This window comes from Budorcas taxicolor, chromosome 8, assembly GCF_023091745.1.
Source record: "Budorcas taxicolor isolate Tak-1 chromosome 8, Takin1.1, whole genome shotgun sequence".
Taxonomy (NCBI): domain Eukaryota; kingdom Metazoa; phylum Chordata; class Mammalia; order Artiodactyla; family Bovidae; genus Budorcas; species Budorcas taxicolor.
In genome coordinates this window covers 105,986,140-106,274,497 of record NC_068917.1, presented here as the reverse complement: position 1 = coordinate 106,274,497, position 288,358 = coordinate 105,986,140, and the positions used below count along the sequence as shown (strand labels likewise).

Below are 288,358 nucleotides of genomic sequence, written 5' to 3'. Positions count from 1 at the left end.
AGAAAAAGGGAGCTAGAAATTGGGGTCTCCAACCAAGAACGGGGGTGAGCTGGAGGTGACTAAATAAGTGCAGAGTTCAGGTAAACAAGAGCGGGAGAGAGGGGTTCAGATGAGCAGAACTCAGAACTGGGACTGGTAACAGGGAAATGCTGTTTATTCGGTCTGTTGTGTTGAAGCGGTAGTTGCCACAAAAGCCACTACATTTAGAACCATACTTGCTTATCTGTCAGAGTCCTGGGTGGAGAGCAATCCCTGGCCACCAACTTCACTGAAATTCCTGGGAGCGTGAACTAGCTCCGTACAGCAGTTTTCTGCCCCCAGGAGAAAGGTGTTTAGGCTAGTGGCTGGGCCAGCAGCCTCTTCCAGCATTTTGGACCTCTCCTAGCATTGTTGTGGTCAGGGGACTTGGGGGATGCTGGCCCAGAGAAAGATAAGATGAGAGGAGAAAGCAGAGCTACCTTAAGTGGAGACTCTAGGAAGGCAGCTCTCAGTTCTTTATAAGGAAGAATTCTCTAGTCAGAGCAATGTGGACTGTGAAAGAGAGAGGCTCTTCCTGTCCCCAGGGGCATACAGCCTCCAGCAAGCCTTCCTGTACAGAGCGTGGTTGGACTAGATCTCTCCTGGGATCCTCTCATCACTCAGATGTTGTGAGTCAGTGTCTGCCCACCTCTCACCCCTGAGGAACACTCTTCATGCTTCCCACTGCACTCAGGGTCACATCCTGACTCCTCCCTTCCCAAAGTAAAAGAGACATGAATTTACATAATGAAAAGGCTACCTTTTTGCCTGGGGAAATTGATCAAGGACAGTAAACACTAAGTTATATCTTTGAAAATATTAGATGCTCAAGTAAAAGGAAATACCTTCTGAGCCTTCAGATATAGAGACAAAGGAAACAAAAATAATCTTGGCATCATATTTCTCAATAGCGATGTAAGATTAGTCATTAATAGAGTAACCCATTCAAGGAACTCAGGTATATGAAAGCATGGAAAGAAGGAATTTCATCCGTCCTTCAATATGAAGTCTAAGAACAATAGTTACACACATAATATTGCAAAAATTTTATAGAATATGGCATTCACGGGTCCTTCTTGAAGAATATACTAGAGGAATAACTTTATATAGCCTGGGAGTGACTGAGAAATATTGGTCAAAGGATTCATTTTTATCATCTAATTATTTAACCATGGGTCTATGACTAAAACTTAGATTTCCATTAAAGTGGAAGAATAACATGTAAATATCAAATATTCTGAGAAAGTGGAAATTATATAAACAGAAAGGGGACAGTAGAGAAAAAGAAAGAAAGTAAAATAAGTTCATTATTGCTGCATAGCTAATAAGAATCAAAGAATACCACTTAAAGACAACAAATCAAATAGCAGTAAACACAAGTAAATAAAGGGGGACTGAGGACACAGTATTAGTATGAACGTAACCACTAAAACAAAAACACAAACATTTCCAAACATCAAAAGGAAAAACAAAATGAAGCACAATTCAAGTAAAGAAAATGGAATACACAGCAAAAGCACACAATAAATAAAAAGTAATGTCACAAAGCCTCTGACTGTGTGGATCACAATAAACTGGAAAATTCTGAAAGAGATGGGAATACCAGATCACCTGATCTGCCTCTTGAGAAACTTGTATGCAGGTCAGGAAGCAACAGTTAGAACTGGACATGGAACAACAGACTGGTTCCAAATAGGAAGAGGAGTATGTCAAGGCTGTATATTGTCACCCTGCTTATTTAACTTCTATGCAGAGTACATCATGAGAAACACTGGGCTGGAAGAAGCGCAAGCTGGAATCAAGATTGCCGGGAGAAATATCAGTAACCTCAGATATGCAGATGACACCACCCTTATGGCAGAAAGTAAAGAACTAAAGAGCCTCTTGATGAAGGTGAAAGAGGAGAGTGAAAAAGTTGGCTTAAAGCTCAACATTCAGAAAACGAAGATCATCGCATCTGGTCCCACCACTTCATGGCAAATAGATGGGGAAACAGTGGAAACAGTGTCAGACTTTATTTTGGCAGGCTCCAAAATCACTGCAGATGGTGACTGCAGCCATGAAATTAAAAGATGCTTACTCCTTGGAAGAAAAGCTATGAGAAACCTGCCGCTGCTGCTGCTGCTAAGTCGCTTCAGTCGTGTCCGACTCTGTGCAACCCCATAGGCTCCGCTGTCCCTGGGATTCTCCAGACAAGAACACTAGAGTGGGTTGCCATTTCCTTCTCCAATGCATGAAAGTGAAAAGTGAAAGTGAAGTCACTGAGTTGCGTCCAACTCTCAGTGACCCCATGGACTGCAGCCTACCAGGCTCCTCCATCCATGGGATTTTCTAGGCAAGAGTAATGGAGTGGGGTGCCACTGCCTTCTCCGATGAGAAACTTAGACAGCATATTAAAAAGCAGAGACATTACTTTGTCAACAAAGGTCCGTCTAATCAAGGCTATGGTTTTTCCAGTGGTCATGTATGGATGTGAGAGTTGGACTATAAAGAAAGCTGAACCAGGAAGAATTGATGCTTTTGATCTGTGGTGTTGGAGAAGACTCTTGAGAGTCCCTTGGACTGCAAGGAGATCCAACCAGTCCATCGTAAAGGAGATCAATCCTGGATGTTCATTGGAAGGCCTGATGTTGAAGCTGAAACTCCAATACTTTGGCCACCTGATGCGAAAAGCTGACTCATTTGAAAAGACTCTGATGCTGGGAAAGATTGAGGGCAGGAGAAGAAGGGAATGACAGAGGATGAGATGGTTGGATGGCATCACCGACTCGATGGACATGGGTTTGGGTAGACTCTGGCAGTTGGTGATGGACAGGGAGGCCTGGCATGCTGCAATTCATGGGGTTGCAAAGAGTCAGACACGACTGAGCAACTGAACTGAACTGAATGTCACAAAACTAACACTATATTTAAATCATATTAATAAATGTAAATAGGCATAACTCATACCTGTCAGGATTTTCCAGAAAGCCAATAGGAGATAGACAATTGATAGATAAAATGGCTCAGCAATAGAAAGTCTGCCTGCAGTGCAGGAGACAAGCGTTTAATCCCTGGGTCGGCAAGATCCCCTGGAGAAAGAAATGGTTGCCCACTCCAATATTCTTGTCTGGGAAATTTCATGGACAGAGAAGCCAGTTAGTTCAGTTGCTCAGTCATATCTGACTCTTTGTGACCCCGTGGACTGCAGCACGCCAGGCTTCCCTGTCCATCACCAACTCCCGGAGCTTGCTCAAACTCATGTCCATCGAGTCAGTGATGCCATCCAACCATTTCATGCCAAGCAATTGTCTCATGGCTACAGTCCATGGGGTTATAAAAGAGTCAGACAGGACTTAGCAACTAAACAACAAGATAGATGATAGATAGATAGATAGATGAAATGGCTGGATAGATAGATATTTATTATGAGGAATTGGCTCATGTGTTATGGAGGCTGAGAAGTCCCACAATCTGCCATCTGTAAGCTGGAAGCCAAGGAAAGTTGATGATGTAGTTATAGTTAAAACCTGAAGTCCTGAGAACCAAGGGAGCCAATGGTGCTAGTCCCAGTCTGAGTTCAAAGGCCCAAGAACAAAGATCATCAATATTCAAGGACAGAAGACATTCCAGATCAAGCAGTGAGAGAATCTGCCCTTCCTTTACCTTTTTTGTTATATTCAGGCCCTCAACTGGTTAGATGTCTACCCACATCAATGAGGGCAATCTCCTTTACTCAGTCTACTGAATCAAATGCTAATCTCTTCTGAAAACACCCTCATAGTCACACCTGGAAATAATATTTTACCAGATATCTGGGCATCCTTTTGCTCAGTCAAGTTGACATGTAAAATTAATCATTCCAGGTTATTCTGTCTTAGTCTGTTGGGGCTGCTATAACCGAGTACCTAGATTGGATGACTTATAGGCAACAGAAGTTTATTTCCCACAATTCTGAAGGCTGGGAGATCCCAGATTAAGTTGCTGGCAGATTCAGTGTCTGGTAAAGATCCATTTCCTGATTCATAGATGACTGTCTTCTCACTGTGTTCTCTCACATGGCAGAAGGGGCAAGGGAGCTTTATGAGGTCTCCTCTATAAGGGCACTAATCCCACTTATGGGGGCTCCAACCTCATGACCTAATCATCTCCTCAAAACCCCACCTCCAAATGCCATCACACTGGGGGCTAAGTTTCAACACAGGAATTTGGGATAAGGACACAAACATTGTCTATAGCACTTACCTACTAGAATAAAAAGATGTTCAGATAGGTTTACAAAAACACATATTTGAAATTAAGTGACTTAGGAAAGGTAAGCATAAAGGATTGGGGTCAACCATGACAGGTAGAAAGAAAACTGATAACTTGATCTTTTTCACTAGAACAAAGTAAAAATTTTACTTGAACAAAGTAAAATTCAGACCAAATAAATAAATGAGATGAAGCAGAATTGTTGATCATGTTACAGGATGCGATTCAAAATGAAGATGTAATGCTTATGACTGTCACTGCACCTAATAATACATAGCAATCTTCATAAAACAGAAACTATAGGAGATGCAAATTGAAATGTACAGAAATCAATAGTGAAGGGAGATTGTAATACACTTCTCTCTCTACAAGAAAGATGAAGTAGACAAAATATGAACATGGATAATAGAACTTCTGAGCCACATAATCAGTAAGGCAGATCTTATGTATATCTATCAAAATTTATACCCTGACTGATAATAGATAATACACCTTCTTCTCAAGTGTCCATGAAATATCCATAAAAAATAACAGTACCTAAAGTCATAATGAAACTGTTACTAAGTTCCATGAAAAATAAAAACAGAGAGAATAAACAGATACACAAATAACTAACTAAAACATAAAAATAATCAGAAAGAACAAAATAAACAATGCTGAGGAAGAAACAGCTATTGAATCAGAAGAAATTTTTAAGAACTCTTGGCACAATTGTATTCAAAGCAATTTTAAAGCCTAGATAAAAAAGGTAATTTCCTGGGGAAAATGCCGTTCCACAAAATTGACACAAATGGAGATAGCTTATAAAAATCAATTTTCATAATAACTAGAGAAAGTTATGAAAGAACTAACTCCCATAAAATTTCCAGGTTCTGGTGTTTTTAAATGTTTTCTGCTATTCCTTCAAAAATCAGATAATTTCAATGCCATTTAAGCTGTCCCGAATAACAGAAAAAAAGTATGCAAACTTCCGAATTTTAGCATAAAGTGAAATAGTACTGATCTCTAAACCTGATAAATATTGTGCAAAGAAGAAATCTACAGGTCAATGTCACTTGTTAATGACTACACAAAAATCCAAACTAGAACTTTATTAACAGCTGATTCAAAATAACACACAAGACCAAATTTTGTTACAATTCAAGGATGGTTCAATATCAAGAAATTAATATCATTCTAAATATTAATAATATAATAATAAAATATTACTGTCTCCATAGATTAAAAAATATATATATCCCTGGATAGGGAAGATCCCCTAGAAAAGGAAATGGCAACTCACTCCACTATTCTTGGCTGGAGACTTTCATGGACAGAGCCTGGCAGGGCTGTAATCCACGGAGTTGCAAGGAGTTGGAAACAACTGAGAGACTAACACACTTCCAAAACTAATATAATCATCCCCCTAGATGCTCTTCTTAGATAATATTGCTTAATATATACAAAGGCCATTTTATATATATAAAGGCCATCATATACATATATTATGGGCTTCCCACATGGCTCAGTGTTAAAGAATCTGTCTAACAATACAGGGGACATGGGTTCAACCCCTGGGTCAGGAAGATCCTCTGGAGAAGGAAATGCAGTATTCTTGCTTGGTAAATCCCATGGACACAGGAGCTTGGCAGGCTACAGTCCATGGGGTCACAATAGTTCAACATGACTCAGCAACTAAACAATAACAGCTGCTGCTGCTGCTGCTGCTAAGTGGCTTCAGTCGTGTCCGACTCTGTGCGACTCCATAGACAGCAGCCCACCAGGCTCCCCCATCCCTGGGATTCTCCAGGTAAGAACACTGGAGTGGGTTGCCATTTCCCTCTCCAATACACGAAAGAGAAAAGTGAAAGTGAAGTCGCTCAGTCGTATCCAACTCTTCGCGACCCCATGGACTGCAGCCTACCAGGCTCCTCTGTCCATAGGATTTTCCAGGCAAGAGTACTGGAGTAGGGTGCCATTACATATATATATATAAGCACAATCACAGTGAAAATACTAGCACTTTTTTTTTCCTGCAACTAGACAGCTTGATTTTAAAATTCATGTGGAAACAAGGAAGACCATCCAGGAAAACACCAAAAACTTAGAACAACAGCAAAGGAAACTAGCTCTCCTAGATGTTAAAACATATAAGAAAGCCTCTAAAATCAAAATAGTGTGAAACTGGCACACAATTTTACAGGTACATCAATGAGACAGGAGTAAGAGACCAGCAGTAGCCTCATCACAAGTGGAAAGTTGATGTTATTAAAGAAGGAATCTCAAACTTTGGAGAAATATGGACATTTAACGTAAATGATATAGAACAATTAGATAATCACTTGGGAAAACACAAACTTGCATTCATGGATGGATAGAAAAATAGATGGAAGGCTAAATGTGTAATAAAACACCCAGCATAAAATGTGAGGGGTAGATGCTGTGTAATGGATGTTTACTAGAAAAATCTTTCAAGTTTTCTAGATGTTTGAAATTTTCCTAATACTTGCTAGGGGAAATGGACGAAGTATTTTTTAAAGGCACAGAAGTTGGCTTGAAGGAGCCCTCATTTACCAAATCAGGACAAATCAAGCAACAAAACCTACAATAAAAATAATGGATTGCAACAGCATGCATTAGTTTAAAAAAATCCATGAGTCCTTAGTGAATACTAAGAGAGAAAGGGAGACAGAGAAAGAGAGAGAGAGAGCCTCAGATGCTGATACTGAAAGTGACTATTATTCCAACTCCTTACTGTAAAACTTGGTAATGAAAGAGAAAGAACTAAGCCCCTATTTGATCATTTGAGGATAGTCTATAATCCTTGCTAACACAAGGGATAGAGGGAAAAGTCAAAGTATGCCAGAAGAAAGCAATCAGAAAACTCCAAAATGTAAAACGTTTGACAAGACAGATGCCTAGTACTTCTTAAAGTCAAGAAAAGCGGTGTGTGAGAGATGTTTGAGATTGAAAGAGATAGAAGAGATATAAAATTCAAATGCAATATATGAATCTTGGTTGGCTCTTGGTTGGGGGAAAATTATAAAAGACATTTTGGGGGCAACTGGGAAATGTTAATGTGGACTGGAAATTAAATGGTCCCATCACTTCATGGGAAGTAGTTGGGGAAACAGTGGAAACAGTGTCAGACTTCATTTTTGGGGGCTCCAAAATCACTGCAGATGGTGATTGCAGCCCTGAAATTAAAAGATTCTTACTCCTTGGAAGAAAAGTTATGACCAACCTAGATAGTATGTTCAAAAGCAGAAACATTACTTTGCCGACTAAGGTCCGTCTAGTCAAGGTTATGGTTTTTCCAGTGGTCATGTATGGATGTGAGAATTGGACTGTGAAGAAGGCTGAGTGCCGAAGAATTGATGCTTTTGAACTGTGGTGTTGGAAAAGACTCTTGAGAGTCCCTTGGACTGCAAGGAGATCCAACCAGTGCATTCTGAAGGAGATCAACCCTGGGATTTCCTTGGAAGGAATGATGCTAAAGCTGAAACTCCAGTACTTTGGCCACCTGATGCGAAGAGTTGACTCATTGGAAAAGACTCTGATGCTGGGAGGGATTGGGGGCAGGAGGAGAAGGGGACGACCGAGGATGAGATGGCTGGATGGCATCACGGACTCGATGGACATGAGTCTGAGTGAACTCCGGGAGTTGGTGATGGACAGGGAGGCCTGGCGTGCTGCGATTCATGGGGTCGCAAAGAGTCGGATATGACTGAGCGACTGAACTGAACTGATAGAACTATGGTTAATGTTCTTCAGGGCAAAGTGGCATTTGGTGATATTAGTTTCTTATATGAGGGATGAAGGCTCATTAGGTCTGCAACTTCTTTCAAGTGCTTCAACCAAAAAAAATAAAGATGGTTCAGTTCAATTCAGTTCAGTTCAGACCCCATGAATCGCAGCACACCAGGCCTCCCTATCCATCACCAACTCCCGGAGTTCACTCAGACTCACATTGGAGATGGTTATATAGGCCTAGAGAATCTCTCTAGGTGATGGGTAGATAGAAATAGTTAGATAGATAGAATATATATGACCAGATATCAACAATTATCAAATTTGGGTGTTGAAAGTACAGATGTTTCAAAAACACTTAGGCATTTTGATAGATAAATATTGCTTAAGACTCAGATTTCAAGATTATTGAAGTCCTACTATATATGTCAGGCCCATGCTCAGCACTTTAGCATATGTAACGTATTCAATTTTCATAATCTCCCTGTCAGGTAGGCATTACCCTCTCCATTTTATGAATAAATAAATGGTGCCATCAACTCTGGACTCGTGTCACAAACTGTAACTCAAATTCAGATCTGCTGACTTCAAAGCCAGAGATCATTAAGTGGCAGCCGTAACCACCGGTTTACAAAATAAGCAGGCAAAGTTAAAGATCACAACTCAGCACCATGCAGAAAATGTTAAATCAAAATCAGTCCAAGTCTTTCCAAGTGTTCCCTAGTAGAGGGCATAGGGTGAGCAGAAGCAGGAAGACTGAACAGTGGAGTTTGTTCTGGAGTAAGACTGGCTTCTGGGCTTGGAAGAAAGAAGAGAGGAAATGAGCTAGAAAGGAACAGCTGGGGCAAGTCATGGCAAGCCTTGGGTGCCATGGCAGGAGGGATGGGCTTTCTCTGGTTGGCTGTAGAGAACCATGGAAGGTCTGTACACAGGCAAAGGACATGGTCAGATAGTGCCGTGTTCACTGCTTTCTTCCTTCCCAGTGGGAAACCATACTAAAATAAACACAAACAAACAAAACCTACAGAAGGAATTGGAGCAAGTTTTTTGATGTTTTATTTATGAACTGAGCATTGGTCAAATGAAAAAAAAAAAACAACCTTAACAAGATAAAAAATTTATGTACAAAGAACCACTTAGTGGCTTATAATAACCCTTAGTAGAGAGGGGGGAAATGAAGAGCTATTTCATAAAAGATTGAAACTCCAGGGTACTCAAGGTTTGAGTACAGGCAGAAAGCTCTCTTGACACCGTGGTTCTTTAATAAATGGAGTGTTTCTATGATGAGAAGTCTTCCTGGGGAGTAGAACAGAGCCTGGAAGTATCCAGTCATGAATTTTTCCATAAAGTCATATTTTGGAAAAGACGATGGGTATCAATAAGATGGGCATCAGTGATGCAGTGGACATGAACTTGGGCAAACTTTGGGAGATGGTGAGGGACAGGGAGGCCTGGCGTGCTGCAGTTCAACGGGTCGCAAAGAGTTGGACACGATGGGGAGACTGAACAGCAACATCAATAAGATAAGTTCCCACCAGAGAGGAAGGGGAAGAAGAGGAAGGAAGAGGAGAGAGAAGGAAGTACAAGAAGGAGAGACTCAAATGTCATGGCTCCTCCTTTAGCATGTAATCCCAGGATGGGGGCTGAGAAGAAATAGGTGGTAGAGAGGTCCCATATCATATAGGCTGAAAGATGAACCAGGGTGCACATAGGCCTGTTTTACCTTTTGTTGATCTAGAAGACAACACCCTTCTAGGAAAACCCTCCACCACCGCGGGTAGCTGGAAGGAATTCTGTATGGTATGATTAGACAGAGAGAGCCCCAGTTCCCTTCCTGTACTGTAGGGGATACAGAAGTTCCCATGGCCTAAAAGGGAACACACTGAAAGTACTAGGGTGTAAGCTCACTACCGGTGCCCACAGTGAGGGACTACAGCCTGGGGGTTACAGGATGAAACACTGAAGCTGGAAATTAAATAGTATTTGGGCTAAAATACAGGGAGTGTAGTACCAGCTAGAACCTTTGAAGTAGAAACCTAGTCAGCAGGAGAAAATGGCAGAACTTCCTGGGAGCAACAGTCAAACATTTCCAGGGCACTGTCCTCTGTATCAAGGTGCCTTGTTCCTCTTATCCTTGATGTACCAGCCACTGTCCTTGCCTTTAAAAAAAAAATGGATTTATTCGCTTATTAGTTTGGTTCCCTCAGGGCTTAGTTGCTGCATGGGGGAATCTTTGCTGCGTCACGTGGGGTCTTTCATTGCGGTCCACGGACTCTCCAGCTGTGGCACACTGGCCCCAGAGCGCCTGGGCTTCGGTAGTTGCAGGGTACAGACCTCTCTAGCTGCGGCGTGTGGGCTTGGCAGTTGCGGTGTGCGAGCTTAGATGCCCTGCTGCATGTGGGATCTTAGTTCCCCGACCAGGGATGGAAACCTCACCTCCTGCATTGCAAGGTGGATTCTTAACCACTGGACCACCAGGGAAATTCCCTTACCTTTTTTTAAATTGAGACTTCATTGACATATAACGTTGTGTAAGGTGTACAACATTGATTTGATCCATTTATATCACAATATAATAGCCACTGTCATGATAGCTAACACCTCTGTCACATCGCATAACCATAATTTTTTCTAGCCCTTGGCTGTAAAGGCGCTCTGTCCGATGGAACTCAGGGTCTGAACTTTTGACACTGGAAACGCATCCACCACCTACCCATGGATGCTTTCCTTGCCACTGGAGACCATCGTAGGAAAGAGGAGAGAAGCTGTCTCTGCTTGAGTGGAGATGAGAAACTCACTGCCCCAGAGATATTTATCCCCCTTTGCTGATATCAAAATACTTTTTCTTAACATCAATGGGCTTTCCACTGGCCTATCCATATGTTCCAGTTGTACAAGTATGACTTTTTTTAAAGGAAATTCTCTCTTTTTAAAAAACGTATTTATTTATTTGGAACTGTGCTGGGTCTTCCTTGCTTTACTCTTTACTTGGGCTTTCTCTAGCTGCGGCAAGCAAGCGCTACTCATGGCGGTGCTCGGGCTTCTCACAGCAGTGACTTCTCCCATTGTGGAGCACGGGCTTCAGTATTTGCAGCACACAGGCTCCGAAGTTGTGGCGCATGGACTTACTTGCTCCAAGGCATGTGGAATCTTCCCAGACTAACGATTGAACCCGTGTCCCCCACATTGGCAGGCAGATTCTTATCTACTGCACCACCAGGGAAGTCCCTGCGATTATGTTTTATCTCATGTGTCAGCTCCATTCAGTGGGTGGGGACAGTTGGAGGCACTGTGTTGAGAAGGATTCTGAGACTTGGTCTGGCTCTACAGGTGGGTGTCTGTGGTCAGTGATGTTGCTGTGAACTTGAGAGGGGGTATGATAGCCCTTGGGCCAGTTATCTCCTATCCCTACTCTAAAGTCACAGAAAATTTAAAAAGTAACTCAGCTTTTACATGCTGGTCCTGCAGTTATGGAGACTGGGCTTATTTTCATCCAGCTTTCTGTTTAGATTAAACATGGATTTTTTTTTTTTAACTTATCCCTCAAGTTATATGGTTTCCAGCCTCCTTGTTGGTACTGAACAGTTTATGATTGCTGCCACTCCCCAAACAGGGCACACAGAAACAAACATATTCAAACCTCAATTCAGAGTTCTTGATACACTCACTAAGCATTCATGAGCACTCAGCAGGATCCAGAGTCTTTCTTTGGCACGAGTGTGAACAAAGAGGGAGATCAGAGCCCTGACCTGTTTCCGCATGGTTCGACCAGCGAGGTTATTGTGAGACTGCCACCTGCCCTACTTCAGTCGTGAGGAGCCTGTTAAAACATCCAGAATGCCCATCTGCTAAAACCCCTGAGGTCTTTGCATGCCTGCCCCTGTGGAGCCCCAACACCCTGACCCTGGACCTCAGGACAGAGGGCTGGAACTCGGGACAGAGCCTCCCTTTCAACTCACGTCAATTCCACATCTTCTCATCTTGGCCCATCTCCCCTGGCTACTGAGGTTCCTCTGACTCCAGACACTGCCACCCAGCATGTGCGTGCCCAGGAAAGTCCTCGTGGCCAGAAAGGGGCTCGATGTGGTTTGGATCTCTAGTAAAATGGAAAAGCAAAGCCAGCCTCCCCACCAGAGGGGCCCCACTGCAGTGAGTATACACTTCGTCATCCTTATTCATCCATCTCACGCACCCTCTGAGAGTCCCGCAAGCATGTGAGAAATACCCTGCTCATCAGTTATTGCACGTCTGCTGTGGCTAGGCATACCTATGAGTGTACAGAGATCCTAGCCCTTGTGGGATTTACATTTCAGTGGGGGTAGAGGAGTAGCAAGTCAGACAAGAACCTAAAACCCTGCAGAGTGCACTGGAAGGCAATAAGGATGTGGAAGCCATAGATTGGTGAGCCAATGCAGAGATTGAGGTGATCTGGGCAGGCATAACTGGGAGGATGACATTGGAGCAGAGACTGGGAGGAGACGAGTGGGTGAGTCATTTGGGTACACGGAGTGGGGCTGGGGTTGATCCAGACAGAGGGCACAGCAAGAAGATCAGTGTGATGGAAACAAAACAAGTGACAGGGAGGATGGTGGGAGATAGGGTCAGAAAGGCAGCGGGGACTGATCATGCAGGGTGTGTGGTCCATGGAAGGATCTGGAACCTTCTCGAGGTGAGATGGGCGACCATCCTGGGCATGATGTGATCTGCCCTATGTGTCTAAGGGACTAGGGTAAAAGCGGAAGACTAAGTCAGGGAAACTGGAAATGGAGCCCAGAGCCAGATGTGATCCGTCCAAGGTCACACAGGAAGCAGAGAACAGAAGCAGGAAGAGGACCAGTTCTCACGACTGTTGCTGCCCAAGGCTCTTCCCCTTGCCCCCTGGCCACCTCGGGTGCCCAAGCCTCCAGATCAATAGTCCAGCTGGTCAGAGGTACTTCAAGACAGTCCCCAAGCCCCGAGTAAGAATTTCATGAAGAGATGGCGAGAGCAGCTCTGTGATTACAGCCTTAATTTCACTCTGATTCAACACAGCTCTCCCCTCCAGCATGATTAGTCAGGTACCATTACCATTTTGTAATGAGATTAATGAGAGAATTCATTCAGAAGTCATTATCTTACCTAATAATGACCTTACTGATTACTGTATCTCCTTCAACTAGGTTACTGATTTTGATGAAAATATAATAAATATAGCTTGCAGCACCTGGAAATTTGTTCTCTGCCTGGAATAGTTCTGAGGTGAAGACTTATTTTTAAGAATTTCTTGAAAGTGATTAAATATTTTGGTTCTCCTGAGGCAGTATTTCTGTGTTTTCACAGATGACATTTTTGAAATGTATGAAATATTTGATGATAAAATATTTAATAAGCCTGGCGTTCATATTTTTCAGACATCTGTTTCTACTTTGAGACTGTCTGAATGTGATTTTACACGAAATTTCTATTTGCATGTTGTGTTGGTTTAAGAAAAGGGCTTGTGCTATGCATGACATATGCGTCTCATAAAATAATGAATGCCTGCGCCTCACAGTCCAGAAGATATTGTACAAGAAGCATTGTGGTCTGCATATTAAAATGCATCTAAGCAGATCATTAAATAAAAACAGAGCCATTTCCAGGGGGACATAATGCAACTCAACTCTTATTAACTGAGAACCTATTAGGTACAGAGATACTATAGAGAATAAAAGGTTGATAAGACATGAGCTTTGTCCTCAAGGTTCAGAGTCAACAAAGGCTTATTAAGCTCCTACTCAGTGCCTGCTGCTTTTAGAGCTGTCTTCTCATTTATGAGATAGAGTGGTGCAAGGACTTAGGCTTCTGGACTCAAATATAAGGATTCTAAGCTGTGCTCGATCTCTCGGTAATCATGTCACCTTGGGCACGTCACTTAACTTCTGTGTGCCTCAGTTTCCACATCGGTAGAATGGTGACAATAACTAACTCCTTAGTTTGTTGCAAGGATGAATAATAAAATGATAAAACAGAGTCTAAAGGGTTAAAAGACTTGCTCAAGATCATGAGTCTAGTAAGTAGCAAAGCTGGGGGTCCCAGCCCCTTGGACTTCTCTATTGTGACATCCTGTCTTTTATCCCTGAAGTTCAACCTTGCTGTGAAAACACAGCAAGCTTCAGCTTTGGAACTTGGTGTAAGCTCTGATGTGATTTTCATAAATCTAAATAGTTATTGTATGATACAGGCTTCACCCCCTGTTCATCTTAATCCATGCGTCACCTGTAAGGATGGATGAGTAATTTGGAGGCTTGATTGATGTGGGTTTTGCCTTATGACTTTCCTCGAAGTTAATGGGAGCCATGCGGTCCCAGATCCATGAATCACCCCAGCTGGAAATGCTCCATTTAGAAGGAAAGAAAGAACAAAAGATCAGCAGGATTCTGGGAAAACAGTCACACTCAGGGCTGTGAATTGGCGGCAATAAAACTCCACATTTGGAAGTGTGGAGGGGGTGCTCTGAGCACTGGAGTTGGAGTAAGACTGGGTCCGGTGTGCCATCAGTCTCTCCCTGTGGGACTTGAATGCAAGTCATTTCTCCTTAGTAGGCCTCTGGTTCCTTAACTTCACCACAGGACTGAGGAATTATAACATTGTTGATTACAGAGTGCCTACTCTATGTTGGGCCTATTCTAAGCGCCTCACTACACAAACATGATCTCATTTAATCTTCACAAAGACATTATGAAGCAAAATTAGCCACATTTTGCAAACGAGGAAATTGAAGCACAGAGAAGTTAAGTAACTCACCCAAGGCCACCCAGCTAGAAAGTAGCAGAGGCAGGATTTGAATGTAGGCAGGCAGACTCTGATGCCCTGGCCCATGGCCTCTACCTGTATTGTCTTAAGGGTCTTAAAGAGCTTTATGCATATGTTAGGCCTCTTATTACCATTATTATATCACTCGTCGTACTTTGATTCAGGTTCTCAATGAAAAAGGAGATCAAAGAAAATGAAATTACTTTTTATGAGAGTGAAAGACAGCTCGGAAGACAGATGTGAGTGACACAGGCATCAGCACACTGCCTCAGAGTTATCCGACCAGGGAAAAAGAGAGATGAGATGCAATACAGACAGGAAAAGGGGCCCTGCAGAAACGACTTACAAAAACTACGTAAGAGGCGAAGGTCTAAAGAGATGTTGACCAACTTCCATCTTGTGTTTCTCTGACTATACCCCCGTATGCAAAACTGGGTGGGGAAACTCCTGGGTGGGACAAGCAGATAAAGTCATGCCATTTGAAATGTGAAATGTCAACAAAGACATTGCTTAGAGCTTGTCAGAAATATAGAACCTTAGGCTCCACTCCCCAAAGCTGCAGAATTAGATTCTGTGTTTTCACGAGATGCCCAGGTGATTCGTTTGCACATTAGGAGAAACCATAGCTGGTTTCTAGAGCTGGAGAAACCATACTCTAAAGCCACACGCCGATAACTTGGGGAATCATGCTGCCAAGCCGGAAGTTAGAAATTATGACCCAGAAAGCAGGTGAGAGATGTCTAGTTTATGGTTTTGCAAAGTCAAAGAATGTAAAATCATGAAAACTAAATCCTAGATAGCGTGGGGGCATGTTGTAGATAAATATAGGATGAGTCTTGGTGGTTTTATCAGGCCATGAGAAATCTGAGGGCACAGCTCCCCCAGTAGGATAGACTGGGGTCTCATCTAAACCCTGACACTGCTGCCCTGTGGGATTTCGGAAAAAGCCAGATTAAGAACTGGGCAACTGCCCAGGGCAGAAATTCATGAGGGAAGTTAAAGGATCGCTGGAATCAATTGGTGAAATGAAACATGGTTCCACCAAAGTAGACAGCACCCTCCAGTGGAAAATAAAAATAAAATGTCCCACCTAAGCACAGCCCTGTCTTCAGTGGACTGGTCACAGTGGCTTACAATTCTGTGAAAGTCTTTTCCACATAGTTGGGCTTTTTCAGGAAGCAAATAGTTCATTTCATTATCTAAATATAAAAGCCTCTAATATACCTACCAAAAAGTCTTACAGTTCAGCAAATTACAAGAGAAAAGCTGAGGAGAGTAAAAGAGCCACACAGAAGCGGAGAATATTTGGAATGTTTGGCAGGCATTTTTCAGAATGTTGAGACCACTTACAAATAGTGAGTAAATTTCTTTTTCTTTAAAATTTCTATTAATATGAAGCAAGTCTCCCTCCCCCTCTTGAAATAGACGTTGGCCAAATATTTAAGGACATTCGTTTGAAGGGTTACCAACTACACCACGAGCCTGGACTCCGTGTGGTCCTTAATCCCTCTCTGCCCTTAGGTGAATCTCTTCCCCACTCTAGCTTTCCTTTCTCAGGGGTAGTAGGAGGCTTAAGGGAGAAAGTGGATTTTGAAAAAGTACCACAAAGTGCTTCAAACTATAAACTCAACAAAGGAACACCCAGAGTCCCAAAGGTCCCCAGGCAGCATTACTGGTTCCTGCTGCTGGGGAACTGTTCTGGTCAAGAAACTTGGCTGACCTTGAGACAAAGAAGCAACAAACTAGGCCAAAACCGCCATGCCTGTACACTAAACCCTGCCAGGAGTCTTTTAATAAATACTTCGCTAGGCGCTGCTGGAAACGTGGAGATATTTACTGTAATGTTTCCCTCAAAGACCCTACAAGCTGCTGAAGCTAGTGACTAAAAGTCTGAGTCTGGAACTAGACTTGGTTCCGAAATACTCTGCCATCTAACAGATGGTGGGCCCTAGCAAGTTGCGGGATTTCTCACAGCACTGGCTTCCTGGTCTGTAATGTGGACAAAACAACTTTTCTGGTTAGGATTTGTTAAGACAGAACCTTCGCTCCTCCCACCATGTTCCCACATGGGCAGAATGCCTAGGGAGTAACATTTTTGCCACGCCTTTTCCTCTCCAGGGGAGGAAGGACTTAGTGATTATGCAGGAACAGCCTCTGGACGAGGTTCTCCGTGGGTGGAGCTAATTTATTAAAAAGGCTGCATGACTGGGGCTGTTTCTTTTATTATCTCCCTGCTCCACACCAGTGCAAGGCAGAAGTGCTGAGTAAATAGGTGACTCTGAAGCCCAAATGTAACACGAGGTGAGCTGTTCCAACTCTAAACTAAAAAGGGGTGTGGGGGTGCAGGGAAGATTTTTAGCAAGTTCTTTGATCAGAGGTATGGAGATAAAGACACATTCTCCAGTTTATCAGTAAAAACCTAACATTGGTCTCTATTGGCCTCTCTCCTGGATCTTGTTTCTCAATTGGTCCTCATTTTGGAAGGGAAAGAGGGAAATGTTTCTTGTTGAACCCCTAAAAGTCCACTAAGGGAATTGGGGGGGGGGGGGGAATGAGATATGTGTGTAAAGCATCTGTCTATCATAGGCATCCATAAAAGATTACTAAAGTCATTTTAGCTCAGTTAGTAGACCAGAGAGGAGGGTCTCCATATACATCTGAGATTCAGGCTTCAAGTAGAGGCTTCTATGGGGAGAACAAGCATAAATTGGGCCTCCATAGGTGAGGAAAGAAATATTAGGACATTATGGTTGGGAAGATTTACGTGAGTACAAGTATGGATATACGAACACTTTCCGGTTCAGTGGAACCTGGCTCCTACTTTTTCAACATTTCTTGCCTGTTGTCCATCTTTGAGGAACCTTCTCTCTTTCTGGAGTGAGTAGTCGAGCTCCCCTCTTCATCCACCAGGGTCTTTCTGTTCCCACAGCCTTCATCCACAGCCTGTCATTCCCCAATATCAGTCCTCTCTTTCTCTCTCATGATAATAGAGGCTTCCCTGAATGAGGATGACACTTCCCTGCCTCCCTTGCAGCTTGGCATGATTATGTCACTCAGTTCTAGCTAAGGGGATGTGAATGAAAGTCAGGTGTGCAACTTCTAGCTCAGACCCTTAAGACAGGGAGCTCTGCCCTTCCTGTTCATCTGTCCTAGCCATGTGTGCCTCGTCACTCAGTTGTGTCCGACTCTTTGTGATCCCATGAACGTTAGCCCGCCAGGCTCCTCCATCCATGGTATTCTGCAGGCAAGAATACTGGAGGGGGTCGCCATTTCCTTCTCTAGTCCTTTCCATGTAGGGGGCCTCATCCCTGCCCTTCTTCCTGGGAGCCTTTCCTCACGTAAGAGCGACCAACAGTGAGTCATCTTGTGTCATGGGGACAAAAGATGTGTCCTCAGGATGCAGAACAATCTAGAAGGAATCAATACCACAGGCAACTTTGTAAAGCAGAGCCCCTTATTAACCATTCTGGAGAAGGGAAAGGCTACCCACTCCAGTATTCTGACCTGGAGAATTCCATGGACAGTCCATGAGGTTGCAAAGAGTCGGACATGACTGAGGGACTTTCACTTTCACTTATTAACCATTATGTAAACTACTGTGATTTGGTCTCTTCACATGCTGCCAGAATGACTTCAGTCAACACTGGTGCTTTTCGATGTTCTGTCGGGGAAGGCTCTTCCTGGAAGAGGAAAGGGCAAGGATACATTTCCAGGTAGAGAGAACACTGTAGATACATGAATGAAAGCTAGAGGGACCCCTGAAAGTACCTGGGTATGTCTGGGGTTAAGTTTGAGGTGGAGAAAGAGTGGGGAGAGAAAAAAGAGGCTGGCAGGGCCCAAACCTTACAGGTTTTCCTGGAACTCTGCCTTCAGCCTCTCTAGATAGCACCATTAAAATAACTGAATTTCTGTACCCTTGAGAATGTACCTAATCAATTGCTTATTAATATTTCCATGTCTGGAACATTGAGTTGATCCATAAAACCAATGGGAAATTTTCAAATAAAGCCATTAATGGTTTCTGCACCACTGGGCCTTAGACAATATGGTGAAGTTTTTCTCAAATATTAAGGTGTCATCAGCAGCACCTGATCCTTGGACTTGAACTCAGAAATAACTTCAGTGAGAGTTATAAGCATAGATCACAGTGCATGCCCTCAAGTTATTAAGTTCTCCTCTCCCTCTCCTGGAGTACAAAAATGGTATTCATTCACTTCTGTAATCCACACAATGCCTAGGATTACAAATTGCACCATGTAGACATTGGGTAAAATTTAGTCAAATTGGGTCAGGCTAATACGTTCCTTAAACTTCTAGTTAGTGGAGTTTTATCCAATCGGATATTATAGTTTTTTCACCCAGGTTTGTACATATGCTTACAAATATAATTGGATGGAATCGTAGTTTTTCTGGGAATTATTGCTATCCTCCACAGAGCCACTTCTTCACTCTCATAAAACATGCCTGACAAAAGAAAAGGAAAAATCCCTTGTTATGATGATTGGTGCCTTATTTCTGTGTTTTCCTAGAAAGCAAAATCAAGATATATGCTTGGCATATTGGTTTTTGAAAGCAACAGCAGCAGTTTTGTCAGAGAAACAGACTCATGAGTACTGCCGGCAGTTTTCGGGCACACCATTGGTATGTTTTGTTTTTTTTTTTAATCATTTTAGGCTAATCTCCTTGTATATCAAGGCAGAGGGCCAATAGGTACTCTCTCAGATGGAAAATAGTTTAAAATTGTAAATGATGGCAGTTCTTACACACTGCTGAGTCAAGATGACACTGTCCACTTATGCCTTATCTATCCAACAACCTCCAATTCTCTCGCTCCAAACACAGAGCAGCAATAAGTAAAATATAAGAGAGAATCCTAAAGGAAATCCTAAGAGAAATCAATCCTGAATATTCGTTGAAAGGACTGATGCTGAAGCTGAAGCTCCAATCCTTTGGCCACATGATACGAAGAGCCAACTCAGTAGAAAAGACCCTGATGCTGGGAAAGATTGAAGGCAGGAGGAGAAGGGGGTCAGAAGATGAGATGGTTAGATAGCATCACCGACTCAATGGACGTGAGTCTGAGCAAACTCCAGGAGATAGTGAAAGACAGGGAAGCCTGGTGTGCTGCAGTCCATGGGGTCGCAGAGACAGACACGAATGAGTGACTGAGCAACAAGAGAGAAAATGCGGAGACATAACCCTGTTCAAAATCAAGAGTGACATCTCCATGGACTAGAAATGAAAAGCAGGAAGAGAGATATGTCACAGTGAGCATCCAGGGCTCAAGACTGGGAAACAAACTGGGGGATGGGGCATAATTTGGATCCTAGAATATAAGAGAAAGTAACTGCCTCCAATATGGGGGGGGGGGGGAGGAGGGGGCACCAGAGCCAGGCTCTTTGCCCCGCATCAGGAATCTGAAGGGGTACTTTCTACTCTTGAAAGGAAGCTGAAAAAGTCTGTGTCAACTTCCAAGGGTTACATTTCACATGAAATGGCAAGATCAAGAAAGCAGGGAGAACAGAGGCTTACAACCAGGACCTCCCTCAGTCAAGCTGCTGACTCAGTGGAAACATCTGAAATATTTATTGCTGGGCTAGAGCCCCAGGCTGCTGATGTAAAGAGCTGGTTCTGAACGAAGGGTCTCAAGAGGTAAGATGGAGACAGCCACACATCTATTAGGCAGGGAGGAGTGCTAGGAGAGAGACAGTGATTTATTCGAGATCAACCTGGAAATCAAAAATTTAAAAAATGCATGAAAAAGTGATATCAGTGAAAAATGGCAGAGTAATGGCTTCCAAAAGTTTTCTTTTCCATAAAAGCAATGAGAAAACGAATACACATTTTCAAAATCAACTTTTTCAGAAGTCTGAAAGTTAATCAAAGGCTTGTAGCACTCTGAGGATCATTTCTCCGAGAGAAACATCTTACTCTTGCCAAGAAGAGCAAGTGCTGTGGCTTGCCCTAGTCCCATCTCACACTCTGCGGCTCCACAGTAACCATGAAAATCAGCAGCCTATGGTCACAGGAAACACCAGCAGCCTGACAGCCACCAGGGCAGAAGAACAGGGTTGAAGCTTCTTCAGATCCCAGAGGACTATCATCATTTAACCTGTCTAGTGGTTGCTCAAAAGATTCCACTTAAACGACTGCCTTTATTCCACTTAGCTCAAAGCTCACACAGCACTGAGGAAAATATCTACCAACCCCTAGATTTCTATACTCAGCTAAACTGTCATTCCAGAAGAAGGGTAAAATACAAATGTTTTCCCCATATGTACTGTTTACTACGCATTGACTTTTGCATCAGGAAGAAGTCTGGAATCAAAGAGAATTCAAAGAAAATGATAAACATAGAAACTGGTAAAATAGGTTAGCAAATTTAACTATTGACTGTATAATAATCATCACATCATGTCTTGTATTTAAACATAGAAGTGAAAATAAGGACCTAGACTGTAATAATAAGGAGACTGACAAATCTATGTGAAAAAGTGTGCAAACATCCTTGACTTTCTCAAAAGATGAGTAGAGATACTGAATAATTTCAGATTGTCTTAGAGAAATCAGATATGAAATATACACATTAAGTTTTTAAATGTTGCCACTAAAGGAATATAAATAAAATCTATGCTTGTAATCAGCAGAAGCAAAAGGGGGAACAATATGCAGAAAACTTTACAGAACAAAGGCAAGAAAGAAAAAAAAATGTAATTCCAAAAACCAGGGATCAAATAAACAAATTAATAGCAGAAGACTATCTGATTTAATTAAAAGAAAATAACAAAGGTTCTGACCACTTAAAGTTTTTCATACCTTTAATCTCTTTAGAGGAATCTTTAGCAATAAATCTCGCCATTTTTGAAGCAATGTTTATCTGATAAACTCCATCCCATTTGTTTCTCTGTGGTTAAATTCAAGTATAATTAAATGGAATACTTTCAATTTTAAACTAGCATGGACTGTATAAAGCTTTCCTTATAAAAATCTTTCTTTTCTCTCTTTCTTCCCCATTTCTTCTCTCCTTTCTCCTTTTTTGGTATATTCACACACAGATGGTCAAATAGATGTAACAGAACTGAGCAACTGAGCACACACACAATGTACACATAGGCTGCTGTTTATGGCAAGCCCTGATTTTTGCACTGGGCCAATATTGAGATGAACCCCAAAGTTCAAGGTTTATCATTAGAAATTCCACTTACCCCAGAGGATTTGTGAGACAAACGGACGTTGCTGATGTCGTAGGAGAAGGAGCGGCAGTGCTTGCTGGGCACTCTGCTGCTAACAGCTTAACAAATCCCACAGGCCCTGCTCAACTCCTCCTCCAGTGTCGTGATCAACTAGGAAGGCCTGCTTCCTTCCTGGACCCTTTCCTTCCCTCTCAGTCTTCTCAGCATTGTACTCTAGCTCCCCAACTGCTGTACCCTTAACCCCTTTCCCTTTCTTATGCAAGGCAATTCAGCTTTGTTGCAGCCCTTCCAAAAGTCACATTACCTGTATCCATCATCTGGCTCAGCAATACAAGAATGTCCAAGTAACAAAGACAATGAATAACAATGGACCTCTTTCCTTTCACACAAGAAATGACAAGGGAACACAAAACTTGCCATAAGTTCTAATCATCAGTATTTTTTCAATGAAATCATATTGCTGAGAGAAAAATTAGAATAAGATACTGAGATGCTTTCTCTCAGAGAGGGAAGAAGAGAAGAAAAATCATTGTTTGGTTTTAATCCACATGATTCCAGCCTTGGTGATAACTGGCTTGGGGTGAGGGTAGGGATCTATACACGGAAATTACTATTTTTTTATTGCCAGCTTGTTATTCTGTCATATGTTGTTCTATAATTCTATCAGTTACTTCCAATTTATGGGTGGTTTTTTTTTTTTAGCTTTCACTTTTTTGCCTTTGTAGATGGTACTTTGTTGAACAGGTTTAGGAGTTTTCAATAAAAACACCAAAATTCCATCACTTTACCACAGTATTATTGTTTCAATTTCCCTTGTGTTCTATATATTTATTTACAGCCATTCCCTAAGATGAATTCACCCACCTTTTGATGCTGTGCTAAATCCATTTGGATATCTTATTCTTCCTTTCCATCTTTTTGACAGTCTACACTGATTAAATCGTCAGCATTTCATAAGTGATATTTCTATCTTTTAAGACATTCATATCTTTCTTGATCCACAACCTTGGTGATGGGATTCTAGCGAAAGATCAAGTCAAAAGGAGGCTTTATAATTGATTGTACTTGGTGCCTTGGGTACCATTGAAAAGTGCATTTGAAATATTAAATTTTGAAGAAAGGATTTTTAATGAACATCCTAACAAGTCCTTAAATTATTCAAAAGTAGATTAAGGAACAAATTACACACACAAGGATAAAAACAATCCCATAATCAAGGGATGGTTCAAATGTTTAAAATAACTCTTAGAAATGAAATTATCAGAAGTACCCTTAGACAATTAGATAACAAATACTTAACATGTCAAAAGATGATAAAATGAAAAAGAATATGATAATTGAATAGATATAAGAACACCTACAGGCATATGGGTGAGTTTTCAGAGAACTGGTTATTAGAGGAATTGATGATTAAGCAACGTGGTTTTCAGGGGTTTGACCTGGTACCATTTCAACTCAGTTGCAATCTGAATGTTCATTCATGTTCTATTTCCTTCTCATTTCACATTATAACTAAAGCATTTCTTTCTTTGTCACGTATTCTTTATGAAATTAATTGCTATCTCAATGACATTTGTTTTTTTCTGATTATAAAAGTAATATGTGTTTGTGACAGATAATTTGAAAAAATACACAAAAAGTATGAAGGAAAAAGAAATCAACCATAATCCCATCATCTGCCAATAACCATTGTTTCTTTTTAATGAGCATCATCCCAGTCTTGGTGGTGCTGGGTTGGGGTTTAGGGAGGGGACCTATATATGGCAATTACTATTTTTTATTGTCAGTTTATTATTCTCTCATAAATTGAGAGATTCTCTCTCTCCATAATTCAATTAGCTACTTCCATTTCTGGTTTTTTCTTTTTTTTTTTTTTTTAACTTCTGCTTTCTTGTCTGTATAGACGGTACTGTGTTGAACAATTTTAGTCATATAACTCTCTGCCCTGGTTGAATTTTTCCCCCCTCAGGAAAATTTCCTTAGAATGGGATTATGGGATCAAAGGGCTTCTCAGGTTGGGCATTAGTAAAGAATCTGCCAGCTCAATCCCTGGGTCTGGAAGATCCCCTGGAGGGGGAAATAGCAACCCACTTTAGTATTCTTGCCTGCAAACTTTCATGGACAGAGGAGCCTGGTGGGCTACAGTCCATGGGATTGCACAGAGTCGGACACGACTGAGCATGCAGGCGCAAGTGTTATGGGATCAAAAGTTCTCATTACATAAAATTTCAATCCCCAGACAGTTCAGAAGAGAAAAATGAGGCCCAGGGAGGAGAAGAGACTTATGTACAATTACTTAGCCTTTGAATAACCTAGCACCCAGGTCTCCCAGCTCCTAGCTACCCAGGACTCCCACCACTGAGCCTATTGAGGGTAGGAAGACCTTCCAGTTATCAGGAATCCATTATTGTTGGAAGCCTTTCAGTTTGTTATTCTTCTCCCATTAAATTAAAGACACTATAAAAGTTTTCTAATAACCAAATCCTTCAAAATGAACTGTTTGAAGGCTCTGAAGTCTCACCCTGGGGCAAGACATTTACAAGGCTCAAATAAATCTTCCACAAAGCCTTTATAGGATCCTTAAAACCCAATTCCACCACAAAATGCTTGTTTTTATTATAAATTGAGTTTTTATTATCAGCACAAATGCTAACAGTGCTGCTGACATGGTAAACAGGAAGCACATGAGCAATCATAAATATTCACACACCTCTGGCAGAAGTAATTGGTACCTAGGGCAAGAGTTCCGGCCAAATTCTGATGAGCAGACCCAGAGAAATGAAGGATTCAAAATGTGAGACAATCCCCTCACCCCGGCCCTGTTGCACACACACAGGAAAGGGCTGCAAGGGACAAAGACGGCAAGAGGATGGTGGCTCTGCGGGCAACGAGAAAGACCTGGGCTGGAAGGGTCCTGTCTGCGAGAGGGACAGGATGGGAAGACCGAGACCGCCAGACACCGCAGGCTGACCCACCCTACTTCCTGCCTGTTTTGACCAAGGTAAAATTCACAGAACACAAAATTCACCACCTTTTAAAAAAGTTTTTTTAATGTGGACCATTTCCTTTAAAGTCCTTATTGAATTTGTTACATACAATATTGCTTCTGTTTTATAGTCCGTTGTTTTTTTTTTTTTTTTTTTTGGCCTCGAGGCATTTGGGATCTTATCTTCCCCACCAGGGATTGAACCTGCACCCCCGGCATTGGAAGGCGAAGTCTTAACCACTGGACTGCCAGGGAAGTTCTTTCACCATTTTAAAGTGTGCAGGTCATTAAGCACGTTCACAATATAGTCCAATCTTCACCTCCATCTAGTTTCAAAACGTTTCATCACCCCAAAGGGAAACCCTGTACCCATTAAGCAGTCACTTCTCATCCTCCCCTTTTCCCTGCCCTTGGCAACCACTAATATGCTTTTGTCTCAATATTTCGTATTTACGGAATATGTAATATGTGACCTTTGCCCTCTGACTTTGTTCACTTAGCATAGTGTTTTCGAGGCCCATCCGTGTTGAAGCATGTCAGTGCTTTTCTCCCTTTTCATGGAAGAGTAATATTCTATTGTGTGGATCTGACACACTGCGTTCATTCATTCATCTGCTGATGGGCATTGGCACTGTTTCTGTCTTTCTGCATTTGTGAGTGGTATTTGCAGTGGACATATGTGCAAAGGGAAATCAAGAGCAGTGGACACATGTGGAGCTGTTCAGAGGGGCAACTCCACAGGAAGGACCAAAGGGCTGGATGCCAGGAGCGAGGGTGAGAGAAGTCAGGAATAGCGCCTACATTTTTGGCTTCAGCAGTTGGGTTTCTGTGGTGACATTCATGGGGACAGGGAACCCAAAAGAGGAGGTAAGCACGATGAGGTCCATGTTGGACACACAGAAGTGGACGTGTGCCTGGAGAACAACCAAGGGGAGAGCGGTCCCTCAAGGAAGCCCCAGTTTTATTTTGCCACCCCTTAGAGTCTGGTAATGTACTATCCTTCCTGTGGACAGCCTGGCCTCAGTATTTACTCAAGAGAGTTTGTGGATTAAATAAAGGAGTGGCTGACTGCTGGTCCCTACACGCACCTCGCTCACTTTGCTGTGCACTCTTCCTTAATTTCCTCCCTTCACCTTTTTAAATCTTCCCCATCCCACCATGAGCCACCTTGTCCAGCAGTCACCACCTCGGTGCCCAGTCTGCAGACCCCAGGGCAGGAGCCGTGAGAGTTCCAGAGGTGGGGATGGGCAGATACACCTGTGAAGGCAGCCTGCAAGGGTCCAGAACCATCAAATCCTCTGCCTTGGGCTAGGCTTCCCTGATAGCTCAGTTGGTAAAGAATCTGCCTGCAATGCAGGAGATCCCAGTTCAATTCCTGGGTTGGAAGATCCTTTGGAGAAAAGGATAGGCTACCCACTCCAGTATCCTGGCCTGGAGAATCCCATGGGCTGTATAGTCCATGGGGTCACAAAGAGTCAAACACAACTGAGCGACTTCCACTTTCATTTTCACTTCACTTGGGCTGGACACAGAGACAGGGGAGGGCCTCCAGATCAGGGTCTGGGCTCTGAGGAAACTTCAGTGGAGAAGGCCAGCCAGGCTCAGTAGGTCAGGGAGCACGGAGCTCTGGCTGGGGCGGTTTCCTGTCTGTTTGCCCAAGCAAAAGACTTGGTGACGGCAGCCATGAAGCCAACAGGCCCTGCCAAGGCGGCCGGGATGGAACAGGCAACTGCCTGTGACGTGGGTCAGTGTGTCAGATGCCAGAGCCAGAGGATCCAAGAAGCGGGACTCACACATCCCAGCCCCTGGAGCAAAGGAGCGAGCAGGGGCGGAGGGACAGGGGATGGCAGCTCGCCACCCAGCAGGCTCCCGGTCCCCACGAGTCCTTCGTGTAGGGGCTCACTGTCCCCATTGTACCTGGTCCATTGCATGCTTAACCCTCCCACCCCCACCTTTGCTCCTGCCAAAACGCCATCCATGGTGCCGTCCCCGGTTCTCTCTGCCCGTCCCCGTCCTTCTCCACATGTAGAGTCTCAATCAGGTGGATGCTCAGTCCTCTTAGCTGTCGCTTCCTTTGGTTCACACCACCTCCCCCAGGGAGCCCTCCCTGAGCACCCATAATCCTTCATCTGAGGCAGCCAGTAGAGTTCAAAGGTTATCAGCCTGCCCTGCAGATTTTGGACATGGCAGCCTCCATCATCTTGTGAGCCAATCCCTTAAAATCAATCTCTCTATATCTGTATCACACACACGCATGCATACATACACACTATTGGTTCCATTTTACTGGAGAATCCTGACTCATACACCTTGGAACCCAGCAAAGGGCCTGAGTGAAGCCCCATCCCCACCCCAGATGGTCATTTATGTTAATTCAGTGAGGAGTTCAGGGGGTCTGTCTCTCAGCTGTAGGCATAGACCCCCATCTTCACAGCCTCTTATCGGTTTCGCACCCTGTGGATCCACGCGGTGCTCCTGGCTGGGCTGAAATGAGAGGACGGAATAAGACCCAAGATTCTTAACTCAGGCCGCCTGGAATGAGGTGAGCTTTCGGGGAGGATTTAAATCTGGAGGCCCCAACTCATATTCTCCCTTTGATTTCCATTCTGGTTCTATATTTTGGAACTAGTCTTTGTTCAGTAAAAATGGTTAATGACAAATTAACATTTCTCTCCCAGCAAATACAGTGTGGTGGGCAGTCGTCTACATGCTTAGGTAACATCTGAACACCATCATTGGGTTTTGGTGTCTACAACAGCTTCCTATAAATAGATGTTAAAAAAGACATACTTTAAGACTTATTCTACAGTTATGATTATGAACATCTGTTCATATTTACAGAAGACCCAGATTAAGTTAGAAAATGTCAGAGCAAAGAATGTACACGGAAACTCCCACACCCTTCGGGTTTTACTTTAATCCACAAAGGTGTTGGGAGACTCAGGGCACAGTGCTTCTTGGGGGGCAAGTTCATGATCATTAAAGCATGAAGGAGCCCATAATATCAGTGGTCCTCAACTCAGGGGCTTTCCGGAAGAAGAAGGCTCACTGTTAAAGACTGGAACTTCACCAGACTTAAATGTGCTTGGATATACAAGCCTTGCCTAGAAGCATGCTCTCAGGTCTTAAACCTCACTGAGCAAAAGAGGCCACACATGACCCAAGAGGCCCTGGGGGAGCCAGCGCCCCAGAAATGGCTGAGCTGGTTTGTGCCTTGGAAGAAAATTGCAGCCTCTGTCAAATGATGTCCTCTCATCCAGCAGCCCTGACGCGTCTTCATAATATTTTGAGACTAATCTTGACATGCTTGATCAAGCTTCTGGCAGAAGTTTCTCTTTCTGTTTATTTATTTGATTAATTTTTATTTCGTCAAGAGCTCACTCTCAGGACAATTGGACAGGAAAGCTGGCTCATTCTGCCTGAGATTCCTTGGTGCCTGACTTTTTCCTACAAGTGAACTACATCTTTGGATGTCCACAATCATCGATGTATTCGTAGAAAATGAGGCATTTTCATTAATATGTCTTTATCACTTCATGGGAAATAGATGGGGAAACAGTGTCAGACTTTATTTTGGGGGGGTTCCAAAATCACTGCAGATGGTGATTGCAGCCGTGAAATTAAAAGACGCTTACACCTTGGAAGAAAAGTTATGACCAACCTAGATAGCATATTCAAAAGCAGAGACATTACTTTGCCAACTAAGGTCCCTCTAGTCAAGGCTATGGTTTTTCCCTGTGGTCATGTATGGATGTGAGAGTTGGACTGTGAAGAAGGCTGAGTGCCGAAGAATTGATGCTTTTGAACTGTGGTGTTGGAAAAGACTCTTGAGAGTCCCTTGGACTGCAAGGAGATCCAACCAGTCCATTCTGAAGGAGATCAACCCTGGGATTTCTTTGGAAGGAATGATGCTGAAGCTGAAACTCCAGTACTATGGCCACCTCATGAGAAGAGTTGACTCATTGGAAAAGACTGTGATGCTGGGAGGGATTGGGGGCAGGAGGAGAAGGGGCTGACAGAGGATGAGATGGCTGGATGGCATCACGGACTTGATGGACATGAGTCTGAGTGAACTCCAGGAGTTGGTGATGGACAGGGAGGCCTGGCATGCTGTGATTCATGGGGTCGCAAAGAGTCAGACACGACTGAGCGACTGAACTGAGCTGAACTGAAAGTATGAGTATGAAATTGTGCATGATTTAAGGGCTTCCCTGATGGCTCAGATGTTAAAGAATCTGCCGGCAATGCAGGAGGCCCAGGTTTGATCCTTGGGTCAGGAAGATCCCCTGCAGAAGGGAATGGCTCCACACTCCAATATTCTTGCCTGGAGAATTCCGTGGACAGAAGAGCCTGGGGGGCTACAGTCCACGGGCTCGCAGAGTCGGACACAATTCAGTGACTATGGTGACTCTTCCTTACCTGGGCTGATCTCTTTTGTTTGGATGGTTATGCTCATTTCCATTTTAATTGTGTCTCCTTTTTCCATTGATTAGATTTACCAGAAGTTTGTACTTCATCTTTTAAAAGACATAATTCATTGTTTTATTTATTAATTCCACTGGGTTTATTTTTTTGGATTCTCTGATTTATTTACTTTAATTTTAATCTTTATTTTTTATTATTATTACCATTTTTCTTTGGGTTCCCCCCTTTTCTAGTACTTAAAGTTGTTTTCTTTTTAATGATAGCATTGTTTAAAGTTGTGAATTTCCCTATAAGTTCTGCTATGTCTGTGTCCTGCAAGATCATCTATTTATTACTTTCATCAGTCTAGATATGTTCTTAGAGGCAAATGAGATACTTTAGAGAAAAAACAAATCATAAGTAACAAATAAAACCCCTGACATCACCAGAAATCCCATTTCCCAGAAAGATATATGAATGTTTTAGTACACATTTTCTACATTTTTCCTTTGCAAATTTCTAGATTTTTGAGTTTTTACAAAATGGAGTCACACTGAGCACAATATTCTTATATGTTTTATAAAAATATCTTACCTTGTTCTTAAGACTACATTTACACTCTCAATTTTAATGGCTGTTAAGGATTTATTCCATTGTGCAAATATCCTATAATTTACACTATCAATTACCTACTATTAGAGATTTAGGTTGTTTTCACTTATTCTGTCATCATAAAAAAAAAACACACTGCAATGTATATTCTTGTCTTTGAATATCTGCTTCCCTCCATGGTTATCTTCTTGGGATAAAGATGTGTAGTAGAATTGCCGGCTGAAAGGAGAAGGTATGACTCTAAGACTTTTGATGTGTTGTCTTTCATTTATCCCCAGGACAGAGGGACCAGTCATTTGCTCTCAGCCTGGAGCTCCCCTTTGCATCTACCCTCACTGATACTGAGTGTGTTTAATTTGGGACTATTGGTGGGAGAAGAAAAGGTTATCTAAAAAAAGGTTAGACACAGTTAAAATGGAAATGGGCATAACCATCCAAACAAAAGAGATCAGCCCAGGTAAGGAAAAGCCTGAATGTCTTTTATTACCAGAAAAGGTGAGTATGTTTGGACATTTATTTGCCACATATTTTTTGGACTGCCTTTTCACATCCCTTACCCTTTCGTCTTCATTTTTACTAATTTACAACGGCCTTTTGCTCTTTGCCAAATATACTACAAATATTTTGGTCATTCTATTGTCACACTTTCAAATTTGCAGTAAGTATTCTTGTCTTATGGAATTTGTAAAGTTTTATTCAGTTACATATATCAGTCTTCTCTCTTTGCCCATGGAAATGACACGTGTCATATAAAAAATGTATACAGGCATACCTTGCTTTATTGCAGTTTGCTTTATTGTGCTTTGCAGATTTTGCATTTTTCACAAATTGAAGGTTTGTGGCAACTCTGTGTCAAGCAAATCTGTTGGTTCCATTTTTCCACAGCAGTACTTTTAAATTGTTATGTACAGTGTTTCTTTACATATAATGCTATTGCACACTTATTAGACCAGAGTACAGAGTAAACATAACTTCTGTTTGCACTGAGAAGCCAAAATTAATCCATATGACTCGCTTTATTGCCATATTCTCTTTATCGCAATGTTCTGGAAACAAACCTGCAGCATTTCAAAGGTATGCCTGTATAGACATGTACAAAGTCACACCCTTGTGTCTGTTTCTGCCTTTCTATTTTTGGCTGTCCATTCACAGAGCCAGCTCCAGGCACTGTAGTGACTGAAAGTCCAGCTCTGGAATTCTTCTGCCAACGCTTGAGCCTGCTCCCTTCATTGACAAGCTCTCTGACTTGGACAAGTCACTTAAACTCTGAACTTTGGTTTCCAGGAGGGGGGTTGTGAGGATTCAGAACATATGTGTGTGTGAGAGGTCTTAGCTCTGGACTTGGCCTATTCAGTGATTCAATAATATATGTATTACTGCCATTGACACAGATACACCAATAGAATCCTTCTCAGCTGCATCCCCCTTACTCTCAGGGTAAACTTGGCTTCATCCTGTAAGGGGGTAGAAAGAAGGAGCCATGCAAGCCCAGAGCTAGCTGGAGATTCTACTGAGTTCTGGGGCGTCCACGCTGCCTCTGCTGGTCTTCACCACTTACCGGGATTGTAAAAGCCTGTCCCCTGGCCCACATAGAGTTCCAGCCCCCACCTCTATCTGATTCTCTCCCCATGGCACAGTAGAGTTTCCTAAGTCCAGGAAATTTGGGGACAGAGGAGGCACCTGCGTGGAGGGCAGGTGAGCCTATAAAAGTGTTGTGTGGGGCCTCTCCATCGGGACTATGGGTCCAGGCTTCCCCACGGAGGGCTGCACTCACCTTCCCTGAACTGTCTCAGCAGCTCTCCCCATCTGTGTCCCCTCCCTCATCACTCCTTGCCCCCTCACCTTGGAATCAGAAACACAGATGCCTTCTCATGCCTCCAACAAAGCAGCTGCCCCGTCTTCTGCTGAGTCCACACCCCCAGGGTCTCCTCCTCCATGACAGGACCTCTCAGGGCATTTTCCCAAGCAAAGACAGTCCCCTCCCTAAGAGGGTTTTGGTACCAGTTGTTAAGATGCCCAAGTGGTCTTCACCTTGCTGTATTACTAACAAGAATAATAATAATAGTATCCACAGTTATTAAGTGCTTACTGTCTTCCCTGGTGGCTCAGAGGATAAAGCATTTGCCTGTAAGGTATGAGACCTGGGTTCGATCCCTGAGTTGAGAAGATCCCCTGGAGAAGGAAATGGCAACCCAATCCAGTATTCTTTCCTGGAGAATCCCATGGACAGAGGAGCCTGGCGGGCTACAGTCCACAGGGTCACAAAGAGTCGGACATGACTGAGCGACTTCACTTCACTTTGACTGTAAGCCAGACATGTACTCTGTATTATGTCTTTTAAACTTCACAACAATTCTGCAAGGCAATCATTGGCAGAAGAACATTATGACAGGAATATGACTGATAGTCAGAGAGCTGATGTGACTGGCTCAGGCCACAGGTAAGTAAGTATCAGAGGAGGGCTTTGAGTGTGGAGGTATCGGACTCCAAACTCTGGAGTCTTATCTACACCCTGTACACACCTGCTTTTCCAAGTCATATGTATATGTGTATGTATATATATATATATATACACATATATAAAATTTTATAATTTTATTTATTTTTATGAATAAGTAGTCAAAACTATGGTTTTTCCAGTAGTCAAGTATGGATGTAAGAATTGGACCATAACGAAGGCTGAACATCAAAGAATTAATGCTTTTAAACTGTAATATTGGAGAAGACTCTTGAGAGTCCATCCCTTGGACTGCAAGGAGATCAAACCAGTCAATCCTAAAGGAAATCAATCATGAATATTCATTAGAAGGACTGATGCTGAAGCTGAAGCTCCGATACTTTGGCCACCTGATGTGAAGAGCTGACTCATTAAAAAAGACCCTGATGCTGGGAAGGATTGAGGGCAGGAGGAGAAGGGGACGACAGAGGATGAGATGGTTGGATGGCATCACCGACTCAATGGACATGAGTTTGAGCAAGCTCCAGAAGATGGTGAAGGACAGGGAAACCTGGTGTGCTGCAGTCCATGGGGTCACAAAGAGCGGGACACGGCTGAGCCACTGAACAACAGCAATAGTCTTGTTTTGGTTGTGCTGGTCGTCGTTGCCGCACAGGCTTTTCTCTGGCTGTGGCGAGCAGAGGCCACTATCGAGTTGCGGTCCACGGTCCTCACTGCGGTGGCTTCTTTTGTTGTGGAGCACGGGCTCCAGGGGGCGCGGGCCTCAGTAATTGCAGCTCCCAGGTTTCAGAGCACAGGCTCAGCAGCTGCAATGCATGGGCTTAGCTGCTCCACGACATGTGGGATATTCCCGGATCAGAGATTGAACCCGTGTCTTCTGCATCGGCAGGCAGATTCTTACCGCTGAGCTACCAATGAAGCCCCTCGAAGTCTCTTGGTAAATATGTCTAACTTGTTCTTCTGAAAGATCCTACCAGCCTTCTGGTTTCAGGCAGGGAAATGTGACCTGAAAGTTCAGGGTACATGTTGAGTAATAGCCGTGGTGGGGGGTGGGGGTGGTGGGGGGAGGAGAGATACGGGAGGAGGAGTTAAGCAGGTCACGTTACATCTGCTTTACAACCTGGGCGACTATGAGGTACAGAGAACTTAAGTGACCGAGCCAAGTGCACACAGCTAGTCTCTGGCACAGCTGGGATTAAAATCCAGGCCTCTCGTCACTGGGTCTGGTGGCACTCTGCCGCCTGAAATGAATACTGCTTCCAGCCGCCTGTCCTCCCATCCACCTTTGCAGCCCCCCTCCTCCCCCAGGTTCTGCTTCCAGCAGGTCCCATGTGTCCTTTCTGCCAGGAGTGCTGATCTTGTGTCTCTTGGTTACACCAGGTCTGTTCAGGGCTCATTCTGTCCTTGGGCTGAGTTGCTTAAACCCTCCCAACCCTTACATGGTCAGCCTCTGGGCTGATCAATTTATAGCTAATAGTTGCTGGATCCTCAAGACCATTTGTGGAGGGGGCGATTACCTCCTCCAGCATAGAGGCTGCCCCAAGTCCAAAGCCAAGCTTCCCCTCCGCACCTCCCTAATGGGGACAGACACAAGTGTTCTTTTGTGCGGGGCCACCACTGACTGGTGGTGCCTGGTGCAGACAGGCACGTGGCCATGGAGGGCCCATCCATAGGCGGGATATCTGTGACATGGCGGGCTGAAGAGGCTCATTCCTGGAGCTTCTTCGAATTCCAATGCCCTCTGGGTCCATGCATATCCTTACATTAAACCTCTTTTTCTCAAGATGGAATGGAGGTATCTAGTCCTGCGGCCAAGATATTAACACAGCCCATTGACAGATGAGAGAACACAGGTTCTGAGAGGTTTCAGAATAATGTCACACAGGTGCGAAGTGGCAGAGCTGAGACCCAAATGCAGAAATCTCTGATCCTAGAAGCCATGATCTTTCTGGGGCTCAGCATAGGGTTTATCAGCTACTCTAGGAGGCTACTGTCAAATGAGAGACCAGCTCCTTCTCCCCTGGGTCAGGCAAGCCTCCTGGACCAGGCCACTACCATCAGCTACCCTTGCTGGGTTGGACCACATGACAAAGTACTAAGGACTTTCCCCTGCACATGGTTTCATCCTTTAAGGTAGGTATTCAGTTCAGTTTAGTCGCTCAGTCGTGTCCGACTCTCTGTGACCCCATGGACTGCAGCACGCCAGACCTCCTTGTTCATCACCAGCTCCCAGAGTTTACTCAAACTCATGCCCATTGAGTCAGTGATGTCATCCAATCACCTCATCCTCTGCTGTCCCCTTCTCCTCCTGCCCTCAATCTTTCCCAGCATCAGGGTCTTTTCTAGTGAGTCAGCTCTTTGCATCAGGTGACCAAAGTATTGGAGTTTCAACTTCAGCATCAGTCCTTCCAATGAATATTCAGGATTGATTGCCTTTAGGATTGACTAGTTTGATCTCCTTGCACTCCAAGGGACTCTCAAGAGTCTTCTCCAACATCACAGCTCAAAAGCATCAATTCCTCAGCACTCAGCTTTCTTTACAGTCCAACTCTCATATCCATGAATAACTACTAGAAAAACAAAGGTAGGTATTATTGCCGACCCCCCAAAATTGGGAAAAGAGTACATCAAGGCTGTATATTGTCACCCTGCTTACTTAACTTAAATGCAGAGTAGACCATAAGAAATGCCAGGGTGGATGAAACACAAGCTGGAATGATTGCCAGGAGAAATATCAATAACCTCGATATGCAGATGACACCACCCTTATGGCAGAAAGGTAAGAAAAACTAAAGAAGCTCTTGATGAAAGTGAAAGAGGAGAGTGAAAAAGCTGGCTTAATACATAACATTCAAAAAGATCACAGCATCAGGTCCCATCACTTTGTGGCAGATAAATGGGGAAACAATGGAAACAGTGACAGACTTTATTTTCTTGGGCTCCAAAATCACTGCAGATGGTGACTGCAGCCATGAAATTAAAAGATGCTTGCTCCTGGGAAGAAAAGCTATGACAAACCTAGACAGCATATTAAAAAGCAGAGATGTTACTTTGCCGACAAAAGTCCATATCGTCAAAGCTATGGGTTTTCCAGTAGTCATGTATGGATGTGAGAGTTAGACCATAACAAAGGCTGAGAATTGAAGAACTGATACTTTTGGACTGTAATATTGGAGAAGACTCCTGAGAGTCCCTTGGACTGCAAAGAGATCCAACCAGTCTTTCCTAAAGGAAATCAGTTCTGACTATTCATTAGAAGGACTGATGCTGAAGCTGAAGCTCCAATACTTTGGCCACCTGATGCAAAGAACAGACTCATTAGAAAAGACCCTGATGCTGGGAAAGATTGAAGGCAGGAAGAGAGGGGGACAATAGAGGATGAGATAGATGGCATCACCAACTCAATGGACATGAGCTTGAGCAAGCTCTGGGAGATGGTGGACAGGGAAGCCTGGCGTGCTGCAGTCCATGGGGTCCCAAAGAGTCGGACATGGCTGAGCGACTGAACAACAATGCCAGATTTGAGAGAAGTGAAGTGACTTGTCAAAGTTACAGAGCAAGAGGTCATGATGGTGCCAAGACTTAAGCCCCCGTTGGTCTGCCCAGGGCCCCTGCTCTTAACTCCTGCAGTTACCCCAGCAGCAGAAGCCGGGACAACCACCTCCCTGGCTTTTCCTGTGCACCCTGGTACACACACATGGTATCTCACACTATTCCCAGTCTTCCTCTCCATATTTGATCTGCCCTTCAGAATCCATTACAACTTCCCTTCCTCCAGGAAGTCCTCCCTGATGCCCCTGAAGACAGTTCTCCATCCTTCTGCATCCCAAAGTTCATTCTCTTGCCTTAGGTGGCGGGTCATCTCTTTCTTTAATGAGCTTCCTGGCAGTGAGAAAGCAGGATCTATGCTGTGTCCATTTCTGAGAATCCAGCCCCTGGTATGCTACAATTCACAGAGCACCCTCAAGTTTACCCTTTCTGTCGGTCTGTAGCGTTGCCCAAGAGTCAGCAGGGCAGAGACAACTGTCCCACCCCAACCGAGGGAACTGAGGCTGCAGGCAAGGTGGTGCCAGCCAGACCCTGGCCACAAAAATGCCCTGTTCTTCGGACTTGGCTTTGCAATGCAGATTTCATGCAAAGGCCGGGCAGTGAATGACTCCCAATACATATTTACAGGTTTGTCAAGTGTCACAGTGAGCCCACAGTCCCCCAGCTCCTTGCATAAAGAGACCTCATGAAAATCAATAAAATCACACCCTCGACACCTAGAGTCCCTGCTTGCAGCACCAGCTCCGTCTCTGCCACGGCGAGTGCCCATGGAATACATTCACACCACCTGAGGGTTGGCTGCAGGCCAGGGGGCCACCATATCATGGTCCTAGGCAGGTCAGTGGACCCCCATGTGGCCGTTGAGTAAACTGAAGAAGAGGGGTGGGGCTGTTCTGGGTCTTGGAGCAGGCTGGCCTCAGGGACTTGCTCACTCACCAGGGAGAACTGGGATTGGGGTTCTCAGCAGGCTGCAGCTGTAGCCCCCTAGTCTTTGCTCTCTCTCTGTGTTAGTCAGGATGGTGGGTTAAGCAGTAACTGGCAAGCCCCAAATCTCTGTGCCTTAACACTACACAGTTTATTTCTTGCTCATGAAAATCCTTTGTGGTCCCAGGAAGTGACTCAGCGATACAGGCTGCTTTGATCTGGTGGTTCCCATGTCAGTCTGAACCCACCACGATTTCTTCAGCAGAGGGAAGAGAACCATGAATTGCATTGAAACTGCTCTTCCATAGCCTGATAGGGCCACTTGCCACTTCCACTCATATTTCATAAGCCAGAAATATTTATATGGTCCTGACAACTTGGGAAAGCTGGGAAGTTTCCTCTATGCCAAGGCAAAAAGGCCATTTCACTAGAGACTAGTAACATCCCTGACACTTTTTCCAGGGACCCAAATATTCGGTTATCTCCATTTCCCCTGCGCTTGAACCATTTTTAAAGATACTCATATAGGGAAGTGTATCCGTCAGCAATTACTGTACCAGTGCTGTGTAACAGCCCACTCGAAAACTCAGCTGTTTATGACACTAAGCATTCACTTTTCTTGTTCACATGTCATAGACTGACTGGTGTGGCTGTACTCCAGGTTTCTGGTTGGCCTGGCTTACTGCAGGCACTGGGTTGGAATCAGTCTGCTCTTTGATCAGCTTCCCTGATCCAAAGGGCTTCCCTGGTAGCGCAGATGGTAAAGCGTCTGCCTGCAATGTGGGAGACCCGGTTTTGATCCCTGGGGGGGAAGATCCCCTGGAGAAGGAAATGGCAACCCACTCCAGTACTCTTGCCTGGAAAATCCCATGGAGGGAGGAGCCTGAGCGACTCACTCTCTTCTTTCACTCTTGGATCAGCAGCTGTTCGGAGTGTTTTCTTCTCATGATGGGTCAGAGGAGCGGAAGAGGCCAGACCACATCAGCACATCCATCCACATCCATCTCTGCACAGACACCACCTGCTGACATTCCATTTGCCAAACCAAGTCACATGGCCAAACCCAAAGTCAGGAATGGGGCGGTGCCCTCAGCCTGCCGCAAAGCCACGCAGGCGTGAAGATGTATAATTCTATTAGGGAAAGAAGTAAAGATGTGGGAGCAATGACCCAATTGCCATGAGAGCTCTGGGAATAGCCTGGAACTCAGAGTCCCATAGATGGTGGCTGGAGTCCCAGATCCACCCCAGCCAAGCCTTTGACCCTGGACAGCCACTTCTATAAAATGAAGCTAATCCTCATTCTCAGGATTCCCATGCCACTCAGTAATCACAGACAGCAGTCAAGTTCCCACCACATCAAGCACCAGGGGAAATGCTTAATGTTCACCATGAACTCTTCATCCTTTGAAGGCACGCTTATAATTCACATATCATTGTGGATTACCATGTGGAATGGATCACAATCGGGGAGTAGATTTAAGACCTGGGAGCCCAGGGATCCAGAGGGTAGACAGAAGGATGCTGAAAGAAAAGCAAAAGCAAAAAAAAAAAAAAGATCCAAAGGTCAAGGTTACCAACTTCCAGGTCCTGTGAACGCTGACCTCGGAGCTTTGGAAGGGCTGAGGGTTCGGGGGTGTGGCTTTGCCACAAGGGCCCCTTCTCACTCAGGCATTCCTTCCTTCCACAGATGCTGATTGAATGCCAGCCCTGCACTAGGCTCTAAGGATGGGGGAACTGAGGCACGGAGAGTTTTGTTGTTTTTTTTTAAAGCTGTTTTCACTAAATTTACAGCCTGAATTAGTCAGGGTTCTCCAGAGAAACAGAACCAATTGGAAGTATGTATACATACAAACAGTCCCAAACGTATGAGAGTTAAATATTTTGATGGTGCGAAAGCAAAATGCATTCAATAGAAAATGTACTTTGCATTCTGAATGTTGATTTCTTCCTGGGCTGGTGATCGGCAGTAAGATCCTCTCTCGTGATGCTGGGCAGCGCAGTCACAGCTCCCCGGCAGTCACACGATCATGAGGGGAAACAACCCGCACACTCACAGCCAGTCTGGACGCAGGCAAGCATTCTGGTTTTCACTTCCAGCACAGGATTCAATACATTACATGAGATGCTTCATTATAAAATAGGCTTTGTGTTAGATGAGTTTGACCAGCTGTATCGGTCAAATGTATTGACCAGTGTATTGAATAGGTGTTCTGAGCATGTTTAAGATAGGCTGGGCTATGCTATGGTGTTTGGTAAGTTGCCTGCTTGTGTGCCGGGTCACTTTAGTCTCTACGTCTCCGGCAGCGGCAGGCTGGTTCTTTACCACTAGCACCACCTAAGTTAGGTGTATTAAATGCATTTTTGACTGAAAATATTTTCAACTTACGATGGGTTTATGGAGACAGATCGAGGAAGATCTGTATATGTAGATCTGTGAGGAGATTTATTACAGAAACAGGCTCATGTGACCGTGGAGACTGAGAAGTCCAAGATCTGTAGATAGGCAAGCCAGAGACCGTGGTGTAAGTTCCTTCCTGAAAGCCAAAGGCAAGGGAAAGAAGTCCCAGCTCAAACAATTGGACAGGAGGAGCACCCCTCACCCCTGGAGAGGGAGCACCCCTCACCCCTGGAGAGGGAGCACCCCTCACTCCTGGAGAAGGGTCAGAGAGGGAGCACCGCTCACTCCTGGAGAAGGGTCAGAGTTTCTGTTCTATTCAGTCCTTTCACGGGCTGCCTGAGGCCCATCCCCACTAGGGAGGACAGACAGCTCTTCCCTGACTACCAGTTCAGATATTCCATTCACCCAGAAACACCCTCACAGACACACCCAGAGTAACTTTTGACCAAACGTCTGGGCATCCTGTAGTCCAGTCAGGTTGACACACAAATTTGCCCCACACAGCCTGAGAGGGAAAGCAAAAAAATGAAGAAGTGAATACAAGTGGGATGAGGGTAAGAGAGCAGAAAAATAAGGCTGTGTGAGAACTCATAGCAAGTGGTCCTTGCCTGGTGTGGGAATACTCTGTGTTTCGAGGCCGGAAGGAGAGGCAGGGGCGCTGAGTGGGGTTTCCAGCATCTATGAGCAGGTGGACAGGGCATCTTAGGAACTGGAGCATTTTCTCTCTGCCCATGAATTACACAGTGATGATTAGGGCTATCAAGCTCTCCGTGTTGCTTAGAGGGGAAGGCAGGCGTCTTAAGATGTTCCACCAAAATCGAAACCTCTTGTAGGGAAGGGGATTTGGTTGAATGTGGCCCCAGCCTGCTGAAGAGCTTCCCCGATGGCTCAGCGGGTGCAGAATCTGCCCACAGTGCAGGAGACACAGGTTCGGTCCCTGGGTCGGGAAGGTTCCCTGGAGGAGGAAATGGCAACTCACTCTAGCATTCTTGCCTGAAAAATCTCATGCACATAGGAGCCTGGCGGGCTATAGTCCATGGGGTCACAAAGAGCCAGACGCAGCTAAGCACGAGTGCAAGTCTGTTGATGAGATTCAGTAGCCATAAGCCACTTTAAGGGAGGGTCCCTAGCATGAGATTTTGCTAGTCTTAGGCTTAATTTTTAAGAGACAGTTGCATTTCTTTTAATTCTTGTTAAATAAATCAATTTATTTGATCCTCACAACAGTTCTCTAAAGGAGGTGTATTATTATTTGTATTTTCATTTTTATAGATAACACACAGAGGTTAAGTAATTTTCCCAAGTTTGCACAGCCAGGCAACCTGGCCTCAAGGTCTATGCTTTAATATCAAGCTGGAGTCCAGCTAGAATTTCAGGGTTTGTTTCCAAACAGTCAGATGAGGGACTTCGCTGGCCTTCCAGTGATTGAGCCTCAGCTTCCAGTGCAGGGGGCGCTGGCTCTGTCCCTGGTGGGGGACTGAAATCCCACATGACACATGGCCAAAAAAATTAAAAAATAAACAGCTGGATCACCTGTGTCCTCAAGAGCATCCTCTCTGGGAGAACTTTCTGAACCAGATTGGGTCCATCATGAATTTGGGGTAAACCAAAAGCATTCAGAAAATGTATGATCAGCACCATACTGGACACACAAACACAAAAGGATGTCCCTGCCTGCAAGAGCTCTCCAGATTCCTGGAATTCCGCACCTCTAGCTTTCTTCCTTTGGCTGAAGGACTCTTCCAGAAAAAAGGCCATCTTACCTACAGAGTGCTCCTTTACCCAACAAGCTCCTGTACAATGACCCCGACTCACAGGTCCCACCATGGCTCCATCTGGCACCTACTGCAGTTTCCCTGCAACAAGAATTGGCCTGAGCTCATATTGGTTAAGGGTAAACCAATATTTACTCTTGATTTTGAAAAGGGGAGCGGAGTCAATCGCTTGCCCCAACCGTGCCTGGCAGAGGTTGTGAGAAGGTGACTTGTCCATTAAAAGCCCAGCTCATGTTTTATGTATTTCTAAAGAGCCACAATTTGAACTTAATTCCTCCTCCCTTTAAGACAAGAACCCCCAAGTTAGCATTTAAAATGTCACACACAGCCAGAGGCCTCTGTGGGTCATGGAGGGCTGGACAGTTTATACTAGGAAGTCGTAAAATTGATGCTGAATGATTTCAAGACCCAGAGAGTTGCCTAAGAGGTCGAGAATAGAAAATTTGAAACTAAACCATGAATAAATGTTGGGAAAGCTGATAGCAGAGCTTTAAATAAGGAAGCTGGTAAATAGGCTGAGTTGAAACTTTGAATTCACATTATGAGGGTTAGTGAAAGGAAGTGACCCTTAGGTTGGCAGTGAGTTGTGGAGGGTCCCTGTGTGCAGGCAGCATGCCCCTCACCAAGGTCACCTCAGCTGAAGTAGCGTCCTTATTAATCAGTAGGACAATGGAGACGCTGGGGCATCGAGCTAGTGAGTGGCAAATCAGGGATTTGAACTAGAGCCTGCCTGGATCGAGACATGTGAAGGACTCACAACAGTGCTGGGCACACAGGAAGTACAATATGCACATTACCGCCATTGTCACTATCATCATCATCGTTATTTTAAAGTCTAAAGATATAAGCCTTAGGGGCTCTTAGTTGTGATGTGATGCTTTCTAAAAGACTCTTCCTGGGACTTTCCTGGTGGTCCAGTGGTTAAGAATCCACCTTGCAATGCAGGGGACGCAGTTCAATCCCTGGTCAGGGAACTAAGATCCCACATGTCACAGGGCAACTAAGCCGTATGCTGCAAGTACTGGGCCCAGATGTCAAACTGGAGAGTCCATGGACTGCATCGAAAGACCCTGCATGACCCAACAAAGATTCCACACACCACAGCTGAGACCCAGCACAGCCAAACAGAGAAAAGACTCTTCCTAGTTGTCACCCAAAATTCATCTCAGTTATTTTGGAAATTCAACTTGATGTGTGGATCAACTCAAAAAGCTGATCATGGAACTCAACTTGAAAAGTGGATCATGGAAGAAACTGTTAACCATCATTGGCTAATCCCAGCCCCTTCTGTTGCCTCCAAACATTATGTGTAGTAACAGCTTTTTATTACCCATCTTGTCTTGCAATTGCTTGCTTTGCCAACATGCTGTAGATCTTTCCGTATCAGCTCACAGAGCTGCATCCTAAGGCCATGGCTGGGCTGGCTGCTGGTGGAGGATCCCACCTAAGCCAGGACCAGGAGAGGCTCCCTGTGATGGATTTTTCTTTGCTTACCATTTCTCTCCATAACCAAAGCTAATTATTACCATCTTTCACATTAATTTCTTCTGAGATTGATCAATTTGGCCATGGAGGCTGAGCGTTGCTCTGAACCGACTCAGGGATCACACACACCAGGGCCCAGAAAGAGAGCCCTCCCTTTGTTCTGTTTTGTTGTGTTTGTTTGGTTTTGTTTTGTTTAAGCGCCTACACCCCAAAGCAATTCTTTTTCATTTTTTTCTACACAAATCACCTACTTCGGGCACGCACAGCCCACCCATTCCCTCCCCAGCCTCTCACTGCCTAGAAGAATCCTGGTCTCCATCTAAGCCTTCGACATTCATCAGGGCTGCACATTTGAACCACCTAGGGAGCCTTTCAAAAATCCTGAGGCCTAAGTCACGCCCCAGGCCAATTAAACCCGCAACCTCGGGGGTGGGGCCAGGCACCAGGCATTTCTAAAGCTCAGAGGTGACTGCAACATAGTTGGGGATGGAAACCACCCCACTCAATGCCAAACCCAAAGGCTTCTGTTCTGTGAAGTAGCAGCCTCTAATTTCATCTGCTCCCAGCCTAGTGTACACACATACCGCAGTTATTTTTCTTTTCAGTAAAAACATTACCTTTATTTGTTCATTTTGGAGTAGTGTATTCAAAACTATAAAGGTACACAAGGAAAATCCCCCTCCCACCTCCCAGCTTCCCTCCGCAGAAGGAAAAGTGTTCATTTTCTGCTCTCTGAGGCGCCATGACCAAGGGGACAAGTACAGTCTTTGGGTCACTGAGGCCTGCCTTTAATCCTGCTTCTGGGGACTCCTCTGGGGGTCCAGCGCTTAACACGTCACCTCCCAGTGCAAGAGATGTGTGTTCAATCCCTGGTTGGGGAACTAAGATCCCACATACCTCGTGGCCAAAAAAACCAAAACACAAGACAGAAGCAATATCGTAACAAATTCAATAAGGACTTTGAAAAAAATATTGTTTATAAAAGATATAGAAATAAATAATAGAAATAAATGGAGAAGGAAATGACAATCCCCTCCAGTATTCTTGCCTGGAAGATCCCATGGAGGGAGGAGCCTGGCAGGTTACAGTCCATGGGGTCACAAAGAGTTGGACATGACTGACCGACTAACACACACATATAAATAAATCCTGCTTTCACCACTGACTCCCCGTATGACTTTGGACTAGTCATTCAGGTCTCCAATCCTTGGTTTCCCATCTATAAAGTGGAAATAATGCCTCCTGCCTCTTGGAGCTGTGAAGGAGGGTGAAAGGGATGTTGGGGTTTTCTCCTGCAGTCTAGCAAATGATCCCAACACTTAGAGGCTTATAAAACAACCGTTTTATTCATTCAAGAATCGATGGGTCAGGAATTCAGGCCTGGGTGATCAGGGTTCACAAGGTGTCCTCGGAGGTCATTCTCCTCACTAATGGCTGGGCTGGACTAGAAGCTCCAAGACAGCTGCACTCCCATGACTGTCTCACTGGGGCCCTTCTGCTTGGCCTCTGACCAGTTCAGGCTTCCTCACAGCATGGCCTCTGGTGGTCAGCCATAGACTGCCCTCCCTCAAGAAGATTGTAAAGCAGGAAAGTGGATACACAGCCAATTTTCAGAAGTTACATGGTCCACCCAGATTCAAGGGGAGAAGAAAAACGAACTAATTTGTGATGGGAAAGTGCTGTGGTCACATGGTCAAAGAGCACATGGGGTGGGGTATCCTTTCTGTCTCTTGAGAAACACAGTCCACCTCTAAGGGGATTCAGTGCACAGCGCCAGCATAAGGCAGGAAGCCAGGAACTGTGAGCGCTTCCCAGGTGCTTCAGTCATAAAGAATCCACCAGCCAGTGCAGGAGGCGCAGAAGACTTGGGTTCAAGCCTTGGGTCAGAAAGATCCCCTGGAGAAGGAAATGGCAACCCTCTCCATTCTTGTCTGGAAAATCCTATGGACAGAGGAGCCTGGTGCACGACCGTCCATAGGGTGGCAAAGAATCAGATATGACTGAGCCACTGAGTAACAGATGTTAGATCCCATCCTTCTTCTCAGCACACTGTTCTTGTGCTTTTTTACTACAGTTCATTATTTAAATATTTTTTTTTAAGTTCCATCCTTGGTGCCTGGCCAAGAGCCTGGCACAAGATAGATGACCAGTGAGTATTTCTGTGAAATCTCAGCATTCATTGTACATCCAGTCCTGTGAGTGCTAACAGGAGAGATACCAAGTCATGCGATGCCTTTCCTGGCTTCCCCCGCCTCCGCCCTCTTACCTGCTGGTCACTCCGGGGTGCTGTGTCCACAGCCTGAAAGGCCCTCCTTCTCTCTCTTCATCAGTGTCTCCCTGTCCAAATTCTCCACGTTCACCACCATGAAATCGCTTGAGCCTGAAGCTCTTCTCAATCTCCCAAGCAGGAAGATGGAGGACATATGTCTCAGCATCTACCATGTCACAAGCACGTTGTCAGAAGCTTGGGTTGAACAAGACGAGGACAGGTGGCAGGTGGAGCTGTGTAAGGGTCAGGGGGAGCAGGAGCAGAGGTGGAAGACGTGAGCAAGGCATGACACGACTCCCACCCAGAAGGACCACAGGGTGAGTGAGAAGAGATTTGATGACCAGACCAAGCAATGTCTCCAATTCCCTGCGATGAACTGGAGCTTCATTTTCCAGGCAAAAGGGCCCCACAGCAGGCATTTCTAGGAGACGAGAGACATAATTAGACATGCAGACCATTGTGCAGATGAACAGAGGGCGAAGAATGGATGTCTCATTGTGTACCATCTTGGCACTCAGACTTCTGAGCCCTGGAAGTCAAAACAAGGCTCTCCACTTCAAATCCTCCTCCGTGGGGAGACTGAGGCCTGGGTGGAGTAGGGGATTACCTGCAGTGAGGGCCACGGGCCTTTGGCCATGCAGCTGGATTCCAGAAAACATGCTGCCAGGCTTGTGTCTGACATTGAGAAATGTCTTAGTGGCACAGGGGGTAATGATTGATAGGTCTGATGAATGCATCCCCATTATTATTGAAATTTATACACATTCTACCGATCGAAGACTCTCCCGGTGTATGAGACTCATTTAATATTCACAGCTGTTGGTTTTCAACTGGAAACCCAAGCGTCTGGCCCCTGGATTGACGAAGCTGAAATCTGGGGGCACCTTCCAGAAAGCAAATTCCAGATCTAAAGCCCCCATTTGAAAAGCGCCCCCTGCCACTAATTTACATGTGACCTGAGCAGCCGGCTGCTGAATCTGAGCCATATTCTAGGAAAATGAACCAGGTCATAGACAGGATGAGCCAGCCCAGACCCTCCCTTACCTGAGTAGGCTCCAGCACCCTGTGACTATTCATTTAGCCATTCATTCGTTAACAGATCTTTTGAACACCTACTGTTTGCCAAGTCCTGGGGTAGGTGCTAAGGATACAGCAAAGTACCATAGACCAGGGCCCTGACCTCGGCTGTCATGTGGAGCAGATTGGTTTTCAGCAAGACTGTTGTTCATCCTGGCAGCAGAGTGAGCCCTGGCGGCCTCCGAAAGCTTCAGGGAAGCAATGCAGATTCTCGCTGCTGGAACGTGTGCACTACTGCGTCCCCAGCGAGGAGCTGTGGATGGGCTCCAACAGATCCCAGAACAGAGGCACAGCATGAGTGGAGACACAGTCAGGAGAGCTTGGGGACAGCAGGTCTAAGCTCCAGGGGCTAAAGAAGAGCCGCACAAGACAAAATGTCCTGCTGAACCCCCAGTCACGAGGGCCTTCGGTGCCAGACTGAGGAACTGGGGCTTCATTCTATGGTCAAGCAGCCCCGGCAGTGTTGGAGGAGGGGAGTGGTGTACAAAAGAGGAGAAACAACAGGATGATTCCGATGTGGGTCTACGCCACCCCCATGTGCCCCTGGAATACGCTGCCCCTATCCCCGCTATGCTCAGTCAGCAGCCCAACCAGGAGGTTTCCTAAAGACATAAACTTCAAGGGTGTCTCAGAAGGAATACTCTCAGAAACCACTTGGATGTGGGATGGTGCTCCCCGGGATGTTCTCGTGTTAGAGGAGGGTCAGTCACCACGCCCCAACAGTGTTAATGGACTGGAAGAGTTAGATATGCAAGTCTGGGCCTGAGCTGAATTCGTTGGTGCAAGAGTCCAAGGCTTCCAACAGAGGCCCTGTTCTGTTCCTCACCCAGGCCCACCCCATCCCTCTTCTGAACAAATGCTCAAACAAATGTTAAAAACCATTGTTTGAAAGGATGGCCACATTGCTAGCATTGCCAAGACATTCAGGTCTCTGGCACTGCCAGAGGGGGACAGACACTGTGCTGGGTTCCACTCAGCTCTCTCCAGCCCCAAACAGGATGGAGGGTATCACCTCCAGAGGCAAAGATGTGTCCCAATAGCGGAGCTGGGGTTATAACCGGAGGGCTTCAAATATGCTGGGTTAAGATGTCCAGATCACAAAAACCTGTGACCAAGAATCAAGAAGGTGATTCCATCAGAGCAGAAGCCCCTACAGAGAAGGCCCGGGCATCAGCTTAGACTCAGGTGACAGAGGGGAAGGAAATGCACTCAGAAGTTAGTGAGCTCAGGGATTCATAGGAAAGACAACACATTGGGAGAAAGGAAAGGAGACCAATCGCATGAGAAAAGAATGCTTGTTTGTGTATGAATCACTTGGCCGACTGCAGTAACCCCTAGAAGAAAATGCAGAATGCCAGCACTGTTAGCAAAAGACACGTTTTGTTGACCCAAGTGGATCAGACCCAGGGAAGGGTGATAGAAGGGGAAGTCACATGGATGAGGAAGGGGCTTGCCACTCAGAAAACTAGAGCTCACAGGCACCCCATGGAACTCCCAGAGGCAGCAAAGGAGATCCTGTGCCCCATCCTGGATGTGTGTGTGAGACTGTGTGCAGGCACGTGTGGACTCACGTGTGCCTGCCTGTGTGTATGCATGTGGGCCATGTGTGAGAATGTGTGCGCTTATGCATATATATGCATGCTTGTGAGTTTGTGTGTGTGTGTGCAGCATGTGCGTGTGCACATGTGAGTATGCGTTTGTGCTACTAGATTCTGTGACGCGTGTCTGTGTGTAAGCGTGGTTATGTGTGCACATGTTCGTGAGTGTGTGCACCTGTGTATGTTCATGAGCACGTGTGCGTTCCCACATGCACGTGCATTTTAGGGGAGGCTGTCATCACGCTGGTCCTCCCCACCCCTGCCAATGCAACTGGCAAGAGCAGAGCCCTCATCTCACAATCCTGGAATCTGGGTGAGTACGGCACCCAGAATTTGCTTACATTTAACTAAGTCGAATCTAAAAACTTGGCTTCTTGCCCAGGGCACTCGTTGTCTGATTCCCTCAAGACATGAAGAGTCTAGGATGAGAGGTGGAAAGTGGGGTGCCTTTTCTGCAGGTAGAGGGGTGCTTGAGCGCCTTCTCTTGTCCTACCTGCCCAGGACGCGCTCTGGCTTCCTCCCGGCCCTCTTGCTTCCTCCCTGCTCTGCTGCCCTTCCTTCCGGCACAGGATTCCTTCTACCCCTGGGGACTTCGCCAGGGGCTCCTCCTTCACAAAACACTCGCTCTCCTGCTTCTCGCATCCCACCCAAACTCAGCCTCCCTCCCTGCTCACACCGCAGGGCTCAGCCCAGACACCATCATTTCCTGGTTTTCCATAGTTGTTGTTGTTGTTTTAAAGACGTTCTAGTGATATATTCATATACCCTACAATTCACCCATTTAAAATGAACAATTCAAAAGTCTTAGTAAATTCACAGGGTTGTGCTACAATCACCACAGTTTATCTCCCTTCGAAGAAGCCTAATAACCATTCACAACCCCTCTCTATTCCCTCCTCCCGCAACCACTGGTCTACTTTCCCCCTCTGTAAATTTGCCTTTTCTGGGAATTTCACATAAATGAAACTATGGAATGTATGGTCTTTGGTGACGAACTTCTCTCACTGAACATCACATTTTCAAAGTTCAATGTGGTAACGTATTAATACTGCATTCCCTTTTATTGCCAAATTTAGCATGTAGTATGGATATACCAGGGTCTTCCTTGGTAGCTCAGATGGTAAAGAGTCCACCTGCAATGTGGGAAACCTGGGTTCAGTCCCCGGGTTGGGCAGATCCCCTGGAGGAGGGCATGGCAACCCACTCCAGTACTCTTGCCTGGAGAATCCCATGGACAGAGGGCCCTGGCGGGCCATAGTCCATAGGGTCACAAAGAGTCGGACACGACTAAAGTGACTTAGCACACGTGCACATGGCTACACCATAGCTTATTCATCTATTCATCAGCTGATGGACGTTTGGGAAGTTTCCATCCACTTTTTCTGTTGGGTATGGACCTAGGAGTGGGATTATTGGCTTATATGGTAACTCAGTGTTTAATTTTCTAAGCAAACTGTTTTCCAAAGTGGAAAAGTGGCTGTTACATTCTAAACTACCCCTAGCAATTAAGAGGAATTCAACCTCTTCACATCCTCATTAGCACTAGTTATTATCTGACTTTTGATTCTAATCATCCTAGTGGGTGTGAAGTAGTACTCACTGTGGTCTTGATTTGCATTCTTTGGTAACTAATGGTAACTTACCATTGTACCTTTTCAGAGCTTATGGGCATTTGTGTATGTTCTTTGGAATAATGTCTTTTCAAATCCTTTGTCCGTTTTTTTAGTCTTTCGTCTTTTTGTTGTTGAGTTGTAAGAGTCCTTTATATAGTTATAAATACTAGACCCTTATCAGATATATGATTTGCAGACATTTTCTTCCATTCTGCCGGTTGTTTTTTCACTTTCTTAATAGTGGGCTTTGAAGCACAGGTTTTTTTATTCTGATGTAGTTCAAAGGCATCCACTTTTCTTCAGTTACTTGTGATTGCAGTGTCATATCCAAGAAACTACCTAACCCAAGGTCACAAAAATTTACTCTACATTTCCTTCTAAAAGTTTTTCAGTTTAAGCTGTTACTTGTGGGTCTATGATCCATTTTGAGCCTTCAACAATTGTTTATTCGGCAGCTACCATGAGCCAGTTGGGGCTTCCTGGGTGGTGCTAGTAGTAAAGAACCTGCCTGCCAGTGCAGGAAATCGGGTTTGATCCCTGGGTCGGGAAGATCCCCTGGAGGAGGGCAGAGTAACCCGCTCCAGTACTCTTGTCTGGAGAATCCCATGGACAGAGAAGCCTGGCGGGCTGCAGTCCTTTGGGTCACACAGAGTCAGGCACGACTGAAGCGACTTGGCAGGCATGCAGACATGTCCCAGCCACCAAACTAGGGCTGGGTGAACGCTCAACACACCAGTGAGCAGAGCAGTCTCTCACCCTCAAAAAGCTGACATCCCAGTGGAGGAAACAGACAGTAATCAAGAAAACCAGTAAACAGGATAAACTGAGCTGGTGTTGAGCCCTGAGTAGTGAAACCACATGGCTTCTTCAGGAATGTAGGCAGTTCCATGAACCCGGAGCCCTGAGCAGATGTGAAAGGCTTCAGAGGCAGGTGGGTCACTCCTAACTCTGTTCTTGTTTACGAACAGCAGACTGAGGTCCCAGACGGTGAGGGCAGGTGTCCAGCCCTGCAGGGCCAGGCAGTGGCCGCTCTGAACAAGGCCTTCAGCTCCTAGGGTTCCACGGCCTGACCCCCATCACACCCCGGGGTCGGCAGCCATGCTGCCCCTAGAGGAACACATTGCATTTTCTGCACAAGGCTTGTGTTTCTTGTTGGCACATTGGCTGGAAAGTTGTAGAAAGTGCTCTGACAGCACCTGAGCAGTGTCTTGCTTTGAGTACAAAAACCATCTCAGATTAGATAATCCACATGATGATTTTTACGGGCAATCCCCTCACTGGGAAACTTCTGCTTTTAGACAGGCTATTTCTGCCTTCAGTTTTGATAAGATAATATCTCAGTTAATCCATTTCTCTGTTGGGCTCTGCGGAAACTTCTCCCTTAATCTCCATTATCTCCTACCATGTGCTTTTGTTGGGGCTTCACTGGACCAGATTCACCCCCAAGGGCTGCCTTGCAGTTCTAAGAAGAGCAGATAACATTCAGGACAAATCAGAGCTTTGCCTGTCTAGGGCCCAGGCTGGCTGTCAGTCATCTGAAGGTTTAGCCACTGCACTCCCAGGTTCCCAGGTCATAGGAACATCCCTTATTCTGACACATCCTCTCTCTGGGGAGATCTGTGCCTACTTTTGGAACTCTCCTGGCAACAGGAAAGAATAAAAATCTAATTATTAGTCTGCCAAATGGGGCACTTATACCAGGAAGAGTTTTAACAGTAATTAGAGTGGTCTCAGACTGAGACTTCAAACAGGGTTCAACCTGCAGGTCATCTTCAACTTTGTACCCCGGTAGAAGAAGTAGTGAAGTAAAGTCGCTCAGTCATGTCCGATTCTTTGCAACCCCATGGACTGTATGTAGCCTACCACGCCCCTCCGTCCACGGGATTTTTCCAGGCAAGAATACTGGAGTGGGTTGCCATTTCCTTCTCCAGATCTTCCCAACCCAGGGAATGAACCCAGGTCTCCCGTGCTGTAGGCAGATGCTTTACCATCTGAGCCACCAGGGAAGTCCCCAGGTAGAAGGAAAATCAATTCGCCTACCATGGCTGGGGGACCCTTCTTGCTGGCGGAGACAGTTCTCCAACAGGAATTGGGGGACCTAGTCTTGTGTCACTGGGCAAATTGTGCCACCCTTTCTGGGTCTTGATTTTTTCCATAAAAAATGGCACATTTGGCTTGGTCTCAGGGATTCCCTGGTGGCTCAGATGCTAAAGCCTCTACCAGCAATGTGGGAGATCAAGGTTTGATCCCTGGGTCAGGAAGATCCCCAGAGAAGGAAATGGCAACCCACTCCAGTACTCTTGCCTAGAAAATTCCATGGACAGAGGAGCCTGGTGGGCTACAGTCCATGGGGCCGCAAAGAGTCAGACATAACTGAGTGACTTCACTTTGGCTTATCTCTAAGGTTCCTGAAGCAGTTTGCCATTCCCTTCTCCAGTGGACCACGTTTTGTCAGAACTCTCCACCATGACCCATCCATCTTGGGTGACCCTACATGGCATGGCTCATAGTTTCACTGAGTTATACAAGGCTGTGATCCATGTGATCAGTTTGGTTAGTTTTCTATGATTGTGGTTTTCATCCCATTTGCCCTTTGATAGATGAGGATAAGAGGCTTGTGGAAGTTTCCTGATGGGAGGGACTGGCAGTGGGGAAAACTGGGTTTTCTTCTGATGAGTGGGGCCAAGCTCAGTAAATCTTTAATCCAATTTCTGCTGATGGGTGGGGCTGTGTTTCCTCTCTGCTCAGTTCATTTCAGTTCAGTCACTCAGTCATGTCCGACTCTTTGCAACCCCATGGACTGCAGCATTCCAGGCCTCCTTGTCCATCACCAACTCCCAGAGTTTACTCAAACTCATGTCCATTAAGTAAGTGATACCATCCCACCACCTCATCCTCTGTCATCCCCTTCTCCTGCCCTCAATCTTTCCCAGCATCATCAGGGTCTTTTCCAATGAGTCAGTTCTTCGCATCAGGTGGCCAAAGGATTGGAGTTTCAGCTTCAGCATCAGTACTTCCAATGAACATCCAGGACTGATGTCCTTTAGGAAGGACTGGTTGGATCTCCTTGCAGTCCAAGGGACTCTCAAGAGTCTTCTCCAACACCACAGTTCAAAAGCATCAATTCTTCGGCGCTCAGCTTTCTTTATAGTCCAACTCTCACATTCATACATGACCACTGGAAAAACCATAGCTTTGAGTAGACGGATATTTGTTGGCAAAGTAATGTCTCTGCTTCTTAGTATGCTGTCTAGGTTGGTCATAGGTTTTCTTCCAAGGACCAAGCGTCTTTTAATTTCATGGCTGCAGTCACCATCTACAGTGATTCTGAAGCTCCCCAAAATAAAGTCTGTCACTGTTTCCCCATCTATTTGCCATGAAGTGATGGGACCAGATGCCATGATCTTAGTTTTCTGAATGTTGAGTTTTAATGGCGATCTCTTTCAAAAGGACTTATGCCAGCATGCTGTGGCTCCCAGGACTGTTGTAGTCAGTGCCCCTGACCCCGAGACAGGCCACTGTCAACCCATGCCTCCACTGGAGACTCTTGGACACTCACAGGCAGGTCTGGCTATCTCTTGTGGGGTCACTGCTCCGTTCTCCTGGGTCCTGGTGTGCACAAGGTTTTGTTTGTGCCCTTCAAGAGTCTGTTTCCCCAGTCCTGTGGAAATTTTGTAATCAAATCCCACTAGCCTCCAAAGTCAAATTCCCTGGGGGTTCTCAGTCCCTTTGCCAGATCCCCAGGTTGAGAAATCTGTGGTGGGTCCTAGAAATTTTGCAACAGTGTGAGACCCTCTTTGCTATCATTGTTCTCCAGTTTGCGTCATCCGCTTGGCGGCTCTATAGTGAAGCTAATGGCGACCTCCTCTGAGAGGACTTTTGCTACATGCCATGCCTTCCAGGTCCGCTGCAGCTGAAGCTCCTGTCCCCTTGGCAGGTCACTGCTGACCCGTTCTTCTGCAAGAGACACTCAGATACTCAAAGGCAGGTCTGGTTCGGTCTCTTGTGGGAGTCACTGCTTCTTTCCCTTTGTCCAGGTGTGCACAAATTTTTGTTTGTGCCCTCCAAGCATCTCTGAAGGGTCTGAGATTTGATTGTAAACAAGATTGAGCACCCCCCCTACCATCTTCTTGCGGCTTTTTCTTTGCCATTGGATGTGGGGTATCTTTTTTGGTAGAATCCAGCATTCTCCTGTCGATGGTTGTTCAGCGGCTAGCTGTGATTTTGGTGTTCTCGAAGCAGAAGATGAGTGCACATCCTTCTACTCTTCCATCTTACTTATGAGGTGTTATCATGTCAAAGCTGTGATTGTTTCAGTAGTCATGTATGGATGTGAGAGTTGGACCATAAAGAAGGCTGAGAGCTGAAGAACTGATGCTTTTGAACTGTGGTATTGCAGAAGACTCTTGAGAGTCCCTTGGACTGTAAGGAAATCAAACCAGTCAATCCTAAAGGAAATTAATCATGAACATTCATTGGAAGGACTAATACTGAAGCTGAAACTCCGATAGTTTGGCCACCTGATGTGAAGAGCCAACTTATTAGAAAAGACCCTGATGCTGGGAAAGATTGAAGGCAGGAGAAGAAGGGGACAACAGAGGATGAGACGGTTGGATGGCATCACTGACTCAATGTACATAAGTTCGAGCAAGCTCTAGGAGTTGGTGAAAGACAGGGAAGCCTGTGTCATGCTGCTGTCCATGGGACTGCAGAGTTGGACACGACTGAGCAACTGAACAAAAACAACTAAGGTTCCTGGTCTTTAATTTGTCTTCTTTAACTTGTATATAGTTAGGCAACAATGACTTTTTTGTGCCAAAGTATTGACTCTGAAGAAGATGTTGGGGGAGGGGGTGAAGAGATCATTGCTGTATGTTTAAATGTGCCAAGTCCACCCTAGTGGCTACTAGCCACCTGTGGCTTTTAAATATCAATGGATTTAAATGTAAAAGACAGTACTTGAGCACATGAGCAACATTTCAGGAGTCTTGGACACCAAACATAGAAAACATTTCTATCATTGCTGAAAGTTCTAACTGACAGCACAGGTGTAATAGCATTTTCTCATGAATCATTTCCTTGAATTTTACAATAATTCAGTGAGATGAGTGGGAGAGGACTAACAAGATTTAGAGACTCAGTGCTACTCTGTGCCTCCCGGGTACAGCTTCTGCATACACATTGCATGTAATCCACTCCACATCTTGTCAAAAAAGATGTCATTATTTCCTTTTTTTAAATAGGAAAACTAATGCCAGAGAAGCAAAGTAATTTACCCAAAGTTACTCAGTTGGTAACCAACCCCACCACCCTACACAGTGGTGGTCAGACAGGAGCAAGCATTTGATTCTCCAGGTGAAGAGACCGAGGTTCAGGGAGGTCACATGGCTCAGACAAGGGTCCCCACGCTGGGGGCTCAGTAAGTCCTCTCCCCACTCTGGCCAGCAGGGGCCTATGCAATAGGGGCCTTCAGCTGCTGGCCCTAGATGCTAAAAGGAACACTTTCTGTCTGGGAAGTAACAAAGCAAAAGAAAATTCATGCTTCTGCAGTGATGAAAATGAAAATTTCCAATTTGCTAGTCAAAAAGCATTTCCCTGTTTAGAGATAAGAGTAACTTTGAGTCTTTGTTGTCACTGATTAATTCATTACCGCACAGGGCCTCCCTGTGGTGTCTGGCCTCACTGCGTGGTTTAGGAAGCCCGTTTACCTGGCTGAAGCAACTGGCCCAACTCCCTTTTGCCTGATCTCCTTGCCAACACTGCTTGGTGACTTTTTAAAATTTTCTTTATTGAGTTATAATTTACACACCATACAATTTGTTTGCTTTGTGTACACAATCCAATGGTTTTTGGTATATTTACAGAGTGTAACTATCACCACAGGTATAGGGTTGGTTTTTTTTTTTTTGGCTGCAAGACATATGGAATTTTATTTCTCCAACCAGAGATCGAACCCATACCGCCTGCATTGGAAGGAAGGAGTCTTAACTGCTGGACTGCCAGGAAAGTCCTGATTTTTTTTCTTTTTTTCTTTTTCAAGTTTTAAGGGAAGTCTGCCTTGGAGAAAGGGTGTGTGTATCTGTTTGTGTATACATGTCATCCCAGTATCTGGGGCTGTCTCATTAAGTTAGAGAAATGAGGGAAACTTTCTTAACGAAGCAGTCTTCTAACTGATGTCTGCACTCAAGAGTGCTGCACTGGGTGAGACATCAGGAGACACAGGCCCTAAGCCTAGCTTGCTTCTTCTTCCTTGAGCCTTTCAATTTAATTTAATAAGAATTTATTGTTGTCAGGAAAGCTGCTAGCCAGGGAAGTAAAATGGGTTTCGGCTTTCATGCCACCGTCAGTTGATTGGTAGCCCCTGCCTACAGTGCTAGATGGAGAAGGAGCTGAGGCTCAGTGGGTGAGGACACCTTGACTGATTATTCATGTCTGTCAGGACTCAGGAGGCACTGGCTACATCCTACAGTAAGATGAAGAGCAGGTAATGATGATACAACTAATAATCATAGTAATTAAAAGAAAACCTTCCTGGTCAGGTCGTTGGGGATAGTAAGTGGGATCTTAGATGTGAAGGTAATTTGTGACCTAGACAGGTGAACTCATGATGTCTGGGCTCTTATTACTGCTTTGATTGTGAATCATGGCTCCCTTGTTCAAACAACTTACTCCTTCCCCACAGCCCTAAGTGTTGCCAGGCCTTCCTTGTCATAAGCCCGGAGGCAGCAGCGATGTGGACAGAGATCCGTGGTTCAATGCTCATTCATTCATTCCTGCACTCAGCATTCCCAGCCCTGGTTGTTTCACTCAGGATACATTTCAAACAGTCTTTTAAGATCCAGGTACCAGCACCAAGGTGGTACAAGACAGACAGACGTCTATCTCTGGCTCCTGGAATAGTTATCCTTTGGACTTGATCTTCGGGGAAGGGAGATTTGTTTTCCAGATTTGCCACCCAGGCTTGTGCCCCTCAAAGCCTCCAGGGCTGATGATGACCACCATGCTAGGACCACTCAGGGAGACACTAAGCTCCAGTGCCGAGCACACAGTTTCTATGGCAGCTGATCCAGGAAGCACCACCAAGGGGCAGGGACATGGCTCGGGAGGGAAGGAAGCCACATCGGGGGGTATGAGGAGCAGGCCACTCCTGTGGGCAACTGGGGCTCCCTCCAGCTGGGCAACAACAGGAGGCATATGACTGAAAGGTCTCAAAGCTGCCCACCGGGAAGTGAGGAAGTCGGGATATACATTCACCAGCTCTCATCCATCAGTGCTTGACGTTCACTCCTGCAGCATTAACTCCCTGACTTTGCTGGTCATCCCCATGTGCAGGCCAAGTTTGCTCCTGCAGCCAGAGCAAGCTCTCAGGCAGAGTTCCAGGTGCGTGAGTTAGGAAGCCTTAGGTGTGAACAGATCCGGCAAGTGCCAAGCGGACGTGGGCAGCATCTTCCATCTCCGTAAGTATCACAGAAGTTTAGATCCACCGCACCATTAAAGATCTGATCAGCCTTCTCATCACCAGGCTGGGGAAAATGAAGCTCAGAGAAGGTAGGAGACACACACAAGTTCATACAGCAAGTCCTCAGAAATGACAATAACCCTAATGCCAGTTAGGGTGGCAGACACGATGGGAGGGGCTTTGCATAATTACCTCTGTTAAGCTGCTGCTGCCAAGTCGCTTCAGTCGTGTCTGACTCTGTGCGACCCCGTGGACTGCAGCCTACCAGGCTCCTACGTCCATGGGATTTTCCAGGCAAGAGTACTGGAGTGGGTTGCCGTTGCCTTCTCCTAAGCTTTCGCATTACCTCTAAGCTTTGCCATTACCCCCAGGAGGTAGCTCTTACAGTTTCATTTACAGTTAAGAGAACAGAGCTCTTAGAAGGGAAGTATTTCCCTAAGGATCCCGAGCATAAGTGGTTGGGGTGGAATTCCAGCCCAGGTCTGTCTGCCTCCATAGCCTGGGATCTTTTCACCACTCGACAAAGCCAGCAGGAGCTTCCAGGCATAGTTCAGAGCCCAGGGTTCTCCCCATTGCCCCCAACAGTCCAGACAAGGGGTACCCTCTAGGTCAAGGGCCTGAATCTGACTTAAACTGCCTTAAACTCCCTCAAAAGCTCAGAGCTAGTCCACCACTGGGCATCTCTGCCTCCACCCAGGGCGGTGCCTCATTCTCAGCAGAACAACCTGGCGAAGACACGGGAGTGGGCTGGGAGCAGAGATCAACAGGGGAGCAAAGCGGGTGGAAGCCCAGTCAGTGAGCCTGACTCCCTGAAGGAGCTGCAGGGGGATCTGTTATCAGCGGTGCGCCCACCAGTCACAGCACAGGAAGGAGGGCCTCATTACCCCACCTGCAGAACTGGACGACAGAGGCAAGAGTTAATACTTCATGGGCACTTCTTGTACCCGTCACTCTTCCAGGCTCTTCACATGAATGAACACACAGAATTCTCAAACTAAGGCAGTAGGCGCTGCTAACAGCAGCCCCAATTCACAAATGAGGAAACTGAGGCCGGGAAAAAACAGTGTGACCTGTCAAGGCCACTGAGATCGGAACTCGGGCGGCTGGATTCCAAATCTGACGTCTACACCGCTCTGGTCACCGTCAGTATTCTGGCTCAGAGAGTAAAGAATCTGCCCGCAATGCAGGAGACCTGGGTTCTGTCCCTGGGTTGGGAAGATCCGCTGGAGATGGGAAGGGCAACTCACTCCAGTGTTCTTGCCTGGGAAATCCCACCGACAGAGGAGCCTGGTGGGCTACAGTCCATAGGGTCGCAAAGAGTCAGACAGGAGTGAGACTAACACTTCACGCCCCTCTGGCGCTTCCATAAAAGGAGACCCTCCCCCCGTATATGGTACAGAACCCTTGCTTACCGTAGCGGTTTTGGCCAGCACGCATTCATCCTGGAGGTTAGTACTGTTACGATCTCCGTACTTTACTAACGAGGGAACAGATCCGAGAGGGCCCAAGGTCAACAGCAAGTCAGATGTAAAGCCAGTGTCGGTTTCCCGGCGTGGTTTCCCCGGTTGGAGGGCGGGGTGGTACCAGAGCCCCGCTCACCACCAGCACCGCCGCCACCCGCCCCGGGCACCCCCGCCCAGCCCGCGGGACCCAGCGCCGCGGCAGCGCTGACTCGGCACCTCCAGCCTTGTACCCCGGGGCAGAGCACTCAGCTCGGCTGCCTGGGGACGTCCCCAGTGGCTCCGCCTCCTCAGAGGAAGAGAGGGACCCTCCGGGAGAGTTTACAGGGAGCCTGGGGCGGGAGAGCTAATTCTAGAGGGTGCCTCCGGGCCCAGAGAAGGCAGCAGGATGGGGGTGGGGAGTGAGGAGGAAGGGTGAAGGGGGGAGGGGAGGACGCGCACAGAATCACTAGAAGCGGAGGGCGGCGGTGGAAGCGGAGGGCGGCGGTGGTCCACCCAACAGAGCCGAGTGGAGACCACTTCTGTCTAGAAGAGGCATTTCTCACCGCGCCTACCCACCCACCCCCACCGCACGCAAAGAGCAAGAAACCACCCCCACCCCCAAACCAGGAAGCAGGGGACCAAGGATTTAGAGAACCCAACAGAAAGGGCTGGAAGAGGGCTTTTGGTCCAATCCCACCTGCCCAGATGGAGGAACTGAGACCCCAGGAAGGAGAGGCCCAGAGGTCCTCGTGGCCTGCCTTGGGGGGTTAGTCCTGTTTGAAAGGGTGTGCAGACCAAGTCCTGGGGTACCTTCTCCCTCCTCTGTCCCTTCCCAGCCCCCTCCCCTCCCCTCCCCAGCCTCTGCCTTCCCAGTGGCCCAGTCCCCACCTCTGGGAAGGTCCCAGTGTCCCCACTACCCTCAGGGACTCCCCTTTCCAAATGCTGGCTCCATCCCTTGGTGGACAGGGGCAGCCTTGGGAAGCCTTTCTGGGTGTCTGGACTGGGCGGGGGAGAGGAGTGAAGGAGGCCCGAGGGGGCACTGGCTGGGGGCTTCCATCCCACCCAGGGACTGCGTGCTTCCAGCTTCCAACCTAAGAGGCAAGTCACCTCTATGTGGGGAATGATAACACCACCAAGGAGAGCAACTCCCCTCTGCCCCCCAGGAGAGCGCCTGCCCCCGGAGCCCCCCCCACCCCGATCCAGCTTGTCCCTCAGCTCCCCAGCCCTTTCCCTTACACCCCACCTTCAGCCCCACCAACTCTCTTCCAGTCCCCTAATTTCCACACCCTCTCCTGACTCTGGCATTTGCACCTTCTGTGAGCTCTACCTGGAATGCTCCCCAGCAAAGTGACTGCAAATGCAAGAAAAGATAGTGGATGGTGCCCCCCGGGGCTAGGGGCAGAGCAGGCCTTTGTCAGGGTCTGACCATTTGCAGGGTGGCTTTCAAACAAGGCCCTGGGAGGCAAGGACTTTCTGGGATAGAGAGAGACTTTCTTTGCCAGGATAGAGAGAGAAGAGGAGAGAAGGCCTGGGTCAGCCACTCTCCCACCGGGGGCCTTGGCACTTGCCCATCCCCCAGCCTGGCCTGCTTCTCCCCGGATCTCCACAGGCCACAGCTCATGTGCCACCTCCAGGAAGAGACTGCTTTGGCCACGTGTCCCTGAGCCTTATTGTCCTCACAGCACTTACCATAAACTGACATCTTTGATGTGTTTACACACCCACTGTCTATCTGCCACCCACCCCCCACCCTCCCACCAGAGACCTTGCTCAGTGGCTCTCTGAGGACCTCTGGCACCTCAGCAAACTGCTGCTTAGTGGGTGCTCAAGACCTATTTGTCAAATAACTGAAAGGGCCTGCACGTGCCTCGGCATCTCGTGCATCTGTTTGGAGTTGCAGCACAGACCCAGATGTGTTATTTTCCCTTGTTAATTACCGCACAGTAATTATAGTAAGAAGTGTAAGTACAGAATGCATTAATGGGAAAAAAACATAAAAGACTTCACATACCGGCTCACAGAACACTTGAACCAGTGATGGCCTCCCCACAGCCTGCTGAGGTCTAAAGTGGATAATTTGGCCTCCTGAGTCAGGAGCTTGAGTTCCAACCCACTCCTGCTTTTTCATCCCTTCCCTGGACAGTCACTCCTAGGCCTGGATCTGCCTCAATAGAGGCAACAGCAGGAGCAGTGAAGCCTGGGCTCTTTTGGGCTTAAAGTCTTGCTTCCATGTATCCTTGAAGTGCTAGGGGCAAGGGGTGGGAGGGGGATGTTGGGAAGATGACTTAACTTCTCTAGGCCTCAGTTTTCCCATCTGTAAAGTGGGGAGAGTAGTGCCTCCTTCCCAGGACTCTTGCGGTCCTACATGAGACAACATAAGCAAAATGCCCACAGTGGGTTTTGTGCCAGGTGACTCAGCGTGGTGGAGGAAAGATAGGCTCCCAGCTTCCCACCCTGGGCTCTCCTGCCACTCCCCTCTTCAGGAGACGATACACATCTGTTATGTGTTCATCAGCTTTCCCTCGTCTACTCTCAAAAGCCAAGTTGACTTTGACAAGGTTGGTGAAATATGTCTTTAATATGCTTGTTGCAGACCCAGAGTTTTAAAAGGGAGTGCTATTGTTGGGAACGCCATATCTTCATGAAGGAATTCTCAGGTGTGCGGCCAGCCGTTTTACAGATTGTGGAGCCTGTTTACACCTCTGCTTGCCCAACACACACACACACACACCCCTAAAATGCCAACAGTATCCCCCAACTAGGTAAAAGAGAACCACAGATGCCCCAGGGGTGGAAACCCTTGTGGGCTCAACTGACAAGAGGAGGAGAAGGAGACTAACTTAGACTGTGAAGTGCAGGAGAGGCGGAATCATGGCTGATGTTCCAGAACCTGCTGTTTTGCATAGAAGGGGTCTCAGCTGCCGCAGAAGTAGATATTAGGCTTGATTTTTGCCTTCCTGGTGATCCTGGCGCCCTCTTGTGGGTACCAGCGGTAGCAGCAGGTTTTCCACTTGAGCTGCCTTCTGCTCCATAGAGTCATTTCCTTTTCTTTCTAAGTACTCTTTAATTCAGTGCCTTTTGAATATACAACCCCCAATCACCACTTTGCTGCTTTCCAAAGCATTGAAGGATGAAGATCCAATGTCATTATTGATCTTGCGTTAAAACAAGTAAGCACTTAATTTGCTTTTAAAAAATCATTATACAAAAATTTTGAAACTATTGAAACGCACAAAGGAAAAAAAACTCAAGAGTAAGCTTTCTAACTACATCACAGCCAGCATGAAAAGAGAATGCGGTCACAGGCCTCCTGGTTTACTAGGAGTTTATTTAGAGAAAACAGAAGACTTTCAACAAAACATTTGCTCAATTTGAGCTCAGTTCTGAACTTGTGAGAGAGGGTGAGCATCTAGGTTTGGGAACTGAGTCAGTTCATGGTGTTGACCGTGTAAATAAAGACTGTTTCTGAGCCCCACACCCCACACTTGCTTTTTTTTCCTTCCAAGTATGCAGTTACCTCAGTGGTTAGAGTGAGCACTGGGGTGTCACACTCACACATCCATTGGACAATGTTTCTTGATCATCTATTTCAGGCCAGACCCTTTGCAGTTCCCTCGACAGACAAGGCTTCCCTGATGGCCTTGTCAGATAAAGAATCTGCCTGCGGTGCAGGAGACACAAGAGACTCCAGTTCAGTCCCTAGGTTGGGAAGATCCCCTGGGGAAGAGAAGGGCAGCCACTCCTGTATTCTTGCCTGAACAATCCCGTGGACGGAGGGACCTGGCAGGCAATGGGTCACAGAGTCGGACACGACTTAGCGACTGGGCACCGCACAGCATATTGCGGCCCCATCAACAGACAGAGAGGCTAAAACACAGTCCTTGCCGCTCAGAACTCACGGTCTAGACTGGACACAGACAATCAGGTGATTACAGGGTGTGCTTTGATAGGGGAAGAACAGGCTTCTGTGGGAATCTGGAGGCTAATCCTGGCTCCACCACTCCTCAACTGTGTGACCTGGAACAAGCCACAGTCCTTCTCTGAACCTCGGTTTCTATACCTGTAAAATGGGGATGATAAAAATAACTACCTTAAACTGTGGAAAATTCTGAAAGAGATGGAAATACCAGACCACCTAACCTGCCTCTTGAGAAATCTGTATGCAGGTCAGGAAGCAACAGTTCGAACTGGACATGGAACAACAGACTGATTCCAAATAGGAAAAGGAGTACGTCAAGGCTGTATATTGTCACCCTGCTTATTTAACTTCTATGCAGAGTACATCATGAGAAACGCTGGACTGGAAGAAGCACAAGCTAGAATCAAGATTGCCAGGAGAAATATCAATAACCTCAAATATGCAGATGACACCACCCTTATGGCAGAAAGTGAAGAGGAACTCAAAAGCCTCTTGATGAAAGTGAAAGAGGAGAGTGAAAAAGTTGGCTTAAAGCTCAACATTCAGAAAACTAAGATCACACTTCATGGGAAATAGATGGGGAAACAGTAGAAACAGTGTCAGACTTTATTTTGGGGGGCTCCAAAATCACTGCAGATGGTGATTGCAGCCATGAAGTTAAAAGACGATTACTCCTTGGAAGAAAAGTTATGACCAACCTAGATGGTATATTCAAAAGCAGAGACATTACTTTGCCAACTAAGGTCCATCTAGTCAAGGCTATGGTTTTTTCTGTGGTCGTGTATGGATGTGAGAGTTGGACTGTGAAGAAGGCTGAGCTTTGAAGAACTGATGCTTTTGAACTGTGGTGTTGGAGAAGACTCTTGAGAGTCCCTTGGACTGCAAGGAGATCCAACCAGTCCATTCTGAAGGAGATCAACCCTGGGATTTCTTTGGAAAGAATGATGCTAAAGCTGAAACTCCAGTACTTTGGCCACGTCACGCGAAGAGTTGACTCATTGGAAAAGACTCTGATGCTGGGAGGGATTGGGGGCAGGAGGAGAAGGGGACGACAGAGGATGAGAAGGCTGGATGGCATCACGGACTCGATGGACGTGAGTCTGAGTGAACTCCAGGAGTTGGTGATGGATAGGGAGGCCTGGCGTGCTGCGATTCATGGGGTCGCAAAGAGTCGGACACGACTGAGCGACTGAACTATTAAGTTATGGTAAAGAGAGAATGGCAGTCAAGTACATGTGTAAAATATGTATCAATAGCACACATATTCCCTAACTAAATGGTATTTCTTTCCATCCATACTAAATTCTCTTTCTTCAGACTCTGGAGGGGAAACTTGACTGCAACCTCCTAGTTAAGTCTGGATGCCTGCTAGACTTTGAAGAAGATCATGAAATTTTATCTGTAGTCAATGCTAGAAAGGATCCTAGAAACCAGTCAGGCAAGCCCTGTTGTTTTAGAGAAGAGGAAACTAGGGCCCCGAGACGGGAGGGGATTTACCTGAGGTCACACAGCAAGGTGCGCTGGGTCTTTGAGATCCCAGCCTCTAAGGGAGGAGCCTGTGCTTGAATCCAAGGCTCCAGGGCTCCACTGTTTGCCGATTTGGGCAAATTAGCTCAACTCTCCACATCTCAGTACTTTCATCTGTAAAATGGGCATGATAACAACTTTCTTCTTAAGGCTTTTTGGAGGATTGCATTAACTGACTCCCAGCGCAATACTCAGTCCACCATACCAAGAATTTACATAGCTCAGGATTTTAAGAAAGCAGTTCTTCATTTTGAATCTACACTTTTTGTATCCAGAATTCATAGGTCAGGACGTGGCTCAAGTTCTTCCCAAGGCCTCTTGGTGGAAGCTTTGGGTGAGCAGAAATAAGCTCCTATTCTAGCTGATCGAAGGGTAAATTATGATCAAAGTGAGTGAAGTGCAAAGTACTGCCACATCCCCACCCCTTCCCCATGAACCTCACTCAACATCATCTCGACGAACATAGTTTTCAAGTCATAAATTTAGGAAAATAGATTGCATCTTGATCACTGACAGTCCATTCCCTCTCTTGGCAAGCCCAAGATGAATTATACTGGTTTAAGGTCAAAAACAGAATGCCAACAATTATATCAAAACATCAGATTAAATAAAAATAAAACCCAGCAAACATCAGAATAAGTTAGCATCTGGGTGAACTATTGTTAATGGTGGCCACCCCTCAGCGTTTCCTCTTTTCTTTCAAAAATAACTCTATGCTCAGAAGCCTTTCAGGGGTCACCTAAATAGAAAAGAAATCCCCTGAGATTGGTTGCAAAGTCCCGTTTATCCATTTCTCTTTCCATATCACAATGGAAAATCACCAAGGCCACATGGAGATCTGTAAAGATTTTCTGTACACTCATGTAAACAAAAGAACATACAATTTTCCTTTTCTTCTCAGCAGAGTGTTTCATTTTTTATTTTTCTAGTTCAGGGAAAATGTTGAGATCCTTTAGGGGGGTTGTTGAAATGTCTTGAAATCAAAGATACAACATTAAAGAAATATTTAGAGAAGAAAAAAGCTAGTTGAAGGGGCTGTTGTTTGTGGAGAAGCCAGTTGTTTCATTTTATATAAGGTTTCAATGTTTTTAGGCAGCAAGTGCATGAGGGAAGGGAGAGGTGGAAAAATCCAGAAAGAGGATGCCAGGCAAGCTCTTGTGGAGGTCAGGAGCCCCTACTTTAGGTTAACAGTGCAGCCTCCTTCCTTTCGCCTTTTCCACGTTTGTTTCCGCCTCCCACCCCTGTGGGTGTGGGCTAAGGACTCCCAACTTCCTCACCACCACAGCAACCGGCTGGGGCTGAGAGAGCAAGCTGAGGATGGGGCACAGGTTTAAGCCCTCTCAACTGCCCTGGGCTGCCCACTTCTGAACATTATGGAAGACAAATAAAACCTTTATTCCAACCTGCGTGCGTGCTCAGTCACAGCCAACTCTTTGCAACCCTATGGATTGTACCTCCCTCCCTGCCTCCCGCCAGGTTCCTCTGTCCATGGGATTCTCCAGGCAAGAATACTGGGGTGGATTGCCATGCCCTCCTCCAGGGGATCTTCCCAATACAGGAATCGAACCAATGTCTCCTGCGTTGCAGGCAGATTCTTTACCAGCTGAGCCACCAGGGAAGCCTGAAACAGAGCATTTTATTTGTTAGCCATCCCTGTTCCTGAGAGGGTGAATCAATAAATCACTTTGCTCTCTTAAACAAGATTAAGTTGGATTTCTGATCTTAACCAAAATCACCCTCTTTTGAGTTCCTGTTCATCAATTCCTTTTTGTTTGTTTTGTAGCTTCATAAATACAGTTTTTTATAACAGCAGGTTTATAAAATGTAATTTTTCATGGTTGCCCTGGTTTCCCTTTAGGCCATAGACAAAGGAACCCCATTAGTTTGGAGCCAGAAAGAAAAATTAGGAGGAAAAGACGTGATGTTTGCTGCAGGATGGCCGCACGCTTTGAAGCCGGCATTCCAGAAAACCAGAAAAGTAAGCAGCATTATCTTGGAGGTCTTCAAGTGTCAGGAGAGCTCTGGGTGCGTTTCTCACCTCTAGGGTGGTACCTCTGTTCTGTGAGGCCATGTCCCACCCTGCCCTGCAGGATAGAGCCCAGGACTCCTACCAGAAAGGTGGGGCTCTGCAAATCCCCCCTAGTTTCTTCCAAAAGGCCAAACGACTGATGGTTTTATTTTAATCTTCTGTCCTTTTGTTCATCTCTGGGAAAGTGCCCGTGTGTGGCTCGGAGTAGGAGCTCAGGAAATGTGTCAGGTGAAGGAAGGGATGAAAGAGCTGAGCCCTGTGCCCTTACCTCCACCCACGGTTTTGTGACGCTCTCTCTACCATTCTCTCCTTGCCCTCCTCCCCAGGCTCGTAGAGAGACTCATCATGGAGTTCATGGATGAGCTCCAGCCCCCCATGGCTGGTGCTTCTCCCATGCTTCTCGGAGCTCAATATGGCTCATTCACCAAACCAGACCTCGCCTGGGGTCCGGGGCGACGGGGGCAGCAGCTGGGGCCCACACCTGGCTCTGTCCCAGCGTGGCGAATGCTGCCCCCTGGTGGCCTCAGCCTCCCTGCCATGAATAAGGTTCTCCTCGCAAAGGCGGCCCAGGACCTGCGCTGGGTCTTGCTGGACCCCGCCCCCTCCAGGTTGGAGACTCTGGAAGAAAGAGACCGGCTTGGCTCACTCTCACCTCGCCACCCCAGGGAGTGGCCCCCTAAAATCTTAGGAGAATGAAAACAAGACTGTTTGGAAGAACAAGACAGTAAAATAACCCAGCCAATGTTTTTTGGGGGGGAAAATTCAAAATTCTGTGTCATTAGAAGGTAATATTTACACCAGTCATTAACAGAACAGCAATAATAGGTCAAGTCAATCGGGTTTCCTTTAGTAGGGATGAAAAAGGATGAAATCGGTAAACTGCCAGGCTAAAAGGGATGCTGGACATTGGGTCAGGCACTGCAGGTTCCCAGAAAGACCCAGTCGTGACGAGACCAGCACTGGCACTTGGGGGAGCCCTGGGGTCGCCTGGCCCGGGGGTTTTATAATCCTGCTGAGCCAGAAGACAGATCCTCTGCTGAAGGGGAACAGCTGAAGGGTTGGGGGCCCTTCGAAGATGGTGGAGCTGACACTGCCTGTTATTTAAATTAACCATCAAGCTTCTCATTTTAAGCCACCTGAAGGGGCATCGCAGGCGTGTTGAGATTAGCCCAAGGGAAAGTGGGTATGGGGAGTCTGTGTTGTTGGTGAGTTTGACTTGTTTCTGCCTAACAGGACCTAACAAGGTCATCTTTGTGTAGAAATCAAGAAACACAAATGGCTGCTTGGAGAGAACTTGCGGGGAAAAGAACTGCCATGGCGATGAGTCTGTGTACATGAAAAGGCATGCGAAGCAGCCAATGAGCTCCTCTTCCAGCCCGTCTGTCATAAACACTCCTCCCACCCTGTCATAAACACTAACCATACCTTCCAGCTCAGCACCTTACACTTAATTTTTGTGTCTTAATAAGTCTTGGCATCCAGTGGAGAGTCAGAATCCAGTGGCTGTGCTGGTGCCAGTCCCAAGGCTTAGTAGATCCATTCTGGAAAGCCACAGCCCTAATGTCATCACCCACAGGGACCTAATGCATCAAAGGATGGCCTTTTCGTTCCCTTGAGAGGCATTATTCCAAGAAATACGTGCGTCTCTGCAAAATGACACAGGATACGACCTGCTCTCCAAAGACAGAGATTCAGCCATTTGCTCAATACCTGTTCATGTTTTGATATATCTGTGTGACCTCTGATTATGAGCACAGTCAACAAGTCAGAGCCAGTGGGATGCAAGGATCCAGGAAGAAGCCAGACAGGCTTGGTCCTTCCATCAGGACGCCGACAGTTTGGTGGGGGAACCTTCGAATGAACAAGTAATTATCACGGAGATGGACACTGTGAAAGGCGAGCCAATCAACAGGCCGAGTGCGTGGACTGGAGGCTGTGGTCAGCGCGTCCGCCGTTTCCCTCTGCCCTGAGTTGACATCAATGTGTGGGGTGCCCTGCTGCTCTGAAGTGCGAGGGAGTCAGTCCAACAAGCTTCTGTGAGGGCCTGCTGTTTGCAGTGGTAGCAAGATAGATGACAAATGATTTTCCCTCTTGAAGAGGCTCCTGATGTCCCAAGCAGAGTGAAGCACATACCTGGGGCTCTCAAAGGAGAAATGGTGCCCAGCCCACGAAGGAGAGGCTTCCCAGTAGCTCAAGTGGTAAAGAATCAGCCTGCAATACAGGAGACGCAGAAACAAGGGTTCAATCCCTGGGTCGGGAAGGTTCCCTGGAAGAGTAAATGGCAACCCACTCCAGTATTCTTACCTGGAAAATCCTGTGGACAGAAGAGCCTGCCGGGCTATAGTCCATAGACTTGCAAAGAGTTGCACATGGCTGAGCACGCATGCACTGGAAGGAGACAGGTGTGGACTCAACCTCAACGGGTAGATTCTGCTTTTGTATCAGTTTGGTTGTCTTTCCCACCTTTATCAGTCTCAGGTGCCGGAAGCAAAGGCCCTCATCTCCTTGCCCCCAGCATATCTTCCCTGTTGAACTGGTCAGGACCCTTCCTTCAGGTTCATGGTTCTGTTTTTCAACTTCTCTTTCATCCCTGATCCCGACTATCATTCTCTTCCCCCTGGAAGCATCTTACTGATGTGGTTGATATATATTCTTAAATATGTATGAATCCTTACAGAGCATGTCAGGCTTTCTGTGTTTGTATATGCTTTTAATTAACATGACTAATTCTATGCTATACCTCTCAGGCTGGTTCTTTTCATTTTTTTCATCCACTCGGCACCAAGGTGTGTTCAGTGGCGTGTAATAGTTGCTTCTAACCATGCACAGTATTCCATGGTGAGAACCCAAAGTCATTTTTCTCATCCCTTCCCCCAGTGATGGACTTGTGGGTCGCCTCCAGACTCCCCGACCCTCCACACTCACCCCTATGGCAGCTTCATGAAGGATCCCTTTGGTCCAACGTGATGTCTCTGAGATGGACATCCAGGAGTCATCTTGCTGGATAAGTGTCTAATTTTCTTAAGTATAGGTGAATGGCTTTCCACAGGCCCAGGATTTTGGAGCCCAAATGGTGGCCCTGAGTGAACCAGCAAAGGGCTCCCCCTTCAGGCGGATGCTGCCCTACGTAGCTAGGCTGGTGGCAGTAATGTGTGTAATTTGGGAGGAAATCCTTATGCTAGTGCAAGAGATGTGGGTTCGATCCCAGAGTCGGGAAGAACCCCTGAAGAGGGAAATGTCAACCCACTCCAGTATTCTTGCCTGAGAAATCCCATGGACACAGGAGTCTGGCAGGCTACAGTCCAGGGGACTGTATTCCTGATTCCAAAGAATCAGGCACAACTGAGCAACTAAGTAACAACAGCCCCCTTTTCCAGGCACAGCCAGCCCTAGGCCACAGGCATGGCTGGTTGTGGGGCAGCAAGCGGCCTTCAGGGGGCCCTTGGCCTCCCGGCCAGCCGCCCTCCTGCTGCCATCCTCGGCCTCCCTGAGAGTGGCTCCCAGCTGCACCCCTGGTCCTGGCATCCTTGCTGGCATCTACCTTTCTAAGCGTCATCGTTTTGAGGTTTAGAAGGTGGCTTCCATGTGTTGTTTTCATTTGTGTATCTTGGTTGTTAGCACTTTTATGTATCTCTTCACAAGCTTGATGGCCATTTGTATCGAATTTACTGGAGTTTTCCCTTCATTGGCTGTTCCCTTCTCCAGGGGATCTTCTAACCCGGGGATCGAACCCAGGTCTCCCACGTTGCAGGCGGATTCTTTACCAGCTGAGCCACAAGTGAAGCCTGTCAACGGCCAGAAGGAGTCTTTTGTACGTTATAGGTAAACACTTTTAGACGTAATACAGATGTACGACATATCTGCAGCTTGGGTTTCCCTACTTGGTCTATGCTCTCCTCTGCTGAACACAAGTCTTTAATTTTTGAAACAGCACAGTTTAATAATGTTTTGGCTCATTGCACCTTTTGGTCTTGGTTAGGAAATCTTCTCCCACCCTGCCCCCACTCCCAAATCAGAAACCTATTATCCCCAACTTTCCTCCGCCTCCTTTAGAGTTTTAACTTAATGTCTTTAATCAGTCTTGGAGTCCAGCATTTGTGTGCGGTAAGGCAGAATTCGTTTTCTTTTTCTTCCTAGAGCAGGCCAGTTTTCTAAGCTCGGTCCTTTCCCCATTGTCTCGTGGCATTTCGTTAGCGTAAACTATGGTCAAGTCTATGCCACCGTCAATCGAGTTTTCTGCATCCTTGATGGCAGTGTTTTCATCTGCGTGGGCTCAGCAGTCTGCCATGGCGGACCACACTTTAAAAAATGGAAACAGAGAAAGACCAGTCCCAGAGAGCTTCCGGCCCCGCCCTTCCTACCCCGGCTCCTACTTACCCTTCAGATCGTGACCTAAATGTCACGTGTCCCCCTTCTGTGGGAAGCCCCATCGCTTCCTATCATAGCACCTTCCTCACTCCATATGTAGCTCACACTATTTGTAATTTTAAATGAGCTTGCTTATTTATAGTCTCTTCTCCCTCACCAGCGAGCAAACTCCAAGGACAGCAAGTCTGTCTTAAGTAGCACCAGGCATTAACGCCAGGCTCACACCCTGGAAGAAGGTGCTTGGAAGCACAGCAAAACGGACACAAACGCAGAATCCACCCTGTCCGTTGACGCGGAGCCCACGCCTGTCTCCTTCGCCGGCTGGGCGCCGTTCCTTTTCTCCTCCGAGAGCCCAAGACACAGGCATCCCTCTGCTTGGGACATCACGAGCCTCTTAAAGATGGAAAACTATTTGCCATCTATCTTTCTACCGACAGGGTGCTTAGGCTCTGTACTAAGCACTATACACGTATTGGCTTATTTCCTACCCTTGCCTGTGCATGCGCACACACACATACCAGCCCTATACGATGGGAGCTATTATTATCTCCATTTTACAGATAAGTGGGGGCACAGAGAGGTTAAGCGACTTGCCTCAGGCCACACAGCTGCGGAGTAAATGAAGTTGGTTTCGAACTCAAACAATCCAGCTCTCGAGTTCATGTTCTTATCCGCTGACGACCACATCACAGAGTACAGCGCATGAATGGAAGAAGGAATGAATGCAGGGGGAAGGGAAGGGCGGTCAGGCGACTGCGGCAGCATTAACAGCCATGCTTGGGTGCAGTTTCTCTTTCCAAGTTATTATCCTCCTAATGAGAGTTATTTTTTCTCTAAGATGATGATTTTCATAAATTATGGAAAATTCTTTGACCATTGCTTTTTATGTTATGGCCTGGGGTGGAGCATAGTGGGGTGAAGAATGACTTTTTAAATTCCTTCACATTGAATTCTCGGAGACAAGACTGCATGTAGAATCCATAATTAATTGTTATTCACACTTAATATAGTTAGATAATGTGAATACATACTTTCCACTAATTTATGTGGCTGATTCCTCATCATTTTCCCATAGGTATAGTGCACTGATTCCTCAAGTTATTAAAAATTAAAATTCATATTAGGGAGTTAGAGGAGCCTGGTGTCCCTACACCTATTCTTAATCGAAAGTCACAAGCTAGGTAGAGGGAGTTCATGGCAACTGCTTCCTTTGGAAAATTCGAAACTAAAATGAGGGGATATATTTATTATTTGATTTGTAAATCCCTTAAATATGGATGCATGACTACTCTGACAGTCTTGGGCCCTATGCCTGGGGCCTCTGTCCCCAGTGGGCTTACCATTCCTGGGCTTACTATCTCCTGTAGCCAGCTAGTAAATGCTCTCAAGAGGCCAGGACAGAGGACCTCCTTGGTAGCCCAGTGGCTAAGGCTCTGCACTCCCAATGCAGGGGCCCAGGTTCTGTCCCTGGTTGGGCTACTAGATCCTGCATGCTGCAACCAAGATACAACACAGCCAAAATAAATAACTTTTTTTTAAAGAGAATGGGCTGAAGCTGCCTGCTCTGCAAGGGGTGCTGGGCAGGAGTAGGTGGCACTCAGCTGGTTCGTGAAGCGGAATTCCTTGGTCCAGCGGTTAAGACTCGGGGCTTTCACTGCAGAGGTTCTATCCCTCATCAGGGAACTAAGATCCCACATGCTGCATGGTACAGCCAAAAAAAAAAAAAGAAAGAAAGAAATTAAATGATCAACTGGCCCATGAGGGAAGAGAAGGAGTTAGACATTGGAGAGGGAAAGGCATTCCAGGGAGCAGAAACAGCATGTGCAAAGCAGGAGAGGCCAAAAAAAAAAAAAAGGCACAGCAGGTTCCACAGGGCCAAATAGCTTGCAGGGGAGCATGAACGCATGAACGGCGTGGTGGTGGTGGTGAGGAGTGCTGGAGAGAGGTGGGCCAGGGGCTAAAGAGAATACTAAGCAGAGTACTGAAGAGAGAGAGAGAGGATGGTAATTTCCAGAAGTCTCAGTGCAGGACTCCGAAGATTCCTAGTTATCACAGGACCTTAAAGATCATTGAGACCAACACACTCACTTTGAAGGTAAGGAAACTGAGACTCACCTGTTTAAAAACAAAAATAAGAACTTTTCAGATCAACTGAATTCATTCCTGCCCAGAAGTGGGCATGTGTGCTCAGTTGCTCAGCCATGTCCGACTCTTTGCCACTCTATGGACTGTAGCCCATCAGGCTCCTCTGTCCATGGTATTTCCAGGCAAGAATACTGGAGTGGGTTGCCATTCCCTCCTCCAGGGGCTCTTCCCCACCCAGGGAACGAACTCGTATCTCCTGTGTCTCCTGCATTGGCAGGCATATTCTTTACTGCTGAGCCACCTGGGAAACCCTCCTGCCCAGATATTTGGGGTTAATACTGTCGGTATGGTAAGGGCACTTACATTCCAACTCCTGGACAGAGCTCTTAGAAGGGACTTGTGTGAGTGTGACTTTGTGGAAAGAAGCCTAGGACCCTGCCCACAGCCCATGCCACCAGGACACTCTGTAGGCAGAACTTTCCAGATCAGAGGTTCACAGGTGCTGTTGTGGTAACAACATAACCACAGTCATCCCTGATTTGCATATTCTGCATAACTTTGCATAAAGCATTGACAAGTCTCCGAGCCTGTAAAATAAAACTAATTAGAGCAGCATCTCGCCCCGGTATCCAGGTTTTACATCTAGGAGACAGGGAGGGGCTATCTTTGCCCTCCTAACCACTCATTCAAGCACAGCTATGGGGGCTGGTTTAGGATACTGATGCAAGAAGCTGCGTTTGAATCTCTACTACTTACTGTGTGTGTAACCTTGGACAAATCACCCCATCCCCTGAAATTCAATAAGAAGGAGCCACCAATCCTAGATTGAATGAAGTGGGCAGAGTCATACCCATTTGTGTGCGAACACGCCTGCCTCAACATTCAACACATATTCATCACTCTGCAAATATTTAGGCACGTGGGTCTAATCCAAGGAAATCCAACAAAATTTCCTGCTAATATTCAATGCCAAATTTTTTTTTATCTCATTTCTGAACTGATTCCTTGTCTGACTCTACCAGAACAGAAAAACATATCCCTTAGTGTGGTTTTTTGGCCATGCCATGTGTCCCGTGGGATCTTAGTTCCTCAACCAGGGGTCAAACCTGCATCCCCTACATTGGGAACACCGGAGCAGCAGGGAAGCCCCGCGCATCCCTTAAACAGAAGGGAAATCTCAGGTCCCCTGAAAGTGACTTTCCACTGAGGAGGTCATGGCATCAGAATCTTTGCACTGAGAATAAAATTTAACCCAACGAGAAAACTGAAGCTTGGAAGAGGGATGTGAAAATCAAGGGCTAATTTACAGGGATGCTTTTGAAGTGTGGTGTTGGAGAAGACTCTTGAGAGTCCTTTGGACTGCAAGGAGATCCAACCAGTCCATCCTAAAGGAAATCAGTCCTGAATGTTCATTGGAAGGACTGATGCTGAAGCTGAAACTCCAATACTTTGGCCACCTGGTGCGAAGAGCTGACTCATTGGAAAAGACCCTGATGCTGGGAAAGATTAAGGACAGGAGGAGAAGGGGATGACAGAATATGAGATGGCGGGATGGCATCACCAACTCACTGGGCATGAGTTTGAATTGGTGATGGACAGGGAGGCCTGGCGTGCTGCAGTCCATGGGGTCGCAAAGAGTTGGACATGACTGAGTGATTGAATTGACTGACTGAATGGTGAAACAGTCTTAGAAAACAGACTTATGGACACAGGGAGAAGGGAGGAGAAGGTGAGATGTATGGAGAGAGTAATGTGGAAACTCATATTACCATATGTGAAATAGATAGTCAATCGGAATTGGCTGTATGTCTCAGGGAACTCACACAGGGGCTCGGTATCAACCTAGAGGGTTGAGATGGGGAGGGAGATGGGAGGGAGGTTCAAGAGGGAGGGGACATGTGTGTACCTATGGCTGATTAATATTGAGGTTTGACAAAACAAAATTCTGTAAAGCAATTATCCTTCATTAAAATATATATACATTTTTAAAAAATCAAGGGCTAGAACCCAGGTTTCTGGTCTTCCTGTTGGGATTCCAGCAACTGCCCCTGCGGACCTGGATTGAGGATGTTTCCTCCTCTTTTGACAGTCCTCGGGATGCCAGCCCTGTGCGGATAAATCTGGCAGGAGTTTCCGAAGATCAATGCTGCTTTCAATACTCTCTCCCCGCGGCAAGCTCACGACATATTTTTTCACAAGTAATAATTAGCGACAGAAATATCTGACCTACTTAGAACTCCACAAATACACACATTTGGCGGCTTCCACATCAGCTCCGAGGCCATCAGAAGCAGCCTGATTGGGAATAGCTTTTTTTTAACCTGGCAAAATGACAGTTTGGAAGAGGGCAGTTTGGGGTGTTAATTTCTGCCCACCTTACCTTGCAGGGCTGGCACTGCCCCCCTGCTGCCCACCTCCTCACCATTCAGACCCCAGAGCCGGAGATTGTTTTTATATTCTGTTTCCATGAGCGGAAGCAGATTGAGTTTCTGTCTTTGCAAAGACGGATTATGCACAGGTCTTTTCAGATTTCTCAAGCAATTTAGGTAATGTGGTTTTTTGTTTTAAATGCTAAGCCAAAAATGAGTAGTTTAGTAAATGTCCAATTTTGTAGGATGTTCGTCCCGCCCTCGCATTTCCTAAGCAACCCTTGAAGGCTTAGTCCGAGCTTCTCCTGGTCACCTTTTCCTCCACCAGGACAAAGCCCCTCCCTTTCCTTGGCCCTCATAATCCCTTTCCTGGATTCTAAAATGTTCTTAAGAAAACTGAACTAGGCGGGATGTGGGTTCCCGGGGCAGGCCAAAGGCAGAACTAAAGGACCTTGGTCAGAAGGTTTGGAGCATTCTGGAGCTGCCCTGCTCGGGCTGGGGGCCCTCCGGACTGCCCTGCAGGGAAGCCCCGCACCGCCTGCTGTTGGAACTGGGTCTCAGGGCGACGTCTGTGTAGTGCTGCCCTCTAGTGGAAGCACTGAAAGCTCAGGTTTGCGACGGTAGTTACGCGCTCCTAACATGTTAAGTTTTGAGTGTTGATGGGAGTACCAACTGCTGGGCCCTGCGGACACAGTGAACGAAACCCGTCCCTCAGAGAATGGGGTTTCTCCACCTCACAGGAGGGTGTAAGAAGGGATGATAGAGTGTCAGAAACTAAATCGGATCCAGCAGATGTGTAAGGAACGATGAAAGACCGCAGCCCAGGTGAGGGTGGAGGGACCTCGTCCATCAGAATATGAGAGCCAAGTTCCCGCAGGAGATGCACCTGAGCCCTGGCTTATGAGTCTTCTCCAAGCAGAGCCGGAGTGGGCAGGGGAAGGCTGTTGCCCCAGGGAGCAGCTTGTGTAAACGCACAGAGGCCTGTGGAGAGTGTGGAGGGTGCGGGAAGCCACATAGAGTTCAAAGACAGCGAGGGGAATCAGAAAGAGGAGGGCATGAGGGGACTGGAAAGTGGAAAAGTGAAAGTCGCTCAGTCATGTCCGACTCTTTGCGACCCCACGCACTGTACAGCCCGTGGAATTTTCCAGGCCAGAATACTGGAGTGGATAGCCTTTCCCTTCTCCAGGGGATCTTCCCAACCCAGGGATCGAACCCAAGTCTCCTGCATTGCAGGCGGATTCTTTACCAGCTGAGCCACAAGGAAAGCCCAAGAATGCTGGAGTGGGTGGCCTATCCTTTCTCCAGCAGATCTTCCCATCCCAGGGATCAAACTGGGGTCTCCTGGAGAGAACCATATAACAGGTTGAGGGACTCAGACTCTAACAAGAAGGAAATGGGGCGTGGATCAATAGCTTTAAGAAGGGAGTCACTTGATTCAGTTTGGGTTTCTTAAAGACCCCCTCTTTATAGGTTCCCAGCACAAAGAACCATCTGGATGAGAAAAAATAGGAAGATGCTTCCAAGCTTTCCCACTCCCTGTTCCCCAAAGCAGGGTCTGTGCAAACCAGGACTCTGGTAGCTGTCCTCTCTAACCTTCACATGTTGCACAGAAGGTGAAGATAGAGGACAAGGCTGGCTGTACTTAATGCTGTACTTGTGAGAGGCCAAGTCCTGTGCAGGGCAGCAGTGGGTGTGTAAAAAGAAAAAAAAAAACATGGAAATTATTGGTGGGGGGGCGGGGAAATAGAACAGTGTCCAGGAGGTGATTAAACCTCCCAAAATGACCCACCGCCAACCATTTCATTCATCCTCCTGGAGCCCAAGAAGGAACAGGGCCTAGAGATAGCAATAAGATGAGATGCAGAAGGGAGTGGGCGAGACAACAGAGGGCAACAAGGAAACCAGACACACTGGCAGGACCCCAGCGACACTGGCAGCAATGAGCACTGGAACTGACCCCACGGATAACTGAACTGGTTCAGAGAAGAACACAGAAGGGAAAAGACAAGTAAACAAAAGTTACAATTGATAATATGGTCCTTTAGAAAAAGGCGGGAGATAGCTGATGCATAAAAAAAATGGTGTTCATGACTGAGAGCCCAGAACAGATGAAATAAACTCTAGAATTAAAGAAACAACACTAAGAAACAACGGTGTGTACCAGGACATTCCCAGCAACACGATGGCAAAGTTTCAAACTAGTTTAAAAAAAGAAGTCCTAGACATTATCCAGGTAGCAAAGGCAGTTTCATAATGGGGACCAGAGGGAATGAGATGGAGAGCAAGCAGAATTGTCTCGGCGAGTCTGAATGTCCAAACGGTCAGAGCTAATGTTACCTGGCTGGCGCTGCTCTATCGACCTTGCTCTGTTTCTTGCTTTTTCACTTAACCCTGCCTTAAGATCTCTTCCCCAGTGCTGTCCGTCCGCCTCCTGGCTTGCTGCTGTTTACCAATGGCATCCCAGCTCGGGCGTCCTCCAGGTTGACTCACTTCTTTTCCCAGGGCCGGACACCCACAGCTCCTTGTTTCCCATTCATCCCCAAAGGTGCTTTCCTGGATGGGAATGTCTCCAGGTTATAAATCAAGGGGTAGGGTGCGGGTTCCAGAGTGCTCTCCAGAATGGCCATTCTGTTTGCATCAGCGGCCCTCCAGCACTGCTGTTCCAGGGCTGTTTCCCACACGCACTCCTACACCTGGTACCATCCAGCTTGCTATCTTGCTCAACCAATGGGTAGTAATGTTTTTTGTTTGTTTGTTTTTTAATTTATTAAAGTATAGTTGGATTTATAATGTGCTTGTCTCTACTCTACAGCAGACTGATTTGTTTTAACATGTACTTCTTGGACTTCAATGAATCCAAACACTCCTTATTTGGAGTGACCCAGTTTCTCTAGTGTGGAATCACCTAGCCATCTCTCTGGCTGGTCAGTCCTTTCATCCCAGCCGCTGCTTACACTTGCCTGGGGACGGTCTTTCCACAGTCCGTGCCTGCTGCTTCCTGTGATGCCCACCTCTTGTGGGCACAAACTCAGAGACCCATGGGGGCCCGATGACATAAATGACTCCAGGAAACTTGTGTAGGACAGGACTACCCAAGGCACGGCGCGTCCTCGGCGCAAAAAAGGCAATCACACAGCTGTTCCCAAGTACATTTCTCAGAGTCAGGGTAAATCAGTCTCAAGTTGTATCCAGGACACCAGAAGGAGTCCCCTGGATGAACCTGGACTCTGTCATACAGAGTGAAGTAAGTCAGAAAGAGAAAAAGAAATATCATATACTAACGCATATATACGGAATCGAGAAAGATGGTACAGATGAGCCTATTTGCACAGCAGCAGTGGAGACACCGGAGAAGGCGATGGCGCCCCACTCCAGTGCTCTCGCCTGGAAAATCCCGTGGACAGAGGAGCCTGGTGCGCTGCAGTCCATGGGGTCTCGAAGAGTCGGGTTCGACTGAACGACTTCCCTTTCACTTTTCGCTTTCATGCATTGGAGAAGGAAATGGCAACCCACTCTAGTATTCTTGCCTGGAGAATCCCAGGGATGGGGGAGCCTCGTGGGCTGCCGTCTATGGAGTCGCCCAGAGTCGGACACGACCGAAGCGACTTAGCAGCAGCAGCAGCAGTGGAGACACAGACATAGAGAACAGACTTACGGACACGGGCGGGGCGGGGAGGAGGAAGAGGGTGGGATGTATGGAGAGAGTCACATGGAAACATACACTACCATACGTACAATAGACAGCCAATGGGAATCTGCTGAACTCAGGGAGCCCTACTCAAAGTAGGGCTCAGTAACAAACTAGAGAGGTGGGATGGGGAGGGAGGTGGGAGGGATGTTTGAGTGGGAGGGGACATGGGTAAACCTATGGCTGATTCATGTTGATGTTCGGTAGAAACCAACACTATACTACAAAGCAATTATCCTTCAATTAAAAATAAAAAAATTTTTTTTAATGAGTCTGCACTCTGGGCGTGTGTACCTGCAGGGAAAGCAACTGCGGGTGCATTTTGTTGTTGTTTACTTGTACTTTCAAAATGTCTATAATAAACCTAAATTACTTGTGTAATTTTCAAGAATTAAAAAAATCAATACTTTATTCAAGGTACACATCAGTGTCCCTCCTGCTTGCTGACTTGTTTCCGGTGTCACCTGTGTCATTTCCTCAGAGAGGCCTCTTTTAGGCCACCTGGTGGCTCCAATGATAAAGAATCTGCTTCACTGTAGGAGACACTGGTTCAGTCCCTGGGTTGGGAAGATCGCCTGGAGAAGGAAATGGCACCCCACTCCAGTATTCTTGCCTGGAGAATCCCATGGACAGAGGAGCCTAGCGGGCTACAGTCCATGGGGTTGCAAGAGTCGGACACGACTGAGCGACTAAGCACAGTACCCCAAACTGCGCCCTGGTCACTCTCTGTCTCCTCAGCCTGCTTTATTTTTGTCTATCTCCTCATCCCTACCTGGCAGGATTTCACACATCTCTGTTGATTCGTTTACTCTCTGTCTCCCCTTCTGTAACATGAGCCCCAAGAAGGTAGGAATTCTGCCTGCTTCACTCATGAGTCTATCCCAGCACCTTGCAGCAGTAACTGGCACACAAGGAGCATTCAAATAACATTTTAAAATTAATTTTCGGCCAAATACCAGAAAAGATGCCCTTCTTCTTGCCAGACTTTAGAAAGACCTAAATACTTTTCTTTATAAGGCAGTGAGACACAGAACTCCAAGAAACAGATATCAGTTGACAGGGGTTTGCATAAAGTTCCTTCTATTACCTACTCCAAATCATATCCAGTAGTTGTTGGATGTTGCCAGCACTGAGTTTTCAGCCCGGCGCCAGGGAGGTTTCTCTCCTTGTTTAAACATCCCCTTGCAAAGCGCACGCCTCCCCCATTACAACTTAAGAGGAGGTGACAGAGATCAAATGCAATAACTCTTCCTGTTGAGGGGGCATTTAGAGACGAAGACTCCCTCTGTTTTCTAATAAAAATATCTGTAAACAAGTAATAACTTAGGGCAAGATTAAAAGATTGTGAAAAAAATCTCATGCCTTTGTTCTCTCTCCTTGCTAAATCTTGGGTCGATTGTCTGCTGGGGTGGGCAGAGCCTACAGCTCCCCTGGTAACAGCTGATCAAGCCCGTCTCTTTCTCCCCACCCCCACCCCCCCACTCACTGAGTACCTGTCTGTTCCAGATTCTGTGGGAGTCCCCAGGTCCTGAGAGGGGCAACAGCCCCTAAAGGGCTCAAAGAGCAGCGGGGGAGATGGAGGGTGTGGGTGGGGCCCACGTAGACAGAATAGTATGGCGGGGGCCTGGAGGTGAGGGGGCATGAAAAGGATTAGGGGGTATTGGAGAGGGTTGGGTCATCACCCTGCCCCAGACCCCACTGATCACCCACAGCAGTTGGCGAAACCGAGTGGGGCTGCTCCGAATTTTCCAGGGCTGGATCTGGGTCTTCATAGGAACTGGAAGTCAGTCCTAAAGGAGGTCAGTGCTGAATATTCATTGAAAGGACTGATGTTGAAGCTGAAACTCCAGTACTTTGGCCTCCTGATGCGAAGAACCGACTCATTGGAAAAGACCCTGATGCTGGGAAATATTGAAGGCAGGAGAAGGGAACGACAAAGGATGAAATGGTTGGATGGCCTCACCAACGCAATGGACATAAGTTTGAGCAAGCTTTGGGAGTTGGTAATGGACAGGAAAGCCTGACATGCTGCAGCCCATGGGGTCCCAAAGAGTTGGACACGACTGAGTGACTGAACTGAACTGAACTGAGCAAATGGAACCTCGGAAAAACCAGGGCCTCCTAAGTGCTGCTATCTGCAAAGTGGCCACAAGGTGGCAGCAGAGGATCATTGGGGGCGCCTGCTCAGGCTCTGGAGTCACATACACAAGGAGCCCCAGCAAGTGGCTGCGGCCACAGGAGGAGGGGGTCAGAGTTAGAGTGTCGTGTGCAACACCCGTGTATACACTGTGTGTGTGCTCATGTAGACATTGCTTGGGCATGGGTGTATGTATTGTGTGCACATGTGCGTCTGTGTAGCTGTGTGTGTATGTATGTGTGGGTGTGTGAATGTATGTGAAAGGACAATCTTTCCCAGCATCAGGGTCTTTTCCAATGAGTCTGTTCTTCGCATCAGGAGGCCAAAGTATTGGAGTTTCAGCTTCAGCCTCAGTCCTTTCTTATGTGTGTATATGTCTACGTACACATGTGCATGTGTGCCTGGTCACGAATATGTACAGATTTTTGGCAAAAAATCCTGAGACAGTCTAGCAAGAACCCCTCTTCCCTTGACAGCCAAGTCCTTGGCCTACCTTTAGCAGAACCCTGTTAGGCCAGTTTAGCCAGCACTTCCCTATCCTTGAAGCCTCCTCTTGGTAACTTTCTGCCCACTGACCCCTCACTCTGCTCCTTGCTTACAAGTTCCCAGCTATTTTTGCTGCCGTTAGAGCTGAGTCCAGTCTCTCTTCCCTACTGCAATAGTCTTGAGTAAAGTCTTCAGCATTTGAATAAGTGTCAGCATAATTTTTCTTTAATAAGGCAAGAGCAAAGGATAGAGTGAGCGACGTGGAAACTGGAGGAATGGAAGTCAGAGAGATGCGGGAAGCGGGGGAAAGCCAGGTGATTCCAAACTCACCTTGGCTTCAGCTTCTGTGAGCCCTTCATCTCTGTCCCCTGGCTGTCTCCACCCTTCTCACCTGGATGCCTGCAACAGGCCTTATCTGAATAAGATATCCTCATTCAGATCTCACTGCTCCAGCCCACCATCCACTCTGCACTGAGGCTCTTCCAAAGCCCAGATATGGCCCTATCCTTTCCATCAGGGCCCCCAGCCCATAGGCAGTCATGCTTCTCAGCTTGTCAGACAAGCCCTGAAGTTCAGAGCCATGGGCAGCTTCACACTTCCTCCCTACAAGCCTCAGCTCACCCTATTCCCTCTTGGAAATGTACATCTGAGTCCTAGTCAATTTTCTGGGCCCAGCCCCACTCTCACTTCCTTCAGGAAGCCTTCCCTGCCCCCTGTACCTGAGCTCCTCACCTCATAGCCCAGCAGGGTTGTTCTCCACCCATGGCCAGCTCATCAGGCTCCCTGAGAGCAGGGACCATCTACAGCACCCACTCCTACCCACTCTCCCCAAGCAGTGGGACAAGAGGTGACTCAATTATCTTGGATAGTTTGGAGACAGAAGACGGGCCAGGATGGGCTCTTCTGATCCTTCTTGGCTGGGTGGGAGGAGAGGGTGGCACTGGCTTTGTGGCCACCATCACTGAAGCCCTAAAGAGCAAAACTCACTGTTTGTGTAGCACAGTGTTAAGAAGACAGGCTCTGCAGCCAAAGCGCCTGGGTTCAAGTCCAGTTCCACCATTCAGCGGCTAAGTGACCTTGGGTCACTAAGTTATCTAGCCTCTCTGTGCTTTTTTTCCCCATTTGCAAAATAGGATAAAGTAAGGTTGTTGTGAGGATAAGCACATACCACGGAGTTAGGGCTTATGGATGATCGTGACAACTGGGCTCAAATCCAGCAGCATCTCTGTGAGCTGGGACAAGTCAGTTAACATCTAAGCCGCTACATACAAGCACAAACACATGTGTGTGTGCACATAGACACATATGTACGTGCACACATGTGCATACACGGGTGCACACACTCATGCACACATACCCAGTACTGTGTATTTGCTTACTATCTTGTTCACTATTTACTATCTTCCTTCCCCATCACAGACCAAAATGTAAGCTTGGTGAGGGCAGAAAATTCATCAGTGAAGCACCAGCTCCTAGCAAGGTGAAAGTGAAAGTCGCTTAGTCACTTCCGACTCTTTGTGACCCCATGGTCAATACCATCCATGGAATTCTCCAGGCCAGAACACTGGAGTGGGTAGCCTTTCCCTTCTCCAGGGGATTTTCCCGACCCAGGAATCAAACCCAGGTCTCCTGCACTGCAGGCGGATTCTTTACCAGCTGAGCCACAAGGGAAGCCCTAGCAAAGCGTCTGACAAATAATAGGTACTCAACAAATATTTTCCAAAGAAACGGACAGATGTGGGCTTTCTTCATTCATAAAATGGGCAATAATAACCATCATCTGTCAAGTGATCAAGACAAGGCAGGAAAAGCACAGGCAGTTTGCTCTCGGGAGTGGGAGGGCCTGGGACTAACCTTAGAGGTGGACACCAGGGGGCAGCAGAGGACCAAGTCACAGGCTGGGCTTAACCCTTGCCAAGAGGGCTGGGAGAGAGGGGCCCTTCCGCAGCTCCCGGGAGGGCTGGGCTGGGCACCCTGAGACACCACCCTCCATCCCCCTGTGCCCAGGCTTCCAGAGAGGCTCTAAAAGGGCAGATTCACTCCTTTGCCAAACCTCAATGGGGTCACAGACAGATTGTCACTTTCACAGAGCTCAGAGCCTAGTGGGGAGACAGTCTCTGAACGAGTAATTAAAGTAATCACTTTAATTAAAGTAATTAAAGCAAAAAAGTGTGTGCTCTAAGGCAGCGAGCGGGGTGCATGGAACACAATGAGCCCGTGCTTCAGGCTGAGCTGTGATGGCTGAGCAAGTCAAGCAGGTGAGGAGGAAAGGAGCTGGGGAGAGCACTCCAGCAAAAAGAATAACCTGTGCAAAGGCCCTGAGGCAGGAAGAGAAAGGAAGGGACTCCTTGAGCTCACACAGTGAAAAGCAGAACCAGGGCTGGAGCCCAGGCTTTCTGGCTCCCCGTCCAGGGCTCCTCCCCTGTCCCTGGTTTTCCTTCCAATAAACTTCATCTCTGATGGAGCTGCCGCAGCAGCTGTGCTGGAGGCAGAGGAATTTTGGCCCTGATACTGCCTGACCCAACTTCCTCAGTATATAAGCTGATAAGAGATTTTTAATTCTGGTGTCTAGACAAAGACAATGACCAAATGTCCTGCAGCAGATGAGGCTGATAAGAGCCTATATTTGGGGAAAACGGGGCGGCCCTCTCTGTGATCACGCTGTAGTGACCCTCGACCAAGGCAAAGGGACTGCTGGGGCGGCAGAGCTGAGCTTGGAGGCGTCTAACAGGGTGAGGGCATTGGCTGGGAGTCAGAGATGCTTGAGAAGGTCCAGTTAAGACTGACCTTCCTCTAGATGGACATTCCAGGGAGCCTGAGCTGGGGACAGGGCAACCCAGCGTTATCAATTGGAACAGATAAGGTTGTCCTGGAAACAAAACGAAGTCTACATCCAAGAGGCTTAAAACCACAAAGATCTATTTCTCGCTCATACAGAGTCCATCCTGGGTGCAGCAAGACCTCAAGTTGGCTCAGCGTGGCCCCTGCATTTCCACCTGGGCAGAGAACCCCTGGGAAAGGGGAGTGGCTGCCATTAAATGCTGCCACCTGGTGGTCATAGCTGGCAAAGCCCAAGCTCAAGCAGGCAGTTCTGTGCAATGGTCCCATGTGATGTGGTCTGAGCGCAGATGTCCAGCTGCCCATCGTGGGATGCGCAAAGATGCCTGGGAAGCCACCGTGGAGACAGCCCTCACTTAGCTGAGCATCCCCCAAAGACCACATACCACCTGTCTCAGGCGATCATGTCACTTACTGAGCTCTTGCTATCAGCCAGGTGCTCCCTGGGAACTAGGATGACTTTTAATCCCCACAACAATGCTGCAGGTAGGCACCAATAATCTCTCCTATTTTACAAACGAGGAAACAGGTGCAGGAAGGTTTCAGCAGTTTGGTCAAGGCCACGTGGCATGTCCATGCCAGAGTAAGTCTACTCACCCGAACGTCTAGCCTTTGAAAAGAGGAATTCAGAAAGAGAGACAAGAGGTTTATGAGAAGACGACCTCATAAAAAGTGAGATTTTGAGTGGTGGATGGATGAAGAGGATATTTAAGACATTTTCTGTTATGCTAGTCCTGCCTTTATATCTTAGAGAGATTTCACCAAAGGTGTATGGCTTTTCAGTGCCTTTTTTTTTTTTAATGATTCTTTGCAATTTTTTTAGAAAAGTTTCTAGCACACTGAATAGGGGATCTACTCTTTATGTAGATCCACCAACTATTAACATCTTGCCACACCCAGGCCACCTCTCTCTCCCTGCTCCTCCTCCATCTCTCTGTCTTCGTCTTTCTCTCGCTCTGCACACACACACACACACACACACACACACACACACAGCTCAGCGTTTTGCCAAACCATTCAGCTACCATATTTCTCATGATACTTCAACCCCAAACCCTTCAGCGTGCCTCTCCTAGGAGCAAGGACATTCTCCTATACAAACGCAAGCCCAAGATAATCCACATTCTTTGGGCAAATCACCCAACACAATGTCCACACTCATATTTCCTCCCCTGCCTCCCAAACGTGCTCCGTGGCTGCTTATTGTTCCCCTTCCAGGATCCAGTGAAGCGTCACTTACAACATTAGGCAGTGTGTCTCCCCCACTCCATTCCTCGTGACCTTAGACCCTTTGAGGAATCCCAGCCAGATGTCCCGCGGAATGTCCCACGGGGTTCCCATGTCAGCTTCAGGCCAAACGTTTCCATCAAGGTCTGAACCCACCATCAGCCCATCTCACCATGGCTGGGGCCCAGCCTGAGGGCCCCTCCGTCATTAACAAGTCACCTTTGGGGTGATGCTTTAAGACTGTGAATATCCTGTTCCCCAACAACTTTCACCTCTTGCTCTTAGCATACTTCCATAGTTGCTGCCTGCATCACTTACTGCATTGGAGGTTGGCGTGCGTGCCTAGTCACTCAGCAGTGTCCAACTCTTTGCGATCCCATGGACTGCAATCCCCCAGGCTCCTCTGTCCATGGAATTTTCTAGGCAAGAATACTGGAGCAGGTTGCCCTATCCTACTCCAAGGGATCTTCCCGACTCAGGAATCAAACCCACGTGCCCTGAGTCTCCTGCACTGGCAGACAGATTCTTTACCACTAAGCCAACAATTTCCTAATTCTTAAGACAGAGTGGGCCTGGTTCTTTTGGATGTAGTATCACCTGAGCCTGTCCCAGGCCACCCAGTGCTTTCCAGGCCACACTGAACAGCAGGAGGAAGGAGGGTGGTCAGGCTGCTGCTGAGGAGAAGGCTGGCACCTGCCCCAACTCCATCCTCGACTGGCTGTGGAGCCCTGGGGTAGGCCTAGGACCAGCAGCGTCTCTCACCTGAGAGATTACTGGGTCTCTGAGTAGAAATCTATGTTCCAACAAGGTCCCTGGGGGATCTGTGTGCCTGTGGATGTCTGCCAAATTCAATATTACAGAGCTTCAGCCTTTCTAGGTGAGACTCAGATCAGTTCAGTTCAGTCACTCGGTTGTGTCCGACTCTTTGCAACCCCATGGACCGCAGCACACCAGGCCTCCCTGTCCATCACCAACTGCCAGAGTCTACTCAAACTCATGTCCATCATGTCAGTGACGCCATCCAACCATCTCACCCTCTGTCGTCCCCTTCTCCTCCTGCCCTCAATCTTTCCCAGCATCAGGGTCTTTTCCAATGAGTCAATTCTTCGCATCAGGTAGCCAAAGTATTGGAGTTTCAGCTTCAGCATCAGTCCTTCCAAAGAATACTAGCGTTGCTCAAGTCTGGCTTTCTCAGAAAACCAAATTCTAATATCTGCCTGTGCAAGAAGCTGATGATGGCGATAATGGTGATAACGACGACCATAGTTCCTTTTTTTAACAACAAATATCTGAGCTCATCTCTAAGGAAGGGAAATGAGCTCCGATATTTAACCAAGACTTCTGCATGGCATATTTGTAATAATTAAGAAGATTGGAATTTTATGGAAGAAGGAGCCTGAGGGGTATTAACCAGAAATTCCAGCTGTTGGGTTAACTTGGGCGGTCCCAGGGCTACAGGGAGTTTCTCCCACAAGTCCCTCTTCTACAGAAGGAGAATGGGAAATGGAGCGGTTTCGGGGTGGCGGGGGCAGGGAGGCACAAGCGGACAGGGCAAAGGCTGCCATTGCCCTGAAATCTCCTCAGCCTTGTGCTTTATCTTCACAGTGTGAGCCAAATTCTCCTTCTGTTCCATAATAGATCCATGCTTTTTTCAACATGCTAAAATGTGTTGCATTCCCTTCAGTCGAGAATATGCTTCCTACCCGAGTGACCCCATGGCCTTGCGCCCTCTCCCGGGTACAGCCCCAGGACCCAGTGGTTTGTGAAAGTGTGAAGCAAGCATCCTAAGGTGACCTGCACACTTACCTGAGGGAGGACCCACCCGCAGCTGCAAGAGGGAGCAGGGAGGCTCAGAGGTGTCCAGAATCACCCTGGGTGAGATATTGCTGCTCCATACAAGCCTCACCTGCTGCCCAGTGCTTTTGTCTGCAAAGATTTCACTTCCAACCACCATCCCCGCCTCCACTTTGGGTTTTATACAAACCCCATGGGCCCTGCTGGTCAGGGCTTCTGGCCATCCCCATTCTACAGGTGGGAAAACTAAGGTCGGGAGGAGGAAAACAACAGCTTGCCCAAGTTGACATAGCACATCAGGGACAAACTCAAGACCGGAACCCAGGGTTCCCATTTCCAGTTCAGAGCTGTCTCTCTCAAAAGACCCTAGAAGAAATGCTGAGACTCCTCGTCCCCCGGCATGTGTCTGTTTGCCAGGAAGTGGTTAAGGAGCCCACTGTGGTCTTGAGGCTGGAGTTCACCCACTGGACGGGTGGACACTGGCAATCTTCCCCTTCCTAGGAGGGCGAGGATGTCTCTCATGTCATTCAGGCCACACAAGAAAGATACCCAACGGTTCCTTGCCAGTAGAAAAGGCTGGGCACCCCAATCCCGACCCCAGCTCGTATAGTGTGTCAGAGTTCACGGAGTGACCCGGCTGACCTGGGGCAAGTCCCTGCCCCGGGCCTCAGTTTCCCCCTGCGGGAGACACACCAGAGTTCGGGTTCCATGGCTAATTACCTTTGGCTTAGAACACAAAAATAAAGGCTTGATTTCATTCTCAAACCAAACATTAAAATATTTGTCTCCGAGGCAGTTTTGTCCCGAGCCCAGCCTTCACTCCGGCACCCAGCATCCTCCCAGCCCTGCGGGCTCCTCCGGCAGAGGTCCAGAAGTGGCCTGGGCACATCTGCTTCCACTCAGCATCCTCACCCAGCCGCTCTGCCAAGGACTTGGCCCATGGCCTCGCGAACTCTCCAGGGCTGCAGAGGCGGCAGATCCCAGTTAAGGAAGAGACAGAGGCCCCTGACAGGGCAGCCATTCAAGCTCCCAGAAGGCCCTCTCGCCCTGCAGCAGCAGCCAGACCCAGGGACCAGCTGGGCGGTTGCTGAGTGACCAGGGGGTCAGCCCCTGGGGAAGAGGAGGCATGAAGAGGCTCAGACACAAACCCTGCAGGGTCCAAGGTGCAGGGAGGGAGGAGAAGAGCCAGAGATGTGGTCCAGACCCTGGGTGCCAGAGGGGAGACAGAGGGGCATCTGGGGCTGGTGATGGATGAGGCCACTGGCTTCCCCAGTAGAAAGACCTGAATTCAAATCTCTGCTTTGCAACCTCAGACACACCCCAGTGCCCTCTGTTTCCCCATCTGTCAAATGGGGCAGTAGTGTTACCAAGTCACACATTGTGAGACTTGAATCAGCCAAGATATGCAAAATATCTTACACATCATACAGGCCAAGGAAATTGTTCTTGTTAATGTTCAGTCACTAAGTCGTGTCCAACTCTCTATGGCCCCATGGACTGCAGCATGCCAGAGTTCCCTGTCCTTCACCGTCTCCTGGAGCTTGCTCAAACTCATGTCCAATGAGTCAGTGATGCCATCCAACATCTCATTCTCTGCAACCCCCTTCTCCTCCTGTCCTTATTCTTTCCAAGCATCAGGGTCGTTTCCAGAGAAGAGGCTCTTTGCTTCAGGTGGCCAAAGTATTGGAGCTTCAGCATCAGTCCTTCCGATGAATATTCAGGGTTGATTTCCTTTAGGATTGACTAGTTTGGTCTCCCTGCCATCCAAGGGGCTCTCAAAAGTCTTCTCCAGCGCCACAGCTCAAAAGCATCAATGCTGTAGTTACTATTATTACTGCTGTTGCAGTGGTCTCCACTCATCCATGCTGCGTATGTTCCAAGACCAAAGTGCATGGTTGAAACCACAGATACTACCGAACTCTATATATACTATGTTTTCTCCTATGATGATGAAATTTAATTTATAAATTAGACCCAATAAGAGATTAACAACTGTAACTGATAATAGAGAGAACAATAATTAAAACACACATAATAAAAGTTACGTGAATGTAGTCTCTCTCATTCAAAACGTTTTACAGATTGGACACCTTTTCCATCTTCACTAAGCACTCATCCTGTGCTATGGCCCTGATTTAACAGTCTGCGGTCCAAAAGCAAAATGGCAAGAATTTCATTTTGCTTCTTCACAATTTCACGGATAGATTTGCTTTTGCCATCGATGTCAGCAACTTCAGCAAGTACTTATTTTTTTCTTAATTAAGTTCAGAATTTTCACCTCTTCACTTACAGGAAGCACTTTATGGCTTCTCTTTGGCAGATCCAAATCCCTGGCATCATTGCTCTGGATCTTTCGTGCCATTTTTAAGTAAAATGGGGCTTTCCCAGGTGGTGCAGTGGTAAAGAATCTGCCTGCCAATGCAGGAGACACAAGAGACCCGGGTTCGATCCCTGGATAGAGAAGATCCCCTGGGGAAGGAAATGGCAACCCACTCCCGTAGTCTGGCCTGGAAAATTCCACGAACAGAGGAGTCTGGTGGACTACAGCCCCTGGGGTCGCTAAGAGTCAGACACGACTGAGCAACTTCACTTTCACTTTTCACTTTTATGCAGTGGAGAAGGAAACGGCAACCCACTCCAGTGTTCTTGCCTGGAGAATCCCAGGGACGGGGGAGCCTGGTGGGCTGCCGTCTATGGGGTCACACAGAGCCGGACACGACTGAAGCGACTTAGCAGCAGCAGCAGCAGTCTCTCATTTGTGTCTGACTCTTTGCAACATTACGTACTGTAGCCCGCCGGCTCCTTTGTTCATGGGATTCTCCAGGCAAGAGTGCTAGAGTGGATTGCCATGCCCTTCTCCAGGGGATCGTCCCAACCCAGGGATCAAACCCAGATCTCCCTCATTGCAAATGTATTCTTTACCATCTGAGCCACCCCATTTAATATTGCAGTGGCCAAAAAGTTTGTTTGGGTTTTCCTGTAACATCTTGCAGAATGATGTTATGGGAAAATCCTAACAACCTTTCGGCCAGCCCAATGTTTTTGGACCGCAGTTGACCGCAGGTAACTGAAATTGTGGAAAGTGTAACGGTGGTAAGGAGGCTGGGGTGGGGGATGGAATCAACTATACTATTATTAACATTAATGCTGGAGAAAATGAAGAAGGTCCAGTTCACTATCTCACTTCCAATATATTGTCCCAAATGATATCAGCTTCTGGGTGTCCCTAGGCCACAACAAGGAGGACCAGAGCTGGAAGCCCCAGGGGGATGTGATAGGTCAAGCCAGACCCGGGAGCCAGGGTCCTGTGGCCTCGACTCCCTCAGAGAAGAGGGACCCACTGGCTCTGACCTCCCAGTTCTGAAACTCCAGATGTCCTCACTCCACAGGGCAGGCTTTAAAATCTATTTTAAGGATGAAGGACAGTAGAGCAAGGCTTATGAGTCCCCCGAGACAGAGTGACCTGCCCTTGGAAGCGAAGAGAGTGACTTTCTAGCTGGAGAGAGGCCACCAGGTCAACCTGACTTATGAGCTTCATTCCAGACACAGCAAGGACTTGGGCATCCAGGCCGAGTGTGGGGGCTGCATTATGTGAGACCCCACTCCTGGCACCTGGCCCCTCAGGGAAGGGGACTCACTGCCCCAAGTCACAGCTTTCCCTGAGAACGTGGCCCTGCTGGTTCATTGGTGGGTGCGTGAATATTTGCAGGGGGCTTACTTTGTGCTGGGCCCTGGGCTGAGTCTGGGAACACAAAGGGCGCACAGACATGGTCCCCCTGCTCCCCCATCAGGACACAGGAAATACACACACACACGTGGAAGAATTACAGCTGAGGACTGTGAAGAAAGCACACGAGGAATGCGACTGAGAAAACTTAGGGGATGACTGTTGCCCCCAGGATGGTCAGAGAAGAATTCTTCAAGGAGGAGACAGAGGATGAGAAGGTACTAGGTGGAAAGAAGGGGCAGGGGCGAAGATGCTCCCACTTTTCTCCTTCGCAAGGTCCTGTGACCTTGCAGTTCTTCTCACTAAAGTTGCACAGTCTGTTTCCCCATCTTGAATCTGGACTTGGCCATGGACTGCTGTGGCAATAGCTTTCAGGAGACCTGACCTACACTGAGGCTTGAAAACATGCTTGCAGGAGTTTACCTTCCCCTGGATTCCTGCCTTCACCCCCAGCAAGCCTGCTGGAGAGATGGAAGAGACATATGGATGAAAGTCAAGTTGTCTCAGCCTTTGTAGCCAAGGCCAGGCTAGACCAGTCAACAGCCCTCGAATCACCTTCTTGTAAGGGAACCCAGCCAAGGTCAGCAGGGTCACTACCCAACCCACCATTGACCAAAGATGCATGAAAAGCCCCAACCAAGATCAACCAATCCCTAACCAGACCAGCATAGAAATTTGGCTGTCTCACTGCCTCCTAAGAGAACATGGATTTTTTTTTTTTTTTTAACAAGAACTCAGTTTTTTATTTCATCATTTCTTGCATTTGAAGTACTCCTCGATGACATCCTTGGCCTGAGATTCTTTGCCATAGTCCTTAACCACCACACAACTGCAACCAGCCACTTTACGGGGTTTTCCCTCTCTGTCAGTTTTACAGAGGCCTACCCATTCCCCTAGTTTCTTCTTATCAACCTTGATAAGGTTGATTTGATGCTCAGCACAAAGGGCCTCCACCAACTTGACATACATAGGCTCATCACAGTTGGATGCGAGCACACATAGGTGGGCTTGGCTCTTGTCTAAAGCTTTGGCAGCTTCATGAATTCCACATGCTAAGCCATTGTGGATGAGGGCGGTCTTCAGCACCTGTTGCAAAGCAGTATTACTGTCCATTCATCACACCTCCAGCGGCAATGCCTTCCTCCGCCATGGAGGTGGGTTACCGGTAGAGCCAAATCTTGAATGCACCCAAGCCTCAGCCTCCATGCGGCTCTGCGGCAGCAGGGAAAGAGGGATGATTATTTTTTTAAGTCATTAGGTTTGGGGATGGTTTGTTACCTGGCAACAGTTAATTGATACAGGAGGAGAGCATTCCAGGCCACAGGAATCATATTTACAGAGGCTCAGAGGCAAGGAAAGAGCTTCATGAGTCGAGAGAAACAAAAAAAAGCCAGAACACCTGAAATGTGATAAAAGGACCAGGTAGGAGAGAGAAAATGAGATCCAGGAGGTGGGTGGGAGCCAGATCATGCACAGCCTTGATAGGGGCTTGGATATTTTTCTAAGTAGAAAGGGGAGCTAATGGGAAGTTGTAAGAACGTGGTGGAGCAGGGTCAGAGCAATGCAGGCACGTAATGGATTTACTCTCAAAACTTCCCTCCGGCTGTTCTGGAGGAAATGAATTAGAAGGAGCAACAGAGGAAGTTAAGAGGCCACTTGTAGGGTTCTTCCCTTTGCAAAGTAGGAGCTGGTTACAAAACCTTAGGAAGTAGGCATACGGGGAAACAAGCTTAGGCGAGGGGACTGAAATGAGTGGGATGCAGCTTAAGAACTGCTTAAGGGGAAATATATAGCTTCAAATGTTTGTATTAGACACGATAGGTTTCAAATCAATTATCTAAGCTTCTACTTGATGAAGCTCAAAAAAGAAGAGCAAATTTGAAGGACTTAAACAACCTGATTTCACACCTATGATGACACTGTAGTGATTAGGGCAGAGTGCCACTGGCAAAACCGCTGATACAAAGATCAATGGGAGAGGATGAGTTCCCAAAACAGACCCAAACACACAGGGCCAGTTGATTGTGACAAAAGTGCCAAGATAATTCAAGAAGGGATCAACATAAAAAAATAGAAGAACTTGACGTTTACCTTGTGCCATATACAAAAAACTGATGTGAAATAGATCATCAGTTCAGTTCAGTCCAGTTCAGTCGCACAGTCGTGTCCAACTCTTTGCGACCCCATGAATCGCAGCACACCAGGCCTCCCTGTCCATCACCAACTCCCAGAGCTTACCCAAACTCCTGTCCATTGAGTCGGTGATGCCATCCAGCCATCTCATCCTCTGTCGTCCCCTTCTCCTCCTGCCCCCAATCCCTCCCAGCATCAGAGTCTTTTCCAATGAGTCAACTCTTCGCGTGACGTGGCCAAAGTACTGGAGTTTCAGCTTTAGCATCATTCCTTCCAAAGAAATCCCAGGGTTGATCTCCTTCAGAATGGACTGGTTGGATCTCCTTGCAGTCCAAGGGACTCTCAAGAGTCTTCTCCAACACCACAGTTCAAAAGCATCAATTCTTCGGTGCTCAGCCTTCTTCACAGTCCAACTCTCACGTCCATACATGACCACTGGAAAAACCATAGCCTTGACTAGACAGACCTTTGTTGGCAAAGTAATGTCTCTGCTTTTGAATATGCTATCTAGGTTGGTCATAACTTTTCTTCCAAGGAGTAAGTGTCTTTTAATTTCATGGCTACAGTCACCATCTGCAGTGATTTTGGAGCCCCCCCAAAATAAAGTCAGCTACTGTTTCCACTGTTTCCCTATCTATTTGCCATGAAGTGATGGGACCGGATGCCATGATTTTCGTTTTCTGAATGTTGAGCTTTAAGCCAACTTTTTCGCTTTCCTCTTTCACTTTCATCAAGAGGCTTTTTAGTTCCTCTTCACTTTCTGCCATAAGGGTGGTGTCAGATCATAGACTGAGGCATAAAAGCTAAAATTATAAAATTTCTAGAAGAAATTCTTTCAATCTTGGATTAGGCAAGAATTTCCTATAAAGGACACAAAATGCAGTAAATGGAAACAAAAAAGTCTTAATTGAACTTCAGCAAATTTTAAACTTCTGCTCTTTAAAGACATTATTAAGTAATAAAAGTTAACCAACAACTGGGGGAAAATATTCATGATACAATGTTCTGACAAAGAACTTGTATCCAGAATATATAAAGAACTCTTTCAAATTAATACTAAAAAGATAAACCATTTAAAAAAATATATTTGAACAGACACTTCACAAAAGAAGATATACAAATAACCAATAAGCACATAAGATGCTTGATGTCATTTGTCATTAAAGAAATGTAAGTGCAAATGACAGTGAGATGCTAGTACACCCCCACCAGAGTGGCTAAAACTAAAATTACTGACAATATACCAAGTGCTGACAAAGATAGAGAGCCGCTGGAATTCTCATATATTGCTGGTAAGGATATAAAATGATTCTTTGAAAACAGGTTGACAGGGGCTTATCCAGTTAAGCATGCGTTTACCACATTACCCAGAAATTCCACTCTGCAGTATTTATCTTAGAGAAATAAAAACAAATGTCCTCATAAAATCTTGTTCATGGATATTCATAGTAACTTCATCTGTAATACCCCCAAATTGGAAATAATCCAAATGTCAATCAACTGATGACTGTGTAAACAAACCGGCACATCCATACAATAGAACACTGATCCAGAGCCCAAAGAAGTGAACTGCTCATACGCACATGTGGATGAATGTCAGAAATGTTACACTGACCGGCAGAGGCCAAATACAAAATACTACACACTGTAGCTATACTAAGTCGCTTCAGTTGTGTCCGACTCTTTGCAACCCTATGGACTGTAGCCCTCCAGGCTCCTCTGTCCATTGGATTCTCCAGGCAAGAATACGGCAGTGGGCTGCCATGCCCTCCTCCAGGGGATCTTCCCAACCCAGGGATCAAACATCTCTTAGGTCTCCTGCATTGGCAGGTGGGTTCTTTACTATTAGCACCACCTGGGAAGCCCATATAACAACTATATAAACCTGTGAAAACAATCTCTAAACAAAAATTGCTTTTTTCCCCTGTATTTCTTAACTCACGTTTAGAATCACTATTTATATTAGTTGAACAGCATGGTCCCTGTATATACACCAATGTCTGGAAAAGGCAAATCTAATCTATAGTGACAGTAAGCAGACCAGTGTGGACTGAGGCCAGAGGTGGCAGACATTGTCAGGAAAGGGTCATGAAGGAACTTTTGGAGGTGACAGTCATGTTCTGTATCTTGATGGTGGTGGTGGTTACAAAGATGTATAAGGAAGGAAGGAAAGCTTTCGTCTCTCAGTCGTGTCTGACTCTGCAGTCCCATGGACTGTAGCCCGCCAAGTTTCTCTGTCCATGGAATTCTCCATGTAAGAATATGGGACTGGATACTCATTCTCTTCTCCAGGGGATCTTTCCAACCCAGGGATCAAACTGGGGTTTCCCGCCTGCCTTGCAGACAGATTCTTTACTGTCTGAGCCACCAGAGAAACCTGTCCAAACACATCAAAATATACATTTAAATGGGTGTATTTTATTGCATGTAAAGTGATATCTCAAAGTTACGTTTTAAGAGTTCTTTAAACCTTTGTGGACGTATTTGTTAGAAAAAGTGTTTGTTGGCATTATTTCATAAAATTGCATATCCTACGACCCAGCAGTCCCACTCCTGGGTATAGACCCTAAAATCTGAGTACATGTGCGCTCCAGGAGACAAAACAGAAAGCTTACAGTGGCATAGTTAAAATGTCTATCAGCAGTAGAATGAATAAATAAATGATGTCATATGATTAAAAAAAACAACTATACTCAAAGAAAGTTAATGAGCTGCAAGCATACACCCCAACGTGGCTGAGCCTCACAAACATAACATTGAGCCAAAGAGGCCAAGCTCGCACAAGAATATATGCAGGTGATTCTACACACATCACGTTCAAAAAAGTGGGCAAATGAAACTCTATGGTTTGGGAAGTCCTCTGTAGAAACAAAACGATAAAATAAAGCAAGAAATGATCAAAAGATCAGCACTGACTCTAGTGGGATGAGAAAGACCCACAGGGAGATCTAGTTTCTGATTTTGTTCTAAATCTTAACCTGTGTGGTACTTAAGTTGGCATTTGCTTTATAATAATTTGTTAAACTGTACACATATTTTATGTACTTTCTTCTGTGTATAAATATTCTAGAATTTAAAAATTCATAAACAAAGTGAGACAAGAAAGAAAGTGATGAGAAATAAGCAGATGGGAGAGAAACTGAGGAAATCAGGGAGGACTTCCTGGAGGAGGGGTCTGTTTAGCAGATGTATACTGAGAGTCTTCCACATGCCAGACTACATACCATTACCCTCTTCTTGTCCCCGTGGAATGTACATTCCAGAGAGGGAGATGGCCAGGAATCAAATAGCACACTGTAAAAACATAACTGACAGAGCGCCTTGGGGATCTTGAGCATCTTAATGGCCTTGAGGGTAAAGTCCAGGGGTCCTGAGTTCTGAAGAGCGAGTATGGTTTGCTTGGGAATGAGGGGTAGGAGGAATTGGAGGTGGCAGCATCAGCCCCAGTGAAGCTTCTCAAGCAAAAGAGAGCTTGGCCCCAGAGAACTGCCAAAAAGCTCACATGATCATGCAGAGAATCCTTGAGAAAGTGGCATGAGATGAATAGCTTGGAGAAGTGGAAGAAGATATTCGAACTGGACTTTGAAGAGTAGATAGGAATTCACCAGGCAGAAATGATCCTTCAAGAAATCCTTGAAGACTGGGATTTTGTGTCTTGCTCACCTATGCCTGGGACATAGATGTGCTCAGTAAATAGCATGCTAATTTCTCTTGGAAAGTAAAAAGTCAGAGAATAGAACAATTGAGAGATTATAAAATTAGGGCCACTGGCCTTGGCCCCAGATAGTGGGGATGCAGCCGTTTCAGGGCTGGGGGAGGGAGGGAGTTTGCTCAGCATCCTGGGCTCTCTCTCATCTGTCAGCAGCTTTAGCGGTCCATGAAATGACCAAGAGAGGAAGGAAGAGCCAGAATGGAAAACTCTGAGAGACAAGCCATCTGCTCCTGGAAGCAGCTGACACACTGGCTGCCGCCGCCACCACGAAACTGGCTTGCAACGCCTCTTCCACACCCCCACCTCGAACCTCAGGGTCTCATGAGGGTGACGGCAGCAGGGCCTGGGGACACTGGAGCCAGACACAATCAGAGTGAGCAGCCGCGGCTGCGGTGGCTTCAGGAATCTGGTTGTTAGTGGGCAGCGGAGGGAGCCTTGCTGTCTCCCCTGTGTTTACTTGGCTCCACGGAGGGGCTGGAAATTTGATCTCCGTGGGGACCAGGCCCTGGTCAGCCCCTGCCTAGAGTCTCTGACGGAGCCATGGCCTCTCAGAGCTGCTCAGAAGATATTCTCTTATCTGGGAAACGGAGACCAGAAGGCAGACAGAAGCAGTTATGCCCAGGCATAACTGAATGAGAGCAGCCCCCATAGATGGAGGGCTTATAACACGTCAAGCACAGGGCCAACCCTTTCGAGAAAGTATTCTTGTTTATCGGTTGGAGAAACTGAGCCTCAGAGAGGGCAAGTAACTTGTCCAAGGTCACACAGAGCTAGAGTCAAGTTGAGTCGAGATCTGCCCAGTTCCAAAGTCTGTGTGCCTAATCGCCTCCGCATCCTGTGTCTGAGGGCGCTGTTCATCCCATGTCTGGGATGCTGGACACCCGGGCGCTCCAGCCTCGGAGATCTCCATTCATGGTGCCCTCCCCGCTATACTGATCCGGAGTCAGGGACTCTGTCCTTACCTGGCCTGACCACCTTCCCACAGAAAGTCTCCATCTCCCGTTGTCCTCTCGGTTCTCAACTTCCTTGAGCCCCTACACCCCTGACCAGGCTTCTCACTGCCTTGGATGCTTCTGGAATGGTCTGCAGACACCAAATTTCCAACAGCAAGAATTCCTCCTCTGAACCAGCCATCAAGGGTAAATTCATGAGGATGGGGGCTAGCCTGTTGTCCCTAGAACCCCCACCATATGGCACAGTGCCTGGCACAGAAAAGGAATGTGAAAGGTCCCAAGCTTGGACATCTAGCCTGGGAACACACGGCACCTTGAGGAAAGACGGTTCTGCCGCTTGACTGCCGCGTGGCCCCGGGCGTGGGACACAGCCTCTCTGAGCCCACTTCTTTCTCCCCCAAACAGTGAATGTACTATTTCATTCATGAATTCCGTGATCTCATGCATGCAAAGGGCTTAGCACTCAGTGAGTGCTCAATAAATACTACATCCTGGATTTGAACTTTGAAACTTTTGGGGGGAGGAGAGGGCTTTGATTGGTTTTCAGACTCTCTTCCAGCTTTGTGCTACAAGTTTCTGCGGAATGGGTACCTGGGACTGATCCTGGAGTTAGGGACATCTGTTCTATACCTAAGAACCAGGTACCCATTGCCAAGATACCCAGCATGGTGCTAGCAATATGGCCGACATGACTAACTCCGTTGTTGATTTGAAAGCTTATCTTCCCCATATTTCTGCCTTTGAGTGAAGCTTCTGCGGATTTCTGTAAGCCTTGTTAAACCTGTTTACAACTTCAGGCTGAATCCCTCTCAGAGTAAGTGATCCGAGTGCTTTATCTGGTTAAACTAAGTGTCTAACCTTAAGCCTTCTTGCTATAATTCCAGCCTATTTTCTCACACTCCATCCTGACTGAGGTGGTAGCAGCTATTCTTTGTCCCCGGAGAGGTCACATGCCCTAAACAGGAAGAAAGCACCCCCTAGTCCCATTCCCAACCCAGGAACCTTTCCTATCGGAAATGTCTGCACCGTATTGCTTTCCTATTCTTTGATGCAATAAAGCTTCCTTGGGCCAGTCATTCCCCCACCGGGCCTTTTAGGGGAATACTCCTGAGCCTTCCCGGCTTGGGGAATTCCAAGGATGTAGAGCCAGACGTCCAGGGCCCTCCCCACCACCCAGGAGCCTAGCCCCGGCCCCTTCTTGTCTGGATGGGGGAAGCGAAGGTCCCCTCTGTGGGATGGTGGCACAATTGGTCCTAACTCACTATCTCCTGCTCCCAGGCCCCTGGGCCCCCACCATGGAGCTCCCAAGATCACTGCCTCCCAAGCGGAGATCCCCCTGGCCAGTCCTGGAGAATAGAAGGGTCAAGTTTTCTGCATAAAGAACGCCAGGGGTACAGTGGTCCCCAAGCCTCCAGCCCTCCCCTGTCATCTTCCTGGAATTTTGTGCCCATCTTCCTGGAATTTCCACAGGTCACCACCTGTGACCCTGAGTGCAGACTATTCCTTGTGAGTCGACCACAGTAGCAGGAGGGCCAGGGCTCTTGATGAAGAAAACAAAATAGTGTTGATTTAGCACGCACGTGCGCGCACGCGCGCACACACACACATGCCACTCACACCACCTCCATATGTGTTAAGGCCAGCACAGTGGCCTTCTGGGTCTGCGGGCCTTCTTAGCACCCCCTGGCTCTCAAACCTCATGACCCAGGCCTGTAAGCTCATCAACAATTCCCAGAACCCTTCCCAAAAACTAAAATTGAGTCACAGCATTGAGTCCTGGAGCCAAAAGTCATCTGTGCTCCTTCCCAGAGTAGAAAAATCCTCTTCCAGTGCCTGTTGACGGGAGTCTCTTGACTTATCAAGGCATCTCACCCCACTGCTAGACAATCTTGGAGACTGCCTGGAGGAGGATGAGGAGCAGGACCATGGGATCAGAGGGGCCTGAGCTCAAACCCAGAATTGCTAGCTTTGTGACCTTGGGGGAAGTCTCTTTGCCTCTCTTTGCCTCCATATTTTCATCTGTACAATAAAACATTGGCTTCATGGAACTGCAAATAAAACACTTCCATCTGTATATAAAACATTTGCCTCATGGAATTGATGTGAGAATTAAATGACAGGATATATGGAAACCTGAATGCCAGCTGCGCTCTCCCCCTCCGCCACCAGTGATAATGGAGCAGTGACCATCTTTGTAACAACCTCTGATTCTACCGAGAAGTCAGTGTCCCAGACGTTGTGCTGTGCCTTATGTGAGTTACGTTATTTAATCGGCCTCTAAGGTAAGCACCGAGACTGCCACCATTCCAGATGGGGAAGCCAGCACTTGGAGAAGTGTGTGTAACCTGCCAAGGCCCCACAGGCAGACCAGGTAGGGCTGGAATTTAGACCCAGGAAACCTAAACTGGGAATCTGCTTACTTAACCACTGTCAAACACGCCTCTTCAAACCTGCTGACGGTAAGCACTCGGTAAATGCTAGTCATCATTAGGACTATAATTACTGGACTGCCAGGAATCTTTCTCTCCAGCTGAAGGCCCTCTCCAAGATTTCAGCATGAGGGTTCTGCCTTCCTGTGGTCTCTCTGCTTCCAAACTTCTCAGAGTTGATTCAGTGTGGATCACTCATGAGCCCCAGGAGAGCTGTCTCAGTTCCTTGGAGCAATTACTGAGATGCAACAGTGGGCCCCTTCCTCCCTCGTTGGCAAAACGAGGGAAAACTGGAGTGAGGAAAAACTCACCCCTCCCCAAGGCACCTGGGAATGTGCCCTAGATTTAACGGGAAGATGGAATGTGGGAAAATGTATACACTTCTGAACACAACTTTATATTGAACATTTGACATCACTGTTTTTGAACATTCTTTTCTCCCCAACCCCACACCTCTAAGAATTTTCCCTGCTCAATTTGCTTCACAGAGCCTTGGCCACCCAAGGGCCCAGCACGCAACACACAAGAGTCTCCTCTCTCCTCCTCCCATCCCACACCCCTACCCCTACCCCCAACTCTAGTCGGTCAGGGATAGGAATTCTGCTTCCACCAGCCCTTCATCCCAAACCTTCCCATCTTCACAAAGATGGAGGGGCTTTCTAGTTAACTAGACCCACCCTTTTCCAGCGTCCCAGGTGACTCAATGATAAAGAATCCACCTGCCAAGCAGGAGACACAGGTTCAATTCCTTGGTTAGGAAGATCCCCTGGAGAAGGAAATAGCAATCCACCCCAATATTCTTGCCTAGAAAATACCATGGATAGAGGAGCCTGGAGGGCTACAGTCTATGGGGTCCCAAAGTGTCAGACACAACTTAGCAACTAAACCAGCAACCACCACCCTCTTCCAGGGCAGTGGGGCCTTTGATGGGTCTTCATTCCTTGGCACCATAACCGTAACAGCACAAGGAAATTCTTCCTTGGATTAAGTAGCAATAAGCCTGTTTTCCAATAATGGTCTCAAAATATTAAAAGTCTCAGTTAGTTCAGTTCAGTTCAGTCGCTCAGTTGTGTCCGACTTTTTGCGACCCCATGAACTGCAGCACGCCAGGCCTCCCTGTCTATCAGCAACTCCCGGAGTTTACCAAAACTCCCGTCCATCGAGTCGGTGATGCCATCCAGCCATCTCATCCTCTGTCTTCCCCTTCTCCTCCTGCCCCCAAACCCTCCCAGCATCAGGGTCTTTTCCAGTGAGTCAACTCTTCGCAAGAGGTGGCCAAAGTACTGGAGTTTCAGCTTCAGCATCAGTCCTTCCAAGGAACACCCAGGACTGATCTCCTTTAGGATGGGCTAGTTGGATCTCCTTGCAGTCCAAGGGACTCTCAAGAGTCTTCTCCAACACCACAGTTCAGAAGCATCAGTTCTTCTGCGTTCAGCTTTCTCAGACCTTGGTAGTTAGCTTGCCTGGATTTTCTATGAGATACAACCAGCCCTCACTGCTTGGACCACCCCATGCAGAGCGGGACATTTAGTGCTTTGTACCCTCTCCACCCCAACAGCATCCTGCCTCCATCGTTGTGACAACCGAAAATGCTCCCCCCACATTGCCAGAGCCCCCTAGCTCCTCTCATGCACAAGCATACAGGTGTGTACACACAGGTATACACACATTTACACACACATACACACACACACGGTGCAGAATCACTCCTCCCTTTCTTCATGAAGAGTAGAATGTACCATCCCAATATACGTCTCTGGTATGTCAATTATTTTGAGTTGTAGGCACTTAAAAGGCAGCAAATGCGGGGACAGACTTCCTCTGAACTCTCCTTATCTGCCTCCAGACAGATTCTGCAAAAGGAGCTCAAATATCATCAGTCTCCTCCCCTGGAGTGTCCTCAACAGGGAGAGGGAGGCAGATTGAGTCTAGACAAGGAGAGACCAGAAGTCAACGCCGCAGCCACGCAAACTGCATCAGACTGTCACACCTCCAGCCTATTCTTCTAGGAGTCCATTCATCTTCCCTAAAACTCATTTCCTTTCCTCTAAGGGAGCTGCATCCTTCCACTCCCTTCCCTATTAAGTCGATGTTTCAGTCTGAGCTCTAGGCCGCCTCAGGGAGTAACTCTTCCCAGCTTTGGCTGATGTGTGCCCCAGGGATACATGTTCATAAACTTCTGTTTGTTTTCCTCTTCTCAATGTCTTTTATGACAGGGGTCTCCGCTAAGAATTCAGAAGGGTAGAGGGAACATTATTTTTCCTCCCCTACCTACATACACCTGGGCTCAAGAGGCAGACAGTTCTGCCTGTGGTCATGCAGCTAGTGAGGCTGGAAAGCCAAACTCCACCTCCGGAGGGAGGGCCTGGCCCAGGAGAATGGCCCCCTCGCTGCCCCACTGTAGAGGCTGAGGCTGTTCTGCTCCCAGGCCAGGAGTGGGGAATAGGGCCCCCCTCATCTCCTTCTGCTCCAGATCTCTGCAAACCCAAGTCCTTGGCTCCTCTGGAAGGGCCAGCAGGGCGCCAGGCAGACAGTAGCAGAGAAAACCTCAGCCTCTCACATGCTGAGGACTCACGGGTTCTGCTTGGTTCCCAGTAAACCAGAAACATGACGTCAAATGAGGTTAGCAGGAGCGCTGGCCCCGAGGTGGGGAGGGGAGCCAGCCAGACCTCATCCCAGCAGCTCTTTTGGAGAGGCAGTCTTCCACCTCGCAGCCTGGACCCCCAGCTTCCTGCAAGCCTGGCCATGGAATTCCAGCTGTCAGCCGCCCAGACATAGAGGGTTGGGGGCAGCGGAGGCGATTTCCATAATCCAGAAGCTGAAGTGTGCCAGTAAGCAGGGCTTTCCAGACGTGGGGACACACCAGGCCAAAACACACAGCTCTGGGCCCACTTAGAAACACAGCACTTGGGGGATGGGGCAGAGGGCAGGCCCCCTAAAGGCGGGCAGGGACCTCCATTCACCTCTGAACCAGTCCTGGTTGTGACCCTGCAGGGTAGCCCACCGCATCCCCATTTAACAGATGAGTTTGTCCCAAGTGTTCTTGGGGTGTGGGGGAGGGGTCTGTGGCTTTAAGCACTGAGATTAGGGAAGCAGAGGACGAGGGGAGGGGGAGGGAGAGAGGAGAGCAAGGGGCTTCCCAACTGGGAAAGAGGAGGGTCTGCAGGGAGGCTGTGAGAATGTCTAGGGAGGCTGAACCCCAGACTCCCCAACTTTCCCAACCTCCATCCCCAAGGAAAAAGGGGTAGGGGCTCCTCTGGCTAAATGGACAGAGGGCAGAGGGAAAAAACCCCAAATAATAACAAATTTCTCACTGGCCCACTTGAAAAATCGAGACAAACTGGACAAACATATCCAAGTTTGTGGTTGTTTATATCTACCTGCTACTCTCTCTCTCTCTGAAAATTTTTAGAAATTGTGGTATATGTTGACTCTAGTAGATATCGTAGCTAGATTACGTAGCTTGTGTTCTCCCTGTAATACATCACGAGTCTCTCCTCTCTTATGGAATACACTTTTAATTAATTTTCTGAGATATAATTCACACAGCATAAAATCCATCATTTTAAACTGTGCCATTCAGTGGTTTTTACTATATTCACTATGTTGCACAGTCATCACCATGACTTCATTCCAGAACATTTCCATCAGTCCCAAAAGAAACTGGTACCTGTTAGTGGTTGGTCTCAATTCTCCCCTTCCCTGATCTTCTGACAGCCACTAATCTACTTTCTATCTACGGACCTGCCACTCTGTGCAAGTCATATAAATGGAATCATAATGAATGGGATTCTGTCTGACTTCTTCCACTTAGCATCATGCTTGCAAGTCTCACCCATGTTGCAGGGGTAACAGTCCTTCCCTTCTGTGACCGAATAATGGCTTATTGTATGGGCATGCCATATTTTTCTGGCCTACTCATTCGTTGATCAACATTTGGATGGCTTCCATTTAGGGGATATTATGAGTAACACTGCTTTGAGCATCTGTGTACGACAAGGTTTTGTGTGGACAAATGGTTTCATTTCTCTTGGATATATATGTAGGAGTAGAATTGCTGGGTTATGGTAATTCTATATTTAGCTTTTTGAGGAGCTGCCAGACCGTTTTCCACAGTGGCAACACCATTTTACATTCCCATCAACAATGTAAGAGGGTTCCGATTTCTCCACATCCTCACCAACACTGGCTATTTTTCTTTTGTTTCTTAAATTATAACCATTGTGGTTTTGATTCTCATTTCCCTAGTGACTACTGATGTTGGACGTAAATATGCTTTTAAATTGTGATTTACTGGCTGTATAAATTCCATGGTAGATGACTATAATGTATTTTTTAATTGGCTACAATTGAGTATATTTTAATTGGCTATTATTAAGTGCTCCTATTTTTCTAATCCATGTATATACATATAAGCCGCCTTTATATATCATAGTTATCTCCGATGCAATTCTGTTCATTCACTCAACAGCTATCTAGTAATCCAAGGCTATTCTGGGTGCTTGTATATGGTGCTGATCAAAACAGGCCCAATACCTCCTTCCTGGAACATACTGTCTAGTGATTTGGTAAACAGTCATGCAAAGAAGTTTATCATTACAAAGGCTGATGAGGATTATTAAGGACAAGTACAAGAGGCACATGAAAGAGGACCCTGTCATTCAGAGCAGGAGATCAGGCGGGGCCTAGGGAGGGGGAGTTAGCCAAGGTCAGGTAAACAATCTACCTGCAATGCGGGAGACCTGGGTTCCATCCCTGGGTTGGGGAAGATCCTCTGGAGAAGGGAGTGGCCATCCACTTCAGTATTCTTGCTGGGAAAACCCCATGGACAGAGGAGCCTGGTGGGCTACAGTCCATGGGGTCACGAAGACTCGGACACGACTGAGCAACTAACACAAGGTGGAGGCGGGGGAAGGCGCTCCAGGCAGAGGGAAGAACATGCCTGAAGCCCTCTCATTGGGAAACGGCTCTGCCTATTTCAGCAACTAACAGTAGATGTGAGTGTCTGGGCAGACATGAGGAGAAAGAGCAAAGTGGATGGGGTGGAAGGAATCCATGTGGAGAGGGGATGGACCATACTGACTGATAACCAGCTTCGGCATGGCTAAACACACAGACAATTGTTTTCTTTCCAATTGTGTCCATTCAAATAGCAAAGGAGAGATGGTGAGAAGAAAGGAGTAGGGGAGAGAGGATTTCTGAAGACAGCATACTTAAATGATTCTTGCCCTATTTGTCCCTGTGCCAGCCAGGCTAGTACAGGAGATCCAACCAGTCCATCCTAAAGAAAAATCAGTCCTGAATATTCATTGGAAGGACTGATGCCAAAGCTGAAACTCCAATCCTTTGGCCATCTGATGCGAAGAACTCACTCATTTGAAAAGACTCTGATGCTGGGAAAGATTGAGGGCAGGAGGAAAAGGGGACAACAGAGGATGAGATGGTTGGATGGCATCACCAACTCAATGGACTTGAGTTTGAGTAAACTCTGGGAGTTGGCAGTAGACAGGGAGGCCTGGCGTGCTGCAGTCCATGGGGTCGCAAAGAGTCGGACACGACTGAGCCACTGAACTGAATTGATCAGCCAAGCTGAGTAATCCTCAGTGGCCCAGACACTTCTGTCGCCCACCAGGTCCATGCCCAGGCCATGTCCTTGAGCAGCTTTCTCCTGGGCCACCACACACTACACTGAGCCATCCTTTTTACCCCAGCCAGGGCTGCCTGGACAAAAGGGGGTGTTTGACCCAACAGTAGCCAATCTTGAAGTTCGCCAGTGACCAGAGATGTGGCCAGTCGGTATAATAAGAAAAAATTAATATGTGGTTTTTGTCCCTGATTCCTGCCCAGAGGTCCTAAATCCCTTGGTACTTCTTTAGTATGCTAATAAGAAGACCCATGGGGAGACCCTAGACAGGTTCAGAATGGGAGCTGGCTGTCCTTACCCCTAAACTCCTGGGAGAGGAAAGAGGTTGGAGATTGAGCTTAATCACCAATGATCAAGGATTAAATCTATCACGTCTAGATAATGAAACTTGAATTTTTTAAGAAAAACTCTAAACAACAGAGTTTAGAGTCCGACAGTCCATGGAATTCTCCAGGCCAGAATACTGGAGTGGGTAGCCTTTCCCTTCTCCAGGGGATCTTCCCAACCCGGGGATCGAACCCAGGTCTCCCACATTGCAGGTGGATTCTTTACCAGCTGAGCCACAAGAGAAGCCCAGGAATACTGGAGTGGGTATCCTGTCCCTTCTCAGCAGATCTTCCCAACCCAGGAATCAAACTGGGGTCTCCTACATTGCAGATGGATTCTTTACCAACTGAGCTACAAGGGAGCCCAGCTTTAATTTTTTAAGAAAAACCCTACACAACAGAGTTGAGAGAGCTTCTTGGTTAGTGACTATATCAACTTGCTGGGAGGGTGGTGTGCCTGAAGAGGGCTGGATACTGCCACTCATCCTCCACCATATTTCATCCTCCACCATATTTCATCCTCTTCCATTTGGCTGCTGTGAGTTGTGTCCTTTATGACAAACCCATAACAGTAAAGCACGTTCCTGAGTTTTGTGAGTTGTTCTAGCAAATTATGGAACCTGAGGAGAGGGGGGATGGGAACCCCAGAATTCAGAGCCGGTTGGGAATACAGGGGGTCCCTGGGACTTGTGAAGAGTTTCTGAAGTGGAGACAGTCTTGTGGGACTGAGCTCTAAACCCCTGGGGTCTGCACGAACTCTGCAAGTTAGTGTGAAATTGAACAGAATTGCTAGACACAAAGTTCATGTCAAAGAATCAGAGACCTCGTATGAGAGTTCATTTACTCTATCACCTGTCCAGGACTTCTAAGCCAAGCAAGTCCTCTCCTAAGGGGACAACGAGTATAAATTGAGAAGCTGGGGGTAGGAGTCAAAGCCGAGAGATACACGAAGGAAAGAGAAACTCCGGGGCTATCAAAGACATACGCTCACAGGAGCCATAGACATTAGCAGGCAGAGGCCACGAAGAAACAGAAGCCCTGAGACGGAGAAGAGAGGACGCAGCAGCGGACAGTGGCCAGTGAAGGAAGAAGCAGAGAGGCCTCGAGAAGCCTCCACGGGCGGGCACTAGGGCAGGCTACTTCAAAGGTCCACCCTCCAGTCCTCCGAAGAGCTTTCCAGACTCCAGAGCCCCGGCCGAGCTGCAGTGGAGATGCTGCTTTCCTCATTTCCTCGTGTATCCTGCTGGCTGGAAGTGACCTGGCAGGATCTCTGCTCCTCACATGCGTCTCTCATTCCAGGCACATGGGTCCTGGACTGGCTCAGGAATCCCCAGTCCCATTCTTGCAGAGGGAAAACCTGGAAGTGGGAGAAAGCTGTGAAAGGCATTGAATATCCGCAGCCCGGGTGGATGGGCCAGCTACTGAGAACACAGGAGCTGAATGGGCACAGAGGGAGGCAGTGAGTGCAGCTCAGATGCAGGAGCCAAGAAGCCCAGATCTGACTCTGAATCACCAGTAAGAAATCACTCTGAATAAATTTAATCACCTTGAATAAACCCTGCAGCCTCTCTTGGCCTCAGTTACCCCCACTTGAAAACATAGGTGATTTCTATCCCAATGTGAATGTTTGGTGAATTGCGAACAAAATGACCGAACAACCCAGCTGCTACTTCTGAATAGCCAAGGGCAAAGGCAGGGAACCGCACATGCCCCCTGCACACAGCACCACAGAGGGGTGGACAACCACCTAGGTCACCCCTCCAGACTGACCCCTGAACCCACCCCTACCCTCACCCCCATAAGGCACCAGCTTGCCTCCCTCTACCTTGGGGAGTGAGCAAGGAAACTTGTTAGTTGCTGGTGCTGTAACTGCTGCTGCTGCTGCTAAGTCGCTTCAGTCCTGTCCGACTCTGTGCAACCCCATAAACAGCAGCCCACCAGGCTCCCCCGTCCCTGGGATTCTCCAGGCAAGAACACTGGAGTGGGTTGCCATTTCCTTCTCCAATGCAGGGGGAAAGTAGAAAGTGAAAGTGAAATCGCTGTGGTGTCTGACTCTTAGCGACCCCATGGACTTCTGCCTACCAGGCTCCTCCGCCCATGGGATTTTCCAGGCAAGAGTACTGGAGTGGGTTGCCAGGAGCCCGTAGTAAAGCTTTGCCTGAATTTCTTGTCTGGCTGCTTATCAATTTCTATTGATTAAGGAAGGCTAAGAACCCTGGTCCGTAACAGGCTCAATTTGGGCCACTCTGAAGGAGATCAGCCCTGGGATTTCTTTGGAAGGAATGATGCTAAAGCTGAAACTCCAGTACTTTGGCCACCTCATGCGAAGAGTTGACTCATTGGAAAAGACTCTGATGCTGGGAGGGATTGGGGACAGGAGGAGAAGGGGATGACAGAGGATGAGATGGCTGGATGGCATCACAGACTCGACGGACGTGAGTCTGAGTGAACTCCGGGAGTTGGTGATAGACAGGGAGGCCTGGCGTGCTGCGATTCATGGGGTCGCAAAGAGTCAGACACGAATGAGCGACTGAATTGAACTGAACTGGGCCAATGTGGAATCTAACTTGAGGAACTTGGAAGGAGCAGGGTCCCCATCCTCAATCTTTTGCCTTTTCTTTGGTTAGGCGCTGTCCACCCCTCTTTGGGCATGGCTCTCTCTGAGGGTCAGGGGAGGGGGTAGTGTGTTCTGAATTCAGGGTCAAGGAGACCATGCTGTCCCTGAGCTAAGTTGGACCTTTGTCCTCCATCCCCCCGTGTGAAAGTTGCTCATTCATGTCCGACTCTTTGTGACCCCATGGACTATACAGTCCATGAAATTCTCCAGGCCAGAATACTGGAGTGGGTGGCCTTTCCCCTCTCCAAGGGATCTTCCCAACCGAGGGATGGAACCCAGGTCCATCCTAGCAGGTGGATTTCTTTACCAGCTGAGCCACAAGGGAAGCCCTTAGGGGCCCCCAATCCTTCTCGAGGAAAGAACAGGATTATCTGGGATCCTGAGCCAAAGGTCCCATCTCCTCATTTATTCCAAAGCGCTGTGCCCTCAGAAAGTTCGCAGTCTAGTAGGGGACAGATGACCCAGCAGTAAGGAGCCCGGAAGGGACTTTAGCAGGGCCATGGCTCGGCAAGGCTTCATCCCCTTCTGGGGACCCGAGTTCCTGCCTCTTTCCGCCTCTCCACCTGCCAGCTGCTCTCCGGTCGCGCCCCGCTGACGCCTGTCGGCTTCCCTCTGCGACCCGCTGCGCAGCTAGTCTGTCCCAGGCCTTCCCCTCGCCCTCGCGCCCCAGCTGGTGGTCTCCAGCTCAACTTCTCCATTTCTGCAGCTGCCTGAGTTGGACCCTTCCGTCTGACCCTGATTCTCAGGAGAGCACCCAGCCCGCAGGCCTCAGGGAGAGAAGAAAGCCTGCTCAGGCCAGCCCCCACCCCAGCGAGCATCCGTCCCCCGCGGGCCGAGCCACTGGGTGGAGGGGAAGAGACTTCGGGCAGAGACTCAGATCCAGAGGCTACATCTGACTACACAACCCTGGCTGTGAACTCTGAAAACTTCCAGTTCCTCCTTATCAAGGGAGATGTTCCTTTCTACCTCTCAAAGCCACAGAGAAACTGAGCCCCTTCACTGCACTCCCCGCCTCCCCTCAGCCGCCCCCACCACGCAGACCGCCCCGCCAAGCCTGAATGAATCTCCCCGGTCGACATCGCCGCAGGGGCGGGGCCGAGGGGCGGGGCCGGAGAGCTGGAGAGTCGGTTTTAACACAAACCTAATTGTGGGTCTGCAGCTCGGCCCTGCCTGGCTCCATTCATGAAAGCACTATTTTTAGCCCAGGACTGGCCGCCTGCGGTCCCAGCGGGGGTGGCCGGGCTATGTGTCAGGTCTGAGTGATCATGGACTCACTCTGGCCAGGAAACAGGCCCACGGGGACCAACTGCTGCACCCCAGAGCGGCCACCGCCTCTGGGAGGAGGTGGACGTTCAGCAGGACTAAGAGTTTAAACCTGCTCACCCCCGCAAGTGTGCGTGTGGAGCGCGGCAGTAATAAGGAACACGCTCTGGACCCTTACTAGTGCCGGGGCACTGCTCTGATTGTATACGTATTAACCGCTTTAATCCTTAATATGGGGTAGATACTATGATTATCCCCATTTTTATAGATGAGGAAACTGAGGCTGGAGCCATTAATTTAACCTCCTTGAGCCCACATGATCGTAGCAAGTGGAGCAGGGGGATTTGAAGCCAAGCCCTTGAGCTACAGCATCGCTTCCCTTACTGTCCATTTCCTTGGCATCTGGACCATGGGCAGACTGTCAGCCACTGCCTCTAGGTCTTCCCAACTCAGGCTCCAGAGCCTAGGCCCCCTCTTAGCCCACAGAGTTCTCTAGGATCACAGGGAACATCCAGTCCCACCCTCCTTTGGAAGTGAGGGAATTGGGGCTCAGAAAGGAGTCCAAGGTTATGGAGCCAGTTGGCACTGATTCCGAGGCCCAGACAATTTCTGCTGAATGATTCTGTGAGATCAGCCCACTTAGTAACCTGCCCATCACCTCAGCCTATCCCTGGCTCCAGAACTCAGTACCCATTCTCTTTAGAGCAAGGAAACTGGGCTCTGGAAACAGATTTGAGAGCTGCTCCTGACATGCCGTGTGACCCCAGGCAACTCAGCTCATGTCTCTGAGCCTCAGCTTCCTCACCTGTGAAATGGGAGCGATTGGGCTCTCTTCCTGAGGCCATGTGCTGGCTATAGATCGCCTGAGGACTTAGTAACTGTGGGTTTCCTTCTCTTGGATTTTTAAAATCATTCATTAAGCTTTTCTGTGAACAAGATGCACGGTGTGCACCTGCCCAGAGCTGCTTCTGGAAATGGAAGATGATGGAGCTGTAGATACCATGACGAGCTGTTGGAGAGGCATTTGGAACACATTATGCCATGCCAGCATCTGCCTCGTCCTCAGATTCCCAGCATAAGAGATGGGGAGACGTGGCCTGTCCATCTTCTGAGCCAGTTGCCCAGATAGCAAAGCAGAACAAGCATGACAGATGGAGTTCAGCTTAGCCTCATCCCGTCTAGATGACCTCAGGTCAGTCTCTCGCCCTCCCAGGGTCTCAGTCTTCCAAATGCAGAGATCGGCCAGACCTCTACCAGGGCTCTCCCTGCCCTGGTTTTCTGTGACTTGACCAGAGCAAGCCCCTCTTTCAGAGTCTTGGGACCCTTATGTTTTACCACCACCACCACCAGCAGCACACACACACACACACACACACACACACACACACACACACGCAAGCGCGCACGCAAACATACAGATGTGGCACTCCCTGCATCTCTGCTCAGGGTGGGGGGCGGGGGCTATCCCCATCCTCCCGTCTGGATTCACTCTAGACTTGCCCATGACCCAAGTGAGCAGCTCCCCACAGCGGTCTTCCCCTGAGTCCCGTGGCCTACAAGGTCAGCTCCCCACAGGTAACTTTTTCCAGTTTTGAATTCTAGTTGCAAATCCCCTGGCTAGAGGATCTAAGTGCCCAAGCAGATCAGGGGAACTGGGTCATGTGTCCCAGGCTAGGGGTGGAGCAGCTGCTCTAACAGGGTGAGGAGAAGGAAGAAATCAAAGCATCTCCAATTCAGAAGCAGAACAAGTCCACCTGGAAAGTCAGTTTGTTACACGGGAAAATGTATCTACACTAACTTCTCGTTTATCCAGAAAGCCATCAAAGGGAGCTGGGCTTTAAACTACAAAGAGAAAACTACCTGAGTCTCCCAGCTGCCAAAATAAAAGACGAAGTTCAAGCCCTTAACTCATCAGAGAATTTTCTCATTTGTTGTTTAATTAACTCTTAAAATGGAATTTTAACACGCATGGGTTATTGGTTTCCCACTAGAGGGTATCATCATGATCATGCCATGAAGAAGAAATGTTTTAAAATATAAAAATAAAAGCAAAACAAAACTTTTAACAGTAAACATGGAGATTTTAGCATCTTGGAGGACTTGGAGATCACACAATTTAGGAATCCCTGCAAGGATTGTACGCACAATAGTTGAAGTTCACAGTGACAGCCCTTGGGCATCAAGAAAGAGTACAATTATGTTACTTGATCTCCATTTAAGATGGTGTAAATAGGTAACACATTGGGAAAGCCTTCCATTTAATATAAAAAGAAAGACAGAATTTTTTTTTTTTTTTTTTTTTAGTTTTTCACAGGAGGAATAAACCTCATCTGGAAAATGCATTCTTGTGGAATAATACAGTTATAAATGATGTATGACTATACAAGGGTTTACAAGCCAATCCAACAAAAATAATAAACGGCACAATTTTGAAACCAAACTCTGTAACTAGCAGCTAGAGTTTCATCATTGTAGGAATAAAGTGCTTTAACAGTGACTTCAGTTGGATGGAGGACCCCAGAGACCTTGCCAAGAGCTTGAGAGCAGATAATTTTCAGGAACGATGCCCAGTGCTGAACCACCACATAAGTTTACCCTCTCGCCTCAGGCAAGACCCTCATACTTGGTTATAAGGGGGGAAAGGAGACCCTGCAAAACTGTAGTATGTTCAAACTGAAGACCTGGAAGGAAGATGAGTCTTTAGGGCATTGGATCCCCAAAAGTCTTCGCGCCTAGGGCTTCCTGGCTGGTGCAGTGGAAAAGAATCTGCCTCCCAATGCAGAAGATGCAAGAGATGCAGGTTTGATCCCTGGGTCGGGAAGACCCCCTGGAGTAGAACATTCCATGGACAGAGGAGCCTGGTGGTCCATGAGGTTGCAAAGAGACCCAACTGAGTGACTGAGTGTATGCACACACGCGCGTGCACACACACATACACACATACATCCCCAAAAGAAAGCACACTGAAATCCATTGGAAACTCATCAAACTTTAGGACATGTAGGGGAGGAATCAGGAATGCGCATTTTAAACACATTCCCTAAGTGTTTCTGAGGAATGTGGTCCATGGACCACACGTTAAGAAACTCTCCTCGTCCCACTTCACAGATGAGGAAATCAAGGCCTGGAGGGGAAAAGAACAAAGACTCAAAATCACACAACGAGTCAGAAGCTGAGCTGGCCTTTTGGCCTATCCAGGGCTTCTTTCCACCAAATTCCGCCTGCCCACGCACGGACTGCCTCCCAGGGCTGCTAACATTCCAAGGAAACTTGTAACAGGAAAGGATATGTCAGCTGTGCCTGTTCCGATGTTCAAGCATCCATCGTGATTCCAGGCTCTGCCAGACACAGCACTCAGAGCTCAGGCCGCCAAGCTCCGAGAGCCTGATCTTTCCAGATAGGATCGGAGATGTGATTACAAAAGCTAGCATTTATTTTTATTTCCCCGAGAAAATAAATCGGCAGTTTTGTGCCAAGAAAAGTGATCAGAGAAAGCAGTGTTTCTAGACAGGAGGAGGCCCTGGACCCTGGCCAGCCCCTCAACCCCTCCCACCCCCACCCCCCCCCCCCCCCCCCCCCCCCGCCTCCAGCACTGCCTTAGCATCCTGAAGGTGTCTTCAGCAGAGTTGGGTCCTTAGACAAAGACCCCTTTGGGCTTCAAATTTGGGAACCCTCTCCTTTAGCAGTGGCTAAAGGGCTCGGGAGGTGGAGGGTTACTTTCCTCTTGGGGACAAAAGGAATTTTCCCCAGCCTCTCCTATTACATCAACTCCCCCCAAAACATCTAAAAATGGAGGGTGGTGGAATATGAGATCGCTGCCAGGTACCACAGTTATGACAGTGGTTCTCAAAAGAGGACAATTTTGCTCTCTCCTGAGGGTGGGAAGGGACATTTGGCAATAGCTGGACGCATTTTTGGTTGTCATGACTTGGTTGAGGGGTGCTACCAGCATCTAGTGGGTAGAGGTCAGGGAGGCTGCTAAACATTCTACAATGCCCAGACAGTCCCCACCCCTTGCCCAAAATGTCAATAGTGCTGAGGCTAGGAGACCTTGAATTATATGCGAGTGACCCAGGGTGTTCTGTGTGTGAGTCCAGGTTTGCCTTGAAATGCTGTGTGAGCTTGGGCAAGGCCCTGCCCTCTCTGGGCCTCAGATGCCCATCTGTACCAAGAAGAAGATAAGAAGCTCCTCTCTGGGGCTCTTGCAGTTTTGGTCATTTAGGGGTTGGGAGACCAGGAGGCCTGAGACCATGGGCCTGCCTTCTGCAATGCAGACATGGCTGTGGGATGATGAGGGGGTGGGGGTCTACTCAACACCCCCATGCCTGAAGGGTGGACAATCTGCTTTCCTGAGTCCCTCCTCCAAGGCACAATATCTGGAACTCCTGCTCCACCAGGAACGGAAAAACCATTATCTGCAGATGACATCACTTTGCAAAAATGCAAGTAGCCAGTGGTTGCCTAGCAGAGCTCCAGGGAAGGGGTGGGAGGAAAGGGCTGAGAGCATGCCAACCCCCAGCAGCGCCGGCATCCGGCACCTTGAAGCATCTCAGGACCACCTCGGACAAGCTCCTCGATGCCTCCAGACTTCAGTCTTCCCATCTCCAGAGTGAGAGCCAGAGCTGGGTATAGTCAGGAGCCCTTGCTGTCGGGAAACTCCAGAACCTGGGACTCTTCCAGATCAAGTGTCAGAGGGCCTCTGGGCTGTCGGCACAAGGGAGGCCCCCCAGGCATAGGGAACCCAGGGTTGGTGGATGGAAAGAGAGGAAAGTGATCACCCTGCCCAGCTGGGCCACACAGAGAACACTGGTGCCACCAAAGTGCTTGAAAACAGACTTCCTGCCGGGCTGGGCACCTGCGTCACCCACCAGCCCAGTTTCTTTCTTGGTCTGGCGTTTGGTGGAGCATCGTGAACCAGCAACGGGCTGGAAAGAGCAGCCCAGGGGGCTTGCTTTCATGGATGGATGAGACTGACCCACAGTCCAGTATCTTTCTACTTGGGGCTCCCCAGGAGGCGACGGCACCATGAGGAGCAGCTCTGATGAGCAGAGTGGGCTCAGCTACACTGAAGGAGCCCTGGGACGGCAGTCAGGACAAACCGGTCTCTAGACCAGCCGTGAGGACAGGGCCTCAGCTCCTCCTTCTAGACGCGCTTTGTCCAGAGAGCCTGCAGTTCACTTTCAGGTCCAGGCTTTGGTGTCCTTCTCAAAGAGCTAGGCACAGCCGGGCGTCTTTATCCCGTGATGGTTCCTTCCCTGCTCCCACCCTCACCCAGTACAGAATCACCATTCAACCCCTGTTGCTTTCTCAGTAGAAAAGGAAGGAGCGAGAAAGAGCTGGATCAGCCTTGGCCAAGCTCAAGGGTGGGTCTGGTACCCTGCCAAAGGAGCACCCCTCCCTCACTGCACTGAGCGCTGTCTGAAGGCAGTGCGGTCTAATGGCTGGAATATTCAGTCTGGCATCGCTAAGATCAGGGCTCACATCTTGGTCTGGCAACCTCCAAGCTGTGCCGAACTTGACTCAGGGTCCTCAGCTAGGAAATGGAGCTAGCACCGTAATATCTCTTTGGGAGTGGGGGAGTAATTTGGTTTGTCCTGCCCTTTGCCCCCTAGATTCATTCTCATCTCTCCCTGCCTGGTCCTCAGGAGGCTGACTCCACACAGGCTGAAGATCTGAGTGTGGGAAGGAGGGGAGAGAGGTCAGGGGGTGTGCACGCTCCCTCTGCTGGGCCAGAGTCCCGGCTGTGGCCGTGTCCCCCTCCCAGGGTCCCCGCTCCCATCAGAATGCCTTCATCCCACACCTCCTGCTCTGGGGGGTTGTGGCAACACAATGCCAGCCTCTTGCCCCTTCAGGCCTAATGGGTTTACAGCTTCCTGCTGTGGCTGGTCTCTTGAGTTGTCACCTCCTGCAACTGGGTCCTTTAACCTCCTGACCATACTTCAGTTGAATACCCTTTCATTATTCTCCCAAGATGATAAACAAATGCCCGACAGACACACAAAAAGAGGCTCCCCGTCAAGAACTGTTAGAGAAATGCAAATCAAAACCACAATAAGATAGCACTCACATCTGTTGTGAGAACAGTCGCTATCATAAAAACAGAAAATAACAAGTGCTGGTTAGGATGTGGAGAAGTTGGGACGTGTGTGCAGTTAATGGGAATGTAAAGTGGCACAGCTTCTATGGAAAACAGTATTGCAGATCCTCAAAAAATTCAAAACAGAATTACCACGAGTGTGTCCATGTGTGCTAAGTCATTTCAGTTGTGTCCAATTCTTTTCGACCCTATGAACTGTGGCCCGCCAGGCTCCTCTGTCCATGGGATTCTCCAGGCAAGAATACTGGAGTGGGTTGCCATGCCCTCCTCCAGGGGATCTTCCTGCCTCTTATGTCTCCTGCATTGGCAGGTGGGTTCTTTACCACTAGAGCCCCCTGGGAAGCCCCCAAGAATTACCACGTGATCCACCAATCCCACTTCTGGGTAGACATCCCAAAGAATTGAAAACACGGTCTCAGCAAGATATTTGTACATCTATGTTCATAGCAGCATTATTCACAATAGCCAAAATGTGGAAGTATCCCAAGCGTTCACTCATGGATGAATGGATAAGCAAAATGTGGTGTATACATAGAATGGAATAGCAGTCTTAAAAGGAAGGAAGTTCCATAGAATGGACTAGTAGTCTTAAAAGGAAGGAAATGGATAGACCTTGAGGACATCCTGATGCTGGGAAAGACTGAGGGCAGGAGGAGAAGGGGACAACAGAGGATGAGATGGTTGGATGGCATCACCGACTCAATGGACATGGGTTTAAGTGAACTCCGGGAGTTGGTGATGGACAGGGAGGCCTGGCATGCTGCAGTTCACGGGATCGAAAAGAGTCAGACGTGACTGAGCAACTGAACTGAACTGAGGACATCATGGTGAGTGAAATAAGCCAGTCACAAAAGCCAAATCCTGTATGATTCCACTTACATAGGGTGCCTAGAGGTAATGGGGTACCTGAAGCCACAGAGACAGAAAGCAGTGAGAGGGCTTCCAGGGATGAGGGGTGGGAAATGGGGAAAAGTCAATTAATGGGCACAGAATTTCAGTTTCACAAGATGAAAAAGTTCTGGAGAACCACTGCCCAACAATGTGAATATACTTAGCCTTTCAGTTCAGTTCAGTTCAGTCGCTCAGTCGTGTCCGACTCTTTGCGACCCCATGAATTGCAGCACGCCAGACCTCCCTGTCCATCACCAACTCCCGAAGTTCACTCAGACTCACGTCCATCGAGTCAGTGATGCCATCCAGCCACCTTATCCTCTGTTGTCCCTTTCTCCTCCTGCACCCAATCCCTCCCAGCATCAGAGTCTTTTCTAATACTTAGCCTTACTGAACTGTATACTTAGAAATGGTTAAGATGCTAAGAATAAACTTATCAAAGCATATATTTTAAATATATGGGCCTTAATATATATGTTAACTATATCTCCAAAACAGTGTTTGAAAAAAATAAAAAAGGCCCCTCATCAAACTTCCACCAAGATAACTGTTGGTTCCTATACTGGTCAGCACATTAGAATCTTCTGGGATCTTTTAAAAATTTCAAAGCCCAGGTCAACACCCCAGACCAACTGAATCACACCCCTTGTAGGCAGGACACAAGCACCAGCTCTTTTTGATGCCTCCCTGGTAATTCCAATGTGCCCACAAGTTTGAGACCCACTGAATAAATCCTTGGATTGAACCATGTGCTTCTTGTCAGGAATCTGTATGATTAGCTAGTTCTTAGGCTTATTGTGAGGATTAAGAGAAATAGTGAATGCAAAATATTTAGCAAGGTTCCTGGTACTTAGTTAATGCTCCATAAAATGTCCTGAAAATATCATTGACTTTATCATTATTATTTCTCAGCCCCTCCAGATTGCCATGGGTCTCCGAGAAGCTGCAGAGGAGGTGAGAGGCTGGCTATCAGGACAGACTCAAGTCCTGGCAGGTAGGTAGGAGGTGTCTGGCCTAAGGCAGAAGAAAGTGGGGATTCTGTGCTGGCTGGGGAGCTTCAGGGACAAGATTGTGAGGAGCCCAGGGCCCAGAGGATGGCAGACCTGCCTTGAAGCCAGAGGCACCTGCCTCCAGGGGCTGCTGCTCCCTCATAGCTCTGGCATAGTTCAGAGGCTCCAGAAAATGTTGGCAGAGGGGTGGGGGCACCCAGGGCTGGTGGATTAGTTGATCCAGGAAGCAGCTTGGCAGGTAACCAACAGACTTTCAGCTGATCTGCCACTCTAGGGCACCTTCTAATTTCTCACGGGTCCTCAGCCACTCTTGGTAACCCAGCAGCCTTGAGGTAACTACTGACCACCACCGAGGGTCTGCCCTGGGCGTCCACTCACCTTCTGAGCTGGGCATGGTTGGGGTGAGGGAGCAGGCCTTTCTGGGTCACTGCATAGGAACTAGGGAATGTCAAAGGGCCAGTGCATTGGGGTTGCCTAAAGAGGGGCATCTCTGCTGGCCAGGAAAGAGCTTTGGATGCGGAGGTGCTGGCCCAGCCTGTATTTTCTCCTTAGGCCATCCATCCATCCATTCATCCATCTGCCCATCCATCCATCCCATAAGCATTTCCTGAGCACCCACTGTGTGCCCAGTTGGGCCCCTGAGATCTGATGGTGAGCAAGAGCTGAAGTCTGGCTGGGGGAGCAGGAGTGGCAGGAAAGAGAAGGCCCAGGGGCAGAGGAGCCGGCGACGTTCAGACCAAGGCTCACGACCCAGCTCTGCTCTGTATCTGCTGTGCGTCTTGGGGAAAGTCACTCCTCTTCTGGAGCCCTGGTTTTATCTTCTTCTGAAGGGTAACCGACCCATCCCCAAGGAGATGCTGATGTCGGAAAGGAGACCTGATGACATAATGGTCCCAGCTCGAGGCTATCTGCAGCTTTTTCCCCAGGAAGGGAGGGCAGGCCCCTGAGCCCCGACCCCAGCCCAGGCCTCTTACCAACGGCAAGGCTTATGGAGGAGGTAGCTTTCTTGGGACCGAGCTGTGGTCAGGAGCCAGGCCCAGTGGGCCCCCAAAACCACAGATCCACGCAAGAAGCAGTCCTCTGGAGACTGGAACCTAGGAGCCTGGCTCCCCACCCAGCTGGCGTGCTTTCCCCCATCTGTCATCAGGGCATCCTCAGCCTGCCCAGTGCTGATATTCCAAGGAAAGGTCAAGACTTCATGGTCCTATTGTGCAGGTGGAAAAGTCAGGGCCTAGGAAGGGTGAGGATCTATTCAAGAACATATGAGTCCATATCAGAGTCAGAACTAGAAGCCAGATCTCCTGGCTCCTCCCCACACTCTCCTCCAAAAGGGTCTGTGTCCTGAGATGAGCAGGACACCAGGAAGTCGAGCTGGAATCTTTGACTCCCTCTTTAAGAGAACTCCCAACAAAACCTCAGCTCCTACTAGGCAACCGGCCTTCCCCTCCAAATATCCTCCAAGCAGCCCTCCCTCTAGACAAGTCCCTCCTCTGCTCAAGCACCTTCCATAGCTCCCTATTACCCAATATAACACCTAGCATCCAGAGTCCCAATTTACATCCCCAAGTTGATCTCCCTTTGTGCTCCCACATTTGCCTTACATTCTGGTCCACTGGCCCCACCCCCAGGCCTTCGTTAATTCTGGTCCTCCTAGAACACGCTTCCTTGCCTCTTTTCTTTGTTTTTGTTTAGTCACTCAGTCGTGTTCAACTCTTTGTGACCCCATGGTATACAGCACACTAGGCCTCCCTGTCCTTCACCATCTCCCAGAGTTTGCTCAAAATCATTTCCATTGAGTTGGTGGTGCCATCCAACCATCTCATCCTCTGTCATCCCCTTCGCCTCCTGCCTTCAGTCTTTCCCAGCATCAGTGTCTTTTCCAATGTCGGCTGTTTGCATCAGGTGGCCGAAGTATTGGAGCTTCAGCTTCATCACCAATCCTTTCATGCCTCCTTCTTTCAAGTTCATCCAAACATCACCTGCTATAGGAAGTCTCCCTCCTCCCCAAATCAGACACAGTCTCTCCTCCTCTAGGCTACCAAAGGCTCTTCTTGAGTGCCTACCTGTCTCCTCCAGGAGATGGGGAGGTCCCTGGGAGCAGAGTCTAAGTCACACCCACCTCTTGTCATCTTCCCAACCTCAGCACCAAACATTAAAAGAGAAAAGGCTAAATGACCCCCAGTGCCCTGAGCCCACACCCGGACGAACGGACAGGGACTGTTCCATGCCCTTTCGGGACCCAATTCCGGATCGGAGGTGGCTGGAGCCTGGGCCCAGCGCCTGGACACAGCCGTTGTCCCCGCCTCCAGTGGCTCTGTTTGTTTTCCTTCTCCCTAGGCAAAGGCTGCAGAGGCCATTCTGAGCCACAGCTGGTTTTTATTGCATCAAGACTCAAAAAGAGGCCTGAGCATATTTTTAGAGAGAAAGGGGAAAAAGAATATTTTCTTCCCTGACCCAAGATGAGAGCTTGCTCCAAGTTTCCATCTGCTCTGCCTTCTGGGTGGAGCTGGCGGGGAAGTTTCTCTGCAGGAGGATCCTTCAGGACACAGGTTTATGAGCTCATAGATATGGCAGCTCGAAGGCTGCCTGCCTCCCTCCCCTGACACACACACACAAATGCACACTCACATAAATGCTCACAACCTCAGGCCCGTGATGTGGAGAGGGGAGGCCATGCCTCAGACAGGATGGGAGTGGAGCAAGAGGGACCCAAAACCCCACTGGAAGAAGGTGACCGAATGGTGGCTGAACCAGGGGTTTCCATGCTTGCACCCCAGAGCCCTGGGTCATACAGCATGCCCACTGGGCGGCCTGGATCCACAGGACCCGGGACCAGAATGAAGAATGTGTTTGATGTGCGTTTCAATGGCTGGTTTCCAACTGTCTGAAGACACTGTCAGGATGAACAATATACAGACCATTTCAAGTATCACAGAGCTTTTGTCGAAGTGCATTTTCTCAATCAAAGGATGCGAAACGCACCGGAGTTCTGCTGGGGTGTGTGCGTGTGTGTGTGTGTGTGTGTGTGTGTGTGTGAGAGAGAGAATATGGTCTCTGTGTGTGACACATGTGGTGGAGTATGTATATGTGTTGTGTTTGTATGTTTGTGTGTAGAATATTTGTAGTATGGTTTTGTGTGTGTGTGTGTGATGGTTGATGTGTGTTCTGTGTAGGGTGAGGGGTATGTATTGTGTGTGTTTGATGCTGTGATCAGGCCAGAAGCACATCTGGAAGGGGTCTGTGTTGGGATCCCCACCTCCTCTGGCACACTTCGGAAGAGTGTGCCTTTTTGAGATTTTTCCAGGGTAATTAGTTAGGGAAAGCACAACACACAGATGAAGAAGTTGAAAGGAAGGGGCCGTGTTACAAACTTACTCCCCACCAGACCCTGCCCCTAATGTCAGCACTAAACTTTTTTGCCCCTGGTGACACCCAGTCCTAACATCTCCCACCCAAAGAGATGCAGACAATGAAGCTCAAGTTCAGAGAAGCCTGCGGCCCAGGGTTACCCACAGAGTGAGTAGGAGCTAGAGTCCAGCCTCCTGCCTCCTCCCCACAGCAGGCTGACCTTCAGTACCAGAGCCAGCAAGCAGAGCCCATAGCATTCCCAACGAAAGTGAAAGTTCTTTACCAGCTGAGCCACAAGGGAAGCCCAAGAACACTGGAGTGGGTAGCCTATCCCTTCTCCAGCATATCTTCCCGACCCAGGTGTTGAACTGGGGTCTCCTGCATTGCAGGCAGATTCTTTACCAACTGAGCTATCAGGGAAGGCCAGGCTTTCCACAAACTTGGCCTCATTTCCCTTTCATACCCACCCATCCAGGGGGCACGATTATAGCATTTTATCAGAGGAGGAAACAGGCTCAGGGGGAGATGGAGGTGAAGGCAGGCCCCTGGCAGCCACGAGGAGAGAGGAAGTCCCTGGAGACAGGCAGGCACAGTCTTGGCTGTGGGAACCAGACAATGGAATCAGGCGGGGCTTGCAGGCTTTTAGCTCCATGAAGCCTCTGCCTCTTTCATGTCTGTAGAGACACAGGCCCAGAATTGGTGCCAGGAGTGGGTGGGCAATGTGTGGGGCTTTTCCCTGTCTCCCTCTCCTCAGCCAGGTAAAGCACCCTCCTACCCACAGACCCCTTCTATCCTCAGGCAGCTAGAGCTGCTAGAGGCTCGCCCCCCACTTCTTAGAAACTGAGGCAACCCAGCAGGGGCCAAAGAGCGCTTCATGGGAGATAGGCTTTCCCAGCAGAAAGACTCAGGTTTCAGACCTTCCCAGCCTAGAGACCTTGGGCAAGTCCCCCTCCCTCCCTGAGCCTCAGTTTCCTTCTCTGTGAAATGGGGAATAACAACAGCTGCCTCCAGGGATGGTTGAGGGACCACAGGCGGGTGTGTGAAGCACTTGGCACAGGCCTGGCACAGGGAGGTGCTTGATTGATGTATGTTCTGTACCCATCCCCTGCTGCCCTGGTAGGCACGAGTTACAGCAGGCTTGACCAGTCCAAAGGTCCCTCCCCTCCTGGCCCCAAGAGAAGCTGCAGAAGAAAGAGAAACAGCAGTTCTTGGAAAGTCACCATGAAGTCCTCCCTGGAACAGGCGGGACATTCATCAAGTTGCCAGTGGGTGGCCACACCAACCACTGGGCCCAGAGAGGCCCTCTGCGACCTCTCAGCTGCCTCACTCTGAGTTCCGTGATCCTATTCTCCACTCCATGTCTACCCCTGCACAGGCACCGCCATCAGACACTTCCCTGCAGGGGTCATCTCACTCCACCCTACCCTGCTCAAAGCCTCCCCTTCCCCCATTCCCACATTGGCGGAAAGTCCTTTATGGCGGAGCATTCCAGAACATTCTCGGTCTGGCCGGTACCCACTGTGCTCTCTCCTTGAACCTCCTCACCCTGCACATCAGTTACAGCCAGTCCCACGTGGCCACCTGGTTTCATTACCTGTAGGAAGAGCTTAGTCCAGGCCTGGCACACAGGGGACCAGGCGGATCCACAGTTGGCAGAGACATCAGGCTTATGTCCCACAGGATTTTGAGCTTGGGATGTCACTGGTCTCCTCTGGCAATTTCTGACTCACACCTGAAGAACCACTTTAGTCTTCACCTCCTCCAGGAAGCCTGCCTTGATGCCCACCGCTCTAGGCCAGTGTAGGTGTCTTCTTCCCAGGTGGAGCTGCCTGCTGTCTTATCTGGATAATAGTCCCCACCCACCAGCCTGGCATGTCTTCCCCACAGTCCTCGTGGATTTCAGTAGGCTTACGTCCACCCATAAGGCTTCTCTGGAGGCTCAGTGGTAAAGAACCCACCTGCCAAGCAGGAGATGTAAGTTCAATCCCTGGGTTGGGAAAATCCCCAGGTCGGGAAGATCCCCTGGAGGAGGAAATAGCAATCGACTCTAGTACTCTTGCCTGAGAAATCCTGTGGACAAAGGAGCCTGGCGGGCTACAGTCCATGGGGTCGCAAGAGTCAGACAGGACTGAGCATGCGCGCACAGCTTTATGTCCCCACATCGGTCCTCCTTGCTCTCAGTCCCTGCAGCTCCCATCTGTCCCCTACCTCAGCCCGAAGGCCTTGCAATGCAGAGTTAATTTGGAAAACAGAGTTTGCTGCCCTTCTGCAAACAGCAGAGAACAATTCCTGCTCTGAGTACAAAACAAGCTGACATTCAGAGGCAGGCAGCGCAATTCTTAGGAATTTGTCAATCATCCCTCCCCGCAGAGAATCTCTCGCCAGCTGGGAGTAGGGGAAACCTGACCTCTGGGAATGTTCTGGAAATTCCTCCCTTCCCCCACCCCCCCAGGCTCAGAGACCCTCCCCGCTTCCTGTTACGTTGAAGAACTTTGGCTGGCTGGTTGTTTGGAGACCCCGGGTGTGGGGGTGGGGACCCACCTGAGACAGAGTAGTCACCGCAAAGGCAGCTGCTGACGGTTACTTCACAGAGCCATTGCTCTGGCCTGAACTGCGTCCCCTCCCACGTTCCTATGTTGAAGTCGCAAACCCCAGGAACACAGAGTGTGCCTGCGTTTGCAGGCAGGGCCTTTGAAGGGGTGATTAAGTTAGAATGAGGTCCTGAGGGTGGGTCTGAATCCAGTAATACTGCCTTTTCAGAAGGGGAAATTCAGTCCCAGACTCACACAAACGGAAGACCACGTGCAAACATGGGGAGCGGGCTGGTGCTCTCTGCAAGCCCCGGAGAAGCAACCCTGCGGACACCTTGACCTTGGACTTCTGGCCTCCAGAACTGTGAGACGATGACACACTGTGGTTGGTCAACCTCCCCGCCTTCCCATTCTCATAGGGCAGCCCAGGGAAGCGATACAGAGGTTTTGATGTCCCTCATTGTGCTCTCCTCAGGTTCGTGGGCTTGTCTCTCTTTACAGACTGTGAATTCCCCCAAGGCACTGCACAGAGCTGGCCTGTTTATCCCTCAAAGCCTTGTACTGCATCCTGAGAGGTACGGAGGTTATTTCCTGGGTGAACACTTTCAAGATAAACAGAACTATGGTTCATAGGCTCCTGAAGTCAGCAAATGCTGGCAAGCAGAGAGACCCAACCGTGCATATCCCTTCCTCCTTGGTGGCCCCCTCTGGAGCATCTACTTGGCCTCCGGTTCGACCCTCCATAGCCCTGAAAGGAAGGCTCCCCTCCACTTCACAGATGAGTAACTGAGGCCCAGGGAAGGCAAGTGATGGTGCCCAAGGTCATTCATGGAGTCATTAGGCAGGCAAGCCCCCAGGTCCCAGGATGGGTCTGAGACGGAGAGGGCGAGGGGTGGCCGGCTCTGCAGTATGGCAGGCGCTGCAGTGTCCCACCCTCGGAAGGAGACAGACAGGACCTGGGTTTGCATCCTGACTGCTTCTCTTGGTTGCTGTGTGTGAGCAAGATATTCACCTCTCTGAGCTGAGCCTCAGGTTCCCCCGTTTGTAGGAGAAGGCTGAGAAAGATGAGCCAGCAGGCGTGGTGCTTAGCACGGTGTCCAGTCCACAGAAAGGCCTCAAGAAATGATGCTAGTGCTGCTGCTCATGACGACAGGCTTCTGGAATACGCAGCTGGCCCAGCACCTGGCCTTGCAGGAAGTCTGACAAAGAGCTCACCCTGGAAGCTTTTCCGGCCGGTCAGCGTGGGGGGTGGACAGCCTCTGTCCCCCTGCTCCTGACTGCTGTCGTTTACCCTCCACCCAGCCTCAGTGGCCCATTGTCCTCCCTGCAGGCTCAAACCAGGCCAGGCCTGCCAGGAACCAGTGGCTAAAGATAGCCCCTCACCCCCACCCCGGAGTGCTGGGGTCCAACTGCTCACCTCCTTCCAGGGATCAGGAGCTGCCCCCCTCTTCCTGGCCACTACTCTGGGTGAAGTCCAGCTTGGCCGGCTCCCAGCTCCCTCTCAGGGAGGTCCAAACTCAACACCCGCAAAATATTTTGTGGAAAATTCGAGGCTAGCTATAATTCCCTAGGGCAGAGGCTTGGTGCAGACTTGTAGACACGGCCGGTGGTGAGTTTGAGAGGAAGGGCCAGGAAGAACAGGCAAAGCAAAGAGAAAGAGGGAAAGGCAGTCCAGGTGAGAGGAACAGCAGAAGCAAAGGGAGGAGGGATGAGGCTGAACAGAGCAGTGGGAGGTTGCGGGACGTCTGTTGGGAGAGCAGGAGGGGAGTCTCCAAGGGCAGCTCAGACCTAGCTGAGCAGGTCCTTGAATGCCGGGCAAGGCTTTCCTGACCTTCAAGGCCACGCCTCGCCTGCAGCTGGTGCCCGAGATGCCTTCACCCCTCGGGCCTCCTCTGAATCTCCTCCCTAAGGGGTAGTCACAGCCCTGAGAGGAGAGCCAAGGGCTGGTGAGGATGGAGAGAAGTACCTTCAGAACACCCCACCCCACCCTACTCCAGGAAGGGGGCTTCTCACCAGTGACATCATTAGTGGACTCCAGAGGCTCTGCCTGGGGGCTGTAAAGACACTGAGCCTGCAGCCATTCAGGTCAGCTTTCAGGAGCCTGCTTTCAAGACCCTGGGGTAGATCTTGGGGACCCAGACAGCCATTCAATTCTAGCCCTGCAGGGGCTCACAGTCCAGGATGGAAAGAGACAAATCAAGAGGCAATTCCAGGGCTGGGTCACCTGAGCACAGAACTGAGAGGGCCCAGAGAAGAGCCCTCCTCCAGATTTGGGGAGTCAGCAATGGGTTCCTGGAGGACACACCTCTTCAGCTGAGTATCAAAGGTTAAGGAGGAGATGGCCAAGGGTAGAGGCAGCAGGAACTGTGTTCCAGGCAGAGAAGAGTGTATGCAGAGGCCCTGGGGTGCAAGTGCACCTGCCTGGTGTGTATGTGTGGGCAGAGACAGGGAGGAGATGTGAGGATAATGAGGCTGGAGAGGTCTTTGGAGACCAGATTCTAAACTTTTCTCAGTGCCCCCATGGACACAAGCATGGTTGTCACCCACAGAAAGGCTGGTGAATTAAATTCTTGGGAAAAAGAATGGAAATGTACCAAATTGAGTACATTAGATCCTATTTTTAAAACTCAGAGTCAGGGAATTTGATCACTGATTGTTAAGTAAAGAAGGCCTTACTTATCATTTGTACATTGGGAGTTTGAATTTTGTTAAATTTTTTATCAATTGATATGATCGTATGACTTCTCTTCTTTACCCTGTGAATATGGTGGCTTACACTGATCAATTTTTGAGTATTGAACCAGCTTCACATCACTGGAATAAACTTCACTTGGCAATATGTATAATTTTTAAAATATATTGATGAGTTATATTTGCTAATATTTGGTTAAGGATTTTTGCATCATATACATAAGGAATATTGGTCTGTAATTTTCTTTCTTTCTATTATCTTTTTTGGTTTGGGAATCAAGGTAATACTGGCTTCCTTTAAAAAATTGAGAAGAGCTCCCTTCTCTACTATTTTCTGGAAGCGATTGCATAGAATTGGCACCAATTTTTCTTTCAGGTGCAAGTGTATTTTAAGCCTCTGTTTAAAACTTGTCTGCTACTATCCCATTGGCCAAAACAAGTCACATGGCTGTTCCTAATGTCAAGGGTAGAGAAGGATCATCTGCCTTCTGTATATTTCACCAGAACTAAGCTCTTCTCTCCAGGCTGCAGGCACCCACAGCCCATGGGCCTTCCTAGAATCCATATCTGACTGGGCACTCCCAGGAAGGACTTTTGAAGACTGTATCTGTGAAACGTCAGTTCAGTTCAGTTCAGTCGCTCAGTCATGTCCGACTCTTTACGACCCCATGGACCGCAGCACACCAGGCCTCCCTGTCTATCAGCAACTCCCGGAGTTCACTCAAACTCATGTCCATTGAGTCAGTGATGCCATCCAACCATCTCATCCTCTGTCGTCCCCTTCTCCTCCTGCCCTCAGTGTTTCCCAGCATCAAGGTCTTTTCCAATGAATCGGCTCTTCTCATCAGGTGGCCAAAGTATTGAAGTTTCAGCTTCAATACCAGTCCTTCCAATGAACACTCAGAACTGATCTTTAGGATGGACTGGTTGGATCTCCTTGCAGTCCAAGGGACTCTCAAGAGTCTTCTCCAAGACCACAGTTCAGAAGCATCAAGTCTTCAGCACTCAACTCTTTATATTCCAACTCTCGCATCTATTCATGACCACTGGAAAAACCATAGCCTTGACTAGACGGACCTTTGTTGGCTAAGTAATGTCTCTGCTTTTTAATATGCTGTCTAGGTTGGTCATAACTTTTCCTGCAAGGAGTAAGCGTCTTTTAACTTCATGGCTGCAGTCACCATCTGCAGTGATTTTGAAGCCCCCAAAAATAAAGTCAGCTACTGTTTCCACTGTTTCCCTATCTATTTGCTATGAAGTAATGGGACCAGATGCCATGATATTAGTTTTCTGAATGTTGAGTTGCAAGCCAACTTTTTCACTCTTCTCTTTCACTTTCATCAAGAGGCTCTTTAGTTCTTAACTTTCTGCCATAAGGGTAGTGTCATCTGCATATCTGAGGTTATTGATATTTCTCCCAACAATCTTGATTCCAGCTTGTGCTTCCTCCAGCCCAGCATTTTTCACGATGTACTCTGCATATAAGTTAAATAAGCAGGGTGGCAATATACAGCCTTGACGTACTCCTTTTCCTGTGTGTAACATAGGTATGCTCGATTTTAAGACTTATATAGCCACACAGTGGGGTTCCCTGGTGGCTCAACAGTAAAGAATCTGCTTCAACACGGGAGACTGCCTACAATGCAGGGGACACAGGTTTAATCCGTGGGTCAGGAAGATCCCCCTGGAGAAGGAAATGGTAACCTACTCCAGCATTCTTGCCTGGAGGATCTCGTGGACAGAGAAGCCCAGCAGGCTACAGTCCATGAGATCCCACAGAGTCACACACAATTTAGTGACTAAACCATCACCACCACCATAGCTACAGTACTCAGGACTGTGTGGCATGGATGGAAGGATAGAAACGTAAATCAATGAAACAGAACAGAGAATCTAGAAATAGACCCATACCTACTTGATTGATTTTTGACAATTGATTTGCCAATTGATTTTTGACAAAGATGTAAAAGAAATTCATTGATAGGATGGCTATAAAAAAATTACAACAAATCTTGGTAAAGATGTGGAGAGATTGGAATGCTTATGCACTGCTGGTGGGAATGTAAACTGGTAGTCTGGCAAGTCCTCAAAAGTTTAAGCTTGAGTGTATGACTCAGTAACTCCACATCTAGATATATACCCAAGAGGACAGAAAACATATTTCCACACAAAAACTCGTACATGAAGGTTCATAGCAACATTGTTCATAATAGCCAAAACATGGAAATAACCCCAACATCCCTCAGTTGGTGAATGGATAAATAAAATGTGGTATAGTTTGTCATATTTGAAATGTGATATATGCATTGGAATACTATCAGGCATTAAGAAGAGATGAAGTACTGATCCATGCTATAAAACAATGAACTTGAAAACATTATGCTAAGTGAAAGAAGTCAGACAGAAAAAACTACATGTTGTAAGATTTCCATTCATGTGAAATGTCTGACAGAGGCAAATCTGTAGAGACCGAAAGCAGATTCACGGTTGCCCAAGACTGAGTGGGAAGGGATATGGGGAAGAGAGTGACACCTCGTAGGTGTGGAGGCTTTTTAGGGCTGATGACAATGTTCTAAAATTTATTGTGGTGATGGCTGTACAACTCTGTGAATATACTAAAAACCATTAAGTTGTATCATTTAAATAGGTGAATTGTATATGTGATGACATCCCAATAATCAATCAATGGATGAAGGATATTCTTTCCAATAAACGGTGCTGGAGCAATTGGATGTCTTTATGCAAAAAATAAACCTCAACTTAAATCTCACATCGTGTACAAGAATTAACTCAAAAGGGATCATAGATATTAAATGTGAAACTATAAAACTTTTAGAAGAAAACATAGGAGGAAATCTTCAGGACCTAGGGCTTGGTGAAAAGTTCCCAGATGTAACACCAAAAGCATGATCCATAAAAGAAAAAAAAATGAGCAAAATCCAAAGCTTTTCTTTGAAAAAGATGCTATTAAGAGGATGAAAAAACAAGCTACAGATGGAGAGAAATTATTTGCAAATCAGATGTTTTGCAAAGTATTCATACATAGAAAACATACATGGCTTTTCCAGTAGTCATGTATGGATGTGAGAGTTGGACTATAAAGAAAGCTGAGTGCCAAAGAATTAATGCTTTTGAACTGTGGTATTGAGGAACACTCTTGAGAGTCCCTTGGACTGCAAGGAGATCCAACCAGTCCATCTTAAAGGAGATCAGTCCTGAATGTTCATTGGAAGGACTGATGTTGAAGCTGAAACTCCAATACTTTGGCCACCTGATGAGAAGAGCTGACTCATTGGGAAAGACCCTGATGCTGGAAAAGATTGAAGGAGGAGAAGGGGATGACAGAGGATGAGATGGTTGGATGGCATCACTGACTCAGTGGACATGATTTTGAGTAAACTCCGGGAGTTGGTGATGGACAGAGAGGCCTGGCGTGCTGCAGTCCATGGGTCGCAAAGAGTCAGACATGACTGAGCGACTGAACTGAACTGAACTGAACATTCATAGAGTGTATAGAGGGTTCTCAAAACTAAACGGTGAAAAAGCAAACATTCTGATTAGAAAATGGGCAAAAGACATGAAGAGATATTTCACCAGAGGATATACAGGTGGCAATAAGTACATGAGAAGATGCCCAATATCACTAGCCATTCAGTTCAGTTCAGTTCAGTTCAGTTCATTTCATTCGCTCAGTCGTGTCTGACTCTTCGCAACCCCATGAATCGCAGCACGCCAGGCCTCCCTGTCCATCACCAACTCCTGGAGTTCACTCAGACTCATGTCCATTAAGTCAGTGATGCCATCCAGCCATCTCATCCTCTGTCGTCCCCTTCTCCTCCGGCCCCCAATCCCTCCCAGCATCAGAGTCTTTTCCAATGAGTCAACTCTTCGCATGAGGTGGCCAAAGTACTGGAGTTTCAGCTTCAGCATCATTCCTTCCAAGGAACACCCAGGACTGATCTCCTTTAGGATGGACTGGTTGGATCTCCTTGCAGTCCAAGGGACTCTCAAGAGTCTTCTCCAACACCACAGTTCAAAAGCATCAATTCTTCGGCGCTCAGCTTTCTTCACAGTCCAACTCTCGCATCCATACATGACCACTGGAAAAACCATAGCCGTTAGGGAAAAGCAAGTGAAGACCTGGACAAGACAGCACTACATACCCGTTGGAACAGTTAATATAAAACATGGGGCAACATTACTTGCTGGCTAGGATGCAGAGACCACTCACAGTCAGCTAGTCAGAGACAGTTTGGCAGCTTCTTAAACATTAAATCTATATTGGGACTTCCCTGGTGGTCCAGAGGCTAAGACTCTGCACTCGCAGTGCAGGGGGCCTGAGTTCAATCCCTGGCCAGGGAATTAGATCCCACATGCTGCAACTAAGAGTTCTCATGCCACAGCTAAAGATCCCATGCACCACGACTAAGACCTGGTGCAACCAAATAAATAAATAAACTATTTTTTAAAAATTACCTCTATACATACTTATGATCTACCAATAGCACTCCTGGACACTGATCCTAGAGAGATGAAAACTTGTGTCCACACAAAACTCCCTCCACAATTGTTCATAGCAGCTTCGTATGTAATAGCCCAAAACTGGAAACAACCAAAATGTCTTTCAGTGCGTAAGTGGTGAAACAAACTGCTATTCACGCATACCAAAGAACGCTACTCACTCAGCAATAAACAGAATTGAACTATTGACACACACAACAGCTCGTGCGGATCTCAAGGGTTTTATGGTGAGTGGAGAAGACAGTCTCAAAAGGTCACGTTCTGTGTGATTCCATTTATATAACATCCTTAAAATGACAAAATTATAGAGATGGAGAGCAGACTAGTGGTTGCCAGGAGTTAGGGATGGTGGCAGTGGGGCAACGAGTGTGACTATAAAGGCAGACCTTTGCGGTGAAACAGTTCTGTATCTTGATTGTGGTCGTGGTTACACAATCTACACGTGGGGTAAAATGACACAGAACTAGACACACACAGAGTACCAATGTCAGATTCTGGTTTTGACCTTGTACTATAATTAAGTAAGATGTAATTGTTGGGGGAAACTAGGTGAAGGACACATGGGACCTCTCTGTACTATCTTTGCACAATTTCCTGTGGATATATAATTATTTCAAAATTGAAAACAAAAACCTCTCTCATGTCAGTGAGAACTTTCCCCAGGTGGGTTGCTGAGCTTTCTGCCTGAGGGCCGAAGTCAGCCCACGGTCAAGAGCCAAGTCCAGCCCAGCTCCTCCTGGATCAGTCAACGCTAGCTGACCTGTCAAAGGATGAGGGCGCATAAATAATTGTTTTTTTTTTAAAGCTGCTGAGCATTGGAATGATTTGTTTTGCAGCATTAGTTCGATAATAGCTGACTAATACATGCGCACCAGCCACATCTCCTCTGCACTGCCCTAAGAGGATGGATGTCTGTGGCAGAAACACCTAGTTGCGCCCCAACATCTGCTCTACACGTCTGTTACCCCAGAGTAATAGGACCTCTGTTTTTCATCTGGTCATATGGCTGTTTGGATTCAGACGACATTTTCCAGCCTCTCTTATAATGAAGGGTGGCCCTGTGACCAAGTCCTAACCAATGTGATATTAGAGAAAGTGCCATATGAAAGTTTCTGGGAGCCTTTTCTCAGAAATAATTGACATCCACTTTTTGCCCTCTCTTTCCTACCCCTTCACCCTTCCCAGATGCAGGTGTGATGGCTGGAGCTCAAGCAGCCATCTTGGACATCAAGCAGAAGTTACAATTTGAGGATGGCAAAAGTAACAAAATAGATAGAACTAGGGTTCCCAATGATCATGGAGATGCCATGCCAACCCCAGGCTGCATACATATCAATTTCCTTTTCATAAGAGAGTTTACAAAGTTCTATCTTATATTTCCTGTCATGCACAACAGAACTCAATCTTCACTTATTCAGTAGCTTCTTACCTTTTCTCATGAGCTCATCCTGTGCACCTACTAACCATGCTAAGGACTACTATATGCTTCCCACCCTTTGAGTAAGTATTTCTTAAGCACTTACTATGTGTCAGTCAATGTAATGGTGCTGGGAAAATAGTAAGGAGCCACACAGACATGGTCTCTACCCTCAAGGGCTTTGTAGTTGAGAGGGAAAGACAGCAATGAAATGAATGCATGTGTATAAGTATTACCATCTATGACAAGTGCCTTAAAAGAAAGGCACAACCACTTCGTGAGCAGACAAAGGCCCTCTGCTTTGGGGCCCTCTTCTACTCACGGCTATCAGGGAAGGCTTCCCCGAGGAAGTGACATCTAATCTGAGTTCTAGGGGAAGTGGGGTAGGAATATAGCTTAGTGCTTGTTGCTTAGGCTATCACATCATTCAATCAACTGTGATCTGACTGATATTAGTAGATATTCTGTTTGGAAATATCCACCGTTATTTCATGGAAAACTTTGGTCCCTGATAGGCACTGAATTATCTTAATAAAATGATTAAAACTGTTACTTGTATATAATCTAGTGACAAAAGTGGTTGCAATGTTTTCTGGAATAAATTTTACGATTTAAGCTGAAAAAGGAAAAAAAGAAAAGCGCTGCCCTCAAGCCGAGGAGAATCTGAGTCAAGAGCCCCCAGTCGAAGCCACTAAACTTCTCAGACTGGCACCAGGTGAGGCGGCCTGGGAGTTAGGGTTGGGGTCCCAGTTCCTACTCAGCCACCACATCCTTATCTACTTTCTCTAAGCCCTAACTTTCTCACCTGTGAAGTGAAAACAATACTCAGACCTTCTCTAGGCCTGTTGCAAGGCCTGGTGAGCGTGAGGCATGGAACACCCTGGGGGTGAGGCCTGAGCTGTCATTTCTTATTTCCAACCTGACCCTGCCCTCCCCCAGCCCCAGCTATGCCTTCACTCCCATTGTGCTGAGCAGACTCCTTCATCTTCAACTTGTCTCCTCCAACCCAAGGGAGGGCCCCCCTGCTGGGGGCAGGGGGCCCAGGATACCCCCTTCCCTCCTTCCTGGCTGACCAGGGAGAAGACAGCAAAAGCCAGATGTTTCATAGATGTTGCAGACAGTAAGCAAAACTACAGCCCAGGAGCGCCTTCCCTGAGGCCCCAGGCTCTATCGCTTGAGGGACTGGGGGCACTGAGGGAGAGGCAGGGGTGAGGGGCAGGCTTCGCAGGAAGAGAGGCGAATCAGAGAGTTTCCAGGGTAGGATGTGAATGGGAGGGAAACAGGGAGGAGGAGCCAGGCAGGGAGGTGGGGGTAGGGAGCTCAGGGAGTTTGGTGAAGGCCAGAGGGTGGGAAGGAGGGAAGGTGGCGAACTGGGTGAGCCTGTGGGGGCCTGGCTGGGCAGGAGGCCTCTGCAGGCTATTGCTGACCTACCTTCTTCGCCCCACCTCCACCCCAGGATCCCACTTCACTGGGGAGGAACTTTAGAAACAAGAGGCTCCCAGCTGCTCCTGGGCCACCTCTGGAGGTACTGAGCTCCCCATCGCAGGAGGGATGCAAGTAGAAACCCAAGAAGGGACCCAGGCACCAGCCAGCAGTGGGACCCGGATGGTCTCTTCCAGGTTGGAGAGTCTAGGAGGCCGTACCTGCCCCCAGCCAGGCCAAGAGGCCAGAAGTACAAGGGACTTGACTGGTCCACAACGGAGCTGGGTGACGTTGCCACAGGCAGGCCAGGGCTGAATCCCCTCCCACCGGTATCCACTGCGAGGCACTACTGTGCTGCCCTATCCCCTCTTCACCCTCCACACCCAGTTTGCCAGCTGACCCCAGCTGCCCGCAGCCAGGCCAAGACTGGGCAGCGGTGCAGGGACAGACTGTTTGTGACCTACTCCCTGGAACAGGCTGGCTTCATTCTCCAGCAAAACCATTCCTGGAAGGACAGGGATCTGCGGGCTTCAGGCTCCCTGTCCACTCTAACGAAGGTAGAGTGAGCTTGGCTACTTCCCTGTGACCCTGAAAGTGACATGGTTGACGGCAGCTTGTGCTGGAGGAGCAGGTCCCTCTGCCAGGCCCTGGGCTCAACTTGCTGCAAACGGCCTCGCTGAGACACTGCCACTCTGAGGTAGGTGCCAATCTGCACAATTTACAGATGAGAAAACTGAGGCAGAGAGGCTACAGGATTTTTTTTTTTTTTTCTCCAAAGATTTGCAGCTTGTAGTAAGGGGCAGAACCAGGGGCTAAGTGAATCCTAGAGCCTGACTCCAGGGCCTGGGCCTTGCACCTCTACACATTTGCTGCTTCCCTCCCTCTGCCTCAGTCTTCCCATCTGTGAGATGGGGAGGGAGCTGGACAGGACGTGGTGACCTCGCAGCTCTCAGATCTCACATCAACTGGCCTGGGGTTGCTAGATGGAGACCACATGCGAAAGAAGAAATGGAGAACAGTCCCAGGTAAGGGGACTCCGGCCTAAGGCGGTGAGGGCTGTGCCCAAGTCCCTCGGAGTCCAAGTGGGGGTAGGGCAGGCAGATCCAGGCGCTTTTCCAGGCTGCTCTCCAGCTGTTCTGTGTAGCCAAAGCAGCTTGGAGGCCAAGGGCGCCGGGTGTGAGTAATGGAAACCAGGCAGTGGGGCCTTCCGAAATGGGAATTCCATCTGCCTGACTTGGTTCTCCTGGCCTGAGGTTTCCATGGCAACTTGGGAATGGGAAAGATGGAGGGCCCAGCCCAAGGCTGACTCCCTGGAACCTAGGGAAAGGGGAAGGTGAGTCTCCTCCCAGACCCAGGGTCCCCTCCTCACCCCAGCAAGGCCAGGTGAGCCCAGACCCTGAAGCCCTGGGTGCCGATGTCAGCTCTGCGGCTACCATTCTGGTGGATCAGGAGTGGGGTTGCAGTCCCCTCTGGGCCTTAGTTTACCCAGGTGTCAGGTCCCCAAATCTCCAGGCCTGGACTACACCTTAGAGTGTCATCCCTCACTCTGATCCAGGCATGCATCTCTGTCCTCCATCCCTCTGGGTCATCGAGGCACTGGCAGCTCCGCCCCAAGAAAGCCCTTCACCATTTACAAAGCCAGACAGGGTTCCCTGGCCAGGCCCCCCGGCACCAGGGAGAAGACCCAGCCCCACTCCCAGAGGAGCTCACGTACCGGTGCTGGGGGAACAGGCCGTGACACTCATTAAACACCTGCTCTCTGCCTAGCCCGACATTAGGACCCCAGAGACCACGGTTTCTGATGTTCTCCATGTTCAGGAGGGTCCTGGGGTGTCCTTGCCCTGGGAGACCAGCAAGGGAAGGCAGGGAGGAGAGTGGCTGCACAGCCCCCTATCCTTGGCATCTCTAAGTCCCCAGTGGGCAGCCCTGAACCCGAAACCCCACACAGGAAACAAGCTCCAAAGAGATGGGGTCCTCCTGCAGTAACTCTGTCTGCCTTCATCTAAGTCAGCCCAGGGAGCCTGTCCCCACCTCAGGCCACACCCTGGTCCCTGCCTCCAGACCCTCGCAGGTGGTACCTGTGGGCATCAGGGGCAGCTTTTGCATCAGCTTGGCCAGGCTCTCTTCCACCTCTCTAAGCGAGCGGTCCAGGGCCTCCTCTCAACCTGGCCTTTCCTAAATGTGTATCTCCTGTTAGGTACAGAGGGGAAGTCTCCCCCAGGGCCACAGAAGGACCCGCCCTGTCACCTCCTGAGTTCTTTCTCCATTGTAAAGGCCTCTGTGAGCCCACCCGCCTGCAGCTGCCACCCTGCCTGAGATCCTGACCTCACCCACCTCCACCAACCATCCCTGTGCCTCCTGTAAGTTCCCCTAGAATCTCAGAGCGTGGCGGGGCAGAAAAAATTGGAGGAACTTGCTGAAGGCCACATAGCCAGTTAGCAGCCCAGCTAGGACTCCATCCAGTAGCCGGCAGAGGCCGGCAACCCAGAGAGCAGGCTGTGCAGTCAGGCGGGCTTAGGCTGAGCCCCTTGCTGGCTGCCATTGGCCAGCAGTGTGACCTTGGGCAAGTCGCCTTACTTGCCTGGGTTTCACGTGCTTCATCTGTAAAATGGGGATAACGGCCACCTCCCAGGCTTATGGGGAAGATGTGATGGTAAGTAGGACAAGCTTGGCAGAGCTCACGCACAGAGGCAGCGACTGATTGTCCGCGAGCAGCACCGGCACCAGATGGGAGGCAGGTGATGGGAAGAGCGAAGCGTGATTGGCAGCCCCCCTCCCAACCCTCCCAGCCCCGGTGACCCTGGGAAGCCTCGAAACCAGGAACGCACAGAAAGGGTCAAGAACAAAAATAACACAGGCCTTTTATTTGCTCCAGAACTCGGCCGTTGTGTGGTCTGAGGGTGCCATGCTTTCCCGGAGCCCCCCGGGGGACCCCCCTCACTCAGGGGGGGCTGGATTTCGGTGTGAGGTCAGACTACAGCCCCCGCCCCTCTGGGCCTTATCGGTCCAGCAGGCCCAGCTGCCCGCCACAGGGGCTCGGGACCAGTGAATCCCCTGAAACTGGAATATGGTGCCCACCTTCTCAGCAAGGCGGCTTTTTCACAAGGCGTTGGTTAAAATATTGCACTTGTAAAGTAGGAAAACTGACGAGGCAAAGGTTTCCTATTACATGACGACGTGCCAAGCATCCAACTACTGTTTAAATAAATAAAACTCAAGGCAGGGGTCTGAGCTGTGAGCCCCAGCAGCTCCCCCGAAGAGCCCTGGAGCCCAGGCCTCGGCCCCTGCCCCACCAGCCAGTTCTTTAAGGAACTTGGTCGTTGCGAAGTCTCTGCAGCAGGGAGCAGCAGCTCCGGATCTGTCTTAGCCCGGGCCCCTGACCTGCCCAGGCCCTTGGGCCCCCTCGTACCAGGGCAGCGGGGACCCAGTGGGGCCAGTCCCTCTACTCCTCCAGTGGCCTGGGCCTCTCTTGGTCCAGGCCTCTCATCCAAATGTCCGTCTGTCTATCCGGACGCAGCCTCCGGGGGCTTGCTTGCCCCCTCTGTCGCAGGGGGGAGGGAGGCAGGTGGGAAGGGGCCCAGCCCGCCTGGTGTGAACACTGAGCTCTACCCGCGTGGCCCCTAAAGCGGGGGACTCATCTTCTTCTGGTTAATGAGGTCCAGGTAGAGGTCCGAGCGGAGGAAGCGTGGGTACGAGTCCTTTTCCATGAGCCCAAAGATGCGCTTCTGCGCCAGGTCGAAGCAGCCCCGAGTGACGCTCTGCAGGTTGTCCTTGGTGTGCTCCCGTGTGTACGAGTCCAGGTTTACCTGTGGGGCGGAGGGCGGTGAGGTCAGGGCCGCCTGCAAGAAGCTGCTCCTGAGGGCCGGGGGCCGGGGCGGGACCTGCCCAGTCTCTCACCTCCAAGCCCTTCTACTCCACATCCTAAGGTTCAGAGGGGAACCCCATAGGTTAGCAGAGTCAAGTCCTGGTTCGGTCACTGACTGGAGGGGTGGTAGAGTTTTTAGGGCCTGAAAATATCACCTCTAGGGTCAGGCTACCTGGGTTCAAATCCCAGCAGTGCCACATGTTAGATGTGTGACCTTAAGCAAATCGCTTAAGTGGTCTGAGCCCTGGCGGTCTTAATTATAGGCTGGAATAACAGTACTGTCCTCAAAGAGCTGTGAACATTAGCATCATCAACCATTTATTTAAAAAAGATAATGCCTGGCACACTGGAAGCACTCAGTAGACATTAGGCTCTCTGAGACTTTGTCTCCTCATTTTAAAAATGAAAATAATATTAAAACCTATATTACAGGTTGTCGTGAAGGTTAAATATGAGCGCTCATCTGTGAAGGGCTTTGCATGGGCCTGGCACCTAGCAGCGCCTGACAGTGGCCATTTGCGTTATCAGTCAGGATTCTGTTCTTCCCAGGAACCCCAGCCTGCTTCCTCTTCACCCTAGGCACTTGGCCTCTAAGAGTCACTCTGGCCTCTCCCCTGGCTGAGCCCCTCCTTGAGGCTTCCAGCCAGCCCCCTCACCGAGAGGCCACTGGGCATGGGGACGGGGGCCTGAGGGCCCAGCCCAAAGCCCTACCTCCTTGCACGCCTGAATGGCGATGTACTCAGCAAAGATCTTCTTGGCCTTGGCCGCCATCTTGGACTGTGACTTGACCTTCTTGAAGTCCTCGCATGCCAGCCAGAATTCCAGGTTCTCCTCACTAAACTCAGTGCGGAGGAAGGCCTGGAACACCGCTAGACCATCTGTGAGGAGAAGCCCAGACCCTGAGGTGAGAGGCCAAACCAGCCCCTCCTGCCCTCAGGCACCCCCAGCGGACCCTCTTGGCTCATTCTGGGTGCAGATGCTGGGGGCTTAGGAAGGTCACCCGCTCCTGAGAGCCAGGAACCCAGGATATGGTCCCCACCCTTGTATTGCCTCTTCATGGGCCTTGGCCAGGTCTCTCCCCATCGGTGCCTCAGTTTCCTCATCTGTCAAATGGGAACCACCTCCTGGATCCTAGTGAGGATCAGAAGGGGTTCCCATCCACGAGATGACAGGCATATTTGGCCCCGCGTATGCCCTCAGCACATGGAAGTGTTTATTGTTATTCTGGGAATATGGGTCTGACAACACAGGTCCCAAAGGCCTGCGGCAGGCAGTGCCAGCTCTCATGAACAGGGAGGGGCTGGCAGCAGCAGGCTCCAAGGCCAGACCAAGGGCCTCAGCCTTTCCCAACAGCGGGGACCCCTGACTGGGCCCGGGAAACAGGGAAAGGCAGCCTCTCCGGGGCCAGATGCACTCTCTGAGCCTGGGAGAGGAGGAGAGGAGGACGGGGGACAGGACACAGAGAGGGGACAGGCCGGGTGGCCCCCACTTACACTTGTGGACCAGCAGCTTCTCCAAGGACTCGCCCCACTTGAGCGCTTCCTCTGAAGTGGGCCTGAGGGGGAGGCAAGGGGCACAGTGAGGGACCAGGAGGCTCAGGGAAGTGAGCTGACCCCTGTCAGCGGTCCTTGGCCCCAGAAAGTAGCTGAGCCCCATGAGGAGCACAGGAGGGGGCCCACCCCCTTTCTTGGGGCCGGCGGCATCACTTCTACCCCCACCTCTGTCCCTCCCCGGCCGTCCTTCCTGGGACAGTGGCTCCCCATCCATGCTGCTCATGCCGGGTATGAGGCTCCTTCCACAGGAGCCTCCATCACCCCCGAGCTGGATCAGCCAACTGCATTCTCCCTCACATGCCCACCAGCCACCCTGCTCCCACGGGACCCGTGAGTGTCTGAGGGGACCCAGGGGTGCCGGAGAGGACCTACTTGAATGACTTCATCACTTTGTCTGTCTTGCCCGTTGGCTGGGCCCCAGGGGACTCGTTCCGCCGCCTAAAGATGCCCAGCTTGTTCTTCATGTCCTTGGCTCTGGGGACAGAAGCAGAGAAGGGGTCGGTGAGCCCGGTCCACTCGCCTGCTGCCAGTTCAGGGTGGGGAGGGCCAGGGTTGGGGCGAGGGGCACCTACTCCTTCATGGTGTGCCGCCTCTGGAGGTTCCCATTCCGAGTGAGGTACATGCCTCGGAGCATCGCTGTAGGGCCCCCCACCTTGCTGCCTGGGACGGTCTGCTGCAAGCACCCCCAGGCTCCTGTTGCCAACCTGGTACCAGGCGGCAACGGTGCGGGCTGCAGCTGAGCACTCACTGGAATCCCAGCCCCCGGACGACTGGACTCCCAGGCACAGGCCAGGCTGGGACTCAGACAGGAGGAGCCAGGAAATGGGAGGGACCAGGACGGGAGCAGGGAAAAAAAAAAATATCCCTCCTGGCCAACCCTGAGAGGGAGCCCGTGAAAGGGGCATGTGTCTGTAAGGGGCGGCCTCTGGGGCCCGCCCAGGCAGGAAGCCAAACCCGTTATTTGTGACTGGCCTCCCCGTTACCATGGCAGCGCTCTGGGAAGGAGGAGAAAACAAGTCAGCAAATTGCTGGGAGGGAAGGCGGGAGGGAAGGGAGGTTCTGCCCACCAGGGTGGCAGGACAGGCTATTTTAAGCCAAGAGCCATTTTTAGCCCTGCCACTCCCCCAGGGAAGATTTCAGCCTGTGGGCAAGCTGCTGGCAAGAAAGGGGTTAAGTGTCTCCTGCTCATGATTGCCTCCCCAGTCCCTAGACCCCTACCTGGGCACCTCCCAGAGAACAGTTTCTGCCAGCAGACTGCTCAGTCTCCGTCATCGGCTTTGGATATATCCACCCATGAATATACAGAATGTCCCATGAAGTTTCAAGTTTTAAGCTCAAATCACTTCAAAATTACAAAGCCCATAAACTCTCAAAAATGTCATTTGAAACAAATTAACTTTTTTATGCCTACTTAGTCTTCTGACTTTTGAATAACATATTTTTTTATTTTAGTTTTTGATCTCTGTCCTTCTGATTAAAGAGGACACATGCTGACTGAAACGAAAAATTAAATGCGTAAAATTTAAAATGTGTTATCAAAATAGTAAAGCTAAGTAAGTGTAAAAGAAACTTAAATAATGGACTTTCAAATGTGTTTTATACGTTGGGCAGCATACTTCTGAAGTTATCCGAGCTTCAGAGGTTACTAAGACCAACAGGCTGCCCTGTTTAATGAAGGCGAGCGGTGCAGGTGGAAGTTAAGAGCAGAAGTGCTACAGCAAGACCATCTCAGGTTCAGCTCCCAGCCCCAGCTGTTACCAGCTGTGTGCCCTTTATCAAGTTACCTAACCTCTCTGAATGTCAAGCTTTCTCATCTGTTGAACACAGATGATGACAGTACCTACCATCTGCTGGGCTTGTTTCGAGGCAAGGGAAAAATACACAAAAAGCTTTAGCACAGTGGCTGGGGCAAAAGTGCTCAGGCTTATCTATACGGACCCTGAGGTCCTAGGGCAGCTGATTAGAGGTAAGGACCCTGCTCTAGCAGATTCCAAGCCAATGAGATAAGGCCAAGGAGTCCAGGGATGGGCAGCCCTCCGGTGAGGATCAAGGCCCTCTGAGAGCCTTGGTGGGGCTAGGAGTGAGAGAGCCCAGCTTCTTGGGGCACCGTGCTCTGTTTCGGACCCCTGTTCCTGGCCCGCTATCGAGGTTAGGACATAGAAGCTGGGGGGAGGGGAGGGGGGTGAGGAGGAGAGCTTGCCTGAGGTCCAACCTGCAGGCTGCTGCCTTCCACTTGGGCTCTTTATTGGCTCAGAAACCACTGCGTTTCCCTGTGGCTGGAGGAGTCTGAAGTGCCTGCCCAGCCAAGCCTTTCGTCCCTAGATATACAGCTGGGCAGACTCACAGCCATACGGCTCAGCTGGAGAGGGCCTCGAAAATCCCTGATTGCCACCCAGGTAACTCAAGAAAGGATGGTAGAGGTCAGAGATGCCCCACATGGGCCCAGAGAGTAGAACTGGGACCCACAAGAAGAAGCTAAAGGGACATTTTCCTCCAATCAGAGCCATGAAAAGATGGAGCAAGTAGCCTCTGAAGAATGGGCTCCCATCACTAGGAGCTCAAAGGCTAATTAGCAGGGGTGCTACAGACCTCATTCAGGGTGCTCTGCTTAGAAATAACAGGCTCTGTGGGAATTCCCTGGGGGGCTAGTGGTGAGGATTCTCTGCTTCCACTGCAGGGTGCCTGGGTTAGATCAGATCCCTGGTCAGGGAGCTAAGATCCTGCAAGCTGCGTCATGAGGCCAAAAAAATAAGTAAATAAATAATGGGTACTGAAGGGAAAAAATAAATTTAAAAAATTTAAATATATGTGCATACATACTTACTTTTTTAGAGCCATCACGCCAGGTTTCAGATCTCAACTCTCAGAAAAGCAACTTAACCTTGCAAAACCAACTTAACCTCTTTCTGCCTCAGTTTACTCATTTGTAAAACAGGTTAAATAAGAAAAAAGGAGAGTAAAATAAAAATTATGATAAAGGTCACTTAAATGCGGAATCTAGAAAAATAGTACAGATGAACTTCTTGGCAAAGTAGAAAGAGAGACACAGATGCAGAGAACGAACCTAAGGTTACCAAGGAGGGTGTACGAACTGGGAGATTGGGTTTGACATATACACAGCTATGTATAAAACAAATGACTAACGAGAACCTACTGTTCAGCACAGGGAACTCTACTCAGTGCTCTGTGGTGACCTAAATGGGAAGAAAATCTAATAAACAAAGCAACTATACTCCAATAATTTCTCTTTTCTTTAAAGTATTGTAAAGGCAGGCGGCGCAGTGGTAAAGAATCCGCCTACCGCTGCAAAAGATGCAGGTTTGATCCCTGAGTCAGGAAGATCCTTTGGAGTAGGAAATGGCAACCCACTCCAGTATTCGTGCCTGGAAACTTCCATGGACAGAGGATCCTGGCAGGCTGCAGTCCATGGGGTCGCAGAGTCAGACAGAACTAAGCACGCATGCGTGAATGCAAAGGTCAAATTAGATAATATATGTAAATGCACACAGAACAGTGCCTAGCACAATAAATATGAGCTATTTATCATTGCAGATTCTAAGAATCCTCGCCTAAGCATTTAAGAATGTGAGCCATGGGTCGTCAAGAGGCAGTGCCCTACTTGAAAAGAAGGCCAGAGTGGGTGAGGCAAGAGAGCTCCAGCACCCTGGATGCCTGCCCTCTGCTGCCCTCCACTGCCGCACTCCTGGGAGCGCCACCCTCAGCCATTCTGGTGCCGCCTTCACCGGATGGTTGGTACAAAGAGTCATCTTTGTGCATTTCACCTTCCCTAGAAAGTGTGACGGTTCTGGCTGCAGAGTGAGAGAAGCCTAATGCTGCGGGAAACTGGAGAGGGCAGGGAAGCTGGGGAGAGAGTTTCTAGGGAGTGGACCTGAGCCAAGGTTGCAGTCAGGGCCCCGACCCCAAGGCCGGCCTAATTGGTGTGCGACAGTGGGCTCTACAGGACCTGGAGGGGAGGGGGTTCCCTCTGAGGGCCACCATGTCCCTCACCGCCCTCTCCTCTGTCCCTGCCCACAGTCTCCATGGCCCGGGGTACAAGGAGACCATGGAGAAAACCCCTCACTCTCTGTTAATAACTGAGCACCTCTAACAAACTTCCGAATCGAAAGTATAAATTCTGTGGAGGGGGTGGGGGCAGAAAGGCATGGGGCGTATGGGATCGGCTCTCTGAGCCTGCAGCACCCCCTCCTGGCAATGCCCAGGACTGCCAGCATTCAAGAGCTCAGTGGAGAAAGGGGACTCTCGTGACCAGGCTAGTCAGCCCTTTCTCAGAGGGAGTGAAGAACTCGTCATGGTCACTTGGCCACCGCTGGGCTTGGCAGCTGGACAGAGCCAGGGCAACCCACCTGCTTGCTTTTGCTTGGTTCCCTGTGGCTTCCAGATACTAAATCAGCACCTTGCCTCACTCTGTGGATGGATGCTGAGGGCGGTGCTGGGTGCTCAGGACCCTGGCTGACCTCACCTTGGGGCCACAGCTAGGTCCCAAGATCCCATTTTTCATGAGTGTCTGTCTAGGGTAGGACTGGATGCAGCCCCTTCTCCCTGCCTCTGCCCCTGGCCCACTGGGCATGGAGAATAAGCCGGAGGACAGGGGAAGGAGAGGGGTGCAGGGACCGTCCCCCGCCCCCATCACTAGGGTAAGGACCATAGATCTTTCCAACGTACAGGTTTTTGCTCTTTCTCTTCCGGGAGGTGTCATCATCGTCCCCTACTGTGTCAGGCCCGCTCATCTGCAGAGAAAACACAGACACGTTGCAACCTGGGCTGTTGTCTGAGCAAAGAGAGGCTCAGGGATCTAGCAGGTCCCACCAACCAGCCCACCCCCACCTCCATGCTCCCACCCCTTGAAGAACAGTGGAGGGAGGGAGACCCCGCTACTAGGAGCAGCCTGTTCACAGAGTGTCCTCCTCGAGCACCTAGGAATGCAGCCTGTGCAGGAGCAGCCAGAAACACAGCACTCACGGAAGCAGGGCAGGACAGAGACAAAGCTTCAGTCAAGGTTCTACTGTGTGACTTGGCCAACTGCTGTCCCTCTCTGAGCCTCTAGTGCTTAACTTCAACATGGAGATCACAATGACTAACCAACTCAGGATCCTGAGGTTTTTAAAGAGACCTGGGGTGGGTCAGCAGCGTGTGAAGTACATTATTACATACAAGAGCACCTCTCTTGCCTTAAGAGCTTCCCTGGTGGCTCAGATGGTAAAGGCGTCTGCTTGCAATGCAGGAGACCCAGGTTTAATCTCTGGGTGGGGAAGATCCCCTGGAGAAGGAAATGGCAACCCACTCCAGTACTCTTGCCTGGAAAATTCCATGGATGGAGGAGCCTGGGAGGCTACAGTCCATGGGGTTGCAAAGAGTGGGACACGACTGAGCGACTTCACTTTCACTTTCTCTTGCCTGTCTCTTAAAGCTTTCCATGGCTCCCAAGTACCCTTGAGACAATGTCCAAACTCCAGGACATAGTGTACAGGGTTTACCATCTTCGGATCTGGGCAGAAAGCTCCATATCACCATCAGCTACAACTCCGTCGGTTATCTCTCTGGCCTGACCCCTGCTCCAGCAACCTCTTCAAACTGCCCTCCAACCGAAAACCATTCCAACCAAAAACCTTCCCAGCCGGGCTCTGTACACGCTCTTCCTTCCCTGGGAGATGTTTTGGTGACTCTCTCACCTCCCATTCCTTCCAAGACCCAGCCTCAGCAAAGATCTAGACCTCAGGTAAGCTGCTTAAATGCCTCCTCACCCAGGAAGCCCTCCTTGACTCCTAGGCCAAGGTTGTGCCCTCTTTACCCCTTTGAGGTCCCCGCTGCATCCAACATGGCTTCTATCCGATCTGTCTCCTCTACTGGAGTGTGAGTTCCCAAGAGCAGGGCCTTTGTCTGCCTTCACCTCTGTCTAGGTCACCTTGATTGGGCCTGGTGTATGTTAGGAGCTCAAGAAATACTTGAATGAATGAATGAATCAAGAGAGGGAAAGCAGGTTGGGAAGGATGTATCTTGAAGGCTTCACTGCTTGATTAACGGCCTGCAATTTTATTTCCTGCTATTCCACTGAGCCCCCAGACCCTGCCCTGCCCTACCTCCACCCCGCTTCCCTTTGCTTATGCTGTGCCCCCTTCCTGGAAGGCCTTCTCCTCTTCTGCCCAATCCTGACACCCTCCCAGCCTGTCACCCCTCCTCTCCTCCACACCACTCCAGACTCCCACCGTCTCTTCTGGGGCCGCCCTCTGTTCCCCTGCCTCTGTGTGTCCATCCTCCCCCTGAAGAAATCAGACCCCTACAGTGCCACCCCAGAGCAGAAGCACAGGAAATGCATTGAGATGTTGGAATAGCTGCGGCTGAGACATCCTAAGACAAGACGGAAGGCCACTAGGTGTGACTCTCACTCTGACTCCTCGCGAGTCACACGTTGGATCTCAGTTTCATTTGTAAAATAAAGAAAATGGGCTGAACTTTAAAATACCATGTTCTCAATCCTGGGAAGAAGAGTGGGCTTAATCCAGATATAGCCGGAGCTACCAGCCTCAGTGGGGCAACGACCCAGAGATGGATGGATGGATGGATGAGTTATAGCTTCATTCATGGAGTTCATGCTATAGGCCAGACCTCAGAATGGACATTATCCAGACACTGTCTCATTAATCTCAGAGTAAGTCCATAAAAGTAAACAGAACCTCAGAGAAGTTAAGTCATCTGCCCAAGGACACCCAGCGTTTACGTGACAGCTGGAATCTAGGTCTGTCTGAATTTAAGGCCTATGTTTCTCCACCAGAGGATGCTGCTACTCAGATGCAAGGACGGGACACATTTTGAAGGTTTTCAATGAACATCTCAGGGGAAATGCCACCTCTTTCCTGAGAACGCTGCCCCACCAAGGTTGTAAACACATGTGTACGTGCACACACAGGCACACGCCCAGCCATGGCACGGGACTCCGGATCTACAGTTTGCAGCCTGGGTATGGATGCTGCCTCCACTAACTTTGGAGACGTTCCCAGGCTTTCTCAGTTTCAGCTTCTTTAGCTCCAGCAGAGGCATCACCCTGCTGTTGGGAGGCTCACCAGGATAAAGTCTGGGCCACCAAGGCCTGACTGGTACACAGGGCGCCCTCAGGCACTGGGGACTGCCAGCATTCAGCGCCCAGTGATTTTGCTGTCAGTGCCAAGCCCTTGCACACAGGTCACAGTTGTCTGGCCTGGCCAGGCAAGGCCTGAAGCCCCCACCCGTGGGAAAGGGCCCAGAGCACTGGGCTTCCTCCCATTTAACCTCAGCTTCCGCACTTTATCGGCCCCACACAATGGGCCTGGGGACCACTCCCACCCCGCCCGCCACCCCAAGGCTCTGCACTGCTGGGAACCAGGCTCTTCCTTCCACTGCTGGGAGGGGGTCATCTTCTCCAGGGCCGGCTCTCATCAATCAGCCTGAGAGAGGGGCCGGGGAGCTCAGGCCCTGGGGTCGGCCCCCAAAATAGCCAGCGAAACCCACACCCCACAGAGGTGCTGTGTGCCAGAAAGAGATGAGATGGAAAGTCAGGGCTCGGATTTCCAGGCTCAGCGTGGCCCCCAAGCCTCCTGTCTCCGGGAGCTGCAGTGAGGCCTGCCTGAGGCTCAGCACACAAAGCGTCTCTCCTTCCCATCTACTCCCCTGCGCTGCTCTTTGGCTCCTCCGTGCTGAAAGGTGACTGGAGACGAACCCAGAACCACTCAGCCCGCCCTTCACTCCAGACAGTCCCTGAAGCCCGCCCAGTTCCCACCGGGCCACCTCCAAGGACTGGAGGAATAATTACTGTTTATATTGTTATTATGACTATTACAATAGTCACAGTTAAGAGTTAAATGCTAAACTGCCTGGATTTGAATCCTAGCTCAGTCACTCATTAGCTAATCAACTTCAGCCAAATTATATCCCTTTTCTGTGCCTCGGTTTTTTTATTTGTAAAATGAGGATAGTAACTGGACCTCTCAAAGGGGTGTTACATGGATTAGTGAACACCTGCAGAAGTGCTTGATGACTCGTAGCTATGGTGGTATGAACTGAGACTGTCTCCCGCCATATCAATAAACAAGAAATGTCACAGCCATCAGTGATCTCTGGCCTCCAAATGTGAACGAGGGCTCCCAAAACTGCAGGCCGGGGATGCTGCCCACCCCCGCAGCACACACACACACCACCACCAACAGTGACTGCTGAGGAGCTGGGGAACGCAAGAAGCAGCCATCTGCCAACTCCTAATGAAACAGGATCGGCCCCAGTCAGCTGAGGTGCACACGCAAGGAATGAATTCAGTGAGCCCAGAGGTTTGCATCTTCCCATACATAGAATGCTAAATTTCTTAACTTGATCTTTGATGTTCAGACTGTCTGCAAACTTGTATATAGCTTGACTTCCCCTCCTGTCTCCTTGGAGCAGTTTTCTCAGATATACTGAGATGCTATCTCCCAGGCTTGGAGTCATTCCCACCAAACTAAATAACTCTCTGCTTTCAGGTTGTGACTATATTTTTTTAGTGGTTAGAGCTGTTACTCACTATGTGCCAGGCAATGTGCTAAAGTGCTGTGTCATACTTTAATTTAACCTTCTCAACAATTCTAAGAGCTTTTTGCTGTTATTTCCCCCCAGCTGAGGAAACTGAGGCCCAGAGCTGTGTGCTAAGTCACTTCAGTCATGTCCGACTCTTTGTGACCCCATGGACTGCAGACTGCCAGGCTCCTCTGTCCATGGGATTCTCCAGGCAAGAGTATTGAAGTAGGTTGCTATTTCTATTTGCCTGGGCTCTCGGAGCTGGCCAGTAGCAAAAAAAATTTCAGGTCTGGCTGCAGACCCCATCCATGACCGAGGGGTCTCCTATAAGCAGGGCCTCACCTGATTCCCCCTGCTGGTCCTGACCTGACTTCTGGGGCCACGTGGCCATACCTGGCTCCTCTCTCTGACCCAGACCATCTTGGCAGACCACATGGAACTTTGCAGAAACACTGGGACTAAACTCTACACTTATTTGTTTAGACAGAGGAACGAATCCTTTAGGCTTTTTACAGGTAGGAGGCTGGAAGATGCTATCATGCCTTGGAGCTGGAAGGCATCTTAGGGGCTCCCTTGTCTGAACCACAACCTAGATGGGAAACTTAGTGCAGAAGGGCGGGCACCCTCCCCTGACAGCCTCTGCCCAGGCTGGCTTCCTGCAGGAGGGGAGAAGGAAGCACCGCCAGGGAGGGGCCACAGCCTCTTCTCCCCGCTGTCAAGGAATGACCCATGATGCTGGGCTGAGCCAGGCCAGGCTGGGGTGAAATTCACAGATGCTCTTGGAGTGTCCCTGGCCCCCAGGAAAAGGACAGACACAGGCCCAGAAAATCTGTCCTGCTGGACCCTTTTGGGAGCAGCTGGCAAGGTGCGGGTCTGGCAGCAGAGGGCACTGTGGGACAACTCGACCCAGCACAAGAGGCAGCCAGCCTCAGGATACCCCACGGGATAACCCCAGGGGATCTTCTCTTCTCTAGACCTCAGGCAGCCCACCCGTAAGATGATCCTGGCCGAGTGCTCCATCTCTCAGGTCTGTCTGGTTCAGATACTCCTAAACACAGCAGCAGGGAGGGGTAACACAAGGACTGCTGCCTCTGTGACAGACAGATTGCACTATGGCCAGCCTTGGTTTAGCCACACGGCAGCACAATGACTGGCCGAAGGCCACAGGAGCTCTGTCTGGCCCTCCTGGGTCTCATTGTATCACAGGATCACTACTGTGGGCACAGAGCTGTCAATATACTGCAGTTGCCTTGAATCCCTGGGGCAACTCCCTGAAGACTTAGCCACTCTTGTTTTATAAGAGAAAATCAAAGCTCAGGAAAAAAAAAACAAGAAGAAGCTCAATAACTTGGCCAAGGTCTCAAGACCAGGAGGGACGAGGCAGAGCTGAGACTGAACCCAGTCTGTCTGACTCCACAGCCTGAAGACCTCACCCCTCTCCTCTTCACCTCCTGCCTGGCTCTGCCTGGAAACTGTGGTTAGTTGGCATCCATGGACCCTCCCTGAAAAGCCAGGCCCAAACCGGGAAAATGGAAGTCACAGGAAAACCTGCCGCCTCCCCCAGCTGCCAGTCCCCAACCCGCTGCCCCTCACCTGCTAGGGGTGTGCAGGGTTTAGGACGGGCTCAGAGAGGGCTGGACAAGGTGAGGCCACTGTCCAGCTCCATCGTCATGTGGCCTGGGACAAAGCCTTCTCCCTAGGCTTCAGACTCCCCACTGTGAGATGAGTACAACTGGTCCCAGCTTACAGCAGTGCTGTGAAGGCTAGAAAGGCAGGGGTGGGGGTGGGGTGCGGGCTGGGAGGACTGCTACTGCTCTTGCTGTCCTCCTTTTTCTCATCACAACCATTGTCGTCAGCATGATCCCCTTTATGGAGGACCCAGCAGGAGCTGAGTGCCAGGCACTCTTCTGAACACTTAACCCAAGTCAGGCTCTTTAATCTTCCCAGTAACGCTATGATAGAGGTACTATGTATTTATAATACCCATTTTACTGATGAGGAAACTGAGGCTCAGAGAAGAGCAGGGATTTGTCCAAGTCCCACCGCCAGTGAGGGATGGAAGGGGACACCAGGGTTTCTGTCCAGCCTAGACCGCACTTCCCCTTGACAAGGGTTAGCTTCTTACTGAAGCTGGCTGTCTGGAAGGAGAAGGATATGAACAACGCTGAAGGACTCAAGGCCTGGCAAGCAGAAGCCAAGTGGTAGGGTGGCAGCCTCTGAGGTCCCTGCCAGCTAGTCACTCAAGACCAAGAAAGGAGGCAACAGGCCAAAAGAGGGTGGGGGGTGGGAGGATGCCAGTGGGAACCTTCAGCTCCCAAAGGAGGAAGCTGGGACAGGAGAGAGAGCTGGCCTAAGCATGCTGGACTACCAGGCGGAAATATCTGCCCCCAAATTGGAGCTGAGATCAACTGGTTTGGGGAACTAGAAATGTATGTGAGAATGTTTGTGAATGTATCTGTATATAAATATCTGTACTGGAGCAAGAGCAGATGGGACAGAACTTGGAAGGGTCTGGTGGAGAAAGTGAGATTGGGAGGCCCAAGGTGGGTGTGGGTCCTTGGACCTCAGCCGTCGTCCAGAAGAGAATGTCCAGGCCTGGCCTGAGTTGGCCTGAAGCCTCACTTCAGTAGGACAGAGATCTGGACTCCTCCCTATAGAAACTGCCTCCGAAAAAATGGCCTTAGATGGTGATACTCAAACTATGCGAAATGTCCCAATCCCTGAGGGACTGGTTTAAAACGCAGGGTCTGGGCACTGCCCCCTGGAAATTCTGATTCCAGCTTCTAGGGAGGGGAATTAGAAATCTATATATTAATGACCTATTCCCTGATGATTTCAGAGCACATCAACAGCGCTTACAGATGAGGAAATAGATCCTGTCCCCTTGCCTTTGGAATTTAGTTCTAATTCCTGGACACAAAGTTTAAGGCCCTTTTCTGGAGGGCCCCAACCTTCCCTTCCAGCATAGGCACCTTTCACAGAAGGTGTTATCCCTCGTGCTGAGCAGCCTTATTGCTAGTGGCTGAGAAGCTGCAGAGGCTTCTGAGGCCATGTCTCAATTTGGTGGGGAAGTGTGCTGAAATCCATTAGTCATGTCTGCCACAGGTTTGGAGGCAGGAATGGCAGCATGCATGCCATGCATCAGCCATCCATGAACTTTAGAAATCTCTTGTTCTAGCTAAATTAACTTCTGCAGAGTTTAGTCCAGGTCATGTTCTTTCACAGTATGCCTCCCTCATCCTCTCTGTTTATTCTAAACCTGTTCAACTTTCAAAGCCAAACTGAGGAGCATCTTTTGCTAGAAGCCTTCCCTGGTGGCCCTCTGCCCTGGGGTCTCTCCTCCCCGCACCCCCCTCAGCCTCACAATAGTTGTCATAACAACACCTTGCACCACACTGACTGTTAGCACCTCCACAGCATTTGCCTGGCGCCTAGACTAATGACATCAGGCACCAAGTTCTTTAGAAAGTGAAGTGAGAGTGTTAGTAGCTCAGCCGTGTCTGACTCTTTGTGACCCCATGAACTGTATCCTCTGTCCATGGAATTCTCCAGGTGAGAATATTGGAGTGGGTTGCCATTCCTTTCTCCAGGGGAGCTTCCCAACCCAGAGATGGAATCCAGGTCTCCTGCATTGCAAGAAGATTCTTTTCACTGTCCGAGCTACCAGGGAAGCCGCAGGCTCTTTGGGCTCACCCTCAATTGCCATGGGTTGTAAGTGCTATTAATCTCTGCTTTTCAGAGAAGACACTAAGGCTCAGGAAGGCTGAGTGGCTCACCCAAGACCACATAGTAAGTGAGGGACAGAGACCAGATTCAAACTGGCCAGTAGGCCTCCAGGGCTTCCCAGGTGGCTAATGGTAAAGAATCCGCCTGCCAAAGCAAGAGATGCAGGTTCGATCACTGGGTCAGGAAGATTCCCTGGAGGAAGAAATGGCAACCCACTCCTGTATTCTTACCTGGAAAATGCCATGGACAGAGGAGCCTGGCAGGCTACAGGCCATGGGGTCGCAGAGCTGGGCTTGACTGAGACAGTGAGCATGGACATGGATGGGCTTCAAAGCCATGTTGCAGCCTTTCCCTGCTGGCCACCCCGCTGGCCCACACAGAAAACACACTCCTCACAGGCTGAGATCAGCCTCACGCATCTCTGTGGCCCCTGCTGTGGCACGGAGCACAGGGCCTGGCACACAGCAGGAAATCAATAAACACTTCTTCATCTATTTATAAATATTTGCAAGAGACAAAGAGCACGGTGGTTGAGAGCTCCAGCCCTGGAGCCTCATTCTAATTCTGGTTCAGACATTTATAAACTGTGCAACCCAATGCAAGTGACATAACCTCCCAGTACCTCAGTTTCCTCATCTGTTGCAGGCAACAACAGTGTCTACCTCCTAAGGCAGCTGTGAGACTTAATGAGTTCATATAAATTGCTTAGAATAATGCCAGCATGGAGGAAACTCGTGTTGTCATGCTTGTGGGCTGACAGATTTCTAGTCTGGCTAGGCTTGGACCAAGTGTAAGTTATGACTATTTCTCCAGTTAGCATGTTGGATCTTATAGATCCAAATATACCTGCCCTACTTTTGGTGGATTCCCCCGGTAAAATGGAGCTGTAAGAATATCTGGAGTCAGAAAGTCTTGTGTTTAAGTCCAAGTTCTGCCTTCTTGGTCCCTCTGGGCCTCAGTTTTATCATCTTTTAAATGGGTAGAAGGCTTATTGGAAGGTTGGGACAAAAGCAGAGGTGGGACAAAGCCAAGATTCATTCCCTGCAGCTCTTGGACCCATCCAACCCTGTCATGTACGCTGTTCCCCTCCACCCTTGGGCTCCTTACCTTCCTGTGTCCTGTGAAGAAGAGGGAAAGGTGGTGCATGGAGCCTCCATTGCGGCCCAGTTCCTTCTTGAGGGTGCGGGGGGAAGGCATGGCCCAGGTGGATGTGGCGCCCTCGCCATCCGAGCAGTGCAGGGTGGTGTCGGAGGAGAAGCAGGGCCCACGGTTCTCCTGCAGCAGGCTGCCCTCGCTGTGCGTCCGGCGCCGCAGCGAGTTCTGCACGCGCAGCGAGAGGCCGCCCTCGGCACCCTGGCCCGTCTCGATCATGCTGCTGCGCTTGGCCTCCCCACGCTCTCCGTAGTTGTCATCACTTGTGTCCTCGTCCTCATCCTCCTCCCCCTCCTCGGCCTCCTCTGCATCCTCCTCGTCGCCCGAGCTGCCCCCCTCCGCCCCTGCCTTCTGGCTGTAGGTGCTATCCAGCCGGACCTCGGGGATCACGAAGTTCGGCTTGGAGGCCATGGGCGGGTTCCCTGTGGCTGCTGGTGGGTCCCCAGAGCTCGTGGTCTCCTCAGCAAGGGGCTGAGCTGCCAGGGGGGTATGGCCGGGGGACAGGTCTTGACAGGGCGGAAGGTCCTGGGCAGGGGGTTCCTGGAAGGCAGGGAGGTCTTTGCTGATTAGAGGGTCTTGGCCGGGAGAGGGTTCTTGCCCAGCAGGAAGGTCCTGGCACGGAGAGAAGACTGCGGCTGCAGGGTGTTCCTGGCCTGGTGGGGAGTCCTTGCTGGGCGAGCATTCCTGGCGCACAGGAGGTTCTTTGCAAGAAGATGAGTCTTTGCTGGGCGTTGATTCTGGGCCAGCAGAATGTTTCTGGCCAGAAGAGGAGTCCTCTTTGGGTGGAAGCTCTTGTCCGGAAAGAGGCTCCTGGCCAGGAGACAGGTCCTTGCTGGGTGAGGGGTCCTTGGCATCCGGCCCCTTCCCTTCCTCCCCTGGCATTTCCTTCTTCTCATCCGCCTCTGATCCCTCAAACATCTGTGAAACAAAGAGAAAATGAGAAAGGCTTACAAGAGGAGGCTACCGGGCACGAGTCAGTGTCACTGAAAATGAGGCGGCGATCCACAGCCCACAGCCTGCACCCCACGGTGGAAAGCCGAAGCGCCCCGTGGAGACCCGACAGCCCCTTTGGCTAAGCTGAATACGGGCTTCCCACCCTTACTGCCTTGCTGGAAACTTGCGCTCCATCAAAACATGGTTGGTCATTTAAGGGAGACGAGGGAGAGGTTAGTTACCAGTATATGTCTTCTCTCATATGCCAGGACCCATGGCAGATTAAACCCCTCTTATGTAATGTTCCCCGGGGGCTTCTTGGTGGTTCAGAAGGTTTAAAAAAAAAAAAATCCATCTGCAATGTAGGAGACCCGGATTTGAGCCCTGGGTCGGGAAGATCCCTTGGAGAAGGGAATGGCAACCCACTCCAGTATCCTTGCCTGGAGAACCCCATGGACAGAGGAGCGTGGTTGGCTACAGTCCCTGGGGTCACAGAGAGTCAGACACAACTGAGTCACTAACAGTAACATGTAATGCTCCCAGTGGCCCTCAAAGGGGGGTGTCACGGTCCCTCTGTGAGTAAGTCGCTCCGTGAATAAATGAGGAGCAGACAGCCTTGGCCTTCACGGACCAGAATCAAACCAAGCCCCAAGCCAGAGCAGCTACCAAGTGAGAGAATCCCAGACCTAGCCAAAGGATATCTTCCACCTGAACCAACGTCTTTCAAAAGCCTTAGTGAGTCATTTGAAGAAGAACTTGCTCTGAATGTTCAGCTCTTTTTGAAACTAGTAAACTGGGAGAAAACCAGAACTTCAAAATACTGCGCATACCTGTACTCGACAGGTGTCACAGACACGTGGAACCTCACTGAGGGATCACTCACCCCGTGCTTTTTAAACTGTGATTGGAGGAACCTCAGGAGTTGCACGTCCAAACAAAAGAGGACACATTCCTGCCTCACACACCACCCTCAGAATCCTTGGAGTTTTCACTGGGTTCTTGCAGATTTCATTTGCAAAGGGAAAAATACTGCCCTTACTCCGAGTCTGAAAAGCAGCTGTCTCACAGGAAGACTGGGGCTCAGAGAAAGTCAGGGGTGTCCCAGTGTCACAGCCACATGGGAAAATGGGCAGGCTTGGGCTAGGCTGGCTCCTCCCCCCCATCACAGTAAAGGACCTGGAGCGCTGGACCGGGAACTGCTCAGAGCCCAGGTTCTGTCCATGAAGAGGCCACAAGGACATACGACTAATGAAAAGAGGGAGATGCCACACACTTATGAGAACTGTACAGATAAGTGCGCACGCACACACACAGGCGGAGAATTTCAGGGTAAATGCCTCAGAACATAGGTTAAGAGCTCTTACTGTAAAGACCACTAATGTCTGTTTGATGGATGAAGAAGCTGGGCCCAAAGAGCAAGGACTTACCCGCTATGGCACAGCTGCCAGAGACTGGAAGGCCATGCCTGCAGCTGGGAACTCTTTTAAGCCCTGGGCTGGCCAGGCGTTGCATCTGGGAATAAGGGCCCAGCCGCAGCCCAGGGCAGCTGCCGCACCCATGTGTCAGGGGTCAGAGTGGCGTCTGGGAGCACCAGAGTGGAAGTGAAAGGCCAGTGGGGTAAAAACCACCACCTGGGAGGATGAAAGTGAAAGCCCCTCCCACCTCCACCTCCTGGGTTGTGGGAGGGTGAAAGTTGCTGAGCCAGGACGGGGAGCCTCAGAGGACTGCAGGATGATCTGGCCAGAGTTTGGTTCCCAGGTACAGGCAAAGACAGGGGCCCACTTACCCCGAGGACTGCCTGCCCTGCAAATCCTGCCTGCAGCTCCACGGTGAAGACTTCTCCACCCAGGAAACCCTCAGACCACACTGCCTCAGATCTGGGAACCTTGGCGAGCCCATATCCCCACTGCACAGATGGGGAGACTGAGGCCTGAAAGGAGAAGGGGCCAACCTAGAATCACACAGTAGGGCCAGGAAGAGCCAGTTCCTAAGCCCTCTGGACCTCTGGCTCGCCACCTATGAAATGGGATAACCAAGGTACCCAAGTGACACACAAGGAAAGTACACTCTAAAAGTCCAAAGCTCTGAAATGAGATGGTGGTGGTGGTGTGGTGGTTATGGTGAGGAAAACATTGTTCACGAAACTTAAACAGCGGCACACCTTTCTCATGGACCCCTAGACGCAAACTGTCAGGCCCCCAGAATCGAAGTTGGCAATTGTGATTCCAGGCACCCCAATCCAGGAATCTCATCTGGGAACCTTAGTTTGTTCCCAGGGGGGTCAGACAGACTCTCCACTGAACTGACAGGAAGACAGAGGGCCCAGCCTGGACAGTGACCTAGGGACTTGCCCAACGGCACCCGTAAACACAGGGCTAAGCTGGGGTTAGAGCCTGACTCCTGGCTCTTTCTTCCCAAGCCCCCTTCGGATCTCAGCTCCCAGGGCAGCCCAGCTCCTGCCTGCCCCCTCCCACCAATGAGCATTCTCCATCAAAAAAAGCAAACTGTGGGCAACACCAGCTCCCTGGTGTCCCACATTCTCTCACCTCCCCCTCTGCCAGACCCTTCCATCTAGAAGCACGGACAGTCGGAAGCAGCAACTGGTGCCCTCGGGAGCTGGCTCTGGGCCCTGAGAGAGGAGCAGGCCACCTTCCCCTTCCTGGGGGTGGAGTGGGGCCAGGGCCTGCACCAGTAGTGACTGCAGCCCAACCGCCTGCCCTCAAGAAAGTGCAGCACCAGACCCAAAACCAGAAATGCAAGTCAGCCTGCCTCTGCCAATCGTGCTCAGCCAGGCCAAAGCAAACAAAGCCGGGAGGGGAAGTGCCTCTGTCCTCAGGGGGCCCCCGCCCCAGGGACGCTGAGAAACCACTCAGGACCCAGGGCTCTCACAGCACCCCGGGGTTCCTGCTCAGAGGGCCCGAGTCAGACTTTGGTTTTGCTTCCAGCAGCGTCATTTCCTAGCTGTGCGAGAATATGGCCATGCCTCCCCGAATTCTCTGAGCCCTGATTCCTTACCTGGAACAGAGCCGTGATATCACACCAAACTCACAGGACTAAGTTCATGCTCTTCATGGGGCCTGGCCCCAGAGAAGCATTTGATAAAGCGGGAGCTATTCTTAGTCTAGGCTTATCTTGGTCATTGTTGTTGAGTCACTCTTTGAGCCCCCATGCACTGTAGCCCGCCAGGCTCCTCGGCCCACGGGATTCTCCAGGAATTCTTGCTGGAGTGTGTTGTCATTCCCTTAGAGATCAGGAAACTGAGGTCCCAGAGGCTAGGGGAATTACCTAAGAAATGGGAGGCTGACTCAGTACTAGAACTCCTGTCTCCCAGTTAAGCATCTCTCCCCACTTCCCTGGATCTTTACACACAAGGGCAGGGGAGCCCCAGGGGTCTAGACGGAGGGGGAGCAGGCTGTGAGCAATGGCCCTTCACCCAGGCCCATCCCCCACAGGGCAGACACTCGCAAAGAAGAACCAGCTCAGAACAGACCAGGTTCTGTTTTGTGTGAGCACCTGAGTAGGCTTGGTCAGATCTGTGTTCCTGGGAAAGCTGGAGTATGGGGTACCTGAGCGGGTAGAGGGCCTCTGGAACAGAAAACCTCAGAAACCTTAGGGGAGAGGGTAGCAAGTGAAGAGAATTAGGATGGGAAAGGAGAGAAAGATGAGAGCCATGTCACAGAATGGATGCCAGGCATGCGCTGGTCCTGGGAGCAACGAAACAACACAAGCAGAGCTGACCTATGTGAAACTGCTCTGGGCGGGGTGACAGGACGCGGGGGTGGCGGGAGGACTGGGGAGCACGTGTCCACGCAGTCGTTCCTTCTCCAGGCACTGAGTTAGGTCCTGGGGTGGGGGTGGGGACAGCAGAGGCCAAGTCAGATGCAATCGCTGCCCTCCCCTGAGCAGAAAAGCAGAGGCTGGACAACTGGTCTTAAGGAATGTGGTGGGTGCTCTGAAGGACGCACAGGCAGCTGGGGACACCCCGCTAGGCGGCTGTTACAACAGGTTGGGGTGCCAAGAATCCAGCCAAGGCGGCCCAGAGACCAGCTGACTCGCCCAGGGCTCTGGGTCCGAGCACGCCAAGAAGCTGCCCTTCTGCTGCGGAGAGCGTGTATCTCTCCCATCCATCATTTCTTTGGCTCAGCTGGACCAGGGTTAATTCTGTGCATGTCTCGCCTGCTAGAAGCACACAGGAAATGAACCAGGCCTTCTAAATGGAGCTGCTGTTTAGGATATAATCAAATCCTATCCCCAGTCCAATCCAGGGCTCGGAACAGGCTGGGGAAGGGTGGCAGGTGTGACACCCAGAGGCCTGGCTCACACCACCTACGTCCCCTGGGCCCTGTGGTGGCTGGAAGTGACTTGCCCAATGTCACATAGCTACTAAATGTGGAGCCAGGTTGGCTGACCCCAAAGTCAACCTGCAGCTCTAATGACTCATCACCTCCACCACAGATGCTGGGCTCGCATCTGCCCTTGAAAACCACTTCCTCCATTGGGCAGGGCAGGGCTCAGCTGGGGTGGTGGAGGTTGGGGTTTGGGGTGGGGGGTGGTGTGCCAGGGTTTGCCTCTATCTTAGGATGGCCTTTCCACAGGATTTTCAGAAAGAGCCTGGACAGAAGGCCAGAAGACCCCGGCTGGAACCCCCAGCCCATCATTCACTAGCTGTGAGATGCCAGGTGATCACTGTTGGGGACCAAGTCTGAGAAAGGACAGGAAAGAGCTCTGTGAAAGGGAAAGCAGCTGGACAAAGGGAGAAGCCACGAGATTCCCACCCGGCCATTTGAGCTCCAGGCTTGCCTTTTGAGATGAGGGTGCTCCTCCGAGTTTGGCAAGTTGGCTCAATGCCGGCTTCCAGGAACCCCTGCTCAGCCTCAGTCCAGCTCCTCAGGCAGGCCTGGCTTCTTGACACCCGGAGGCCGGAACCACTGCCCTGCCTCTGCCACTAGCTCAGGGGCCTCCAGGCTGTTTCCCTCCCTGGCCCTCCCTGTGATGGGTTCGGTAAAGTCCAGGAGGAGGGAGGCAGCAGGTACCTTAAAATGGGGAGAGCTCCAGAGACAGATTCCCCCCTTCACACTTACTGGCTGGGTGACCTCGAAGCTAACTTCTCTGGCCCCAGTTTCCTTAGAAGTAACATAGCATGCTGGGAGGGGTGACTGAGCGGACATCCACCCAGAGCTCAGCCCTGGGCTGGTACACAAAGCGCTCCGTCAACGGCAGCCAGGACCACCGCAGCACGGCCTGGTTCTGACAGTTCCTCCTCTGGATCTCCTCCAACCTTGCCGATGAGCCCTCCTCCGCTCCAGCAGGGGCCTCTCGGCCTGTGTCCTGCTCATCACACCCTACTCCGGCCCCTCCCTCGTGCACCCCTTCACTCTCTAGGCAACAACCATTGGACGACACCCAGTACCCTCTGCCAGCCCAGACCTGTCCCCTCTCAGAATGTTCTAGGCTCTGTGGACATCAGAACAAGAAAGACATGATCCCTGTCCTGGGGGAGCTCACAAGCTGGAGAGGAAGCCCTGGCGTGAACCAGGTCATCACCCACAGAAACAATCTGAAGAACGCTATGATCCATAACGTGAAGGAAAACTGCAAGAAAACAGAGGGGCGTGTGGAAGAGGCCACCCTGTGAAAGGACCCTGAGGCGGAAATCTGCTCAGGGGGCAGGGCTGGGCTCACAAAGGAGCAAACAGCACAAAGGCCCCGAGCCTGGAGGGTGAGCGCCCTTGAGGGCAGACAGGACACCTGGGTGGTTGGAGCCCAGGCACAGAGAGGGGGCCATTCCTTCCGAATGGCCCACCAGTGTCCCCAACTCGACATGCCCCATTCTGACCTTCCCCCGAGTCCATTTCTCCTCCTGGAGTCTCTGAGTCAAATCACACCCCCACCAGGTGCCCAAACCAGAGGCCTGGGTATCATTCTCTCTTCTCCACTACCCCCATGGCCAATCAACAAATTGTCCTGATTATCTCTCGTAAAATCTTAAGAATCTTTCCACTGGGGGAGGTTATGTGTGCGCAGGGACAGGAAGCATTGGGAACGCTCTGTACTTTCCTCTCAATTCCTAAAACCACTCTGAAAAATAAAGTTGATTAAAAGAAGAAGAAGAAGAAGAAGCAGCCACTCTTGCTACCTCCACCGGCCCCCACCTGCCTCAGTACCGCATCATCTGGCCTTGGGATTGACACTGACTTCCCAGCAGTGTCCACACCCCCGTGCTCACTCTCTGCATCCTGCCCGAGGAGCCTTCCAAAAGCGAGTCTGACCCTCTCACTCGGCTTAAAAACCCTGGTTCCCCAGGTCCCTCCAGACAAAGCACAAATTCTGTAGCCCTAGAAGAGTCTGGGCTTACCTCTCCCCACTGCCCATCTTCAGTATTAATGATCAATGAATGTATGAATGAATGGGCAACCCAAGAAACTTCATAAACCATCTAAATTGTTATTACTCAAAGTAATAACTCATGAGCCAGCAGCAGCAGCAGTACCCGGGAGCTATTACGAAATACAGAATCTTAGGCCTTAACGAGATTAGAATCCACATTTAAAGATCCCAGGTGATTCATTTGCATATTAAAGTCTGCAAAGTACAGATCCAGCCTATCAGTTCTCAATAAAGAGACATACTTTAGAATCATCTGGGGTGCATTTTAAGAATATCTGTAACTGGGTCCAATCCCAGACCTACTGGATAGGAGGCCCCAACAAGAGGGCCCAGGCATCTTGACTTTTTTCGACTTTCAACTCCCCCCCAGAATTCTGGGGAGTTGCCTCCATTAACAGACAAGGTGACTGAAGCTCAGGGAAGGGAGGCAATACGCCCAAGGTCACACAACAGAATCAGGACTGGAATCCAGATCAGAACCTGCTTTGGTACCAATTCAAATACATGGTGTTCCCTCTGTAAGGAAGCCCATAAAGAAGCAGCAGCCCCTGGCCCACAGTGGGTAGCCATCAAGCCCACTGGAGTCAGCTAGCCCGTTCACGCTCCCTATGAACAGAGGACCAAATGCAGGAGGAGAGAGGGGAAGGAGGAATTTGACAACACACTGAAAATTCTCTGTCCCTGAAGAATCATACCACAACTCATGGATCTGTCAGGGGCTCAGGAAGGCAGGCAACACACAATAGCGGGGAACATACCCATTTTACTGAAAGCAATACTGAGGCACGGTGGACCAGTAGCTCACCTCCTTCAGAACCTCTTAAGACAAAGCCAACACACAGGGAAGAGGAAGCCCTGAGGACTGAGAAGAGAGGGGACCCCTTTTAGAAACCGTCCCTCCTCTTGGCGCTGCCACCTGGCTGAGTCAGAAGAACATGCCCTCAGGCCTGCCCTGTGGAGCCAGAGATGCAGAGATGCTCGCTTCCCTCTGGATGCCAAGTTTCTCACTGGGCAGTCTTCCCCCCAGCCCTGCAGCCCCAAAGACCCCTTCTAGTTCCAGCCCTCTTCTCAACTGAAAGCCATGTGCGTGGACAGCAAAGTTCCCCAGCGTCTTCCTGACCCCGTGGTAACTGATGCCTCCGCCAGAAGGTGAGCGCGGCCTTATGGGCCTCTCTGGCCCCACCCTGGGTCTCTCTGCTCAGAAACTGGTTCTCCTGTGGGCTCCACCACCACTCCCTTAGCCCCGGGCACCTTCCTTCTCTCCCTGATCCGGGTGTGTGCACCTGCGCTTTCTCATTTCCTCATTATCCTGCCCTCCTCAAGTCCACTTCCTGCCCATCCCGTGCAGCCCAGTTAAAGGCTCCCTGGGATGCCCTAGCTAGAGGGCTCTCTGCTCTCCTGCCAAGGCCTGGCCTGCACTGCTCACGTGGCCCTGGGCAGGCTCTGCTTCGGCTCATCAGGACTGTGTCCCAGGCTCACCCACCTCACCCCCACCCCCACCCTCACCCCCACCCTCATCCCCAGAGTTTCTCAGCAAATACCTACCCAGCGCCAGCCACGTGCCAGGGCCTGTGCGGGGTGCTGAAGCTCAACGGTGGCAAGACACGTGTCTCTCCCTGAAGGCGCTGGGGTCTATGGGTGAGAGCACCAGGTAAAGGCCCATGTCAATCTCCCATCCACCTACCATCATCTCAGGGGGTTATGGACGCACAGAGGCAGCAGGAAAGACTGGGGTGGGTCTTGGAGGAGGTGGCGAAGAGGATAGGAGAGGGTACCCAGGCCAAAGCCAGAGATGACATGGAATATTTGAGGAAGCACAGGTGGTTCTGTGGAGCAAAAGCACGGTTATGTTAAAGAATTCGGACTTTATCCTGAAAGCAATGTTTACTCGGTGTTGTAAAGATAGGGAAGGTGGAGCTAGAGATGGTGAAAGCAGAAAGCAATGGAAAAAAAGGACTGGAGATGGGAAGAGCGAGACCATTCAGTGAGCCTCTACTAGACCGCCAGCACTGTGACAGCTGCTATACACACGCCTCATGTCCAGCCGCATTATGAGGTCAGTATCACTGGCCCCATTCTGCAAATAAGGGATCCGGGACTCAGATAACTTGTAAAACTCATGCAAGTTCAAAAACTGAGTAAGTAGAGGAGTCAGAATGGTCTGCCTGGCTCTAAGCTGCTCTTTCTGTGGCCCCCTGACCTCCTTTCCTGCCCCCTTCACTCCCTCTTCCTCTCTACACGCCTCTCTGTCTTCAGGAGACCTTACCAAGCTCCCAACCTGGGCCCGGCCAGGCAGTGCTGAGCAATTCCAGATGCCTGATCCCAGTTCTTACCCCCAAGTTAGTGGAGATTGAGGGGAGGGTGTCTGACTCACCCGGTGGGCAGAGGGCTAGTACAGAATCGCCAAACCACCTCCCTCCCAGGGACCCCTTGATGTGTGGGAAGAGTCAGAAGCGTGTGGTTCCTCTGTGATGTTGTACACTAGGTTGAGCAAACGAGGAAGCTCTGCCAAGCCGGGGGGACCCCAGAGAAGGACACAAATGGCACCGTGGTCAGGAGACAAGGATCTGGACTCAGGCAGGGCAGGTTGAATCCCGCTTCTTAATCGTGTGGCTGAGTCAGTGATGCCTCCCTCCCAGGGATGCTAGTGGGCAGGAGGCAGGACCTGGGGCATAGCCCTGCTCAGCCCATGGCCGTCACCTTCCTCTTGCTGCTCAATTCTCCCTCACGCCAGGCACCGGAGACCAACCCCCAAATCTCAGGCTTAACTCCAAGCAACAGCTTGGAGAATCGGGGAGCACTTTCAGAGCCAGGGGTGGAGGAGAAAAGCCTACTGCTGGTGAAGACCAGGGGTCTGGAGACAGGCAAATCCAGACTCCTATCCCAGCCCAGCCACCTCCTAGCTCAGTGCCCTGGGGTAGGCTGCTTAACCGCTTCAAGGCTCAATTTTCTCATCTGTGAAATGGTGACAGAGGTAGCAAGTACCTACACCATGGTACTGTTGGGAGACCACCCAGACAGAAGGGCCCCTGGTACGTGGTAGGCGCTCAATGTGTGCGTGCTAAGTCACTTCAGTCGCATCCAACTCTTTGAGACCCTATGGACTGTAGTCTACCTGACTCCTCTGTCCACAGGATTCTCCAGGCAAGAATACTGGAGTGGTTTGCCATGGGGATTTTCCTGGCCCAGGGATCAAACCCACATCTCTTACGTCTCCTGCACTGGCAGGCGGGTCCTTTACCACTAGCGCTGCCTGGGAAGCCCAGTACATGCTCAATATACACTTGCAATTGCAAGGAGGTAATCATATCTCCTTCTTTCATCATCATCATCACCTGTCCCCTCCCCTGCATTCCACGCCAGGAGCAGGCACTTGACATATTCTGATGCAGCCCTACCTACGGTGGGGGCGCTATTATCTGTACATTTCAGGGCAGAAGATTGAGGCCTATCCGAAAGGCCTTGGAGGCTGGGGGTAGCCGAGCCTGTGCTCAGCTTCCCTTTGGCTAGGTCAGTCCGGCTCACTGCATGGCCCCAGGTCAAGTGACTCCCATCTCTAAGCCACCCTCTCCCAGAGGGGATCTGTCCAGCTCTGAATCTCAGCCAGCCTGGGAGGGTCTGTTCTCAGGGCCCAAGGCGAGGCCAGGATCCTGGTGGGTGCAGCTAGGGCCGGAAGAGTAGAAAACGCCCCCTTTCCAGAGACCCATCCCCACCCTTGTCTGTCTGTTCCAGTCCCTAAAATACTCCTCATTCAGTGCCTGCAGTGCCGGGGGCATCAGGCTGGGGGACTGGGGTAGGGATGGGGGAGAACACTTGAAGGTTTATCTGGCTGTGGGACTCAGCTGCAAACCTGCAGTCGAAAGTCACTCTCCAAGGCCCCGGGCACCTCCGCCTGCTACCTCCACCACTGCCTCCCCAAAGCAGACATCCTGTGTCTCTGCTGGGGCTGATGTCAAGGCTGGGTTTGTCTGGGTTGACTGGCTGCTCCAAACTTACCCTCCTTTCCTGGGGCTCCTGAGTACACTCCATCTGTTGCTTAACCGTCCCCTTCCCTCTGGGACAATCCCAGCTCCCTCCCCTGCGTGTTCTGTCCCTGCCAACCCACTTCCCCTCTCCCCTCCAGCCGGGCTGAACTACTGGTAGTTCCCCAAACACCGGCTCGTCTCAGGCATCTCTAAACCTGTGCTCACTGCACTTTCTCCCCTCCTCTGTCCACCTGAGAACTCCTACTTATCTTTTAAAACAGCTTACCCACACATGCATTGCCCTTGATTTCTGACAAAGGTGATGTTGACCAACAGTGAGAAAGGATGATCTTTTGAATAAACTGGATATCCACCCAGAGAAAATGAGTCTGGACCTCAGTCTCCACCCTATCTAAGAATCTATTTCGAGTGGATTTTAAAGCTAAATATGAAACATAAAACATCCAGAAGATAACATTGGAAAATATGTCCAAAACCTTGTAACAGGCAAAGAAACAGGATTCAATAAATATTTTCCATAGAGACAAAGATTGACAGGTTGGACCACTAAAATGAAAAACTTCTATTCTTCGGAAGACACCCTGAAAAGAGTGAAAAGGCAAGCCACTGAGTGGGAGGAGATATTTGTAATGTGCACGTCCAACAGTGAACACATATCCAGAATATTTTTTAAGCTCCTTCAAATTAATAAGGAAAAAGACGGAGGATCCAACAGAAAACTGGAGGAAAGACTTGAACAGGAACTTTCCAAAAAGATTATCCAAATGGACAATCAACATATGAAAGGGTGCTAAACCTCACTAGTCACCAAGGAAATGCAAATAAAAGCCACAATTAGATGTCACAATAGCTACTGTCAAATCTGTTGGTAAGGACGGGTAGCAACAGGTGTTCTCCTACGTTTGTTTGAAGAGGGTGTACTGGTGTCACACTTCAGAAGATTATACAATGGAATCTACTAAAGCTAATTGCATATAACTTTATGACTCAGCAATTGCAAACCTTAGGTATTTGCCCAACAGAAAAGTATATTATAGTGCACCAACAGACCTGCATGAGAATATCCATGACAGTACCGTTCATGACGACCGTCAACTGGCAACAACCCAAATGTCTGTCAGTGATAGAATGGATATAGTCACACAACGGAATGCCACATAGCAATGGGGCTGAGCAAAATAAGACCACGTCCAACAACACTGGCAAACTTCACCATCAAAATGCTGCTCCAAAGAAGTCAGCATGAAAGAACCCACACTCAAGGATTCCACGGATACAAAATTCAAAACGGGCAACACCACTCAATGAGAGGAGTCAGGACAGGAGCACTCTTTGAGGTGGTAGTGACTGAGGTGGGTGGCAGCTAGGGGGTGGGGGAGGTTTCCAGGGTACTAGAATGTTCTGTTTCTTGACCTGGGGAGTTTGTTCACTTTGTGATAATTCATCAGCTACATACTTCCATCCTTGAAACGAAAGACGTAATTTAACGTTGCAACTTAAATTTTATTTAGAAAGCAAATAAAAGCCCTCAGCCCAGGGTCTGATGGTACCTTCCAACTGATGCCTCCCTGTCCTCCCTCCAAAAGCTGCTATACCACCTTCCGTTTAGCAACTGCCCGCTCACTGGAGCGCCTCACTCCACAGCATCTCATCCAACAACAGCCACCAGTAAAGGAAGGTGCCGGGGCACCCCCACGACCCGCATGACTCAGTGCCAGCGTGCAGGAGCCCTCCCTCCACACACATCATCTCATACCCCTGCGAGGCTGAGCCCTTGCCTAAGGAAACGCAGGCACCGAGAGGCTCTGGGTCTTGCCCCACTGCAGAGTGGGGAGTCCCGAGCCCAGGCACCTGCACACAACATTACACAGCCTCCCTGAGATAAGCCGGAGCATGTGGCTGCAGACATAGAGGTGATTCCTATGGCTGAGTTAAAAATCATCGCTCCACCCTGGAGGGGTGGGCACACTGGGATGGAGACCTGCTCCTTCGATAGACATCCAGATGTGCCTCCAGATTCAGTCTCACCTCCTGCAGGAAGCTTCGCTGGGGCTCCTGGGCTGGGTTGGAAGTTTCCCCAGGGTTTCCCCTCCCCAGGCCTCCCCACTGAAGCTGTCTCGTTACCATCCATTACATACCCATCCCCGGCACTAGACTGAAGACTGGAACTGTACCTCCAGCCCTTGGCCAGTGCATGGTACATCATAGGCATCTGATACACGCGGAGGGAAGGGACGGAGGGTGGGGGCAGAGAATGTAATTACAGAGCCGCTATTTGAATCAACAGGGAACTTCATGAATTGAGGTCTGAGTAGTGGAGGTTTCAGAGCTCTGCGTGGACACAGTTAAAACCATTAACCTGAGGAGCAGGATAGACACACCACCTTCCATTCCATGTTCCCCTGTGTGGTGGTCTCCAGCCTTTTATTCAAGGTTGTGGCCAGCCACCTGGTTCCCAGAGGCTCTGCCCAGCTCTTCCTCTGCCTCTCCCCTGCCCCCTACCCTCTGCCACCCTGCCTGGAGTTATCTGAGTCACCAAGAGGCAACCCACTCCCATATTCTTGCCTGGAAAATCCCATGGAGGCAGGAGCCTGATGGGCTAGCTACAGTCTATAGGGTCACAAAGAGTCGGACACGACTTAGCAACATCAACCCCACCAAGAGGTAACCAAGGATACCATAGAGAGCTGGGGCTACGTGGGGGAGGGTGCGCCTGGTTCCAAATAACTCACCACCACCCCCCTCACCTTCCTAAGTTGGGAGCCGCTGACAGTTTTCCGGCAGCAGCCCGAGCCCCAGTATCAGGTGCTGGGAGGCCAGCCCACGGTAGAGGGGGAGGGGAGAAGCCTGGGCCCTCTGGAGCAGAGGGCACACCTGGCGGCTCTCCACACATCTGGAGCTGTGACCTAGGCCCCTCACCAGAGGAACAGTCTCCTGGGACCCCTTCCCCTCTCCTCCATGCCTGGAAGCTCCAATCTCTCAAGCAGCTCATGGCCCCAGCCCACCTCTCCCCCAGTCCTGCCCTCACCCAGCTGGTTGTGCAGGCAAAGGTGGTGGCTCCCTGGGGCTGAGCCTGGCTGGCCTGCTGTGAGCGGCTCCAACCTCTCCAGGCTTAGCGGGCTAAGCCATAAACAGCCTGTTTATCCCTGGGAGGAATGACGGTTTTCCCTGAGCAGTGACATCTTGGATACGGCCTGGCTCCACAAACAACAACAAACCTCCCAGCCTCAGCCCGGGATCCAGCTTGAAGGAGAAGGCTTCTGATTAGAAGGGCCTGAGGAACAGGTTGGGGGCCACTTCCCCAAGAAGCCCAAGCCTGGCCTTGACTGATGACTCTCAGGACCCAGGAAGAGGAGAGGGTATGCAGGGGATGGAAGAGTCTCTGGATAGCAGGAAGGGGCCTGGCAATACCTGGTGCAGTCCCTGGTTGCTCCAAAGGGGAAACTGAGCCAGAGAAAAAAGGAGATTGGCCTGAGATGATCCAGCTGCAGGGACCAGACTGCGCCTTGGTCTCCAGCCTGTTGGCCGGGCCAGGGCTTTCTTTACCATACATGCTGCTTTTCCAGAGGAAAAAGCCAGTAATGTGGGGGTCCTGGAAAGGAATGTGTCACTAAGGGGGTCCCCCAAAAGTGAGCACCAAGATGAAAGCTAGGTGCTCTGAGTCATGCAGCTGGTGTGATGGAGAAAAACCTGGGTGGGGGACCTGCAGACCTGGGTTCTTGTCCCTGCTGTGCCACTGAGTCGCATGGAACCTCAGGCAAGTCCTTCTTGGCCTGCCTCAGGCCCGCATCTGGCCAGAAAGTAAACACACTCAGCTATTCTGGGGCCTTGGGAGACAAAACGGGAAGTGGCTCTCAGGGTCCCCAGGAACCTAGCGGAGCGTGGGCACTCCCTCAGCTGTATCTCTTTTGGGGAACCAGGCAGACCACTGGTTGAGAACCACACACCACCCCTCAACCCTCCGATCCACCTCCCTGGTTGGCACCATCCCGGCGGAGCCCAATCTGAGCTCTAAGCTGCTGTAGTCTATGGGAAAGACCAGAAGCACTGCATTCAAACCAGCTGGGGCTTGTCCCTTCCACCCTCCATGGCCCAGGCCATAGTGTGGACACCACACCACCCAGCCCTGCCCAGCCCAGCCCAGCCCAACATGATCCCTGAGCGGGCTTTCCCCGTGGGCTCAACCAGGCTGAAGCCAATGTTTTCCCTGCCTCATTGCCTATCAAATCCCATCCCCCAACCCTTGGCCATCCCGATGTGAAGAAACGAGGGCCCCTCCAAAGGGGCTCCTCACTGGAGCCCGCATTGGTAGTGCCCACTGTCTGCCAGGCAGAGCTGGGAGATGAAGAGGAACAGCTGACTTGGACATCAGAGCCTGTCCTCAAGGAAACCCACCTGAGCCCTTTTCTATCACACTCAGAGCCCCAGGCTGGACCCTTAGGACCAAAGGATGAATCAGGTTCAAACCCCACATGAAGCAAGAAGACATGAAGCAAGCACAGTGGGTACCACCAGCACTGGACATGTACCAACTGCAGTGTTTGCTCTAGCTAGGGCAGCCTGGGTAGGATTAAGACCTGGAGAGAAGGGAAGAGAAGAGATGGGCTTTCCGGGCAGCAGGGACAGCATGCACAAAGGCAAGAAAGCAAGGAAGTGGGATGGTTTCACTAACACTGATGATCAAAAGCCCCCTCGACCAACTCTGGTTCAAAGCCCTGCTGACATTCCCCACAGGGGGGCCACTCACCTCAGCTGCCTCCATCTTCACCAGCCCCCCACCCCCGGGTGTAGCAGATGCCAGGCTGGGCCAGGAGCGGGCCCTGCTGTGGAACTTGGCTAAGCCTTGCAACGTGCTAGGGCTGGGGAAGAGGGGAGGTGCCCCTTCGCTGGGTGTGGAGGACTCAAGGGGCCCCGGTGGAAACTTTGACTGTGGCCGCAGTGCCCTGGCTGGGATCCCACGGGCACTGGCGGGGCAGGCACTGCGGCTCCCTCCTTCCAGGAGACAGACCCAGTCCAGCCGTGAGGACAGGGGAGTCCGATGGCCCCAGCTGTGAGGCCTGAGGGTTGGCGGCACGATGTGGCGAGCTTTTGGTGAGGGACCTAGTGGCTCCATACGTAGCTAGGCATCTCAAGCCAGGAGTGGCAGACTCCAGACTGAGAGTCATCCCTGGGGTCGGGGTGATGACACCCACATACCTGGTCCTTGCTGTTCCAGGAGGCAGACATCCTCCAACCTGGTCCGTCCGGAGGCCTGCCGTGTGAACTGAGCCACAGCCCCTCCACTCTCTGCACCTGGCTCTCCCCGGCCCTGAGCTCCCAGGGCAGGAGGATTCTTCTCGGACACCTCAGGACAAGAGCAGAGAGGCGGGCTCTCTCCACGTTGACAACAGAATCAGCCTCTGCCTGCTCACAGCACCTAACTCTGCGGGGTGAGCCGGTCCCTAACAACGACACCCTTCCTCACAGGTCTCAGTGAGAAGCAAAAGGAGCAGGCGCGAGACTTCCCCAAGGGGCTCGGGAGGCAGAGCATCTCTATCTCTGCCTGGACTTTCAGTGGACATTTCAGCAGACGCCTCGGGGATCAGCAACCGCACCCCTCTACCCAGACCAGCCCCCTGAGACCACCACCTCCTTCCCCTCATGGAACTCGGCAAGAACGGCCATCCTGGCGCCTGGTTGGTGGTCAGCACCGCGGGCTGAGAGCTCCCTCCCCACTCAGAGTCCCGACTTCTGGTCACCAAACATTCCTTTCTCTCAGCAAGAAAAGCCGGCTGACCAGTCTAGAAGTGGTAGCAGCAGAGTGCAAGCACGCCCCAGCCCAGCAGGGTCCCCACCCGCTGAGACAGACACACACACACACACACACACACACACACAGAGCTGCCTCAGAGCAGAACATAACATGGTTTGGTTGCAACATGCCTATCAATGGCTGCCCTGGGGAAGAAACAATAGAAACAGGGGCACGGGGTGGCCTGGACAAGAGCCCCCAGCCCACCACACATGCACCCTGGCACCCAGGCACCTACCCAGCACACTCCAGCAGGGACCCAGGGACTCCTGGCTGCCGCTCCTGCCAGCCCGCCTGCCCGGCTCTCCGCCTCGCTCCTCCCGCAGGCGGGCAGGCGGGCGGGCGGCCGTGACTGTGGCAGCTCCCGGCGGCCGTGTCAAGCAGCTGCCTTCCCCAGACAGAGCTCCTTTGTGTCAGCAGAGCTATTTATGGACTTACCCAAGTTCCCCAGGGGAGCGATACCTGCTGGGAAAAGCAGAACCAAATGACCAGGTTCCACTCTGCACATTTAGGTAGCCGTTTTCAAAACCCTTGCATCACTCGTCCCTCCTCCTCTTCCTCCTCCTCTCTGCCCTCCTCCTCTTCCTCCCCCTCCTCCTCCAGCGCCCTTCCCAAACACACACCCGGTCCAGCCCGCTGCCGCCACTCTAGAGAGAAGCTGAATTTCTTTCTTCCATCCAACAGAAAACTCTGTAATTTCCCAAGACACTTTCATCCAAGCAGGAGTCCGGGATATCTTGAGGAAGAGTCTGCCACCCCGTCCTTCAGCTGGCAAGGGGCCCAGCGGCTCCTTGGATGACAGGCTCACAAGTACCAGCCCTGACTCCCCAGCCGTGCCTGTCCCCAGGACTGGGGCTGCAAGCCGCCCCCCCCCCCCCCCCCCCCCCGCCAAACCCCCGGAGTGCTGCTCTGGAGAGAGAGGTGTCCACTGCTCACGGCGGCACTCCCGGGCACTGAGGATCCCAAGCTGACTGCACCCCCACACACATCCTGAAGGCTCCCCCAGCTGGGGCACCCCAACCCACTGGCCGCAGCTCTGGGCTCCCCCAGCAGGGGCAGGATGGAGCCAATCACTGAGGCTTTCCAGGCACACCCCCACCCCTACCCCAACCCGCCTCTCATCCCAGTGGGAGGCTGCAGTTTAACCCAGGGTCCAGCATCCAACACACACTGACTCTAAGAACGCCACAGCCCCCGCTGCGGGGGAGCAGCTGCTTCAGTCACCTCCCGACCAAACCATCAGTGCGCCCAACACATATGTTTTTATTTAGCACTTTTGGGTGCCGTGTCTGGACAATCAGAGGTGGACAGAGACCTTGGGGCTTCCTCCCCGCCCCAGTACAGGGGCTGAAAGGGGCATGTTACAATAGCCCAAGAGTAAGGATCACAAGTGAAGGAGATGTCCCTATCAGAGGGACCACAGGAGTGGGAGGATGGGGGGCAGCAGGCGAGGGTCCCCTGTTCAGGTTCCAGCTCCAGCCCTGGCTGTCCAGACATGACTGAGCAAGTCCATATCCATCTCTGAGCCTGGGTCTCCTCATCTGTAAAATGGGACTGACATCCTTTGACCTGCCCACTTGTGGGGTTATTAGAGGATTCAATGATTGAGGGGCAGGCACTCTTCTGAGAGTCTGGCCTTCATTAATTCATTTAATCCTCGTCGACACCTCATGAGGCAGGTGCTAGTATTACCCTATTTACAAAGGACCCGAGGTGGGGAATGGTAGTGGAAGCTGCCCACAGCTTGTTTGAAGACCAGTAGGATTTGCAGGAGCTTCCCAGGTGGCGCGAGTGGTAAAGAACCCATTTGCCAATGCAGGATACATAAGAGACATGGGTTCAATCCCTGGGTTGGGAAGATCCCCTGGCGAAGGGAATGGCTACCCACACCAGTATTCTTGCCTGGAGAATTCCATGGGCAGAGGATCCTGACCAGCTATGGTCTGTGGAGTTCACAAAGAGTCGGACAGGACTGAGTGCCTAAGCACAGCACTGATCCAACTCCAGGATGCCCACTCGGAACCACTGCAGGAAGCTGCCTTGCCAGCGCAAAGCTATTTGATGGTGAGGCTACGGCTGCTGCAGACGCTTGTCTGATGTCCTCAAACACACCATGGACTGTGCCTGAGGCTCCAGTCAGGGATGTCTGTTCCATAGCCAGTTTCAACCTGAGCACATTTACCAGCCTCGTGGCCAGCTCCCTGGATGTCAGCCCAGAAAACACAGAGCAGGAGCCCCGTCCTCTTTTCCACCTCGGCCACCCTGGGCCGAAGCGCTCTCCCTCTGCCTCCTGCTCCCCCTAAATGAGTCTCAGCGCCCCTGAATGTCTGCCTCTGCCTGCCTCGTGGCCCCTGTCTCCCTCTCTCTAGTCCTGTCTCTCTCACATTTTACCAGCATACTCATGCATGCTGACATAAGAAAACATCCTTTATTAGGGTCAACTCCGAACAGCCCTCATCTGAGCTGGGCACTTACACTCCCCCATGAACACTTCGTCTTGTCCCTGGGGGCTGAGCCAAGGCAGTCCTTGCAGGCCCCAGGAACCTTCCAGATTGAAAGACTATCATTTGCCAGGTTCCTGGGAAGCAGGGCCCACTCCTGTCCTGAAAAACCAAGGAGGTGAGTCTTAGGAGATGGCCAGTTCTAATGGGTGACTGACAGTTCCCAGGAGGGAATTTCTGGAGCTTGGGATAGGATTTCTCAGCGTGGAGAGCCTGAATATAGGGTCTTCCTTGAGATGAGAGGAGTCCCTGAGTTCAGCTGAGTCTTCACTTCTCAATCAACATAAAGTTTCAAGCACCAGCTACAGGCCGGGCTCTGTGCTGGGCCATGGGGCTGGGGTGGAGAACTGGCAGACCAGGACCCTGTCCTCACCAAGCCAGAGGACATCCGGCGCACAGTCAGACTAGCGAGCACATCATCAGATACTGTGTCAGAGCAGCCCTGCCAACCCAGGGCGCTGAGTCGGGAACAGATCCAGGATGCATCCATCAGTGCTCTGGACCACTAGGACGATGACGAAAGGGCACAGCAGGAAAGTGCCCTGAGGCCCAGGAGGAGGCCAGGCCGGCCTGGGAGAGCACCTAGTGCCTGAGGAGCCCAGGGGACCACTGCCTTCTGCCTCCCCACAGGTCCAGACCCACAGAGCACGCGGCCCCTCGCTGTGTGCAGCCTGGGCAGGATGAGACAGTCACTGTCAGTCAGGCCACCTAAACCAGAAGGACCCCTGGAGATCTTTCATTCCTATTCCCTTTTTACAGCCAGTGAAGCTGGGGCTCAGAGAGGGTAAGTGACTTTCCCAAGGAACCAGAGCGAGTGAGTGACAGGGCCAGGACCAGAGCTTGCCAACTCCCAGCCCAGCGCTTCTGTCGCATCCTGGTGCCTCTCAGTTCAGTTCAGTCGCTCAGTCGTGTCTGACTCTTTGTGACCCCACGAACCACAGCACGCCAGGCCTCCCTGTCCATCACCAACTCCCGGAGTCTACCTAAACCCATGTCCATTGAGTCAGTGATGCCATCTAACCATCTCATCCTCTGTCATCCCCTTCTCCTCCTGCCTTCAATCTTTCCCAGCATCAGGGTCTTTGCAAATAAGTCAGTTCTTTGCATCAGGTGGCCAAAGTATTGGAGTTTCAGCTTCAACATCAGTCCTTCCAATGAACACCCAGGACTGATCTCCAGACTGGTTGGATCTCTTTGCAGTCCAAGGGACTCTCAAGAGTCTTCTCCAACACCACAGTTCAAAAGCATCAATTCTTCTGTGCTTAGCTTTCTTTATAGTCCAACTCTCACATCCATACATGACTACTGGAACCCTCGGATCTACATAAATGATGGTGCTGTTCAGGACAGGAGGATCTAGGGAACATTGAGATCCAGGTGGCCCACAGGGTCAGCACCTGGGCCCTCAGAGCCTGGGCCCCATTCACTGACCTCCATATTTTATTTAACAAACACCTATTTGACACTTAGGTTGTGTCAGCACTGCGCAAAGCACTTCCCAATTACTGACTCACAAAACCTCCATAACCCTATTAGCTATGATGTCTAGTGTCCCCATTTAGTTGTTTAGGTGTTCAGTCACGTTCAACTCTGTTGCGACCTCATGGACTGTAGCCCGCCAGGCTCCTCTGTCCATGGGGATTCTCCAGGCAAGAATACTAGAGTGGGTTGCCATGCCCTCCTCCAGGGGATCTTTCCGAACCAGGAATGGAACCTGTGTCTCCTGAATTGGTGGGCAGATTCTTTACCACTAAGCTACCCAGGAAGCGCACCTCCATTTTACAGAGAGGTAAACAGAGCCAAAGAGATGATTAAACCTGTTTAAGGTCATCAGTAGGTACAGAGCCATGGATTGAACCCAATCCACTGTGCCCTGCACAAGGCAGTTCATGGAACAGAGCCCTCTGGCTATGTACCAAGAAGTCTGCTGGCTACACAGCCCAACCATACAGGCAAACATCTCACTGTTCAGACAAGCTGGCAGCAGCTTCCAGGGCTAGGACCAGGGAGGGTTAGCAGGGAGCTAGTGAATGCGCACCTCCCATTTTAAGAGGGGCGGCACCCATAGGCTCCAGGGAGGCCCCCTGGGAGGCACAGCAGCAGCAGGATACGGCCCAGATACCCTGGCCAAGCCGCGGCCCTGCAGTCGGACCACAGCATGGCTCCCTCCCTCTGTTTTCCCTCACTGCCTTTGCTGTGTTAAGCCTGGGACATCTGGAACTGTATTTGCAAGACCCTGTCCTGAGCCTCAGGCAGATGGAAACCCACCCACCTTCCTTCCCCACACAGCCTCCACCTGGGGGAAATGGGGCCTTGGCAATACCTTCCTCAAAAAAAAACAAAAAATAAGAGGGTACCTGCCGAAGACTATTTAATGAGCTTTCCCATCCTGGCTTCTGATGCAAAGTCCACTGGGATTTTATTCCAGGGTGGGGAGGAGAGTGATGTCACTCAGCAGAAACAGGGCACCAAGCCAAGGGAGGCGGGGCCCCAGGAATTCCAGAGCGGGTGACAGACTAAGACCACCCCCAGTCCCCACCGGCAGAGGCTCAGGCTTTTCATTCCTCGGACAATGAAGGGGCCAGGCCTGTGTCATGGGTGACGGGGGTAGTGGGAGCCAGGGCCCCCACACAGAGGCCCCGCTTTCTACAGAACCCTGGCCTCCTCCAGCCTGGGACAGAAGAGACTGATGGCCCTGGGCTGCCCTGGGCGACCGTGGAATATCTGTAAACGCCCCTCCAGTCCAAGCTCTGAATTTGCTCACCCACTTAGGGAGTTCTGGGCCTTTAACTCACTGGGTCTCAGAGCCTTGCTTTGGGCATCTACAAGTCTCCATGCACAAAGGCCATCCCCACAGAAGAGTGGGCCAAGAGACACTTACTGATTATTTCAATAACTACTGAATCCTTGTCATGTGCTTGGAACTATGGGCACAGACAGAGAAGTAGCCTGCTCCTGGGCTCTGACTTGGAGGGTGGGCGGTGACCTAGGTGCTGACACTTCAAACAGGAACTGTTCTGCCGTGTTCTGGCCTCTCTGGCCCTAACACCAGGGCAGAGGACACACACGTCTACCGCTTGCTAAGGGCATGCTCCTGGCTCTTTCTGGGGGCACTTGCCTTATTCTTGGGGGCACACGCTGCAAGTAGGGGGCTGGGGCAGGACAGAGCAAGCAGCCATCCTCAGGTTCAAATCCAAAGGGAGTTCTGGGCTGTAGTCTGCAGAACCCAGGGCAGCTCCCTTCCCTGTTATGGGTCTCAGTCTTCCATCCCTAAAGAGGCTGGGGATGCGGGTCCAGTAGGCCCCTGGGTCTACTCCTCCCCTTCAAAGTCAGTCCCAGGCTCCGCAAGCTCCTCCCTAAAGGATCAGGTTCCAGCAGTGGCATTTCTAAAGAGCACAGACTTTGCAAACTCCCAAAATTTGAGTGTGAGTCATCTTGGGCCAGTCACTTTAATGTCTGTGAGCCTCGGATTCCTAATCTGCAAAATGGGGCTATTACTGCCTGCCTCAGTGGGCCCTGTGGGAGAACGAGTGAGGTAGTGCTCGTGAACGCCTGGCACTCAATAAATAAGAGCTGTCGCTACTGTCGTATCATCATCGTTACTGCTATCGCCTGGAGAATCCCATGGACGGAGGAGTTTGGTGGGCTACAGTCCACGGGGTCGCCAAGAGTCAGACACGACTGAGCGACTTTTTCACTTTCACTTTCATCATCTATCAAAGGACAGAATTGATTTGGAGTGGGTTGGTGAAGAGAGTAATGTAAAATGCGAAAATAGCTGTTGAGGGTCAGATAGGTGAAGGCCTAACATGGGGCTTGGTTCAACTAACAGCTGATAATCACTAATGTTTATTGAGCAACAAGCTATCATTATTCCCAACCTACAGATGGGAAAACTAAAGGCAGAAAGGTTACATGGCAAAAGCATGGCAAAAATGGCAGCACGGCGCCAGGGTGTACGCTCTTAAGCTGTGTGTCCTGCCCTGACTCATGTTCCCCAAATGTCTCTGCTCTTGCTGTCGGGCTCTTCCTCAGAAGCGTCAGGCAGCAAGGTCAATCTCCAGTTTGTTCATGAGAACTGCATCTCGTAACCACAGCGAGGGGGAAGCCCACGTGCAGCAAAAGCCAGGAGTCCAAAGTCCCCCAGCAGAGCTGGTCCTTAGAACTGCAGCCAGCCGGCTTCTGCCTCCAGCCCACAGCATGCATGACAAGTCACCTCAGCGGCATCAGCCTGACCTTGGGTGGCTACAGCAGCTCCAAAAGCCACCGCTATCTTCTTTCCTGGCTCCACTCCAACCAGCCACTCGTCCGCCTGGGATTTCAGGCTTTGGGGAGGAATCCTCGACCCACTGGGCTTGCGCCAGCTCCAGGGTCAGGCCATCTTGACCACTGGAGTTCCTGGGAAGTGTTTGGCACAGACTTGGAGGCCAACTCTGTGACCCTGGCTGCTGCTGCTGCTGCTGCTGCTGCTGCTGAGTCGCTTCAGTGATGTCCGACTCTGTGCAACCCCATAGACGGCAGCCCACGAGGCTCCCGCATCCCTGGGATTCTCCAGGCAAGAACCCTGGAGTGGGTTGCCATTTCTTTCTCCAGTGCATGAAAGTGAAAAGTGAAAGAGAAGTCGCTCAGTCATGTCCGACTCTTAGCGACCCCATGGACTGCAGCCCACTAGGCTCCTCCGTCCATGGGATTTTCCAGGCAAGAGTATTGGAGTGGGGTGCCATTGCCTTCTCTGAACCTAGGCTGCTAAACATCGTTAATCCCTGGACTCCCCCAAGTTAAGCGCTTGCTTGGACTGTTAGGCCTAAAGCCAAATTACCAAAACAGAGGGTCAGCAGTTGTAAGACTGGCCTGAAATGCTGGCTTTGCTGCTGTTTAATGCAAGACCTGGGGCAAGGCCAGTCCCCTCTTTGGGCCTCAATTTCCCTGTCTCTAAAATGGGTACAGGGGTTGAATGAGATCAGATCCACCCAGCATGCAGTCTGCAGAATGCACTGGTCCATGAGCTGCTTGTTACTGGTTTATAATAAAATAAGCAACAAAGTCAACAGTGTTTGGAAACTTCTGTAGCAACTTGACATGGCTGTGACATCCAAGTACAAGACCGTGGACTGGCCAGATTGAAGAGGTACACCGGGTTCGGCGCTGTCAAACCGGCAGGAGAGATCCTACTCAGTGCACGTTTTAACTAAGTACAAGGCTCTTCACCCCAGGTGATTTAAGAAGCCCTGGTGGAAATGATGCTGTTTCTATGAGAACTCACTAACTAGGCCTGTATAACAGCACTCACACCTGCAGGGGACTCACCATCCTGCCACCTGAGCAGTTTCCTCTCTGGGGCTCCCAGCTCAGAGAATGGAACCACCAATCACCTATTTGCCTAAACCAGACGCATGGGCATCATCCCTCTCCCAAACTCTCTCTCCACCCGACGATCCCGCCTCCTCCACACCATGCAGAGCTCTCATCTCTCCTCACCCCTGCTGCCTACCAGCACCTCTTCCCAAGGTGAGGGCCATAGACCACAGACTCCTCACTGCTCCCAGTCTCTCACCTTGCCGTCGTCCACACCATTCTCCGCAACGAGGCTGCAAGCTTTCCATGACACACGTCGAACACACAGCTCCCAGTGCCTTAGGATAAAGCTCAGACCCCTTACACAGCCTCTCAGGCCCCTCCAGCCTCATCCTCACCTCCAGCTCCATTCCCCTCCCTCACGCTTTCAGGCACGCTGGTCTGCCTTATGGTCCTCCCCAGGATGATCTTGCCTCCACCTCCCTCCTGCCCCTTGCCTCATGTTCCTGACCACCCGCACTGGGCCTTTTGCTATAAATGTCATCTTTTTCTTATATATTTTTCATCCTTGGTTGGTGCCTCTCTTTTCTCCAGTTGTCCTCCACCACATCAGACTATGAACTAGCTCTGTGGATATGAGGACTCTGTTGCCTGATGAACTATAAAGTAAAGGACATCTGGGACTCTGCCTGACCAGCTTCCAACTGCCCTTCTTTACCATCTGAGAAACTACCTGTCCTTCCCTCACTCTCAAAACAAGTGATTCACATGAAACTGACCCACCTCCCACTCCAGGGATGGCCATGTGACTCAGCTCTTGGTCAAGCACTTAATCCCATCCTATAGTCTTCAGCGACTGGGATAGGCACATGATCCAGCTTGAACCGCTAAGACTCAGACCCAGGAACACTGTTGAAATGATCGAGGGCATCACACTGTAAGGCCATCACCCTGGTACTTCCGGCAACTATCTGCCCTCACTAAGGGAGTGAGCCAGCACATAAACAGGTAGAGCCCAGAGACAGAGCGAAGAATGCCAGTTCTGGTGATATTGCTCAAGGTCCTGAATCCAGCTATGCCTGAAGGCTACCCTCCTAAACCCAGTAAATTCCGTTTCCGGGCTGAAGCTAATTTGAGTTGGGTTCTTGTCACTGGCAGCTGGAAGATTCTTGACTGACGTGTGCCGAGTCACCAGTATTTACCACAGTGTCTGACATACAACAGCTACTCTGAAATTATTTTTCATTCATGCAGTCATTCAACAAACATTCAGCAGTGAAACAGTGACCTGGTTTGCCCTATAGGAAGGGTCATCTTGGCTGCCGTTTAGAGAGGTGACTAAGGGGAGAGGAATAGGAACTGGAAGATCCCCTACTACCATGTGGTAGTCCCAGGGACAGAGATGAGACCTAAACAGTGCAGCTGAACAGAGGGAAGAGTGTGGACAGGCAGAGTCTCAGCTCTGAATTCACTGGAGAACCTCTGGTGATCTGGGCTCCTCTCTGGCGCTCAGTTCCCCGGTCTCTTTCAACTCCATCATTCTAGCATCCCTATGCTATCTCCCACTGCCGATGGAGTCCCTCTCTGTCAACGCTCAAATTTTCACTGAAGGCTGTTGAGGTCAGTGTCAGGGGCAAGTCCAGAGGTTGGTTTTGACAGGGAGAGAATACAGCGTAGTAGCTAAGAACACAGGTTCTGAAGCCAGATGCCTAGGTTTGGATCATGGTCTACACCTCCCAGCTGTGAGACTGTGTATACAGTCCATTTAACCTCTCTGTTCCTCTGTTTCTTCATCTGTAAAATGGAAATAATGACAACAGTGTTAAGCAGATTAATATTATAGCAGAAGGAAAGCACATCTGATAACTATTAGGTGGTATTATTATTATTCACAATAAGAAATCCAGAAAGAGAAAATTTTTCAACATAGAAAATACAGACTTCCCTGGTGTTCCTGGCTGCCAGTGCAGGGGGCCTGGGTTCAATCCCTGGTCGGGGAACTAGATCCCACATACTGCAACTAAGAGTTCTCACGCAACAACTAAAAGATCCTGCATGTCGCAACTGAGACCAGATGCGGACAAATAAATATTAATAAATAAAATAAGTAAATATATTTTTAAAAAACATAGAAAATAAACTATTCCAAAGATTAGTAGAAAATTTCCCTGAACTAAAAAAAGACTTGGGCCTTTCAGCTGAAAGGACTTACCTAGTGAGTACCAGGAAAAATTACCTAAAAGAGGACAAACGGCTAGAAATAATCTGGTGAAGTTTCTAAATTCCAAAGAGCAGAAAGAGAAATCCTGCTTGCTTCCATAAAGAGACTTCAGAGATTCAAGTGAGTACTGCACTTTTTACACCACCAAATTCAGAGACAATAGAGCCCTTCTCTCAGGTTCTAGGGAAAGACTGTTCACATAGAATTCACTACTCAGGAAAAGATGACTCAAACACGAGGGCAAATATTTTCAGACTTAACAAAGACTAAGAAGGTATGCCACCCACAGATCTTTTCTGAAGAATTTATCCAAGAAAGCTCTCCAGACCAAAATGAATCAAAATCCAGAAGTCAAGAATAAGATGCTGTCGGATACAAGAGACCAGCAAGCAATGAAGCCAGAAGCATTTAGACATTTAACTACGTATAACTTTGGCCACCTCATGCGAAGAGTTGACTCATTGGAAAAGACTCTGATGTTGGGAGGGGTTGGGGGCAGGAGGAGAAGGGGACGACAGAGGATGAGATGGCTGGATGGCATCACGGACTCGATGAACGTGAGTTTGAGTGAACTCCGGGAGCTGGTGATGGACAGGGAGGCCTGGCATGCAGCGATTCATGGGGTCGCAAAGAGTCGGACACGACTGAGCGACTGAACTGAACTGAATGTAACTGAGAAGTTAAATGCAATCTTAAGTAAATGATTTCTAAAATATAATAGAACAAATGTTTAAGAATAGTAACAATCAGAAAGTACAATTTCAGGTGATTTCAGCAATACTTAGGAGTCATGGAGAAGAAAAGCAAAGAGAAGTATGGGTCAGCTGACGTGCCAGCTGACGTGGGTTGTAGGACATGAGGGCACACTCTGGTAGATCTGATGTCATTCTCGATAGTAAAACATGTTTGTGAAAAAGATTTGGGTAAAATTACCCAAGGAGCCTGGCATGCTCAGTCCGTGGGGTCACAAAGAGTCGGTCACGCCTGAGTGACTAATGCAACAACATATAACTTCCAAGGAAATTTTACAGAAGAATAATGAGAGGTTGAAAAGTGAAAGCGTTAGTCACTCAGGCATGTCCAACTCTTTGCAGCCCCGTGGACTGAAGCCTTCCAGGCTCTTCTGTCCATGGAATTCTCCAGGCAAAAATACTGGAGTGGGTAGCCATTCCCTTCTCCAGGCAACCTTCCTGACCCAGGAATTGAACCTGGAAATGGCAACCCACTCCGGTACTCTTGCCTAGAAAATTCCATGCATGGAGGAGCCTGGTGGGCTACAGTCCATGGGGTCACAAAGAGTCAGACACGACTGAGTGACTTCACGACGACTTCCTGCATTGCAGGCAGATTCTTTACCACCTGAGTCACCAGGAAAGCCCAATGAGCTGTTAGCCTTGGGATATTTAATACTACTAAAACATATTATGAAGCTACAGTGATGAAGTTTCAATCTGTTGTAGGAATAGATGGATTAATGAGGGAAATAAGAATTTAGAAATCAACCCACTAATGTGTGGACATTCGGTCTATGACAAGTGAGTAAAGGAAGAATAACTTAAAAAACAGGTTTGAAAAAACTGGTCAACTCTTGGGGAGAAAAATTAATAAGAGTTCCATCCGACACCATGTACTAGATTAAGTGCAAATGAATTAAAATATGAAGGTGAAACGTAAAAGGTTAAAAGTACTTGAAAAAGATATAGGAGAATATTCGTTATTATTTTGGAGAGGAAAGGCCTCAGCAAGCACAGCCCCCTATGATCAAAAAACAGAGTTGACTACAAAAATACTTGATTATTTAAAAATGTTAACTTCTGAATGACAAAAAAGAGTATAAATAAAGTTAAAAGACAAATGATAAACTGGAAAAAAATATTTGTAACCTACATAATAAGCACATGGTTAATATTCTAATATCATAAATAAAACAACTGCTCCAGTAGAAAACTGGGCAAATTATATTAATTGATGGGCCAAAGAAGAAGAAATATAAAAGACAAATAAATATAAAGAGAAGCCCAACCTCACTAATAATCAAATAATTGCAAATTAAAATGGCTAGTGGTAAAGGATCCGCCTGCCAATGTAGGAAGCATAAGAGGTGCAGGTTCGATCAGTGGGTTGGGGAAGATCCCCTGGAGGAGGGTATGGCAACACACTCCAGTATTCTCGCCTGGAGAATCCCCATGGACAGAGGAGCCTGGTGGGCTACAGTCCAAGGGGTTGCAAAGAGTCAGATACGACTGAAGTGACTTAGCATACAAAATAAAATATAAATTTTCCCTTTTCATACCAACAAAGAATTAAAAAGCAGTGACATCCAACAGTCACTGTCATTCACTATTAGGTAAACTGTACTACGGATGTACTTAACCTCCCTGTTTCTGTGTTTTCTCATCTATGAAAGTGAAGGTGTTAGTTGCTCAGTGGGAATAACAACAATAATGGTGGGAAGATCACACATTTAAACAGAAGAAAGGCATTTGTAGAGCACTCTGGGAGTGTGCTTTTCTCTACCCTACAGAAAAGTGCAGTAAGATGTAACGAACAGGACATTCTCAGAATATTTACTGCAGCAACGCTCATAATGTCAAAACATCGGAAACAAGCTGATCACACATCAATATGGGAGCAATTAAATAAATTATGCTCTATTGGCTACAAAAAAGAAAGGAGACTTCTAATACTGATGTGAAAGATTTATGCTTCCCAGGTGGCGCTAGTGCTAAAGAACCTGCCTGCTAATGCCGGAGACACAATGAGACTTGGGTTTGATCCCTGGGTGGAGAAGATCCCCTGGAGGGAGATATGGCAACCCACTCCAGTATTCTTGCCTGGAGAATCCCACGGACGGAGGAGCCTGGCAGGCTACAGTCCATGGGGTCGCAAAAGAGTCGGACACGACTGAAGCCATTTAGCATGTACACACATTAAGCTTTAAAAAATGAGTTACAGAAACTTTTGTATGATACCATCTAGTAAAAATAAAATAGCATATGTCTACTTATGTGTATGAAAAATATTTGGAGGAACACAGCAAACTTGTAGCAGTAGCTATCAATTGGGAGATTTTCTTTATTTTACTCAGCTCAGTAATGTTTAGGATTTATCTGTACTAAGTATTATACAAGTATATCATCAGGGAACATATATAAACATTCCCATTTGTAATATATAAATAAATACATGATTTCAATTTCATCAAATAAGTTTAACGACAAATGTACAAAACCAACATGGAAATTTTTTTTCCCAAAACTTTTCTTTTGAAACTTTAAAAGAAGATTTGCATAAACAAAGAGCCGTAATCTGCTTCTTGGATGGGAAAATAGTATTTTACAGACTTCAATAACCTCCTTTTTGATAGTTTTTTTTTCCTGATGTGACTTTTTAAATTTTTTTATTAAAATAGAATTGATTTAAATGGTGTGCTAGTTTGAGGTGTACAGCAAAATGATTCAGTTTTATATATGTGAGTGTATGTATATGTGTATATATATATATATATATATATATGCTTTTATAGACTTTTTCCATTTTAGGTTATTATAAGATATTAAGTAAGGCGTTATATAGTAGGTCCTTGCTGGCTATCTATTTTATCTATTTTAATATTTTAAAATATATTTTAATATATGTATATGTGTATTTAATGTGTGTTTATTTTACTCCTAAATTTGATGTGTATTTTAAAATATAATTATAATATAATCTCAAGGAGCTTTTGGGGGAGACACAGGGAGGAGGTGGCGACTGAACAAAATTACACTGAATTTCATTTGAAAGGATAAATATGTGACAAAAGGATTTTTTAAAGAAGAGCAATGAGAGGATACTTATCCTAACATAATATATAAGCATTGCAGCAAACCACTGCTTGGAAAAAATGAAAAATGTTCTTGCTTATATTCTATACCAAAGTAAATTCCAAGTAGACTAAGTGCTAAAAGTTGAAAAATAAACTATAAATTTCAAATGTGGGGGGAAGTGAATGTTGTATAATCCTGAGCCTGAGATGGATACCACAAAACTAAAGGCAAAAAAATTTTTTTAATTTATGTATATGATATTAGTCATCAGAAAAACACAATTCAAAACCACTATGAGATACAATTTCACACCCACTAGGATGGCTATGATTTAAAACACAGGAAAATGAGAAATGTTAGAGAAGATGTGGAGAAATCCTTCTATGCTGATGGTGGGAAGGCAAAATCATGAGGCCACTTCAGAAAGGTCTAGCAGTTCCTCAGAGTTAAACACAGAGTCACCATCTGATCCAGGGACTCCACTCCAAGGTACACAGGTGAAATAAATGAAAATACACATCCACACAAAAACTTCTACACAACCACTTATGGCAGTATTATTCATAATAGCCCAAAGGTGGAAATAATCCAACTGTTCATCAACAGATGACTGAATAAATAAAATGTGGTACAGCCGTATAACAGAATGCTATTCCATCATTAAGAGGAGTAAAGTCCTGATACACGCTACAACATGGGTAAGCCTTGAAAACCTCATGCTACATGAAGAAAGCCAGGCACAAAAGACCTAATATTATATGATCCCATTTGTAGGAAATGTCCAGAATGAATCTGCTGCTGCTAAGTCGCTTCCATCGTGTCCAACTCTGTGCAACCTCAGAGACAGAAAGCAGATGAGCGGTTGCATAGGGATGGGGGAGATGGGGGAATGGGTGGGTGACAACCAAAGGGTATGGTTTCTTTTGGAAATAATGAAAATGTCCTAAAGTTGACTGTGGTGGTGGTTGCTCCAGTCTGTGACTATCCAAAAAGACCATAGAGTTGTACACTTCAAATGGATGAATTGTATGATATGTGAATAATACCTCAATAAAGCTGGTACAAAGCAGTTTACAGACATGACTACCTATAAAGCAGAAACATCTATAGTTTTAAAATAATAAAAAATAAAAGGATAACATACAAATATCCTCCTTATATAAAGAGCTCTTGTGAGTTAATAAACTATAAACAGCCCAACAGAAAAATGGGCAAAAGATTTGAACAAGCCACTCACAAAAGAGGCAGTGTAAATAACTAAAAAGGCATATAAATATTCAACATCTCTAGTAATCAAAGAAAGGAACGTACTAAGAAATGTAACAAGGCACATTGTTGGTGAGTGTGTGGGGAGAATGAGCTCCTAGCCAGACTATCTCAATTTGCTTGGGTTTCCCAGGAAGCTAGAATATCCATGTTAAAAAAGAACAGTCTAGGGTTAAGCAGGATTCATTGCTCAATCTGAAGTGGGATTATAAATCAGTACATTCATTCTGGAGAGTCATTTGGCAATAGGTATCAAGAACCTTCTTTACAGATATATATCCTGTCTCCTGGAAATTCTACTACCAGGAGTTTATTCTAACAAAACGTTCATTCATCAACAAGTATCTGTAGGGGGTCAGAGACGTACACTGAATACTGAGCTAAATCTACAGATTTTTATCACAATGAAATATTCAGTTCAGTTCAGTTGTTCAGTCGTGTCCTAGTCTTTGCGACCCCATGAATTGCAACACGCCAGGCCTCCCCGTCCGTCACCTACTGGCAACAAGCTAAACTGTGTAGACCTAATGGAGATTTTTTAAAAACAAAACCTGTTTCATCTACACAATGAAATACTCTGTAGGCACTAAAAATGATGTTGTAGAAGAACATTTATTGATGTTACACTGCTAAATGGGAAAAAAAAAACAAGTCAGAAAATTGTGTGCACTAGCTATGCTAATTTGCAAATAAGATATATGTGTGTATAAACAAATGCCCGACAGGATACATACACTCTAAAATGTTAACAGTGTTTATCTCTGGGTGTTGGGATTAAGGGTGAACTTCATTTTCTTCTCTTTGTTCAACTGTACTAAATATTTTCTTCATAGTAAACATGAATTACTTTTGTAACAATACAACAAAAGTCAACTGCATTTAACAAAAAATCCCCACACTTGCCATGCCCCCATGGATGAAGGACCCAAGGAAGGGGGTTGCAGAGTCAAGCACACATTTACACTTGACCTAGCAACGACAGCTACTGTTACTAAGTACAGTTGTCCCTCAGTATCCATGGAACCCCAGCTGATACCAAAATCCAGGAATGCAAGGTCTTATACAAAATGGCATAGTATCAATATTTGCATAGAACCTACACATATCCTGGTGGCTCAGATGGTAAAGCGTCTGTCTACAATGCGGGAGACCTGGGTTCTATCCCTGGGTCGGGAAGATCCGCTGGAGAAGGAAATGGCAATCCACTCCAGTACTATTGCCTGGAAAACCCCATGGACAGAGGAGCCTGGTAGGCTACAGTCCATGGGGTCGCAAAGAGTCGGACACGACTAAGCGACTTCACTTTCACTTTACACATATCCTCCCACATACTTTAAATCATCTTTAGATTATTTAAAATACTAAGTGATTAGGTGAAACTCATTCAGTTGTGTATGACTTTTTGTGACCCCATGTACTGTAGCCCCTGTAAATGCCATGTAAATCATTTTAAATGCAATGGAAATATTGTGTAAATGGGACTTCCCAGATGGTGCTAGTGATTAAAAAAAAAAAAAAAAAAGCCTGCCAATGCAGGAGACATAAGAGATGCAGGTTCGATCCCTGGGTCGGGAAGATTCCCTGGAGAAGAGCATGGCAACCCACTGAAAAAAGTATTCTTGCCTGGAGAATCCCATGGACAGAGGAGCCTGGTGGGCTACAGTCCATAGGGTCACAAAGTCAGACACAACTGAAGTGACTTAGCATACACACATACTATGTAAATAGTTGCCAGCTCAGCAAATTCAACTTTTGCTTTTTGGAAATTTTTTTTGGATTTATTTATTTTTTCTATCTGGGGTTGGTTAAGTCTATGGAAGCAGAACCCACGGGTATGGATGGCTGAACATACCTATTACACTCCAGGCACTTTGCACAGACCATTCCCCTTAGTCCTCAGTAGAACCAGTGAGAGAGATGTCCTCTCATTTGACAGAGGCTGGGTGACCTGCCAGCAATCCCATAGCTGGTGAGAAGCAGAGCTGGGATCTGAACCCTGGCCTGCCCACCCCTCAGTCAGACCCTGCCTTCACCTTAGTTGCTCCTGTAGGTTCCTGGGGTGGGCAGAGGAAGGTCCCAAGCGACCAGGGCCTCTGTCCTGCCAGCTGGCTCTATGCAGGCCCTCCCTCCCTGCAGACAGCCTAGGGGGCGACACAAGGACAGGTCAGCAAGGGCAGGGACCACAGCACAGGGAGGGTGTGGCGCTGGCGGGCCAGTTGGCTGAGGTCAGGGCTCAGGGCAGACCAACTGGGGACTCCTCGCCTGCTGGGCGACAATCAGGAAGTCTGACCACATCCGGCCCCAGGAGTTCCCAGGCCCTGCGCGCTCCCAAAGGCAGGGAGAGAAAACCTTGCCTGGCCTGCTGCCACCCTGGTAAACGCAGCAGGAAAACAGCTTGCCATTTGTGACTGTCTCCCTGGACCCCAGACAGCAGGCCAGTCCTTTCCCCACTTCTGGGCCTCTTCTGTGTGAGGAGGGGCTGTGAGATCTGATGGCCCCAGGACCCTCCCAGGTCTAAATGCTTTGAATCCGTGGTGCGCTTCCTCGCAGGGGGCCCAGCAGGAAGAGGAAGGGGGTGAGGCGTCCCACCCAGGTCCCGAAGGAGCCCCCTCCCCTTCCCCTCAACTCCTTCCCACTGCTATTTTTAGAACAGGGAACATCTCCACCAGCCCCGTCCTGCCCAGAGCTCCAGGTAAAACACAGCTACCCCATTCATTCCACTCCAGCCAGAACACGGCGGGGAATTTACAGACAAGCCAGCCAACTAGACAACCTCTCCCCAAGCCAATAGCCAGGACATGTCTATTTCCATTACAGCCCAAAGCGGTGACTTACTTTTCCTAAGACGACACAGCTGAGTGAGATGAAGAGCACCTCTAAGACAATCTGTGCCCCTCCCTGTCCCCAACCTGTCAGGCTCCTGAAAGTCCCCAGAGAGGAGTGCTGGGGGGAGGGTCCTAGTTCTAGCACCAACTGCATGACGCTGGCCGGGAGTTCTTACCCCTCTCTTGTCTTGGTTTCTACAAATCAGCTTGCTAATCGATGAACCCCACTGGGGGAGAGGGTAGGTAGCCTTTTCGGTTCCACACTCAAAGATTCTGTACTTCTATCAAAATTCTAGTCATTCATGAAATAAATACTGCATTCTCTATTGTTGGGTGTGTGTGGAGCTATATATCATAAAGTTTATCTGAGAGTTGACAGTGGGTCTCAGAAAGCATTTTCCCATTGAAAATTGTGTTATAAATGGTAGTCAGCTTCCTATGCTAGCCTACTGAACCCTTAATATTCTCCCAGAAGGAGAAATGGCAGAAACCTATACTGTGATAGAATTTAACCAAAATGGAAAAACACTAACATTTAAAAGACACTGAGGGAATTTACCCTTAGTGTTTGAGCAAAAGAAAGTGAAAGTGAAGTCGCTCAGTCATGTCCGACTCTTTGCGACCCTATGGACTGTAGCCCACCAGGCTCCTCCGTCCCTGGGATTCTCCAGCAAGAATACTGGAGTGGGTTGCCATTTCCTTCTCCAAAAGAAGGAGCAAAAGAAGGTACACATTAAAGGCAGTGAGTTAGTGGCAACTTCTGGGGAAGTCTAAAGGAGACTTCTGACCATACTAGAAACTGCAGGCATTGCACGTCGACTCCTACAACTTTCACTGAAAGTTAGCTGCACGCCATCGACCAGGAGTTAGAGAGATTAAAGAACATATGTATCCTTATATACATGAAATTAAAACAAGAGTCCAGTGAGCAGGAAAAAAGAAGGAATGGAAGAAGATTCTGGGCTTGACAGCTATTGTTCTGTCTTCCCGGGAGTAAGCCAGGAAGGAGGCACCTTTGGTTGGGAGGAAGCAGGGTTGTGCTTATAATTTGAGTTCTGAGATGAGGACCTCTTCCTGTATAAGATCCACTGATATACTTATTTGACTCAAGTACATGATGAATATTAACCATGTACAACACTTGCATATGGGCATTCAGGTGGTTCAGCAGTAAAGAATCCACCTGCCAAGTGGGTCAGGAAGATCCCCTGGAGAAGGAAATGGCATCACTCCAGTATTCTTACATGGAGAATCCCATGGACAGAGGAGCCTGGCAGGTTACAGTCTATGGGGTTGCAAAAGAGTTGGACAAGACTTAGCAACTAAACAACAACACTTGCATATATTCACACACACTTGTTTCAATATGAAGACCAAAATGTCTGATTCCTTTTTTCTTTTAACCTCTTGTTAAAAAAGCCCTGGGGCTTTGGAGATGATTCCTGGAGATTACCTAAATTCAATACCCTCATTTCTCTTGGTAAAGAAACAAATGATCAGAGAGGTGAAGTAATTTGCCCAAAGTCACACAGCGAGTTACAAGCAAAATCAGGATTTGAACCAAGATCTTCAGAATCCTACTCTGGTTTTCTCTGAGGGCAAGCTCAGTGAGAGGGGGGCTCCACAAACCCAGGAGAAAAAAACCATAGGAGAGGTTCCCATCAGGTCTCCTTCCCTGATGAGTCAGTATGGATACAAGGCATTCACAACCCTGAAGTGAATCTGGCCAGACTAGATTGCTTAAGACCAAGTGGGGATCCAGGCTCTGGTCTTACAAAACTGAAGTGCAACGGAAAACGCTTTGAGCCAAGAAAGTCAGCAGACCTGAGTCAAGTCCTAGCTCTGCCTGCCAATACCTTGTCCCACGAACCTGGCCAGGTCACTGCCCCTTTTTGAGCCTCAGTTTCCTCATCTAGATTCTAGAATATGACAGGCTTGAACCGTAATCCAATTCTACAACATCTAGTGAGTACCTACCAAGGATCAGGCTTAACAGAGTCAGAAATAAATAAACCATGACCCCCACTACAGACCATATGCAAGTTTATTTAAATAACCTAACCCCGCACAGAGAGCTAATTTATAAGTATAAAAATAGATGGTTTGTCAACCAAATGCAAGCACCACACAGAAGCACACACACCATCAGTCCTTTGGAAGATTAAGGCAACATTAATATCTCAATTTTATGAGAATACTTATGACAGTCAGATGTTATTAAAATATCTCAAAATATGCAGAGCCCACGAATTGCTGACCTGTAGAAGGAGGGGAGAGGAGCGCAGCGAGGGTGACAAGGGAGAGGCCGTAAGAGAGGCTGGGACCCTGCCTGGGAGAAGGGTGGGTGTGGATGTCTGGCTCCCAAGAAGCCCACGGTCTTGCAGGTGAGACAGCGCTGTTTGACACACTGTGCTAAAGATGAGCAAAATACTATGGAGCACAGACGGGGAAGCAGGGACTTCTGAGGCAAGCCAGGGAGCCCTGAAGCCTGAGGACTGTATGTGGCCGGAACAGCAGAGGAGGGCAGGGAACATCAGGCAGGAGAAACAGCCTCAAGCGGAACATGCATGGGGAATTTAGAGACGGGGAATAATTCAAAATGGCCAGGCTGTGGGCTCAAAGCAGGAGGGCAGAGCAACCAGGGAGAGAGCCGGTGTGGGACCGTGGCCTCACAGGATGGTCTTGAAGCAGGGAGTTGAACTGCTCAGCCTCCCCAGCTTTGATGGTCTGTGGTTGCTGCAAAGTAGTAGAACAGAGCCATCCAGAGTCAATGACTGGGGCTGGGCCCCCCAGGTTCCAACCCTAGCCACCCACTGGCTGTGTGACCTTGGGCAAATTTCTCCTCAAAGACTCCGTATCCTTATCTACCAACTGGGTATAGTGAGAGTAAATGTGTAAAGGTGACAAAGAACCTCAAGAGGCTGTAGTGAGGATTAAGAGAGAATATGTAGGTGAAGAGCTTGGCATTGCTCCAGGCTCACAGTCTTAAGCGCTCACTTATAAAGTACTTACTGTTATTATTCTACCCTTAAACTGAGGATCTGGGAACAATTTGGAGGATGGTGGCCCTACTCAGAAAAAGGCTTGAAGAAAGATAAGGTCAAGACAGAGGGCAAGGTGCAATCATCTTTAAGAATAACAACAAAAAAAGATAGCAAGATGGCTGAGGCCAAGAGGAAGGTGGGCAAGAGGATGATCTTTCTACAGCCAGACGGGCCGCAACAAGGGAAGGCAGGAAAGCTGGAGAGACTGGAAAACAATTTTGGTGGGGGAGTGGGAGCTGTGGGGGTGGGGCGTGGAGAATATCTGAAATCTAGTCCATTTGACACCCAGTTACTTAATATTGGGGCTTCCCTGGTGGCTCGGCAGGAAAGAATCCTCCTGCAATGCAGGAGACGTGGGTTCGATCCCTGGGTTGGGAAGATCCCCCAGGAGGAGGGTACAGCAACCCACTCTAGTATTCTTGCTGGGAGAATCCCATGGACAGAGGAGCCTGGTGGGACTACAGTCTACACGGTTGCAAAGAGTCAGACATGACTGAAGCGGCTGAGCACACACACACGTACTTAGTGTTGAGATTTGGAATCAGTCAACTAGCAAAATCTGGGCCCAAAACCTGGAGCAGGCTCTCACCTCACCCTTAACCAGGCAGAGGTCAAAGGGATGAACCTATCCCTTTCTGCCTTCAGCCACTGTTCTATCAAGACCAGGTACCCCAAGACTCTGTTGCTGGTCCTCTTGAATGCCAGACTGAAAAAGGGGGTAACCCGACCGTCCCAGTGCTGCTGTCTGTCTTCTGGAGTTCCTCCTTGTCTTTCACAACAGATTTTTCAAATCTTGTATAACGCTATTCATCTTGTCAGCCTGGACCACCCCAGGGCCATATGAACTCGAAGTTTATTCTCTAGTGTGTAGAGAATAAGACATCTCATTTTATTCGTCCTCAAGGATTCCATCTAGAGCTTAAGGGGCCACAACTTCCACACAACTTCTATCTTCCCTCCTGGCTCTTCCTGAAGGCGATAATTGATTTCTCTTACTTCCACCCCTTAAAAGGCAAACCGTTATATCTGAAAAGAGCAATGGATTAGGTTGAAATGCCTTGGCTGGAGGACTAGCTCAGCCTCAGGACTAGCCACAGCTGGGAAGCTGTGTGACCTTGGATAAATCACTTAACTTCTCTGAGTCTTAGTCCCTTGCATCCATAAAACAGGGCTGCTGGGAGGCCTAGGGGAGATAATGCCTGGGGATCCCAGTTGACATCTCTGATGCCCATGTTCTTGCTGTAGGGGCTCACCCACATTGTGAAATTGCCTGCACCTTCAATTGGCAGAATGCTCTAGGTGCTGTGTATGAGAAATACAGGCTTTGGTGGCAGAATTTATGAAAAAGAATTTAAAATAAAGAATAATAAAAAAAAAAAGTCATACATAAATAAATGTCTTCATTATTTCCAACAGGTCCCAATTCCCAAACTGCCAAAGGACCCAGGCAGCAGAGACTGGGAGTTTCAACAGACCCAGAACATGAGACTATAAAGAAAACAAGAAAATGGGATCAAAGGATGTGCAGGGGGTGGGGTGGGGAATTTAAAGAGTCACTTTGTATTCAAATCGCACAGATGGCCTTTTCAACAATAAATGGTTGTGCTCCTGTGCTCCCAGCTCGAAGGTCCCCAGACACACAGCAAGACAATTGGGCCATCAGGAAAGAGACCATTGTGTGAGCTTCTTAGAGTGATTTGTGTGGAGGGAGGGGCTCGGCCTTGTTTCCCGTGATTATGGCTCTCGAAGGCAATTTCGCTGCATTCATCATCCTGGACGGCTGGGGATGGACCGGGCTTCTGAGAAGCAATGGCCACCCGGTTGTATTTCATCTTCTCGAGCCCGTCCAGCCAAATTAATTGTCTCATCGATTTCAAAAGCAGAGCAGCAACGGCGCTGTGGCGCACCACAGTCAGTGGGAAGACAGGGCCCTCCAGGAGCTGACGGCTGCATCCCCAGCAGCAGCTTGTGGGGACAAGCGGAGGAAAGCGCCATCCCCAGGGCCAGGCACCGCACTTAGTGTCTCTGTTGCCCTGCCACCAGAGCTCCCAACCTCTGCACCTGTGTGGTGGGCAGAGGTAGGTCCCCAGGTCCAGAAGAGAAAAGCTGGCTGCCTTTCCAGACAGGCGATTCTCCTGGGCCTCACTCTCCCCTTAATGTCATTTTGTAAGGGAATCAAATGAAAACATGATGCGGCTTGCTGTCTGTGCAGACCCAGCTGTTTAGCCTCTCAGAATTAACCCTGCAGGCGGAGTCTCAGCTGATAGACACTGCTTATCCCACTCTGGCTGGCTATTCCCCTGCTGGGTAGGGCACTGGGCTGATCCCCTGTTAGATTACTGCTACCACATGTCTGATCTTTCCTAGGCTGGGAGGAAGGGCCATCTGTGGAAGGCTAAGGGAAGAATTCTCTATTGGACGACCCTTCTTGAGGTTCAGGTAGCCAAAGCAGCTGAGCAAATTCAGCAGGGCACAAGGCTCCTCTTAGAACACAGAAAGGATCTTACAGGACACAACGCCGAGTGTTCAAGGGAACGCCCCTAAACTGAAGCCCAGCCTCTCTGACCTCCTTTCTAGGCAAAAGGCCCTGCTCCTACACATGCCCTTTGTGTGTGAGTTTTGTCTGGACAGAAGGATGTGAAAGCTGCCCCACACTGGCCTCTCACCACTGTCCCCTGGTAGGTCACCAATCAGCCTCACAGCTGGACGGGTCTCCCCTAGTGGTGCTAAGCCACACTTAGCCCTGGTCCCTGAGTCTCGGGAGCTCCATGGAAAGCAAGCCCAGTCAGCTTCCCAGGGGCTGAATTTCAGTTTCCTATCAGCCCATTCAGCATCGGATGGACGGACAGCACAGGCCACCGCTGCTGAGGCCTGGAGAAGCCCCACTACTCCCAGCTCCTGGGGACATTCTCAGTACTCGGCCCTGGTCCCTACCCAGGCTTCACTAGGAGGGAGCTCTGTGAGGACGGCCTCGCCCTGACTTGCACCCACTGAAAGTCAGACATGGTGGAGGGTGAGAAAGGCGGAGCACAGGAGACTCTCATCTGAGCCTCCGCTACCCCCAGGGTCTGGACACGCACATAACAACCTTCCCAGCGCCCCTCCAGGACAGGTCGCCATCGCCCCTCATCTGGAGGTCTTAAGGAACTCCCCAACTTGGGTTCTACCAGAAATGGTCCCTGAGACCCTGTGACTCCCTTTCTCAAAAGCTTTCAATGGCTTCCCACTGTGCCCAGACCTGAACTCTCAGTACAACACGAACCACCACAGTCCCGAACCACCTGGTCCCTACCCGGTGGTCTTTCCTCCTCACTAAACTCAAGCTCCAGCAGCCTGGCCTCCATCCCTCCAGCACGCCGCACCCCTACCCTATCTCAGGCACTCTTCACAAGCTGTTCTGGTCTGCCGGGAACATTCCTTCCAGAGTCCCTGACTGGCTAACTCCTTTCTGGCCTGCAGGTCGTGGCTTCAAAGTCAGGCCTGTCCCCTGCCCCTCCCCCACCCCTATAGCCATCTACACAACATTCTCTCTTGAAAGAATCCTTTCTTTCCCTTCATAGATTATCTCAGTTCATAACCACGTGTGCGAGTGTGTGTGTGTGTGTTAACCTTTACGTAATGCTCACTCCTCTACTAAGATGAGAGCAGAGACCACGTCCACCTCACCCTCCATAGTTATCTCAGGCTCCTAGCACAGAGTCTGGCATAAAGCGCATGCCCTCAAAATATCCGACGAGTGAACGGATGAATGCTTGAGTACAGATGACAAATGAGTGAAGCGGTGGAGATATCTTCTGGCAGCCGGGCATCTTGGCGTTGTTCTCCGTCAGCGCTGACCTCTCCCGACCTCTCCCCCTGTCCTCAAGGCAGGTGCTGGAACCACCGGAAGCCCACGTGCTATTTCACCTCCTTCCCTGCAGGGAATAAGCTTCTGGTTCTTCTCCACTTGGGACTTTTGGATGCAGTCTGCATCTGCCCACAGGGCCTCTGACACCACTGTGGTCCTTCTGATGCCAGTCCACACAACCCGTGGGGCCACTCCCTTCAGATGACCCTAGGCCCAACATCTTGGTCCTCTGATTTGGGTCCAGTTGAGGTGAGGTTACTCTGTGGTAGGGGATGCCCAAGAAAGGGTTAAGTTGCCAGAAGCAGAGTCCCGCCCTTGGGTTTGCTCAGCCAATCAGAGTCTGTCCTGATGAGGTAAAGCTTCTATCCTGGGTAGCATTGGTTGAGTTGGCCGGCCCCATCTCCTGCTGGAGAGAGCCATAAGGGTGGAGTTTCTGTGGAACCAGACAGAACTGGAGTTAGCTTCGCTGTCGACTCAGGCCAGGGCTGCCTGACTCCAAGACCTGCCAGGGCTGCCTGACTCCAAGACCTGCCCCTGCTCCTTCCTACAGTGCTCACGCGGACCCTGGCATCTCCAAGGCCCCACCTCTGGGTGCTGCAGTGGAGATGACATGTGGCATGCACCTTGGTGTCACACCTAGGAGAAGTCTTAGAGCCAGACCAGACCTAGGAGGCCTCAGTTTCCCTGCCTGGTCCCAGGAATATGGCAGGTAGCTACCGGGAAGTGACATGGAACGGTCGTCACATGTGGTCACAGTGGCAGCCTTCAGCCTCAATAAACAAGGCCACGAGATGAATCTCCTATATAGACATAACTTTAATAATAATTCAGAGAGTTCTTCTTGTGCGCCTTTGCTGAGCACGTTACATGAGTTTAGCCCTCACGAGAACCCAGTTCATCCATTCGCTGTACTCATGAAAAACCCGAGTCTCAGAGAGGCTCGGTGCCTCACCTGAGGTCATAGAGCACTCACACCTCCCATATCACTCACTGGGTTATTTTAGAACCATCCGCGGGCATATCTGTCATCACCACTGGACCGCAATTTCCCAAGGAAAGAACGTGACAGAGTCTTCGTGCATCCCCAGCACTGAGCTCAGGGTGCACCCTGAACAGACGGAGCCAGCACGTGCTGCACCCCACACTCTCCCTCCCTGGCGGCTCAGGCGAAAGCCTGCTTTCCTCAGAGGCTTCCTATTGCCCTGGCTGGGGCTATGCACGTGGTAAGGGCTCAGTGCAGGTTCACTGAGCGGACAATGAATGGGCAGCCAGGAGCTCCCCTCAAAGGACCCCAAAGGACCTAAACTCAAGTCTGGCCCAGAGCAGGCATTTATTTCTATGCTGCTGTGCTATGCTTAGTCGCTCAGTCATGGCCGATTCTTTGCAACCCCATGGACTGTTGCCCGCCAGGCTCCTCTGTCCACGGGGATTCTCCAGGCCAGAATACTGGAGTGGGTAGCCATTCCCTTCTCCAGGGGGTCTTCCTGACCCAGGTATCAAACCCAGGTCTCCCACACTGCAGGCAGATTCTTCACCGTCTGTGCCGCCAGGGAAACCCAAGAATACTGAAGTGGGTAGCCTATCCTATCTCCAGGGTGACTTCCTGACCTAGGAATCAAACTGGGGTCTCCCACACTGCAGGCAGATTCTTCACCATCTGTGCCGCCAGGGAAGCCCAAGAATACTGAAGTGGATAGCCTATCCTTTCTCCAGGGTAACTTCCTGACCTAGGAATCAAACTGGGGTCTCCTACATTGCAGGCAGATTCTTCACCAGCTGAGCTACCAGGGAAGGCCATTTATTCCTATATTTGACTGAATAACCAACCCAATATGTATCTGTCTCTCCCTATTAGCTTAGAACCTGAACAGCCATCTGTGAGTTATTCCAGATTAGCTTGGCTGCATTCCCCATGGTAGGGAGTTTAGGAGAAGTCACCCCAGGTGAGAGTAGACGGGTGGTTTACCAGCAAGGGCAGATGATGAGGTGAGAAAGGGTAAAGAGTGCGGACGGGGAAGAACGGGGTGCTGGGAAGAACGGGGTGCTGAGATGAAGGAAGCAAGGAAAGGAGAGGAAGCCAGCCACTTATTTCTACAGAAAGAGGGAGCACAAAGGCACACCGGGAGCAGCCTCCCACCTGCCGCGGGCAGCCAGGAGAGAGCCAGAGAAAGACAGTGGAGCCGTGGAGAAGGGACCCAGTTGGAATGCTGCCTGTCTCATGTCCACGGGTGCCAGCTGGGACCCCCAGACCCCCACACTGCAACCCCCAGGTCACTGCAACCCTCAGACACAGCACAGAAAGCCTATGGTCGCGCCTCCCCACCACCAAGAGGGGAGCAGACCTGGCCACTAAAGGCACATTTCATAAGCGATCGAGTGATGCAGAAATCTCCAGGGCAAAGTTCTCTAAAGGAGGCTGGACGACCCCGCATCCTCAGTGTTCATGGGACAGCTTGAGGAACTGGGACGAGCCACCTGACCAGCGTGCAGATGTGACCACCAAGGCCCTGGCGGGAAGCTGTTGCCCAAGGTAACGCGGCAGGGAGTGGTACACCCACCTCGCAACTGTTCTCTAAATCCACTTCCTCCAGTACCCTCTGTCCCTCCTCAGGAGCATTTCATGTTCAGGGCATATCACATTTATTATGTTTTGCAAATGGGGAAGAACTTTTGCATTCCTTGAGATGTTTGAGCAACAGCACGTTCCAAGGGTTAGCAAACAGTATTGAAAGGAGCAGGGTTGAGAAGGGGCAGCACGGGAGTTCGGGGAGCTGCCTTGCAAAGTGTCTTTTCTCAGAAAAGCACTGGAGCTGGGGGGGACAGAGAGTGGCTTAGGCAGCAATTTCTGTTCTGCATACAAGGAGGAACAGTTCCAGAAAGAACAAAGAAATAGCATTAAAAAAAAAATAATAATGTCATGCTCCTCTAGTCAGGACTTGAAACAGATTTCAAGCAAAAGAGCTCTGCACTGTGCAAGAAGCCAGTCCAGGCTCACCTTGGCCTTCCCTCTTCTTTCTCCCCTGGTGGCGGCAAGCCTCATGAAAAGACTGCAGCCCAGCCCCGGGCAAGGAGATTCACGGTCACTGGCAAGGCAGCCGGGACCTGATAGAGCTGAGTGCAGGTGCACAGCCTGTGCCGGCTGGACAAGCCACCTGGTCCGGTGGTTAAGGTGATTTTTTCGCTGAAACACTCCTGGAACCACGCGGGGCTGGAGAAGATCCTATTTACTGGAATTTCTCTCAGGGAGCATTCTGCAAGCAACTAGAAGGAATGAACTGCTAAGACTCTTCAAGTGTGTATGATGTGGGTAAGAAAAGTGGGCAGTGAGATCCCTAAGGGGGCTGCCTAACAAAAGGTCGTTACTAACTGCTGCCCAAGGAGGGTGGGCCAAGTGGGGTGTGCCAGCTGGGTAGGGTCCGCTCTCAGGTGAGGAGGCCATTTGAGGCCATCCCGGTGGTTAGACCCCTTTCTTCTCCCTCCTCCAGCCCAGCACAGAGTTTCTCATTTAGGACACATTTAAAAGAGCTCTAATCTCAAGTCACGTCCAGCTGTTGCCTGCCCAAGATGCCCATATATCCTGGTGCGGCCCTGAAGCCAGGCCCCAAATCCAGGGTCAATCAGCCAACCCTGCAGCCTTGCAGGGACCCACTCTCAACCCAGCCTGCCTTCAGTTGCTCAAACTGTCCCCTGACTCCCCAACGGAAGATGGAGAGACTCCCCAAGGTGCTGACAAGGCTGTTGCCAACCTACTCCAGAGCCAGCAGACACAGAAGTTGAGGCAAAAAGAACTTTTTCCGCAGACCAGAAGGAGCTAAGCCTAAAACACAAGAAAACTGAGGAACACAAGTGCAACATCCCAGCGGCCGCCCTGGTGAGGAGGAAGTGGCCTGTTTTCTGATTGTGACCCACCCCAGATCAAGGGGGCCAGGCAGCCCACAGCCTCGGCAGGTCTCTGTGGCATAGCAGAAGCTGAGGTTGGGAACCAGCCAGCCGAGTAGGAGCAGCTGGGTTGTGGTTGACTGAGCACCTACTGAATACCAGGCACCAGGCTATGAACTGCGGACGCACCGTCCCCTTTCCCTCACACGACAGCACTTTTGGAAAGGAAACTGTTCTCCCCAGTGGACCCCTAGGGACGCTCAGTGAGTGGTAAAACAAGGTAACTGTGGAATCTGAGATTATATAATCCTCAGACACTATTTTAGGAGCTGCCGGTTGCCACCTCCCTGCCAGGGGTGTGCGGCCCCTCTCCGCACTCCCATCCTTGGCAGCCTGCCCTGCCGGGCTATGCGCAGGGTGGCCTGAACGCAGCCAGAAGCAGCGCGAGGCCTGCAAGCTGACCAGCTGCCCCTTGCTTTCCTTTACCTTCTTCTCCCTGAATCCGGCCGGCCAACCTCCTTGGTTCCTTTGGCAACCAATCAGACCAAATCCCCAAATGGCCGGCACGTTCAGCAAGAGAAGGGACTCACAAATGGGGGATACAACTGTGCCTGGGGAGGGCATCCGGGGGGCAGTGGGTCCAGCTCTGGTCCCAGCGCCCTCCACAGGCACAGGACCAGCTGCCCGTCCCCAGATCAGCATCAGCTGATCTCTTTAGGAGATCTCTAATCTCCCTGATGCTCCAGCTGGCAGGGCCCTAGTCCCCAGAAAACTCCACTTGCTTCCACTTGGCTGTGGCCTGCATTGCAACAGCATGGCTTCTTTCTGCCATAAGCATCCATTCCCAATTATGTCTGCCTTGGGCCAGTTTTAAACACCAGTGTGCTGTCCTTGGGCAAGACCCAGAGTGGGGACCACGTGCCAGGCAGCAGCAGGAAGGCCAGCCTGAACTAGACCTTGCCACAGGCGAATTAGAGAACAGGGCCGAGAATTGATGGGTCACGCTCAGTTTGGCTCTGCCGCTCTACCTGAGCGAGTGCCCTCGAACTCGCTCAGTGGATCCAGGGACACGCCAGGAGAGAGACGCTCTCAGCTTCTTGCCAAGAGCCTGCTGCCCAGTTCCAAGTGCTGAGCTCGGGCTGGTCTCAAGCTCAGTTTAGAGGCTCGGGGGTCCGGGCTGGCCAGGGTGGGGGACCAGGGCTGCGGCCCCCGGCGAGGCCCTTACCTTGCTGTCGGGGGACGGAGTCACCAGCTGTTGCTGCTTCGCGATGTTCTCCGACAGGCACCAGCACACTCTCTTCTTCTGCTCCTGCGAGTGCGCTTCCAAAGTGAATAAGCACTCTGCCTTCTGACGTCAGAGGAAACAGAGAAAGGGGCAGTCAGGGCTGCTCCCTGGTTCAGGGGGCTCCCGGCCCGAGCCCAACCCTAACCGTCCAGTAGGTGAGGCTGCAGCAGGGCGGGGAGTGACCGCTGAAAGCCACAAACACGCACACTAATCCCCGGTGACATCGAGGCAGCCAGACAGCAGGGAGCTGGTTCAGGGGCCAGCTGGCAAGCCCTGTGCCCACGGGCTAGGGGGAGGGAGGCAGTGGTTCCCAACACAGTGGAGTCCTGTGGAGAGCTGCGGACTGCCATGGTGAGGTCACCCCCGGGAACAGGAGGCAGAAGGCAACTGCTGGGGGAGCGCGTGGGGGACCCAGAGGGCCGAGGTCTCTGCCCCTCTTTTGTTCTGTGGAGCGAGGAGCCCTCCCTTACATCAGCACACTCATCTAATCACAAGACCAGGGTGAGATGGGTACCCACACAGGACCTGGGTTTCTCCGGAAAGTCTTTGGAGAGCAGTGGCATGGCCTTCAACAGCCCCGCTGCTGCCTGACACATGAGCTGGGTCTGATCAATGACTGTTCAGCTCAGTTGAGTGCAAGCTTCTGGCACTGCTGCCATTTAAATCTCGCTTTGCTATTTAACCTTGTTAAGTGCTGCAATCTCATCTCCCCAACTAGACCTGAAACCCCTTCTAGGAAGGCCTTTTTCATCCAGGCCTAGTATCGCGCTTGGCCAGTCAAGGTCTCAGTGAGCTCTGGCTCCCAGGAGACTCTCAGAATGAGGTCAAATCCAGGCCAGCCTTGGCACAGGCACCAGGGAGCTGTGGGGACCCAGGGAGTCAGCCCCGAAGGAGCCAGAATGTGCTGGGAGCGGGGAGGGAAGGAACAACACGCCCCACGTTATCATCCTCTCCAGGACGCTCTGCGCTCTGCGCAGGGAGTGGCGAGCTCTTTCTGTCTCCGCTGGAATTTGATTATAACCGCAGAGGGCTGCGATTTGATGAACTCATCCAGGGAGCTAAGGGTGTGAGCTGGATGGCTCAGAACATAGAAAAGGACAGTGTAGAATTCTATGCAGTCCTTCCTTGTTTTGCAGTTGGATAGGACTGGTCTGAATCTCAGCTTTGTTGCTTCCTAGCTGTCAGCCTCAGAGAAATCTGTAAGATGGGAAAGACCATGATGTCACCTACCTCTCAGAGCTATCAGGAGGGCAAGCAATAACCCAGGCCTCAACAAACAGCTTCCCTGGTGGCTCAGATGGTAAAGAATCTGCCTGCAATGCAGGAGACCTGGGTTCGATCCCTGGGTTTGGAGGATCCCCTGGAGAAGGGAATGGCTACCCACTCCAGTATTCTTGCCTGGAGAATTCCATGGACAGAGGAGCCTGGCAGGATGCAGTCCTTGGGGTCACTAAGAGTCAGACACGACTGAGCGACTAACACTTTCAACAAACAGCAGCTGTCTTCATTATTGGTACTTCATTTGTTTAAGAAATATTTATTGAGCACCTGTTTTGTGTCAAGGACTGTGCTAGGCCCCTGGGGGTGAAGAGGGAAATAAGAGAGGCTGAGTTCTTGCCCTTAGGATGGGGGCAGAGACAAGAAACAATTAAACAATGTAATTATAAACTGTGGAAAGGCCGAAAGGGAGAGGTCCTATCTGAGCCCAATAGACAGACCCAGCCTTTCTGGAGGGGCAGCACCCAGCCAAGGCTGAATGACAAAGAGCTGCCAAGGAAAGTGCTAGGGAGAAACTGTTCCAGGCAGAAGGAACAGCAAGTGCCAAGGCTCTGAGCTGGGATGGTTATCAGCCTCATGGCGTAGCATTTGAGCACTTTCTCTCCCCTACCACCTGACCTGGCCCTCAGGGAAACCACCCGTCAGGCAAGGGCCACCTCCCAAACTAAGTATTCCCAGGGTGCCAGCCCCAAAGTGCTCAGAGTTGTTCTTCTTAGAAGCATCAGAGGAGAGCGGAAAGAAAGCCCCACCTCTTGGTTTCAGGGAACTGAGTGGATGTGGTTAGGCAATTCTACCACTGAATAACAGACTTCCACTTGCCAGAACCCCCAGCCCACTGCAAGGAAGGACTCACCCCAAAATGCCCCAGAGAGAAGCCAGGTGGGGCAGGAGCTGATCAGAGAGCCATCTGCTCCTTGTCTTGTCACATTCACCCAGCGAGAGGAGGGGCAGGGCAGAAAACGCTGTCAGTGTGGAAAGGCCACAAATTTGGCCCTGGCCTGAACCCCTGGAGAAGGCATGGCAACCGACTCCAGTATTCTTGCCTGGAGAATCCCATGGACAGAGGAACCTGGCGGGCTACAGTCCATGGGGTGGCACAGAATCGGGACACGACTGAAGTGACTTAGCGTGCATGCATGCACTCACAAGCCTCCCAGGCCTGCCTCTACCTAGCTATTTGGGCTTCAGCAAATCCTTTCAACTCCCTGAGTCCCAACTTCCCCTGCTCTTTCTGTTCTGAAGCAGATTCTACCTTAATAATAATTCCCTTTATCTAATTATCCATTTTAAAAAGCACCTTCCCATCCATGACCTTAAGAAGGTATCTGAGGCCCCAAGGATCTAAACCTAGGCCCAGTTGAGGGTTGGGGGCTGGCTGTCTTAGATGCTCACACATTCCGGGGATGCCCTAGCTCCCAAGCCTCCTCTCCAAGTGCTGCCTGGAGTGTGGGAGGCTGGCCTGGACAAGAGGGAGAGCCTGGAGCCAGCCCCCTCCAGGAAGGCTGAATTCCCATCTGCCTAAATCAGGGGCCTCCACTGCCTGCCTGGGTCTCTCTTGCTCCACTCTGTGACCTGACTCATCAGTTTGAACACTCATATGCACTGTGTCCTCAAATATCAGGCTCCAAGGTCAAGGTTGTAAGCTGCCCTGAAACCATCCTCAGGAAACTCACTTGGAGGCAGGGCCTCCTTGACCACCAGCTGGTGAGCTAAGCTTTCTCCAGATACGACAGCACTGGGCCCAGACCTCTGCATTCAAACATACGTGTGTGTGTGTGTGTGTGTGTGTGTTGAGTCATGTCCAACTCTTTGCAACCTATAGACTGTAACCCACCAGGCTCCTCTGTCCATGGAATTCTCCAGGCAAAAATACGGGAGTGGGTAGCCATTTCCTTCTCCAGGGGATCTTCCTGACCCAGGACTGGACTTCTCTTGTGTCTCCTGCATTGGCAGGTGGATTCTTTTGAGCAATCCCAATGCCAACTAGAAACTCAGCTCCTCTTGCCTCCCTTCTTTAAAACCCCATCTTGCCTCAACCTCCTTGTTCCTGAATTAATATTATCCTTATAAAAATGAAAACCTCTTCTACTATAATTTATGTTTGTTCACTTGCTGTGACAGATGTTCTCTTACTTAATTCAATTCTCCCAGTGACCCTATGACATAGGGAGGAAGGAGAAACACAGCTGTTACCATCTTTTAGATGAGAAAACTCAGGCTTAAAGAGGTTAAGTCGGCAGCCCCAAGAAGTGTCGGGAGAGGAGGGATTCAGAGTCTGTCTTCTGCCTCCTCCAGAACCTTCTATCTTGCCTCCTTTATTTAACAGTATATGTACTGTTACATTACAAAGAATGTACATTACAAAGAATGTGAGATACTCCTCTTAGTTTTTATTTTAGAGGATCAATAAATCATTGGTGATGTTGCTAATGGAGAGTAAATGAATACGAAAAGCTCTCCCCCTGTTATGACGCTAACAGGAATAATAGCTACCCTTTATTGAGTACTCACCATGTGGCAGGTTCTGTGCTAAGTGGCTTGGACACAGTATCTTATTGAATCTCATTTAATCACTGCAACAACCCTATAAGGTAGGCCTCAACAGCCTAGTTTCAGAGATGAGTGTGTGACTTGCTCAGATCGCTCAGTTACGAAATGGCAGGGTCAAGATTCCAGTCTAGGTCTTCCTAACCCCAAAGTGAAAACTCTTAAATTAGTAAAGCCAGGATCAAATTCTCTGCAGATAGTCCGCAACCCATGTGCCCTTTGACCCCATGCCCCTGGTACAGCCAGTCAAAGGCTGCATCTGTCTCAAGGATTTGCACGGGCTGAGGGACACCTGTCCAGGGAAATTAAGGCCCCAGGGCTGAGAACTGCTCAGGTCAATCCAACCCACTTGATAACTAACCAGGACCTACTGCTGGGGAACAATCAGAGCAGCCGCCTCCCACTCCCCCCACCCCACCCCCCACCCCCGCCCGCCCCAGGCAGTTGGTGCTCTCTCAATGCAGACTGGAAAGCCATCCCTAAAATCCTGACTCTCTGGCCCTGGTTTCTTCTCTGGACACCACCTGCGTGTTAGGAAACAGTGAAAAACCACTTGCTGGAAATGCCAACTAAGACACGAGTCTGGAGTTCTCCATGGGTTTCAAAACCACGGTTGGCAGGCCTGTTCCGGGCCGCAGGGCAGGCAGGGATCTTGTCTTCCGTGTGTTACAGACATGCCTCTTGTAAAGAGCAGCCCATTAAGAGAAAAGAGAGGCTTCTGGCTGCCTGTGAGCTTCAATCCTCCAGCCCCTTGGGGTCGGATCACCTGACACTTTACTGAAATAAAAGGGCCCAGATCAATATGCCTTCATCAGTCTTTGGAGGGCTAGGAGGTCACAGCTCCCTGGAAACCAAGGAGCACAAGTGCTTTTCTCTGAGAAAAATAACCCCAGCCTGGCAGGAATAGCTCTCTTGGCATTAAAGAACTGGGAGCCTCATTTCAGGTCCCGCTGGAGAGAACTGGAATCCAGATGGGTGAGGCTGGAAAGGCCAAAGCTCCGACACTTCCCAGCCTGCCTCCCAGCCTCTCCTAAGCTCCTCGCTCGGCTCCAGGCCAAACGAACTCACGCCAGCCCTGAAACGTCTCCACCAGCTACTTCCTGTGCTCGGCGGGGATACGCTGACACAGGAGGATACTGATGCCTTTTCAGACCTCAAATGGCCATACCAGGCTGCCGGGGTCCCCAGCTCAGCTCCAACAATGTCCACTGCCTTTTGGACTCCCTCCTGTTCCCTGAAGCTAACATCTCATCAACTGTCTTCACCTCAGGGGTCTGGTCACCTAAAGGGGATGTGCCTGGAACTGAAAGAATGATCTTCCAATCACAAACAACATGCAAATTCCTTCTCAAAAGGGTGTACTCCTCTTGGCCAGCCAGCGCAGACCAGGCCTCACCCATAACGTGTGGCCAGTGCACTCTCCCACAAGACGGACAGTTTCCCAAGGCTGTTACTGGGTAAGACAGACAAACAGAAGCAGAGGGAAGGAATGGGTCTAACAAATCCCTGCTTGCAACTAGTAGCAGACTCATATGAACAGAGGTACAAGGAGTAAGAAAATTTGCTGAAAACTGAAAAAAATTTGAATGGCTAAGTAGTTCTGTTTTTCCATCACAAGGCCTCCTTTGATTAAGCCCCTGGGTAATGATATTTTTGGCCACCTGATGCGAAGAGCTAACTCACTGAACAAGACCCTGATGCTGGGAAAGACTGAAGGCAGGAGGAGAAGAGGGCGACAGAGGATGAGATGGTTGGATGGCATCATCAGCTCAATGGACCTGAGTTTGAGCAAACCCCGGGAGATGGTGAAGGACAGGGAAGCCTAGCATGCTGCGGTCCATGGGGTCGCAAAGAGTCAGACACAGCCGAGCGACTGAACTGCAAAAATAAATGATATTTCATCTCCCAAAACACATCAAGCATTAAGCTGTTTGGCTCCAGTTAGCTCAGCGAAGGCGCAGTGTCCAGTTGAGCTTCTGATGAGACTGGGGTAAGCAGCCTGAAGAAGGGAGGAGCATCCAACCCACTGAGTGGGTATCACTCCAGCCCAAAATTCAGATGCTGGATGGTTTCTTCCATGTGCATTTTCTGGCCCAGGTAAAGGTACAGTTACCTTCAGGCCTTTTTAAAACATTGATAAGACCCTGCAGGAGGGGGATGTAGGTGGTATCTTCCAGAAAGAGAGGAGGAAAGAGGTGGGCACGAGAATCAGGGCCCTCTCTAGAGGACTGTTGTTAGTCGCTCAGTCATGTCCAACTCTTTGTGACCCCAGGGACTGTAGCCCACCAGGCTCCTCTATCCATGGGATTTCCCAGGCAAGAATCCTAGAGTGGGTAGTCATTGCCTTCTCCAGGGCATCTTTCTGACCAAAGGATAGAACCCAGGTCTCCTGCATTGCAGGCAGATTCTTCAGCCACCATGAATAGGGCGATGCCTGACCTGACAGGCCACAGCCTCACTGTGACCCTTACAGGGACTGGAGACCAGGAAGTCCTGAGCAGGAGGCCACAGGGTCCTTCTTTCCTCTTTAAGCATTTTCACGCCCACTGCTCTTCTACACAAAAGTAAGAGACCCTGATGCGGAGCACTCTGTCCCACTCCACAGAGCGGGGCACTGCCGTCGTGGGCCTGCCCAGAACCACTGGAGGAGTAGGTGTGGAGAAGCCTCAGAACCCAGCACTAGCACCCAGCCCAACATCTTCCTTCCAGCCCCGGGACACAGGACCCTCTCCTCAAATTCAGGGGAAGCACTCACCTCCGCGAGATACAGCACACAGAATTTCAGGTCTTCTGAAGAACCTTTGAGGGAACAACAAGGAAGACTTATATTAGAATTGGCTACCAAGTCTCAGCCACTTGCTTGAGCACCTCCGGGTCTCTCGCCCACAGGACTGCGTGTGGTACTTCCTGCAAAAAGAGGAAGAAGGCGCAGGCTCTCGGGGCAGTGAAATTTCAGGAGGAAAGCCCACTTGATCACTAAATAGGTTGAGGTACAGCTGTGAGGCCTCTGCCTGCAGGTCAGCCTGATCCGAGGAGTGCTGAGTTCTCCCTCCACGCGAGGCAGCCAGGAGCAGCCTCTGGGCACCACGCGCAGGGTGCAGGGGACTGTCAGCCATCCCAGGGTGCGTCTTTCTCACCATGCCCCTGGCGATGAGGGACACGGAGGCAGCACACTGCCTTTGTCATTTTGAAATGCCACAAGGAGCCACTGAGGAATGTGTGGACTCTGTGGACTATGAGGTGGGGTGAGGGGAGACCCCAATCACATGCTGGGTGGAGCCTAGAGATGGCTTCCCAGCCCAGGCCCAACCCCTCAGTGTGTTCTCCTAGAGTTTTCTGACCCTTGGTCTAGAATCCAACACTCAACCACTCACCAAACCCTCTCCACCTGGGCCATAGCTGGGAGGCCTATTGGCCGCTTGCCCCTCCTCCAGCAGAGCAGCTGAGACAGAATACCCACCCTAGGGCAGAAGGTGATTTGGTCTGTGTGCTTTGGAAACACAAGAGCCAGGAGATAAGCCCCAGCTGTCGGGGAAGGCTTCCTGGAGGAGGACCTTTTTGAGCTTGAACTCAAGATGGGAAGAAAGGGCACTCCAGAAGCTGGGAACAGCATGAGCAAAGGCATGGGGATGGAGAATCACCAGCTGTGCTCAAGGGATCGCCAGGGTAGGGAAGCCCCGCCTCCTCCTCCAGGCCGCCTTCCCTGACCACTGCAGGTTGCTCCTCAGAACCTGGCAGCCCTCCCCACGGGCCACTCATCTAAGCACAGGCCAGGGGTGGTTAGCAAATTCCTGTATTTCAAGCATTCAACCTCACCGGGCAGGTTGTCCTTTCTGAGGGAAATAACCACACCACACATACAACAGCAAACACTTAAACTGCCACCGAGCTTTAGCATACCCAGTGCCGGGGGCGAACCATGGTGCCAAAAGTTTCACGTGCGTAAGCTGGACCTTCATGACAACCCCTATGAGGCAGGGGGTATGCTCACCCATGATTCATGTGAGAAAACCGAGGCAGCGGGGATGAGTAACCCGCCTCAGGTAGAAGGGGGAAGAACCAAGATTTATACCCAGGAAACCTGGCCACAGAGCCCACACTCTGAATCAGTGCACACCTACCTCTCAAGGGCTCACCACATAGGCCTGACCCCTTGTCTACTTGAGGAAGCAGGACCAGTGCTAGGCTCAAAGCAGAACCCTCAACAGACACTTGAATCACAGAAATTGTAAAAAAAATAAATAAATAAACACCAAGAAACCCAAAACCAAAATGTGTTGCAAAGTAAAAGTGGCAAGGAAAAAAACAGATTTTTTTTTCCTAAAAAAGAGAAAAAACTTTTCTATTCCTAAGAAAAGTAGTAAATGAGGCCCTCATGTGGGTGGAGGCCAGGCCCTCTTGGAACAAGTATATGGGCAGTTTCCTGGGCAAGTCTATCCCTAAGGCTAGGGATGCCAGCCAGAGTCAGATAAAAATAGCTCCTAAGTAAATGGGGGTATGCTTTGGACTTAGAATAAATCCTTCTGCTTCTCCCCACCTAGAGATGGGCTGGTGGGGGGAGGGGAACCCTGCATAAGAAGTCAGTCATGTTGAAGAAACCTCTAATTTCAAAGCTTCTGCCAGTTACTTGCGTTGCTGAGGGTGGAGACAAGGGGAGGCGGTTTCTTTTGTTTAAGAAAACAACCAGGATGTTTCCTTGACTTTCCAGAAGCAGACTTTAGTGCCAAGGGAGAAACAAAGAGATCTGTGTAAGAAAATAACAGAAATTTGGGTTTTAGAAGCTGGTGGTGAGAGAAGAGAAGGTTCTAGAAGGGAGGGGAAAGCCAGCATGCTTGGAGCCTCAGGGAGACAGGAGGCCAAGGTCAGGGGGATATGACCTAGGACACATATTCCCAGTGGCAAGGGATCACTGACGGATTGCCTTGAAACCTCTCTGTGCTTCGACAGCCCCCACCCCCTGCACCACACCCCCACATTACTGCAGACCCTTACTGACATCCGCTCCGTGTCATGGCCTTGTGCTGGCAGCACTCTGGGAGAAGGACAGAAGAGGGGCAGCACTCAGCATGGCTCAGAGCCTCAAATAAGGACAGCAAGACTCAGAACCCAGGGGTGCCTGTAAGGAGCTGCAGTGGCAGAAAGAGGAGGCTATAGAGTGGCTGAGCCAAGAGAGAAACCGCAGCCTCACCTGAAACCCTTCCAGAACCCAGGCGTGGGCTCTGGACTTTCCAGAGTATGGAAATGGGGGTGAGTGTAAAGGAAAGGGGACATGAGGCAGCATACGTTTGGGCTTTCCATCCAACACTCCAACCACTTGCACCATTTTGAAGTTTAACAAGGCGTCACTTGGTTTCTGGGTGAACCCAACCAAGGAACGTGGGCCGTGGACCTTGGGCTGGTTGGGTAGTGGTTTCGTCACTGAGACATGTCCAACTCTTGTGATCACATGGAATGTAGCTTGCCAGGCTCTTCTGTCCATGGGATTCTCCAGGCAAGAATACTGGAGCGGGTTGCTATTTCCTTCTCTAGGAGACCTTCCCGACCCAGGGATCAAACCCATGACTTCTGTATCTCCTTCATTGCAGGTAGATTCTTTACCAAGTGAGCTACAAGGGAATGGGCTATGCAAGGGCGATCCTCAATCATAAGCTAGGGGAGCCCAGAATTGGCTTCCTGGCCCAGGTCTGACCCCTCTGGCACTTTCCCAGAGCCCTCTCAAGCCTGGCCTTAGATCCCAAATCAACCAGTTACCAAGTCCTCTCCATCCATGAGACAGGCCAGGAGGGCTGTTGTCTCCATTTTCCAGATGTAGAAACTGAGGCCTGGGGAAGATGTAGAAACGCCTTGCAGAAGGCAAGCAGTGGGCAGATGGCAGAGCTGAGACGAACCGAGGACCACCTGCCTCCAAAGCCCATTTCTGACCACGAGGTCATGCTCTGTCCCTCTCCTGGTTTACTCATCTGTCATTTCACCGGGCCATGGGCTCCTTAAGTGGGACCATGTCTCTGTCTCTGCTAGTACCCTGGCGGCCAGCACTGAGCGGCGCTCTGAGGAGATGCTCAGAAAATGTCAACCGGCTAAATTTAACTCCAAGCGCTCCCGCAGCCAGGACCCAAGCAGCTGAGGCTCTAAGACGGGGCGCCTGGGCTCCTCAGGGAGGTTGGAGAACCCAAGAACCAGCTGGACATTTCCAGGCCATCCTGAGAGACCAGGGCAGGTCAGGAAGACACACTGTGGGCGGGATGCGGGCCGCCTGGGAGGCAGAAACACAAAGAACAGCAAAGCCAGTGGGCGGCAGAGGCAGGAAGAGACCACAATGGGCCCCGGCTGACCGGAGATATCCCGATTGTTAGCGCCAGCTCTCCGCCTGTTCCCATTACACTGCCTTTCAGCCCCAGCTGAAGCCTGGGAGAAGCTGGGCAGGAGGAGGGAGGGCAAGGTTTAAGTGGCCACCAGCCGGAAGCGAGGGAAGCGTGCACCCTAGCCCCCAAACCCAGGCCTCGCTTCCTGTCTCCCTCCGGACCTCCATTCATTCACCCAACAAACATTCACTGGGCACCACAAAGTTCCGTGCCCAGGCCAGGCCCTGGGAATGGGCTTGGCCAGTGGAGCCAAGCACCCTTCAGACACATCACATGGAGAGTCCTTGTTCCCTGGGTGGGGCAGACTCTCCTCTGCCAGGGAAAGGCCCTCGCCAGCCCCAGTCCACAGGAAAGGCTGGGTGTGCTCTGTTCTGTGTTTACCGTCTTCTCTGCCCCAAACTGAACTCCCTACACATGTCAATTTGAAAGAGACAAGAAACCTTAGGAGTCACTGGCAATGCTAATCAGAGACCACTCTGCCAAGAGAGGCTCCAGCTGAGGCCACAGATACATCTCCTAAAAGCCAGCCTCGTTGCTGCCGTGAGTCTCTGGGGGCGTGGCGGAGGTGGGCAGGACTGTGGATGCCAGGACTCAGGACACTGGGCCCGGTGGCTCCAACTCCACCGTCTGGAGAAGGGATCGCTGGGCTTCTCCAACCCCAGGACCCACAAGGCTGTCTCAGGGAGCAGGGGCAGGGGAGCAGGGGAGAGCTCCACAAATGCCTGGAAAGCAATCTAAAGCCATCTAAGTGCTGGAACGTGCACCTTGAGAGCTCAGTCTCTGGGCCACTTCCTTTGCTCCCAGCAGTTTCTGGGCTCCCTGGAGAGCCATGCTTGCTGTGCTTGCTGACTGACACTGCTGGAGAAAGGTGAGACTCTTTGCACCAGAACATCTGGCTGGCAACCCAGGACAGGCACACACACACACACAGCCCTCACATAACAACCCAATAAGCTCCAGTGGCTGCGGGCATCTCTCCTGAGCAGGGCTGGCCGCGGCCACCCCCAGTCTCCAGCCCCGGGAGGCCATGACTGCACAGGCAACTCAGCATAGGGGAGGTTTCTCCACAACACCCCAAGGCCTCACACCACCCACCCTGGCCAGCAGCCACCCAGTGGTAGATAACATTCACCCTGCCTCTCCCTTCAAGCCTGGGGTTGTGGCCTCCAGGAAGGGAAGATTCAACCAGTTCTCAGTAGACTCCACCCACCCCATCTCCCCAAACCCCGGCCCAGGCCAGAGGTGGAGGCCAGATGAATGGGCGCCAGCCATCTTCTCACAGCAATCTCAGGTCCATGTGGGCACGGCAGGGCTGGGAGGGAACGTGAAGGACTGTGCTCCAACCCTGGCTACTGAAAGAGAAACTGCTGCCCAGAAAAGGGAGAAAGGACCAGCTGATGCTGTTCCCCAGGTCAGCAGCAATGCGGAGCCCAAGACCCCCCCTCCCAGCTATGACCCTCTGCTCGTCCTCTGCCCTATGGCTCCCAACCCCCACCCAATGCACAGCCAGTTTGTAACTCTTCTTTTCCCTCCCTCCTTATAGCAAGAGGCTAAGCAGACCAGGGTCCTGGGCTTGCAGGCCCCATACATGCGTGGTGAGCACAGCAGAACAAGAGATGGCTCAGATGGTAAAGAATCTGCCTGCAATGCAGGAGACCTGGGTTCAGTCCCTGGGTCAAGAAGGTCTCCTGGAGAAGGAAATGGCTACCCACTCCAGTATTCTTACCTGGAGAATCCTATGGAGAGAGAAGCCTAGTGGGCTACAGTCCATAGTGTTGCAAGGAGTTGGACACGACTGAGCGACTAACACACTTTTCACTTTGGTTCTTATCACCAATCAGTGTGTATTACTGAGCACAGCCTCCCACCAGCACCCCTCAAATCTGACAGGGTCCTAGATTGTGTGAGCCAGGGGTGGGCAGGCGTGTGAGTGCATGTGTGTCCAAAGGGTGGGAGGGACATGGGAATGGGTGTGCAGGGGAAGCTGGGTGTGAGGGATGTGGGGTGGTGGCAGCAGAAAAGTCAAGGGCAGAGTCGCCCCCCTCCTGCAGGCACTGGGGGGCTCCCTGGAACCTCAGGATCTGAGCTGAACTTGCTCAGAGGGCTGCTCCTCATCATGCCTTTGGTCAGGCCCAGCCCGCCTCGCAGAAGAGCCTCGGCCCCCAGCAAGGTGACTTGCTTTCTTCCCCTCGGTGGCCACCCTGCTCAGTGGGCAGGAGGAAGCCAGAGGCAGAGAAGGAGAAGTTGTAAGTGGCTTCCTGTGGGGCTGCAGGAGTAGGGGTTCTCACACGGCCTGGGTTTCTAAGGAGGAAGAGTGGTGGGGACACCGAGCGCGCAGGCCGGGTTTGCAAATAAGCAGGAAGTTTTCCTGGAGCATGAGCCGTCAAAACAGAATTCTTTCGCTGGGTAATGTTTTCCTCCCTGCCCCTGCCACCCGGGCTCAAACAGGTCTGGTGTTGTTTTCATAACCTGGGAGAGGAAACCGAGCCCCTTGCAGCAGAGACCTCGGGCGCCAAACCAAACCTCTCAACAGATACTCCCACTGGTTTCCCGTTCCCGAGTGGAGGGCAGGGCCACCGTGGCAAGTTCGGGTAGAGACTTGCTCCACACTCCCACGTGCTCCTGCTTGCCAGCCCCGGCCAGCTCCTTGCGCCAGCATCCCGGACTCTGGCCTGGGGCATGTGGCTGGGGGAAGCAGCCGTGGTCTCCTGTCCTGGATGTGTGTGGTGAGTTGGGAGCCACGAGCATTGCCTGGGTGCGCGGTGTGAGCCAGTCACTTTGCATAAACAACCAAACTTAATTTAACCTTCACCACAACCTTCTGAGATACTACTGGCATCCTCACTTGCACAGGAGGAAATAGGCTCAGAGAGGTCCAGGAACTTGCCTGAGGTGACACAGGTAGGGAGGGGCCGGGCCAAGATTGGAACACAGGTCTATCTGAACCCAGCGCTCTTCCCACTCCACTTCCGAGCCTTCCCCAAACCTCGCTGGAGCAGAAATCTCCCTGCAAATTTCAAGGTGTACAGTGGGGACTGCTGGACTGGAACAACAGTGACTGAGAGCCAAACCCACGGGCAGGGCCAGACCACACATCCCATCTGTGCTGCTCAGACCAGGAGGAGGACTCAGGGCGAGAGCGGAGGCAGTCCAGGGCATCTTGGCCAAGCACTCACCTTCCTGCAGCTTCACGCTCTGGAGGTAGAGGGGGTTCCTTAAGACGTTGCAGCGGCCCGGCTCATCCTCCTTGGTGAAGAGCAGCAGGTCTGAGTAGGCAAACAGCGTCACCTGCATGGTGAGAGAGCAAGCAGAGCCAGCTGCCCCACTGTCCCAGAGGCCAGAGCCACAGGTTCCCCTGGAGGGCCAGGGAACAAGTTGCCATCATTTCGTGTCTCTGTCATCTTGGGCAGAACCAGGAGCAGACGCTCAGCGTGTCTGCTTCTCATAGTAGGAAAAACTAACAGAATAAAAATCAGCCTTCATCCTCAGCCTCCAGGCCTGATGACCTCTGCCTGCCTGTCAACATAGCAAATGGATGGGGAAAAGTGGAAACAGTGACAGATTTTCCTGGGCTCCAAAATCACTTCGGATGGTGACTGCAGCCATGAAATTCAAAGACACTTGCTCCTGGGAAGGAAAGCTATGACAAACCTAGACAGCATATTAAAAAGCAGAGACATTGCTTTACTGACAAAGTTCTGTCTAGTCAAAGCTATGGTTTTTCCATTGGTCATGTACAGATGTAAGAGTTGGACCATAAAGAAGACTGAGCACTGAAGAATTGATGCTTTCAAACTGTGGTGCTGGAGAAGACTCTTGAGAGTCCCTTGGACAGTCCCTTTGATCAAACCAGTCAATCTTAGAGGAAATCAACTCTGAATATTCATTGGAAGGACTGATGTTGAAGCTGAGGCTCCAATACTTTGGCCACTTGATGCACAGAGCCAACTCATTGGAAAAGGCCCCGATGCTGGGAAAGATTGAGGGCAGGAGGAGAAGGGGACAAAAAAGGATGAGATGGTTGAATGGCATCACTGACTCAATGGACATGAGTTTGCACAAACTCCAGGAGATAGTGAAGGACAGGGGAGCCTGGTGTGCTGCAGTCCATAGGGTCACAAAGGTTCAGACATGACTGAGTAACTGAATAACAACAAGCCTCTCAACAGCCAGACACCCCACAGGCCCACCTTCCTGACCAAATGCCTCTGCAACCTCCAGACACGGGCCCTCAGCTTGGAAGCCACCTTGAGCTGCAAGAGATACCACATTCACATGCGTCCTTCTCTAAGTGTCTGGCTGAAGAGCGCTAGACTTGGAGTCAGAACTCGAGGCTCCTGTCCCACTAAGCAGCCATGAAAACTTGGTGAAGTCCCCAAATCCCTTCAGCCTCAGTTTTCTGAGGAGAGGGAGAAAGTCCCTGCCGGGCTCCCTACAGGCTTCTTTCACAAGCTCTGTGTAGACTATAAATTGAGGCACCATGCCATATGCATGTTCTTACCAAGTTCCTTGCCGATAATATCAACTGCATCCATGCACAATCACATCATGAAAAAGTCAGTTACTTACGCCCCAATACAGACACGCACAGAACTTTTATCTCTTTGATGCATTAGCTCCTCCGAAAATAAAGGAGAAAGATATTTTTAGACATTGTAGGTAAACCACCAGGCATGCTCCACATAGTTTTATGCTAAAAAAAAATCCACTTGATCCTCTAATGCCAGTAAAGATTACACTGAGCTTTGTTTTGCAAATCCTGCAGTGGCCTTTAGTCAAAAGCAATAAAAAATCCTATTTTAGATTCTCTGAAGAAAACAAAATATTATTAATTATGTGGACTTCCCTTTGAGGTATCAAAATCTGACATTTCACATCATCTGGAGTAGGAAGAGTCTGCCAGAGGGTCGGCATGCACTACAGAAGGGCCACAGTGAGTGTGCGCTGGCTTGTTGCTCAAATTCAGACGGTCAACATGCTGCCATTTAGCTGTCAGACTGTTGGAGATGACCTAACAACTCCACCTCTAAGACCCTAGCCTATAGAAATTCTTACAACGACATATAAATGTGAACGTGTAGGGATGTTCTCAGTAGCACTTTTGTAATGAAAAAAAAAAAAAACATAAATGCCCATTAAGAGAAGATGAATAAACTAACTTCATATGGTAGAATTTTATGCAACTATTAAAAGAATAAAATGGAGCTATGTGGGCAGAAATGGAAATCTGTTTGTCATAAATCAGAATACTGCAATGTGCAAAAGTACCTAGCATATAATCCAAATTTGTAAAGCAGAACTGTCAATCTGTCTATATTTTTGAAAAGTATTTATTCCTTTGGCTGGACTGAGTCTTAGTTGTAACATGAGGGACCTTCGTCGCATCATTTGGGCTCAGTACTTGTGGCCCATGGGTTTAGCTGCTCAGCAGCACGTGGGATCTTAGTTCCCTGACCACAGATGGAACCCACGTTGCCTGCATTGGAAGGTAGATTCTTAACCACTGACCGCCAGGGAAGCCCCATAAATCTGTCTATGTTTCTACATACTTTCAAGTCTAAGGTACTCATCACAGTCTTCACTATGGGGAGGATTTTACTTTATACAGTTGTTTGATTTGCATTATTTGGCAATGAGAACCTGTTACTTTTATAATTTAAAAACACGTGTTTTTCTTAGGATGACTTGGCACACAGAGATTTGACAGAATCCGGGCCACAGAGACAACAGAGGGCACCCTTGAACGGGAGGCTCCCCAGGGGGCTCTGGCTTCTCCGACGGGACCAAACATGAGGACTCCTGACCGCTGGGCTGGAAGGGATCCTGGTGGGGACCCTCTCCAACCCCCTTCCCATCACAGCCCTGACCCAACACGGCCCACAGAAGTCTCCATTTATTGAGCACTTACTTTCTGCTCGGTGGATCCTGACTTGTAAACAACATCATTGCCCTCTTGGATAGAGGAGGACCCAGTATCTCTGAGAGGTTAAGTGACCTGTCGGAGGCCACACAGGCAGGGACAGACCAGTGCCCAGGTCTGGCTGACCCCAGAGCTCTCACCGTTTGGGGAGGCAGCCATGGGGGCTGCCAGGGGGCTCCCCACACTTGCTCCAAGGACACTTCTGTTTTCTCAAAGGGTCAAGAGTTGAGGGCTTGTTTGGTTAGGAAATACTTGCAACTTAAAGGATCACTAATCCCACATGGTCCTAAACCAAGCTTCTTCCAAGCAGTCTTACCTACAGCTGCCCCATCCCTGAATGTGAAAGAATCCAAGCTGGAACCCAGAGAGAGGGGCGATGGAGACAAGACCGTGAAGTTAAGGGAGGGGACGAACATGGGCCAGAGTTCAGAAGGATTTTAGGTGTTGGTTCCTGAGAAGAAGACGTCAGCATCCAAAAAGCAGAAAAGAGAAAGGCCCTGCACGAGGCGCACACAAGGCGAAGCCTCAGGCTCCCCTGACGACTCAGTGGGAATCTGGAAGCGGCCTCCGGACCCACAGGGGAGCTGGCAGGGGAGGGGTCAGAGGCGACAGTCTGTGAGGAGACTAAAAATTAAAAAAAAAAACCCAGCCCCAGCCTACAAGAGCCAGCTGGAGGGCACTTGGAAGAGCCACTAGCAAGGTGAGAAAAGACCCAAGCCGCTGCTCTGGCCCAGATTCCCAGAGCTGAGAATGTGGTCTAGACAGGAAGTGATTAAGGCCTGAATGAAGAATTTCCCCAAAAGTCAGGTCAGGGAAAGGACAGAGCTGGCGCACAGTGGAAGGCAGCGCAGGGAGGCCAGCGTGCCCCTCTCCTACCTCCCCAGCAGCCCGGAGAAGTCACGGCAGCCCAAGAGCAGTGACGGCCATCTCCACAGCCCAGTGACCGGCTCACCTCCCACAGCAGGCCGTGGGGGCTGCCAGGTGGCTCCCCACACTTGCTCCAAGGACACTTCTGTTTTCCCAAAGGGTCAAGAGTTGACGGCTTGTTTGGTTAGGAAATCCTTGCAACTGAAAGGATCACTAATCCCACGTGGTCCTAACCAAGCTTCTTCCCAGCAATCTTACCTAAGGGCAGGTTGGCAGAAAAGATCTTGGTGCCTGAGTTAATGGTAAACTCAGTGAGTCAGTGTGTAAAGTTAGGGTGTGTCCCTGAGCCCCACGGAGCTCCTGGAACCTCCAACACAGGGCCTGGCTCCACTGCAGATGCTCAATAACCAGGATTTGAATGTAGAAACAAGGCTGTGCCCAAACGCTGGTTTGGTCTCAGGGCACATTAATCAAGTCTGTGACTTCTGGGAGCAGGTGTGAAGAGGGCAGTTCAGGATGTGGGGTTGGATCAGCTCGTGGAGCATGCCCAGAGAAGAGAGGGGACAAAGAACCAAGGGGGAACATTCCGGGAGGTAAGATTTCTGTCGTGCACCAGGGAGAACTTGAGACAAATTAGCACTCTCTAGTAAGAAAACCACCGTCCAGAGGGACTGCCTCTGCACGCTGAAGAACAGGCTGGAAGACAGTCAGCAGGAGAGTTCCAGGGAAGCAGTAGGAACAGTCAACTCCTGGGGACCCAGCCTTCGCTGTGATTCTCCAAACTTATCCAAACTCCTCGTGAATTGCTTTGTATTTTTGGCCTGAATAGCATGACAGGCTACCAAGATCCAAATATTTGCTTCCTATCATATTTCAAGAAAAAGGAGTGGATTATTTTTACTTGTCCTCAAATCTCTTCTTTCAGTCTTCAGAAGGGGTCTCTTAGTTCTAGGCTCCAAATACCCACTGGATGAAGAACTCTTGGATAGACTGTTAACTATTATCAGACCCTGGGTTCAGCTTCTGTTCGTTAATTTGTTTTTAAACAAACACACCAGAGGCAGCATGGAATCCTGGGAAGCACTGCTGAGCCAGAGAGATCCCAAGTGCTAACTGTGGCTACATCTTTTTGGAGCCTTGAGACTCTTGCGTGCATGCTAAGTCGCTACGGTTGTGTCCAACACTTAATGACCCCATGGACTGTAGCCCACTAGGTTCCTCTGTCCATGGGATTCTCCAGGCAAGAATATTGGAGGGGGTTGCTGTGCCCTCCTCCAGGGGCTCTTCCCAACCCAGGGATCGAATCCACGTCTCTTATGTCTCCTGCACTGGCAGGTGGGTTCTTTACCCCTAGTGCCACCATGGGAAGCCCACTGGTGCCAGTTAATCTCACTGGAGGCTTGGTTTCATCTACTGATTGGAGTCAAATGTTCCTCTCTTCAGGAAGCTGCAAGAATTAATCAGGATCAGGATTTCCCTGGTGGTCCATTGTCTAAGACTCCATGCTCCCAATGTAAGGGGCCCAGGGTTCAATCCCTGCTCAGGGAACTAGATCCCTGTTCAGGGAACAAGCCGCAACTAAAAGACCCTGAATGCCACAATGTAGACCCAGCACAGTCAGATTAACAATTAAATATTTCAGAAAAAAAAAAGTTAACTGGGATCAAGTATGGAATATGAAAGTGAAGTCGCTCAGTCGGGTCCGACTCTTTGCAACCCCATGGACTGTAGCCTACCAGGCTCCTCAGTCCATGGGGTTTTCCAGGCAAGAAATACTGGAATGGGTTGCCATTTCCTTCTCCAGGGGATCTTCCCAACCCAGGGATTGAACCCCGGTCTCCCGCACTGTAGGCAGATACTTCACCATCTGAGCCACCAGGGACCCAGCATGGAAAATGCATACACAATAAGGCTAAAGAAGAAATGTTTAATGTTTGTGGGCTTAATGGTGAGTGAGTGAGGGAACAAAAGAGCACATTTGGACACACAGGTGTACTCCGGGGTGGCTGCCGCTTCTCACTGTCTTGTCCTGAGTCTTGTGAATTTGCGGCCACACCTCTGTTTCTGACCTTTGCTACCTGCCTGAGCTCCACTACACACTTACTCACCAAGAACGGCTCCAAAAGACTTCCTGTTCTTAGAACTGAAATCCCCCTCAACAGATGAAGTTTTACTCCCATGGAGGCAATTCAGAAGCTATGCCAAGGTTCTTAAGAAAGTTCCGGAAAAGGAGGTCCAGAAATGTGGTAAGCGACACCAGTGTGGTGGAAATAAGCCTGCGGTCTCCCCAGGGAAACCCCCCTGAAAGAGACAATGCTCACTTGGAAAATATGAATTCTGGTCTGCTTGTTGAACAAACAAAACGACAGCAGCCTGCTTTCGCTGCAGCTACACAAAATGTCCCAGAATGCTGAGGCCGAAACACCCTTCGAGATCAGCCGACCTCAGACTCTGCCATGGCTGCCTCAGACACCCACACACACCCACCATTCAGATGGGAAGACTGAGGAAGAAGGAAGAAGTCTTAAGTGAGCCAGCAGCAAAACAGAGCTGGCTGTAATCTTTCTGCCTTCAAGTTTCCTGATCTTTCCACCACCCAAAGCTGCCTCTCAACTCAGCCAAGCCACACTCCCAGCTCTGAATCAGGGCCTGATTGGCAACAAGCCCCCATTCTCTCTTCAAGGCTCTCAGGAAACCAGTCAGATCCCAGGGTTCCAACCTCTGTTCCCAAATAGACTTAAACTCACGAAGACTGAGCTGGAACCTGGCCAACTCTGGGGACTGTGGAGGTGAGTGAAGTCCCCCCAAGTAAGAGATATGCCGGGGCCAGCTCCCAGGAAGAGCGGCGTGGTCTCCACACCCAGGCCTCTGTGGGCCGAGCTAGAGCCATAGAGAGATCATAGACTTATCCCTCAAAAGAGGATTTGTGGTTTGGGTTAATACACACCCAGAGAACCCGAGTAATGGATGCTTTTCTAAAAATCCTCTTTGGCTAACAGCTTTAATCTTCTCACCCATGAAGTCATTCGTCACAGCTGGGGTGAGCTGCCATCTCTTCTGTTCCTTAGAGGAAGCTGGGCTAAACAGTGGAATGTCATCAGGGGTTGGGAAAACCTTCTGACCGCCAAAGATCGACTATATAGCTTTGAGAGGTGGTGAACGCCCCATCACTGGATGTATCTAAGGAAAAGTTGGGTAGCCATTTGGTAGAGGAGAGCACGGAAGATTTTTCAGGTCTTTCCTACCCTGACTGTACAATTCTGCATCTATCAAGAAGAGGGGAAATGTAGGGGCCTGGAAGACGGCTGGTGAAGCCCACCGGAAACCTCACCTGGGGAAGGAGAGTGTCTTACCTCGGCAGCCTTGTTTCGCCCCTCGTACAGCAGCAGCTCCTCCGACAACAGGAGGGTCCGGGCGGGGTTGCAGAGATCTAAAGGCTGTAAACAAAGGCAATCGTTCAAAGAGGCCTGGTGGAGAAGGTGGGTGGGGGCGAGGGGGAGGCAGCCTGCCAAAGCCAGCCGCAGAAGACTGCCAGCCCTGCCCCCACACCCCAAGAACCCACACGCCCCCTCATACACAGACAGAAACAGAAAGACAGAGGTGCTCATCCTGGGCGGAACTGCTGCTGCGACCTTCCCCACCAGCCTTCACACACTTGCCGCAGGAAGTCGGACCACATGGCCGGGCCTCCCCGCCCCCCCAGCTCCCTGACTGCACTGAGCTCCCGGGCCCTCCCAGCCCCCACACTCTCTCCTCTCTCCTATTCATGCTGTCAGGCCCAGGCTCTCAGGTCACCTCTGGCAGTATCCTGAGAGCCTCAGGCCAGGTTTGGTCACTTGAGTGCCTTCGAAGGCCAGGTCAATCCCTGCTCCACACTCATTAACACACTTGAGTTCACTGACTCCTTCTCTGCTGTCAGTTCCCAGGGACCAAGTCTCACCCAAACGTCTCACCCTACTCCATGACCCTGCCCCATACCCACTGCGGAGCCCCACCTCCCACTCTTAGTGGGAAAGAACCCTCCTGCTAGTCCAGGAAACATAAGAGATGCAGCTTCGATCCTTGGGTTGGGCAGATTCCCTGGAGGAGGGCATGGCAACCCACTCCACTATTCTTGCCTGGAAAATCCCATGGACAGAGGAGCCTGGTGGGCTACCGTCCATAGAGTCACATAGAGTCAGACACGACTAAAGCGACTTAGCACGCACAGGAAAGCACACATAGGCGGTAAAACTAAAGAAAAGCAAGGAAATGATTATCACAAAGTCAGACTAGTGGGTACATCTCTGGGCGAGGAGGGTATTATAATCAGGAAGAGAGACACACGGCCTCTGGGGTGGTGGCAATGGTCTAGGCCTTTTTCTTAGTGGATATCTACTTTATAATTACCCATTAAACTGTCCATTTAAGTGTTATGCCATTTTTGGCTTATATATTTTACAACTCAAAAGTTTTTATGACTTTTTAAAACTAATTTTAATTTTTTGGTAAAAATTTTTAAATGAAAAATGGGCCCTGTGGATTCCAAGACCTTTGTGGTTGCCTCCCAAGAAAGAGGAGAGATGGAAAGAATGGCAAAGGGCAGACCCTGCCTACGGAGCTGTCTGGGGAGACGCACATCACCTGCCAGAGATATGCTGCACGCATCCTAAAAAGTATGACTTCAAAGACCCACTGGCCAGTGACAGGCCCAGAAGGATGCCAGGGAGAGCAGAGAAGGCAGGCATGGTCAGAAATGAAGCTCTTGGGGCCATGCCTTCTCTAGGTTGCTGATGAGAGGATAAACCGAGAGTCTTTCTGGAAAGCAATTTGTCAAAATATGTATAAGAACCTTTAAGATGTTTATGACCGATGACCCAGTCATTTCACTTCTAGGAATCTCTCCCAAGGAAAATAATCTGAGAGGCAATTCACGCATGAGGATTTTCATCACAGTTATTTACAATAACAAGCGAGCAGACATAACACAAGTTTCTGAATAGAAGAGAGGACTGGTTAAATAGACATGAAACATCCCTGTGATAGTGTCCAACCACTGCAAAACACAGACTCAGAGAATACTTAATGGTGTAGGAAATGTTCATGCTGCAATTCTTGTTTAAAAAAAGGCAACAGAATAGAAAATGTACAGTACAGTCTGGGGTTTTTAATACGACATGCACAGGAAAGCTATCCTAATGTTCACATGGGTTATATATGTGGGTGATAGAATAAATAAAGGCTTGGAAATGGAGAGGAAGAGAAGGAAAACAAGAGAAAAATAGGAGAAGGGAAATCTAAACAGTCTCAGGCCACCAGCTAGTACTGGCCAGACGTGTTTGCTAAGACCAAGGAGACCAGACAAGATGCCAGGCCTCGAGGCTCACTCGCTTGGTCGTCTCCAAACAACAAAGCGCTGGAGGAGCCAGGAACAGAGGCCTTGGCACACAGGCCCTGCGAGATACAACAGGCAACTGCAGCGTGCCTGCAGTGTGCCCAGAGAAAGGGAAGTGGGAGGGGGACCCCCTTGATGTCAAGCCTCCCTGCCCCCACTCTCCTATTCCTCCTCTAAGCCTCTGCTCCCTCCGTCTCACCCCCAGCATCCCGAGCCCCGAAGCTCTTTGGCTTCCCCCAGTTCTAGAACGAGACACCATCTCTGAGTCCCAGAGCGAAGGGCCCTCTCTCTCTCACCTCCCCCAGAGGGGGGTCGGCCATCAGCTCACCTGGACAAAGACGGGGAACACCAGGACCTTGGGGGCCAGGGTGACGTAGGTGCCATAGCTTGAGTGCGGGGTGTGCGGCCTCATGACGGGGCAGTTCTGGTAGTTCCCGTGGCCCTTCATGGTCTGCACTGTCTTCATCAGCCGACACTTCTTCCCCAGGCCCGTGTAAGACTTCCCTTTACTGGGACTCCCTGATTCTGTGGAACAGAGATGGGGGTGCACTGTGAGGCATTTCCATCCCCCACCACCCGCCACAAAGGCATCGCCTCTGCAGAAACAGGGCACACGGTCTCAGGCCATCGGTTGCCATTTCCAACGGCATCTACCTTGAGCCCAGCCCTGAGCAAGGTGCTGAGAAGATGGGGAGACCTCAGAAGCAAGTCTCTCTCACTCTGGGAGGGATAATGACATGCAAACCTCCACCTCCAGGGCGAGGAGAGTGCAGGGAACTGCCAGCTATGATAAAGGTGGCCCAGGACCTGAATCAGGCCTATGGGTTTGGCCTCATACTTTTACAAATCAGAAGGTCTCTCAGATTTGAAAAATCAGAAGATCTGACCTCACCAGGCCCACAGACCCACATCAAGCCATCAGTCAGCTGGAGCACTCCAGGTGGCGGAGGACGTGTGCTCCCCCCGGCCTGCATTCCCGCCCTGGGCACGCCCAGCACCGCTGACTCCCAGGTCCCTCAAATAAAGAGAATGGAGGTCCTGTCTCCGCAGTGATAGCAGAGACAGTGGGCTTTCCTAGGACGTGTGGGGGTCGGCCCTCAACTAGCCAAGGGAGCTGGAGAAGCCTGGCCTTCTGAGTCAGTCTGGGATAAGGGGTGGCACTGAAGCTCCAGTTACCGGGGAAGCCCACCAGCTCTGAGCCAGAGAAGGAAAGAAAGAAAAGAAGGGGCTTCCCTGGTGGCTCAGACAGTAAAGAATCTGCCTGCAATGCAGGAGACCTGGGTTTGATCCCTAGGTGGGGAAGATCCCCTGGAGATGGGAATGGCTACCCACTTCAGTATTCTTGCTGGGAGAATTTCGTGGACAGAGGAGCCTGGTGGGCTACAGTCCATAGCGTCACAAAGAGTCAGACACGACCAGCCAGAGGGCTGCAGCCAAATCTCACTTCTCTGCTCCCTGCTTGGTAACCACCAGCAACTCACTTCCCTGCTCAGACTCTTGGTTTCCTCACTGCAGTTATAGCACCGAGTTCATGGGCCGGCCATGAGAACTAAAGGAGGTGCTCCAAATGAAGCCCCTAGAACAACGCCTGGGGCCTGGTAATGGCGCCATGAAAGTGAGCTGCTAACTCACTGTGGTTCTTGTTGTGATTCCTCCACTCAGAAAAGGAAGTTGATCAGGTGCTCCAGGGGCACTGGGAAGCCTCAGCTTCATCACAGACAGGAAGTACTCCCTGGCTTGGCCATCAGAAATTATTCTCATCAGAAAAGAGAGAAGAAAGGAGAAACGAGAGAAAGAGAATGAACCGAACCCAGGGAAGAGAGCAGAGGGCTGCAGGGAGTCCCTCTAGAAGGGAACACTGCAGGACAGACGTCCGCCACTGGACAAGGAGTGGCACACAGGTCTTTATCGTGTCTCATCCAATGGGCAGAGGTGCACAACACAGAGTATCTAAAAAGTCAGGAATTCCTGGACATAAGCAAGTAGGAGACAAACTCCAGGGTATTCAAGCTCCACACACACCTGAGCCCCTTCAAAGAGTCCCTGCTGCCAGGCGGGCAACTGACCAGCCCTTCCTGATCTGCTTGCCTAGCCCACTAGGTCTCCTTCCGCCACCCTCAATCCTGGCAGCCAGGGAGTGAACAGGTGACCTGACCCCAGCTATATTCAGGGAAGCTCCCCACCAACGCGCAGTCCAGAGCCTCAGAGGAAAAACCAACTCAGAAGGTTTCACCCTTGCTTCCTCCACCCACCCTCCGCCCCTTCTCACAGAGAAAGGTGAGAAAAACAAGTCATCCCTCCCCCCGCCCACACACACAAGTGACCACCCATTGCAGCAGTATCTTGGGGCAGCGCTCAAACTATAATAACCTAAACCACTTCCTGCCTCTTCAAGGAGTCACTTAGAGGAGAAAGAGCATGAGCCAGGATAGGGGTGGGGGCCAGATGCACGGCCAGACACTTTCGCAGCTCCTCATCTGCTCTGACGCTAGACGTCAGCCCCAGAGGGCCCTGTGCTGGCAGCCTCTGCTGAAAGAACCCATCCCAGCCCTCAAGCTCTGCACTGGGTTTGAGTTGGACCAGACACCTGAAATGGAGCACTGGCCTCCTCGGAGATGGGCTGTGCAACTCTGAACAGGCTCCATCGCCCTCTTAGCCAGAGTGTTCTCCTCCGCGAAGTAGAGATAACACGGATGGCTACCTTGCTGACCCAGGGCAGGCGGGGGCTCCCACAAGAGACCTGATGAGCAAGGGTTTGGTGAATGGTATCAGAGTCTGAGGGCACGAAGATTATAAACCCAAGTCGATGAATAATCTACTCATCAAGGCTGGCATTAAGATGAGGATGCTGGGCCACAAACCGTACCATGAAGTGGGATCCCAGGGTCAGTCTGGAACTAGTCTAATCTGATACAACCAAGCCTAGACCAGACAAGGTGAAACTACACAGCACTGACAAGGCAAAACAGAACCAACTTGGACGGGTTGGGGAGAAGGCAATGGCAACCCACTCTAGTACTCTTGCCTGGAAAATCCCATGGACGGAGGAGCTTAGTAGGCTACAGTCCATGGGGTCGCTAAGAGTCAGATAGGACTGAGCGACTTCACTTTCACTTTTCACTTTCATGTATTGCAGAAGGAAATGGCAACCCACTCCAGTGTTCTTGCCAGGAGAATCCCAGGGATGGGGGAGCCTGGTGGGCTGCCGTCTATGGGGTCTCAGAGTCAGACATGACTGAAGCGACTTAGCAGCAGCAGCAGCCGCAGATGGGCTGGGTTTGCTAATGCCAAAATCTGGGTCCTGTGTCCCCTGGTCTGACCTTTAAAGGCATCCACTTCTTTCCTTCCCAAGCCCAGCTGCACAGGGCATTGTAGAATCTTCGCCTTGGGCCTAGAAAGTCATGAGTAAGCCACTTGACACATACCCCTGCCTTCGGGAGGGAAGCAGTCCCATTTTATAGACAAGGCAACTGAGGCCCGGAGTGACTGGAGGACTTGCCTAAGGTCATCTGACCAGTAACTGGTACAAGGTGGGATCACCCTAACCTATGTGGTATATCTTTGTGTCCCCTGTCCACACACCCTGGATAATGTATAGCAAGTGGGCTTGATTCTTCAAAACTGATTTTTGAAGTATCTGTTTTAAAGAAACAGTCCAAGTTGTAACCCAGCTACTGAGCTCAGTGAAGGCAAACTCCTTAACTTTCCCACCTGCTGCCACTTACACCCTCTGGTCCAAACCCCGATCCACCCCTTCAACACCTGCTTCACTGACCAAGCACAGTAATTACTCAGCTTCTGAGGAGAGCCCTGGTAGTCATCCCACCCCAGCAGCAGAGAATGTGAGGCTGGGCCACCTTCACAGGGCAGGGGACAATGCCAGGGCATCAGTGGGTTGGGAGAAAATGCCAATGACAAGCAGGCAGGCACTCCAGGCCCTGGAAGGGCACCAGACCCCGTTCAACTCAGGTTGGCTCAACCCACTCTCCTGAGAGGAGACCAGGAGGCCAGGCAGCCCGGCCAGAGGAGGGGACAGAAGCTGGCAACTGGTGACAGATAGCCTTGGCCTCTGGAGAGCCCTAAGTGCGTTTAAGGGAAGAGCTGTGCCCTGAATTCCACCCCTTCCTCGGAACCTGAGGACCAGGAGCCAGGAACGCTCGATCCCTGGTAAGGAGAAAAAAACATCCTTGAATCCCCAAATAATTATTCTCATGAAGAATAAATGAAGTCAGGTCAAGTTCTTAACATAATGCATTCAAAAGTTACCATTGTTATTAACAGCATCATCATTTCCTCACTTGTCCCTCTCCCACGGCCTGCATGACTGTGCCCGTCTTGGTTTGCTAAGCACTGTACTGTCAGAGGGGAACCGAAACCTGGATAGGAGTTGGGAGGACACCAGGAGGCATCTCTCGAGAAGGATTCACACCTGCCCGCCTCCAGGGACACACCTGTCCAACTCCCTGCCCCCCGAGCAGCCTGCAAACCCTCAGTGGCAACCGAAGTCACTTCCCTTCAGTTGGTCACTCAATTAAAATTCTGTTGAGTACCTGCTGTTTGTCAGACCCTGGGACCAGCACCAGACACATGGAGAGGAGCAGGGCTAGGCCCCGCCCTTAATGGGGTCACCATATAGCAGTGATGTCTCCTCTTTAACCTAATGCACCGACTAAAAGCTTTCTTTAAAACTCAGTGTTGAAACATTACCAGACTTCTCTCTGGAAGGAACACGGATTCACTTCCAACCAATCAAGCCCAAACACCCAAATGCCCCACCTGGAGAGAATGAAGATGACTTCCATTCTCAACCCTGAGCCTGGTGGCAGCCCTTTCCCCCCAAAAGACACCTGCTCTCAGCAAGCATCTTTGTGCTACTGACAGAGGGGACTGGGAGGGAGCAGGTCGGCAAGTGGCTGGGAAAAGGCCATTCTCAAGGCAGGAGGTCAAAGGACATTCTGTGGGCTCTGAAGGAAGGGCTCAAGGAAATCAGGGTCAGTACCATGGACCACCAGCCAAGGCTGATCTCAGCCTTCCAGATCCCATCTGGCCTTCAGCCAGTGCAGAAAGGACCTAAAAGAAAACCCAGCCCACTCCAGCATCAACTCTGACACCTCAGGCCTCCTGGGAGAAGGTGCTGGTTTTGAGACAGCTTCTCTCACTGGCCCTTAAAAACTAAGGCCAGCGTTTTCTGAACAATAGAGAAAAATCCATTCAAACAGCAGAGACGTTTGTGCACTTCAAAGACAACTATCTTCTGTGTAGCACCACTCAGTAAACAGGCTGCTACTCAAAACCATTATCTCCCTCATCCCTTCTGACAACCCTCTAAAGTGGGAATTATCAGCCCTGTTTTATAGATAAAGAAACTGAGGTTCAGTGAAGGGTCATTAGTTGTTTAAACTCACGCAACTCCAATCTGAGACCTCCCAGCTCTGAATTCCATGCCTCTTTCCTGTGTCAGCCTGACCACAGTGCCTACAGAACCTTACACTTAGTAACATTGGTTGAGGGGCTTCCCTGGTGGCTCAGTAGTAAAGAATCTGCCTGCAAAGCAGGAGATGCAGGAGACACAGGTTCAATCCCTGGGTAGGGAAGATCCCCTGGAGGAGGGCATGGCAACCCACTCCAGTATTCTTGCCCACAGAATCCCACGGACAGAGGAGCCTGGTGAGCTGCAGTCCATGGGGTCGCAAAGAGTCGGACTGAAGCGACCAAGCACACGCACATACAACATTGGGTGAATCTCAGCTGAGTGCCTGAGTTCTGAACACTATCTCCTAGGCTGCTCTGAAAAGATGCCCTCACCTCCTTCTCAGTTCAGGATCCGAGGAAGAAAGACAGTGGCTCAGTGAGGGAGGAGAGGTCCCAAGAGGAGACAGTCTGTGTCAGCCTGCTGTTGTTGGGGTGGGGGGTGGGGGGTCCTGACTCTGTTGGGAAGGCCTCCCAGCCAGAGGAGGAGGCAGCTGACCTCGCCATCTCTCTGGGGCTCGGAGGGCAGGGCAGCAGAGGACAGACTCACCTTCGGGGATGGCGTCCTCCTGGTAAACAGGCCGCAGCAGCTGCAACGGAAAGACAGAGAACCCCTCAGCCCAGCCACGGGGCAGACAACCAGACAGGCTGCTCAGCCCTGGCCTGGGGATAGCAGGGAAGCCCCTCAGGGCATGAGGGCAAGACTGCCATCCTGCTAAGGAGCCAAGAGGGGGCTTGTAGGGAACACAGGCTCTAGAATCCTCCAGAATGTTTGAGTATAGTGAGGCTTTAGCTGTCATCGAGTTTAGCTCCTTGGCTGGATCCCCCTTTCCTTGATGGCAACTTGTTCCAAAGCATGTGCTGTGGAACACTGGCCCTAGGGACCTAACAACTCTGCTACAAAGGGGGACACCATCAGGGGAGTTTGGGAACCACTCGGGCGAACAAGGGTGAACCACCTTCTCCGCGGCAGGTGCCCTCAGAGCCTCAAGCAGGTGAACATGCACTGGGAATCTGCTCCAAGAGGAAGAGAGCAGGAGGTATTTCTCAAGCTTACTTGCCCTCGGGACACATTTTACCCGAGTATCTCAGGGGAACCGTGTTCGGGGATACACACACACCATCGCCCCACCTCACCATCTTGAAGTTCCTTCGACAGGCGCTCGCTCACCACCCACCACGTGGCCCATTCTGCTATGGAAAAGCGCCGTCTGGCAGAAGGCGCTTCCTTCTTTCGAGGTGAAATCTTCCACCCCATGACATCCCCTGGTCCTGGATCTGTACCCTGAGACCACAAAGATCCAGCTGCTCCTTCTGCCCAGGACAGCTTGACAGGACGGCCCTTTGGAGTGACCGCTTACCCCACATCCCTGCTCCCTACGCTGAGCCCCTCCCAACACAGCTGAGTCTTTGCCTCTTCCTGGCTTCACTCAGGGACACCAGCCCTTCACCTTCCTGGAATGGCAGTCCATACCTGGCTCCCAGGGTTCAGTGGGGCCAGGATGATGTAGTTGGGGTCAGTGGGGGCCGTGGCGCGGGACAGCGCGGGCAGGGTGTGCTGGCTCCCACGCTTGGTCAGCTCGGTGTAGCGCTCCCAGCCGCCGAGCAGCAGCCCATCGGAGCTGTCACACACCAGGTGGCAGCTGTGGCGCTGCTCCGGCCGGGCCTGGGCCCCGTGGGTGCAGTTCTTCTCCCGCTTATTGGGGGGTGACAGGAGGTCGAGGGTCGACTTGCAGGAGGCCCGTCGCAGGACCCCTCCATCTGGCCCTGGCTTGACCTGGGGGACCATGCGCCATACAAGCAGGACGATCTCGCTGGGGCAGCTCCTGGAAGTGGCGGGGAGAGGGGATCACAAAGAGACGTTGAGTCTGCTGCTGCTGCTGCTAAGTTGCTTCAGTCGTGTCCAACTCTGTGCGACCCCAGAGATGGCAGCCCACCAGGCTCCTCCATCCCTGGGATTCTCCAGGCAAGAATGCTGGAGTGGGTTGCCATTTCCTTCTCCAATGCATGCGTGCATGCTGAGTCACTTCAGTCATGACCAACTCTGTGCGACCCCATGGACAGCAGCCCACCAGGCTCCTCTGCCCACAGGATTCTCCAGGCAAAAATACTGGAGTGGGTTGCCATTTCCTTCTCTGGAAGTTGGGTCTGGGGGAGACCAAAGTCAGGCAGGGTAGGGGCCTGCGGGGGCAGAAAGGAAGAGAGTGGAAGGGGACAGGGGCAGCCCCCAGTGCTAGAACAGGAAAGGATGCAGAGGCCAGCTAAAGCAGAGACAGCAAAGGGGTCCCTGAGGTCAATTCGAGTTGACTGGCAAGGGCTGGGAAGGGCATTGGTAATAAAGAAAGAAGACCAGATTCAACTAGTGATGTTCCTCCTGAACACAAAGTACAAGCAAGCAAGCCACCTGTGTAAACCCCTCACCCAGTCATTCTAGAAGCAAACCTAAAATGGGGCTGTAACTCAGAGGGTCAAAATTGAGGGGTCCCATACATTTAGGGACTTCCCTGGTGGCTCAGACGGTAAAGCGTCTGTCTACAATGCGGGAGACCTGGGTTCGAGCCCTGGGTTGGGAAGATCCCCTGGAGAAGGAAATGGCAACCCTGGAAAATCCCATGGACAGAGGAGCCTGGTAGGCTACAGTCTACAGGGTCGCAAAGAGTCGGACACAACTGAGCGACTTCACTTCACTTCACTTCATACATTTTAAGTCTTCCCTGGTGTCAGATGGTAAAGACTCTGCCTGCAATGGGTTGCCTGAAATGGCATGGAGAATCCCATGGACTGGCAGGCTACAGTCCATGGGGTCGCACAGAGTCAGACACCACTGACCCACTAACACTATGTACCACTATGTACCACTATGTACCAGGATACATTTTAAAGAATAACTGTTTAGTTATACAACTGAAAAAACTCTGCAACATCTACCCAGCCTAGAAAACAGAAGGCTTAGCTCTGAGGTAGCAGAACTAATGAGCCCAAGGAGAAAGCGACCCCCTGGAGCCACGCCATGAACCACAGGGTGTGTCTGAGAGCTTCTTCTCCCACTGTTTGCTCTGGAATTCAAATTTGCTCGGAGCCTGAACCTTCCAGTTTCAGGCCAAGTAACTGATTTCCTGGGAAGCAAAGCAAATGGCTCGCAGATGTGAAGGAGGGACAGGCCAGGCGTGTGCCCAGGGCTGGGGAGGGGAGGGGAGGTGCGAGGCAGCCCCAAGCCCCAGGCCGCCCGCCACGCCGGTCACCGGATCTCGTGAGCCAGCTCCACGCATTTCCAGTGCTCCACGGGCCTCTCGTTCAGCCGCAGTACTGTGTCCAGCTGCTGCAGCCCTGCCTGCTCAGCCGGGCCCCCTGCAGGGACAAATAAAACTCCTGGAGCCCATAACCCCCTCAGAGGGCCTGGGGGTCCTTTGCCTCCACAGTGACCTTGGACAAGGACCGCTCCCCTCTGTTTCTTCATCTGTGAATGAGGGCCTGACCTTGGAGGTGCTCAGGAAGGATCTTGAAGGAGGTTCCCCTTTGCCTTCGTTTCCTCCCTGCCCGCAGACCCAGTACTGGCTGACCTCTCTGCTGCCAACCTCCCCACCAGGCCCCCTCCCTCCCCAGGAGCTCTCACCCTTCAAGAACCCTTCTTTGCTGCCAGGCCCCCAGATTGCCACGTCCCAGCTCCTCCTCTTAGGATGCTCACTCTGTGACTAGGAGAAGTCTTTTCTTTGTGAAAAGTAGAGAGGGAATGACTATTTTAAAGGGCTCATCAGGCTGGACTAGGATAAAATACTGATTCCAAATCAAGTTCATAAACGATTCTTGTTTTCCCATGCAGCCATTGCTGAAAATATAGGTTTAGTTCCTGTTTGAAATGACTGGGAAACAAAATATAAAAGCCTATCTTCACTTTGATTAAAAACAAAACAAAAAAAGAGTAGGTGTATTTTCATAGACCTCACTTTCATCTATGGTCATTTAAAAATATTATTCTTTTCATTTTGAAAGGCCAGGACTCTTCATTCCGGGTTGGGGTTCCCCTTTCAGTTCCAACATCTTGTTTGCTAAGCCTGGGGCTGCCATCACCCAAGATGCTCACTCACCGGAATCCACGGCCTGGACTCGGACCGGAGAGTCGCAGCAGATGGTGAAGCCAAAGCCGTCCTTCCCCCGCGGGATGGTGATCTAGGACACAGCCCTGTCCGGTTAATCCCAGAAGCCGGGAGGCTGTGCCTCTGCTCCAAGGTCGGGAAGCCCACGGGCCCCACCCCAGAGCCACCTTCCTCTCCAAGGTTTCTGGAGCCAAGAAGGAGGCTGGCCGGCCCCTCGCCGGCCCTATCTCTGCCCAGGCGTCTTGAGCACTGGGTTGTGGGCCAAGTAGGAAGGCTGGGAGCTCAGGAGGTAAGCCAGGCCCGGGACCGACAGAACTCCGAAAGGGTGCGTCTCACCATCTTCAGCCCTGGCAGACATGTGGCCTACCTCTTTACCTGAGGGCCTGCCACACTGCCTGGCTCCACCTCACCTGAGCCCCACTGCTTGCTTGATCCTTTCCTCCCTCCTCCAGCGCCTCATGGAGCATCAGCCCAGGGCTGGCCCCGCGCTGAAGGCCCAGAGACAAAGCTGAGCTGCCGGCTGCCCTCCCAGAGCACAGGGGAGGGAAGACAGGGGAAGGAAGACAGGGATGCACACACTCACTCTCAGGCCAAGGGGTGGGGGACACATCCTGGGAGGGTCTCAGGGCCATCTACCATCCGGGCTTCCAGGTACCCAGTGAGGGCTCCCAGGTGAGGGGGCAAGTGAGGGCACAGTCCCGGCTGAACCTGAACTAGCCGGTGACCTCCCTGTGCCTGCTGCGGCCTGTGTGCATGGCAGGTCCACAGCCCCTCCTCTCAGGAGTTCCCTGAGAGGGCCCTGCCATCTGCATGCTCCTTTCAAAGCAACAGGCAATTCCTGGTCTTATGCAGATCTCTCCAAAGCAAAGTGGGACATGATAAACTTTAGAGCAAAAGGTGAGGAGGGTGCTAGAAAGACTCCTCTGTGCTTTGACTTTAGAAGACAGACTTGGTGCATGGCAGGAGCCAGCCAGCGCTCTGTTCGTGTGGATGGCACAGCAGTGTCCCACCAGCAGCGGTCCACTGGTTTAGTTTAGTGTGGCCTTGCTGCGGGCCCTCTCTGCACACCCCATTTAGGCTTTGTGGGGAGTGCAGAAGGCCTAGCCCCTGCTTATTCCAAGAGCGATTCCTGGCTGCTCAGAGCAGGGCTATGAGAACCACAGACTAAGGCAGTTGAAGTCAGAAAAGGGGTCTGGCTCTTGGACGTGGGGTGGGCCCTGGTGCAGCACAGGGAAAGGGCACCCCCACCCTCACCCCAGGCAGGCTGAGGAGGAAGCCAGCTCAGCAACCCTGGAGGAGCTCAAGGGTCAGGGCCTTGTGAGAAGACTTCTATCTCCTTCCTTTAAGGGCTGCCTCTTCCAGGTTGGGCGCCTGGCATTCACCTGCCAGTTGACCTCAAGGCCAGGCATGGGAAAGGGGAGGGCCAGGGAGCCTGGGGTGGCCAAGGCACTTGGATGCTGTCAGGAGGCCCCTGAGGCTCTGCTTCCCACCAGCCCTGGGCCTGGATTCAAAGCGAGTGTGTAAAACAGGAAATCTGACAGACAAGGGGAAGGGGGGGGTGCAGGAAAATACCCCGTTCCCATAAGAATTCTGAGAAAACACACAGCTAAGGCAGGAAGAGAAAAAAATGGAAAGAAAGAAAGAAAAACAAACTCTGGAGTGAGTGTGGAAAGCCCAGGCTGAAGCCAAGGGACGACGGCAGGAGACCAGTCCACTCCAGGTGACCGGCGGGGACTTTAGGGGCCTTAGGGCGACCCTCAACCAGGCCGAAGCTGTGATGCCAGCACTTTCCCCATCACCCCGGCGAGGGCCATGGCCCCTCCTGCTGGGGGCATGGCTCTGGAAAACAGCTCCCAGTGCCCAGTGCTGACAGTCTGGGGACAGGCCTCCAGGGCTGAATCTGGAGAACAGGAGGGTGTGCCAACAAAGCCTGCTCCCCACATCTAGGCAGGACTGTGGACAGGAGACCCCTCTGCCTTTCTCGGCACCAGCCTGAGCAGAGCCAATCCAGATAACAGTCCAGGCAGGCTGGGAAGAGGGGAAGAAGAGAGGGTGTGTGCTCGGTGCGAGGGGTGGGATTGCGAGAAGGAAGCAGGATCATGCTCTGTCCGTTGTGTCCACCAACCTCGTTGATAGTCTCCAGAGAACATGATCATCACTGCAGCCCTGATGCAGGGCTGGTTTTGGTGTGCCCATTTTACAGAGAAGAAAACCGAGGTCTAAAGCAAATGAAGCTCTCAGGGTCAGGAGGCAAGGGGAGCAGCCCTGCCCTAGCTCTGGGATCTCAGGAACTCCTAGCAGAGGCCATCCTTCCGGGGTGGGTCCTGCTGTTTCCTGTCCAGAGCAGGAATTGCTACTGCTCCCAGATCTCTCCCATGCCAGCACCTCTGTTCTACCCTCCTGCCTGATTTCAGACCTTCTATCATGGAGGGTCATAGATTTCAACCCAAATCCCCAAATGCCACATTTATTGAACACCCTGCACCGGGCACTTCACACACATTCCATTACTCTCACAGGCATCATCACATCATCATCCTATTTCATTGACAGGAAGACTGAGGCTCAGGGAGGTAAACATCGTGCACAAGAGCCAGAGCTCAAAAAGGGCAGAACTGGATGAGAGCCTGGGTTTGGCACAAAGCTAGTGCCCTGAACCCTGTACCACATTCTCGCAGAGGATCCATTTGGAACTTCAGTCTCAGAGCCCTGGACACAGACTGGGGGCACTCATGTCTGACCCTACCCTGACTGCCAGCGAGCCCCGGTCCTCAGACCTGTGGTCCCACATGACCGAGGACTTCTCAACCTCCCAGCCAGCACCCCCTCTGCCTCACCACCCCGCCACCCAGTTGCCAGTGTCGCCAGGGCTGCTTCGCAGGCTCTGGAGGGTGAGAGGGCCCTGAGAGCTGGGGACTGCAGAGAGAACACACAGGTCCTGCATAAGGTGCAGGAGGCCCCCTCTGAGCATCTCCCCAGACCTAAGCCTGCCTGTTTGAAAGAGTTCATGATCCAGATTCCAATCTGTTCATTAAAACAGAGGGACGTTGTATACTAAAGAGTCATCCCAGAGTCCCATCAGCTTGGATATTCCCCAAATCTGGACATCCCTTGCCTTCACCCTGCCTATACCATGACTTTTTTATAAGAAAAAAATGTCCCTCACGTTTCCAGAAGAGTCCTAGGGACTGAGGGAATCATCCTTCCACGCTGCCCAACATCCTAACAGTGGAGCCTCAGAGGCAAACGCTCTCAGTGAAGCTGAGCTCTGGACCCACCTCAAGGCATCACAGGTACCAGGAAGGATAAACATGTGTGCATACATACACATAGACACAGCCTATCTCACACATAAGCGCACACCAATACATGCTAAAACACAATTGCACATACACGACATAAGACAGGTGCTGCCACCCCATCAGAAGTAGGAAAAGTTAGCAAAAAAAAAACCCAAAAAACACAAATCCAGTTGCTCAGCCACCTAGCCACTTCCAATCTTGGGCTGGAGATGCTCTTTGTAACGCACACTCCTCCCAAGTAAAAATGACAGAAAATCAACTAGACAGTCAGCTCAGATACCACCCCGCCAGTGGTTAGGATGGCACAGGGCTGGCCTCTGCTGCTCCTAGGGAGGGGCGGCAGGTACAGGCTACCTGGGGTCCAGTTCCTGCCTCTGTCCTCCCCCTAGATCACAATGAACCTGTGAGGGGCAGGAGGAGGGAAGGAAGGCCCTGCGGGGAGAGAAGCCCTTCTTGGTGAGCCCCACCCCTGACCCCTAAAGACACCCCGTGGACCGCTCCCCCCGCCCAGGGGCCAAGCACCCACCTGGCGGTAGCGGCGCTCCGAACACACCTTGCAGAGCCCATTGAAGCGGTTCATGACTGCGGGTCCTGCCTCGGCTGCCGCCCCATGAAAACCCGGCTCTCCCCACGGCAGTGGGAGCCCGCACTGCGCCCCGTCAGCCTGGCATGACCGCCCTGGGAAGCCCGCCCCGCAGAAGAATGGCAGGAAATCACCTCTCACCTCCCCAGGCCCTGTCTGTGCTGTGTGCCTCTGCACGATAAGCCCGAAGGCTTCCTGAAACCTCCGAATGACAAGGAAGAGGGAGAGTTTTGTATTAAAATTCCTGTCACTAGTTAGTATCCCCCCGGCCCTGGCGGGGAGAGGGCGCCTTTTTTCTGGCAGCATTCTCCGCCATGGGCCACTCCGTGACTCCAGTGTTCTCACAAGCACCCCTGGCTGGAGGAGAACCCAGGCAGAAAACACAGCCCACTCTGTATCAACGCTGCCTCCCCCTGCAAATCCCAGGGTCCTCAGTAGCAAACACAGGTAACTAACTCAGCCTGAGGACTTAAGGATGCTTGGGATGGGGTGGGGTGGGGTGGGGGTTGCACCCACAGACTTCCATGTCAAGACAGGGAATACAAAACATTTGGAGTCTGCCTGCCACCCAGAAGGCACTTAAAGGTCAGCTTTCTCATCCATGTACATGAGCTGATGAGAAAGCATCAGTCGGTCAGTCATGTCCAACTCTTCAGCGACCCCATAGACTGTAGCCCACCAGGTTCCTCTGTTCATAGGATTTCCCAGGCAAGAATACTGGAGCGGGTTGCCATTTGATGACAGACCATAAAGTCAAGTCAGAAAGGGATTTCCAGTCACTAGATAATCCAGCCTCCTCCCTTTACTGGTGAAGAAGTGGGGGCCTGGAGCCATTGCGATGACAAGCAGGGCGGGATGGGGCTGGGATCAGAGCCCCAGTCTTGATCTCCGACTTGTGGAGCAGAGCCTGGGGAGCCGAGAGCCCCCTCCACCCACCTGAGGAAAACGACCCCGCCACTCACATCCTTGATGCCAGAGAGGGTCCCTCGGTCCAGCCCAGCTTTGGTTGCTGAGAGAATGGGTAGGTCACCCCAGTTTCCCAGCCTCCATCACCCCATGCACACCTCTCGGGGTTCTCCCTGTGCCCTCCCCAAGCCTCTGACAATCACGCCCAGCTTGCTGAGTCCTACGGACATCTCCAAGTATACAAGCCCAGGAAAATCAAACACACCTCGCAACAATGCGCCTGTGTACAAAGCCCAGCCTGAAGCAGGACTCTCCCAGGCCACCTAGAAACCTGCAGTGTTGATGCTCATGCAGTTCCCACGAATCCCCAGGGAGGTTCCCAGGTCACCATCCTCTCTGTGCTCAGCATGTATGGAGAGGGGCCTTTAAGTTCCCCCACTGAAGCTAGAGGAAAGCTGTGAAACTCGGCACAAAGCCACAGAAAACAGACCTGGCAAGTTACTCTAACACTGTACTATCCTATATGGTAGCGAGTAGACACAAGTTGCAGTTGAAATTAAAATTAATTCAAATTAAGTAAAATTTAAAATTCAGGTCTTTGGTCATACTAGCCATATTTCAAGTGCTCAGTAGCCATAGGTGGCTAGTGGCTGCGGGCCTGAGCATCACAGCTCTAGACTGTACATTCCATGAGGACAGGGACCTCTGAACTGTGGACAGCTATAGGTCAGCACCTGGCACAAGGCCTGGCCCATGTAGATGTTCAATAAATATCTAATGAATGAGGCACTTCCCTGGTGGTTCAGTGGCTAAGACTCTGCACCCCCAAAGTTGGGGGGTGGTGCAGCCAGGTTTAATCCCCCGTCAGGGAACTAAATTCCACGCGGCAGCTCAAGATCCCACATGGTGCAACTAAGACCCAGAACAGCCAAATAAATAAATATATTTTTAAAAAACCCTAATGAATGAATGAGTGAATGATCTGAGTAAATGAAACGGAAAATGTCTTAGAGATAACAATACACCTAAATGTCACATGTTCTCACGGAAAACGTCACTGTCCTGTTTTCCTGACTAGGCCACTTGCAAGAGGCAGCCATACCTGAAGCCATAATTCAGATGCCACCTCTGCTACTTGCTGGCTTGTGGCTGTGGAGAGTGACCTAACATCTCTGAACCTTACACATCCCGCTCATCTGGGGGATTGGTAGTTAACAACCACCTCAGAGGTGGCAGTGAGGGTCATGTTAGCGAACAACAGTGGGCCTGCTCAAGTGCTGGGAGCTTGTTTCTCCCTGTCTGAGTTGTTAGGGAAAACCAGAAATCACTCCCATGGCCAGCAAAGAGACGGATTTGGATAAATATCCCAGAATCCCCGTGGGAAGGTTCCTCTCCAGATTTGAAGCCCTAAAGAAGTGAGAACCCATCTCATAGTTTCAGGCTCCATGACAGCCACTCCATGACATCGGGGCAGCGGGGGCGGCGGGGTGGGGGGGCAGCGGCCGGTGCCGAATCTGAAGGGGAGCTGGGTCACAGCACTGGGGGGAAGCAAGGGTCTGAGCGGACCTCGGGAAGGAGGATTCGACTTCAAGAGACCAGAAGTCAGTACGACCCAGACGGCTCCATCTCCAGGGACCAGGGCCTGGCTCTCTCCCTACTCCCGCATCAAGTGTGAATAACCCAAGGAAAGCACAGAAATAACCTCTTCAAAATGCACAGCTTCCTGGGTCTCCAAGCACCAAGTGACTCGGAGTCTCAGGCACCAAATGCTGCCTTGTTCAGGGATCTCCTGGGCCAAGGGACTGACCAGAAGCAGGTTAGAGCCCAGAGCAGTGCTCAGGGCCCGTCAGTCCTGCCCAGGCTTGGGCCTACCTACCTTGAGTTTCTCCCCATTCTCAGCATCCTCACCTCCCGGCATGCTCAACAACGGTTCTGGAAGGTGACACAGCAGAGTCAGAAAGTCTCTACTGGCATCTAAGTGCCCGTCCCACAGACCACCCTGAGGCCCAGGCCAGGGTGCCAGGCCCACGTGGTGCCCAGGTCACTGCTGGCCTCCACGGTGTGGCAGTGCCCCAGCTCGGGCCAGGCAGAGGTCAGGAGCCAGGTCTGTGTGCAGGAAGGGCAGAGCACAAGGCAAAAATCCTCAGGCCCCACAGCAGGGCCCGCACGGCCTGTCTGCAGAGGTGGGCGCCCCAAGGTCAGCCAGGCAGCCTGTAGGGGGTCCTAAGACCACTGACCCTGAGGAGGGGGCCATGCAGGAAGGTCCAGAAGCCCAGCCCTCCGTGATCTAGAGGCCAGGGGAGCTGAGCCACTTGGGGTCAGGCCACAACCCTCTCCAAGGAAAGCCCAACCAGAAAAGTAAAGGCGTCATGGACAGGAGGCTACGTTCTAGCAGGTGCCCATGAGAAGTTCCTGGACCCAGAGTCTGATGGCGGCCTGGGGTGAGGTGACTGATGCCACAAAACACAGTGACCGATGCTACGATGCAGGAGGGGAGGAGGCGAGCCCCAGGCCAGCAGAGCGTCTGGGCAGAGCTAAAGGTGGTGTGCATGTACCTCTCAGGGGCCGCAGTCTCCGCCTGGCCACCTTCAGGTGTTTGGTCCGGCCCAGGGCCTCCCCCAGCAGGTAGTACCAGCCACTGATCTCCTGTCGTGAGAGAAGGCGTGACATTCTCAGAGAAGGCAGAGGGCACGGGGCAGGCAGCCACCGATCCGCTGAGTGCCTTCCTCAGGAGCAGAATCTCTGCAAGGACAGACACGCAAGCCTCCCTTCCACAAAGGGAGCTGCCATGCCTGCACCTCCAGGAAGCCCTTCCTGAAGGCAGAGCTGGTCCTCCCCTTTGCTGAATTCTCATCGTCTCTTGTCCCTGAAGAACAGGTCAACTCACAGGCCAGCCTCCCCAGCTATGCTGTACAAGGCTCTGTGATGTGCCTAGTACTGTTCCTAGCACACAGAAAGTGAAAGTGTTAGTCACTCATTCATGTCTAACTCTGTGTGACCCTATGGACTATAGCCTGCCAGGCTCCTCTGTTCATGGAATTCTCCAGGCAAGAATACTGGAGTAGGTTACCATTTCCTTCTCCAGGGGATCTTCTCAATCCAGGGATCAAACCCAGGTCTCCCACATTGCAGGCAAATTGTTTACCATCTTAGCCACCAGGAAAGCCTGGTACACAGAAGGAGCAAAATAAAGGTTGACAAAACAGAAGGGAGGGAAGGGAGGAAAACAGGCAACCTGAGACTCCTGAACAGGCTCCAGGTGGGGGTGGAGGGACGTCTCCACCCAAGAAGGAAAGCCAAGGCTGCAGTTAAGATATTTGGGACCCACATGCAGAATAGAATTCTCAGCCACCTACCCCAGACTTCACTTCTAAGACACAGAGCTGGGTGGCAGGATGGAGCAGGTCACCAGGACATCTCCAGGGATGTGCAAGAGGAGCACTCCCTTCCCTGCTCAAAAGCCTCCAGTGCGGGGGGTGCAATCCAAGCAGAGGTGGGTAAGGGTCTGGCCACCCAGAGACAAGGCCCTCCAGATCCCAGAGTCCTCACCTGCCTGAAGGAAAGCTCCACCAGGACACTCACTCCATCCCCGAGCACTAGCTAGGCCCAGAAACACAAGACCCGGCCGACAACATCAAGGGGCTCCTGGAACAGACCACGAGAAGCACCCAGCCTTCATCCTCCAGAACAGGGGCTGCTCTGAGCTCTGAAGGACCTATCAGTGTCCTTAGAGAAGACGCTAGACTCAGAGCCTCCTGGGAAGACTTGGAGCCGCCTAACAACTGGTCTCTGATGTGAAAGAGCTAAGATAGGGGAGCAATGGTCACAAAGGTGACAAACAGTGTGGTCTCAGTGGGGTACCATCTCACAGACAGAAGCCCTGGCCCAGGGCTTCCAGACAAAAGCCTCCACCTGTACCAGGCCCGGCCTAGATGGCCTGATTTTGCCAGAAGCTTCCCTTGGACCTACCTTATCCGGAGTCAGGAGGGACTTCACCCCGAAGCTCATGCAGCCGATAAGTCCACTTTGTCTGGGGAGAACAAGAGACACTCGCATCAGCACCTTCTCATCACACTATATCAAGAGGCCAATTGTCAAGTGTAACGTAGGTTTGCCTGGTGAACTGCGGTTTACAAAGCACTTTTACCTGCATCATTTCATTTGATCTTTCCAACTTTGTGAGTTAGGCTGGAGTGGAGCTATTCTCTCCATTTCACAAAGGAAAAAACTGAGGCTGAGTTGATCCCCTTCCTAAGGTCACAGGACTTACAGTAGTTGAGCCCCATGGGAAACCCATTAGAGAAGCTCAGAGCTACCTTGGAGGTTTGAGTTGTTCTGGTGTTGTATGTAGGTCTAAAGAGCTGGTCCCCACAGGGAATTTCAGCTCTCACATCAGCTGGTGATGCTGAATTCAGGAGAAAAGTGATGAGACCTAAAGCTCAAGAAGCTTTGTCTTGGGTCCAGGCAGGAGCTGGTTAGGGCTTAGACAGTTTTAAATCAAGGTTCAAACCAACCTGACACACAGAAGTTCCCAATACCAACCTGACTTGACTGCCAGCTGGGCAAATAGACATGAGCCAAGGTCAGGACTCGTGGGAATGTCATGCTGTGTCGACAGGCTTGAGTTCAGTGGGATCCTGCTTGACTAAGAGTAACTCAAAGTTCCTAAAAAAGGTTCATTGCTGAGTTCCAATGTCCGACAACCGGGGACGGATTGATACTTGGCAGCTTTCAATAATGACAGTATGTGCTGGGTGCTTAGTTGCTCGGTCATGGCCGACTCTTTCTGACCCCATGGACTGCAGCCCGCCAGGCTCCTCTGTCCTTAGGGATTCTCCAGGCAAAAATACTGGAATGGGTTGCCATGCCCTCCTCCAGGGAATCTTCCCAACCCAGGGATCAAACCCAGGTCTCCCACGTTGCAGACAGATCCTTCACCAACTGAACCACCAAGAAAGCCCAAGAATGGCAGTACAGACGAACATTACTGAAATGCAAATATAATCCTGCTATTATGAGAAAAAAGCAAGTTTACAAATCCGTAGATTAATGAGAAAGATGCCCACCAAAATATTAACAATAGTTGTACCTGGTAGGTGGGATAAGAAAGGGTTTTGTTTTCTCCTTTGAGTTTTCTTAGCATTTTTAAATTTTCATAGGGAACAAGCGCTTCTTTCAGAATCAGAAAAAAAAAACAAACCAACAGTATAAATGTATTTGAAAGTGTTCTATCCTACCACATCTTTCTCTAGCCTAACACTAGAGTCACTTTTTTTCCCACCTCTTTCTTCTCTCTTAGCACAAGTCAGTTCCCAAGTCATCTCGGGAACTCCAAGTCAGTTCCCTTCAGAGACTGGCTTAATATTAACAGCTGTTAATCGAGAAACAACGCAGGTATTAAGACTGGAGCAGCAGGGACTTCTCTGATGGTCCAGCAGTTAAGGTCTTGCCTTGCAGTGCAAGAGAGGCGGAACTAAGATCCCGCTGCCACAGAGCAACTAAGCCAGCGCGTTGCAACTAGAGAGCCCACATACTGCAACTACCAAAGCCTGCACGCTCCGAAGCCCATGCGGCGCAGACTAGAGAATCTGTGCTCTGCAACGAGAGATCCCACGTGATGCAATGAAGATCCCACAAGCTGCCATTACAACTCAACACAGCCAAATAAATAGACAAATATTAAAAAAATAAAAATAAAAAGACTGCAGCGGAACCTTGATGGTTAACTTCAATATCTGAGGGATCCACATGGATGAAGGAGTCAGCACGTTCTGGGGAAGGTGCAATTTCAAAGCCGAGGATGGAATGAACTGCCTAGAACGAACTAACTCCCTGGAGATGAGCCTCCCTGAAGACTGGGCTATGGGGGGCCTGCGCTGAACCCCCTGAAGAGCCTGTCTGAGTCTTGTGCCCCAGAGCCTGCTCCCAGGCTCCAGACCCAGAAGGTTCAAGGTGGGTTCTGGACACAGGGGTCTGGAGAAAGCCGCCCAGGGGATCCTACAGGGCACCTACCTATGCCTGCCCCAGTGAGCACCAGAGGTCTACAAACACATGTTGTTTAGATCCTCCAGAAAGGGTGGCAGCAGCCTACCACCCGAAAGTAAACAAAATGGTTTCTCGCAGATAGCCAAGCCGAGTGAGGGGCAGGGAGGCAGGATGACCTGGCGCCCCTCCCTGAAGAGGCACACTCTGCACCGGGCCCTGTCTCAGCAGCTGCTCTCATTCTGCTACTCCTCACTCCCCGCGCTCTCTTCCTGCCCCCCTTTCCTGCAGCCTGGCCTGCGCGTGCTCCCTCCCCCTTGCCAGCCCCCTCCCAGCTCACCAGGCCAGATTAATCATCTCCCCCTAGAGGACAGTGCAGTCACTCCATTAAAACCACCCGTCCACATCCACCCCACCCCCCCAACCCACCACCAAAAACAAACCCTCCTCCCTCCTGGCGCGTGGCCAAGTCAGCAGGAATGGAGGGGCAGCTGCAGTGACCAGCATGAGTGGCAGCCACTGACCCGAGCTGCTGCTCCAGAAAAGCCTTGTCAAGACTTTGCCAAAGTCCTCATCATGGATTTCATTTTGTTTGTCAACACATTCAAGAGCAACCCAGCTGGTATCCAGGTGCCTACACTGCCTTGCTGTACACTTTCCTTTCACGCTGGGTACAGCCGTAACTGTCTAAATCTCCCAGGCACGCTGCTTTAACTGTAATAAAGGCTGCCTCTTCCTGCTCTTCAGTAAGTGGAGTTTTCATCCCCTGGTGCTCAGAGAATGCTAAATGGTTGAGAGCCTCCCATGAGCTTTGTTTCCTGCGAAGGGGCCTCCAATGATTTCATGGTACTTCAAGCCCAGCAAATTGTCACAATCAATGTCCATAAACAGGAACCTCTAAGTGTTCTTCAGTTAGCTACTCCTGAAGCCTGTTTTTAAAAACCTTTGGAAGAAGAAAGACTTCTTTTACGCACAACCTGAATACATGGCAATCTACTGGTCAGGCAATATACTTGGGAACTGGTGCCTGAAATCTCGCTGGGCACAGAGTCTCAGGGGCCAAGACTTGGGTACTTTTGAAAGCTGAACCCTGAACTTGGTGAAGTTTTGACAAATGGATGAATCCATCATTCCCATGTTGGCAGGCACTGGGCAAGGAGCCCCAGCATTAAGGAAACAAGACAAACACTCGGGAATTTAAACAGCAGTTCAAGGCAGCAATACAAGGGATGTCACTAGACAGGGTGAGATTGGCAGATGAGCAGTGCAGGCAATAAATGCTGAATGCTCAGAGCGGCAAGAAGCGGTTTAGAACTGAGATGTTCAAAGAAGGCCTAAGGAGTTAAGCCAGAGAGAGGGAAAGGAAGAGCCTTTCAGGCAAAGGGAACAGCTGGTACAAAGGCTCAGAGGGAAGGCTTCATGGAGCATTCATGGGCAATAGTACTGCCAGTCCTCCATATGCAAGGATGAGGAACCCATGGGTATGGAGGACCAACTGTACTCCACCACTTTACAGAAGGGACTTGAGCATCCATGGAGTTTGGTATCCACGGGGGTCCTGGAACTAATCCCCAGTGGATACGGAGAGATGGCTATATTCGGCTCAGTTTATTTTTGAGCACACAGTAGGAGACCCGCTGACAAAAAGAAAATGCATTATTTTAAGGGAATGCACTTTACTTTTCTCTTGTCAGGGGACTTGAACTATTTCTGTTACAGGCTTATCCCATTTAATCTCAATTTACTTTGAATTTGATGGCTTAAAAACTGCACACACATTTTCCCATTCATCTTCTCTTTCCCGGGTCTCTCCCCATCTCTGCTTACGGTGCTGTACTTGGCACTGGCATGGTTTATAAAGTAGTTGAAAGAGCAGAGGGTACAAAGAGAGTGTGCAACACACAGCCTCTCCATCTGTAATTACTATCAGCATAAAAGCTTATGTTCTTCAAACATATGTGTGCGTGTTTTAAGTTGTTATTTTTTTTTTTAACTTGGTGCCTAACAGTACAATTCTAAGACTGTTCTCTTATCACAAGTTCTGAAAACACCATGATTGACACTAGAGGCGTCACCTTGGCTTTTTCCATATCACTGAACAAAACTTTTAAGCCGTTCAGTGCCATAGTCAGTGATATTAAGGAGTTATTGTTGATTTTTAAATGTGATAATGGCATTTTGGCTGTTCTGTTTTTTAAGTCATCTTTCAGAGAGATCTATAGCTCAGATGAGGTGATTTGCTTTCAAATAATCCACTGGAGGAAGAGACAGCGGGTGAGGGCGTAAATGAAGTAAAATCAGTCACATATTGATCATTGATGAAGCTGGGCTCCAAATATGTGAGGGCTTATTATATATTTTCTAACTTTGCATATGTTTGAAAATGTCTATAATTTCTTAAAAACTCACAGAACCCCAAGTCGAAAGAAACCTTTGAGATCACTGCATTTTACAGGTGAGGAAACTGGGGCCCAGAGCCGGGAAGTGACCTGTCCACGGTCTCACAGCGAGGAGGAGCTACGCCAGAATCTACTGCCCTGAGGCCTGGTTCTCCTCAGCTCACACCGCGCTCACCACAGGAGCTGAAATCAGCCTGCCCCTCCCAGCACTGGACCGCCTTGTTTCTCCACTACGTGCTTACCGCAGTCCCTGGAAGGATCGCGAGAATTCATAAAACAGATGCCCCCTCCTTCCATCTCCTATCAGTCTTAAAATGTAACTGCCACATATTCAGCTGGATGACTGACATAACACTGTATTAAAAATGCTATGAGAGGTGGCCTGAGGCATAAGCACACCGATACAGAAAAGGTTTGGCTTTGGAGCTTTTTACCACCTGTGTGAGCCAGTCAAGTGTACTATATCATGTGATTTGATGCCAGGCTACCTGGATTTGTGTCTTGTTTTCACCACATGCTGGCTGTGTTACCTTGGGCAAGTTACTTAACCTCTCTGTGCCTATAAAAGAGAAACATTAATAATGCCTACCTGGTATGGTACCGTGAGGATACTGTGTCCACACAACAGATAATGATTAAATATGCTTAAGGTCCGCACACTTGGTGGACACGCAGTGCTTGATAAACATGACCAGTGAGATCACCTTGGGCAAGTTCCTTGGCCTTAGTAAATCTCGGTTTCCTCATCTCTGAAGAGACAGACAAAATTCCTACCTCTCAGGGTCGTTGTGAGCATTAAATGAGATAACGTATGTAAAGCGCTTGGCACAGAGAAGGGTTCATAAATGTTTGCTCCCTTCCTTCTGCAATTGTCCTTCACGCTGTTAAGTTGAATGTCCGTCCCTCAGAGACACACAGTTTTGATCTGAGAGTGTTCAGCAGGGCAGGGGTTTCCGGCAATGGCTCTGCCTGTCTCCTGCAGCTCAGAGGCCTTCTCATTCAGAGATGGATCGATAACCATGCCTCCCGCCCGCCGAGCCGGGCACTGTGGTGCTGGCACCTCAGGCAGGGCCATCTGTTCGGAAAGCAGGCCTGTCTGCGTCTGCTCTGTCCCTCTCTGAGCTTTGGGTTGGGACTGTGACCACAAGCTTGACTGTGTTTTGTTTAATAAGGAATCTCACTTTCCCAAAATAGGCAACAAGTGCAGACACTGCCTCTGTCACGCTGCCTCCCTGGGTGCTGACTCACTTTCCCCGGCCTCACTCTCTTTTCCAAACACCGACAAGTCCATTGCGGCCACTTCTCCAGCCGGCGCCGCCGGCTCGCTCCACTCTCTCAGGGGCGCAGCCAGAGCAGGGGAAACGGTGACTCCCACATTTGGTGTCTGCCTCTGGCACCCGCTCCACTCCTCGCCTCTGCCCACTGGGCTCACCAGGCACCTTCTGTTTGTCTGCCACCCCTCCTCTGTCTGCTTCCCAGATGGCACTGCTGCTGCTGCTAAGTCGCTTCAGTCGTGTCCGACTCTGTGCGACCCCGTAGACGGCAGCCCACCAGGCTCCACCGTCTCTGGGATTCTCCAGGCAAGAACACTGGACTGGGTTGCCATTTCCTTCTCCAATGCATTCATGCATGTTAAGTCACTTCAGTCGTGTCCAACTCTGTGCGACCCTACGGACAGCGGCCCACCAGGCACTAGTGGTAAAGAACTCAGCTGCCGATGCAGAAGACATAAGAGACGCGAGTTCGATCTCGGGGTCGGAAAGATCCCCTGGAGGAGGGCACAGCAACCCACTCCGGTATTCTTGCCTGGAGAATCCCAAGGACAGAGGAGCCTGGTGGACTATGGTCCATGCGGTCACAAAGAGTCGGGCATGACTGAACCGAGTCGTCACCCTCGGCTCCTCTGTCTCCTTCAGGGCCTTCCCTTCCTGTGTCCATCCCTTTAAGACAGGATTCTGATGCTCCTGGGTACTGACTCTCTTCCTGGGTGCTCTCAGCTGCTCGAAATTTACCCCCTCACCTTGGCAGCCACGGCTCCCATATCTCCACAGACCTCTCTCTCCGCTGCGCTCCAGGTCAGCAAAGGCGTATCTCCTACACAGCTCTCAGCTGGTTGCCCTCCAGGCACCTCCAACCCACCCTATCCAAAGCTGCTCTCCCTTCCCCTCCAGTGCATTTTGACTTCGCTAGAGACATCGCTGGCCACCCACGAGCCATCCTTGGCTTCTCCCACTGCGCTCACAGCCAAATCACCAGTAAGCACTATTGGTTTAGGCTGCTAAAGGCATTTGAGTCTGTTTCCCGCCTCTCTATCCCTAAATCATCTCTCTCACAGATCACCACAAGACTCTCCCAGCTCCTCCCCAGCCTTCCCAAGACTTACCAGAGTGATAGAGCTAAATACACCCCTGTCATTCCTCTGCTCAGCACCCTTCAGTATCGCCCCATCACCAGATTCTCAAACACCAAACTGGCTGCATGAGGTTCGCCCTGAGAACTTGTGTAAATGCAGATTCCTCGGCCCTGCCCTTGAAAATCTGGACTTAATCAATCTGATTTGTTACCTGGGAACCAAGGTTCCCCACAAGCATCCCCAATAATTCTGATGCATTGCCAGGATTGAGAACTACTGACCCTTTGGAGAAACTCACACTCCAAAGAAAACCTAGAGACTCATCGGTTTAGTTTACACTATCCTCTTCATCTTATCTCCAGCCAATCCCTACTTTTGTAATCGACCCTCCAGCAACACCAAGTTTGCAAATCCCGCCCCATGCTGGCCCTGCCCTCTGTACTCTACCCGCTGAGACTGAAGACTCCAGGGTCTAAATACCTGGGTTTCCATCTTGCCTCTACTGTTCACTGCCATGTGACCTTAGGCAAGTTACTCCCTTTCTCAGCTTCAGTTTCCTTTTCTGAAAACTTAAAAACAAACATGTACTTTCCTTAGAGCTGTCTTAAGAACTAAATGAGATAAGGCACTGTTAACCCCTGGCTTGTGGCTAAAGTGAAAGTGAAGTCACTCAGTCGTGTCCAACTCTTTGCGACCTCATGGACTGTACTCTACCAGGCTCCTCTGTCTATGGGATTTTCCAGGCAATAGTACTGGAGTGGGTTGCCATTTCCTTCTCCAAGGGATCTCCCCAACCCAGGGATTGAACCCAGGTCTCCCGCATTGTAGACAGATGCTTTACCATCTGAGCCACCAGGGAAGTCCTGTCCCAGAGGTCCTCTCCCAAGCAGGATAGTCTCTGACTGACCCCACGTGTCCCCAGCACCTGCAACAGAGTTGCCACATGGGTGGCCATTAAATGGCAACTCAGTGACTGAGATTACAGCACCAGGAGCACCAGTCCACAATAACAAGTGGATACTCTGCTCAAGGACAAATCTTTCACTATGCAGGCTGTTGTTCAGCACTCAGTCATGTCCAATTCTTTGTGACCCCATGGACTGCAGCACACCAGGCTTCCCTGCCCTTCACTATCTCCAAGACTTTTCTCAAACCCATGTCCATTGAGTCAGTGATGCCATCCAACCGTCTCATCCTCTGTCGCCCCCTTCTCCTCCTGCCCTCAGTCTTCCCCAGCATCAGGGTCTTTTCCAATGAGTTGGCTCTTCGAATCAGGTGGCCAAAGTATTGAAACTTCAGCTTTAGCATCAGTCCTTCCAATTAATATTCAGGGCTGATTTCCTTTAGGACTGACTTAGGTTGCATCTTGTTCTCCAAGGGACTCTCAAGAATCTTCTTCTCTAGCAACACAGTTCAAAAGCGTCAATGCCGGTTGAGGAAGGCTCAACTTGAAAAGTTATACTGGCTATCAAATTTAGGGTACCAAAAAGCACTGAGCCCCCAAATATTCTCTGGGTCTAACCTGGTGAGTTGAGTCGATTTTCATTCACCTGGGCCCCTTGTCAGTTACCATTTTCAGTTCTATGACTGTTGGATGGATGTTACTGGCCACAGAGTCTCCCAGATTTCTTGCAACGCACCAGCTGAACGAGCCCCAGCTGCTCACAGTGGGCCACACAGTCAAGTGCTCTCACCCTCTTCCCTTCCCCCAGCAGCCAATTCTCACCCTCACCACCCAGCAGTCCTGCTCTGCTCTGTACTGGCCGCCATGACCCATGACCACATCCACCTCCTGGGTCCTGGGCTGCCTGAAAGACTGACCTGTGTGGATTCTCCTACACACAGCTCTGCAGCTCCTGGCCTCCTCGTGACAGCCTGAGCCCACTGAGCATGCTCCTGCCTCCCTGCCTGAGCTCGTGCTGTGCCCCTGCCTGCCATGCCCTTTCCAATCTACTACTTTCCTTGTCTCATTCTTGCGCTCCGCCCCGAGTTGAAGATCCCACTTTTTGCATGAAGCCTTCCTTGGTCGCCTCAGCCCATAACGAACTCTCCTTCGTCCCATACTTACTATTCTAATACTCACTGCATTCCTGTATTCATTCACTCAATAATCACCAGATATCTATGTGCTAGGCACTGGGTACAGTGGTGACTAAGAGAGAAATGGGCCTGTGTTTCATGGACCTTCTACTCCCGTGGGGCTGAGCCTGTGCGTGCTGTGACTATCGTTTGCTTCCACGCAGAGCCTGTTATCCCCTCCTGAAAGTAGGTGGCTTGGGAGCAGAAGCCACACATAGGCTGGCTGGCATTTCAGTGGCCAAGACAGTGTCCTGTTGACCCCAAGGTCTCAGTAAATGCACCTTGCTAACATGATCCAGGTGGCACCACCTGGAGTGACAGGAACTCATGGGGTGGCGGCCTCTCAGATTTAACCACTACCATTCATTCATCCAAGCGCTACTTGAGCCCCCACTGTATGCTAGCTGCCTGGCTACCACCCACAAGCTCAGAGCAGGTCTCCCCTCAGCTCAGCAGTTCCCCTCACCTGGAGTCACCTGCCCTGTTCCACACAGTGACCAGGAGGCGCTTCTGTTCGTCTTCCTCTTGGACAGGACTGCAAAGCAAACCACACAGAGTGTTAGCAGAGCCAAGCTCTGGTCCAGACCCACACAGTCCCTCATAACGGCAACTCTTGGAAATAACCTGAACATCCAACCGTAAGGAGCCGGTTAAACAAACTAGAGCCCAAATAGAGTGGGATGTGAATATTTATATTCATGAAAGAGTTTACATTACATTGTTAAGGATGAAAAGGAGGTTACAACATGATATGATAGAACAATTCCATCTTTGTAAACACACGCCCACACAAATTCAAAGACCTGAAAAGAAATGCCACAAAACATTTCAGTGAGTAGCAGGCCTAGAAGTACTTTCTCTCTTCTTCTTTCTGTGTACCGATCTTTTCTATTTTTCTACCATAAGCAAAATTACCTGGTGTAGTAAGGAAAATAACAAAATATGATTAATCTTCACTAATAAGAAAATACAAAATGTCCATTGCCTTTCCATTGGCCCCAGAGTTCAGGGAGGAGGGAAAGAATAATAATTACACCACTGGACACTGTGTTACACTGTCTCATTTACACCTCCGCTCTCTCTGAGCTCCGTACTATTATTAGCCCCATTTTACAAATAAGGAAGCCAAGGTTCAGAGAGGTTAGCAAGTTGGGGAGGGACGGGTGGGGAAGCAAAACAGCCCTCAGCTTGGAAAATTCCTCCTGCTAAAGGAGAAAGTTTGGTCCGAGGCACAGTGGGAAATTGCCTCCTTTTTTCAGGGGCTACCAGCCTCAGACTGGGCGTTTTAGTTCTGAGAAGCAGCCACGTGATACCTTATCACTGTGGACCTCGCTGCCGGGCCAGGTGCCAGGGATGCGAGGATACAAGTGAATGAGAAAACAAAGACATCCTTTAGAAGTCACTGTTTTTCTGCTTAGATCTGGTTCTAGAGTTGGCAGACAGAGTTGTTTCAGCTAAACACTCCTTGCCTCTCCTCTCGAGGACCCAGCCACACCAGACTCTTACAAGAAGAAGTGCTCATGGAAGACGGGATCTCTGCAGTCCGGAACAGTCTGTGTCTTCTGGCAGCATAGTCGATTATCCTCAGGGATCAAAGAAATCTTGAATTGGAGAAAAGTAAGGGTTAGATGATGTCAGAGCCACATAATCACCTAAGCCTGATGGCAGACTCTGTGTATCTCCAAGTTAGTCTTCTCCAGCACCCTTCAAACCAGCCTCTGTAGAGGACAGAGTGGAGTCCTCCAGATGCCGGGAAAGAAAGAGGAGCCCTGGGCCGGAGGCACTGTAGTCAGATGCTAGGACAGGGCCTCTTGGGGTGGTTACCAAGGAGGCAGCCCCAGGCCCAGGCAGAGATGGGGTACAACCTGACCACCTCTGCTCTTCCTCCAAGCAGAGAGGTTTCCCTTCAAAGCCCATAGCCTCTTGTCATCTTAGTCCCCAGCAGCTGCCAGGTGCCCCCTTCCCAGGAGGCTCCAGGTCAGCATCCGCCAAAACCACCCCCCCACCCCACCCCGCACCCACGCTCCGATCCTCATGTCATTCGCCACCTGCTTTGGGTTCCCACCCTGCTCCTGAATTGGCCTCTTACCAGCCTGGGGGCTGTGGGAAGAAGGCAGAGTGGTGTGCCTGACACTTGACCGTCATGCTTTGGGAGGTGCCTGGCCTTTGGCTCCAGCTGGAAGTGGCCTCCACCCACCCCCGCCCCTGTGGTGTCTCTGTTTTCACTGTAAGGTCTCCGTTCAGAAGGACCTTCCACCCCTCAGAGATCCTCTCTCCACCCCACCACCCAAACTGCCATCCTGGTTTTGGGGAGGAGAAGGGTGAAGACATTGCTTTTCATGAGAAGGTTTCAGATCACCTTTGGATTTCCGCTATCCACACGCTAAGGTGCGCACCCATGTAGTGAGGCACAAGCTCACCCATAAGGCTCCAGTCCTTGCAGGAAGCTGGTCTCTCTTAGCTCAGGGCCCCTCGCTAGGACTAATAAATGCCTACTGACCAAATGATGGAACTGTAGCTGCCACACTGAATGGCCCCAGTCACACAGATATGCTGGGACCTTGGAACTCAGTGTGGTCCCTCACCAACCCCCACCCCATTCATGCCCACCCCGACATCCTGCTCATCATATACCTTCACGTAGGAATCACAGACGCCAGGTGCCTTGCTCATCAGGCCTTTGCCTTCTATAACTAAACAGAGAATAAAAATGGGGTAGGTGGGTGGGAAAAATCATTACCAGGCTCTTACTTTGCATAACGACCATTGGATATTAACCCTTCTCTGGTCCAGCCCACTCCCACCATCTCCAACACTCGGGCAGCACCTTCGCTGAGACATTATAGGATTCAATTCCCTGACTTCCCAGAAGAGAATGTAAAGTTTATTGAGTCCAAGCCCTCATTTAATGGCAAACATGAGGCTATGTGGCAGCAAGAAAACTGCCCAGTCACAGAGCAACGGGAATGACAAATCTGGGTTTAGATCCCCACCTCTAGACTCCCAGTCCAGTGCTATCCCACAAGACTGCCTCCTGGGATGGAGGTGCCAAGCTGGAAAACTTAGCCTGTCACTTACTAGCCATGTGAGTAAGATGCTTCACCCAGCAGACTGAATTTGCCCTTCTTCTAATGGGTCAGTGATAACAATGGGCTAGTGATACTAATATCCACTTCACATGCTTGTTGCTGTGCAGTCGCTAAGTTGTGTCCAACTCTTTGCAACCCCATGGACTGTAGCACGCCAGGCTTCCCTGTCCCTCACTATCTCCCGGGGTTTGCTCAAACTCATGTCCATTGATTCGATGATACTATCCAAACATCTCATTCTGTCACCCCCTTCTCCACACATAGTAGTGGCCAGATTAAATGAGATCATGTGCTCATGATCTGCTAAGGTGCTTAGTAGAGTAAGAGTTAATAGAGTTACTGTAACTAGAGTTACTGGCAAAGTAACTGCTCAAAAAGATTTGCTAAAGAAAACAAGGAGAGATAAAGGCAAGGGATAGGTGCCGTGAATGCCAGTGTGGCTCGTTTGTCTGAGGCCTGTAGAAATCAGACGGTAGACCTGACAGAAGCTGAGCCTCTTTTCTCTTTTCTTTTCTGTTTGGTTTTGATTGAGCCCTAGGCCTTGGCTCAGACAGAGCCCCTGTAGTCTGAGGCGTGAGGCCTGGGAAGCCAAAGGAGAGAGGGGGACGGGCTGGAAGCGATGAAGGGCCTGAGACTGGGGTGAAGCAAAAGCAAACTGTGCGGGACAAATGGCCTGGGGGAGGCCAAGACGCACTCGGCAAAGACTGCTCAGCTGGAGCAGGCTCTGGTAGGCAAAGCGCCCCCCTCCGCCGGTCCTTGGGAACTGCACCGTGGCGCCCCCAAGGCCAGGACCAGAGGACCCCAGGCGCCTGCTGGTCCATCCCGCCTGGCATCCTAGTTTCTGTTCCTGCGTGTACCCTTCCTGTGGGTGTGGTTGCTACTGAAGCCCTGGGTTTCCCTGGCCCCCGTGGAGGGGAAGCCGATCTGGTCTCACTCTCACTACACCCCCGTCTGCTGCAGAAGCCTGCTGTGCCCGGACACACCGGGCATACAGCATAACTGGGATGAGGACACAGAGCAGAAGCAACAGCCCTGCAGGTGGGTCGGGGGCGGTGCCTGGGAGGGAAAAGCGAGGCAAAATGAGCCTTCCTTCCTGAGTCTTAATGAGATTAAGACAGGCACATTTCTTACAACACCAGAGGAAGGGAGACTTACTTTTCAAAAGGCGTTCAAAGAGAAGGCAGGCTCAGAAACAAGGAACCGCGGGCGCAAAGGCAGAGGCACGAGCAAGCCCGATATATCCAAGGGGTGAGGAGGGCACAAAACTGGATGGAACGGGGGTGGAGGGTACCTGGAACAGCAAGAGCCAGGAAGGTGGGAGAAACAGGCAGGATCTGCTGGGCCAAAGAGAAGGGAAGGGCCATGACAGGAGCTCAGTAACTACTTGTGTGCTGGATGGAAGGATGAACAAACGGATAACTGGTGGGTAAAGTATAGAACCCTCTGGGCGGCACATCAGACCGTCACAACCTGGTCCCAGCTCACCCCCGCACCCCTCCGTGCCACAGGCATGTTAGACAGTCTTTAGTGCATCGTGCCCTCTCTGACCCCCGGCCTTGGCGCCTGTGGCTCCCCCTTTGTGGAGTGCCTAGCCCGCCTGCTTCCCTCTGCCTGGCTCAGGCCCCTTCCTCCTTCAGGATGGAGTGTGGACATTACTCCCTCTGCCCAGGTCTGCCAGCCACCCTATCAGCACCACCCAGAGGTGGGCTCTTCTCCTCGGCATCCACAGCCCCTGGCAAAGGGACGTGTTCAATCACTATTCAGGGAATTTATGCTTTTCTGTATTACTTAACAAACACTCATATAGGGTTAACCACATGCTGGGTACAGTCCTAAGTGCTTTACTAAAATTGACTCCTTTAATCCTTGTCACAGCCCATAAGATAGGTACTATTATCATAAGATAGGTACTAATATCACCATCCAGCAGATGAGAAGCTGAGCTTGCTTAAGGTCACTGGAAAAGAATCAGAGCCAAGATTCGGACACAAGCGGTCTGGTTCCAAAAGCAGTTTGATCCCTGGGTCGGGAAGATTCCCTGGAGCAGGGCATGGCAACCCACTCCAGTATTCTTGCCTGGAGAATCCCCATGGACAGAGGAGCCTGGCCGACTACAGTCTGTGGGGTCACAAAGAGTCAGACACAACTGAGCAACTAAGCACAGTCTGGTTCCAAAAGCTTCCCTGGTAGCTCAGCTGGTAAAGAATCTGCCTGCAATGCAGGGGATCCCTGTTCAATTTTTCAGTCGTGAAGATCCCCTGGAGAAGGGATGGGCTACCCGCTCCAGGATTCTGGGGCTTCTCTGGAGGCTCAGATGGTAAAGAATCCACACACAACACGGGAGACCTGGGTTTGATCCCCGGGTTGGGAAGATCCTCTGGAGCAGGGCATGGCAATCCACTCCAGTATTCTTGCCTGGAGAATCCCCATGGACGGAGGAGCCTGGCAGGCTATAGTCCATAGTGTCGCAAAGAGTCGGACACAACTAAACACAGTCCGGTTCCAAAGACGGAGCTCTACCTGTGTTCCTACACTGTGACGCTAGCTGTGACGCCACACTGCCATCAGTGAACGAAGGAACAGATGAGAAAGCTGCAGAGAGAGAGGAGGAAAGCAGGAGAGGGGGAGGCGAGGGAAGCACTTCTGTGGCCCCACTCCAATGGAGCCAAGGAGGATCTGAGTCGCCAAAGACTGCTCCAGCCTGCCATGGACTCCACACTGGGCCGGGACCAGGGGATGGTCTCTAGGAGCCCCAAGTGAATACCCATGTTTTTTCCTATGACCACATGGCAGGACACTATACAAAGAGGGGAAAGAAGCCTTGGCCACCAAAACACTTCCACTCATTCCTGCTCCATGCGGAAGGTCAAGTGGCCCACCCCTTCCCCAGTGAGCCCTGATGCACACAGCCATACTCACCGTGGAGCAGCAGAACCCGGTCCTGGGCATCAATGGACAGCTTTAGCTGACCTGAGGAAACAGCAAGAGAAACAACTTCACCTCATTTCCTTGCCAGGTGAAACATGGAGTGACATCGACAGGTATGTGCTTTTGTTCATGTGAAGCGATTCAAAGTTTCATATAGTCTCGGGGTTGAAAGGGAGCTCAAAAACCACCTAGTTAAGCCTCTTAATGGCCTCAATATCTCCAGTGATGGTTTTCCATCCTAATCTTACACTCCCCTGGTGATGGGGAGCTCACTACCTTACCAGGTAGCCAAGCTCTCACTGTTAGTCAGAAAAGTTGTTGCATCTGCATGAGAGTAAGGCTAGATTTGAGAGTTAAGGACCCTGGGTGGGCCTCAGTCGGGAGTCCACACTAAGGGACGGGCCAAAGCTCTCCAGCTGTGCAGACAGCTAGGCTATGTTCTGGGAAGGCAGTAACAATACAGGTACATGGGATGAATGAGTTGGGGGAAAAGCAAACGGAAACAGATCAGCTGTGGCCAGAGAGAGCTTTCAAAATCAATGCTACTGCCCACAGTCCTTCCACAGGATCCTGACCTCCTTCAAGAAACACTGAGGAGACTTTCTCTGACCTAGGCACAGAGATTTGCTACTCAGAGTGAGGTCCAAGAACCAGCAGCGTGAGAAGCATGGAAGCATGAGAAGCATCTCATGAAGCATGGGAGTTAAAAACTCAACATCTCAGGACTTCCCTGGTGATCCAGCAGTTAAGACTGCTTCCAGTGCAGTGCACCCGGGTTTGATCCTTGGTTGGGGAAGTAGAGCCCACGTGCTGCAAATCAACTAAAGATTCTGCATGCCACAGCTAGGATCCTGTGTGCTGCAACTAAGACCCAGCAAAACCAGATTTTTAAAAATCCAGCGTCTCAAGGCCTGGCCCAGGCCTACTGAATTCGAGTCTACAGTTTAACAAGATCCCCAGGGAGTTGCATGCACTTTAAAGGTTGAGAAGCCCTGGACCAGAGCATACTGAAGAGTCTCTTAACATGCTTCTTAGTTAGGAGAAGGCCTTCTTAAGCAAGACACAAGAATGTAGAGGTCACAGGGAAAAGAGATAAATTTGACTCCATGAAACTTTTTAGATGTCTGTTACAATTAAACGTATCATAAACAAACTTATGAGGCAATGCAATAGAAAAACAAGCAAAGGACAGCTAACTGGAGATTCAGAGATGACAAAACGGCCAATAAACATACAGAAAGAAGCTCGAGCTCGTGGAGATCTGAGACATGCAAATTCACAATAACATATCATCTTCCCTCAACCTGCCTGGCAAGAAATCTAAGAGATGATAATGTCAAATGTCGGTAAAGACAAAGGAAAACAGATACCCTCAGGCCCTGTTGGAGGAAGTATAAATGGAGGGTAATTTCTGACAATATCTATTAAATATAAATGTCCTTATATTTCAACCTAGCAATTATACTTCAGGCAACTATCATAGACAAAAACTCAAGTGGCTCTATAACATTGCAAAAAATTGAAAATACTCAAAAAACCCATCAATGAAAATCATTAAATGAACCAATTATAATTGTGCTGTGGGATAGTATGGGCCGATATAAAGAAGGGGAAAGTGCTATGCATCCTGGAATAGGAACGTTATTGAGACAAGATTATTATTATTATTTTTTTGGCCATGCCAAGAGGCATATGGGATTTTAATTCTCCAACCAGGGGGTCGAACCCATGCCCTCTGCATTGGAAGCATGAAGTCTTAACCACTTGACTGCCAGGAGGTCCTGAGACAAGTTTTTTAGTGGAAAAAACAAATAGTGGAACAATACGCATAATATATATCTCTCTGTGTTTGGTGTGGGGGGTGTGTGTGTGTGTGTGTGTGTGTGTGTGTGTGTGTTCTGAAAGGATGTCAAATTTAAACCAGTGATCACCTCTAGGGAACAGATTGGGAATTGGAGGGAGGGAAGTCAAGAGGAATCTCAATCTCCCATTACTGGAGTTGTTGTAACAATACAAATATATCCATGACCTATAGCACTTCTATAATTAAAAATAAATTAAGGAGGAAACACACGGAGAACAGACTTGTGGTTGCCAAGGAGGAGAGCAGGGAGGGGAGGGAAGGAATGGAAGTCTAGGGCTAGCAGAGGCAAACTGTTAAATATAGGGTGGATAAATAGCAAGGTTCTGTTGTACAGCACGGGGAACTATATTCAACACCCTGTGATAAACCCTAGCGAAAAGGAATATATATACACAAAACTGAGTCGCCTTGCTATACAGGACAATTCAACACAACACTGTAACTCAACTACATATACTTCAGTAAAATTTTCTTAAAAAACTAAAGAGGAAAGAAGAGAAAGAGAGAAAAGGGGGAAGCAAGAAAGGGAGGGAGAGGGGAAGCATGAAGATAATCAAAGGACAAGGGCTGGAATACAGATGAAGAATTGAGGGGTGGCATGGCGTTTCTCCCGTGGCTTTCACAGTTTTTATTTTTAAAAACACAATATAAAAACAGAACATCAGGTCATCCTCATAGGCATCCAGCAGCTCTCCAGAGAGAGAGAAGAGAGAGGACACGCTCTTTGTCCTCAATGACATGTGGAAAAAATCATCTCTCAAGTCAAATAGACTCCTCCTAGAACCTCAAGAAGCCACTGAGCTCCATCTACCCAGTGGACACAGGGCCTGCAGAGAACCAGTACATCAACCAGAAAGCCTGTATCTGCTCCATCCATGACAACCTTGTTTAGCAGTTATCTGCCTCTGCTTGATCACCTCCAGGGATGGGGAGCTCACTTCCTGAAATGAGAGCTCTTTCCTTTTCGAGATAATTCTGGCTGTTCAATGCTCCATCTCTATGGAGTTAAATGTGGTCTCTTGGTACCTTTCATTGACTGGGCCTCACTCTGCAGTCTCTAGGCTCTCTTCTTTAGATCAAAGTCTAAAGTCTCTCTGCCATTTCTCAGGGCACAATGAGACATCCCTCATCATCCCAACTCTTCATCTCTGGACATGCCCCATGAAAGTGGGCTGGTGGCTGGGGTTCATGCTTTGTTGGTGGCGGCAGGAAGGGCAGGCAGAGCACAGAAAGGAGGGAAGCTCTGCATCTATAGCTCTGCAGCAGTCCACCAACCACTATGATCTTGCCTCTCAGACTCTGGACTGCTTAAGCTACAGTCCCAAGCAATTTAGACTCCAGCCAACCCCGATCCAGCTCTTCACCCATCCGAAATCTCTGCTGCTTTCCTGCCAGGACACTGATCTCAGAAGCCCAGGAGGCCTGTTCCAGTTCCAGCCCCAACGACCCTTGTCTCTCAGAGCCACAGTGTCCTCGGCTGTGGGGTGGAGTAATAATAGGGGTTATCACACTCTCTGAGCTGTGTGGGAATCAGATAATGCTGGAGGGTGAGGAGGTCCTTGGATGAAAGGCGCCAGGAGAATCCACAGTATTATTAGCTCAAGGTCAGAGCAATTACCACTTTGGGGCCCCCTAGAGCTGAGAAACCTCCTACAAAAACTGCCCGATCCAGTATGGGGTGGGAGAGGGAGGTTGGCAACAGACAAATGTGGCCAGAAGCCATGGATGGGATCTCATCAACCCAAAGGCATCTGTGTCTAACACATTTTCTTTTTCTGAAACTCTACCAATGCAAACTCTGCACAGCCTTTGACTGTGCAGATGACAACAAACTGTGGAAAATTCTGAAAGAGATGGGAATACCAGACCACCTGACCTGCCTCCTGAGAAATCTATATGCAGGTCAGGAAGCAACAGTTAGAACTGAACATGGAACAACAGACTGGTTCCAAATAGGAAAAGGAGTACGTCAAGGCTGTATATTGTCACCCTGCTTATTTAACTTATATGCAGAGTACATCATGAGAAATGCCAGGCTGGGTGAAGCACAAGCTGGAATCAAGATTTCTGGGAGAAATATCAATAACCTCAGATATGCAGATGACACCACCCTTATGGCAGAAAGCGAAGAGGAACTAAAGAGCCTCTTGATGAAAGTGAAAGAGGAGAGTGAAAAAGTTGGCTTAAAGCTCAACATCCAGAAAACTAAGATCATGGCATCTGGTCCCATCACCTCATGGGAAATAGATGAGGAAACAATGGAAACAGTGACAGACTTTATGTTTTGAGGCTCCAAAATCACTGCAGATGGTGACTTCAGCCATGAAATTAAAAGACGCTTGCTCCTTGGAAGAAAAGTTTTGACCAACCTAGACAGAGTATTAGAAAGCAGAGACATTACTTTGCCAACAAAGGTCCGTGTAGTCAAGGCTATGGTTTTTCCAGTGGTCATGTATGGATATGAGAGCTGGACTATAAAGAAAGCTAAGTGCAGAAGAACTGATGCTTTTGAACTGTGGTGTTGGAGAAGACTCTTGAGAGTCCCTTGGACTGCAAGGAGATCCAACCAGTCCATCCTAAAGGAAATCAGTCCTGAATATTCATGGGAAGGACCGATGCTGAAGCTGAAACTCCATTACTTTGGCCACCTGATGCAAAGAACTGACTCATTTGAAAAGACCCTGATGCTGGGAAATATTGAAGGTGGGAGGAGAAGGGAATGACAGAGGATGAGATGGTTGGATGGCATCACTGACTCAATGGACATGAGTTTGAGTAAGCTCCGGGAGTTGGTGATGGACAGGGAAGCCTGCAGGGCTGCAGGTGTTCTGTAGTCCATGGGGTGGCAAAGAGTCGGACACAACTGGGCGACTGAACTGAACTGAACCAGTGCAAAGCCAACCTGAGCCCAAACACATCAGGCTTCCCATGGCCACTAGAACCACTGTGCTGCCCAACACCTATCACCTTCCAATAGCCCTCTCCTAGAAATCGGAACCGAGAAATCTCCCAACACAAGGGGTCACTAATTCCATTTGATAAACTTATGCTGGCCCTCTGCACAAAGGCCTGAGGGAGGAAGGGCAGATCTGAACAGCGTCTGCCCTCAGGGAACTCAGAGCCCAGGGGCTAAGGACAGGGGCCTGAGCAAGCTCAAGAGTGGAGCCAGAGCAGAGGACAGGCCTGGGGTGTAGACTGACTCAGAAACCAGATGAGTGTGCACAGCTCCACACAGCTCCCCTTCCAGGCCCTGCAAACAGGGCTCCTCAGGGAAGGCCAGGTTGCCTACAGCCTGTTACAGCAGAGAAACCAAACCCAGCAGCCCAGGCTCCAGGCCCCCAGGGGCAGTACAACCCTACTTCAGCCCATCCTCAGGCTCACAGATGAGGGAGGGTACGATGAAGTGTGGGAGCCTTCCCTCAGCCATGCCCGTCCTCTCTGTCCTCCCCCTTAGCACAATCTATCGAATGTCTGTTGCTGTGGTTCAGTTGCTAAGCCGTGTCCAACTCTTTGAGACACCATGAACTGCAGCACACCAGGCACACCCTCCCCAGAGTTTGCTCAAACTCATGCCCACTGAGTCGGTGATGCCATCCAACAATCTCATCCTCTGTCGCCCCCTTCTCCTCCTGCCCTCAATCTTTCCCAGCATCAGGGTCTTTTCCAATGAGTCAGTTATTGGCATCAGGTGGCCAAAGTATTGGAGCTTCAGCTTCAGCATCAGTCCTTCCAATGAATATTCAGGGTTGATTTCCTTTAGGAGTAACTGGTTTGATCTCCTTGAAGTCCAAGGGACTCTCAAGAGTCTTCTCCAGCACCACAGTTTGAAAGCACCAAGTCTTCAGTGCTCAGCCTTCTTTATAGTCCAACTTGAACATCTGAGGCTCCTGAAATCACCTTGTCCAACCTTCTCATTAGGTAGCCAGAACAGTCTTACCCAGAGATGGAAGGTGAGTTGCCCTGGGCCAAGGGGACCAAGGTAGGTGAAGCCAGAGCTAGAGCCCAGAACTATGCCCAAACTCCAGCTCCTTTCCTGTGTACAGAACTGGTTTTCCAAAACACTCTTCTGTGTACCACTGCCTCTGCCAATGAAACCCTGGGGTCCAGGAGCAGAGAGAGCCATCAGACACATGACAATGCTTTTCCTTTGCTTAGAAGCCAAGAGGAAGCCCAAAAGAGGGCAGGCTCCAAGAACGTCTCCAAGTCTAGAGAAATGAAATACCGGGAGAAGAGGAAGTCAGGCTGAATCCCTGGGGCTTTCAGAGGGTTTAGGTACCAGCTCATCAAGTCCCTCACAAGCCCCCAAATCTCTGGTCTTAACAATATCCCCACTTTCTCCCCTGGCGCAGGGTGTGGGCTGTGAGTGCGCAGGAAGTTCAGGCTAGAGGACCTGCAGTCATCCTCATCGGGTGTTCAGGAGCACTGGATAAGGCCTGGCCTCAGTTCCCATGGGGCTGCAGGTGGGCACCAACTCTGTCTACAAAGGGCGGTGGTGCCGGGTACCCAGAGAGCCTGCAGGAGCGTAGCAGGGAGCAGGAATCCAGAGGTGAATGGAGGCCTGACAGGCCCCGCACAGCAGGAAAAGTACTAGATGAGAGTGAGCTTCCAAAAGTGCAGGCAGGGATGGCAACAAACCCAAATTCTGTTTGGCCCAGGACCTGGGGGTTTCAGGCTCATTGGATACTGTGGGGATAAAGGTATGGAAGCTGGCTAAAGAAATTTCATCCAGCAGACCTTACTAAGTAGAGGACTGTGGGAAGATGAGCTCTGACTCTGAGGACACCATCAGGGAGAGACCTGCCCAGATAAGGAAGGAAGAAGATGGAGGTGGCAGACCACTGCTGGATGCAAGGTTCAGCAAGACTGTGTCCTAGAAGGAATTCATGCCATGCGGGGGTATGTAGAGAATACAGATCTGAGGGACTTGTCTGGCTAGCGTGGAGCAGCAGTCACCTCCAAACTCTATCCACCTCCCCCATTTAAGAACTGCCATGCGTTGAAAGCCACAGGAAGGAGGACGATAACAGGACAAACACACAAAGAGGCTGGGACTGCATGGAGCTGACTGGTAACACTCAGAGGGGGTTATGTCATCAATTTCACTCCCTGCCCTCCAAGGGAGATATGGTAGCTGCAGTGGCGCTGAGGAACTGGAGCCACCCAGCTCTTAGGAGGTGGCCCTGTAGAATTTTAAGCGTCTTGTTTTAAGGAGGGAGAATCTTGAGTTCCATTTGGAAAAAGCGGCCCTGGTATTTAATGGTACCACGACTGAGTGACTGAGCATGCATGCGTCCACGCTGGCAAAACAACAGTGAGCAGGGGGCTGCTGGGGCGGAATAAAAATTTGATGGGTCAATCCAACCCCATTCATCTGACTCTCTGCTTCCTGTGAAATCTGACATTAATGTGGCTTCCCAAGCTGATTTTCCTTCCAGCAGCAGACTGCGCTGCCAGCACAAGTCAGCTAGCATCTTGACTGCAACCTCTGTGAGAGACTCTTAAAGAAAACCACCTGGCTAAGCCATCCCCAAACTCCTGACACACAGAAACAGTGAGATTAAAAATGTTTGGTTTTTTAAGACAACACTTAGTGGGACCATTTGTTATGACACAGTAGATTACTAATACATACTCATGTTGCCTCCACAGTTGGATGACATAAATTTGATCTCAATTCTCAAGCCATTTTTCAATTTTAAAAATTGTTAAGAAAATACACTTCTAAGATAAATCACTATAGTATGACTGAGGATAAAGACGACTTCGAGTTTTTGAGGTCCTTGATTTTCTTTATAAAGAATTTTGATAGATTTAAACCATACTCACTATCACCAAACTACAATCTGGAAATGTCCCATATTAATCCAAGGACTCTTGAGAGTCCCTTGGACAGCAAGGAGATCAAACCAGTCAATCCTAAAGAAACTCAACCCTGAATATTCACTGGAAGGGCTGATGCAGAAGCTGAAGCTGAAGCTCCAATACTTTGGCCACCTGATGTGAAGAGTTTACTCAATGGAAAAGACCCTGATGCTGGGAAAGAATGAGGGCAGGAGGAGAATTGGGTGGCAGAGGATGAGATGGTTAGATAGCATCACTGACTCAATGAACATAAATCTGAGCAAACTGTGGGAGGTGGTAAAGGACAGGGAAGACTGCCGTGCTGCAGTTCATGGGATTGCAAAGAGTCGGACATGACTTGGGAACTGAACAGCAACAACAGCAACGAAACCACAGCTAAACACAGTTCCGCACAGGACTGCAGCTCAATGCAATCTCAGTCCCTAACACTGAATTAAGGTTACTCCAGATTGCTAGTGACCTCAAGCACCTGACAGAAGCAAATAAAGATCATTTTAAAGGAAGAGATCATTCCAGGTCTGTATTACAAAGGAAAAAATAACAATTCTGTGCCTGCCATTTGTAATAGACACTGCACCTAAAATGTAAAGAAACAGAAAGATTTGAAGAAACATGATGGAAAGAGATACGCAATTATTAACCAAAAGAAGACCAGCTATCTATGTCAACGTCAGGAAAAGTAGACTTTATCTCCACTAGAAATAAAGGGAAGACTTCAAACAATAAAAGAAGATCATAATAATGAGTCTAAACTCATCAGAAAGATAATAATTCTAAATTTGTATGCTCTTACTATTGCTTCAAAATACATAAAGGAGAAAATGACAGAACTAAAATGAGAAATTGATAAATTTACAGTCATAACAGGAATTTTAACCCACTTCTCTTAGTAACTGATAGGGAAAAAAAATCAGCAAAGACAGAATATGTGAACAACAAAAGTAGCGAACGTGACCTAAACCTGACATATACAAAGAACCCTACACCCATTTACTACAGATCTTTTCAAGCACAAAAGGAACATTTATAAAAATTGACATTACGCTGGGCCATCAAAGGACTGACAGGATGCAAAATACATTGGACAAAAAACTACTAAAATCCCCAATACATAGAAATTAAGAAATATACTTCCAAATAACCAATGAATTCAACAAGAAATTACTTGAAAATTAGAAAATATTTTGAACTGAATGATGAAAAAGAAAACAAAACTACACATCAAATATAAGGCTTCTGGATTCTGGCAATTTTAACCCCAGGGAAAGTTACACAGTGTTTGCTTCATGATAAACCACTGAACTGCACATCATTTGGAGGGACACTTTTCTGTCTGTGTGCTATATTTCATAATAAAGAGTTTCATTTTGTTTTGTTTTGTTTAAAAAAAAAAAAGAACATAGAGGGCTTCCCTGGTGGTCTAGAGGTTAAGGTTCCATGCTTCCACTGCAGGGGCAAGGGTTTGATCCCTGGTCAGGGAACTAAGATCCCACAGGCCATGTGTGGCATGGCAAAAAAAAGAAAGAAAAAGAACATAAAAAGCAGAATTGGAAAAGAGAACAAAGGGCTATTGACAGGCCAGAAACTGAGAGTTTCTGAACGCTCTCAAGCAAATGGTCTCCAATCGACAGGAAAGCCTATAAAGGCTGAGGACCCTGACCAGCAAATGACAAGCTCCTGAGACATGGTCAATGGGTTTCCCAGCCAAGCCCAGGGACTACTGCAGGCCCAGGGCAGCAGGGTGAGCCAGGGGCAGCCGGCAGGGCCATGTTGCGGGCCTCCAGTTCAGGGCCTGACTTCTCACTGCCCAACACATTATCCTCCTGGCATCTGTTCCCAAGCTTCATTCTCACTACGGAAAATGGACTTTTTAATCTCTGTAGCTTCTAATGTGAGGCAGAGAAAGGAGAGCAACAAGTCCCGGCTAATGTGGTACTAGCACAACAAACACAGAAAAACAAAGAAGATGCCCAGTAGATTCATGACATTCCTTAGTCTACTCTGCCTTCAGAACCACATCTTTCTGACTTTGTCTTTCTAGCAAACCAAAGATTCTGGTCACTTCCTCTAGAGGCGACTCGCAAAGCCGCTACCCACAGCTTCTATCCTGCAGGTTCATTTGGAGATAACAGTTCTAAAGAGAGGTGGGCTGTGTCTTGTGCCACCCAATGTTCACAGTTCCCTGCAGCCCTCAAAACATGGCCAGACTGCCTATCAGCTCCTGGCTCGCTCAGACACCCTGAAGGAAAGGCAACCTGTTCTCTTCCATGACCACTCACCACATTCAGCTCCTGGACCGAATCCCAGGTAGGTTAATTATCTGTTGCCTCAGGCAAGCTAATAAGTTGGTATCCTTTCAAGAAGATACTCTTTAAATATTTATCAAACCTTTTTATGAACTTGGGTTTATATTTTCTATATAAAATATTGTGCCTAAAATTCACATAGAAACTCAGGAAATCCAAGATAATTTCAAATAATCTTGAAAAAGAAGAAAAAAGTTGAAAGATTCACACTTCCCAATCTCAAAACTTAGTACAAAGCAACAGTAGTCAAGATAGTGTGATACTGGCATAAGAATTTCGTTGTTCAGTCACTAAATCATGTCGGACTGTGCAACCCCATGGACTACAGGACACCAGGCTCCTCCGTCCTTCACTGTCTCCCAGAGTTCGCTCAAATTCATGTGCATTGAGTCAGTGATGTTATCTAACCATCTCATCCTCTGTTGCTCCTTTCTCCTTTTGCCTTCAATCTTTCCCAGCATCCTTCCAATGAATAGACAGACAGATCAATGGAAAAGAATTAAAAGTCTGAAAAGAAACTCATGCATGTACGGTTAATTAATTTTCAACATAGGTGCCAAGACCATCCAATGACAATATAATGGCATTTTCAACAAATGATCCCAAGACAACTGGAAACCATATACACTTGAATTAAGTTGGATCCTTTCCTCATGCCATATACAAAAATTAACTCAAAATCTTCTTTAAAAAATACTTTTTAAACTCAAACTCAAAGACCAAAATCTAACAGTCAAAACTATAAGACTCTTAGAAGAAAACAGAGTTAAATCTCTGTGATCTTGGATATGACAGTAGATGCTGAGATTTGACACCAAAAGTACAAGCAACAAAATGTAAAATGGATTAACTGGACTTCATCAAAATGAAAAACATTTGTGCTTCAAAGAAAACTATCAGGAAAGCCACAGTCAAAAAAGCCACAGATTGAAAAAAATTTGTAAATAATTTATGATAAGGGACTAGTATTTAGCCTATACAAAGAATTCTTGGTGGTAGTGTTTAATCACTCAAGTCATGTCTGACTCTTTGTGACCCCCACAGACTGTAATCTGCCAGGCTCCTCTGTCCATGAGATTTTCTAGGCAAGAATACTGGAGTGAGTTGCCATTTCCTTCTCCAGGGGATCTTTGTGACCCAGGGATTGAACCCACATCTCCTGCTTGGCAGGCAGACTCTTTACCACTGAGCCCTTGCAACTTAATAAAAAACAAATAGTCTTGGAATCAGGGCTTCCCTCATAGCTCAGTTGGTAAAGAATTTGCCTGCAACGCAGGAGACTCCAGTTGGATTCCTGGGTCCGGAAGATCCACCAGAGAAAGGACAGGCTACCCACTCCAGTATTCACTGGCTTTCCTTGTGGCTCAGCAGGTAAAGAATTTGCCTGCAATGAGGGAGACCTGAGTTCGATCCCTGTGTTGGGAAGATCCCACGGAGAAGGGAAAGGCTACCCACTCTAGTATTCTGGCCTGGAGAATTCCAAGGACTATATAGTTCATGGGGTCACAAAGAGTCCAACACAACTGAGTGACTTTCACTTTCAGTCCTGAAATTGGCTATTTAAGTTAATTTCAAATTAAATGGGCAAATAATCTGAATAAACTTTCACAAATATATAATTAGCCCATAAGCATATGACAGATGCTCAATAGCGCTGGTCATCAGAGAAATGCAAGTCAAGACCATAATGAGATACCACTTCACATCTACTAGGATGGCTAGAATCAAAAAGTCAGACAATAGCAAGTGTTGGTGAGATTGTGGAGAAATCAAAAACCTCAGCCTTGCTGATGGAAATGTAAAATGGTGCAACCACTCTGGAAGAGAGTTTGATAGCTTCTCAAACAGTTAAACACAGAGTTGCCATTTGACCTAGCAATTCTTGTTGTTGTTGTTGTTCAGTCAACCAGTCATGTCCAACTCTTTGCCACGCCATGGCCTGCAGCACACCGTGCCTCCCTGTCCCTCACCATCTCCCAGAGTTTGCCCAAGTTCATGTTCACTGTACTGGTGATGCCGTCCAGCCATCTCATCCTCTGACATCGTCTTCTCCTGCCCTCAATCTTTCCCAGCACCAAGGACTTTTCCAATGAGTCATCTGTTCACATTAGGTAACCAAAATACTAGCTTCAGCATCAGTCCTTCCAGTGAATATTCAGAGTTGATCTCCCTTAAAAATGACTTGTTTTATTTCCTTGCTGTCCAAGGGACTCTCAGGAGTCTTCTCTAGCACCGCAGTTAGAAGGCATCAATTCTTTGGCATTCTGCCTTCTTTATGGTCCAGCTCTCACAACCATACGTGACCACCGGGAAGAGCACAGCCTTGACTATACGGACCTTTGTCGGCAGAGTAATGTCTCTGATTCTCAACACACTATCTAGGTTTGTCATCGCTTTCCTGCCAAGAAGCAATCGTCTTCTGATTTCATGGCTGCAGTCATCATCCACAGTGATTTTGGAGCCCCAAAAGAGGAAATCTGTCATTGCTTCCAGCTTTTCCCTTTCTATTTGCCATGAAGTAATGGAGCCGGATGCCATGATCTTAGTTTTTTTTTAATATTTAGCCTTAAGGCAGCTCTTTCACTCTCCTCCTTCACCCTCATCAAGAGGTTCTTTAGTTCCTCTTCGCTTTCTGCCATTAGAGTGGTATCATCCACGTATCTGAGGTTGTTGATGTTCCTCCTGCCTATCTTGATTCTGGCTTGTAACTCATCCAGCCCAGCATTTCTCATGATGAGCTCGGCGTATCGGTTAAATAAACAGTGATGGCAGACATCCCGGTCATACTCCTTTCTCAATCTTGAACCAGTCAGTTGTTCCTTACAGGGTTCCAGACAACTGTCGCTTCTTGACCACATACAGTTTTCTCAGGTAAGATGCTCTGGTACTCCCATCTCCCTAAGAGCTTTCCACAGCTTGTCATGATCTACACAGTCAAAGGCTTTAGTGTAGTTGATGAAACAGAGATAGATATTTTTCTGAAATTCCCTTGCTTTTTCCATAATCCAGCGAATGTTGGCAATTTGATCTCTAGTTCCTCTTCCTTTTCTAAAACCAGCTTGGACATCTACAGTTCTTGGTTTGCATACAGCTGAAGCCTAGCATGCAAGATTTTAAGCATGACCTTAGCATGGGAGATGAGTGTGACTGTCTGCTGGTTAGAACATTCTTTGGTACCACCCTTGTTGGGAATCGGATTGACCTTTTCCAGTGCTGTGGCCACTGGTGGGTCTTCTTCCAGATTTGCTGACATAATGAATGCAAAACCTTTATTTATGTCCTTTAGGGACATAAATAGTTCTGCTGGAATTTCATCGCAACCACTATATTTATGGGAAGTTCTCCTGGAGAAGGAAATGGCAACCCACTCAAGTATTCTTGCCTGGAGAAACCCATGGACAGAGGAACCCGGCAAGGTATAGTTCATGGGATTGCAAGAGTCGCACATGACTTAGCCCTATCTTTACTAGCTTTATTAACAGCAGGGCTTCTTAAGGTCTAGTTGACTTCACAGTCCAGAATGTCTGGCTCTGGGTGACTAACCACACCATTGTAGTAATCTGGTTCATTAAGATCTTTTTTTATACAGTTCTTCCATGTATTCTTTCCATCTCTTCTTGATCTCTTCAGTACCTACTAGGTGCCTTTTTTATTCTTTATCCTTTATTGTGCCAATTTGGGGGCAGAAAGTTCCCTTGATGTTTCCAGTTTTCCTGAAGAGATCTCTAGTCTTTCCCCTTTTGGTGTTTTCTTCTATTATTAAACATTATTCACTAAAGAAGCCCTTCTTGTCCCTTCTAGCAATTCTATTCCAAGGTATATATGCAAGAGAATTGAAAATATTTGTCCACACAAAAACTTGTGTATGAGTGTTTGTAGCAGAGCAGTATTCATCATAGACAAAAGACAGAAGCAATCTAAATGTCCATTAGTGAGTGCAAAAACAAAATGTGGTATATCCATACAATGAAATATTACTCAGCCATAAAAAAATATCAAGGAAGTATTGACACATGCTACAACATGGATGAACCTTGAAAACATTATGCTAAGTGAAAGGAGCCAGTCACAAAAGACGATGTTATATGATTCCATTTATATGAAATATCCAAAATAAGCAAATCTATAGAGACAGAAAGTAAATTAGTGATTGCTTAGAGTTGAGGGATGGAGGGGATTGGGAATTGGGGGGTAATAAACTAGGGCCTGCTTGGTGGCTCAGACAGTAAAGAATCCACCTACAATGCGGGAGACCTGGGTTCCATCCCTGGGTTGGGAAGATCCCGTGGAGAAGGGAAAGGCTACCCGCTCCAGTATTCTGGCCTGGAGAATGCCATGGACAGAGGAGCCTGGCAGACTACAGTCCATGGGATCACAAACAGTTGGTCACAACCGAGTGACTTTCACTTTCAAACTAACAGATACAGTATTTCTTTCTGAAGTGATAAAAATGGTCTGGAATTGACTGTGGCGATGGTTACACAACTCTGTGAATATGCTGAAAACCATTTAATTGTATACTTTAAATGAATGAATGGTAGGTATGTGAATTATATCTCAATAAAGCTATTTTTTAAAGCCAGCAAATATACTAATAAAATTAAAATATATAATCCTGAAGGAAAAAAAAATTATGAACACCAGTAATGGCTTCTTCAAATTATACCATTTCTCATAAACAAAAATCCCTCTGGAGTTGTTAGGTTCAAACTCTAGTTTACTTACTCCTCTCCCATGAAGCCAGGCTATCTCCTACAAAGCAACTTAAAAGTATGGCCAATTAACATTACTTGAAGGTGCCCTTAGTGGGAGACAAAGGTTTGTACTCATGCACACAAACACACACATACAAATACATAAACCACAACATATTCCATACAGTATTCTCCCTGAAAGGAATTCTGGAAATTTACCTCCCTTAAATGTTTGTGCTCAGGAAAACCACCAGCTAGGCAGTAGCTTTGTCTGGGTCCACCCTGGCAAAACCCCCAGCTAAAGGCCAGGAGCTACCTGCCATGCTGGGGGAAAGCCAGGAAATTGAGGAAAGCTTAGCAAAGACCTTCAGTTTAAGGGAGTCCATGGTGGCTGTTAAAACTGACTCTGAATCTATAGCTTCCAAACCTGGCTGACCATCAAAATACTACTTCTGTGACTTCTTGACTCTACCCCAAACCTGTTAAACCAGGATCTTCAGGAGAAGATTCTAGGAATCTGTAGGGGTTTTTGCTTTTTTTTTTTTTTACTATTTATTTATTTGGCTGCACCAGGTATTAGTTGCAGCATTCAGGATCTTTGTTGCCGCCTGTGAGATATTTTTGGTTGTTTTTTTACTTGCAGTATGTGAGATCTAGTTCCCTGACCAGTGATTGAACCTGGGGCTGGCACAATAGGAGCGTGAAATCTTAGCCACTGGACCACCAGGGAAGTCCCTAGGAATCTGTATATTTAACAGGCTCTCCAGATGCTTCTAATTATTGGCCACATTTGATAACCGCTGATAAGACTCCTCGTTCACAAGCAAAGGTCATTTGGTGTACAAAGAAAACCAGCAGCCTGGAAGAGGGCTGATTTTGTCAAGGAAACAGAGTTAATGCAGGAAATCAGAGGAAACTTTTCCAGTGTCTGTCCTCAGAGACAGTTGAGAGGAGGCTACATACACAGAGCAAGAGGTTCCCCACCCCACCAGGTTCCTGCCCGCCTGCTGCTCACTCAGGGCACAGTCACTGGTTCACGCTGCAACCTTCCCTGATACCCACCCAACCCAGCCTGGAGGCCGTCGCTGGGCAGGGCGTCCACTCCCTGCTGGGCTGGACTCTCCCCAGTTTCCCAGATCTGGCAAGGAGATTACTTCAATAGAGGAATACAGGCTGATACAAGGAAATAGTCCCACCACACTAGTAAGGAAATGAAATGAGTTACAAAGCTGTACATACAATAGGATCTCAATTTTGTTAGAGTCAGGCAGGCGCACACACACAGAAATAAATCTGGAAGGATATAAACCATGTTAACAATGGCTTTCTCTGGGGATTTTCACTTTCTTCTTCTGTGTTTAACAATGAATACATCTTACCATGATAATAAGGAGGAAAAACAATGAAACACATTTTTTACTTTTTAATCAGGACACAGCTAAGGTACCAAGGCCTCTGCCACCACAGCTCCCTGCCACTCTTTCCTGACCATCCCAGCCCCACCAACTCAGATCATCCCAGAAGCCTCCCTTGCCTGGTACAGCCCCACATCCCCATGGGGTTCACGAGAACGGCCTCTAACAGTTGGGAGGCTTAAATGAGATGACACAGGGAAAGCACTTAGCATGTGGCATGGCAAAAGATAAACATGCAATAAATGGTGGCAAGTTAATTCCTCTTACTGTTACCCTGTACCAACTGGACGCATGAATTCCAAGATGCCAGATCGCAGGTCATTCCTAGGGGCCAAGCCACTGCTTTTCCGTCACTCCTTCTGCCTCTAGAGAAGAGGCAGGTTGTGAACACCCAAGTGTACTGATAGAGGTAGGCCTCTCAATAGGAGAGCCAGAACCCCAGGGAGGGTGTAACTCCTTCGGTGCCCTGTCTTTGAAATGTGGGCAAAGTCCACTTACGTTGTGCTAACTACTTCATCCTTCATAAAGAAAATTGTATAAAAGTTGTCTTGTACATGTACATGTATGTCTGAATCCCCTCACTGTTCACCTGAAACTCCCACAACATTGTTAATCAGCTATACCCCAATACAAAATGCTTTTGGTGTTAAAAAAAAAATCTGTTTTGAAGTTTGTTTGTTTGTTTTTTAATGTTCTAGACATGGCATCTCAGAAGGCTTAAGCTTAGGCACCAACTGGCTCACTGGGAGACCTTCGTCTCTATATCTCAAGTCTTCAGAGAGGAGATATAACTCCCTCCCCACAGAGATGCAGAACCAATGAGGAGACAAGGGCTGTGAAGGGCTGCATCTTAGATCAGGGCCAATTATCTTCACTCTGGGGACTCTGGGGGCTGGCTTTGCCCAGACCATTGGGAAGGTTGCTGCCCCGCTGTTACTGGGGGAACTCGGCTGTGCTATCTAGGGGTTTGGGAGCAGGTGCCTACTGCCCACTTCTTTCTACCTCCAGTCCCCAGGGCAGCCCTGTGAACCTTCCGAGAGCCAGGTAACTCCTGGAGGAGAGAATCCTTCCACCCCTGCTGAGGGTCAGGTGTCCACGGGCGCCACCACACTGCTGCGTCCAAGGTGAGCCCGCAGGAAGCCAAGTCCCCCTGGGCTGACCTGCACCTGTCTTGTCCCTGAGCCAAAGGAAAGAGGACCCAGATCTCAAGATGTAGTAACAAGACCTTGATTTAACGCCGAGCAGCTCGCTAATGGGAAACTCAGCGGCGGCAGACCGGATCTCTCAAGTATTAACTGGACACGATTATTCCAGCCAAGAGAGCCAGCAGCAACTACCCTGGACACCAATGGCCAAGCAGCAGGTGGTGTCCAGAGGCTTGCTCGGCCTGAGCCTATGCCCTGAGCCCCTCCTGGATGACCACGGGAGGCAGGTGCTCCCGGCCTCACCTACCCCCTAGGGAGCTGCCCTCTCTGGGCATGCGGGCAGAGCGAAGCCACCTCGGGCGGCGCACTTACCAAAGGTGGTGAGATAGAAGGACAAGCCCGGCTGGGCGCGCCGGCTCCCGAGGGAGACACGGTGCAGGGAGCGCTCCATGGCGGCGGCTCCGCTCCGGCCGGGCCAGGACGAGGGCGCCTGTAACGCGAGGCGTCTGTGTTGCTCCCAGTAACCCAGGCAGCAGGTTCACCCGCCCCCGCGCCAGTGTCGCCGCCGCCAGGCGGGAGGCCAGCTGCAGCACACGTTTGAACCGGCGGCGCGCCGGGTTCTGATTGGCCCGCGCGGGTTTGAATGGAGAGATTTCCACCTGACCGAGCCGCCGCGGGCAGAGAGGAAGGAGGCGACCGCGGGCCCTCGGCAACAGCAGCACGGCAGCCGGGACAGGCCAGGGACCGCGGTCCTCCAAGTGGAGCCGTGGACGGACGACCCTACCGGGGATCGGGGCTCTCCGCCCGGGGCTGGGCTGCAAGTACCAGCCCTATGCCGGCCCGCGACTCCCACGCCTGGCACCCTCAGACCAGCAATTAGCCAGGTTCAACATGCTTTGAAGTTCAGACCAGTAATCACCCTCCCTAAGCAAGGTCAGAGGAGTACACTCCTGGCCCAATGCAGTGGGAACTGAAAAAATTTTCTGCACGCTTGGACCCCTGACCACCAACCCGCCCCCCCCCCCCAACCACCACCAGCCAGGCTGCAGGCCCCTTTCCTGACCCCAGCCCCTCCATCTCTTTCTTGAGCATTCTCTTGGATGGGAGCAGCCTGGCACAGGTCCAGACCAGAGCAGCTTCCTCCAGCCAGCCTCATGGCCCACCATCTGCAGCCTGGTGCCAGGAGACAGGAGGACAGGCCCCTAGCACCTGAGAGGACAGAAATGCACGGTATGGTGCGTGGGGGTGTGGATGTGCTCAGTAGTATCCAGCTCCTCGGGACCCCAAGAACTAGCCTGCCAGGCTCCTCTGTCTATGAGATTTTCCAGGCCAGAATACTTGAGTGGGTTGCCATTTCCTACTCTACGCGATCTTCCTGACTTAGGGATCGAACCCACGTCTCCTGCATTGGCAGGCGGATTCTTTACCACTGCGAAGCCCACGTGGAGAGATAGGCCCTTTCAATCTCCCGAGTGGTGGGAGGAAGCAGAGCTGGAAGGAGGGTCAGCCCCTGTGCTGTTTTGTCGGCAAACATTCATGGGATGCGTCTGGGAGGAGTTTCACACCAAGACATCTGCTCTGCAACCCTCTGTTGCTGCTGAGGGAGAGAAAGCTGCTGGTCTTATGTAAATCTAAAAATGGGGAGTGTTGGAAGTTGCCAAATGGATATTTGCGACTCATTGAGCCACTCAAGACAAGATGGGAGGATGCAAGAGAGAAAGTGGAGAAAAAAGCTTTATGTATTGAGGACATAGTGCCAGTGGCTGAGCTGTACAATTTACAGCCATCTTCTCGGTTAATCTTTACCGGTAACTCTAGGAAGTATTAGCTCCAATTCACCAGGGATAAATCTGAATCTCACACAGGGAGAACAGATGACTTGTCCAGGGTTGGTAGAGCTGAAAGTTGAGCCCAGGCCTGTCGGTCCCAAGGACCATCCTCCTTCTGTTCTTCCTTGGCCTCCATGCCTGCCCCATGGCCAATGGCAAGAGAGGGTAGCAGACCTGCCTTCTTGAGGCAGGTAAGGAAACTGGATGCCACAGGGCCAACTGGCCACCAGCGGGGAAGAGAAACTGGAGAAGAGCCCAGAAATCTACAAACGAGTGGTCAACTGCAAATGACTCACGTATCGGCCAGCGGATCATGTGAATCCTGGCTCATTATAAAGCCCTTTCTCCTCTCTCTCCACACCCACTTTTTGAGCACTGCCCATAGCAGGGACAAGCCGATTCCCTGGCCCCAGCCCAGTGGTAGACAGACTTACCTGCACCCTGGACTTGAGTGGACCTGATCCTTCTCCTGGCTGGGGAAGTCTGAGTCCAGGCATCCTTTCTGGCCAGGGAGATATCCAGGCTCTGCCACTCCATGCAGCCAGGGAAAATAGGCAAGTTTAGGCTCAAGCCATAAAGACACTGAAAGGCTCAAGCAGACAAGACACTGAGGCTGAAAGTGCTGAAGACCTGTGGAAGCAAGATGGGAGCATGACGTGGCCTGAGGACGTCCCTGAGAGAGGGGTTCACTCCAGTAGGAATTAGAAAGTATGGTATTCCAGAGCCTGAGGAAAGGGAAGTCCATGAAGGGAAAAGTGACGAGCCCAGGTGACAGTGGCCCCTTCAAAGCTCTGCCAGGGACCACTTGCACTAGGGAAGACCACCTTGAACTCAGGAAGCTGTGAGCAACCGGCAGATGCACATTCTATTCCGGTCCATTGAGCTGTTTGTCTTCTTTCTACATGATTTTAGGACTATTTAACATCTGTTAAGTCCTGCATGCGTGCATGTGTGCTAAGTCGCTTCAGTTGTGTCCAACTCTACGAGACCCTATGGACTGTAGCCCACCAGGCTCTTCTGTCCATGGGGATTCTCCAGGCAAGAATACTAGAGTGGGTTGCCATGCCCTCTCCAGGGGATCTTCCCACCACAGGGATCAAACCCACATCTCATGTCTCCTGCATTGGCAGGTGGGTTCTTTACCACTAGCGCTACCTGGAAAGCCCCAGTAAATCCTAGTCCCCCTCTATTATTTTTCCAAATTGTTTTAGATATCAGACCAGGTGACATCTTAGAGGTACTAAGGTACAGCCAGCAGGAGGGCTGGGCAGACTTACATTATCCATATGTGGCCTGGGGGAGAAAAGATGGAGGCCCACACTGGGCCCTTCACCCCCACTGGGGTCAAGGTCCCGCTGCCTCGCAGTTTCCCTCATGACTCCTTCTGCCGCGTCAGCAACTAACCTGTTGAGCTGGGAGACCCCAGTGCCACTCTGATACTAATCTAACTCCTTTAGTAGAGCAATGAAGCTTCCTTCTCTTAAAGGGGAAGGTTGTTCTTTTCTCAGGAGGGGGAGGACAGAAGTGGGCGGAGCCTGGGCAGCAGCACTGCAAGAGACACTGGCCCTTTAACCCACACTGTGGTCGACACGGGATGTCCAGAAAGGGTTGCCATTTGTGGCCCTGCTTTCTCCAAAAGGGCAAGGGAGTGTGAGAATGAGGCCTGGCTTTGAGACGTGCCCTGAACACTCTAGCTCTCCCTGGCCATGGGCCTCAGTATCCCTCTTATACTTACACACACTCCACACATACAAACTAAACACACACAATGTAAACACTGCACACACACACACCTACCATAACACTTCTGATGTACATTCACAAATACACCAGATATACAAATATACCGTACAGATACACACACCACATACACACCTCACACATATATACAATCACATCTCTGGACATACACAGGTGCATAGCCACATGCTACACACACACACACACACACACACACACACACACAAACACTTAAATGTCCTATACACATACACCACACCCACATACAAAGATTGATTATAGATATTTTTAAGACTGACTCCGTTTCTAGAAAAATAAGGACTTCTCATGTTTGCATGGAAGAGACTAGAGAGATTTATTTGGGTGCATTTTCACATTAGCTATCAAAGAAACCTAGTGCCTTTAAGATATCATCTGACCTGATATTCAAAGCAATTTTGAAAAATAACAATAAAGGGGACAAAGACTACCAGATGTTAAATAGTCTTAAAATAATATAGAAAGAAGACAGATCAATGGAACAGAGTAGAAAGTTCAGGGAAAACATGATTTGATTTAGAAAACAAGAACAATTTTCAAAATTCTTTAAAGACATTTTAAAAAGTTAAAAGTGGAACAGCTAATGCAGATGAAATTTTAAAAGGAAATAATAAGGCTAAAGTTGAAACTTATCTTTAGAAAATAGACTTCAACAATAAAACCATGGCCTGGTTCTTTTCAAAGAACAGAATTCTGGCAAAACAAAGAAAGCTATAAAGAAGCAAGTTTAGGAAAGAGAGAGATAGCCAAGATACAAAAGTAATACTTTAAATTATGAGAGAAAACCATTGCAACCTTATTTGTAAATGTGAAAATCTGGGGGGGAACTGATGCTTTTCAAGAAAGTATTAATTGTTAAAATTGATACAAGAGTTTGAAATTTTTAATAGATCTTAGTGAGTGGGTTAGTCCATAGATAAAATACAAAAGGGAATAAAAAATCTACCTGACAAAATTATAGAAGACTTGAAAATGGCAACCCACTCTAGTATTCTTGCCTGGGAAATTCCATGGACAGAGAAGCCCAGCAGGCTACAGTCACTGGGTCACAAAAGAGTCGGACATGATTAAACAACAGACAGTTTTAGAAAACAGACCTTCAAGAAACAGATAATGCCTCTGTAGTTTAAAACTTTTTCAGAACTATAAAAAATGCTGGAAGATTTGTCAGCCCTAGATATGAGGCTGCTGCTGCTGCTGCTGCTAAGTCGCTTCAGTCATGTTCAACTCTGTGCGACTCCATAGCTGGTAGCCCACCAGGCTCCCCCGTCCCTGGGATTCTCCAGGCAAGAACACTGGAGTGGGTTGCCATATCCTTCTCCAATGCATGAAAGTGAAAAGTGAAAATGAAGTCGCTCAGTCGTGTCCGACTCTTAGCGACCCCATGGACTGCAGCCTACCAGGCTCCTTCGTCCATGGGATTTTCCAGGCAAGAGTACTGGAGTGGGGTGCCATTGCCTTCTCCAGATGTGAAGCTAAGCAAAGACAAAAACCAGATAAGGTTAGCAGCAGCAAACTACAGACCAAAGGCCAAAGATAAAAACAAGAGTAGAAATTAATAAAATAGAAAACATAGAAAAAGAAGATATATTAAAAATGTGACAAAACTAGGCCCACATCCTCCCAGTTTTGCCACATTCCTTTTTTAAAAGAAAAATCAGAAATCTCTAATTTTTAATATATTTCCCAATTTTTTAATATTGACAATTCAAATCTTTTTTAAATATCATGTTAGTCAAATGAAATATATCTATGTCCTATAACTAGTTTGAAATCTCTGCTAGGCCAATCTGACTTATGAATATAGACACAGAAATCCTTAATAAAATAATAGCAAATCAAATCCAGTAGTAAATTCATGATTCATTCAAATGGTATTTATTCTAGGAATGCAAAGATGGCTCAAATTTAATGAACATATTAGTGCAGGGATTGGCAAACTATGCCTACAGGCCAGATCCGGCCAGCCAACCTGCTTTTGTATAGCAGGTAAGCTAAGAATGGATTTAAAAGCTTTTAATGGTTGAAAAAGATTTTTTTTTTAAACAGTTTTTCTATGGCCATAAGAAGTCAAAATTTTAAAATTCAAAACTGAGTTTAGGACTTCCCTGGTGGTCCAGTGGTTAAGAACCCACATTCCAAAGCAGGGAACTCAGGTTTGATCCCTGGTCTGGGAACTAAGATTCCAGACGCCATGGGGCAACCAGAGAATAAGCCCATGTGCAGCAACGAAGATCCCGTGTGCCACAACTAAAACCCAACATAGCAAATAAATAAATAATTTTTAATGAATTTAAGATATTTACAAAATATATGGCAAATATGTATATAGGTACGAAGTAGTCTTACAAGTCGGTAAGAAAAAAATATATCAAAGAATATGAATAATCATTGCACAAGAGAGAAAGTTACTCCTTGGAAGAAAAGTTATAACCAACCTAGATAGCATATTCAAAAGCAGAGACATTACTTTGCCGACTAAGGTCCATCTAGTCAAGGCTATGGTTTTTCCTGTGGTCATGTATGTATGTGAGAGTTGGACTGTGAAGAAGGCTGAGCACCGAAGAATTGATGCTTTTGAACTGTGGTGTTGGAGAAGACTCTTGAAGGTCCCTTGGACTGCAAGGAGATCCAACCAGTCCATCCTAAAGGAGATCAGCCCTGGGATTTCTTTGGAAGGAATGATACTAAAGCTGAAACTCCAGTACTTTGGCCACCTCATGCGAAGAGGTGACTCATTGGAAAAGACTCTGATGCTGGGAGGGATTGGGGCAGGAGGAGAAGGGGATGACAGAGGATGAGATGGCTGGATGTCATCACTGACTTGATGGACGTGAGTCTGAGTGAACCCCGGGAGATGGTGATGGACAGGGAGCCCTGGTGTGCTGCGATTCATGGGGTCGCAAAGAGTCGGACACAACTGAGTGACTGAACTGAACTGAACCAAAAAAAGAAAAAAAATCATCCCACCATTTGCCTTCAGGAAGTTCAAGCCTTTGTATTTATAGATGAGACAACTAAGCTTCAGAGTTGTTAAATGAATCAGGTTGCTAGGGTAGTAAATAAACAGTGGAAGAATAAGAGTCCAGCCAAAGCACTATTATAGAATGTCATCATTTACACTAATCTTCCTGCTCAGAGTGATGAGGCTGCAAACTAGTAGGTCTAAGACCTCCATGGCTTCTGACACATTAAGAGTCAATTCAACAAATGTTTGCTAAGCTAATAAGCACCTGTGTTGTGTCAAGCCTTAGGCTGAACACTGAACATACAGAAGTTAACAAGATGGAGTTTAAAATCTGGGAGAAGACTGGATGAGTGTTACAACAGAGGAAACATGGTAACCTGCAGAAACACAGATTAATATCTCACTTAGCCTGGGCAGCTGGACAAACCAGGATGAGAAAGCAAGTCAGCGAAGACTTCTCAAAGAAAGTGAGACCCAAAGGATGATTTAGCCAAGCTAAAGAGGTGAAGGAAGGGTTACAGGTAAAGAGAACAAAACATTCAAAGACCAGAAAGCGAGAGAAGCTCACACATTTGAGGAACAGAGCAATGGGATATATGGCAGGGAGCTTGGCGTGTGATGAAGGAAGTAATACACAAGAAGATAAACATCTTACAGGGCTTCATGTATTATTAAAAGGAGCTCAGGCTCCTAAATGTAGGACAGTCCTTGAAAGATTTTAACTAAGATCCCAACAGGTTTTGTGCTTTAGAAAAATCATTCTGGCTAGAGTGTCAAACAGAGAAGGCAATGGCAACCCACTCCAGTACTCTTGCCTGGAAAATCCCATGGACGAAGGAGCCTGGTAGGCTGCAGTCCATGGGGTCACTAAGAGTCAGGCACGACTGAGCGACTTCACTTTCACTTTTCACTTTCATGCATTGGAGAAGGATATGGCAACCCACTCCAGTGTTCTTGCCTGGAGAATCCCAGGGACGGCGGAGCCTGGTGGGCTGCCGTCTATGGGGTCGAACAGAGTCGGACATGACTGAAGCGACTTAGCAGAGTGTCAAAAGTGGATTGGGAAGATGGAGGGGTGGCATGAGGGTTTGAATCAGAAGTGTTATTAGGGAAAGTTTTTTCCAGCGACCCATCTTAAAAAAAAAAATCTAGTGCAGTAACAGTAGGGCTTATTGTTGTTTTTCAGTCACTAAGTCACGTCTGACTCTCTGTGACCCCATGGACTGCAGCATGCCAGACTTCTGTCTTCCACTATCTCCTGGAGTTTGCTCAAATTCATGTCCATTGAGTCAGTGATGCTATCTAACCATCTCATCCTCTGCCGCCCTCTTCTTTTGCCTTCAGTCTTTCCCAGCATCAGGGTCTTTTCCAATAAGTCAGCTCTTCACTTCATGTGGGCTGAAGTATTGGAACTTCAGCATCAGTCCTTCCAATGAACATTCAGGATTGATTTTCTTTCAGTTCAGTTCAGTTCAGTTGCTCAGTTGTGTCTGACCCTTTGCCACCCCATGGACTGTAGCATACCAGGCTTCCCTATCCATCACCAACTCCTGGAGTTTGCTCAAACTCATGTCCACCGAGTTGGTACTGCCATCCAACCATCTCATCCTCTGTCGTCCCCTTCTCCTCCTGCCGTCAGTCTTTCCCAGCCTCAGGGTCTTTTCCAATGAGTCAGTTCTTCCCATCAGATGGCCAAAGTATTGGAGTTTCAGCTTCAGCATCAGTCCTTCCAATGAATATTCAGGATTGATTTCCTTTAGGATTGACTAGTTTGATCTCCTTGCAGTCCAAGGGACTCTAAAGAGTCTTCTCCAACACCACGCTTCAAAAGCATCAATTCTTTGGTGCTCAGCCTTCTTTATGGTCCAACTCTCACATCCATACATAACTACTGGAAAAACCATAGCTTTGACTATATGGACCTTTGTCAGCAAAGTGATATCTCCGTTTTTTTAATATGCTGTCTAGGTTTGTCACAGCTTTCCTTCCAAGGAACAAGCGTCTTTTAATTTCAAGGCTGCAGTCACTGTCCACAGTAATTTTGGAGTCTAAGAAAATAAAATCCGTCACTGCTTTCACTTTTTCCCCTTCCACTTGTCATAAAGTAATGGATGGAAAAAGGCAGAATCAACAGGACTTGGTGGTTGATTGAAAGGTAAGAGAAGAGAAATTCTGACCTGAGAAATTAGCTTGGTTCAGAAGTACCATTTACAGAGATGGAGAACATGACAGCAACTCTGAGCCTGCTAAGGTCAAGTTACCAACTTGCTGTCCAAGCGAAGATGCCAAGGGAACGGTTGAATACACTGGATATAAATTCAGGAGAAAATAACTTAGGCTGAAAATATACATTTAGGAATTCCCAATGAAGCCATGGTATGGATAAAAGAGCCCAAAGAGAATGTTTATTGTGAGAAGAGGGTTCAGAAAAGAACTGAGAAGAATATCAACTGAACAGGCAGGCAGAGGAAGAACGGCTAGAAAGGGAAAAGGTAACCCAGGCAGGGTATTAAGAAAAAATAATAGTCAACAATCTCAAACACTGTTGAGAGGTCAAGGAGGTTAGTAACTGAGAAGTGTCCATTGGATTCAGCAACAAGACAATTGCTGTTGACCTTCCATCCCAGAATAAAATGCTGGGAGGCAACAGCTCCCCATGAATGAAACTGTACCAAATTCACTCCAAAAGGAAAAATACCCTGGGCTCAAAGCCAGAGAATATTCTTGGGTCAGGTTTTTTTCTTGTTCTAAATTTAACCAGCTGGAATGTTTTGTTAAGTGGTATTTTTTCACCCTTGAAATGCAGGATTGATCTTTTGAAAGTATGTCTGTAATTCATCTTCAAGGTAAAACACAATGGTTGTCTATGGGAGCAGGTGCTGGTTGCTGTAAATACAACTGAGAAATTTTAATTTGCCTCAGGTATAGAAGCCTTTGGTGACCCAAATACGCAAACAGGGTCTAAGTAGGAACCAAGTTTAAAAAAAAAAAAAAAAGCTTCAGAATTTCAACTAAGTTGAGAGATATTGTTTCAAAACAGAAGAGAACAAAACCTTCCCTGCCAAAGGAACGTAAAATAGTAAGTTCAGTGCGATGATAAGAGCCAAGGACTTGACAGAAAAGCAGAGTCCCCTGCGTCTCCTAGACTGGCTCAGTTTCCTTGTGGTTCTGTCGGAATCCCTTTCAGCCTCTTCAAGAAGCACCCCTTTTCCTGACCTGATGATAAGCAGCTTGGCTTAGCATAGCCAAGGGCTCCAGAGGCCCTCATAAAGTTTTCCGAACTTAAACAAAATAAACTTCTGCCTCTCACCAAGACAGAGTAACATCTTGGGACTGGATCCAATTCAGGGAATGGATTTTCCCTCTCGCCTGAAACAACTTAAAAGATTAGACAAAATACATGAAACATCAAGCAACAAAGGATGGTGATCCCTGAGAAACAAAACCAACAAGGTGAGCCCCGTGATTGCCCCAGCTGCCTGGAGAGATCAACTTCAAACCCTATGTTGAGGAGGTCAGGAGACCAAGGCAGCTAGAGTTCACAGGACAGAGCATCAGAGAGGAAACAGCTGCACAGAGAGCTTCAGAGATCTACAGAGGTCTCCCTTCAAATCTTCAGCTAAGTGCTGATGAGCTCATAGACGTTAGGAAAGTACCCTGAGGCTGGGGAAAGAACCACCCAGAAGGATTAGAGTTAATAGTCTTTCCCAGGCTCTCACAGGACCAGGGTGAGTTCTTATTCTCACCAGCCAGACTGGAAAAACCTTCTAATTCATGGGGGCATTGGGCAGGTACTCAGAAGGGTTTTACCTCAGTTGTGGGGAATTATTAGCCCTAAACTAAATGATGCTCTGTTCTCATCTAAGAGAACTTAAAAGCAAGAGCCAAAAAGATCAAAAACTTCCTGAGTAATGTAACTGCATCCCAGAATAAACTCAAGAATACTTATAAGAACACAAAAATATCCAACACCCAACAAGGCAAAATTCAGTGTCTAGTGTCCAATAAGAGTTGCTAGGAATGCAAAGAAAAAGGAAAATGTGACCCATAATGAGAAACATCAATAGAAACCAGTCCAGAAATGACACAGATTATAGAATTAGTAGACAGCACATTAAAATAGTTATAACAACTGTATATTTTTATGTTCAAGACACACTTTCAGAGCATGTTAAGTAGAGATATGGAAGATGCAAAAAAAGACCAAATTAAACATCTAAAGGTAAAAAATATATCTGCGGTTAATATATATATGATGAGATTAACAGTGGATTAATGCAGAAAAAAGAAAAAGATTAGTGAACTTGAAGGCAAAGCCATAAAAGCCGCCCAAAATGAAACACAAAGAGAAAAAAAGACAGGACACCAGTGAACTTCCAGCAGTAGGAGATAAAAGTTATATTTGAAGAAATAATGGCTGGAAATTTCCCAAATTTGTTGAAAACTGCATATGCACGTGGGTTTCCCAGGTGGTGCAGTGGTAGAGTCCAGCCGCCAATGCAGGAGATGTGGGGTCAATCCCTGGGTTGGGAAGATCCCCTGGAGAAGGAAATGGCAACCCACTCCAGTATCCTTGCCTAGAAAATCCCATGGACGAGGAGCCTGGTGGGCTACAGTCCACAGGGTCGCTAAAAGTAGGACATGACTGAGTGACTGAGCATTCACACACATTCACACATAAACCCACAAACCCAAGAAGCTCAACGAACCGCGAGCAGAAGAAAACACGAAGAAACCTATGTCAAAGCACATCATAAGCAAGTTGTTGTAAAACCATTGACAAAGAGAAAAATCTTGAAAGCAGCAAGAAAAAACACATACACACACATTATATACAGAGGAACCAAGACAAGCATGATATTGGACTTAGAAATAGGTACCAAAAGACAGTAAAGCAACAACTTTAAAGAAAAACAACTGTCAACCTAGAATTCTTTACCCAGCAAAAATGTCTTTTTAAAATGAAGGTGAAAAAAGACTTTCTCAGACTTACAAAAACTAGTTGAATTTAACCACAAACCTGTACTACAAGAGATGCTAAAGTCTTAGGGAAGGAGGACAACAATACCATATGGAAGTCTTGATCTACAAGAGGAATGAAGAGAACACCAGAAATGGTAACTACATGGGTACATAGAAAAGAGAGAGTTTTTTCCTTATTATTTAAATCTCTTGAAAAGAACAATCTAAGTAGGACAAGGAGCCATTAACTAAAAAAAACACACCCAGAGCTCTCTGGAATTTGTCCTGGAATAAATTGTTATATGTTGCCTTGTCTAAATTCTGATGAGGTAATTGCAAGAAGTAAACTCCAGGGAAGCTATTAGCAAGTTCACATTCGCAGTCATGTGGGAATGTGGATTCTACTTATGGAAGAAAAGAATATGGATATGTTTAGTGCAAAATGCAGCAACCACAGCCGAGATCTGTGGCTCAGCTGGATTACACTCAAGCTTGAATATGAAGTTTATGTAGACCAAAGCCTTTTTCTGGATCAGGGTATTGTGATGATGACGTGTCTTCCAGTGGACAGTAACAGATCATACTGGGACAGAAGTCATGGCATCCAGGGATCCCAAACATTCTCCAGAGGAATTTCCTAGGGGAACTAGGGGATATATCTAGGTTGGTTTCATTGGAGCTATAGTTGATAGCAGTGGCATGTATTCCTTTTGCTTCCAGATTCTTACCATTCACTCTTGGACGCCTTTTTCTGCTTCTACCACTTACTGAAACTCTTCACTCAGAGGTCACCATTGACTTCCTTACTGTGAATACCACTTGCCTCATCTCAGTCCTCATCCACTTGCCTTAGCTCTCCTCTCACTTCTCTGAAAATTCCTCTATTTTGTGACTTTTCCTGACTCTGAGGGAGACTATGCTACCCTGCTGTGCCCTTCAATCTCCTTCCTTCCTCAACAGCCTCCTCCTCTGAGCTCTCATCCACTCCTATTTCACTCTCAGCTACCTGTTCTGATGATGACACCTCGACCTCTCTCCAACACCAGGGCCCTGGGCCACCTCTGCTCTCTCTAACCAGCAATTTCCCTTCCTCTTTGCACCCACCCCCTTCTGTCAATGCCTCACCTGGACCGTAGCCTTAATTGTCTGCTTTTGTATCTTTCTACTCAGCTATTCTGTAATGCAGTGACTGAGACAGGTCTTCTTAGTAGCTGCTACTGCTCAGCCTAGTGTCTGGCACACATTTTAAAGAGTCAAATCTTGCCAGAGAATTCAAATCTAATCAGCATATAAAGCACAGACTATGAATAGTCAAAATTACCCTCGAATAAGCCCTTAGTCATCCATAAAATGCACATGGTATTGGAAATCAAAAGGGGAATGGCAAATTCACCTTCCCCATCTCGCACTCCCTCTGGGATGTATTTTTCTGAGTGCAGAGCCACAACAACCCCCACCAGCTGCATATATTCTCTCTGTCACTCCCTCCCACTTGTGTTTTATTTTTTGGCCCCACACAAAATTTCTGTAAGTGAAAAGAATAGATTGCAAGAACTCCATCGTAAAGGTCTGATGGACAAATTCCTTTCTCTCCCCTTGAACTGGTTCTTGCTTTTAACTTCACAATTTCTAATAATGACAGCACCTCACTGAATCAGGCTGAAAATTCTTTGACTCTTCCCTCTCCCTCATTCTTTTCTTTCCACTTTCCAGCTTCTTTTTAATCTTTCTTCTGTACAACATCCCTTTGTCTCCCTTCTTGTTGCCACCTACATGATCCAGGCCCCGGTCACCTTGCATCTTGACTTCTCTGACAGCCTCCTTACAGGTCTCGCTGGTCTCTCTCCAATTCATGTTTCACTGCCATTATATTAACCGTTTCTAAACTTTAGAATTTTAAAATGTTAGAGTCTAAAGCCCTAATTTAGTCCTATCGCTCCTCTGTTCAAAAGCCATCAGTGCCATCAGCCAGAGTCCACTCTCTCCAGGCTGAACTGTCTGGGCACAGGCTACCTCCAGGCCTACCTCACACTCCTGCCAGGTGGGAACACTACTCCCCTTGCCTACCCTCCAAACTTTTCTCACTTCCCTCCACTTAAAGGCCACCTCCACAAACATCTCCATTTACCAAGACTCAGCCTCAGACGGCAGCACCCAAGGTACCCCTTCCTTCTTACCACTGTAGCTCCTTTTTTGTACCACTCAGCTCACACTGCTGCGTTATATGTACCCCCAAAGGAAGGAGATATGTCACCATGTTTTTTTAATTCATTCATTCATCCAGCATGTATTACTGAGCACTTACAATGTGCCAGGCACTCAATCAGGCGCTAAAGACACGTGGTGAAGACAGAAGCCAGTCACAGAACTGATCCTCTGGCAGTGGAGGGTGACGATGGACAGGCTTTGAACCTCACAGAGGCTATGAGAAGAAAAGAGGAAGAGTGGGACCTCACCGTGACAGTGATCAGAAAAAGCTCCCCCAAAGAACAACACAGGCTGAGAGCTGAAGAATGAGTAGAAGGTCGCCAGGCAGAAGGAGGAAGGGAAGAATTTTATAGGTTGAAGGAAAACCATGGGGGAGAAAAAGTCTGAAGGTAAGACAGAACAGGGCTTATTAAAAGAACCAAAAGGAAAAACCGTGGCTAGAGCACACAGAACAAGGTGAGAGTCAAGGGGAGGGAATTCCCTGGTGGCCCAGTGGGTAGGAATCTGCCTTCCAATCCAGGGGATGCTGGTTCTATCCCTGGCCAGGGAACTAGGATCCCACATGCCACAGGGCAAATAAGTCCATGCACCACAACCAGAGAAGCTTTCGTGCCTCCACTACAGAGCCCATGTGCTGCGACTTCCAAACCGTCACGCTACAACTAGAGAGACTCCTGCATGCCGAGAGTCAGGCCCATCACAGCCAAACATAAATAAATAAAATAAAATATTAAAGTCAGGGGGAATTGGGATGAAGGGAGACAAGTAGGGCATAGCCGGGTCACAGCCTATTTCGTAAAGCAAAAGAGGCTGGGTTTGACCCTGAGGGCAAGGGAGAGTTTTCAGCAAAGGAGTAACACAACCATCTGTGCACATTGGACAGATGGGAAAAATAGATGGGAGTGGTAAAGATTAGGGATCGATGCAGTGACCCAGATGAAAGAAGAAGGAGGCCAGGGCTAGGGTAAGAACAGAAGAAACGGAGGAGCATGGACGTGGATGCTACAGCTAGTAGGACTGAGTGATTAACTGAACTCAAAGCAGCCATGATAGGGAAAGGTCAGAGATGATCGCACAGTCTAGACGGGCACTCTGTACCTCACAGCTGCGCAGTAACTATTTGTGGACTGAATGAGTGAACAATAAATAAGTTACAGAATAAACAATTTGCCAGTGAATGACAGGCAGAGAAGAGGACATTATTTTTGGAGATCCTTTCCAAGACAGAGCCATCATTAGAAGTAATATAGAAGCAAGCAAAAAATTCAGATTTGTTGGTTGACAACCCCCTATATTATAAACGGAGAAATTCTTTTTCTCATCAGGAGAAATTTAGGAAACACAAAGCAATTAGAAGAGCCTCAGATCACTTTTGATGTTTCTACCTTCCCAATGCTGCCTCTCTGAGTCTCTGCTCAACTGATAATCCATCAGGATCATCAATTGCCCCCAACTTCTCCAAATCCTAGGCCTCTGTGTATGTTCCAGGATTTTCCACACTCTTGAAATGGTTCTTCCAATGACAATCTAAATGGTTCAAAAGCTTTATTTATTTGCTGACTGCCCACTGCATGAACTATAAGCTACGGCTATAATAAGCATGACAACAACAGATGCAGTCCCATCGCTCCTGGAGTTTCCAGTCCCCTTGAGCGTTTCAATCAGATCACTATGTAAATGATAAAATATGGCTTTTCCTCCATTTATTCACAAAGAAGTCTCTTTGACTGTATACACACGGTCTCAGAAATAACTGGAGGCCTCCAGTCCTCAGAAGAGTATTATTTTCATAAGGTGATATCACCACCTAGTGGTCAAAAACAACCTTACCATTTGATCCAGTAAAATTTCTAGCTGTATTTCTGAGGACTCTCCAAGTCTCTAGAATATTCCCTTTCTCTATCAGGATAATATAGGGATTGATTCTCTAACATATAATAAATGCTTAATATTTTTAATTAAATGTATAAACAGGAGTGCAAATGAATTTCATACCTTGGTACATTATGGCGGTTGAAAACTTACATTTTTTCCCCCAGATTCTTCTGGATTCCAAAGAACCTCTGAACATTTCTATCTAAAAGCCAGATGCATTTCTGTGCTTAATTCAGCAAACAACTTTTAGGTGTATTTGAATAAACTGATATTTTAAGGGTCATCGCCACCATGAATGAAACCCTGACTCCAAACGAAGCATTCTGTAATCCAAAATCAATGAAGAACAGAGTCTGTTACCCCAGATGTCAGGACCAATAGCAAAACAAAAGATGGTTCTACAAGGAGGAGAGCATGGGCAGAGAATGTTGGAAGATGCTTTCACTGACTCTCTTTCTACACACAGGTCAAACTGAACCGAGTGTCACTGGAAGGTATGCTCAGAAAACCAGGGTGACTCAAAGTGGCCTATCCCTAGTAGAGATCACTAAGAAAGTAGAAAAGAACAAAAGAAATCAGAATCTAGTTTCTTAGGAACTCAAAGCTCCAGGACAACAGTCTAACAAGCCAAGGCTCAGGTCCTCTTGTCTGAAGTGAAAGTTGGTCAGTCCAACTCTGCAACCCCTTGGACTATACAGTCCATGGAATTCTCCAGGCCAGGATACTGGAGTGGGTAGCCTTTCCCTTCTCCAGGGGATCTTCTCAACCCAGGGATTGAACCCAGGTCTCCCACATTGCAGGTGGATTCTTTACCAGCTGAGCCA

The 288,358-nt window shown here is 49.3% G+C and overlaps 2 protein-coding genes across 4 annotated transcripts; both read right to left on the bottom strand.

Moving 5' to 3' along the window:
• Window positions 1-90,937: 90,937 nt before the first annotated feature.
• LOC128052123 (40S ribosomal protein S12-like) lies at window positions 90,938-91,300 on the bottom strand. The gene has a single exon (XM_052644565.1). It carries the CDS (start codon window positions 91,298-91,300, stop codon window positions 90,938-90,940), a length of 363 nt encoding a protein of 120 aa, XP_052500525.1.
• A 44,741-nt stretch (window positions 91,301-136,041) lies between these two features.
• On the bottom strand, window positions 136,042-272,364 carry RGS3 (regulator of G protein signaling 3). 3 transcript variants are annotated; one of them, XM_052644576.1, is made up of 25 exons: window positions 272,286-272,364; window positions 254,619-254,669; window positions 251,245-251,303; window positions 250,117-250,211; window positions 249,077-249,145; window positions 239,767-239,827; window positions 238,353-238,443; window positions 237,674-237,729; window positions 230,998-231,079; window positions 230,155-230,260; window positions 228,387-228,738; window positions 227,463-227,502; window positions 221,772-221,968; window positions 219,423-219,506; window positions 212,459-212,570; window positions 205,676-205,719; window positions 199,036-199,158; window positions 169,562-169,588; window positions 160,892-160,978; window positions 151,982-152,944; window positions 143,294-143,358; window positions 138,983-139,084; window positions 138,551-138,612; window positions 137,769-137,935; window positions 136,042-136,998 (listed from the first exon to the last, which is right to left on the bottom strand). In XM_052644576.1, the coding sequence occupies exons 1-25, from the start codon at window positions 272,362-272,364 to the stop codon at window positions 136,813-136,815; spliced, it is 3,360 nt and encodes a 1,119-aa protein (XP_052500536.1). In that variant the 3' UTR covers window positions 136,042-136,812. The 3 variants fall into 3 exon arrangements, with proteins under 3 accessions (XP_052500536.1, XP_052500537.1, XP_052500538.1); XM_052644577.1 differs by lacking the exons at window positions 169,562-169,588; window positions 237,674-237,729; window positions 238,353-238,443; ... (4 more) ...; window positions 254,619-254,669; window positions 272,286-272,364 and adding an exon at window positions 234,835-235,072; XM_052644578.1 differs by lacking the exons at window positions 160,892-160,978; window positions 169,562-169,588; window positions 237,674-237,729; ... (5 more) ...; window positions 254,619-254,669; window positions 272,286-272,364 and adding an exon at window positions 234,835-235,072.
• Between the last annotated feature and the right edge of the window lie 15,994 nt (window positions 272,365-288,358).

What these genes read in the sequence shown, in the direction of transcription:
- LOC128052123 (XM_052644565.1), bottom strand. Translation starts at nt 91,300, where the DNA reads ATGGACAGTAATACTGCTTTGCAACAGGTGCTGAAGACCGCCCTCATC.
- RGS3 (XM_052644576.1), bottom strand. Translation starts at nt 272,364, where the DNA reads ATGGAGCGCTCCCTGCACCGTGTCTCCCTCGGGAGCCGGCGCGCCCAG. An exon ending in GGAGGACGCCATCCCCGAAG is followed by an intron (nt 221,969 to 227,462) that starts GTGAGTCTGTCC and finishes TCTGTTCCACAG; the next exon opens with AATCAGGGAGTCCCAGTAAA. An exon ending in CCATTCAGGCGTGCAAGGAG is followed by an intron (nt 136,999 to 137,768) that starts GTAGGGCTTTGG and finishes TCCGCCCCACAG; the next exon opens with GTAAACCTGGACTCGTACAC.